At 41.9% G+C, this 277,124-nt stretch overlaps 3 protein-coding genes, 1 non-coding gene and 2 pseudogenes across 11 annotated transcripts in view; 3 read left to right on the plus strand and 3 right to left on the minus strand.

Moving 5' to 3' along the window:
* LOC138835940 (N-acetyllactosaminide beta-1,3-N-acetylglucosaminyltransferase 2) overlaps window positions 1-75,512 on the minus strand; it is a 179,742-nt gene extending 104,230 nt beyond the window's left edge. For 2 of the 7 annotated variants that reach the window (XR_011374809.1, XM_070034506.1), the window contains exon 1: window positions 74,140-74,415. Coding sequence is in view for 5 of the 7 variants with exons in the window: in XM_070034506.1 (XP_069890607.1) it covers window positions 74,140-74,199 (60 nt within the window). In the remaining 2 variants the exon portion in view is untranslated. Of the gene's footprint in view, window positions 1-42,976; window positions 45,468-58,017; window positions 58,108-69,455; window positions 69,475-74,139; window positions 74,416-75,438 lie in introns of those variants that run through there. The other 5 variants (XM_070034503.1, XM_070034502.1, XM_070034504.1 and 2 more) reach the window with 5 other exon arrangements.
* On the plus strand, window positions 9,752-9,855 carry LOC138835958 (small nucleolar RNA U13). Its single transcript, XR_011374818.1, has one exon. It is a non-coding gene; the product is annotated as a small nucleolar RNA U13 (small nucleolar RNA).
* A 45,768-nt stretch (window positions 75,513-121,280) lies between the features above and the next one.
* LOC138835955 (prohibitin 1 pseudogene) lies at window positions 121,281-122,347 on the minus strand (annotated as a pseudogene).
* Window positions 122,348-126,535: 4,188 nt separating this feature from the next.
* On the minus strand, window positions 126,536-240,680 carry LOC138835926 (COMM domain-containing protein 1). 2 transcript variants are annotated; one of them, XM_070034495.1, is made up of 4 exons: window positions 240,470-240,680; window positions 234,473-234,526; window positions 204,650-204,931; window positions 126,536-126,704 (listed from the first exon to the last, which is right to left on the minus strand). In XM_070034495.1, the coding sequence occupies exons 1-4, from the start codon at window positions 240,644-240,646 to the stop codon at window positions 126,597-126,599; spliced, it is 621 nt and encodes a 206-aa protein (XP_069890596.1). In that variant the 5' UTR covers window positions 240,647-240,680; the 3' UTR covers window positions 126,536-126,596. The 2 variants fall into 2 exon arrangements, with proteins under 2 accessions (XP_069890596.1, XP_069890597.1); XM_070034496.1 differs by lacking the exon at window positions 234,473-234,526 and having other exon boundaries at window positions 240,470-240,677.
* Window positions 202,143-202,859, plus strand: LOC138835924 (dnaJ homolog subfamily A member 1 pseudogene; annotated as a pseudogene).
* A 9,672-nt stretch (window positions 240,681-250,352) lies between the features above and the next one.
* On the plus strand, window positions 250,353-269,215 carry LOC138835941 (T-complex protein 1 subunit delta). The gene is made up of 14 exons (XM_070034507.1): window positions 250,353-250,627; window positions 253,178-253,230; window positions 254,241-254,330; window positions 258,136-258,244; window positions 259,649-259,791; window positions 261,691-261,812; window positions 262,388-262,520; window positions 264,533-264,672; window positions 265,888-265,984; window positions 266,063-266,173; window positions 266,253-266,383; window positions 267,447-267,681; window positions 268,717-268,830; window positions 269,006-269,215. The coding sequence occupies exons 1-14, from the start codon at window positions 250,501-250,503 to the stop codon at window positions 269,018-269,020; spliced, it is 1,620 nt and encodes a 539-aa protein (XP_069890608.1). The 5' UTR covers window positions 250,353-250,500; the 3' UTR covers window positions 269,021-269,215.
* The last annotated feature ends 7,909 nt before the right edge of the window (window positions 269,216-277,124 follow it).

Raw genomic sequence — 277,124 nt, forward strand, 5'->3', positions numbered from 1 at the left:
CACGTGCACCTGGGAACCTGGGCATGCCCAAATAAAACCCTCTTGCCTTTTGCATCTGGTGTCGTCTGACTGGTGCTTGGGTCAGGGAGGTCCTGATATGGGGGACACCCGAAGTCAGGGGTCTTTCAATTCTACTAATGGATGTGAGGTTTCTTTTTCAGGTGAGGAAAATATTTTCAAAGTAGATAGCAGTGAGTATACTAAGAAGCACTGTTTTGTACATTTTATTTATTTTTTTGTACACTTTAAAGCAGAGAAATAAAGCCAAGCCTGGTAGTACATGTTTGTAATCCCTGCGTTCAATAGTATGAGTCAAGACTAGGCCATACAGGTCACGCTGTATCAAAAAATAAAGGTTGGGCACCAGTGATTCATGCCTGTAATTCCAGCTACTCAGGAGGCTAAGATCTGAAGATCCCAGCTCAAAGCCAGCCCGAGAAGGGAAGTCCATGAGATTCTTATCTCCAATAAACTACCAAAAAAATCTGGAAGTGTAGAGCTGTGGCTCAAATGACAGCACACTAGTCTCAAGCAAAAAAGTTCAGGGAGCATCCAGGCCCTGAGTTCAAGCCTCAGGACTGGTACAAAAAACAAAAATCTAGACCCTGATGGCTCATGCCTGGAAATCCTAGCTACTCAGGAAATTGAGAATGGAAGATTTCTAGTTGTAGGCTAACCAGAGCCAAAAAGTTCATGAGGCCTTTTGTCAACCCATAGCTGGGTGTGGCGCTCCATGCTGGTCACCCTAAGCTTCCCAGGACTCCATTTCAACAGAGGGAAGCTGGTGTGGTAGCACATGCTTGCCATTCCATCTGCAGTGGCAAGCCTAAAATACCAGATCACAGGCCAGGTGCCCACCTAGGCAGGAAGGACAAATGGATCAAGAAAGTGTGCTATATAAACACAGTGAAATTCTACCCATCCATCAGCAAGCATATTGTACTATTCATAAGGCAATAGAAAGACCTGACAGACTGGAGAAACACAGGTTGCCTGGCTTCCCTCATTTGAGGTAGCTAGAACGTGCCTATAAATCTATAAGTAAATACACTGGGTGGTATGCAAGCAATAAGAAATGAATTAACTGAAGTATAATAGACTCTATGGAGAGCACAAACAGTGCAATTCTTTAGAAAGACTAAGTCAACGCCCAACAAAATAAGTACCAGGAAATGGGTATTTGCAGGGGGCAGGGACAGAGTGGGGGCAAGGAGAGAGGGGTAGAAGAATGAACAGGGGAAAGGAATAGAATGCAGACAAGAATGCATTATATATACCCCAGAAGCCGGGCGCTGGTGGCTCACGCCTGTAATCCTAGCTACTCAGGAGGCTGAGATCTGAGGATCGCGGTTCAAAGCCAGCCCGGGCAGGAGAGACCGCGAGACTCCTATCTCCAATAAACCACCAGAAAACCGGAAGTGGCGCTGTAGCTCAAGTGGTAGAGCGCTCGCCTTGAGCTGAAGAGCTGAGGGACAGCGCCCAGGCCCAGAGTTCAAGCCCCATGGCCGACAAAAAAAAATATATATATATACCCCAGAACTGAGAAGAATGAGGGAAAGAAAGAAAGAAAGAAAGAAAGAAAGAAAGAAAGAAAGAAAGAAAGAAAGAAAGAAAGAAAGAAAGAAAGAAAAGAAAGGAAGGAAGGAAGAAAGGAAAGAAGGAAAGAGATTCACATTCTAGAGGCTGAGAAGTCAAGGGGCTAGCAACTAGGGTCTTCTTCCTGCATTATCATGGTGAGAGGTAAAAAAAAGATACAGAAGGAAGCATTTGCTATAACTTAAATCCTGAATGTCCCATCCCACCCCTCCACCCCCCCACCCCCCCACCCCAGCAAAGTTCATGTGTTGAAGGCTTGGTCCCCAGCCTGTGGCGCTATTAGCAGGCCACAGAACCTTTAGGAGGTGGAGCCTAGGAGAAGGAAATTAGGTCATTGAGCACAGACCTTTACCAGGAAATGGGTTACTCTCTCTCTCTCTCTCTCTCTCTCTCTCTCTCTCTCTCTCTCTCTCTCTCTCCCCCCCACCCCTCCTCTCTCTCCCCCTCCCCCTCCCCCTCCCCCTCTCTCAGATCTGTTTCTCTTGCTATTTGTCTCTCTCATTTCTGTTTCCCTGTCTCTTGCTATTTCTGTCTCTGTCTCTGTCTCTGTCTCTCTCTCTCTCTCTCTCTGTCTGTCTCTCTTTCTCGGTCTCTCTGTCTCTGTCTCTCTGCTTTTCAGCCACCATGAAGTGAACAGGTCTCCCTTACCATATACTCCTTCCATGAGGTATTGTGCAACCACAGGAAACAGGGTTAAATAACCATGGATTGAAACCTAAAACTGTAAATCAAATGAGTCTTTTCCTTTTTATTTTGTGTGCTGGTCCTAGGGCTTAAATTCTGGGCCCGGGTGCTGTCTTTGAGTGCTCAAGGCCAGTACTCTTAACACTTGAGCCACAGCTCCACTTCCACCTTTTGTAGTGGTTAATTGGAAATAAGAGTCTCCCTGAATTTCCTGCCTGGGCTGGCTTTGATCCTCAGATCTCAGCCTCCTGAGTAACTAGGATTACAGGCATCAGCCACTGGCACCTGTCAGCCTTTCCTCTTTTTAACTTGATTTGTCTTAGGTAGTTTGTCATAGGAACAGAATGCTGACTAACAGACTTTTGCAGACTAATGACATTCATTCATGAGGAAAGAGTCCCCATGATTAATATGCCTCTTAAAGGTCCTGCCTTTTATAATACTTCCACATTGGAGATTGAGTTTCCAACATACAAACTTTGGGAGACATTCGAACCACAAAGGCCATTTTTCTAGGTCTATATTACCTTCATATGTATTTAAGAAAAAGAGTATCAAATGTATATTATTTATTAGTCTGTACCTCAGCTCATGTTAATAACTATATTATCCATGTATGTGGCTACATGTGTTCTGCTACATAGTGATAACTTTTTAGCCAATGTATTATTGTTAGATATTAATACTCTTTTTAGTTTTTCATTATTTACCTACAGCACATGTGAATATTCTTGGTTTATTTTCCTTCCTTCCCTTTTTTCTTTTTCTTTCTTTCTTTTTTTTTTTTTGTACCAGTCCTAGGGTTTGCTATCCCTGAGCTTTTATCACTGGAGGCTAGCACTCTACCACTTGAGCCACAGCTCCACTTCTAGCTTTCAGGTGATTAATTGGAGGTCAGCGTCTCATGGACTTTGCTGCCCATGGTGGCTTCATACCTCGATCCTCAGATCTCAAGGCTTGAGTTGCTAGGATTACAGGTGAGAACCACTGGCACGAGGCTTGGATTACTTTTCTAATTAGTCCCTTAGTCAAATTTCAAGGGGCAGTGCTAGAATTTTAAGATATGAAGAAGTTGTTAAATTGCCCCAGATGTCAGTGGTTTATATCTTTAATCATAGCCACTCAGGAGACTGAGACCTGGAGGATCACAGGCAGAAAAGTTGGCAATAAATAAACAAACAAATATTTTTAAAACACAATAAAAGAAAGACCTTGGAGTTCTCATAATTGAAATAAGAGTCTGTGACAGCCTGCGAAGCTGCTGCAGAGCTGAGGACTGAGCACAAACAGGAGCTTACAGGGCGACCTCCCCCCTCCCCATACTCTCACTCCTGGGGTCCTTCTACCTCCCCAAGGCTAAGCCTAAGCTGACCTTAGTAGGTAATTTTCCCCCTTACTTTGTAGGTTCAGAAATGAAGTCTCTCTCTAGGCATTCACACACAGTGAGACCAAAGGTGGATACTCTAGGAGTGGAGCACACAGAGCAATACCTATGTGCATCTGACCATTTAACATAATGGGTATCAAAAGGAACTCCAGCAAATGGAAACAAGACTTTTTTTTTCTTTGTTGCTGTTTTTGTGTTCTGTTCTTTTTTGTCTTGTTTGTTCATTTATCTGTCTTTGGGAAGGTAAGGGGCAGGGACACAGAAATGGAGGGACAAAAGGTGAGCAAATATAGGAGTGGTACTCACTAGATACAATGTTGAAAATAAGCTATACAACTTGTGGGAGGGGATGAGAAGGAAAAACTGGGAGAGACCAAGGGAAAGGGTGACATTGTCCAAAAAAATGTACTCATCTGACTATGTAGCTGTAACCCCTCTGTACATCACCTTTATAATAACTATTTTAAAAATTAATTTTTAAAAATGGAAAAGGGTGACATTGTCCAAAAAAAATGTACTCATCTGACTACGTAGCTGTAACCCCTCTGTACATTACCTTTATAATAACTATTTTAAAAATTAATTTTTAAAAATGGAGTGCTTGGGCTGGGAAGGTGGCTCAGTGGTAGGGTGCTTGCTTTGCATGCATGAGGCCTTGGGTTTGAGTCCTGAGCACCACATAAGCAGAAAAAGCTGGAAATGGCACTGTAGCTCAAATGGTAGAGCACTAGCCTTGAGCTGAAGAGCTAAGGGACAGCACCCAGGCTGAGAATTCAGGCCCCACAACCGACCTAAGTAAATAAATAAATAAATAAATAAATAAATAAGTCAACAGTGACTTGAGATCTCACTAGCTACTTGGGTAGCACCTGGACTGGAGTGGATCATCCACCCATCCAGGCCTGAGGCCTTTCTGGAACATCAGAGCCTGCAGGTGACAGATCTTTGCCCAATTCAAGGTCCTGGATGACAAGCACCCCAGGGCTGTTCTCAGCACTTGCTGGCCCCAGGGCCTTCCGGCTTACAACTTTCCTCTACTGGTCTCTTGGAAGCATTTTTCACTTAGTTCCTATTATCTGCATTTCTGCAGATTTTAAGATATATACTTTAGGAATTTGTGTAAGCCTTGCTGTGGTGTTCTCTCAATCATCAGATCTAGGCCTCATCTAGGAAGAGTCAAACAGAGAGTGGTGCCTCCCAGGGCTAGCTTGGGCTTCTCATGACATCACTTCTGTCTTCTAAAACAGTGTGCCATCAAGAGAGCAAGGCAGAAGCTTGGGGCTTCTTCCAACCCAGCCTTCAGTCATGAGGATCACCTTGCCCTTGTTCTATTAGTTTCATACAGATAGCAGAACTCACTCACTGTTTATCTTTACTTCTAATTTAACTCAGCAACCTGTATTTTTATTTGCTGAATCCAACAACCTCACATGGAAGTCAGTAAGGGCAGCCAGATTCAAGGGCAGAACTCACGGAGGTGAGGGAATGGCAAGGTCACAATCAGCAGCACACGATGGGGGAGAAATTCTCATAATCCTCCGTGGAAAATACATCCAGTCTATTCACACTGCCAAGGGCATCCTCACAAAGTTAAGCTTAGACCCTTTCATGGCTCTCCATCACGAAAAGGTTGATACTCAAAACTTTGTGTGTGTCCCACATCTGGAATCCCAGCAGTCAGAAGGCTGAAGCAGGAGGATTATGAGTTTGAGGCCAGCGTGGACTACAGAGTGACTCAATCTCCCCCACTCACCCAGAAAAGGCCCACCCCTGCCCATCTATCAAGCACATAATAAAAGACAATACTCAACTTTCATAGGCTGGAGGAACAGGATTGGAAGAAAGGATCTGCATTGATCTTTGTTTCCCTTCCTCTGAACTTTGAGTCCAATGTCCTAAGATAATAGCTCAAATCCTTACTTACTGCCAATAAGCGCTAGGCAATTCCATGACAGCAATTTAGTTATAATGAACACCAATACTCCACAGCACTGTGGTAGACAATGGTTTTGCTAAAGTAAGGCCACCCAAGGTGACAATGTGCTCTAGGCACCTTGGATAATCAAGGAAATGATGTTAGGGACAAATGGCTTTTCATCTGTAGGTCCCAAAGTTCAGCTTGGCAACAGAAACTCTCCCATGTGTGCCTTCTCCTCAGCCAACAAATGGCACATGGAGGGATGGGCAGTGCTCTGTGAAGACAGAGCACGGAACATGTTCTACCCTGCACAACAGACCCTAGAGAACACAGGTGTCCTGGGGCCTGCATGCTGGGGCCAGGATGCTCCGAGAGGTTGGAGTCACCCCAGAGTCAAGGCCTGTGCCGTTTTTTCTCATATACTTTTGCTTTACATTGGTATCAAGATGGCCCAGGAACCTGGGAGGATACTTCCCTGTGGAGAATGTAAGATGGATGGTAAGACATATGTAGAGATGAGAGTCAGGAAATAAGAAGCTTCCCAAGTCATCTCATTAATCATTTCATTGAGAGTTGTGATGTGCTCTGTTTCTTTCCTAACTTTGGACATGTGTAAAGAGGAGGCTGGGACCAAGAGAGGAATAGCAAGAACGTCATAACATGTTAAATGAAAACAGGTAGGACATTAAACTGAGGGTAGAGTTCCGTGGGCAAACTGCCTAGCATGCATGAGGTCCTGGTTGGCTCCCCAGTGTTAGGTTTTTAGAGAGAGGTAGCGAAGTAGGAACCCACCACGCACGTGGTATTCAGGTAAGGGGTAGGTTTATTCATCATTCTGGCTGGCACCAGACCATGTTAGCACTCCACAGGGCTGGGAAAGACCTGGCAAAGAGAGCGTCTGGCCCTGGGCTAGGCCTTATCTAGGGTAGGGGTGGGGAAAGGTGTGACCGCGTCAATTCCAGACGTAATCTCTTCCAGGTGTGCCAGTTGCCTAGATAACGCAGGTACAGGGTAGAGAATTTGCTGTGAGGAGGGTGAAGTCTGCTCGCCATCCAGGAGCAGACCTTACACCTGGAATTACAATTTTTATTTGTTTGTTTGTTTGTTTATGTTTTTGCCAGTCCTGGGGCTTGAACTCAGGGCCTGGTGTTAGTATTATGCTCACCTTTGGTCCTCAGTTCCACCCAGACTAGGGACCCCCTCCCATTCCTGGAGTACCTGTCATACAGCTGGCCCCCTCTACCTGCTCCCCTCTACCTCACTTCCTATCCCCCAGACCCTCCTGCTACCTGGATGGGGACAGAGGCCATGTGCTCCCTCTTGGGGGAAATATGGCTCCTCTAATAAACCTTATAATAATCTTTCTCCTGTGCCTGCCTGCCTCTGCGTGGTCCCCTGGGATGGATGTGTGGGATCCTCCTCTTTCCCTGGGCTCTGTCCCTGAGCTTCTTTTGTTCAAGGCTAGTACTCTACCAGTAGAGCCACAGTGCCACTTCTGCCTTTTTCCATTTATGTGGCACTGAGGAATTGAACCCAGGACTTCGTGCATGCTAGACAAGCACTCTACTACTAAGCAACATTCCCAGCCCTATTTTTAAACTGTAAATATTCTGGCAGTATCTCTAGAAGATGGGATTGTTATTTCTTCCTATTGTTTTATCAGTCATGGAGCCTGAACTCGGGGCCTGGGTGCTGTCCCTATGCTCTTTCACTCAAGGCTAATGCTCTACCACTTTGAGCCACAGCTCCACTTCGCAGAATTACAATAATAAAAATGATAATAAATAAAATATGGCTGCAAATTTGTAATGTATGTGTCTACAAACATACATACATACACAGTGTTTGTAAGTGTGTATGTTATTTGTTTTTTGCCAGTCCTGGGGCTTGAACTCAGGGCCTGGACACTGTCCCTGAGCTTTTGCTCAAGGCTAGCACTCTACCATTTGAGCCACAGTGCCACTTCTGGCTTTTCAGTTTATGTGGTACTGAGGAATCGAAGCCAGGGAGGGCTTCATGCATGGGAGGCAAGCACTCTACCACTGAGCCACTTTCCCATCCCTATATGGTCATATATACTTGTACATTCTATGATGGTTAATTCTATGTGTCTGTGTCTACTTGACTAAGCTAGTGGCTGCCCAGATCGCTGGTTAAAATAAACATTATTGTTAGATGTGTGTCTATGTGGGTATTTCCAGAAGACAGCATCTGAATCACTAGACTGTGTACAGCAAGATACCCCTCACTATGTGAATGAGCACCACAATAATCCACTGAGGGCCCAAGCAGAACACAAAAGAGGAAGAACAAATGAACTCTCTACTAACTCTAAGACCTCCATTTTCTCCTGCCCGTGGCTACCAGTGTCTCAGCTTCCTGGCCTGCAGATTCAAACTGAGATTTAATACAATCAGCTCCAACCCCCCAGGCCTCACACCTCTCACGCACACGGTCCACCCTCACTCTTCCAGCATTGGGATTAGAGCTGAAATTGCACCCAGGGCTGACCCGTTCTCAGACCTTCCAGTTTGAACTAGAAACCACTCACTCTCCTGGGGCTCTGACACTGGAAAAACCAAACTGTTTTCCCTACTCTCATATACTCACACCACTCACTATAATCCTTCCCTGCTGATCGCCAAAACCTGTGGGGATTTTTCCCCACCAGCAACCAGTTCTCATCAGATAACTAGACACCTACCATTGGACTAAATTCTGGCACTAACTACTGGAGTTAGGTGAAATCCCACTGGTGGAGGACTCCATCCTGTAAGCCTGATCCACTTCAGATGCCAGTTACAAGTTCCAGGTTGTGTTGGTAATTCTGACCAACTGGCTATAAACCAGGTGTTGCTATGAAGCCCTTCAGCTCAATTAATTTGCTAGAGCAGCTAACCCAACAGGGAAAGCGCTGACAATGACCTATTCAAAATCATATTACAGAGAATCCAGGTAGGCAAGTAGGATGAGGAATTTCCATGCCCTGTCCAGCATGCCGCTTGCCCATCAAACACCTGCAAGCCCCAAAACTTCAGGAATTTTAATGGAGGCTTCATTACACTGGCGTGATCAGCTATTAAGTCCGCCTTTTGTCTCTCTTCCCTTCCTGGAGGATGGTAGGGGAGACTGAGCTCAAGACACAATCTTTCTGGGGACCAGACCCATCCAGATTCTGTCAAGTTACCCCAACAGAACAAAAAGATGCTCTTATCACCAGGGAAATTGTAAGAGATGAGGGGCCTTGTGCCAGGACTAGGAATCAGCACCAAATATCTCTTAACACTCAGCACATCACAGCCTCCAGCTTGCAGATAGCTAATCTCAGGATTTTGCAGCCTCCATAATCATGTGAACCAATCTTTCATAATAAATTTCTTTACACACACACACACACACACACACACACACACACACACACACACACACACACATCTCCTATTGGTTTGGTTTCTCTGGAGAATAGTAACCCATACACCTGATTCACAAACATGCAAGTGTTTGTTTTTTTCTTTTATGTATCCTATATTCTTTGTAATGAACACACACTGGCGTATATAACAACAAACACATAAACATTACTGAAAAGAAAGATCAGACTATAACAACTGTCATTAAAGAGAATACAAACTAAAGAGCTATGGGTCATAGTTGGTTACTTACCTTTGCTGTTCTTCCTTGTGAACAAGTTTCATCAGTGTTCCCAACTGAAGAAGATTAAGAATAATTGATCCAAAGTTCATCATTGTCAATAACTGGTCTAAAGCTGGGAGTACTGGTACACACCTGTAATCCCAGCACTGAAAAGGCCAAAGGAGGAGAACAGTGATTTCTAGGCCAGCTGAGCTACATAGCAAGACCCTATCTCAAAAAACAAACAACAAAAAGAAACTGGTCCAAGGTAGTCACTTGACTCACTTTTGCTGAAAAAATACAAGTGTAAGTTTATTTGTGGCTATTAGGTAAGACTTTTCTCTTTGATTATAAAAGAGAGGAAGGAAGGGAGAAATGGAAGGAGAGACAGAGAGGAGCAACAGAGAGTCAGTCAGTCAAAAGAGAAAACATCCCATTATGGCCTTCTTCCTGTGACTTCATAGCACAAAACTTGGTGTTATGGAGGCCAGCTTGTGACCACTAGGAGAAACTGCCAATGTGCTAAGATTGAGAAGTCTCTGTGCTTCTGAAATGTGATGATTGGGTTTTTATCCTGTTGTGTGAGGTGTGTCTCCTTCCAACTTCGTTGTGACCATAGCACATTTCCTACTTAACATGAATGGAGAGAAAGAAACAGAAAAAAGAAAGGTGGGAAGATTCTAGGTCCTCAGTGACATTACTGAACCATCTGATTAACCTGGAAAACTGCGTCCTGCTAGACCCTGGAGCAGGAGAAGGGCACAATTTCCCTCAGCATGGTGAGAGTATCCCAATAACCTGTACCAGCTCCAGTCCCATTGTCGAGAAGAAAGGATGAAAATTCTATAAGGTAGAAACCAAGAGGGTCTTCCACAAACACCTTTTGTATCCATCTTGTATGTATATTTGCAATTACAGTCTTCAAAGTCCTCAAAATGGACTTGTTATGTCAAAAACATGTAATTTCAAATATATATATATATCCTCAGATCTCAGTCTCCTGAGTAGCTAGGATTACAGGCACAAGCCACCTGGCTTGTAATTTCAAATATTAATAGACATCAATAAATGAATAAATAAGCAAGATGTGGGAAATATCCAAAATAAATATTATTCAGCCTTAAAGAAACAAGAGAAATTCAGACACAAGCTATAACATGAACAGTTCTTTTTTTTTGGGGGGGGTCCGGTTGTGGGGCCTGAACTCTGGGCCTGGGCGCTGTCCCTCAGCTCTTCAGCTCAAGGCTAGTGCTCTACCACTTGAGCCACAGCGCCACTTCCGGCTTTTTTCTTTTTGCTTATGTGGTGCTGAGGAATCAAACCCAGGGCCTCAGGCGTGCAAGGCAAGCGCTCTACCACTGAGCCACCTTCCCAGCCCCATGAACAGATCTTAAAGACATTAGGCTAAGTGAAATAAGCCAGCATGAAAGGCCCAGTGCTACGTGATTCCACTCGCATGTGGTACCTGGAATTATCTAGTTCATAAGGTGGTAACATGGTGATTGACAGTGGCTAGAAGGGGGAGGGAAGGGGTTAGGGTGGGAGTCTCAGCTTGTAAAGATGAACTAGGTAGACAGTGAAGTAACTGCAGCACAATGTAAGTGTGCTTCATACCATTCAACTAGATGATTTAAAGTGGTTAAAAACCAGGCTCCAGTGGCTCACACTTAGAATCTTAACTACTCAGGTGATTCATCTGAGGATCGCTAGAAGGCAGACTGGGCAGAAAAGCCTGAAAAGACTCTTAACTCTATGTAACCACCAAAAGGCTGGAGGAAGAACTGTAGCTCAAATGATAAGAGTACCAGCCTGGGGAGAAAACGCTCAGGGACAGCACCCAGGCCCTAGTACTGGTACACACACACACACACACACACACACACACACACACACACACACACACACACACACACACACACACACACACACACACACACACACACGGTTAAAATGGTGTTACATTATGGATACCTGAGCACAATAAAAAATTGTTTAGGGGGAGGGGAGATGAAGGAGAGAGGTGGACTGGGCGACTTTGAGGGGACCCATTACATGTGCCTATGGAAATGCCACACTGAAACCCCTTCTTGGGCAACTAATATATGTTAAAGTCCTTATTAATATGTGGCTGTGCAGTGCCAATTTGTCCCCCAAAAGGCTTTGGCATTTCCTCTCACCCCTGAGGACAGGGCTTAGCTTCCCTATACTGTTCTGAGCCCAGTGTTACCTCAATGGCCCTTGTGGTGGCACACTGGTGGGAATGAGACCAGATACAAGATCAGTAGGAGAATCCTGAGGAAGGAGGTCAGCAGGCTGCCCTCCATGGCTCTCTTTATTTTCACTATGTGGGGTTTCTTTCCCTTCGTAACCTTCACCCATTATGCTGTCCCCCAACCCCACCCCGTCTCTGTTGTCCTGTTTACTTCTCTGACTTCAGTGAAGACAATATCCAGTCCCTTCCTTTCTTTGCGTAAGAAAAAAAAAATCTAAAATTACAAATTCAGCAAACAAGATTTCTGCATGCCCGTTCACAGCCACATGACTGGGAGCGTTACAGAGCAACCTGCCTGAAAGTCACAAGATCGTCTAAGGGACATTTCTGCATTTGGCCTACTTTCTACAACTGATTGGGCTGAGTTCTGGAAAGCTCTATTTCATGTGTAGAAAAAGATGGCCACGTTTTCCAAATGACTTTTTCCTCATGGAGACAGAAATGCCTTTTGCCTGGTAGAGAAGTTGGACCCAAGGTTACAGTGAGTGCTATGTATTCATAGTAACCCATCTTGTTTCTAACTCACCCATCTTCTCCCAGATCTCCTCTTCACTGCTTGTCTTCCAGGCTAGTTTCCTCCAGACTGGCATTACCTCAGCTTGCTTTCTCATAGTAAGCTAGATTCAAATCTTTTTTTTCTTTTTTCTTTGTGTGCCAGTTCTGGGGCTTAAACTCAAGGCCTAGGTACTGTCCCTGAGCTTTTTTTTGTTTTTTTTTTTGTTTTTTTTTTTTTGTCAGTCGTGGGGCTTGAACTCTAGGCCTGGGCGCTGTCCCTCAGCTCTTCAGCTCAAAGCGAGCGCTCTACCACTTGAGCTACAGCGCCACTTCCGGTTTTCTGGTGGTTTTATTGGAGATAGGAGTCTCAAGGTCTCTCCTGTCCGGGCTGGCTTTGAACCGCGATCCTCAGATCTCAGCCTCCTGAGTAGCTAGGATTACAGGCGTGAGCCACCAGCGCCCGGCTGTCCCTGAGCTTTTTTTTGCTCAAGCTACCACTCTACAACTTGAGCGAGAACTCTCACTGACTTTCCTGCCTGGACTAGCTTCAAACTACAATCCTCAGATCTCAGCCTCCTGAGTAGTGATTGCAGGCTGTGAGTCACCAGCATCAGGCCGTGTGTGTGTGTGTGTGTGTGTGTGTGTGTGTGTGTGTGTGTGTGTGTGTGTGTGTGTGTGTGTGTGTGTGTGTGTGTGTGTGTGTGTGTGTGTGTGTGTGTGTGTGTGTGTGTGTGTGTGTGTGTGTGTGTGTGTGTGTGTGTGTGTGTGTGTGTGTGTACTGGGGCTTGAACTCAGGATCTTGTATTCTTGCTTGGCCTTTTCAATCTCAAGGCTGACCCTACCACTTGAGCCACAGTTCTAGTTTTTGCTGGCTAATTGAAGTCTCACAAACTTTTCTGTCTGGGCTGACTTCAAACCACAATCCTCAGATCTCAGCTTCCTGAGTAGCTAGGACTGCAAGTGTGAGCCACTAGTTTTTCACTGGATTCATCCTTGACAAGGGCTTCCTGCATGTTTATAGGGGAGTTATGTTCAACAGAAGTTATAGGAAATCACTGTTTTGGACTAAGTACCTATCTTAGACAGCCATGAAACTGACCAAAAATCAAGATAGTGTCACTCATTCTGAAGTTCCAAAGTACCACACCTAATCTTTTGAGAAAACAGAAGAGAGAAATACTAGTCAAATTTCCCAGGGAGGCCCATTTCAGTGAGCATAATAATGAAGTTTCTTTTGCTTTAATCTTTACACAAGAGCAGTCTGGTGTTAACTAGTCATGTTTTAGCTGTTCTGTGGCCTGTCCTGATGGTACAGGGGACAGTTCTGGAATGACTCACCTACCTAGTGTGTCAGCCTTTGATTACCTTATTAGAACACTTTATTTTATGAAAGGGAACACTGCCTGTTTCTAGAATCACAAATTAAGCCAATTAAGATCTTAAAGCTAAACCAGGCATTGGTGGCTCACACCTGTCATTCTAGCTACTCAGGAGGGGATCACAGTTCAAATCCAGCCCAGGAAGGAAAGTCTGTGACACTCTTATGTCCAATTAACCACCAGAAAACCAGAAGTGGTAGAGCACTAACCTTGAGTAAAAGAGCTCAGACACAGTGCCTAGGGCCTGAGATCAAGCCCTATAACTGAAAAAAGAAAAAAAAAAAGATCTTAAAACACTAAACTTACTATCATTTTATCCTTGAGTAGTTATGCTGTTAACTTTTTGAAAATGAACAGAAGAAATTTATGAAGCATAAAACCAGGTTGACTCACAGGCAGTGACTTCTGACTCCATCACCATAAATAGGTGGGGCCTGCTTCCCAGCTGTGCAGCTGTGCCCGCCCTCCCAGCTCTTCACCATCCACACAATGACATCTGCCCAGCTTCCAACCAAGCCTCCAAAGTTAGACCACAAATGCCTCAAGATCTGCTGCCAGCCCTCTGAGTGCTGGTGGCTCCTACCTGTAATCCTAGCTACTCAGGAGGCTAAGACCTGAAGATAGAGGTTCAAAACCAACCCAGGCAGAAAAATCTGTGAGACTCTTATCTCCAACTAAACCAGCAAAAAGTCAGAAGTGTGGATGTGGCTCAAGTGGTAGAGCACCAGCCTGAGGCAGATAAAGCCAAGTAAGGCACATAGCCACCTGGCCCTGAGTTGAAGCCCTAGCACATGCTGCCATCCATTGACCTTGTTTTGAGCTTTGGGGCTTGACTGTACGCAACAGAGGGAAGACAGGAGGAGGACACAGAATAAGTGGGAAACGGAACAACATACAACATCAGCTGTACTGGACATAGAAGAAAAAGAACTAAGCAACCCAAAGACAGCGATGGGAAGGGAGGAATGAGAGGGGAAGAGGGAACAGCTGACACTAAGCAAAAGGAAAGAAAAGTAATCATCACCTGATATGGAAGAAATAATTTGCATTGTCAAAGCTCATAGAATTCACAAACTTTATAGACCATGATAATGACGATGTGCCTGTGAAGGTTAAAATGTGTTTGTGACTTTAAGTCTCACTGTTCCACAATACTGTGAAATATGTGAAATGTATGTAATCACCTAATCTCAATTTTTAAAAAAGTGAGAGAAGGGATGGGTTAGGAGTGACGGGTGACAATGTTGTCAGACACCTTGTATTCATATATATTGTTTTGTAGAATGGGAACTTGATTGTACAGCTACTTAAAGATAATAATAAAAAATTTAATTAAAAAAGAAAAGGAAAGGAAAGAGGAGCTGCCTCTCATTGGCCTTGTTTTGAGATTTGGGGCTTGACTGTTCCCCAGATGACAAGGCAAGGCTGCAGAGGTTAGTACTGGAATGTCCTCCTCCATCTCCCCCACCCCAACCCCACCCAGCAGCAAAATGGGACTTGGGCTCTGGAAGAGCCGGTAATGTAACCCGGATGTGGGTGAGTAAGTCCTCAGCCCTGGGGAGTTGTCCTTCCGTTAGCCTTTGCATCCAAAGGGCTCAGGCTGTGTGTTCCTGGGTTTCTTCCCCACGGCCACCTCTCCTCCCAGTGGGCCTACCCTGCTCTGGGTCTATCCTGGAGCCCAGCTGCTCCATTTTGCTTGCCAGCAGCCATGGTGTGAGCAGGTCTTGCTAAAGGTTTGGAGAAAGGTTACCCTGGGGATGTTGCTTGGCTTCAGTTTTCACAAGTGCTATAGTTATGACCAGCCTCAGGCTGGGCCACCAAGTCAAAAAGTGAGTTCCTCCTTTCCGGAATCCTCAGCCTTTCTCCCCAGGGCTAGCTCTGAGAATTCAAATTTTTTCCCAGCTTACTAAGCATGCCAACTCTAGATGATCTCTTAAAGGGCCCATCTCCAAATACTCTCTGAGCAGCCCTTGGAGTGGAATGCCAGACAGGGCATCAAACTATCCTAAGATCCCTCTCACTTCTCTGCAATAGCAGTTGCTACAGGAGCTGGGATACGCCCCGCTATCAACTTTATCACTGAGCTACACCCTCAGACAGCTCATTTTAAAAAGCCCAATTTTCTACCTGGGCCTGGTGACTCACACTTGTAATCCTAACTGCTCAACAGTTTGGGAGGATTGCAGTTTGAAGCTGACCGTGGCAAAAAAAAAATTAGTGAGATCTTATCTCAACCAACTAGCTGAACATGGTAGGAGCATAGTCAGCAACGGAGGAGGCAAAAGTAGGAAGATAGGGTGTAAGGCCAGTCCCCAGGCAAAAGGCTCTAAATACTTTTTTTTTAAAGAGGGCTGGGAAGGTGGCTCAGTGGTAGAGTGCTTGCCTTGCATGCATGAGGCCCTGGGTTCGATTCCTCAGCACTACATAAGCAAAAAGAAAAAAGCCAGAAGTGGTGCTGTGGCTCAAGTGGTAGAGCACTAGCCTTGAGCTGAAGAGCTGAGGGACAGCGCCCAGGCCCAGAGTTCAGGCCCCATGACCGGACCCCCCCAAAAAAAAAACACTAAAGAAAAGAGGGCTAGGGAGTATAGCTCAAGTGGTAGAGTGTCTGCCTGACAAGTATGAGGTCCTAAGTGTTTTTTTGGTTTTATTTTAAAGCATGATTGGGCTGGGAATGTAGCTTAGTGGTAGAGTGCTTGTCTAGCATGCATGAAGCCCTGGGTTCGATTCTTCAGTACCACATAAGCAGAAAAAGCTGAAAGTGGTGCTGTGGCTCAAGTGGTAGAGCACTAACCTTGAGTACAGAGAGGCTCAGGGACAGAGCCCAGGCCCTGAATTCAAGTTCCAGGACTGGCAAGAAAAAAAAAAAAAAAACGCCTGAGTTCCTTCTTTGATCACACATGAGAAAGAATAATATGAATATATATATGGAACTGGAAAGGAGGAAGGAATCTTTTCTTTGCATTATGTTGGCTCCCTAGAAAGGCATCCTAAACTTATCCTATTTTATTTCCTCTTGGAGCCCTAGCTAGCTAAGAGACCAATTTCCCAGAGGTGGAGCAAGCTGCCTGGCACCAGCTATTAGTGCCCTTATCCCCATATATGGGCGCTGAGCTGTGCCCCCAAGTGAAGGCCCACAGGAGATGCCTTAGCAGCAGCCCTTGAACCCTGGAGGTGGCAACCACTCCTGCCGTGGTTACCAACTGACAATTTGCATCCTGCAATGGGCAAAAGGATGAAGGAACAGTTAAGTTTCCTGCTGCAATTTCTAAAAATACAACTTCCTGATTTTGAAACTCATCAAGACTTCCTTTGGTTTTACAATATTCAGCTCACGTCCTTCCCTTCTGATAGGGACTCAACTGTCACACTGCTTTTAGGTATCCACCCTTCCCTGGAGAAGCTGGCTTAAGAAAAAGTCTGCTAAGCCTTCAGTTCTCACTGCTAGGGCCTGCGCCCAGCAGACATGGGGTCATGTGACCTGTTCTTTGGGGCCCCCTGAGAAAGTTCTCCATACTTTCCTGAGGGCCCTATTCTTGGGAGCTCAGCAAACCTCAGTTGTGTCCCATAAGGGCAGGGTTTCTACATGAACTGGAGACTGTGAAACAGAGTCCAAAGTGGGGTCTTACCATTTGCAACTCTGCAGTGCCATCCCATCTTCTACTAGAAATAAGAAAGTGCTTTTTGAAATTAGTTTAAAAGATTTTTTTTTTTAACACTGCTCTTTGGATACTTGCAGAGAATAGTAAATAGTAGTATTCCTCTGTCCTTAAAAAAAGTTACTGCGCTGGGCGCCGGTGGCTCACGCCTGTAATCCTAGCGACTCAGGAGGCTGAGATCTGAGGATCGAGGTTCAAAGCCAGCCCAAGCAGGAAAAGTCTGTGAGACTCTTATCTCCAATAAACCACTCAGAAAACTGGAATTGGCGTTGTGGCTCAAATGGTAGAGTGCTAGCCTTGAGCTGAAGAGCTGAGGAACAGAGCCCAGGCCCAGAGTTCAAGCCCCACTACCAACCAAAAAAAAAAAAAAAAGGGTTTCTGCAGAAAGGCCTTGTTCTTGAGAAAGAGATTAAATGCAGGAAGAAGGTTATAGCAAATTCCTCTCCCTAGGACCTAAAAATACCCAGAATGCTGTGTGTTCCAACACATTAAAATGCATGATAATGACAACTCTCTTCCTACCTTTTTCCATCTCCATTTATGGACAATGATTCATAAGAATGCTCTGTCACTAGTGTAAGGTCTAGAAAAACACAACAATGGAATTTCACCATTTCAGGTTAACGACCACTATTAGTGTTAGAAATGCACAACTCTCCAGTGTCAGAAGTGAAGAGGCATGCAAGAGTTTTAGGAGATTTTGTCAAGGCAATTTACTTTTGCGCAAAAGGATGCAATATCATTAACTCTCCCCGGAGCTAGGCAGACACACTGGGCAGGGCAGTTTGCTAGGTTTTTATCCCAATCTAAATTGTCCCTCCTCCTGGTCAAGGAGTTAGGCTCACAGTCTAAGTGCAATTAATTACCAAGGTCAGAAAGAGGACCATTCCTTAATTCCTAGCAAAACTTTACTTATCATCCCCTCATTTAGCAATTACAGTTTATTACTTTACCTTCTTCAATACAAGATTTATCATCTGACCACAGTGCCGGTGGCTCATGCCTATAATCCTAGCACTCAGGAGGCTGAGATCTGAGGATCTCAGGCAGTGGGGGCAGAAAAGTTCTGGTGAGACTCTTATCTGAGTTCTAGCCCCACAACCAACCCCCTTCCCCAAAAAAAGACATCTCCCTAACATGGTACAAATAAAGAGTTATAATTGAAGTAAATAAAGATAATTCCAGGAAATATCAATACACAATACCAAGTACACTTTAGTTTGACAGAAGGGAATACTTTTTCTCACATTAGGAAAACAGATGGTGTGGAAACCATGGGTGATACTTTCCTGAGCCTCCTTTTTTCTTCTGTTCTCTTCCTTCTGTTGGTTATGATGTTGATGGGACAATCATTCCTAGAGGAAGAGTAAATAAAAACAGCTAACCTTTGCTAAATTCCTAATATGCACCAGCAATTTGCAAGATTTCTCTATTTTCTATCTCATTTAACCTATTTCTCAAGACCTCATGAGGTAGAAGCATTATCCACAAAAGTATTAAATACTAAATATTAACCATTGCTTCCCTGCTTTTTACTTTCGAAGAAGTAGATTCCTAAAAGTATTTTATGGCTGTTGTTTGAGGTGGGGGGTGGGGGGGTGGGAGAAGGGAAGTGTTGTGCCGTTTCTGGTTTTGGTGCTGTACTAGGGCCTGAACTAAGGGCCTGGGCACTATTCCTTAGCTCTTTTTGCTCAAGTCTTGTACTCTACCACTTGAGCCGCAGCTTTCTTTCTGGCTTTTCTTGGGTGGTTAATCAGAGATAAGAGTCTCATGGATTTTTCTGACCAGTCTGGCTTGAACTTCAGTCCTTAGATCTGACCCTCTGAGTAGCTAGGATTATAGACATGAGCCACCAGCACCAGCTTGTTTTGTTTTTCTAACTAGATTGTAATCAGGTTCATACTTTGCACCTGATTCTCTTTAGTCTCAGTCCTTTCACTCTTTTTTTAAAAAACTTATGATATTGACTTTTAGGCCATTTCACTTGCAGAATACTATACTATCAGATTGTATTGTGTATTGATGCTTTTCTGGATTTTAATTTTATTTTTTAACTAGGTAAAAACATACAAATTATACATATTAATGAAGTGTCATGTAGTGCCCATCTATATGTATATGTATACATATATGTATATACTTCATAATATAAATAAATCAGGTTAGACATTTATCCCAGGCTGGGAGTGGAGCTCAATGGTAGAGTACTTGGGCTGGTAATGTGGCTTAGTGATAGAGTGTCTGCCTAACTTGCATGAAGCCCTGGGATGGATTCCTCAGCACCACATAAACAGAGAAAGCTGAAGTGGCGCTGTGGCTCAAGTGGTAGAGCGCTAGCCTTAAGCACAGAGAGACTCAGGGACAGTGCCCAGGCCCTGAGTTCAAGCTCCAGGACTGGCAAAACAACAACAGCAAAATAAATAAATAAAATCCCCAAACCAATGGTAGAGCACTTGCCATACATGCCCAAGGCCCTGAATTTAACCCCAGCAGTAAAAACAAAAAAAACAACAACAACAAAACAAAACATTTATCTACAGTTTAAAAAAATCTTTGCTTCTAATGTTTTGTTTTTTGTTTTTGTTTGTTTGTTAGGTGTGGGGCCTAAACTCTGGGCCTGGGCGCTGTCTCTCAGCTCTTCAGCTCAAGACTACCACTATACCACTTGAGCCACAGCATGGCTTTCGGCTTTCTCTGTTTATGTGGTGCTGAGGAATTGAACCCAGGGCCTCATGCATGCAAGGCAAGCTCTCCACCTCTGAGCCACCTTCCCAGTCCCCTCGTCTAATGTTTTAAAATGGCAGTACTATGTAGAAGTTACCACACTGTGCAATAATGTTTTCTCTTTTCTTCTTCCTAAAGTTTAAGCAAGGATTTACTTTAGTAAAACAAGATTAAATTAGGGAGAAACAGAAAAAAAGAAAGAAAAATTTCCTGCTTCCCTTGTAAGAAATCAGAGTTAAATACCCCATCTTTGGGTTTTTGTTATTATTCAACCAGGCCAGATCTGAGCTACCCATAAAGGCCTTGCTGTATCTGAGTCTCAGCCATTTTACAGAAGAGAAAACTGAGTCCCAAAGAAGCTCAGTTACCTCTGAGATCCCAGCTAGAAAGTAGAAAGTGGAGAGCCCAAGATTCCAACCGTGTGTGTGTGTGTGTGTGTGTGTGTGTATGTGTGTGTGTATGACAGAGAGAGAGAGAGAGAGAGAGAGAGATACAGTTTAGCTCAGTTGGTTCTTTATCACTTCTGTTTCCTCCAGGTTGGGTTAATGATGTGGAACACTCTTGATAATATCATTTCATAAGTGATCTTTCACATTTCATGACCCCACCAGGAGCCAGGAGTCCTATTCTCAGTGATAAGTTGGGATCTCATGGTTTTTAAAGTTCTCATCTCCGGGCTGGGAAGATGGTTCAGTGGTAGAGTGCTTGCCTTGCATGCATGAGGCCCTGGGTTCAATTCCTCAGCACCACATAAACAGAGAAAGCCAGAAGCAGTGCTGTGGCTCAAGTGGTAGAGTGGTAGTCTTGAGCTGAAGAGCTGAGGGACAGCACCCAGGCCCAGAGTTCAGGCCCCACGACCGACAAAAAAAAGAAGTTCTCATCTCCGTATCTCTCCCTTTTGAATTAATAACTGGAGAGTGGCACTTGGCGCCATGCAATGCCCTGCTCTGCCTGCTTCTTTTTGTAGTTCCCAATTCTGAGCTCAGGCTGTCCTTAGTACATGAATGAGCTCTTCTTTGACTTTCAAAATCTGACTGAGCACAAACACTACTTCTCACCAAAGCACTTTCTCTAATGGATTATTCTGGATCAGTGGAGACCCTGCAACCCAGAGAGGGGTAGAGAGCACCAGAGCAGGTGTTGGGGGGAAGGAGTCACAAGGCTTCCTATTAAGGTGTTAAAGCAGGTTTTCTCCTGCTGCGAGAAAGGCCGCTCCACAGGAGCCAGAAAAATAAACACGTTGTTGTTGTTGTTCGTGGGGCTTGAACTCTGGGCCTGAATGCCGTCCTTCAGCCCTTCAGCTCAAGGCTAGTGCTCTACCACTTATGCCACTGAGCCACTTCCAGTTTTCTGAGTGGTTTAATTGAGATAAGAGTCTCACAGACTTTCCTGCTGGTTTTGAACCTCAATCCTCATATCTCAGCCTCCTGAGTAGCTGGGATTACAGGCATGAGCCACTGGCATCTGGCAAAATAAACACTTTTAAAAGGTATCTTTTCAATGCTGAGAGCAGTTTTCTGTTTATCTCCCTTTGTTCTAGGAAAAGCAAATTTACTAATATTATGCAAATATTAAGCAGGAAATGTCTGCACTAAATTGCTTCATAGAGTAATATAAAAGGGTGTCTATACTTTTGTAGAATCCAATCTTTTAGGGTCTGTCCCCTTTGGAGAAATGGGGGGTTTTGTGTGAGTTTCGGGTTTGTTTTGGTGGGAGGCAAAGTATGATTTGAGAATTCTGAGCTTGAAAATTGATGGTATCTCTGAGGGATAGGGTAGAAAAGGCCAGAACTGGTCTGTACACAGTCCTTGCTGTTATCATCACGTCATGGTCCCTGGAAGTTCCTTTGGCTGAGTAGAGGCATGGAAAGAAAGATCCAAGAACCCACACTCTAGGCATTCCAGAACCCCCTGGGGGAGCACCCTGAGATGAGGCTTAAAGTCATCACGTGAACAGTGAGTCAGGACCTCATTCTGCTTACAGAGTACAAACTCCAGTTCCACTACCATGACTGCATCAAGCCTCTGCCCCAGAAGGCTCTTGAGTGCTAGCTACCCAGTGAACCCAGGGATAAAGACAGGGAAGGAGGGCATCCTCTCCACTGGTAGCTTTGAGAGAGGGCATACACATCAGCATCAGATCCTTTCAAATGTTAAAATGGATTGAGACTGCCTTCTCTTCCAGGCCTGAGTAGTCCTTCCTTGCTTCCTCCTTTCCTTCCTTCCTTCCCTTTTTTTTTTCTTTCTTTCTCTGTCTCTCCATTTCCTTTCTTTCCTAGTCTTGAACCCAGGGCCTCACACTTGCTAGGCAAACTATCACTTAACAGCCCTCACCTCCAGCCCCTCTTTGCTTTCATTTCCTTCAGGTAGGGTATCAGAGTTTTGCTTGGGTTTGCCTAGGCCACAATCCTTCCACCTAAGACCTCCTGAGTAGCTGGGGTGGCTGGTATGCAACACCACAGCCACTTACTGATTGCAATACGAGTCTTATTAACTTTTTTTCGTTTAAGCCTCCTTCCAAATCCCCAGAAACCATGTACCTGGGGAAGTCACCCTCTGCAAGGTCTAGGAACACAGTTACTTCTCCTTGGGGGAGGGCAGACAGGTCACCTGTCCCTCTGATACACACCCTACCAACTCTATTCCCAAATGTACATGAATAACCAGCCATGCAGAGCGCAAATAGGCCTGGTTTCAACCTAAGTGTATATGATAACTGAGGTTTTCAATGTTTTGTAGAAAATTGTTTCCTATTCTATGTTCCCTCGGAAAATTTAATTTTGTTTGGGAGGATTGTAGGATAGAAATAACTTGTTAATGATGACTTTTTCTCTGAGTAGTTTCATTCTGTTGTTTTCAATAGTTCTTGACTTTTTGTCTTTGGTTGCACTCACCAGTTTTGGCATGAAGTATTCTTTATGTTACTTATTTTCTTTTTGGAGTGACTAAAAACTTTTTAATTTTTTAATTTTTATTTTTTATTGTGAAAATACGGTACAGAGGGGTTACAATTACATGGGCAAGATAATGAGTACATTTCTTATCAAGCAGTGTAGCCTCCTCCTTTGTTTCCCCTTTCCATCCCTTCCCAGCCTCCCTGTTACTTATTTTCTAAATAGCTTATCATTTTTATTTAACCCAAGACTTATTTAGGATGATGTCTTTAGTTTTCTAACAGAGTAAGATTTTCTTATACTATTTTACTGGTTCTTTACTCTTTATTATATCATGGTAAAAATGTTATATCTATCATTTCTGTTTTTTACAATTTAAAAAGTTTTCTTGGTCTGGGAAGGTGGCTCAGTGGTAGAGCACTTGCCTTGCATGCATGAGGCCCTGGGTTTGATTCCTCACCACCACATAAGCAAAAAGAAAAAAGCCGGAAGTGGCGCTGTGGCTCAAGTGGTAGAGAGCTAGCCTTGAGCTGAAGAGCTGAGGGACAGCACACAGGCCCAGAGTTCAGGCCCCACGACCGGACCCCTTGATGGCTTTCAAATTTTCTTGATACCTTGTTATATAACTAATTATAATAAATGTTTTGTGAGTAGTTAAAAAGAATGCTCTCCAGTTGTTAGTTATGAAATACATAACCAAACTCAGAATCATGTATTATTATATACAATAAAATATATTAAACCAAGCATATTAATTACATTATTCTAGTTATTAAGTTTTTTATCTCAAGCTCAATTTACATTTCTAAAAATTTTTTTTTGGGGGTCCGGTCGTGGGGCCTGAACTCTGGGCCTGGGTGCTGTCCCTCAGCTCTTCAGCTCAAGGCTAGCGCTCTACCACTTGAGCCACAGCACCACTTCCGGCTTCTTTTCTTTTTGCTTATGCGGTGCTGGGGAATGGAACCCTGGGCCTCATGCATGCAAGGCAAGAGCTCTACCACTGAGCCACTTTCCCAGCCCCTCTAAAATTTTTATTTTGTGAGTTACATCTATTAATATATTTATTGGTTAAAACAAAAATTTAAATATTTAAAAAATTATTATAATGAGCAATAATGAACATACTACATACTAAAATTAATGTGCTTCTTTTTTTGTTTGTTTCTTGTTTTTTTGTCAGTCATGGGGCTTGAACTCTGGGCCTGGGCACTGTCCCTCAACTCTTCAGCTCAGGGTGAGTGCTCTACCACTTGAGCCACAGCACCACTTCTGGTTTTCTCATGGTTAATTGGAGATAAGAGTCTCATGAACTTCCCTGCCTGGGCTGGCTGTGAACCATGATCCTCAGATCTCAGCCTCTTGAGTAGCTAGGATTGCAGGTATGAGACACCAGCACCTGGTTAAAATTAAATATTTTTATAAAAACATTTTCCAAAATAAAAAAGTACAACAAAGCTGCTTTCTATCTTGCAAATCTCTAATATCTAACTTATTAAAAGACAGCTTGAGAAAATGATGAAAGGGGAGAAATAGATCAAGATATATTGTACTCACAAGCTGATTGGTTGAATGTTAACTTCTCTGTACCACTACATGAAGATAGTAAAAAGAAAAATTAAGCTTGATTCTCATATCCATGTTTAATCTGTCATTTCTTTGATTTCTCTGGTTGAAGTGTATCTGTCACATATAACAATATGTAATGTATCATATATATTTAATCTGTTATAGTTATTTCTTTGCTTGAAATGTATGAAAAAAGTCCAATCTCACACAGATATGTAAATAGAAAACAAATTTTTGAACTAGGCTTTTCTTATAATTGTGGATATTCTTTGATACAACACCAAAACTTCCAAGTGATAGTTTGTTAAAAGTTAGTTGCAGTGTGGAATTTGAAGCCTAACAATGGACTTTTGTATCCTGTTCCTACAAAATCCTCTGGTCTAACTTGTACTTTGAATGAATCTTTTCTGTGTGCATGATTTTTATAACAATGCATTGGAAATACTGGTCCACTGAATTGTTGAAACCTTCTAATTATCAACACATTTTATCACACGATGTTAACAAGAAAGAAAACCCAACCTCTTTTCATTCATATCACCCCTGATCAAAAATGTCTTTAAATATAAAGAGGGAGTTGCCCAGAGTCCTATTTTTGCTTCAAAGCGAGAATTTTATCCTTGGCAACAAAGACTGTCAATTGTTTCTCTTGAAGTGATCAACTCACTGGCTCTGTTTTGAGAAAACGTCTATCACATGCAAGTCTGAATAACCATTGTTTGTCAGTCCTCTTCTCAAGTAAAAAGAAAAATGTTCCTGAGGAAAACCAGATAGTTCAACTCATAACTCAAACTTCACAAGTGCTTTCACTTGAGACAATCATTGTATCCAAGTATGCAGCAAAGTATGTGGCTGACGTACTTGATGTGTTCTTACATTTCATCACACAGAATACTTACAAGTAGGAACTCAGGAGAAGAGATTATATGCTTTATTGGTGTTGCCCTGGAGTTAAGCTGTTTTGCTTTTCAGCACAAGTGTGTGGTATCAAGGAAAGACCGGCTGCAGCATGATCTCAAAATTCCATTCACCAAGCAGTGCAAATGTCAATACAATGAAAAAGGCAAGGAACACTGTTAGAAAGAGGAAATTTTCCTCTTTCAATTTAAATCTGAGTGGCTGGGAGCTGTACATTGACAGCAGTCAGGAGAAAACATAGTAAACATATAAGAACATTTAGATGATGTTTGCTGTGTAGGTTTATCATAGATAGCAAAAACTTTTATTATGTTGAAATACATTCCTTCTATTCTTAGTGTGTTCAAGGCTTTTATCATGAAAGTATACTGAATTTTTTCAAAGGCTTTTTCTGCATCTATTGAAATAATCATGTGATTTCCATACATCAGTCTATGTGCTATATTGTATTTATTGACTTTTATATGTTAAACTATTATTGAATTTCTGGTATGAAAACAACTTGATCACGGTATAGGATCTTTTTAAGGTACTGTTGAATACTGTTTGCAAGTAATTATTTGAGGTTTTGCATCTACACTCATTAAGGAAATTAGTCTGTGGTTTTCATTTTTTATGTGTCCTTATCAAGTTATTTATTTACTTATTTGTTTGTTTGTTTGTGTCCTGGTCCTGGGGGCTTGAACTCTAAGCCTGGGCACTGTCCCTGCGCTCCTTTTGCTCAAAGTGAGTGCTCTACCGCTTGAGCCACAGCATCACTTCCGGTTTTCTGGTGGTTAATTGGAGATAAGAGTCTCATGGACTTTCCTGCCCGGGCTGGCTTTGAACCGTGATTCTCAGATCTCAGCCTCTTGAGTAGCTAGGTTTACAGGCGTGAGCCACCGGCACCTGGCTAATTTTTCTTTTATATCATTTCTTGAGTCTTGATTTCATCAGCTTCTTCCCTGAGATTTATTTTTCCTTGCTATCCAACACATTGAAGTTTGGCTTGTTCTTGTTTTTCTACGAGCTTGGAGGTATATCCTTAGGTTCTTTATTTGGAAGCTCTGATTTTTTTAAAGAAGGTAATCATATCTATATACTTTCCTTTTCACACTGCCTTTGCTATGTCCTAAATACTCTATACTAAATTGTATTTTCATTATCATTTAACTTTAGGAATATTTTTTGGGGGGCCCTTATTTCAGCAGTGATTCATGGGATCATTCAAGAGTGAATTATTATCAGGAAAGGGGTGACACTGTCTAAAAAGAAATCTACTCTTTACCTGACTTATGTAACTGTAACTCCTCTGCACATCACCTTTATAATAAAATTTTTTTAATTAAAGAGTGAATTATTCAATCTCTATGTGTTTGAATATTTTCTGTAGCTTCACTTACTGATTTCTAGTTTGATTTACTGGACTGATAAGATGCAGGAAATTATTTCAATTTTCTTGTATTTGTTAAGATTTGCCATATGTCCTCTGATATGATCTGTTTTTTGAGAAAGTTCTATGGACTGCTGAGAAGAATGTATATTCAGTGGCTGTTGGGTGGAATATTGTATAAATGTCTGTTTAGTCCATTTGCTCTATAATGTCATTTTTTCTGAAGTTTCTTTCTTGGTGTCTTGTGTAAATGACTTACCTACTTGTGAGAGTAGGGTATTAAAATCACCCACTATTATTGTACTGAGGCCTATTTGTGTTTTTATGTCCAGTAGCAATTGCTTTATGAAATCTGGGGGGGGCACCAATATTTGGTGAGTGTATGTTTACAGTTGTTTTCCCAATATTTTGTTATAGTGATGAAATCAGGCTTCAGCAATATTCTCTGTTGTTTTCTTTTGTTTTTTAATTTTTCTTGTTTCGTTGATTCCTGTTTTTGGTCTTCATTATTTTCTTTCTTTTGCTTACTTTGGCTTAATTTTGTATCTTTTTCATCTACTTTCATTAGTTGTAAGTTTCAATCATTGATTTCAGGCCTTTTTTATTCCTAACTAGGATATCAGTGTTATAAATTCCTCCCCCCCCCCCCAGGGTTACATTAGTGACATTCCACAAATTCTAACATATTGTGGTTTTCTTTTCATTCCCTTATAAGAAGACTTCCTAAGGTCCCTTTAATTTCTTACGTGACTATGACTTATTTAGCAGTATATTATTTAGTTTATAAACATCTTAAGATTTTTTTGAATTTACTTTATTGTTATTACAGAGGTGATGTACAGAAGGATTACAATTATGTGAGTCAGGTAATGAGTACATTTCCTTTCACACAGTGTCTTCTGTTCCCTCACTCTCTTCCAGTCCCTCCCATCTCCATCTAGGAGTTATATAGTTCACTTTCATCAGTGTCCAGTGAGCTCTACTGCTGCATTTTCTGACTCTTTTCCCCTCATGTTCTGTGCCCTCCCCCCAACTCTTTTATATATGTTAAAGAAGACAGAATCATCATAAAACTAAAAACTAAAAAAAAAAAATGAGTTCTCTTGTTTCCATATCTTGGGGTTCGTTTCAGTATGTATATTATTTTATATGAAGAGGCACTTATGCATTGTGCCTTTGGATTTCTCTCCTAAGAGTATCCTTTTTTGGTCTTGCTGTACATGAGTATCTAGAATCCTGTATAATTTATCATATCCCAGTGTATTTTAGAATTAATTTCCGTGTATCAGAGAAAACATGCGCCATTTGTCTCTCTGAGTTTGGCTTGCCTCACTAACATGATTTGTTCTAGTTCATCTGGAGATTTTTTGAGAGGTCAATCATTGATTTCCAGTTTAATTCTAATATGTTCCAAGAAAACATATGGTAAGGCTTTAATCTTGTAAAATTTGTTGAGACTTGTCTTATGGTACAAAATATGGTCTATTGTGGTACATCTTCCATGTACACTCAAAAATATTTGTTCAGCTGTTGTTGAGTGAAGTTGTTTTAGGCCAGTCTGGTTGAAAATGTTCTTCAAACTTTCTGTATCCTTACTGATGCTCTGCCTTAATGTTGTATCAGTTATTGAAAGAGAGGTATAGAAATCTTCAACAGTGAGTGTGGAGTTCTTTATTGCTACTTGATATTCTGTCAGTTTTTGCTTTTCATGAGTTGAAGATCAGTGTGCATAAACATTTAGGATTGTTGTGTCCTCTTGATAAACTGGCCCCTTGGTCATTATAAAATGACTTTATGAAATCACTTACTCTAATATTAATATAATAATTCTATCTTTCCTTCTTTCTTTCCTTCATTACTGTTTTCTTCCTTCCACCCTCCCTCCCTCCTTCCCTTCCTTTTTCCCTTCTTTCTTTTTTTTTTTTTTTTTTTTTTTTGGTCAGTCGTGGGGCTTGAACTCTGGGCCTGAGTCCTGTCCTTCAGCTCTTCAGTTCAAGGATAATGCTCTACCACTTGAGCCACAGCACCACTTCCAGTTTTTGAGTGGTTAATTGGAGATAAGAGTCTCATTGGGTGACTCTGGTCTTTTCTGCTTGGGCTGGCTTTGAACTGTGATCCTCAGACCTCAGCCTCCTGAATAGTTAGGATTATAGGTGTGAGCCACTGATGCCTGGCTACCTTTTGGTAGTACTATAAGAACTCTGAAATCCTTTCTCCCCTCATGTCTTTTACATAATTCTTTTCAACCAGTATCCTGTTTGTGTGTGTGTCTTGCTTTCAAGCATATGACACAAGTGCTACTCCCTTAGCTACTTCATATGTTATAAACCACAAAATGAGTGCATTTGTTATCGTTTAAATAGTCAATAATGTTTTAAAATGTTAAAAAAAAATACAGTTCTACTATAAGAGGTCTTTCTCAGTTTGAGATTTTAATCAACACTAGAACTGAATCAGGAGATAAGGTGGTGACCCAAAGCCTTCTCCCGAGTCTCCTATTTATATTCCTTTTGGGGGGCGGGGGGTTATGGAGCTTGTACTCAGCCTGGGCACTTTCCCTGAGCTCTTCAGCTCAAGGCAAGCACTCTACCGCTTGAGCCACAGCACCACTTCCTGTTTTCTGGTGGTTAATTGGAAATAAGAGTCTCATGGACTTTCCTTCCCAAGCTGGCTTTGAACCACAATCCTCAGATCTCAACCTCCTGAAAAGCTAGGATTACAGGTGTGAGCCACGGGCACACAGCCTATTCATATTTCTTAGAAAACATGAGAAGTTATGAGGGCTAACATAAAGATCAAGTTAAGGTCATTGCCTTTCTCTCAAGCCTACTGTTTCAAATGGTCTAATAGCTGCCCTGAGGTTGAAGGCAAGAGAGAACTTCTGGGCAGAGAAAACAGTCAAAAACAGAGATTTCAGAAATTTGAGCTATGTTTAAGTGAGATGTCTGGCTGTTGTTACATATATAGACGGCAGGAGGCACACACTGGCCAGAAAGGCTTGTACCCCTACCGGGACATCAAGGCAGTCCTGAACTAGAAGAAATCGTCAGCTTTCCCAAGACTGGCATTTGATCTAGAATCTGCCCCTCTGCAGGCTGGCTTTTGTCTTATCCTGAGCCCTAGATCTATCGTGACCTGCTCAGTCCTTCTCCCATGACCCACACTAGATGTCTGTTTCAAAGCTCCTCCCATGACCCACACTAGATGTCTGTTTCAAAGCTCCTAACAGCCTTCCCACCACCATGAGGATTCCCTGACACCATTCTCAGGCCCAGGTCTCACACTAGGTCTACCTGGCAGGACCGTGGGCCCAGGTCTGAAGCTACCCCACCACCACATAGTCACAGAAGCTTTATTCAGATACTAAGGAGTCCCCCTACCTGGCCAGGCAGAATCCTGGACAGACTGTCAAGGAATGTTGTTTCTCTCTCTCAATTAAGTGAGGTCTCTTGACGATAATTTCCAAGGGCAGGGCTCATTTCCTTCCAGTATAGGACTCAATGCCAAAGATTCTTTAGCGGAATTTCATGTAAAATAAAGATTTAATTTGCCTAAGGATATGTAAAAGACAGCCAGAACTAGACACGGAAAAGCAGGAAGAAGGAATTCTGATTCTTGTATCAGGGAATTTCCCCAACTATTTGGCAGTGATTGGAAAAGATCCAGGCCTTGTGCACCATAAAATTTTGCCACTCTCTTACAAGAAAGAATATAAACTCTAACTGTAACTTTAAAAAAAGAGGCCAGCTACAGTGGTGTCCTGGAAAAGAGGAGGAGCACGAGTCTAGGAGTCTGAGACCAGCCTAAGCCATATTGGAAGATTCTACTTCAAAAGTAAATGGAAGGAAGAAAGGAAGGAGGGAGGGAGGGAGGGAGGGAGGGAGGGAGGGAGGGAGTCAGTCAGGCAGGCAGGCAGGCAGGCAGGCAGATGGACAAGCCTGAAATTTAGAAATAGAAGAATCATAAAATCCAGAAAAATTATATAACGTTGTTATAAACTTCCTGGCACACTTCTATAATACCCAGATTCAAGAACACAATATGAGCTCTGGCTACTGCTGTCACATATAAATTTTACGGTATATTTTTCTACATGATAGAAGAATAACTGAATCTTCTAGCATGTTGGATCAAAATTTACTCTCAATGACAGTTTAGAAAGGCCTCTTCAGTGTCACCATTTGTTATTGGTAATGTCGTGAAAATTCATGGGATTTTTTTTCCCCAAAATTTGGAAAAAACTATCAAGTGCCTCTGGCATAGGACCTGTATAATTTTTTTTTTTTTTTTTTTTTGTCGGTCGTGGGGCTTGAACTCTGGGCCTGGGCGCTGTCCCTCAGCTCCTCAGCTCAAGGCGAGCACTCTACCACTTGAGCTACAGCGCCACTTCCGGTTTTCTGGTGGTTTATTGGAGATAGGAGTCTCACGGTCTTTCCTGTCCGGGCTGGCTTTGAACCGCGATCCTCACATCTCAGCCTCCTGAGTAGCTAGGATTACAGGCGTGAGCCACCAGCGCCCGGCTAGGACCTGTATAATTTTTAAAACTATCAAGTTTTCTAATTCATGACTCACCTTTTTAAAAATATATACATTTTTTGAGACAGAGTTTTACTATGTAGCCCATGCTGGCTTTGGACTGTGTTCCTCCTGCCTCAGCCTCCCAAAATCTAGAATTAAAGCATTTACTACTGCACCCAGCTCTCAGTGACTCATATTAAATACTTTTGAAGGACTCTACTTATCATCCAGTTTGCTATCAATATTTACAATATGGCTTATCATAAGGTCTGTTTGTTGTGCCGGTACCGGGACTTGAACTCAGGGCTTCACATTCTTGTTTGGCTTTTTGCTCAAGGCTGGTGCTCTACAACTTGAGCCACAACTCCATTTCAGCTTTTTGCTGGTAAATTGGAGATAAGAGTTTCACAGAATTTGCTGCCTGGGGTTGTCTTTGAACTTCAATCCTCAGATCTATCTCCTGTATGGCTAGGATTACTATGTTTTTTTTGTCATATCAATATTTCATATCAAGGAGGCAAAATATTAGTAAGACGGTCATGCTGAGGAGAAAGCCTTTTCATCTAGGTTCCAGAGATCAGATGGAGGGTTTAGGAATGCTGGCAATCACTGAAAAGCCTGGGGCATTAGACTAGAGGCGGGTGGAAGACAAGGCCCCTTGTGAGAACCGAGGATGGACTCTCAGGCCTTTAGTTCAAGAGGTCAAAACTACTGATGAATCACTGGGAATATAAAAACTAACCTAATTTAGTGCTACACTCATGGAATCAGAATGAGATGAGAGTCTGGGATTGGATCCTAGCTCTGCCAAGTCCAGCCTGTTAAACATTGCCAATAACAACATGGCTCTATACCAAAGTGACTCAAGTCATGTGAATGTACAACCCTTAGTCCCACTGAATGATTTCTAACTCAACTTCTCCTTACCCAAGTCCTCAAAATACCCAGTTATTCCCATCACATCAGATTCAAGGGGAAGTATGAGGGAGAAGAAGCTAAAGTGGGAAAAGGCACCAGCTCCAACTAATTGCAATGAAGTATTTTCTATAAAATTAACAAAAACATTATTATGTGAACCCATGGCTGATGACCATCCTAGGCTCGTGAAAGAGGCTCAAACTAGTGAAGAGCCCTGAGGCTTCAGTTTTGTTAGCTTCATAATAAATCAGATCCTGATAAAGAACACAAAACACATAATGCATAGTTATCTCATTGAGTAATGAACTCTCCATACATTAGTGCTGCTCAAAAAGCATCATTTACTACCTTGCAGCTTCTATGGACAGGCAATCTAGGCACAGAGTATGTGGGTTCTCTGCTTCATGGTTGTTACCAAGTCAAGGGGTTAGCTCATCTTTTTTTTTTTTTTTTTTTTTGGTCCAGTAGTGGGGCGTGAACTCTGGGCCTGGGCGCTGTCCCTCAGCTCTTCAGCTCAAGGCTAGCACTCTACCACTTGAGCCACAGCGCCACTTCTGGCTTTTTTTTTTCTGCTTATGTGGTGCTGAGGAATCGAACCCAGGGCCTCAGGCATGCAAGGCAAGCGCTCTACCACTGAGCCAACTTCCCAGCCCCCTGGTTAGCTCATCTTAAGGCCCGGTCCAACAAGGAGTGGCTTCTCAGGTTTGCATGTGGTCGATGGCAGGATTTAATTCTTTTGATTACTATTATTAGACTGAAGGCCTCATTTCCCAGTTTGCTGATGGCTGAAGGCCACTTTGAATTTCTTGCTATCTGGACCTTTTAAATGTGGCAGCTTACTTCATTAAAACTAGCAAAAAAGAGAGTGTACAATAAGACAGATGTCACAATCATTTTTAACCCTAGTCTACTGGTCAGAGCTGGAAGCTGCCGACTCATGCCTATAATCCCAGCTACTCAAGAGGCTGGAATCTGAGGATCGCAGTCCAAAGCCAGACTCCTGTCTCTAACAAACTACCTAAAAGCCAGGAGTGAAGGTACGGCTTAAGTGGAAGAGGGCTAGCCTTGAACAACAACAAAAAGCTCTGGGACAGTACTCAGGCTCTGAGTTCAAGCCCTAGGACCAGTGTACACACACACACACACACACACACACACACACACACACACACACACGCACTAAGTCTAGATATTTGGAAATTCCAAGAAATAAGCTGGACAGGGCAGATCAATTACCAGGCTATAAGTCATTGGTTAATGCTGAGATTCAATCAAATCAAAGTTTTGCATCAAATAAAAAAGCAGGGTCAACTTGAATTTGGAAGGTTAGACAAGAGCTGATTCCAAGGAGCCCTTGAGGTAAGTGACTGATAGCCACGCTAATGGTCACGGCTCAATGAAAGCGGTTCTGCTGCCCCGCACTGTGGCACGGGGCTAAGGAATGTGCATCTTTCCCTTGCAGCAGGTCATGCTGGCTGCTCCACAGGAGGATCTGGGTAGGGCTGTCTCTTACTTGACCTTGAGATCCCACATAGGGGACACATCACACAGCGGCTGTATGGGCAGCTGAGCTCTTGAGCTCTCTCTCTTCCTCTCAATCTCTTCCAGCCCACCAAGGAACACACATGTAAACACACACACACACACACACACACACACACTTGTATTTCTTTCTTTTCTTGGGCTCTTCATATTTCATCCAGACCTGCCCTGAATACACCCTAGGAAAAAGGATGCCCTGCTTCCTAAGTTTTCCCATTCTTTGCTCTCAAACAGGTGCACAGTTTCCTTTCCTTAGCTATCTACTGCAAGCAGCAGAGTGTCCACAGCAAGGCTCTACCTCGAACGTAAGAGAAGGAGCAAGGCTTTCATGGTCTCAATCTGGACCAAGAAACCAAACTCTGGCTAGCTTTAGCAAAGAAAAGGGGGGGAAGGGGTGTGGGGTGTGGGAGAGGCTCGCATGGCCGGGAAAGTGGGAGGACATGGGTCTGGGCTCATCATGCTCTGCCTGTGTATCTCTGCTCTGCTCCATTTCCGGCCTCAACACATGTGTGGCCCCTGTTCTCACTTTTTTGCAGCCAGGAAGCATCCTTCAGGTAGTCAGGGATATAAGACCATTATCCCCATTTAACCACACCCAATGAGGATCAGCTTCCCTGGCCCTGGCCCAGGCCTACACCATGCAGCCAGGCCCTGCTTGTCAGTGCCCTCCTTGTTCCCTGGGCCCAGAGTCTCCAGGAGGAGGATGGAAGAGGGCTGCTGGGCAGGCAAAAAACAGCAGCTTTCTCTCCATGGCAGCTATTTTCAAACATGGGAACCTTCCCATCTCTGGGTAAAAATAGAGCCAAATGCTCTAAACTAGGGGAAAGTCTGGGAGGTGGAGAAAGCTGCCAAGAACAGTCATCCGGTAAATAAAGTTGTGTGCCGGAGAAGAGCCTCCCGGGGAGCAGCCCCCGCTGCTGTGCTGGCCTGTCTCCTTGCGAGATGATGGCTGAGGAAGGAGCCATGGGCAAGGCCACCGCAGGCTCAGCCCTAACCTGGGGGCTCGGCCAGTTGGGCTTCTCCATCTTGATCTCTACTGTAAGTTCTGGTCCAGACATCCAACATAAAGAGATGTGGGCCTTGCTGGGTGCTGGCAGCTCAGTCCACCAGCTACTCAGAGGCTAAGATCTGAGGATCAAAGTTCTAAACCAGTCCCAGCAGGAAAGTTCAGGAGACTCATCTCCAATTAATGAGCAAAAAGATGAAGTGGAGCTGTGGCTCAAGTGGTAGAGCACTAGCCTTGAGCTAAAAAGCTCAAGTATAGTATGCCCAGATCCTGAGTTCAAGCCCCAGGACCAGCACCAGAAAGAGGCAGAAACAGAGACAGAGAAAGAGATGGGCCAATCGGGGATACCCTTAAGTCACCTCTGAAATGAGCACACCCCAGATGGAGGAATCCTTCGGGTTAGCATGGCTTTTTCCTTGTCTATAGGTAACAGTAGGTACTTCCTTCATCATGATCACCATGTGCTAAGAACCCCTGAGCTGTGTGTCCTTCTTAAGGCCATAGATACTTGCAGTGAGCCAGCCTGCCCTGCTGCAAATGAGAGAGTTACCCACCAGGGTGAATCAACATCTCAAGAGACGTCAATGAATGATCAGAGGTGGGACAGAGGCATTAATAATGATGGTAGCAAAACAGCAGTAGCTATTTGTTGGTCACTACTTTACTACATTCTACTCATCTACCTACTTGTTGTACCTTTTAAATAAACAAATGTCACCTAGGATATTTCTTAACTACAAAGAGAAAGACAGTACCCTACTGTGGAGATTCCCAGTGTGCTGCTAACACATTATCAGTAGTAGAGACACAGTGACATTGTGAGCCCAGATGTGAACACAAATCATCACTCCAGTGGTATCCTTGTCAAAGTACATAGCCTCATTCTCATCATGAGAAAACATCAGAGGATTTGAAGAAAGAACATTCTACACTGCTCACACCTGTAATCCTAGCTACTCAGGAGGCTGTAATCCTAGCTACTCTGAGCTTCAAGGTTCAAAGCCAGCCCAAGCAAGAAGGTCTGTGAAACTCTTATCTCCAATTAGCCCATCAGAAAACCGGAAATGGTACTGTGGCTCAAGTGGTGCTAGCCTTGAACTGAAGAGCTCAGGGATAGCACCCAGGCCGAGAGTTCAAGCCCCATGGCCAAAAAAAAAAAAAAAAAAAAGAACATACTACAAATAACCTGTACTCATTAAAAAAAATTCCAGTTAGCGGGTACTGGTGGCTCACACCTATAATCCTAGCTACTCAGGAGGTTGGGATCTGAGGATTATGGTTCAAAGCCAGCCTGAGCAGGAAAGTCCATGAGACTCCTATCTCTAACTAACTACCAAAAAAGCTGGAAATGAAGCTATGGGCTCAAATGGTAGAGCACTAGCCTTGAGCACAAAGATAAAATACTGCCCAGGTCCCTGAATTCAAGCCCTGGACCAATACTAAAAAATAATTTTTTAAAGATGTTCAAGTTGTACACAAGAAGGGAAGACAAAAGAAAAAAATATGAAATTCATTAAAGATCTAAAAGAAATAGAGCCTAGAGTAGAAAATAGGTATTAATAAAAAACACTGTCAAAAACTCAGGTCTGCAATGCAGGGGAATAGACTTGTAGCAATGTTGATTTCCTGTAGTTCGTTGGCCCAATATGTATTTTGATAATTATATGGTTATGTAAGAAGTTAACATTAGGGAAATCTGGGCAAAGAGGTATAAGCCATTCTTTATTACTCTTCTGTTAAGTCAAAAATTAATTAAAACTGAAATCTTAAAAAATATTTTTAATTAAAAATTTTTTTATGTTTTATTTTAGACAGGGTCTCATTGACCTCAAACTTCCAATCCTCTCATTCCTGTTTCCTGAGTGCTGGGATTACATGATGATCTGCCAAGCCTGATGAATTTAAAGTTTTCTAAATGGAGGTTTAGCCTAACAGTTCTAATCAGTCTAAGAAAATTAGTTTACTGAGTTGGTCTATTAGCAATGAAAACATAACCAGACTTAGAATAAATTGGAAACTATTTTAATTATGTACCTACCATATAATGACAAACCTACCAAACATGGAAGCTTTTTGTTGTTTTAGCCGAGGCTGGCCTGGAACTCACATATCCTCCTACCTTTACTTTCTAGTGCTGGAAATACAGGTATGTGCTACCACATCTGCCTTTACAGGTGAGTTTTTGCTGTTTTGTTTTTAGTTATGATTGCCACTCTTTGTACGTGTGTGCGTGTGTGTGTGCGTGTGTGTGTGTATGTGTGTGTGTGTGTGTGTGTGTGTGTTGCCAGTTCTAGGGCTTAAACTCAGGGCCTGGGCACTGTCCCTGAGCTGCTTTTTGTTCAAGTTTAGCACTCTACAACTTGAGCCACAGTGCTACTTCCAGCTTTTTCTGTTTATGTGGTACTGAGGAATCCAACCCAAGGCTTCATGCATGGTAGGCAAGCACTCTACCACTAAGCCACCTTCCCAGCCCTGACTGCCACTCTTCATTGAGCAGATGCTCAATGCAGGGACAGGTGCTAGGCACTTTCTGGAGGTGTGAGTGGTGAGCCAGGCTGCCTCCAACAATGGAATTCTCCTCTTCCCCCCCCAGCCTGAGAAGCTCCCTATGGGGTTTGTTTTGTATCTTGTTTGTCCCATTCTTCAGTCTAGCTGGGCTCAGTGAGCAAGAGAAGTTCCCCAGCCTTCTTGACAGGACATGACCACCCCTTCTTCATTCCTTCCATGATGACTCATTTATAGTCTTTTGCCACCAAATAAATAAAGGCATTTCCCACCAACTTTAAGCCTAGTAACTTATTCTTCGATGTCTACCCCTCATTTGTCACAGGCCACAAGAGAGAAAATAAATATGAGATCCTTTGAGTGTGTCCACATTCTATTATATTGTTTTTTCTCTCCTTGTTTGCCTGGGTTTCTCCATGTTACCAGTCAAGAAGACAACAGCAGAGCTGCCACCAGGGAGCATAGATCTGGCTTCCTGGTTAACTGCAACCCAGAATGCAGATACATTGGCTCTCAACAATTTCACCAGCTAAAACAAGGCAGGATTAGTGTCTTGCCCTGCGCTGGGTGCTGTGCCTTGTCCTGTTGTCCAATTGTGTACCAACTGTCTGATTCTGAGTGTCTGCCTAGGTAGATTTCCTACAGCTTTCTTCTTCATTGGCTTTGTGTGCTCTGCCAACACAGCTCTATGCTCTCATTCTCTTCACACCACAGGCTAGACATAAATTATCCTGAGATTACTTCTCATCTCATTATTGTGCCATTTTGCAATGAGGAAAAGCATTCCAACCTGTTGTCTGAACCCTTGAACAAGAAGAGGGAAGGCGACAGAGGGTCAACTAAGTCAGAGGAAGAGGAAGTCTTGTGGGGGAGATGAAGGCTGGGGGAGGGGGTGGCTGGCCATTTCCTACCCACCCCAGAAATTTATGGCAGCTGAAAAGCTCCTCAAAGTGTACACTAAGTTTTAGGGAGAAGCCAGGCCAGCAGCTTCTGCAGAGGTAAGCCTACTAAAGGAGGAGAGGTCGCTTTGTCTCATGAAGTATCCAGGGGAGATGCAGTTGTAGACATGGTAAGCAGGGTAGGCGGGAAGTGAACCTGGAAGCTTCCTCATTGGCTTGAAGGACCTATAGCCTCTCACCACAGAAGATGGAAAAGTGACATTGATTCAAAACAGGAATAAAAGGTGGACATGCTGGGGAGAGGAGGGTGACCAGAGATAACCTTGAGAAGTGGGCAGGAGATATCCAGGGTTATGGAGATAAAGGAGACTTTAAAACCTGAACTTAGATAGTGGATGCTGTATCACCTATCATCAAGCAGGGAGAGTTTCTAGGTGAAACTGCCAACCTGGTCAACTGGTGCAAGGATCAGGAATAACACACACACACAAATACCAGGGCTTCCACTTAGAGACAGTGCACAGTCACAAACAAGTGTTTGCTTCCTATTCTGCTAGAATCACTATGCAACAATGGTAAGAAGAGCCAGAGACATCCAAGGCTGCACCAGTTGAGGTTTTGGGTTTTTTTTTTTTTGGGGGGGGGGGTCAGTTGTGGGGCTTGAACTCTGGGCCTGGGCGCTGTCCCTCAAGCTCTTCAACTCAAGGCTAGCAATTTTCCACTTGAGCCACAGCTCTACTTCCAGCTTTTTCTGCTTATGTGGTGCTGAGGAATGGAACCCAGGGCCTCATGCATGCAAGGCAAGCACTCTACCACTGAGCCACCTTCCCAGCCCTTGCACTAGTTTCTTAAGTGGACTATCCTAGAAATGTTTCATTTCTGAAAGATAGAATTGTATAGATAGACAAACAGAAGAGAAAAATCACAGGCCAGGATGTGAGTGGGAGGAGGCTGCGGAGGATGAGGAGGTCAGTGTTCCCAGGAGAATGCCAGAAAAGGCACCAAGCTTGGAGGGGGCAGTCTGGGTGATGGGGGGTGAGGGGTCTGCCTGAACCAACAGCTGGACCAGCCCTCCCAAACACACTCTGATGCAGTACAGATGCTTACCTACTACCCTGAGCAGGCATAGTGCTTAGGTTGGGAACAGATGAGCTGAACACCCCAAAATAGATCTAAGATGAGGAAGGCAGGAAGCTCCAGCTTCTGGGGTCACGACTACTTGTTCCCTCCTTCCTGCTCAATCTGTGAGACCCTTTCCTCAACTTTCTACTGCGGGAAACCACCTCTGAATTTAGTCCTTCTTTCATAAAATGCCAGGGATCACTTAGTGTTATCTGGAAAGTTGGGTGTGGTGGGTAGTAGACTCCTATCCCTAAGAAAGGCTAAGACAAGATGAACTTGCTACATAGCAAGCCTTGTGGGGAGAAGTAACTCCTGAAAGACCTTTAAAAAAATCATCTACTCTTCTGATTGTGTTTGTGCGTACCTGTGATGTGCCGATATTGGGGCTTGAACTCAGAGCCTGGCACTTTCGGTTGGCTTTCTTTGCTCAAGGCTGGTGCTCAATCACTTGAGACACACCTCCACTTCCAGCTTTCTGCTGGTTAATTAGGCATATGAATCAGACATATGAATGTCTTGGACTTTTCTGCCTAGACTGGCTTCAAACTGGGCTCCTCAGAACTCAGTCCCCTGAGTAGCTAGGATTACAGGTGTGAGCCACAAGTACCTGGCTTCTGATCTATTCTTAAAGAAGAGGTGAAAGAAGGTGGGGTCCTGGAACAGGATTATTCATGATTGGTCAGTAGAATGGTTCGGAAAGCCAGTTTCAAGGAGGGTTTGGAGAAAGGTGACTATTGGTTGACACATTGGAAAGGGAAAAGTCCCAAGAGAGTAAGTTTCTGGTGCAATGAGGTGAGTCCTTGCTATAGATACTTGGTCTGAGATTTCTCCAGTAGCTTATTGCTGTAGTAGAATGAGAGCATACCTCTCCACGCCCCAAAGGGCAGCTACCAGAAAGTTGCATGTCTCTTTGAGCAACTTAGATGATCTGACCAAAATGATCCCACTGCTTCCATGGAATCAACACATCACCCTTCACAACAGGAAGAAAAGAATTGCCAAAGCTCAAAGTTTGGGCTCAAGCCACAATGGGTGCTTGGAATGAAAATTCCTGAACATGGTTCAAAGTGAAAAGCAGGAAGCACACCTGAATAAGACTCCCTTTTTTCTTATTTTGAGACAAGAATTTCACTATGTTGCCCCAGGCTGACCTACAATCAAGATCCTTCTACCTCTATCACCCAGTCCTAGAAATACCAGTGTCCATCACACCCAACTAAGACTCTATCTTTCAATATAGTACATTAATTAAAAAAAAAACACTACTGCTGTATTTTAGTTAATCTAATATTTCAATTTTAATACTTCTGCAGTTGAGGCATAACATACACCTGATATACAGATCGATAAGATTTTTTGGTAGTATGTAAAAAATGCTGCATCTTATGAAAACAAATATGGTAATTCATTATGTAATCTGAACAAACTAGCTTTTCTGAGCTCTTTAAAAACTAAAGTACCTGATGCTTGACCTCTACCTTCTGAGATATAGTGATATTTAAAAACCCAAAAATTCTTTGCTGTATTACTTCAAGATCTAAGTTAAAATAAATACTTCCATCTTCAGATTTACTATTAGTTCTAAAGTTCAGTCTCAAAATCTCTTTTATCTGGCAAGTATATTCCTAACATTGAAAACAAAAATGACATAGAACATTGAGGAAAAAGCAAACATCCTATCATCTCAACAGTGCAGAATATTCTTTTCTTCTACTCTAAACAAGAATCTGGCATTTTCTTTTTCTTTTGTCAGTCATGGGGCCTTAACTCTGTGCCGGGCACTGTCCCTTAGCTCTTCAGCTCAAGGCTAGCGCTCTACCACTTGAGCCATGGTACCACTTCTGGCTTTTTCTGCTTATGTGGTGCTGAGGAATCGAACCCAACGCCTCATGCATGCAAGGCAAGTGCTCTACCACTGAGATACCTTCCCAGCCCATGGCAATTTCTTTCAAAGATACTTTTATTGTGGCGTGCTGGAGATGGAACCCCACAGCCTTGTACTTGCAAGAGCTTTACCACTGAGCAATACCATCAGTTCCTGGCATTTCATCAGAGGCAAATAAGAGAAGTTAACCTGTAGCCCAAGTCAAAGTTTCATTTGTTTCATCTTTTGGGAAAATGAAAACAAAACAGTACCTCTTTCTGCTCCGAAGGAGCAAAATGACACAGATCATGAAATAGAAGCATTTTGGTAATAATTCTCTTGACTTTTTGTCCTTCCTTTCCAATCTCCCTTGACCAACTCAAGAAAGGAGAGGGGGATAAGCAGGGTCAGGATTGGCTACAGTGGTCTCTCCTCCTTTGAGTCTTAAGGCCTTCTTGGGTTTATGAAAAGTCTATAAACATTGTGAATGCTCCTTCAGCCTTTTTAACCTTCAACCTAATACATGACTCAGGTGTCACCATACACCAGTTCCCACTGAAGACTCAATTTGCTAAACAATTCTAAAGAATGAATTAGACTTGCACTTACATCTAGGAGATGGACGGCTGGATAAGACTCCTTTGTGTAGCCGGGCGCCGGTGGCTCACCCCTGTAATCCTAGCTACTCAGGAGGCTGAGATCTGAGAATCGCGGTTCAAAGCCAGCCCGGGCAGGAAAGACCGTGAGACCCCTATCTCCAATAAATCACTGGAAAACCGGAAGTGGCGCTGTAGCTCAAGTGGTAGAGCGCTCGCCTTCAGCTGAAGAGCTGAGGGACAGCGCCCAGGCCCAGAGTTCAAGCCCCATGACCGACAAAAAAAAAAAAAAAAAAGACTCCTTTGTGTAAGCACCACAGAGTAAGATCAGTTATGCCAGATACCCAGGAGGTAGAGACAGAAGGATCATAGTTGGAGTTCAGTTTGGACAACAGCTAGCCAGACTACTGGACAGAAAGAATCAGCTCAGGCAGCCACTGAACAAGAACTTCTGTCAAATATAGTAGTACCTATGAACATGTCCTCTAAACACCATCAGTACATGGTACTTTCAAATACTGTACCCTTACCAACTGGAGGCCCACCAAACACCTTTAGTGACCCTCCAAACATGATAAATGGCTTCTTTTTCTGCAAGAGACTTGAAACCAGGGAAGGAGAAGCTCCAGAAGAAAAAAATTAAGCAATCTTTCAGAGGACCTGAGACTGTGGTCAAACTATATGGACAACATGGAAACTATGACTCAATTACCTCTTAATGTCCTTAGATCTTTATTTTCCAGTAAAGTTAATATAGCGAGGCAACCTTTTGGGAAACGAGCTAGCAATTACTGGACAGGAGAGATCAGATACAGGACTCAACTCTCAGAAAAACAAGGCCATGGGGCTGGGAAGGTGGCTCAGTGGTAGAGTGCTTGCCTTGCATGCCTGAGGCCCTGGGTTCGATTCCTCAGCACCACATAAGCAAAAAGAAAAAAGCCGGAGGTGGCACTGTGGCTCAAGTGGTGGAGCGCTAGCCTTGAGCTGAAGAGCTGAGGGACAGCGCCCAGGCCCAGAGTTCAGGCCCCATGACCGGACCCCCCCCCCCAAAAAAAAGAAAAGAAAAACAAGGCCTGTTTCAGACCTACATGAAGTCTTTGTAAACTCAGACTTGCACATAAATGACTACCATATTTCAAGTAGAAGAGAGTTTGTTAAATTTTACATTAGTTCTTCTGCTCTTTAAAGTCAATTGAACGGCTATTACTTTTTAAATGAACATTAACAATGTCTACTTCCTAAAACTTGGTCACAGGTGCTTCAATATTTTACCAATTACCTGCTTTAGGATTATACAATGTACAATGCTGTATCTTTCCCTAATTAAATTCTTTAAAATCACTGACTCTAAGTAAAAAAGTTAGAGATTTTAAGTGCAAAAATGGATTATCCACTGAGATAAGAAAAAGGTTTATCGTTTAATACCACTGCAACAGTTTCTGGGAAAAATGGCCTCTTTGGAAAAATATAATCAAATACACAAAAGTGAAATAAAGATTATTACACACAATAATTAAAAATACAGTGACTTTATTTCCACTTTTATACAATTTCCAGATTCACATCTGATAAGGCTCCTCATCTCTAAAAACACAAAAATATTTTATGAAAGCAGGTTATGAGAGAGTACATATAAGCAATAGTTTGGCAGAATTTTATCAACTCTAGTAGTTCATATCCCCCCCAAAACAAATTTTTTAATTCAAAAAATAACAGCTTTATTTAACATGTTATACCATAACATTTAAAATATCATGCTCTAGTTAAATATTTCATCAACAACACTGTGTACAAATAAAATATTACATAAAATATATTTAAGAAAATGTTTTGGTCTTCGATCTGAACAATAAATAAAAACACAGGCACTTCTACACTGAGACAGGGAAGCAATCACTACTCAGATTTTATATATAAGCAACAATGTTGAAAATATGGCAAGAATAGAATCCTGGAGTTTTCATATGACAAACCACTTAAGATCTGCAACTTCTATTTTTCACCACAAGTTCAAAAGTCACAAGCGCTTTCCTGGTCCACATTGAAAAGTCATTAACCCATGTATTTGTCAGGGGCAGTTCCATCTTCAGTTGGCCACCATAGAACCATACTGACAATTTTCAAAATACTACAATTAGATAACTATGATCATACCACCCAGCAAATGAAACACAAGAAAAATTAAACCACCTTGCTTCTCATCATGACCATACAGCCACAACAAAACATACTGGATGTGATACATGGTCATTTTCATCTTGCAAAATTAACACAAGAGAATACTGTTGGGTGGCAGGAAATTTTTGACAGAAGTTCATTTTCTAGACAATTTTTAAAAATTCATCCAAATACCATGGAAATAAATGCAGCTCCACTTTACAAAAACCAGATCTTGTATAATGTAATCTTAGTTGCCAATAGGTACACCAACACTTGTGTTACAGATAAATTAGTTGTAATAATGGAAGTAGGAGTATTATGTAAAAGGGCAAAAAAAATTTAAACATCCAAATTTTAGAAACATTATTTCAGATGAGAAGGGGAACAAAGAAGAAAATAGTGATCACTAGGCAGTGGGAAGGATCAGAACCAGCGGTCCTGCTCTATCCTCCATAAATACATCATCATCAGCTTTCCCTTGTCACAACAGTACCAAACTGAAGAGCTCAAAGGCCCTCACACGGATACTACTTATGAAGGCAATTCTGATGGTTTATCAGAGAAATTACCCTAATGTGAAAACACAACATGAGAACTAGTCAATGTATGCCTTTCTATGCAAAATTGAGCTTGTATGCAGTTTAGCATTTTAAATTAGCACTTTGCAAACGAGACCAAATATCAATCATCTCTTGAGGTTTTCTACTATGTACTAACATCAGATCTACATAGGAACAGATGTTATTCTTGTTTTTCTCTTCAATATCAAATGTCCTGAAGCCTTTGTGTTTCTCTGGAACGAGGCCCAGTTTCTGAAGGCACATTCCAGTATAGACATCATCGATGGGGTAGAGATGGACCCGGTCAGTTATATTGTACAACCTCAGGGCCAGGCGGCCAGAATAGAGAAAGCCACCGCCCCCAGCATAAGGTGGGTAGACCCCAGAGTAAACAACTTCTGGGATGTAGTACTTCAGTTTCTTATCCCGATGAGGTCCAGCATTGTGGATCACATCACCTATAAACAAATCTTTGGCTTTGTTCTTGGGTATGCTATTCAAGTAATTCAGGATGTGATGGGTATTCACAAAAACATCGTCATCACCCTTGAAAACGAACTCGGTGTCTGGGCAGGAAGTATTCACCCACCTGAGAAACAGCACTTCTTTCAGAGACAAGTTAAAGAACGTGTCTCTGTAGTTCCACATAAGAATGTCTTGGTGCTTCTCACTCTCAAATTTCAGCATATCTGAAAGGTCAGGGTGGTTGTCCTCAGGAGGGGTCTGGCCCAGCAAGAAGACTCTCACCACTGTCTGGTTCCCCACATTCATTTCTCTGCCCCAGGATTCCCGAATTGCTTGCCTCCTGGCGAAGTGTGGAGTGAGGGACTTAATTGCCAGCAATAAGAAAGGTTTCTTTGCACATTTATTTGGTTGGTCTATGAGCAGTGAGTAATTTCGACATCTCAAATACAGAAGAAAGTCTTTAAATCTGTCTGGCAAATGGTTAAAATCTGTCACAACTGATGTGACCCTCAGGTCAGGCTCACAAAAATTCAGATGGCTTATATTTGAGGGCCCATAGATATCTCCCGTCTGGTTGGCCAACATGCTCAAAATGGGATTGTACCGCCTGTTCAACTTCTCTTGTTCTCTGTTCCAGTATGCCTGGGGAGGGCTAGATGTCTTCCAGAACTTTTCTTTGGGTATGATTACTTCCCCCTTTCCATTTTTTTCTTGGCTACTGCTTTTGGAGACTTCCACAATCAAATAAATGAAAACATTTGCCATCATCAGGATACCCAACAACTTTATTCTTCGACGTCCAACACTCATGTCTCATATCTGGAATAAAAGGAAGGGGCATGGTGATTATCAACTTGCAAATACATTTTAATTCATTAACTTTAAGAGTAAGGACTTCAGACTTGCCAGGTCCAGTGCAAATGATGGCCCTTTCTCTCTACTGTAGTGGCCTCAGGCTGACGGCATGACTGATATCTCAGCCTTACCATATATAAAGTGATGGTAATTAACCCATTTCATAGGATGAGTGGAGAAAATATATGGTTTTGTATACAAAGCTTTTAGAATTCTGTCTGGCCCATAGCAAGCATTACACAAATGACAGTGAACATTACTGTTGCTTGAGATACCCAAAACGCAGAGATAAGGATTACTAACTAACCTCATGGCTTTCAATTACTTTGCCTACAAGGGTACATACAAACCAGTACTTTGCAAATTGATTTGCTTACAAATTGCGATGACAAATAAATTTTATATTGTGATCCAATGCACACATATTTGTGTGTTGAACTGTGTATTGTTCCATATCCTTCACTTTAAATAGCTATCACACTTCAGTTTTTAAACAATGCTGGTCCTAACCCTGAATTATTTCCAAACCCATCATTTTACAGATGATGGAACTGAGGCAGAGAGATGAAGACAGTTGCTCAGTTACAAGATTAGGAAATGTACTAAGTAATAGAGAGAAAATGAAGACTTGTAACAGCTTTATTCCAAAAACCAAAACTGAGACTACTCGAGCACATCAAAAGGAACATGGGATAATAAAAAGAGCAACAACTGTTGGCAACAACAGTATACTGTTTGTGAAAGCCAGACCTCAAATTTCTTTTAAAGATTTCATTTGTTCTGTAGCGCTGGAGCTCAAACCTAAGGCCATGCATATGCTAGCTATGCACTCTACCACAAAGCTACCTTCCCAGACCTCCAATTTTCACTTATATAAATTCAAGAAAAGCAAACTAATCTAGGATATGGGAATCAAAAAAAATATGGAATGGGGGTTTAGAGAGGGTCAGAAGGGAACTTGTTGGGATGTAGAAGGTACTATGCATGTGCTGTTCTGGGTAAGGGTTCCATCTGTAAGCCCTGAAAAAAAACTGCATGCTGAGAAAGAGAAATGTTAATGACATTCCAGGAAATCCAAAGGATTTCAGGCTGTAGGCTACAGTGGAACAGCAGCAACAACAAAAAAGAGTACAGAAATGTTTGTTGGGAATCATTCCAAGATCCTAACACTATTGAAATGGATGGCTTGAACAAGAACAATTAATTAGACCTGCATACCACTAAGACAACCCAAAAGTCAAAAAGCCATACACAATAAGGAGCAGAAAAGATTTTCTTCTGAGATAAATTATACAAGTAGGAATCTAGCACTAGGCACTGTTACATTACTCTCATTTTGGACTGAGAAAACACAGTCAGAGACCTCAGGGGCAGAGCTGGACTCTCAGCCAAGGCCATGAATTCCAATGGCAGCCACTCTTCTCCAGCCTCTAAAACAAAAGTTGTCTGACTAATTTAGTCAAGAGCAGTATTTACTTTTTCAAAATAGAAGTGGATTTTTTTTAAAGTTCGTTGGGTTCTAGTAAACAGTTCCCAACGTGAAAGGACGCTGGTCACAGTGGGGACGCTGTAAAACAATGACATGTGGAGATAGTCCACATCAGATCAATGGGGTTCCACAGCTGCTCCGCGAGTCTTAAAATCTGCTACATCTCAACCTAGTGGCTTGTATTTACCACTGCTCAACAGCTTCAGTTAGGACATACTGTTAAGCCCACCACAGCCACAGACTAAATATGTTAAAAGAAAAACAATTGTGTCTTCCCCCACACATCTGGGCTTTTCCCATTTATTGTTCCTCCCTAAATACCACAGCACAGTAATTTGCACTTTAGTGGGTATGCAAATGTGATATCTACATAAGAGATGTGAGCACCCAAGACTGCTGGTGTTCTGGAACCAAACAAATCTCCACAGATACCAAGGCTCTGTGTTTCTTTTCTTTTCTTTTCTTTCTCTGTGTGTGTGTGTGTGTGTGTGTGTGTGTGTGTGTGTGTGTGTGTGTGTGTGTGTGTGTGTGTGTGTGTGTGTGTGTGTGTGTGTGTGTGTGTGTGTGTGTGTGTGTGTGTGTGTGTGTGTGTGTGTTCTGTGTTTCTTTTCTTTTCTTTTCTTTCTCTGTGTGTGTGTGTGTGTGTGTGTGTGTGTGTGTGTGTGTGTAGGGGGGGCTTTAACTCAGTGCCTGGGTGCTGGCGTGTGTGTGTGTCTGTCTGTCTGTCTGTCTCTCTACCACTTGCTTGTGTGTGTGTGTGTGTGTGTGTGTCTGTCTCTCTACCACTTGCTTGTGTGTGTGTGTGTGTGTGTGTCTGTCTGTCTGTCTGTCTGTCTGTCTCTCTACCACTTGCTTAAGTCATAGTTCCAAGGGTTCTGGTTCACTTTTTAGCGGTTAATTTCAGGTAAGTGACTCACAGACTTTCCTGCCTAGGCTCTCTTAGAAGTTCAATCCACAGATCTCAGCCACCTGAGTATCTAAGATTATAGGAATGAGCCACCAGTGCCCAGGTCCCCTTATCTTTTAAGAGACAGGGTATTGCTTTTGTCACTGGCTTTGAACTCCAAGGCTCAAGCAATCAACCCACCACAGCGGCTCAAATAGCTGGTACTACAGATACAATCACTCCATTCAGCTTAGTTTTCTACCAGCCTCTACCCAAGCCCCCAAGTCTCCAAGCCTTTGTATAGCTACAGGCATGCCAAATGAGTCAGTAGACTCCCATTCCCACATCATCTCTCCTCACTACTCCCCAGGTGCCGCCCACTTCAGCTCTACCTCTCCAGACTCTCAAGACTGAGCTTGCAGAAAGAAGAGCTGTCTTGTACCTTCCTTCCAAGGAGGAAACCACTGGACATTTCTTACTTTTTAATTATAGTTTAAAGGCACCCTAGGTCATACCACTGAATAATTTTGAACTGTCCACACCTAAACCTCAGGTCCTTCTTCTGCTTCTTTTTTTGGGGGGTGGGGCTTGAACTCTGGGTCTGGGTGCTGTCCCTCAGCTCTTCAGCTCAAGGCTAGTGCTCTACTACTTGAGCCACAGCACCACTTCTGGTTTTTTGAGTAGTTTATTGGAGAAAAGAGTCTCACAGACTTTCCTGGCCACGCTGGCTTTGAACCGTGATCCTCAGATCTCAGCCTCCTGAGTAGCTAGGATTATAGACGTGAACCTCTGGCACCCGGCAAGAGTGTGCTTCTTTAGGTTTGCTCTGGTCAAATGAGCTTGCTTCCTTTTTCTTTCCTTTTTTTCCCTCCCTTCCTTTTATTTTTTTTCTTTCTGCCAGTCCTAGGGCTTGAACTCAGGCCCTGGACACTGTCCCTGAGCTTCTTTTGCTCAAGGCTAGCACTCTACCACTTGTGCCACAGCTCCATTTCTGGCTTTCTTCTGTTTATGTGGCACTAAGCAATCAAAGCCAGGGCTTCATGCATGCTAAGCAAGCACTCTACCACTAAGCCGCATTCTCAGCCCCCTGAGCTTGCTTTCTTACAGGCTCCCTGAAGGTGTTATTCTGTGCCTGGCAGGCAACCTTCAGCCTCTTTGTTGTAGGCCTAACTTGCAGGGGCAGAATGCAACTGAACAGGTATAGCACACTATCTGATGCAGGTCAATAATTAAATCATCTAGTTTAGAAAATAAATCATAGATACAGTTAAATTACTACTACTGCTCCTTCTTCTAACTTCCAGACTTCAGCCCAAATACTTCAAAAATAAATAGTTTCTTAGTAAATTGTGATAGTTCTCTTAATACTAAAGCAGCCCTTCCCCCAGCACTACTGGCCTTTTCCTAGGCTGAAAGATGCAACAAAGGAAGGAATGAGGATAAAAGGAAAAAGCTGTAATTTGGAAAGGTAATCACATACTGTTTACAGTCAACAGCCAAATACTAGGCATCAATTTTCAACTCAGGAATATGAGTTAAGATACCAAAAGACAATTTCTGAAAATTCTAGAGTAAAAGACAACACCTTATATACAGAAGACATAGCAGATTATGAGTTTTAAGAGCTATTTGTCTAAAAAAAAAAAAAAGATTCAGGATAAGTGATATGAAAAAAAAAAAAAAACTACAGGTAAGCTAACAAGTTGTACAACCAATTAAGGGGGAGACCAGGGATGCCTGGCCCCAGCCATAACACTATGGGAAATTTCTACCATGAAGCCACCAATCCTTCTTGTTGAGACTACTTTCACAAATAGGTTTGCTGGCCCTGGTCACATTTGGCCAGCCTCACTTGCTAGAACTCAGGCTTTTATTTTCTTAGTCAGGACGCAGAGTTCTCCAATAACCCCATCCTCAACCTGCACTGGTCTCAAGGCCATCAATCTAAAAGGATCCTCCTAGCCCATTTCCCCTTTGCAGCACCCCTCCCCCGAAGCTGACAGGATGCCACCTTACCAGTAAGGAACATACATGGAGGCTTGAATTAAGTGAGATGAGACCTCCTTCTGGCTCCCAATGCAGGGATCTCTGTTTGTCTGCCTCCTCTTCAGGGCACAACTACTTTCTCATCACCTGGCCCAGGTACAGTGAAGTCTGAGAAACTAGCAAAACAATAAAAGGACCCAAGGGCTGGGGCAGTGTACATCTGATTGTTACCAGTCATCGAGGGAAGGAAAATGGGAGCCCATACGTACCAGCTCCTGCCCCTTCAGAAGAGTTTGGGGTTTTTTGAGCCTAAATTCAAAATGGCTCAGTTTATGCCGGGCATGGTGGCTCGTGCCTGTTGTCCTAGCTACTCAGGAGACTGAGATCTAAGGATCAAGGTTCAAAGCCAGCCTGGGCAGGAAAGGCTATGAAACTCTTATTACCAATAAACCACACAGAAAACCAGAAGTGGTACTGTGGCTCAAGTGGTAGAGCACTAGTCTTGAGCTGAATTGCTGAGGGACAGCGTCCAGACCCAGAGTTCAAGCCCTATGACCGCCCCCCGCCCCCCCCCCCCGCAAAAAAAGGCTCAGTTTGCTTTCCTTGCTAAAGGCTATTTCTCCCAAGCCCACTGGAGGAGGAGGGGTAGAAAGGGCAATAGTGACAATTCCCAAAGGTTAGATGTTGGCTTACACTTGGGAGTTGGGCACAGTTCTTCATGAGCACTCTGCTTTTAGACTCACAGGAAGAGCTGAAGTGCATGGAAGGGGAGACATAACACTGTGACTCCCATAAAGCATCGGTGGGAAAAAGCTCTCTAAGTATTTAACTGAATATCACACTGCAGACATAAAACCCAATTCTGTGTCCTTTTTTGAGCAGGAAGTTAAACTGTTTAAACAGAATGTGAGAAAGAATTACTGTCTCAAAGCTGGGGAAAATTATATAAACCCTCACGATAAAACTTGGGATTTTTAGGGGCTGGAAAGGTGGCTCAGTGGTAGTGTGCTTGCATTGCATGCATGAGGCCCTGGGTTTGATTCCTCAGCACCACATATGCAGAAAAAACCAGAAGTGGGGCTGAGGCTCAAATGGTAGAACACTAGCCTTGAGCTGAAGAGCTGAGGAACAGCACCCAAGCCCAGAGTTCAGGCCCCATGACTGACAAAAAAAAAAAACAAAAAACGGGATTTTTATTGTAACAGAAACAAGAAAAAAAAATCCCACAATCAAACAATGACTTTAGCTTTTCACCTTGTCCCCAGCAGGGGCGGGACAAGAGAAAAGCCCACATTCAAACAACCAGCGACCTTAGCCTGTTACCTTGGGGACAGTTTTCAAACTTCAACACTTTGGTTGACTTTGTTTAACAAAACACGACTTCCTTATTTTGCAACTAAAATGTTTAGAAAGACAATGTGGGAGCAGGAAAAACATTAGCTAAAAATGGACTGTAAAACAGAACTGTACTGTGTGCTCAAGCTATGAGACCATCCAGATAAAAACACGATGCCACAGACCTGCTTTACTGAGAGCCGCAGAACTACTGAGAGCTGCTGCCCAATAGCTGCCACACCAAGTAGCACCTTAGAGGTACAGCTGCTGCTCCACACCTGGAGACCACCTGCCCATCAAGGGGAACACAGCATGGTGCTGGGTGGGCGCCCTCTGAGGCAGCCTGTCCATACCCATAGCTGCCAGGTCCCCCATACCCTTCACACCCGACCTGATCCCTGCAGTGTTTCGTAAACCCACCCTAGATGCCAGTCTTCTTGGGCTGCCATCTATTAGAAAGGACTGACTCCTGCTTCCAATAGTATGAACACATCTGCTTTATTTTACTGAGTGTGCACCAGAAACCAGCCATCCAAAGATGCAGCTATTCTAAACACCCCTCTGATTTTGGATGGGTACACCAAGCACAGGGACTAAACTTGTCCAAGGTCACACAACTAGTAAGTAGCACAGCCAGGCTTCAAACCCAAGCAATGTGTGAGGTTCCAAAGTAAGAGGTTTAAACTATAATGCAAGCAAATGCAGCCACACAGGCTTATGATAAAAGGAAGTGAGGAAGTGCTAGTCTTTTTTCAGTGGTAATCTTACTAAACTATCAAGAGTCAAAACCCAGATATGGAAGACAAGGAGGAACTGTAACATTTACTAAATTATGGCTCTGGCAACATGTCCTTCTTCTCTCATCTGATATGAGGAAATGGGAAAAATGAGAATCCCGGCTTCCTAGCCAGCAAGCAATGGAGTCAGGATTTGAGCTGTGGTGTCTGGTTCCTACATCCTGTACTAGAACGTGGGGCAAGATTACCAAACCATGAGAAAAGACAGTGACACCTGCAAACTTTCTAACTAAAAGGCTGGTTTTTTTCATCCCACTCAAAACCATGATCATCAAAGACATCAATTCTTCCATTAGCCGATTATTCTATTAAGTAGTAGTTATAATTCTACTCCCCAGGGTCTCCCTCCTACCCACCCACAGGAGATGACCAACACTACAACATTCAGTTAGTTTAACTCCAGCCCAAAGCCACGAAAGGCCTTCAGCTACTTCAACCATGTAGATTTTCAATTTTCTTCTAGCTCCAAAATACCAAAATAATGCTATTGTCTCATTCACGGACCTAAGCCTGGAAGCTACTGAACTAGATGATGCTAAAAGGTCCCCTCCAGATCCAAAAGCTCTGTAACTACTAAGGAAAGTGCTGGCTAGCAGAGAGGTGCTCATGACCAGGGTAGCAGCAGCCCATTTTCATGGAATATTGAAGCAGGGTCAAGGCCAGTGGCACACACCCTAGGCAACAGACCTACAGCCTAGGCCAGCATGCCCCGTACTTCCCCCAAGTACCTACTGGGGTTTTATGATTTGGATCTTAAATGTCTCCTCCCCCCACCCCAATCCTGCCCCCCAGAGCCATGAGCTAAATTAAGGCCTAATGGACAGCCTGTAGCACTAGCGGGAAGTAGCAGAACTTTAAGAAGAGAGGCGTTGAGGTAAAAAGTTAGTTTACTGAAGGCATATCCTTGAAAGGGATACTGGAAGGTCACCTCCCCCCACCCTTCTCTCTCCAACCCCTACTCTTCATGTCAGTTTTTTGTTTTGTGCCAGTACTGGAACTTGTGGCTTTTTCCACTTAAGGCTGGTGCTCGACCACTTGAGTCACATCTCCACTTCCTTCCTTTCCCTCCATAATAAACTGTGGTACCAAAGGCCCAAAGCAATAGAGCCAAGTGAACATAAACTGAAGTTCAAAACAGTAAGTCAAAATAAACTTTTCTCCTTTAAGCCACTTCTCAGCTCTTTTGTCACAGCAAAAAATTAAAAAAAAAACCCACAAATTTCTGGATAAAAGAAAGGTAGAACCTTCTTGTAGTCATGAATTGAGAGGACCCAATGACTCTTACCCTATCAGACTAAGGAAGCCAAGTTTGTGATGTGATCTCCAGCAATGTGTAAGTTAGCAGCCTCCACTTGAAAAAGTCCTGCTTCCTGCTCAAACAAGATCAACTCACGAATGCTCAAAGATACAGAAGGATCCCAGGCCTTAGGCCTTATCACAAGGCAGAGAAGTAGTGCCTCCTTGTGCCCCTTGCTCTAGGAGCCTGTCAAGAATGGCTTCTCAAACACTGTCACCTCGTATGCTATTCCATCTGTTGCCTGCTCCTTGCCAGCCCTTCCCAAATTCTGCTCAGACAAATAGGGGCACAAACCATGTGCAGCTAAGTGGTTCTGGGGGGAGAAAACAGCTCCCAGCATCATGATGGCAGATGGCAGGTGAGGAGGCAATGAATCTGGCGGCTCAGTGGGACCAGAAGGCCTTGGCTGTCCCTAAAGTTCATTCCCTAATGGGAACAAGAGGCCAGGGCTAGAGTGAGGGAATTCCAGCACTCTTCTATTCCCTCGAGAGAGGCTGGCACTAGGCCAAGATGTGTCTCCTTCTATTTTTTGGTCTGTAAGTCACAGAATTACATGCTAAGTTTAAGGAATTTGGTGCCTACTTATTAGTTTTTTCCCTTCACGTCCAAAATTAAAAGGGAAAAGTACTTCTAATGAATCTGTTCACCCACATGTCCCCACAGGCAGTATTATAGATCAAAGTGTCTGGCAGGGCATGTTCTGGTACTCATTGTTACAACTCTCTCAAAACCCAGCGTGCCTAATTTGTTCAATTTTTATTTGTCATTTAAAATAAAATTAATCACAGGGATGGAGTTGTAGCTCAGTAGTAGAGCATTTGCCTAGCATAGAGGAGGGGGAACCTGGGTTCTACTGTCAACAATCAAAACAAAAGGCAAGACAAAAAATGAAATTAACCATTGGATTTATTCTTCAAATAAACACATACAGGATTTTCCAAAAAAAGAGGGGGGGGGGCAGCAGGGAAACAAAATAATGACAGAGAGAAGTCAATGTATCCTACCTTTAATAAGCTGAAAAGTGTTTTAGGTTCTCAGTAGAAAGATTATATAATGTGTGTGTGTGTGTGTGTGTGTGTGTGTGTGTGTGTGTGTGTGTGTGTGCGCGTGCGCGCGCTCGAGTGAGTGCATGTGTACAGGCACACACACATACACCAGTCCTGGGGCTTGTACTCAGGGCCAGAGTACTGTCTCTTGAGCTTTTTTACTCAAAGCTAAGCTTTACCATTTGAGCTACACCTCTATTTCCAGCCTTTTGGTGGTTAACTGGAGTAAGATTCTCATGAACTTTCCTGCCCAGGCTAGCTTGGAACTGAGATTCCCAGATCTCAGCCTCCGGAATAGCTAGGATTACAGAGGCAGGAGCCACCAGCTCCAATATAATAATTGTTTATTAAAACAAGGCTAGCCCAGACAGCCACAGGTGGTTCAGACCTATAATCCTAGCTACTCAGGAAGCTGAAATATCTGAGGACCATGGTTGGAAGCCAGCTCAGACAGGAAAGTTCATGAGACTCATCTCCAATTAACCCTCAGAAAATTGGAAGTGGCACTGTGGCTCAAAGTGGTAGAGTGGTAATCTTGAGCTATAAAGCTCAGGGACAGTGCTCAGGCCCCGAGTTCAGGTCCCAGGACCAATAGGAAAAAGGAAAAAGGAAAAAAAAAAGCAAGGCTAGCAGATGTTTGAGGATGGAGATATTCTAAATCATCTTCAGTCTGAAAACCAGTCTGATATCTGCCGTTAGACCAATCAGAGTTTAATTCTGCCGTACCTGTGGCAAGTTATTGCACTTCTCTCAGCCTCCTTATAAAATGAAGATGATATAACCAACCATACCAACTTGCTGTCTACCATGTCATGGATGTTTAATAGTTCTTAAGGGGTTCTGCTCCCTCTACTCAAGACTGAAATGATAGCACATGTCTCAGGTTTTGTTCTTGGCTGCCTCTGTACTACATTTTCTTCTATCCATCTACAGCCTTCAAAAGGAAGGCTCATGGTCTGACCATTCTAAGTTTCTGAAAGGTCTCAGAATGTCTCAAAGAGACCCTTCTACTTAGGTCCCCCACTTGCAATAGGTCAAGTTCCAGGTACCTGGTTAAAAAGCCCAGTATTTTTTGAATTGAGGTCCTGCGTTCCCACCTCCATCACATCCCTCACCTCTCCCCTGTTCAGTTCAGCCTGGGGCACAATCCACCTCAACACCTAATTACTATCTGCTCTACAACCAGAGCTTGCTCTCAGGGCCTCATAACCTCTGCTCTCCCCTGAAAGGTGATTTACTCAAGAAGATGGCCAGTCTGAATACCACACCAATCTCCTGGGAATCAGGGTATCTGTCTTCTTCTAGGTAGGTTGCCCCCCACCCCCCACACACACAGCCATTTGCCATCATCAAGGTGATCATCCTGAACCATATAACACCTTGCAATTGGCATTTGAAAGGTATTCAGGATTTAGCAAAGGAACAGAGGTGTTTGTTAGTCATGTGGTCAAGATCATGAACACAGTAAGAATTTAAGTAGAACCAGGTTAATTAGATACATACAATGGGAAAAACTTGAAGGATTTTCTGGAGTTAGAGGACAGAATTTAGAAATAGTGAGTCCACATTAGATGAGGGGGTGGAGTAAGACTTGAAGAGGTGATTGGTCAGGAAGTGCAGCCCAGCTCTCATTTTCAGTCAGGTCACCATGCAACTCATGCATGACTCAGCAGGCCAACGGAGCATTCCCTTGTGCGGGGATGCTGTGGGGGGGACCCAACAGTGCTTCCAGGTAAGGTTCCAGCTCTCCTGCCCGGCAGACCCCCAAATGGGGGAGGGAGGTAGAGGTCCCTGGCCTTCAACAACAGGACAATGAGCATACAAGAAGAGTCCGGACACAGATCTGCAACCTGGGGCAGGGCGTGTCTACTTACCTACCAGGGAACAATCATTTTAGAAAAAAAACAGGCTACAAAGCAGGTACGTACAGTCCCTTCCTAGGAAGGGCAGGTGGTGTAGAAGCTTGTTAAGAAGCTATACGTGGTGTGGTAACATTTCTACTCCAACCTCTAGGAACCATGTACAAGCAAGTATAGTCTACCAGGTTCTCAGCACGACCTCAGGGGGCTCTGAATACTTCTCTCTGACTCAGCCTTCTGCAGACTTAGCTGGGCTGTAGGTTTTTCAGACTGGAAACATAAACCTGTCAGTGATTCAAGCAAGGAAAGTTTAATAATACAAAGATATGATATGTGAGTAACTAAGAAGATGGAGAAAAAATTTACAGAGTGACTTTTCATTTACAGAAGAAAAGTACCCACAAAAGGACCAGTTTGAAAAGAAGGGTTTCAAAATTTGTTGAAGAAGGTGCAGATGGTAGAAAAGTTCCTGGTGACCTAGATAGAGTTGGTCTACAGTCACCAGGAAAGCAGGAACAACTCTCTGGGTTATGGGATAGATAAGTCAACTGGTATGCAGAACCGAGGGCAGGCAGAAAGAGTTGTCAGGATGCTACTGGAACTGGGAACTAAAGTGGCTTGCCCCTGTAGGAGAGCTAGGCAGACATGTATACAGGGACAGGTGAACAGGAACAGCGCAGGGAGTGCTTAGCACATAAATTAAGTGGCCAGCTCACTAGGTTGTCAGCCCACTTGGCTAGGGAGGGGTACACGCACACACGGGCTGAGGACAGGATGCAGAGCAGTGACTGGGCAAAGTGCAGGCAACTCTATCTCATGCTCCCTTGTCTCACCACTGCTGCCAGAGGAAAAAGCAGCAGTCATGTGCTGGTGAAAGCTGTGTTCTGCAGCCACCAGGAGTGCAGGAAAACCACTGGTTCTCTAGCAATGTACAATCATTCACAGGTGCTCAAAGTATAGACACACAGACAGCAAGCTCCAGAAGGAAAATCCCTTCCTCTTGCAAAAGGAGTAAGAGCCCTCAGTTTACACCAAGCACAAAGGGCCCAGATCCATTTTCAGAGACAAGGTAACAGCAAACAAAAATATGGCATATATTTTTGTCTTGTGCCATTAAAACTCTTTATCAGCAACTCCAAATCATCTCTAACCACAAACATTTTTAATTCTGGAGATGAGGTGAAAGGATATAAAACATGAGTCCTGTACCTTGAAGTGACAGTCAATAAACACATGACAGTTCTTTAGGTGGTGGTAGGTGACTGGGGCAGGGCCTCGGCGGGCAGAATGCAGAATGTGAGGACAAACAGGATAAACAAGGAGGTGGGGTGGGATCACCCGGTGTCTGCAGGCAACAACTAACACAGCCAGATCCAGGGCAGATAGTTGCTGAGGCTACCCAGAAAAGAATGGGTTGGAGCTGCTGGCAGTGCCTACGGTCTCCCCACTAGGAAGAAGAGTCCTGTTCACAGCTAACCTGACAAAAACCACTGCTGGACAGACTGTAGGGACATCAATATTTAAAAATCTCACATCAATATTTAAAAATTGAAAACTGTATCAAATAGGAATACAAAGTAAGGGAGAAATGAAGGACTCCAAATCGGATGTCCACATGATCATAAATAAAGGTGACATCTGAGTTCACTAAGACTTAATCTCTATAAAGCACAGGTTTGGTTTGTCTCCTCTCATCAGATCTCCAACACACACACACACACTCCTGACAACTTACAGGAACATTTGGTCTGTCTTACCAATTGCTAACCAATAGGCATGAGCTATTTCTAACATTTGCTGTAATTAAAAGACAACTTACTATAAGCGCATGCTTTCTTCATCATCATCTGAATATTTCTTTTGAAAACTGCAAAGGGAACACAGCCTTTTGAAGTCATTTAGCATCTAGCCATGATATTCTACTCACTGACTACCAAAAAGAAAGGCCACACTGAATGAAGCTCTCCCGGCACATCCAAGGGCATGAAGTGGTCCACAATGCCGACGGACATTGTCCTTACATCGTTCCCTTAGACCTACTTTACAAGCTTCCTTCCTGATTTTCCTACTCCTTGTGTCCTTTTCCCATTCTATGTCAGGATGTTCTCCTCTCGTTTAATCTTCACAACAAGCTCAAAAATGTGAAGCAATTAGGTTGAGGTCAGAGAACTAATCCCCATGGAGACAGTTTGTGGACTTTGGACCCAACCCTGAGTCTACATTCTTACATGGTTCACCAGCAACAATGCCATTGAAAGAGGACATCAAAGCCCCAAATCAAGTTGTACTTTTAAAAAAATAATTAAGGAACTGAAATCACTGAATATGCAGGAAAGCGTAAACAATCCAAAGGGAGTGACATCTTTAAAAAGGAAAAATCAAATTTAGAAAGGAATAATGGGAACAAATTGGTTGATTGGGAATCACTCCCTCACCTAAGGGAGGTCTTAGTCCAGTAATACAGGTAGGTACCTTCAGTGCCAGCATAAAATCTCCTGCTAATGTGTTTCCTAACTCATTAGTAACTTTTGATTCATTCGTTTTCCATAAAAAGAATGATAAATTAGCAAGAACTTAAACTCATCTAGTTACAATCAAGTTCAAGCAAAGCCTTCATTTACCAGAGCGGAACTGAACCTTCTTTCTACTACCCTTCAGCATCACAGCCTGACTGATACGACCTAGGTAGACCCAAACTATCCTGCTCTGAGAAAACAGGGTGAAAACCAAAGAACTAGTACTAGCCATCCTGACCAACCCATACTAGATCATCTTGCCTTGTTATTCTAAAAACATACACACACATTCCATACAGGGATCACAGCCCATTCATTACCAGAAAGAACAAGTTTCTTTTCCAGCACTCTACAGATGGCGTGCTCCAGATACCTCAGTTACATAGGAGAACAAGGCTCCCAGGGGCAAAGAGCCATAAGAGAAGGCAACATCAGCAAGAAGAACCAGGATTGCTACCACTTCCCAGCAGTAGTTAGTCCAGCAATGAAACTTATTTAGTCTTTTTCCTAAGTGTACAGTTTCAATTCTGAGCCATCAATATAAAAACAAACAAACAACAAAGAAGTTCATCCATCCCACTCTCTTCCTCCATCCCATTACTCCCACTGCACTTGGGCTTGCTTTTATTAATTCCTTCTGTTACAACATCTCACCCACGTAGATCTGAATAAGCACTCTGTGATAACATGTCTGACACTCCACAGGAAGTCTGGGCTGTATCTCTAGGACTGTCTGCCTCTCAACAGGCAATAAATCTACTAACAGTAAAGGAAATAGGATGTACCTAAAGGAAAATCTTTCTTCTTTTACCTTTCTGATCAAGAATCTTCTCTTCAAACTGCTTGAAACAATCATTACTGGATAATTTCATATAAAGGACCTAAGTTTCCAAGCCCACTCTTAAAAGTATCCCTCCCAGCCGGGCGCTGGTGGCTCACGCCTGTAATCCTAGCTACTCAGGAGGCTGAGATCTGAGGATCGCGGTTCAAAGCCAGCACGGGCAGGAGAGACCCTGAGACTCCTATCTCCAATAAACCACCAGAAAACCGGAAGTGGCACTGTAGCTCAAGTGGTAGAGCGCTCGCCTTGAGCTGAAGAGCTGAGGGACAGCGCCCAGGCCCAGAGTTCAAGCCCCACGACAAAAAAAAAAAAAAAAAAAAAGTATCCCTCCCTTGGTTCCTAGCTGGTAAGTTTATATGTCCTGGCCACTCTTCTTTCCCAATTCCCAAGTTTCCCCCCAAATATCCCACCCATCAGGAGAGCATTACCTGCTACCATCTCAAGGCAATATGTCACCTGAAAACATCTCTCAGGAAACAGTCATGCACAATTAAATAAACCTATAAACAAATGCAGGCCCAAGGGATGGGGGAAGGGATGAAGAAGGCAATTAAAAATTAATAAAAATGCTCAAGCACAAATCACTCTACTGGACTTGAAACAGAATGTCATTATATAAACTGACCTTGTGTAATTGCTTCTGGATATAAGTAGGCCACCAGCCGTAGCTTGGCAATTTTGGTGTACTGAGATGGGGCTTGGAGGGGGCCAGTCAATGGCTAATTTGGTGTCACTTAGGTGGTTCTAACTCAAGTCTGTAGGTATATATACAGAAAAGCCGGTGAACTAAATTAAGAAAAAATATTTTCATGTAGGTATTAAAAAGTGATAAATGTCAGTGCACACAGTAAAATGTATAAAAAAATTCAATTACTAACTAGTCCAAATTAAAAGCTGACTCCCTTCAAACTCTTTAGATTGACTTTTAAAATGACACATTCTCCACTACTTAGTTCCACAGGCTGCAATAACTGACTGTAAATAGAGGCAGAAATTCAAAATTTTAAAACAGTCACTTTAATATTAAGCACTTGGAAATGAAAGTCACCATGCCATTTTTCCTGCCATAAAGAATCAGAGAAATACGGTGATACCTGCACTCAGCAAGCTAAGGCAGAAAGATTTCAAGTTTGAAGCCAGCCTAGGCTTTGTAGCCAAGACTCTCAGAAAGAGAGGGAAAAAAAAATCAGAAGTAGCAACAGAATGAATAGATTTCATGTCTTTGTTCATTGTTGGTGGTATTTCCCTATGTCATTACTGTGAACACTTTGCTTTATGGTCAATAGACATTGGGGAGGTAGGGTACAGGGAAGAAAGTTAACAACAGCCCACAGTCTCAGACATTTGTTCATAGCAGTGTACAGAATGTAACATTTCCCTGGAAGAAACATTTTGTGATTTTTTCAAAAATAATTAATTGACAGAAACAACTTTTGGTGGCACCTTTTCTTTTCTTTCTTCTTTTGGCAGTCCCGGGGCTTGAACTGGGCCTGGGCACTGTTCTAGAGCCTTTTTGTGCTCTACCACTTGAGCCACAGTACCACTTCTGGCTTTTTCTGAGTAGTTCTTATTGGAGATGAGTCTCATGGACTTTCCTGTCTGGGCTGTCTTCAATCCTCAGACCTCAGCTTCCTCAGTAGCCAGGATTACAGGTGTACGCCACCAGTGTCCAGCTGACTTTTTTCTTTTAAAAGATAGTTTTCAAATGAACAGATTTCCCAATCCTCTCATCACTAAGTTTTATTTCAGCTCCTATGTAGATTTAACTGAACCTCTTGGATATAGGCAAAATATACCAGCAAATACAAATTCAGTTCTGACTGGTGATTTCTGGATGATTTGAAAGTCCACTGCTTTGGAAGAAATTCCATCACACACATATTCATGCTTCTAATAAACTGAGGATTTATTTTTGTAAAAGATTTCCCTGACTTTTCAACAGTTTCTTATGTTGTGAAAAACTAATATGGAAGTATGAGAAGTAACAATACTGCTTGACTGGCAGCAAGTTTTTACTTATTTGTTTCTTTATTTATTTAATTCAGTACTAGTCCTGCGGCTTAAACTCGGTCTGGATACTGTCCATGAGCTTGTTTGTTCAAGGTTAGTATTCTATCACTTGAGCCACAGTTCCACTTCCAGCCTTTGGTAGTTAACTGGAAGCCAAGTCTAGCTTTAAATCTTGATCCTCAGGTCTCAGACTGATAAGTAGCTAAGATTACAGGCATGAACCACTGGCATCTGGCAGCAAGTTTTGTTTTTGTGGATTTTTCTGTCAGTCATAGGGCCTAGTTGCTGTCCCTGAGCTTTTCAGCTCAAAACAAGTACTTGACCACTTCCAGTTTTCTGGTGGTTAAATGGAGATAAGAGTCTCACGGACTTTCATGCCCTGGCTGGCTTTGAACAGCAATCCTCAGATCTCAGCATCTTGAGTAGCTATGATTAGAGGTATAAGCCACCGGCATCCGGTTTCATCAGCAAGTTTTTATTAATCAGAGTAACACTTGGATATGGAAGTGGCTGATGTTAAATAAATTCTGATTCCTTTCTAATTTCTCATCTATAGATTCAAGTTGTCAACTTGTTAATGTCTACTAGTTAAGGTTTGTTTTGTATAATACATATATGATATATATCATATTACTATATATTTATATATTAGTTATATATTATATACACACATTTGTTTTTCCATTGTATACAAACAGAAAGGATTTATCATTTTTCTGTTATACATTGGATTATGTAGAAAATATCTGTGAACAATTTATAAAATGAAAAAGTTCCTGTGGGTGTTTTATATAGTATCTTTGTATTGACAAGATTTCACTCCTGGGGCTGGGAAGGTGGCTCAGTGGTAGAGCGCTTGCCCTGGGTTCGTTTCCTCAGCACCACATAAGCAGAAAAAGAAAAAAGCCAGAAGTGGTGCTGTGGCTCAAGTGGTAGACCGCTAGCCTTGAGCTGAAGAGTTGAGGGACAGCGCCCAGGCCCAGAGTTCAGGCCCATGACCGGACCCAAAAAAAAAAAAGATTTCACTCCCAAATAGATAAAACTCCTATGATGCCCCCTGCCCCCCCCCACCAAAAAAAAAGGATGAGGAGAGGGTCTATGTCTCCTCAAACAGGTATTCTATAGACAAAGCCCAAATAACCTCTGAATGCTAGTAAATTACTTTTGACGATTCTTGTCTCCCCTTCTGCAAATATAAGTGTTTACACTGTCTCCCTTCCAACATGAAAAATTATAACCTCGAAAAATTAGGAAAGCATTGTGTGAACATAGCAACTTAGTATTGCAAAAAGCATATTAATCACTGCTTTTCTGTAACTTCAATAAATATTTAAATATATACCAATGACAGTCACTGTGTTTAAGTAACTTTGTAAATTGCCTTTGAGAAGTTTCTAGTGACAAATTTTCTTTTTTCCTTTTTTTTTTTTTTTTTTTTTGCCAGTCGTGGGGCCTGAACTCTGGGCCTGGGTGCTGGCCCTCAGCTCTTCAGCACAAGGCTAGTGCTCTACCACTTGAGCCACAGTGCCACTTCCTGCTTTTTCTGCTTATGTGATGCTGAGGAATCGAACCCAGGGCCTCATGTATGCGAGGTGAGCACTCTACCACTGAGCCACCTTCCCAGCCAGTGACAAATTTTCTTAAGAGAATACATGGTTGGTTATACCAAAGAAGACATCAGGGAGCGTAAAGGACCACAGTCCCGGACTCCAGACCCCTCAACTTACCTATTTGGAATCTCAGAGAGATTCACTCTTCAAAACAGACATAAAAATTACAGAACAAAGGCCAGGGTGTACCTCAGTGGTAATGCCTTTGTCTAGCATAAGCATCTGGGTTCAAAGCCTCAACACTTCATTAAAAAAGAAAAACAATCACAGAACATCCTGCAGGTTGTCAAGTGCAGAAATGTTTAAATAATATATAAAAGGAATCAAGAGAAAGTTGGCCCAAGGTCTGACACCTTAGAGGAAGAACATGAGACAAGCAAGGTTGTATTAAATATGCTTCTTACAAGACAAATTAACACATAACACACTCTTCCTGACATTCATTCGCTGAGTTCACATGGCAGAGCACTCACGGTAGTGGACCCAGCCTCATCAGGAACGCAGTTCTAGGAAGTAGTTATTAAGGTTTCCTCACTTTGCAGAGTCACTTATGTGACGCTCCCACAGAGTGGAGAAGGGACGCAGGAAATGGAAACTCAAGTGTCCCCCTCACTTTCAAGCACAGAGCAGTGAAGTTGGTGTCCCAGAGGGGAGGGGAGACAGCCACCCCCATTCTCTTTAAACTCTCTCACCAGATCTGAATCTAGATCCAGACCCCACTCCTGATGTCCTCCTGTAGACTAGACACCCTTAAAAACCTCTGCTGCTCTCCCTACCCATGCCTTTGTACAGGCTATGACCACTCAACCTGAAATCCTTCTTCCTTCTCACTCCTCCCCCATCCTTCAAGGCCTAGGTTCGAATCCTGCCTCTTCCTCTGTGAATGAACTGATTTCTCCCAGGCACTGTATCTCATTTAAGCACTCAGGATCACCATCCAAACCGAGGGCTCTTTAAAGAGAGTTTTAGTCCCCTGAATCCAGCAGTGCTTCCAGATGGATTCGCTCCAGAAGAGCTAAGATCCATCCCTGAATCTCACTCCCAAGTGCCATAAACAATGCTTTGGAAAGGACCTGCTCCCAGCATCACAGTAACCAAGTATCCAGAGTCCCTCCTCACTCACATTGTTCAAACTCTGGGATACTACCTCTTCTCCCTAACATCCAAGCCCATTCTCTTGGTAGGATACAACCTTCCTAGTGACACCAATTCTGGGAGTAGGCACAAGTAAACCACGCACCCCTCCACCCTCAGATTCCACCTGATTCCTTTCTTGCCTCTTCTCCCTATCTCAAATGTTGGTTGAATTTCAACTAGTTATTGGTAGGTGGTTAAGGTTTGTTGTTGCTAAGTGGCTTTAAAAAAAAAAAAAGTCACTCGGATTTAAAATACATATCCTCTAGAAGAGTGACATTTTGGCCTTTCATCCAAATGACTTTTTAAGCAGGGACAGAGGAATCATTCAATCATTCAACCAAGACTTATGGCTACATATTTAAGGAGGTGAAATAGTAACATAGCCTTCCCTGATCACTTGCCAAGAAAAATGTGTGTTATGTTACCAAAATAAAAGACATGGTGGTGTTTGCTCAAAATATGGGCAGACTGCTGAGCTGGAAACCCGGTGTCTTTTAACAAGAAAATTCAAACCACTCCAGCCTGAACTATGTCAAAGACTGTTGTTATTACATACTGCAGAAATAACTGATGTAGAATCATCAGAGACCACAGCAATCCATCTTGGCACTTCCAGCTATCTACCCTCTTCCACTGGGCCTGTTTTTTACTGTCCTTGCATGATCTACCACTCCCACAGCCTCTAATCCCCACTCTAATGCTGTCAGTACCTTTCTCCCCCTTCTAGATGGTTTCATGAGTGGGGTAGGGACAGGAAAAAAAGCTAAGTTATCTCAATCCTTGAAACCACTGATGCCCACCTGAGCCTTTACTACACCACTCAGTGTCTGCATTTGCCTGAAAATTTCCATTACAAAGAGTTTTTTTTTCCCTAAGAGGATCCATCAGAACGTAAGGAACAAAAATTCAAAAGAGAAACATTCAGTTAAAAATAGGAGCATTCATGAGAGATATTTTAAGTTCATTTGAAGAAAATAATTCCTTATGTGGTGAAGAGAGAAGAAAAGTAAAATGGCTGCATCTCATTTAAAGAACAAAAGTTACAAAGTTCCTCATACACAAGCTTTAATATTTAGCCACCAAATCGTATGTGTAAAACTACATCTCACTAGCTTCAAGTGTCAAATATACTTATTATTTCTTAGTACCAAAGAGGGATTGGTTCCAAAACCCGTGAGGATCCTAAAACCCTGGGATGCTCAAGTCTTTAATAAAGGTGGCACAGTATTTGCATATGACCTACCAACTACTTACAAAACCTAATACAATGTAAATACGTGTAAGTAGTTGTACAGTGTTTAACTTATTATTTATTGTTCTACACCCTCCATTGAAGAACTCACAGATATGGATGGCCAAATATATGGAAATGGTGACATCGTAACAAACCAATTGTGCTCTTTCAACGTTAGACAACTATATTTGATGGTGAAAATGACCAAGCTTCCCAACAAACAAGCTAGGGCCCAACCTGAAGGGTGTGGCTTTTTTAAAAATACAGTTTTGTTACTCCTTGATCCAGACTAAGAAAGAAAAAAAAGAAGCAGCAGCACTTGGATGTCAAGTGCTTTTCAAAGAAAATAAACAACTTAGAAAAATCTGAAGCACAATTCTGAGGTTTATGTCTCCTAAATACCCTGCTAGAGTGTTAACACCTATAGTCTGAATTCCTGATGTCGGTGGACTCATCCGAGGCACCTGTGAAAGTGGCTGTACAGGTTTTATGTTATTTTGCAAAGGAGGGGGTGTACAAAGCCAACACTGAGTGGGCTGCCATGGTTACCAAGATATCTGATGTCAACCCTGGAACCAAAACCTCCTGCCACAAGATCTCAATCACTCGTCTCCCTACCCAGGGTCACTCTTGCTGGACTTTCTCTCACCCTCCTTATAGCCCTAGGAACGTTCCTCTGGAGTCTTCTACAGACAGAAATGTCCACTCTCGCTCCCTGAGGCAACGCTCTCCCTCTCTGATAGCTGTGGCAGGTTTCCTTTGTCAAGCTCCTTGCCCTGCCTTGACCTTTCCAATCTGCTTTACTCCTACAGTCCCATTCCTGCAATCTTCTGACTTCCAGGGCAGCCACCTCTGCTGGCACCACCCGTACCCCATCCCAAGCACAGGACTACCCCCTAACACCTCTGGTCCTCTTGGTTCTTGGCAGCTTTATCAACCTTATCCACCACCAAGACCACCCCAGGGGGCCCTCAGCAGTGCTGGGTCAAGTGTGTTGCTGATCTTCCCTCATCACACACCTTTGTCCCCTGGATACTCTTAAGACTCTATTAAACTGGGGGGGGGGGGAGCTGCCCAATGCCCAGTATCTTAACTCACCTCCCTCCATACCTTTCTTAACTGCTTTCCCTTAACTGCTTTCCTTCCATAAAATGACCATGAGTCATTTCATCTCTCACCTCTTTAAATACAACATACATGCTTTATCCTGTACCATCCCTGCTCTGTGGGGCCACCGGTTCCCCCACTCACAAGCCAAATTAGGTGGTCTAAGTCAACAAATCTCAGCAAGCACTTACTTAAACCAAGTGGTATCTGTCTAAAACAAACAGAAAAAAAGATGTTACACAGCCAATTGTAAGGTAAGTGCTTAGGTGGAAATAGGGCACAGAATTGCGAATAAGGACAAAGCTATGCTAAGAAGGCTACTCAGGGAGAGAAGACTTGGGGGTGAGCCAAGGCAGAGGGCACAGCAGGCACAATGGCCAGAGGCAGGTGAGCTCAAGAGTGGAGGGAAGAGGAGGTGGGAGAGGAGGGTAGGTCACTAGCAGCCTTGTAGGTGACAATGGAACGTTGCCTTCATTCTGAGGAGATTGGGAACAGTGGAGGAGTCTAAGTAGAGAAGTAACTTGCAGTAATTTCCTTTTTTGTTTTGCCAGTCCTGGGGCTTGAACTCAGGGCCTAGGCACTGTCCCTGAGCTTCTTTTGTTCATGGCTAGCACTTTACCACTTGAGCCACACAGCACCACTTCTGGCTTTTTCTGTTTATGTGGTACTGAGGAATGGAACCCAGGGCTTCATGCATGCTAGGCAAGCACTCTACCACTAAGCCACATTCCTAGTCCCAGTAATTTCCATTTTTAAAAGATCCCTCTGACTTCTTTCAGAGAATAAAGAAAGGGAAGAGGGAAGCCCTGTCAGGGGCCCTGAGCAGCCTGAACTCTGACCCACCTCTCTGGCTCAAGCTAACTTCCTCAATACATGTCTGACCAGACAGGACACCACACCTGCTCCACAGCAAGAACTTCTAGTAGCTCCCCACTACCTCTGAACTATCAGGTGCAATATTGTGGCCCACTGCCCTCCTCCAGGCTCCCCAGTGCTCTGCTCTCAGCCCTCCATGAGCCTTCTGCAATGTCTTCTATCCTCCCTGCTGCAACCCCTCGGCCCTGTCTGTCTTCCTTTCTCTGCCCCTGAAGTGTTATTTGTTCATTCTGCAAGGCAAAGCCCAAATGTCATTGCCCAGGAAACCTACCATGAGCTCCAGATACAACTGCTCATTCCTTAGTTCCCAGTTAGTGCCCACCCACTGCAAGACCCAGAACTTCCTGACAGCTACAATACACAAAGCAGTACACGGGACCGGGCATGCACTAGATGCTCAATCAGTGCATGTGGGCTAGCACACAAGCTTCCAGTTCACTAGTCACTAGCCTGAGGTCTTCATGATGGGGGAGAGGGAACCAAGAACAGGGGTTCCCGCTCACATAGCCAGTGAGTGCTCAGCACTATTGACAAAATGGACAGCCACAAGGAGTGGAAGGACTTGAGCAGAGCCTTCGGTGACTCCTGTCCTCTCTGCCAGCACCTCTAGTGGGCCCACACAGTTTCCTAATGTGTTTTTACTAAAATCTATAAATGCAGAGAACAGCACCCAGAGGGACCAAGTCAAGCTGTTAGCAGCAGTTACAGTGCCAAGTCATGGTGGAATTTTCATTTTTTTAAATCTTGAATATTGTTTCTAAATAAATAACTTATAAGAAAAAAGAAGCCTTTTAGGAAAAATGCCAAAATAGCACCACATCATAAAGAATGAGTCCAAAAGTATAAAAATGTATCCAATAGACACACTAGGGATGTGAGAGGACTGGCTATTTAATACACTTACAGAGTAAGATTACCAACATCAAAAACGTTTTAAATAGCTTTTCGGAAGTAGCAATTCAAACAACTGGCCCTGTGCTCTTATGTCTGAAATAATTGTCTCACAAAACATAAAGCCATTAAGTGTTGTTCTGAGCATCTTGGGCTCTTATTGAAGACTCATCTAAATCCCAGGTGCTTTGGAATCCAATATAAACTATTCTCATTAGCTCCTGTACTCTAGCTCCAGCCACACAAGTAAGCCAGCCACCCAGCATGGGACATTCCAGTGACTACCCCAGAGAGAAGTATACATTTAAATGAAACACCTCATCAACAAAGTGTAGAATCAACAGATTTGATTCTAACTTTCAAGAAGAGCCCCATGTAACTTTTATATAAAATACTTTATTTAAACAGAGAAAATCTAGTTGCTTTAGTTATCATGTCCTTAATTGACTGAAAGAGAGAAAAGGAAAATGCATGTTATTTAGGTATATCCTTCACTCAAGAGAGTTCCAGCAACAGGACTATCTATGGTCTATCTATCAAGTGACAAAAATAAAAGTTGAATTCAACCAGGTCTATTTCACAAAACACTACACATTGTATGACTACTTAAATAAAATATAAGAACAGACCCCTCCCCACATTAAATGAAACTAACCTGTGGAAATATAACAATGAAATCTCCCACTGTATAACTAATGAAAACTAATTTTTAACAAATCTATAGAGAGAAGTCACATCTGTGACAATGTAATATTGACTTCAGAGGAACTCAGGAATCTTCTGGTGTAGCAGACTTGATCTGGGAGCTAGAAACACATACATGAGTGCATCCTTGAGTATCAGTGCCCTTTGCATACACAACTCTTTGCTTTATCTCAAAAGGAAAAAAAATAACCTCAGAGCCAGGCGCCGGTGGCTCACGCCTGTAATCCTAGCTTACTCAGGAGGCTGAGATCTGAGGATCGAAGTTCAAAGCCAGCCCAAATAACTAGAAAACCGGAAGTGGTGCTGTGGCTCAAGGGGTAGAGCGCTTACCCTGAGCTGAAGATGAAGAGTGCAGGGACAGCGCCCAAGCCCAGAGTTCAAGCCCCACGACCTACCAAAAAAATCAATAAATAAGCAACAACCTCAGCCAATGAATTCCAAATTCATGTTATTAAACACTGAAGCCACACCCAACCACTGACACAGCCTGGACCCAACTCTACCATTGATTACCTTGGATATTCCATTTTTTTAAACATTCTGGTAGCCAGGCCAGTGGCTCATACCTGTAATCGTAGCTACTCAAAAGACTGAGATCTGAAGATCACTATTCAAAGCCAGCCCGGGCAGGAAGGTCTGTGAGACTCATCTCCAATTAACCACCAGAAAACTGGAAGTGGCACTGTGGCTCAAGTGGTAGAGAGCTAGCCTTGAGCTGAAGAGCTTAGGGACAGTACCCAGGCCCAGATTTCAAACCCCACGACACACACAGACACAGACACAGACACACACAGACACACACAGACACAAACACACACACACACACACACACATTCTGGTAAGCAATGCATAGGCTCAACATATTAGAGTGAAGTAAACCTGGTTTAAACTGTCACAGAATGAAAAGTAGAAAGTATCAGTTTCCCAGCTACTGGGAATTTCCCCACTGTAGCCACATCAGCTTTGAAGTGAGAATGAAAAAAATTAAGCTCTGCTCTAAGGGAACATTTAGAGGGGCACAGGAAATTATTTGTGGCAATTTTTTTTTAAATGTGGTAAGCTCAAGTTAACACAAGTATTTCAAGATATGTTGTACTTTTATCAACAATTCAAACTCTTAAAAAGTTGAATTATGTTATAATAATTAAGTCATGTCAAGAAGACAAAGCATACGGAGTATGCCAACACCGCCAACCAGCTTAACAGAAAACTCAGTACAAATATCTTTTTCCAGCAGTAAAGTAAGGAGGCCCATTAACAACTTCTCCATCAAATAAAAAGCTCCTCTCACTGAGGCTTTGTATGGGGTGAAAAGCCCTATCACCAGTAGATGATGATGAAATCATTACATCAATTCTCTCAAAGCCTTATCCCACACACGCACACACCTCTTATGCAAACAATAATTGCCTCTCCAGAGAGAGGACTATATTCATCCTACAATTTAGAAACCGATTTGGCAAGTGCCTCCTAACAGCTAGGGCAACTGAGAGTAAGAAGAAAAAGACAGCTGGATCCACACCTGTTGGGGGTGTGCTCTCCTCCTTACAGGGTGTTTTCCATTATGAAGCCAGGAAATATGGCTTTTAAATGACCACAACCTCGTTTCGTCAGTATTTTAACCTTTTGTACACACCAAGTAATTGATGAAAATGACTTTAGTTTCCCTTAAGCATTTACATAGAAGACAAAATGGCCATTAAGAGAAATTTTATTCTGGTAATTTATGCACCACTATCAGAAATGTTACAATGGATTGATTGCACAATCAAATATTATCCCAGTTGCAAGATTTCAGTATTTATAAAATAATCCTGTGCATTTAGTAACTTTTAAACAGACGGTCTGATAATTCTACCAGAAAAAGTCATTGAGCAAGTTAGCTAGGAAGAATAAAAGTAATGATTAGTGTCAAGGACAAAGAACTTCAAGGACAAATCTGTCTCTGAATTAGGTTTAAAAAAACACTAAAATTACGAGGAAACATTAAAAATCTTTTTCTTTGAAAAACAAAGGCTTTATCTTTTCTCCTAATCCATCCATCAGCTGAAAAAGCCCCTCCCCTCCCACCTGTCTGTCCAGAATATCTCTGCTTTATACCATCATGGAAAGTAAAATGATTAATGTTTTTGGATTAATGTTGTTTAAACTAGGACACTCTTAGGGGAGGAACACTAAGGCAAAATGCCTCGATGCCTCTTATCATATTAATAGTTATCAAAATGAACTCAGGAAAAAGAAGCAAGAAGTTTTTGTTTTTCTCTTTTTTTAAATCTTGTTTGTTCATTTATCTGTCTTTGTAAAGGGAAGGGGGGGAGATGGAGGGACAAAAGGTGAACAAATGCAGCAGTGGCACTCTAGACACTATACTGAAAATGAACTATATAACTTGTGGGCGGGGAAAGGAAAGAAAAACTGGGAGAGATTGAAGGAAGAGTTGACACTGTCCAAAAAGAAATGTACTCATGACTTATGAGACAGTAACCCGGCTGTACATCGCCTTCATAGTAAGAAGGAAAATAATACATATTTAATTTCAAAGGGTAAAGAAAATACATTTGAACAAACAGTATGGAGAAAAGTCAACCATGAAATATCAGTTCCACTTTTCTATTTTTAGCATAATTATAGTTTATTAGAATTACAGAAAGACAAGTGAGAGCTTAAAATTTAAAAAAAAAAGTCTGGCATCTATGTGCCAGCTCTCCTTCACCAGGCCAGAAAAAAATCAATTCACAGTGTTTTTACCATACGCAAAGTGTTTTCCTCAAATGCAATTTCATTCTTTGAATTTTAAAAAACCCACTATCCGCGTCTACCAAATTCAGCTGATTTTGAATCTACACAAATCTAAACAGTTCCTACAGGGTCATGATTTTGGCAAGGAGAGGCTGATGCCCGGAGAAACTTCTACATGGATCCCAAAAATGACCAGGCCTCATTTAGCATTTCTTAACTCCACTGGGGCAGTGCTAGGTGATGATGGGCAATCATTCTATTTTGTCCTCAAAAACAATCCTGCAGAGCAGGTATTACTGTCCCCAAATCCAAATGTGGGAAATGAGGCTCAGATAACAACTTGCCCAGGGTCCGTGAACAATAGTCACAGAATCCAGACTTGTGTGAAGTGATTGAAGAAACTCAAATTTAATTGAGAATTAGGCCTTTCATCATACATATGCCACCAGCACCAAAACAAGCAACAAACAAGAACCAAAAATAACACATTAGGGGCTGGGAAGGTGGCTTGGTGGTAGAGTGCTTGCCTTGCATGCTTGAGGCCCTGGGTTTGATTCCTCAGCACAGAAAAGGCCGGAAGTGTTGCTGTGGCTCAAGTGGTAGAGCTGAAGGGCTGAGGGACAGAGTTCAGACCCCACGACCACCACCACCAACAACAAAGAGCAGTGAGTCTTCGCTGCTGCGCTGGGCGGGGAGCTCCCACGGTGGGGGCAGGGGAAGAGGGGTGCAGGTGAAGTTATAAAGACACCTGAATAGGCTTGGGTGGGGGAAGGGAAGGTTTATTCGGATTACTCCAGTGCAGTTCCACCAGGCCCCAGCCCTGGTCTGATTGACAATCCTAATCTGGCTTAAGAGTACTCCTTTCTGGATAAAACTCCCGATTCCACCAGGCTCAATAATCTCCATTCAAAACCAAGAGGAAAGTGACCGCCCCACTCGGCCAGTCCTCCGGGTCAGCTGTCACCAGAGAGCCCCGGGCTGGGCTGGGCCGGTCGGTCCCCGCCTTCCACGTCCTACTCCCGGCGCGGTCGCCTCTTCTGCCACCCCATCACCTTCCGAGGCACAGTAATTACCCCGGGAGAATCTGTTAGAACACGCCGAGCCCCTCGTCACCAACTGGCTTCACAACCTGAAAAGCTCCAACCAGGGAAGGGTAGGAAAACAGGATTCTAATTGTCCTGAACAATTAGTTTGCAGAGTTGGGGCGGCCATTGGGGAGGCAAGGGAGCAGAGACAAACAAGCCACCCCTACGTTCGGGAATCCTTTCCAACCTAGAAGATGCCGTGTTTTAAAGTTGACCTTTCACGCGTGGCACTTAGGAGCTGTGGCTCGGGTCGGCTCCCCTCCTTGATGGAAGACCCCGGGGGCGCTCAGCGCCTCCCAACCCCGCGTGCACACACTGAGGCTAGGGAAACGAGCCGGTGCTTCCGTGCCTCCGGCAGGGTCCGCGGCCGCCAGCCCCGCGGCGCGGCCCCACGCCCACTTCCCGCCCGCGAGGGGTTTGCCGAAGCCCGCGGGGCGCTCGGGGCCTGCCGGCTCCCCCACCTCCCGGCGTCCCGGGCAAGTTGCCGGGGAGCTCCATTCCACACGGGCGGCGTAGCACACATGCATACGTGTGTGCATGCGTACATACATGTACATGGATGTATGTATATATCATAGAGGTCAAAGGGGAAGGTTCTCCCTAAGTTTCACAGAAGCCGGTCTTGGGGACCCGGGTGGCCGGGCTCGCGGTGGGGGGCGGGGAGAGGCTGCCGGCGGCTCCCGGGCTCGCAGAACACCTGATCTCCCCATGCGGCACCGGAGGCCGGCGCAGTGCGAGGGTGGGGTGCGGGGGCGCCGCCAACGATCCCACACCGCGCGATCCGCACCCCCCCCCGCAAACGCCGGGGTGCCCCAGAAGAGGACGCCGAGCCCGCAGACACCCCTTCCCAAAGCCTATCTCGCTTGGGAGGGGGGGCCCGGAAGTTGGGGTGCAGCGGGAAGGGGACCGTGCTCAGGCCCGGGGCGGGCGGGTGCGGAACGGGGCAGGAGGCTCTGCAGAACCGCAGCGGGCTTTCGCCATCTCTTTCCTCCAGGGTGCCAAGGTGCGGAGGCCCGGAGGCGGCCGGAGCCACCCAGGAGCGGCGTCCACGGCGGAGGCGCCGGGAGCCGGCCGGAACTGGCGAAGGGACGGCGCGGGAGAAGGGGTCCAAGAGAGGGTCGGGGGCCGAGGAGGGGGAGGCATGTAAGAAAGGGGGAGGCGGCAGGGCGCCCCCACACGCAGGGCCCTACCTTGTCCGGGAGCAGCTCCAGCTCCGGGGGGGCGGCTGGGGCGGGAGATCCCGGCCGCATCCACGTCCCGGCCGCTCCGCGCGGCTCAGCCCGGCGACCGCCGCCGCTCACGCTCCATGCGCGGCGCCCGGGACTAGTGGCCCGGCGGGGTCAGCGGCAGGCACCGCTCCGGCTCCGGCTCCGGCTCCGGCTCGGGCTTCGGCTCGCCTTGCCTCCGGCACTTGTTGCCGCCACCCAGGCCACAGCAATACACTCAGGGCTCCGACTCCCGGCGCCGCCGCCGCCTCGGGGCGCCTGGCCCGGCCCCGCCCCCAGGCCCGCCTGCCAATCCGGACTGGCCCCGCCCCTCGCGTCACCGCCCCGCACGGCCGACGGCCGGACCCGCACCCCAAGTTTTGGGAAGGCGGGGGTTCGGGCCAACCTGTCGGCTCGCGGGACCTGCCCTGGTGAGCGCGCCCCGCGCCTTCCAGGGGCCTTCCCCCCCCCCTCACGCCCTCACCTGGAAAGCCTAGGGTTGGGTGGGGAAAGAGGGCTCCAAAGACAGGCAGCCCCCGCCCCGCAGACTGAAACTCCAAGTGTGTCAAACCGCAAGTCGAGCCCCAAACCTAAACCCCTCGTGGTCGTCCGTGAGAGACTCCCGGGGAAACCGAAGGACTCCGATGACCTTTCCTGGCCAGGCCCGTGTCGGACCGGGGCCTAGACGGGATCCGGGCGGTCCCTCAAGTACTGGGGACGGCAAGAAATGGTTCCACGGCGGGACAGGGGGCAACCTGGGCCAGGGAGGAGTCGGGAGGGTCTTGGTTCTCGTGGTGAAGTGCGCCGGGTCTCCTCGAGGTCCCATTCAAGTCTCGGGAAGCAGGAAATGCCTGGTGCGGGGCGGGGGCGGCAGGGGGGCGGCACTGGGTCGCGAACCCGCGCCGCAGCCTCGGGCCGGGCTGATGTCTAGGCGCAGCCGAATACCTGAGCGCTGACCTCTCCAGACGCCGCTGGACTTTGCGGGTTGGGCGGGGCGGGGCGCCAGCCACACCCGCCACGGGCAGGGGGACCCGGGGACCACCCACATTCAGCGCCCCCAAACGTAGCGCCCCTGCAGGCTCCCCAAAGCTCTGCATACCACGATGACGCCAAGCGGCTGGCGACAGCATTTTGGGGCCCTAAGGTACACCGGATGGTCGCCCTGATGGTCCCGATTTGAAAGGCCCACGGCCGCCAGTCAGGCCCGCGTGCGCTCCAGGGAGGCAAGCCCTGCCCGAGGCGCACCCGAAAGACACGCCTGACCCGGTGAGGATTGACCCTTACCTCCGCTAGTTGAAAACCATTCCTTCCGGAGAGTCACAGTGAGGAATTAACACTCAGCCCCAACTATTGCCTTTTTGTTGTTGTTTCAAAAGACGCTTACCAGGCAACCAAACTCAGAGCTAACAAAGTGTACGTTGGAGCTGGGTGCTGGTGGCTCACATCTGTAATCCTAGCTACTCAGAAGGCTGAGATTTGAGAATCTCAAAGCCAGCCTGAGCAGGAAAGTCCATGAGATTCTTGTTCAATTAACCGCCTGAAAACCCGGAAGTGGTGCTGTGGCTCAAAGTAGAAGAGCCTTGAGCAAAAGAGCTCAGGGACAGTGCCCAGGCCCCAAGTTCAAGCTCCATGACCAGTAACAACAAAAAAAGTGTTTATTGTTGCTTGATGCTCAATCACAAGGGTGCAGCCCTCTACAAATGGGAATTCTGAATCAGTAGTTGTGGAAATGTTATGATTTTCAATCTTCAGACTTTTCTACTTTGATCACATGACTCTCCTAAGACCGTGAAACCTGTTTGTCTCTAGATTCACAGAAAAGATATCTGGAGCTGGGAAGGTGGCTCAGTGGTAGAGTGCTTGCTTTGCATGCACGAGGCCCTGGGTTCAATTCCTCAGCACCACATAAGCAGAAGAAAGAAAAAAAAAAGAAAAGAAAGATATCTGGAATGGTGCATCATATGGACTGTTAAACATGGTTACCAGGTTTGGGATTGGAGTAGGGGAAAGAAGATAAATTTATACCCTTACTGATTGAGTTTTGTTTTTTCAGTTTTATATACTTTCATAATTTAGAAAGCTAGTAAAGCATCTTTGTTTTTGTTTTATTGTGGGGTTTGTTGTTTTCATTCTTATTGTTATTTTTAAGGTGTTGTACAGAGGGGTTACTGTTTCATGTTTGTTTGTTGTATAGGGTGTTCTATCACTTGAACTAGGCCCTAGTCTTAATAAAAAAAATTTTGGTTATACTGGGAGTTGAACTCAAGCCTTCCTGCTTAGGCACTCTACCACTAAGCCACCTTCCAGCCCTTTGTTCATTTTTTTTTTTTTTTTGCCAGTCCTGGGGCTTGAACTCAGGGCATGGTCACTGTCCCTGAGCCTCTTTGTGCTCAAGGCTAGCAATCTACCACTTGAGCCACAGTGCCACTTATGCCTTTTTCTGTTTATGTGATACTGAGGAATCAAACCCAGGGCTTCATGCATGCTACATAATTACTCTACAACTAAGTCATATTCCTAGCCCTCATTGGTTATTTCTGAAATAGGGTGTACTTTCTGCCCAGATGGATATCTGGGTTGCAAGCCCGCCTATTTTAATTTTCCTCATTGTACAGGAGGGTCTGGAATCAGAGACTTCTGTAGAGGCTGCTGCTGCACCATGAGCTCCTAATTTCAGCCTCCCAAGTAGTTAGCATTACGTGTGAGCCACAGGTAGAAGCTCCTAATAAAACATTTTTAAGGAAACAAATGAGAGGCTGGGTGCCAATAGCTCACACCTGGAAGCCTAGTTATTCAGAAGACTAAGATAGGAGGGTTGAAGTTCCAAGCCTGCCCAGATAGGAAAGTCCAAGAAACTCTTCTCCAATTAACTACCAGAAAACCAGAAATGGAACTGTGGCTCAAAGTAGTAGTAGAGCTTGCCTTGAGTGAAAGAACTAAGGGACAATGCCAGGCCCTGAGTTTAAGCCCCATGACAAAGAAAGGACGGAAGGAAGGAAGGAAGGAAGGAAGGAAGGGAGGAAGGGAGGGAGGGAGGGAGGGAGGGAGGGAGGGAAGAAAAGAAGGAAAAGAAAGGAAGGAGGAAGGAAAGAAAGAAAGGGAAGGAAGGAAAAAGGAGAGGGAGAGAAAGAAGTAAAAATTAAGAACAGTATAAATTAGTAATAAATTGAATCTGTTTCTTTAATTCTGTGTCAAAATAATCGAGTCCATGTTCGCTTTGGTTTAAAGGTCTGTTGGGTTTCTGCTTTGATCTTTAACTGTTTTAAGGGGACAACACTGACATCTGAAGATTTTGCTGTGCTATCAGACTGGTATTTTTGTGTTTTTACTACTGTGTGTTTGAGTCAGTGTCTTCCTTGTAAATGCTCTAACAATAGTCACAGCCATGCTTTCTAGGACTGCCAGCCAAGGAGGTTTTAATCCAGGAACTGCTACAATGTCAGCTGGCAACCCACAGGGACATTATGCTTATGTCCTTCACAGCTGCCAAAGGCCGTCCAGGCCCTGAAATTAAAACATAAGGGCATTCTCTCCACGGTGCCATTAATTAGTGCAGCTGGAAGTGCATCCGCAACAGTTTACACTTGTGACTTGGAGAAATAATTCAGTGCTGGTTTCCACACTCATTTGGTTCCAGTCCTTTCTCTTAGATTATGACTGAGGTTCATCAGCAGGGAGAGATGTAGTATTCATTTATTCTACAAATGTGTGCTGACCACATTTGTTGGAGATAGAGACTGGAGTAGTGGCTGTGGCAGACACATTCTTAACAATGTGCTTAACAATTAAAGGCACCAAAGTTATGTAATTACAGTTAGGATGTGGGCCAAAGCATAGTGTAAGGTGGTAGGGGAATCCAAGAGAAGTTCCTGGATGGTTCTGGTTACAGAAGGGCAAGTTGGGAGGTAGGTAGAATGTAGACCAAGCAAGGCATGGTATACCAGGTTATAATACATCAGAGCTTGAATGGTCTCTGAAAAGACCTTATAAGTGGGAATTGTATACTCACATTTGTGCTTTGCGTAAGTCACTCTGACCACAACGTGAAGTAGGAATAGAGAGGGAAGAGTGTGGCAGAGGGACAGTTAGAAGGGTATCTGTATGGACTAAGCAGTAGAGTCAGTGGAGAGAAGCAGACATCAACAGTGCTTGGGTAATTGCTTAGATGGGGGGGATCCAGGAAAATCTCAGATGCCTACTTCTTCAGCCAGATGGCAGTGGTGCCATTTTCTGAGTTGCCGAACCTGGGAAAAGAGGGTTGCATAAAGCCTGCCAAAGTTCAAGTTTGGTCAAGGCCAGTTTCAGTTACCTGTGAAATGACTTGGTAGAAGGGTTGAAGAGGGGTTGGTTGTAGGAGCTGATTCTCTGAGAAGAGTCTGGGGCTGGAGAAACTGGGTAGCTGTAGTAATGAAGGCACAGGAGCAAAGTCATCTCCTAGAAGAATGTAGAGTTAGACCTGAAGAGGGCCCAGGACTGAGTGCTGACGAACCCAGATAGGATTCTAAGGGCTAGACTGAGGCAAACTCTCACAGAGGAGGTGGAAGAGCTGTAGAGAGGTAAAGAGAAAACTAGGAGCTTGGAGAGGTGAAGGTTGTAAAATTCAGAGAGCAAAAGTGCGATGAGGAGGCAGATGTCAACATACTCAAAACTTAATATTAAATAGTGTGCACTAGCCGGGCGCCGGTGGCTCACGCCTGTAATCCTAGCTACTGAGGAGGCTGAGATCTGAGGATCGCAGTCCAAAGCCAGCCCAGGCAGCAAAGTCTGTAAGACTCTTATCTCCAATAAACCACTAGAAAACCGGAAGCGGTGCTGTGGCTCCAAGCGTAGAGTGATCGCCTTGAGCTGAAGAGCGCAAGGACAGAGCCCAAAGCCCAGAGTTCAAGCCCCACAACTGACCAATAAATAAATAAACAAACAAATAAATAAATAAATAAATAGTGTGCACTAACTTAGTGCCATTGGTGTCACTGAGAGTGGTAAAGAGGTTGGCCCTAAGCTGGAGTTGATGGAGGAATGAATCAATGAGAAGTGAAGAGTGCACACAACTCTTGAAAGTTTTGACCATGAAGAGTCAGAAAGAAAAAGCTATGGATTTATTCCAGTTTACATATCTTTATTGTCATTATTTTAGAATGGAAGATTTGGAATGCGTTTTGAAGGATCCTTCACATCCATCCCAGGGGACCATGCAGAGGCCGGCAGGCACAGGAGAAAGATTATCATAAGGTTTATTAGAGGAGCCATATTTCCCCGGAGAGGGAGTACATGGCACCCTTCACTCTCCGGGTAGCAGGCGGGTCTAGGGGCAGGAAGTGAGGAAGGTGGGAGTTCAGTTGGGTCTGGGCGGAGAGAGGGAGTGGCCAGCTGTATTGGGGAACTCCAGGGCTGGGAGGAGCTCAGGTCTGGGTGGAGCTGAGGACTAAAGGTGGGGATAATACTAACATATTTCAGTGCAGATGGAGAGTATTCCATAGGGAAGAAGATGAGGGTCTAGTGGAGAAAAGACAATGGATTCCTATACCCAACAGGAGATGGGCATGCTTGGGAAGGGAATGAGGGACATGGGCATGGTGGAGGAGGAGATGGATCAGACTGTGAGTGAAGAGGTTAAGCTTATACAGGAGCCACTTTTTCTCCTAGAAGATCTGAGCCAGGCAAAAGTCAGTAGTTGAACCTTTCCTCCAGGATGGCACTACTTCATGAAATAGGGAGGTAAGGGGTGGGACAAGGACAGCCGTGAAACTTGAAAAGTAGAGAACGTTTGACCCAGTCACTGCAGGTTAGAAGGGTTGTGATAGCCAGAGAAATAGCCAGATGCTGAGGAAGCTTTGATCATCCACTTGAGGTTGGTGGCTGTGGGCTTTCAAGGTGCCCTTTGGCCCTCCTGTGTGATTTCCTCCAACAGATCAGTTGCCCATTCTAGCTCAGGCTCAAGTGACAGAATTGCTAGGACAGGAAGCAAAGGAGCTAAGAGCCAGAGTGAGGATGCACTATCAGAGAGAGAGGACAAAACAGGCCAGAGGTGTCGAATCTCAGTCCAATGAGAAGGAAAAGATGTTAGGTCAAAATCTGAGTGCTTATTAAATAAGAGGTTTAGGAAGTGAAGTTTAGGGCCCTCATAAAAATCAGGCTGTGATGGAGAAAGAGTAGAGGGCAAAAGACATTGGAGATGAAAAGGTCAAGGGAATAGGAGGTAAGGTCTGGAGGGCCCATCTCTGATTGATATTGTTTGGGATGTGGCAGGAACTGAGCATGCAGTATTGGAATGAGGAGACAGGGTCGAAGTAACATCGCCTTGTCCTCACAGTGATCCTGGTGCCTAGCTGGGTAGAGGGGGCTTTCCACTCGGCTCTGAAAAGCCTAGAGGTGAGAGAGGCCATTATTGAATTGCAGGGGTCATGTTGTTTAGCCTTAGGAAAGCTTTTGCTACAAAGAGTGCTCATCCTTGAATATCTCCCTAAATGGTTAGATTCACTGGCCTCTACGTATCTCCCTATATGGAAAATTTGAGGCATATCCCCTATATGAAAAGTTTAGGTGATCGCTGAGCTACTTCCCTAGGTGGAAAGTTCCGCCAGTACCTGAGCATTTCCTTATATGGCCTTGTTTCTGGGATCTCTACCCAAAACACGTGTGTTTTGTTTTTTGGGTTGGTTTTGTTTTTTTGTCTTTGAAAGCTTTGTGAACATTCTGTACTGGGCTGCAGGTCTTTGAGACTGGAGTCCACTTTCAGTTGCTGACTCTCCAGTAAAGACTCTCCATTCAGCCTCTCAAAACATGGCTTCTCTGTTTTCTCATGACTGCATTCTAGTATAACAGTATGAAGGCCAGTGAGCCCGGAGCAGCAAAGTTCTAAAGTTCTAAGAATGTTAGGAAGTGGGGCTGGGAAGGTGGCTCAGTGGTAGAGCGCTTGCCTTGCATGCTCGAGGCCCTGGGTTCGATTCCTCAGCACCACATAAGAAAAAAGAAAAAAGCCGGAAGTGGCGCTGTGGCTCATAGTGGTAGAGCGCTAGCCTTGAGCTGAAGAGCTGAGGGACAGTGCCCAGGCCCAGAGTTCAGGCCCCATGACCAGACCCAAAAAAAAAAAAAAAAAAAAAGAATGTTAGGAAGTGACCAGGAGTTCAGAAGATGGAAATCACCAGAAAAGGGAAAAGGAGTTTAGCTAGGAGGCAGTTCCTTAAGGGAAAACAATGCTGGTCAGAGGTAAAATGAAGAAATAGCACACACCCCCATGTTGGGTCCTGGAGGACCAGGAGTAAGAGTCTTGCTGCCTCATCTCCTAGCCCTCCAGGGAAAGCAAAGAAAGGGGGAGTTTAATTCTGAACAGAGTTATGAAGAATGGGTGCAGGCATGCATGCATGAGTTGATGAGCCAGTCTTTGATGCTGTTTTCTTATTTAAGTCTGTAGTTTGTCAGGTGTCAGAAAGAATAGAAGGATAGAGTTCATGGTTCTCTTCCTCTTTCCCCACACTTTAAGCGATGCTGGGGATTGACCCCAGGGCCCTGCACTCCATGTGAACGCTGACACCAAGCTATGGTGGAGGGATAGAAGATCATCCATGAGGGAATGACAACAAACACAAGAGTGACTGGCATAGTGGATTTTGCCTCGTTGTCTTTATAAAGCCTGAGCTGGAAGCTCTATAAATCAGGATGGTACACTGCTTACTTCTTCCTGCCCAAGATTTCCATCAGAGCCGGGTGCTGGTGGCTCATGCCTGTAATCCTAGCTACTCAGGAGGCTGAGATCTGAGGATCACGGTTCAAAGCCAGCCCAGACAGGAAAGTCTGTGAGACACTTATCTCCAATAAACCACTCAGAAAACTGGAAGTGGCACTGTGGCTCAAGCGGTAGAGTGCTAGCCTTGAACTGAAAAACTCAGGGGCAGCGCCCAGGCCCAGAGTTCAAGCCCCACGACAGACCAAAAAAAAAAAAAAAAGATTACCATCAGAGTAAGACATTGCACAGGTTCACACTCAATCCACCCACCCCTACCCCTCAAGGCTTTGTTGTCACTAAATAAATACTACAATCCAGAATCTCAGGTTTATCTTACCTCTCTTCCTCAGAGGCTGTTGACTTCTTAGACTCAGGGTCTTGTCTGTAAAATGAGAATGTTAAAACAAACCTCGATCTCAGGGTTATTGCTAGGAACAGAGGAGATTAAACTCAAGTACAGGAATTTACACTCTGAAGCCTGGTATGAAAGTGAATAGAGGCTGGGAAGATAGCTCAGTGGTGGAGTGCTTGCCTTGCATGCATAAGGCCCTGGCTTCAATTCCTCAGCACCACATAAGCAGAAAAAGCCAGAAGTCGCACTGTGGCTCAGGTGGTAGAGCACTAGCCTTGAGCTGAAGAGCTGAGGGACAGCCCCCAGGCCCAGAGTTCAGGCCCCACGACCATCAACAACAAAAAACAAAACAAACAAAAAAAAGTGAGTGAACCCCAACATGCCCCCAGATACATCCACAGCTCTCTCAACCCTTCAAAAAACTCACGGAGTCTGCTCCAGAGGAAGTTGTAATTTTGCCTGAGACAAGACAAACACACTCAAAACAATTAGAGGAATACACAGCTGTGTCTGATTAAGTACTAAATTGTAAAGTACAGACAATAAAAACCCTGAGATTAGGAAAAGGAACAATTAGCCAGAGCTGGGCAAGTCTGGGAGACTTCCTGGAGAAGGTGGGATGAAAGGTGTCCAGATGGCTCATTTGTCCTAAGGAAAACCTTTGCAAATAGGCCCATTCCTTTGCGGCAGCAAAGACTGCTGATCTGACATGGATGTCAGGGATCTATGAGAAGGTCATAGGTTTATCTAGTTAGGTTTCACTCCAGCCTTTGCTGCTCCTGGAACTCTGTCCCAGATATCATACTCCTGAGCCTATGCAACCCCGTGAATTGATGAGTTTTTCCCTGGACCTCTCTCACCTTTGATTTTCCTATGTATTATTCATTTTTCTGATGAAGAAAATAGGATCTTTTCTTTCTTTCCTTCTTCCTTCCTTTCCTTCTCTCTTTCTTCTTTTTTGCTGGTACTGGGCCTGGGTACTGTCACTTAGCTTTTTCGCCCAAGGCTGGTGTTCTGCCACTTGAGCCACACTTCCACTTCCAGCTTTTTTGGTGATTAAATGGGGAGAAAGAGTCTCTGCTTAGACTGGCTTCAAACCTTAAACCTCAGATCTCGGGCTTCTGAATAGCTAGGATTACAGGCATGAACTACTGGTATCTGGCTCTGAAGCTGATCTTGAGTAAGTGCCTGTGTCTTGACACTAGCTGGTATTTTTACATAGCTAGATTGCAAGCCATTAAGTAGGCAGACCTGGCTGTCTTTCCTTAGCTTTCAGGCTATGGTTTGTTTCAGTGCACCTAGCTAGTCTAGGCCACCTTGCATGTCCACAGAGACAAAGCCCTGGACCACTCCTGCCTCCTTTGTTCTTGACTGGCTTCGCCTCGCTAACCAGGGGCACCCACCAATCCATCCATCATTCAAAAACAAGATCCACAGAGCCGCTATCCCTGAGCTCAAATATCTACTTGTGCAGAGCTGGCTTCCATCTTCTTGGTCCTGTTGGAAGCAGTTCCTGAAATCCCTTGGACAGGGTTCAGAATGAAAGAATCCTTCCTCAGTAACAATGTCACAGCTCTGCAGCCTAGTTATGCCTCAACTCTATACCTCCCTCCTCCTCCCACCACAGACCTAGCCAAAGATTCCAGCAAGCTAAGAGTCAGGCACACAGATGACAGCAGCAGCAGGAACCCCCCAAGTGCATCTATACTATGAACTTGGGTTGATCCAGGATAGCAGCAGTATTCTTGCTAGACTGTTAATCAGTCCCAGGTGGGACTATGAAAACAATAAGCACCTCTGCAATGGGTGCAATATCAATTACAGATGGGAAGTATGGGATCTTGGCACTGGAAAAGGCCCCCAAAGTGACTTACCAGAGGCCAAACTGCCTGATACCACAGATAATATCTTGAATGTCAGACAATTAACTCACAGGTTAAAAAATCACCTGGTTCCTAAGGCAGAAGCTTTGCTCCCAAGGTTACTGTGACTTTGCAACAGCAGGGAAAACATGAAGCCTCATTATCAGATGCAGATACTAAAAACAAATCTCACAATTCCCAGGGGACCCGCTCCTTATCCCACAGTCCTAACGCTAGAAGAACTTGGGAAATTCCAAGATTAGCGAAGTCCAGCTGGTACAGGACAGTGGGGTGGACATTTGAAGATGCATGAACAGATCATTAGCTCTTTTAAGGTCCTCATTTTGTTTTGGAAATGGAACTCTCCGGGAGAAATGCAAAATCATACTCCTCATTATCATCAAACTGCAAAATTATATTTGAGAAGAGAGGCCCAAAATTGCAGCAGCAAGCATGAGACAGTGCTGTTAATATGATTAGCAGGACATAAGCCTATTAGAGAGTTTAATGCCTCTTAGCTGGTATCAGCCTTCCTAAAGCTTCCAAGGTCTAGAAAACCATCTCCATTGTAAACACAACTGTTATAAAACAATGACTTCCAGAGGCATAAGAAAAATCCACTGACATTTATCAAAGGCCAAAGCTGTCTGGCTAAAGAAAAAGAGAATGTTTCTGGGAAATAAAGAATGGTGACCAACTCTTATTGAGAAAGTATGTCTATCTGGCTCTGAATCCCAAAAAGCCTTTCAGAACGCCAGCTGTGGATGTAATGGTGAGGTCTAACCACCATCTGGAGATACTCAAATGCATGCAGTAGCCCAGGTGTTGGCTGCTGCTAGTGAAAATCACAGTAGGAAAGCCCCCAAGTCCAGGTTCAAATTCCACACTGGAAAGAAGCTTAGTGTTGATCTTCATGAGGATATCCACCATCATCTCAAAAAATTCCCTGGGGTGGGGGGGAGGGGAGAGAATAAGGTTATTTATGCCTTCAGATACTTAGTGACTAGTAAGTGTTTGTTTCTTTGCCTGGTCTTCGCCATGAGTCTAAGTACAGACATAGTATGTTAGGCAAGTCTTGGCATTTGTCCTGGGCCCAAAGAAGGTACTGCCATCCTGTTCTCACTCTTAAATCACCATCATCATGTAGTATAGAAAAAACCAATTGTCTGGCCCTGAGAAGAGCCACCCACTTGGTCTTTCAAACCCAATGACTTAAGTAACAGACAAGCCTGTCCCATAACTAAATCAGAGGGGCAGGGCCTCCTCCTCAAATGTCAGCCAATAGTCAGGAAAATTAGAGAACAATAGGTATCCATGAATAGTTTTAGAAGAGAAACAGGATACACACAATGACACAAAATGTGAAAGAAACAAGTCACACAGAGAATACATATGAAGTTCAAAAACAGATAATAATAGCTAATCTACCATAGTAGATATTAGAGTACTGTTGTGTCTGGGATAAGGACAGAATTTATTGGAAAGAGGAATGAGAGAATTTTCTGGATTCATAGAAGTTTTTTCTTTTTACAAGAATGGTGGTTCCATGGGAGCACACAATTGTCACAATTCATCACAAGCATATTTCACATTTGTGCCTATTCTTTTTCCAGAAAAAAATAAATCTTTTTTATTAGTTCACTGAGAGATATAATGTATATTATAGTTTGTAAGTCATACTTCAAAAAAGGAGTGCTGGATACCAGTGGCTCCTACCTATAATCCTAGCTACAGGAGGCTGAGATCTGAGGATCATGGTTCAAAGCCAGCCCCAACAGGAAAGTTCATGAGACTCTTGAGCTGAAGAGCTGAGGGACAGTGTCCAGACCCAGAGTTCAAGCCCCACAACCAACAAAAAAAAAAAAGGAGAAAAGAAGCTGGGCATGGTGGCTTATACCTGTAATACCAGCTAACCAGGAAACAGAGCTCAAAAAGATCACAGAATCAAGGACAGTTCCAGCAAAAAGTTAGAAGGAGGTACCTCATTTCAACAAAAGAAACTCAAGTGATGGAAAAAAAAGCCACAGTCAGTGACCTTACAGCAGCTGGTTACGCTGCGGCCCTCCCCCAGGATCCAGTCAGCATCCCTGAGACTAACTGTTGCCCTCTCCCAGCCAGCTTGCTCAGAAGCCAGCTGCTAGCTGCAAGGCTCCTGGTATCTGCCTCTCACCACTCCTGGATACTCACCCTTCCCTGCCCATTCTCCAGTTCCTGGAAATCTGTCCAAATCACTCCTGCCTAGTTGAGATCTTCCCCCCTAAACCAAACTGACCAATAGGTCTTGATGGTGGCCTCCACTCAGAAGAGGAGGTAAGAGGAAGACAACCCCGCCCCCTAACCCCATCCTGCCCCATCTCCCAACAGCCAAAAGGGACTGCTGATTTCTGGTCCCACCTCTCCCACTTCCTAGTGCCCTTCACTTTGACTTTGCAATAAACTCTTAGGCTCATTTTTCTGTTTTTTTGTTTTTTACTGTTCAGAGAACAAGGACCCACTTACTTATGTATCGCAACTGTTATCCCACCTATGTGAAAGTATCAGTAGGAGGATCACAGTCCAGGCTGGCCTTGGCAAAAACACAAGTTCAAGTCTGAAAAACAGCAAAATCAGAAAGGGTTGGGGAGTCAGGCGCTGGTGACTCACACCTGTATTCCTAGCTACGAGGCATCTGAGATCTAAGGATCATGGTTTGAAGTTAGCCTGAGCAGGAAAGTTAAGTCAGCCTGAGCAGGAAAGTTCGTGAGACTCTTACCTCCAATTAACCACCAGAAAGCCAGAAGTGGCACTGTGGCTCAAAGTGGTAGAGCTCTAGCCTTGAGCAAAAGAGCTCAGGGACAGTGCCTAGGCCATGAGTTCAAGCCCCACAGTAGAGGGTCTGCCTAATAAGCATGAATCACTGTGTTCAATCCTCAGGACTGCCAAAAGAAAAGGAAGTAGTAGTTTTGGGGCAGAGGGAAATATAGGCAAGAAAGAAAGAAAAAAAAAAAAAAGAATTCCTTACCCATCAGTCCTACTACGATTTTAGACAATTTCCTAAGTGCCAAACTCTAGGGCAGATACAAACTGGCATTTCAAAATAAAATACAGATGGCAGGAGATGAGTTCTCAAAATTAGTGTCCTAGTCTGGATGATCATTTTTCCTCCCAATTTGAAAGCCTTTCATTACCACGTCCTTTCTCATCTAAGGCCATCCTAGGAACTTCGTGTTCAGAGTCAGCATCCTTCTACCCCTAGCAATACACGCATTGGCTCTATAGGTTTCATGACATAGGAAATCCCGTTTAGTTGATGAACTAAAGGCATATTGATGACCATCAAAAGTGTGAAACGAGAGTTTGGGTCATCAGGTATCTTCCAAGAAGAAAGATTATTGCCTATCAAGTATTTAAAAAAAAAATACCCAGAGGGTAAGAAAACAGGACAGGCAGTTGGAACTAGAACAAAAATAGCAAATTGTAGATGCAATTCCAGCATTAAGTACTGCGTGACAAATCCCTTCTGTGCTGTCAAGGGGGATTTATAGCACATGACAAGAAGATCGTAGGCAGGGTAGGCTCCAACCCAGCATGTTATGGCTCTGCTTCAGCTTGACTTCTGTACAATTCTTTCGGCTCTGTCTTCTCCCCACATCTGTTCCATTCTACAGCTATTTCAGACATCTTATTCCGAGCCAACGACCAACAGAAAAGGAGCAACTCTCTTCCATTGGCTCTTTTTATGACCCCGGAAACCTTCCCGGTGGTTCCCAATTAGATTTTCCTTCCCATCCCATTGGCTGGGATGGAGTCACATGATTCTCGCTAAGCCAATCAATGGAAAGAGTAAAGAGAAGTCCTCTGAATTTCTTAAAACAGGGTGTGCTCTGAGTCTCTACAGAAACAGAGTTTGGGCCCCTGGCCACCTCCCTTTACTGGTCCAGATCAATGGAGAATTGCAGACAGGGTTTCCTAGCTCTAAGAAAGAGATTTACAGGGCTGGGATGTAGCTCAGTGACAAAGCACTTGCCTAGTAAATGCAACGTCCTGGGTTCGATCCCCAGTACCAAAAAAGGAAAAAAAAGAAAAGACGAAAGAGAGAGAGACAGAGAGAGAGAGAGCCCAGCACCTGAAGGATCGAGGACAGGACAAGACCTTTTTACTCCTAGCATTTACTGCAATTATTAGATATAGGCTAGGCTGCCCTTGATACGAGCATAACCTTAGGCAAGTCAGCTCTCCTCGGCAGAGGACAATTCTTAGACTCATAGGACATTTGCTGCCATCAATCTAGGGGAATGATGGGAAATGAGTGCTTCAGTCTTGGAGGTGATGGGGCGCTTGGCAGGCCAGGAGCTGCAGGGGAGATGAACGTTACATGGGCAATCCTTCCAGTCTCTGAGAAAACAAACTCTTGTCTGGGGAAACATTATACCACAGCCTTTACCAGGACTACCTCAGAAATCTCCTTCCCCGCTCCATTCCCTTAGAGAAAGTACACAGGACAGCCTCCAAGAATCAGCTACTGGTCTCTGATCTTTAAGAGGACAGCTAGGAGAACGAATTTGGGTGGGACCCAAACCCTCAGACTTAAGAGGCATGATGCTCGCAAGAATGAAAATCCGCAGGATTAGTCTTGAACAAGCCAGGAGCCTGCTAAGCCCTGGCATCTGCCAAACTTCCCAATGGCACACATTAGACTGTTCAGTTCCACATTCCCAAAGTGTGCTTCCTGCCAAGCTACCCACACAGTTGACACAATTGGAAAATCAACACGAGCAGTCAGAGTAATTATGGATATGCAGGTCAAATACATAAACCTTTATCCAGAGTTTAAATTGACAGTCAACAAGGGTCTAATCCAAAACTAAGCTTTGGACCAAAAAAAGACTTTGCAAGACAAAAGGGATGAGGATATTTTATGGGTTTTGTTTGTTTGTTTTTGCCAGTCCTGGGGCTTGAACTCAGGGCTCAAGGTTAGCACTTTACCACTTGAGCCACAGCACCACTTCCAGCTTTTTCTGTTTATGTGATACTGAAGAACCAAACCCAGGACTTCATGCCACTCTACCACTAAGCTACATCCCAGCCCCAGCCCCTATGTTTGTTTTTTTTCATCTCACAAAATGTAGTAAATTAACTAGACTCTCCAAACTTCCCTAACATCTATCCCCCCCCCCCCCCCCCCGCCCCACTTCTTCATCCTCTACCCCTTGAATATTCCCTAGCTCCATGACTATTCTGGCTACATAGCTCACAGGAAGTGTTAGGCACTGAGAAATTACTGAGCACACAGTTAACATCTAGTTCAATAACTCAAAACTGAAGCCTAAATATGAATTTTGCTGTTCACACTCAGGAATTGCAGCGATTATGTGCTACAGAAACTTCAACCACTTCAACCAGGTGAATAGAGTGAGAAGCTTGAATCCAATACTGGGCTGCTACAGAAGCAGAGACTCAAGAACTTTATGATGATGATTATTAATGTTATTTTATTGTGTTAGAGATCAAACCTATGACATGCTTGGCAAATGCTCTACCACTGAGCCACACTCTCTCAGCCCTACTCTCTTTTTTTTTTCCTTGTTGGTCATGGGGCTTGAACTCTGGGTCCTGGGCACTGTCCCTGAGCTCTTCAGCTCTACCACTTGAGCCTCAGTGCCACTTTCAGTTTTCTGGTGGTTAATTGGAGATAAGGGCAAAAACAAACCATTTAAATAGGTGGACCCATTGCAACAATGAGATGTACAAGTCGTTATGTCAAAAAACGAATTTTACAACTTTGGTGGGGGGGGCGGGAGGGATGCAAAGGGGAAACAAAGGAGGAGGCAACAATGCTTGATAAGAAATGTACCCATTACCTTGCCCATGTAATTGTAACCCCTCTGTATGGTATTTTCACAATAAAAAATTAAAAAATAAAAATAAAAAAAGAGCCTCACAGACTTTCCTGCCCAGGCTGGCTTTGAACCAAGATCCTCAGATCTCAGCCTCCTGAGTAGCTAGGATTACAGGCTTGAGCCACCAGCGCCCGGCCCTTACACTAGTTTTAAGGAAAAGGAAAAAACAAAACAAAACCCTGTTTCAGTCCTCAGTCTAACACTTGAGACACCATCATCAAGTCTCCTTGGAAGGAAGGACAGGAAGATCAACATATTTATTGTTCTGGGTAAAAGAAAGTGAATGTTTGTTTTCTTTTATTGTTTTTTTTTCCCTCTCAGGCAGGCCTAACAAAGGATACACACACACACACACACACACACACACACACACACACACACACACACACACACACACACACACACACACACACACACACACACACACACACACACACACACACACACACACACACACACACACACACACACACACACACACACCATGGGGTGGGGTATTTGCCTTGTGGAGTCTGGGCCAAAGATGGAGGGCCAGTCCCTCAGCTTTCTATGGAAACCCCTGAGAAGATGGGGTCCAGCACAGCTTCAGAAAGGTACCCTGGGAAATCACAATAAATGTGAGATTTAAATGTAGTGAGAGAGAGGACAACCTGCTCTTATGCAAATGGCATTTACTATCTTCATAACCAGAGAGCATTTGTTGTTGTTTTTTAGCTGAGAGAGTAGGCAGGTAGGGGAGAATGAAGGAGAAACAGGTTTCTGCCCGTGTGACCAGCAACCACTTAGAATCAGGATGTGGCAGGCAGAAACTCGAATAGGACTTAATGCGAAGCTAATTCTACTTCCTTTCTTTTCTTTTGGTTTGATTTGTAGGCTGTTGGTTTACATTAAAAGTGAATTTCTGTGTAAGGCAACAACTTTGATGGGAGAGACAGCACAGTTTTTGTTAACTTGACGACGGGGGCGGGGGGGGGGGGGTAACAAATGGAAAGGAGGATGGGATGAAGCTGTGTAACTTAGGAGCCATGAGTGAAATGCTACCTGAGTGCCAATTAGAGTAAGACAGAACAATGGAAATATTCTAATATTTCTAATATTTCATTCAGAAAAGACTTGTTGAGCTTCTTTTATTTACCTGTAATCCTGGCTATTCAAGAGGATGAGATCTGAGGCTTGCAGTTCAAAGCCAGTCCAAGAGACTCTTATCTCTAATTAGCCACAAGAAATCCAGAAGTGGTGCTATGGTTCAAGTGGGAGAATACTCACCTTGAGCTGAATTGCCGAGGAGCAGCCCCATGACCAACGAGAGAAAAGAAAAGAATAGAATTGGGTGTCTCCTTTCGATTATATTAAGTGAAGTAAGCCAGACCCAAAGAAACATAGGCCCCATGGTTTCCCTTATTTGTAATATCTAGTATATGTATGAGTCAAGCGGAAAAGGTCAGATAATGTGATGTCAGGAAAATGAACCCTTAGATATGTATTTTAATGTTTTTTTCTTTCATGCATGTGTTTCTAACGCATTTATAAGATTATCTCTTTGTTGCTTTGTATGTCCCTCCCCCACAGTATAACCCCTGCTTTCACTATATTTGATGTCAGTATAACTTGTGGAGGAGCTGGGGAAAAACCAGTTGTTTAAGGATACAGGTGGACCTGTTGCGACAATGAGAAGTACAAGTTGTCATGTCCAAAACGAGCTTTACAACGTCGGTGCGGGGGGGGGGGGGGGGGGGAGAAGGGGGGGGAAGGAGAAGGATTGGGATTGGGGGGAGGGGGGAGGCTGGGAAGGGATGTGAAGGGTAAACAAAGGAGGAGGCTGCAATGCTTGGTAAGAAATGTACGCATTATCCTGCCCATGTAATTGTAACTCCTCTGTACAGTATGTTCACAAATAAAATAAAATTAAATTAAAAAAAAAAAAAGAAAAAGTTCCCATACTTCTTTTCTTGACACTTTTAGATTGTGGTCCCAATAGGTTCCCCACATTCTAAAATGCCAGGTGTCATGGTACCGTTTCTCCTCTCTTGGTATATAACCTAAATAGCTGGTCATTAATAAGTACTGGCCTTTAGCTAAGCACCAGTGATTCGTGCCTGTCATCCTAGCTATTCAGAAGGCTGAGATCTGAGGATCATGGTTCAAAGCCAGTCTGTGAGACTATCTCAGTTAACCAGAAAAAAAATGCTGGGCTACAAATCATGTTATGTGAAGTAAGCCAAGCTCAGAGACAAAAACAGTATATGTTTTCTCTCACATACAAAAGCTAGATCTAAAATATATTGGAGGGCTGGGAAGGTGGCTCAGTGATAGAGTGCTTGCCTTGCATACATGAGGCCCTGGGTTCAACTTCTCAGCACCACATTTAAACAGAAAAAGCCGGAAGTGGTGTTGTGGCTTCAGTGGTAGAGCTCTAGCCTTGAGCTGAAGAGCTCAGGCCTAGAGTTCAGGCCCACAACCAACAAAAATAAATAAATAGGGCTGGGAAGGTGGCTCAGTGGTAAAGTGCTTGCCTTGCATGTATGAGGACCTGGGTTCGATTCCTCAGCATCACATAAGCAGAAAAAGCCAGAAGTGGGGCTGATGTTCAAGTGGTAGAGTGCTATCCTTGAGCTGAAGAGCTGAGGGACAGCGCCCAGGCCCAGAGTTCAGGCCCACAACCGAACAAAATAAATAAATAAATTATATACATATATATATATATGAACATTATAAGTTATACAAGATTCTAGGCATCCAAACACAGTGAGACCAAAGGAGGATACTCTTAGGAGATGAACATGAAGGCATAATGCCTATATAAATATGCCTATGTGACTATTATAAAATAATATTTATGAAAGTGAACCCCAGGAAATGGAAACAATTGTTTTTTTCCTTTTGTTGCTATATTTGTTTTCTTTTCTTTTTGTCTTGTTCATTATCTCTCTTTAGGAGGTTAAGAGGAAGGCACAGAAATGGAGGGTCAACCAACACAGCAGCGGGACCCACTAGACACTATGTTGAAAATGAACTGTACAACTTGTGGGTGGGGATGAGTGGGAAAAACTGAGAGTGAGGGAAGGATGACAGTGTGCAAAAAGATATGTATCATTACCTGACCCATGTAACTGTAACCCCTCTGCATACCACTTTTATAATAACAATAAAAACTAAAACTAAAAAATGCTGAGCTTGAGGTGTAAGTAAGGTTTTAGAGTGCCAACCATGAGCAGAAAAAGCCAAATGAGAATGAGGTCTTGAGTTCAAACCATGGTATTATTCTCTCTCTCTCTTTCTCTGTCTGTCTCTCTCTGTGTCTCTGTCTCTCTCTGTCTCTGTCTCTCTCTGTCTCTCTGTCTCTCTGTCTCTCTCTCTCTCTCTCTCTCACACACACACACACACACACACACACAGAGTTCTGCCCTTGAACTTTTCAGGTATTAGAAGATTCAGGCCCTACTGTGATCCTCAGCACCCAGAACCAGAGATGTGGAGGGAAAGTCCATAGTCAACAGCTGAGCAGGCAATCCATGTCCAGACTGCTAAGTCCTGGCTATAAGGAGACCCCAGGATAGTTTCTACAGTTTTTAGTGACAATATCCAGGCCTAGATGATGTGCTGTGGTATCCGGGGCCAAAAGCTATCTTTTGCTCCCCAAAGTCACTTTGAAGTTCCAGAAAGAGGAAGTTATAACTTCTACAATTAGGAACACACATTTCAAAACAGCCAAAAAGGGCTTGGAAATTTCCCTGAGGAAATTCATCTAGATCTTTCCCTCCACTGAGGGTCAGCTCCTACTGTTCACAAAGAAACATCCGCTCACATTGTCATTTCACTGAGTCTCTCCAGGAACAGAGTCTTCCAAAGATTTGCGAATTTGGTTTAGAAAACACAGAAAGCCCACCTGCTCTTACAAAGGCAATAGTTGCTTTCTGCCTCAGTGGTTGTAAGCCCCAAGTGGAAGAAACTGAGGGACATTTCTCGCAGCAGCTTTTACTGTGGCTCACAGATCTTAATTTTCAGCCAAAGGAATTCTAGCCTCCCAAACCCACTCAGGAAGAAAACATCTCTATGGCACACAGCATGGAAGCACTAAGCGAACCACTAGAAAGGCCAGCCCTGAGTACAAACTTCAGTGTTGCAGGACAGGACAGAGGGAGAGAGAAAAGGAGACACAGAGAGAGAGAGAGAGAGAGAGAGAGAGAGAGAGAGAGAGAGAGAGAGAGAGAGAGAGAGACAGAGACAGAGACAGAGACAGAGACAGAGAGACAGAGAGACAGAGAGAGACAGAGAGAGAGAGCTTTGAGCTTTGAGCTTTGAGCTTTGCTCTGGGAGGAATCCATGGTACCAATCTCTCTATCCAAGGTCAATTTGAAGAAGGTCAAACAGACGTGGCCCTTCACTTATTCTTTAACTGAGCCTAGCCTGGGCCTGGCCACGAATTGCTGGAAGGTATTGGAGCTAAAAAGAGAGCCATTGTCCCCAACAGGATATGCACTTCACCAGTTTATCTCACTGGTCCAAACCACAGTTGGCTTTTCTGCCTATGAATCAACATCCTTCTCAACAAATACTAAATGCTTTTGTGTTTTTAAAAAACTCCTTGTGAAAGATACATTGAAGTATCTATTTATAATTTAGGGATTATTCACCCAGTGTAATTAATCTAGTAAATGTTGACTGAATGGCTGACTTATAGAAAATGATATCGTGGGACTGGGAATGTGGCTTAGTGGTGAAGTGCTTGCCTAGCATGCATGAAGCCCTGAGTTGGATTGCTCAGTAGCACATAAACAGAAAAGGTCAGAAGTGGTGCTGTGGCTCAAGTGGTAGAGCATTAGCCTTGAGCAGAGAGAGACTCAGGGACAGTGCCCAGGCCATGGGCTTAACCCCCAGGACCAGCAAAAGAAAGAAAGAAGGAAGGAAGGAAGGAAGGAAGGAAGGAAGGATGGAAGGAAGGAAGGAAGGAAGGAAGGAAGGAGAAAGAAAGAAAGAAAGAGGGAGGCTGGGAAAGGATGTGAAGGGTAAACAAAGGAGGAGGCTGCAAAGCTTGATAAGAAATGTACTCATTATCTTGCCCATGTAATTGTAACCCTTCTGTACAGTATGTTCACTAAATAAATAAATAAATAATAAAAAAATTAAAAAAAGAAAGAAAGAAAGAAAGGAAGGAAGGAAGGGAAAGAAAGGAAGGAAGGAAGGAAGGAAGGAAGGAAGGAAGGAAGAAAAAGGGAGGGAGGGAGGGAAGGAAGGAAGGAGGAAAGAAAGAAAGAAAGAAAGAGAAAGGAAGGAAGGAAAAAAAAGGAAGGAAGAAAGAGAAAGAGAGAAAGGAAGGAAGGAAGGAAAAAGGAAAGGAGGGAGGGAAGGAATGAAGGAAGGAGGAAAGAAAGAAAGGAAGGAAAGAAAGAAAGAAGAAGGAAGGAAGGAAAGAAAGAGAAGGAAGGAAAGAAAGAAAGAAAGAAAGAAAGAAAGAAAGAAAGAAAGAAAGAAAGAAAGAAAGAAAGAAGGAAAGAGAAGGAAAGAAAGAGAAGGAAAGAAAGAGAAGGAAAGAAAGAAAAAGATACCATGTGGAAAACTAATTTCAGACTCAGGTCCTGAGGCTCTGAAGTTCCTGACTTCAGAAACTCATTGCTCAGCAGCAGGGGGACTGGGACACATGAGCTATGGGCTTTGCCATATCCACAGTCTCCAAAGTCTAGACAATGAGCTGGTATATTTTTGACTATCTGGGTTTCTCCATGTCTTCTATTCCCCACAGTCCTACCGGCAAATATTCCTTCCTTCAAGAGGCAAGTTGGCTGAGAGGGCTTTTGCTCAAACTAGACTAAGTAGGGAGTGGGAATGACAGGGTGGCCGGAGAGAAGGAAGCGAGTCACCCCTCAAGGCTGATAAATATGTTATATAAAAGCGAAATGAGTAGATGCCTTGCTCGGTAGCCACCTCTTCTCAGAAGAAAGTCTGGATTCTAACTGCTCTCCCACCCCAGACCTAGACTTGAATTTGGTATCTGATTCCTTCACTCATTGGCTGGGGCTCTGCCCCCTGAGCTATGACTCCACCCCCTGGCTCCAAACTTCTGTTAGGCCAGAATGTTTTCTTTTTCAAATAAAATGAGTTTCATTAGCTAAAATTGTTTTGTTCTGAATATTTTATCATGCAATCACAAAATAATGATCAGAAAGTTTTTCTTGATGAGAAGAGCCATTGTTCTGCTTTAGCCATACAGTTAATTAACTCAAATTAATGCAGCAAAAACAGGTAAGGGTAGAATCTTCTTTTTTGTACTTTTTTTTTTTTGTCTAATACTGGGAAGCTCTCAGACGCAAGGGCTACTGGGCATTTCATGCTGTGCTCTCGTAGCTTTTAGCATGAAGCTAAAGAGTAAATGGAAGCAGTAGGATTCATTTTATTTTTATAACAATTTGCCCTTTCTGAACAAACTAATGGGAAAAAGTAAATTTTAGATCTTCTAAAAAGGACATTAAAATATCTCAAATGATCCTAAGCTTTTTCTTGCCTCTAAATTTAAAAAAAAAAAATCTTTTTCTCAGCTTTTTAGTGCATATTATCTTGTCTGCCTGGGATCTGCTTTTAAAGCACATTTCCTACCAGGCAGGTTGGACAGCAGTCTAAAGACAGAAATGTCAGATTTTCTACCTAAGACAAATGGAAAAACACAGGATCTGAATTCATTTGTTTTATTCCCTTCTTCATAGCTTTTAAATAAAGCCTATATTTGTTTCTTTAGCCTTAACACTTTTGGCAACAGCCATTGAAAAGAAAGAATCATATGGTAATTATTAATTTTGCATGGGATCAACTCTGGCCTCAGCTTTCATTTGCGATGCAGTTACACTAAAACAGACTGTGTTAATTTCATCCCCTCTGGGGTTGCTTGGCAACCAGACCTGGTTTCAGACCATCTCTTCTTGGCCCAGAGTGATCTCTTTGGGGTGATATTCACTCTAAGGCAATCGTCACCTTGTTGCTGCTACTTTTGAACATGCCCCTGTAATCCTGATGGTCCACTCTGGCAACTTCACTCCTGTCATAGACTCTGGCAGTCTTGTGCATGTCAGTCAACAGAATGAGCTAGGCTTGAAGGATTTGCATAGGAGAGGTTACTCTGGAAATTAAGGAAGTCTGAGGATTGTCAGGTAATGCTGAAGGCAGTGGGGCTGAAGTGGGATAAATATTAAATTCCTTTTTATAAAGTATGATTATATTATATTGTATTAAGCTATATTGCTAAATAATAAATGGAAGACTAAGGCCAGTAACCATAGTATTCTAGCTTCTATATGTGTGCTGAGAGAGAGAAAGAGCTCAGAATACTTCATTCATGTTTGCATAAAGAAAATCACAGATGGTCACCTGCTGGTGTTTATGAGGGTTGAATGATATTGTATCAAGGGCAAAGGCCAGAATAATATTTTTCACTTCTGTATCTCTTCATATTGTTTTGCTTCATAAACTCAAAGAAAGTGTTAACCCAAAGACAATTAAAAATACACATAAAATATTAGCAAATAAATATAAGTTCAGAATTAGAAAAATTGATTGAAAGATATACAGGAATTCTTGGAACTCTTAAAAAAAAATTGGTGAACCGGGAATAATTTCAGAATTAAACACTGAAAGAAATGTTTTCAGTATTAGCAGCCACATAAGATTGTTTTTTGTTCGTTTGTTTGTTTTGTCGGTCATGGGGCTTGAACTCTGGGCCTTGGCGTTGTCCCTCAGCTCTTCAGCTCAAGGCGAGCACTCTACCACTTGAGCTACAGCGCCACTTCTGGTTTTCTGGTGGTTTATTGGAGATAGGAGTCTCACGGTCTCTCCTGCCTGGGCTGGCTTTGAACCGCGATCCTCAGATCTCAGCCTCCTGAGTAGCTAGGATTACAGGCGTGAGCCACCAGCGCCCGGCAGCCACATAAGATTGTATACAGTTTTTCACTTGCTCTCTAACACTGGTCTTACCATCCATGGTAAAGAAAGACAGTTTAAATATTTTGAGTGACTTGGTGGGAGATAAAGGTATCATTGAGTCTGATAAGCTCCAGAGAAAAGCCCTTAGCTAGGAACATGAGCTTAATCAGAGGGTGTTTCTACCCCTGTGGCGAATGGCTTCTGCTGTGGTCCCTAAAGATCTGAAGAAAAAAAAAAAAGACAGCTTCTCTAGAAGCCTCTCTATGTGTAAAATATCCTGGACAGAAAAAGCATTATTCTTCAGTTCAAATAAGGCCTGAGAGCCTTCCTGGACATCACTCAGTGTTCCATTTTTGCAGCCAAATGTCCATCTCCCTTCCTTCCATTTTCTGTGCCACTCTATAAGATTGAAGAAAAAAAATTAGTTGGTCACATTCTGTATTTCTTCTTGTTGACCTAAATGATTTTTTTTTGGTCAGTCATGGGGCTTGAACTCTGGGCCTGGGTGCCATCCCTGAGCTCTTCAGCACAAGGCTGGCACTCTACCACAGCACCACTTCTGGTTTTCTGAGTGGTTTATTGGAGATAAGAGTCTCACGGACTTTTCTGCCCAGGCTGGCTTTGAACCGTGATCCTCAGATCTCAGCCTCCTGAGTAGCTAAGATGATGGGTGTGAGGCACCGGCACCCAGCCTAAATGATTTTTTAAAAAATTTTACATATACTAGAATTTTTTTTTGTTGGTGATGTAAAGTTCCATGGGTTTTGAAACATGTTTATATTCACCATTAGAACAGCATGTAAAACAGTTTCACTATCTCAAAAATATACCCCATGCTTCCTTTATTCAAGCCTGCTCTACCCTGAACTCCTAGCGGCCACTGATGCACTGATGTGTTCACCATCTCTATCGTTTTTGCTTTTGTAAACAATGGACTCATAAAATAACTTGCCTTTTTTCAGGCTGGTTTCTTTTACTTAGGTATATGCATTTAAGTCATCCATATCATAAGTAGTTCACTTTTTTTCTTAAGCCTTTCCTTCCTTCCTTCTGTTTTTGTTTTTGTTTTTTGAGATGAAGTTTTTCTATATAGCTTATGCTGTCCTTGAACTAAGACTCCTCCTGCCTCAGCTACCAGAGTGCTGGGATTACAGGTGTATACCACCACACTTGGCTCTGTGTGTGTGTGTGTGTGTGTGTGTGTGTGTGTGTGTGTGTGTGTGTGTGTGTGTGTGTGTGTGTGTGTTCATACTGGGGCTTGAACTTAAGGCTTTGACTCTCTCTTTTTTTATTTACTTTATCATTTGAGTCACACTTCTAGTTCCAGCTTTTTGCTGATTAAATGGAAATTAAGGTCTCTCAAATTTGTCTGCCTGGGAACGCTCAGAACTGCCATTCTCAGACGTCAGCCTCCTGAGAAGGTAGGAGTACAGGGGTGATCCACTACTGCCTTTTTTTTTTTTTAATTTAATTTTATTTTATTTGAGAACATACTGTACAGAGGGGCTACAATTACATGGGCAGGATAATGCATACATTTCTTACCAAGCATTGCAGCCTCCTCCTTTGTTTACCCTTCACCTCCCTTCCTAGCCTCCCCCCTCCCCCCACCCAATTATACCCCCCTCCCCCCCCCCACACCGACATTGTAAAGCTGGTTTTGACATGACATTTTGTACTTCTCATTGTTGCAACAGGTCCACCTGAATCCTTAAACGACTTGTTTGTCCCCATCTCCTCCACATGTTATACTGACATCAAATATAGTGAAAGCGGGGGTTACACTGTGGGGGAGGGGCCTGGCTTTTCTTTAATGAAAAGCAATTGGCTAACATTTTTTAATGAGAGAGAGAGGTTCAGTTAAGTTGTTCTGTATATTGATAGTTTATTCCTTTGTATTGTTGTCTAGTAATCTATGATATAGAAGTGTCAAAGTTTTCTTAACCATTTACCTGTTGAAGGACAACTGGATTGTTTCTACATTTTGGCAACCATGGAAAAAAGATGCTAACAGTTCATGTGCAGATTTTTGTGTAAGCATACATTTTTATTTCTCAGGAGTAAAATTGCTGCGTCATAGGATAATAATACACTTGGGCTTGTAAAAGGTTGCCAATCTGCTCCAGAGTAGCCATATACCATGCATGTAATGTATGGACATTGCAAGCACCAAAGCTTCAGTGATCTAATTTTTCTTCATTCTTGTCATTGATATTATGTAAGTCATTCTAATAGATGTGTACATACTTTTTTTTGGAAAGAATATCTATATCTATATTTCTATATCTATAGAGTTATAGACATAGATCTTAAAGATATAGAAATATAGATATATGGGGCTGGGAAGGTGGCTCAGTGGTAGAGCGCTTGCCTTGCATGCCTGAGGCCCTGGGTTCGATTTCTCAGCACCACATAAGCAAAAAGAGAAAAGCCAGAAGTGATGCTGTGACTCAAGTGATAGAGCGCTAGCCTTGAGCTGAAGAGCTGAGGGATAGTGCCCAGGCCCAGAGTTCAGGCCCCATGACCAGATCCCCCCCCAAAAAAAGAATATATCTCTATATCTTTAAGATATATCTTATCTATATCAATATATATCAATATAGATATATATATATATTAAAGCAATTGAACCATGTAAATCACCTTTCTTGAAATAATCAACTTACAAAGAAAAACATTTATTTTGAATCACCATTGTAGAGGTTTCTTCCCATAGCAGAACATGATGGTGCAAAACTTTCAACTCCTGGCCAAGGAATAAAAGAGAGGAAGAGGGGGAGCCAAAGTCCCACAATACCCTTTGAGGGCATGCTCCCAATAACCTAAGGACCTCCCACCGTGCTCCACAATCTCCAAGAAGGACCTCCTTGAGGATCAAGCCTATCTGGGAACATTTAAAATCCAAACAGCAGAAATGCAGTACTAACTAGCTAATATTTCCTATGTGCCTCCTGGCTGCAAGTTAGGCTCTTAAGAAGGTGGAGGAGAGAACTTTTTTGCATATGAAGGACTGAAGAAGCAAGTGTACAGGAGGCAGCCAGTCCCTCCAACACTACCCTAAGAGCCCTGCAGACTCATTTGTAATGATGTGTTGGCTGATGAACCCTGAACCCCTAACAAGAACCCAAATTAGGGACACTTTCACTGTGGACTTTCACTGAGTTCAACAAAAACAAAACAAACAACTATAGAAACTCAACTTGATGGGATGGTAAAATAAGTCACTGTCTGGATCAGGAGAGGCTTGAAGCTCCTGATGAAAAAGATGACATTCGGGGCTGGGAAGGCAGCTCAGTGGTAGAGCGCTTGCCTTGCATGCCTGAGGCCCTGGGTTTGATTCCTCAGCACCACATAAGCAAAAAAGAAAAAAGCAGAAGTGGCGCTGTGGCTCAAGTGGTAGAGCGCTAGCCTTGAGCTGAAGAGCTGAGGGACAGTGCCCAGGCACAGAGTTCAGGTCCCATGACCGGAAGCCCTTTCCCCCCCCAAAAAAAGAAGAGAGAGATGACATTTACTGTTTGGGTCTTGTATTGAATATTATAGAATCCTGCCATAGTGTGTTATTGAATACTGACATAATGTGTGTGCTATTAAATACTGACACAGTGTGTTGTTGAATACTGACATGGTAGGTTACCGAATAGGAATATATTGAGTGTACGTGTGGTATCAAATAGTATGAAATATTAAGCTGCAAAATTAGGAGTTGGAAGTTAGAATTATGGAATATAGAGATAAGGACGCACCCAGGGAGCCTACAGAGCCCTCACCACGGTAACCAGCCCACCAGATAATCAGATTCAGCCAGAACCAAAGACTCATCATCGATAACCCTCATGGATAACCAGATATGACCAGAAGCGAAGCTGCCACCAAAGCAACCCTGATAGTCAGACATAGCCACAAATGAGAGGCCCAACCTAAAACATATAAACACCCAGGGCAGCAGAGACCCAGGGCGTCGGCCTGCCCGAGCGAGGCAAATCCACATCACACGGACCCTCTGCTGGAGCTGCCCTGCAGGGCGGCCACTTCTCTGTCCAGCAACCCAGGGAAACCCGTCAGTGGACTCCCCTCAACCTCAGGAACACATGACGGTGCCACGTGAGCTCCCCTGGGTGGGGACACGCTTAGTAGAATTAGACATAAGAGTTAGTTATTGGTGTGAATTGTATTTGAAGTGTTTGAATAAATGGAGTGAAACTTACTAGTTTAAGCGTGATGCTACATGCCTGCTCAGCACAGGTCTCCAAATGGTGGCTTTGAGTCTGCCCCTGTTTTGCAAAGAAATAAGAAAAACTAACAAAAGCTCCTTCCCAATGTGTGGCAAAATGGCCTAAAAGGCAGATTATCCTTTCTCAGTGGATTCTGTTAAAGAAAATACCCAGGTGACTGTCTAAATCCAGTCCTAGCTTTCTTATTTTCATTATCTTCTGTCTATTGTACTATCAATCAGACAACAATTTCTATTTATTGACAGTTATGAATATGGACAAAACCATATTCTATGGTTTATGTATGATGAATGGATCTTGGTTATCTAAGGAGGAGCATGCCTTGATGTATCAAAAAATACAGCTTTTTAAAAACAGCTCTTTAGACAAAGGTCAGTTTTGTCTGGAATGACACAGAACATTGTACTCAGGACTTCACAGAGAAAAAAAATGCTATCAGAGAACTTTCTGTCCTTCTTGGCATACCTTCCTCCACCCCTGCCCTTCCTGTCCTTCACCCCAAGGGATATCTATTGTCCTCACTATAGTCAGGTTTTTAAAAAGTATTTATTTATATCCCGCGCTATTCCGAAAATGCTTTGAAGAAATTAAAATATGTTCCTCTATAAAACAGGACAACAAAAAGGAAAGCTAGTTAAAAGGTACAAAAAATAAATGTGATCATATTTGCATTTATCATGCACAATGATCAGGTCTTGCTTTAAGGTATACATACTGTTAGTATCCAACACACAAATGCAACAACAGGGCTGGGAAGGTGGCTCAGTGGTAGAGCACTTGCCTTGCATGCCTGAGGCCCTGGGTTCGATTCCTCAGCACCACATAAGTAAAAAGAAAAAAGCCAGAAGTGGCGCTGTGGCTCAAGTGGTAGAGCGCTAGCCTTGAGCTGGAGAGCTGAGGGACAGAGCCCAGGCCCAGAGTTCAGGCCCCACAACCGGACCCTCCCCCCCCCCCAAAAAAAAGCAACAACACTCTTCTTAAAAAGCCATTATTTGACTTTTCCTGTATGTAGTCTTCTAAGTCCAACGTATACTCTCCATCATTCCTATTTCTTTCTTTTTTTTTGTGGGGGGGGGGGTCCAGTCGTGGTCCTGAACTCTGCTGCTCTTGGAGACAAAGATTATTTGCCTCAAAACTTTCTGATGATAACTTACAAAGATATGATTAAAACAAATAAACAAACAAAATAAGCCGGGCACCAGTGGCTCAAGCCTGTAATCCTAGCTACTCAGGAAGCTGAGATCTGAGAATCACAGTTCAAAGCCAGCTCAGGCAGGAAAGTCCATGAGAATCTGATTGCCAATTAACTACCAGAAAACTGGAAGTGGTGCTGTGGCTCGAGTGGTAGAGCACTAACCTTGAGCTGAAGTGCTTAGGGACAGTGCCCAGGCCCAGAGTTCAAGCCCCACAACCAACAAAAACAAAAACAACCATTGACGTGGACTGGATGGTGTCTGCCTTCAAGACTCAAGTGTTAAAGCTCCAACCTCCAATGTGATCATAGTATTTGAAGGTGGGACCTTTGGTAGGTAAAAGTGAGGGCTTCGTGATGCGCTCTCTCTCTCTCTCTCTCTCTCTCTCTCTCTCTCTCTCTCTCTCTCTCTCTCTCTCTCTCTCTCTCTCTCTGTTGCTTCTTCCATCTTCTCTCCCTCCCTTCCATATGAAGACACAATGAGAAGGTTTGTAAGCTAGGAAGAAGGACCTTAACAAGAAACCAAACCAGGTACTTTTATCTTAGACTTCCCAGGTTCTAATCTGGGAGAAATAAACATGAGTTGTTAAGGCACTTGGCTATTTTAGCAGCATATCATACTTAGTGTATAATATGCTGCTAAAATAGCCAAGGTTTATGAAGATGGTCAAGTCAACCAGTACTCCCATTAACATTTCTTCTTGACTATTTCTGTGTCCCAATACAGTGCCTGGAACCTAGTAGAGACTTAAATACTGCCCCCAAATCATTGCATGTCTTCTCTGAGCAGGACATTGTTCTTAGACCTAAGAATATGCAGAAATAAAGAATTGAAAGTTTTATGAGCCTTTTACTCCCCCCGCACCCCCCCTCCCACCCCCCGCCCATACACACATACACACCCATGGCCCATCATGACACATTTAGTGGTTTCCTGTGCAAAGGCTTTTTAGAAGAGCCAAGTTTCCCCTGTGGTTCCTATATTCCTGGAGGCCATGGGAACCCCATATACACCAATCATGTGGTAGTAAGAGGGGCCTATTATTCACTAGAGATGGGCTGGAAAGCCTTAGCTGATTATAGGTGATAGGAATCTGCCTTTCCCTCATAACCAGAAGTTGCCCCTGTGGCTCACTGACCTGCCTCCCTTTGGGCCTGCTATTGAAAATCCCTACCACAGGGGGGTAATTGGAAAAAAAAAACACTTCACCCCTAGCCGTATCTGAAAGTGCACACTAAACTTGACTGGTGGCCCTATCTGAAGGTGCACATGGAAACCCCGCCCCTGCCCTACTTGGAAGTGTATGTTGCCCTAGGTGGGACCTGGGAGCTGTTTGAGTCACCACCCCAGGGCTTCATCATGCTAGGCGAGCACCCTACCACTGAGCCACATTCCCAGCCCTCTGGGGCCTCTTAATCAGTAGATGCTACAGGAGCCACTCTCAACCAAACCGGTCTGTCAACAGTGCCAGATGTCCCAGTTGAGAACCACTGGAGAAAAGGGAGCACCACAACCTGAAGGCCAAGCACACAAAGAGCCAGCCAGGTGTATTAGCTCAAAGCTGATAGAATGTGTCCTTAAAAAGAAGCAAGTGATGGAACTTACAACTTTCTGCAAACTTGGAATTGTTTCCAAATAAAAAGTTTTAGAAAGAGACAAAGAGATAGATAGCTTGGATTCCAGCTTGATTTCTTCAAAACAAAATCCTTATTGAGATAATTTATTCACCAACCCATTGACCCATTCAAAGGGCAAATTTAAAGTCAGTGTTCTTAAAATTCATTTTAACATTCTACTTAAAAATCAGTGCTTACTTTTTTTAAAATAAGTTCACAAGGTTGCACAAACGTTACCACACTCTGTTTTTAAATATTCATCATTTTCATCACAGAAATTCAATAGCAATCTCCCGTACCACTCCAGGCAGCTACTAATCTACTTAGTCTCTAATAAGTGATTTGCCTATTCTGAACATACCATGTAACTATACAGTATGTTTTTTATGTGTGAGTGATGGCTCACTCATTCATAGTGAATGCATCAATACTTTATTCTTTTTATTGCTGAGGAACAGATTTTGGTGCGTTTTCATTTCTCTTGGGGTATATACATGGGAGAAGAATTACATCATAGGCAACTCTATGTTTATGATTTTAAGGAATTACCAAACTGCCTTCCAATCACGTGTATCCATTTTATATTCACACAAGGTTTTAATCCCTCTACCTCATCTCTAATTCTTTTTGTGTGTTTGAGGTACTGGGATTTGAACTCAGGGCCTTACCATGGTAGGCTTTTGCTGTACCATGTAAATCATGCCTCCAGACCTTCCTCAGTCCTTCCTCCCATACCTGTTTTCATCTGGCTTTTAGGTTATAGCCATCTTCTGTCATTGTGGCTTTGATTTGCATTTTTCTAATGACTAATGCTGCGGAGCATTTTTTCATGCGCTTATCAGCCATCTGTATATCTTCTACCAACAAATGTCTTTTAAAATCTTTTCCCATTTTTAAAAATCACACTTTTTATTTTGACACATTCACATGTAGCACTAAGAAATAACAGAGGTCCCTTTACCCACTTTTCCCCGTGGTGACATCTTATAAAGCTATGGTACACCATCACAACCAAAATAGTGACATTGATACAGTCAAGATAAAGGATATGGACTGTGGGGTAGCTCAGCAACAAAGTGCTTGCATAGCAAGCAGAAATAACTTCCAGAACATGAAGCTGGAGGCAGGGATAAAGGTACTTGTTCAAATCTTGGATTCCACAATTTCTCCCTGCTCATATGAGATTTAGCAGATTGTCTTGAGTGGATATTTTCCCATTTACTATAGGCCTTTAAGATACTTACTCTGCCATTCTGGAAATCTCAGCTCCTTAATCATTTCCTCCTCTTTCTCCTTCAATCTTCTTTTTTAAGTAGACAATGTCTCATTCTGTTGCTTAGACTGCAGTGGCCACTGACAGACAAGATCCTACTGCTGATTGGTATAGACAACATGATGGTCTCTGCTCCTGGGAAGTCACTGTAGTGATCAGAACTTAGTTCAAATACCCAATCAGCATAACATACTATGGTCCTGAACCCCTGAGCATAAACAATCCTCCCACCTCAGCTGGAACTATAGATACGCACTACCATGCCATCCTCTTGATTCTTAAAATGACCTAGAATCTGATAGAGGAAAAAAAGTCTTCCATACTGCCCTGAACTTCTAAATTTATCTAACTGTATCATCATGTTCAGTCCTCCAGGAGGTGACGAGAATAGGAGTACTGTCACCTCTTGCTGAAGGGAAAGAGTTAGTGCTTCCTTTTGAATTTTTCCCCTAAAGGGGATGGGAGGTGTCAAATAAGATAAAATTGACTCTTTTAGACCAACATCAGCTGTCGGCCTATATCAGGGAGCAGCTTCCATGTACCAGTGAGTGAAGACTGGCTATATTTAGTAGGCCTCACTACAGACCTATTGTCCTACTTTTCTCTCTCATCCCATAAAGATCTGTGTATCTGTGTAACCAGATCTGGTGGAGGACCTGGTATACCCCACCAGGTAGATACTGAGGCTATAACCATCAATGAGAGATGAATGAATAACATAGCACCCTTTACCAACCAATTAATTGCTACGAGGAGCTAATCACCATGCCAACTGCCAGAACTACAACATTAAGCAAATGTAGGATCCCTGTCTCCAATGAGTTTATGGTGCAATGTGCTAGACGTTCATAAAAATACAATCTAGAAATGCTTTAAAAACCAAAAAAGCACAGAAGCACAGACTATATCATGGTAAACTGAGCTGGCAGGCACTCATCTAAGGACTAAAGGGTGGTAAGAATAAAAGAGTTCACTAATAGCAAATAGATTACTACAATCCCCTGGGAGGAAGTCTTGAGAGGAAGGAGTGACATGCTACATTTGGAGGGTCCTAGGCAGCTTCTCTGAGATGATAGCTAAGCTGAAGGGTGAACACAGGAAACATAGGGATGCCAAACTAATTACTGAGTTGCCAGAACTAAATCTTTGTAGCAAAGTCAAGAAAACTATAATGTACTCTTGACAAAAAAATTTAGTTCTTGACCTATTTACTGGGAGCAAGGAATTTTACATCAGATTGGCTTGAATTTAAAACCCTAATCATAGCTGGACATTGAAGGCTTATACCAATAACCCAGCTATTCAGGAGGCTGAGATCTGAGGATCTGTTGGAAGGGAAGACAAATCCTTGACACTCTTATCTCCAATTAACCAACAAAAAGCCAGAAGTGGAGGTGTGTGTAGAGTACTCACCTTCATCAAAAAAGTCAAGTGAGACTGTGAGGGCCTGAGTCCAAGCCCTAGAAATGGTACAAAGTAGTAGTAGTACTAGTAGTAGTAGTAGTAGTAAACAATAATCATAGGCTGAAAACTCAGTGATATAGTGCTTGCCTAGAATGCAAAAGGCCTTGGGTTCAATCTCTACAGCACATGCACATCCTTCCTTAGCCAGAGAATTTCTTTCTTTCTTTTTTTTTGGTCGGTCATGGGGCCTGAACTCTGGGCCTGGGTGCTGTCCCTCAGCTCTTCAGCTCAATGCTGGTGCTCTACCATTTGAGCCACAATACTACTTCCAGCCTTTTCTGATTATGTGGTGCTGAAAAACTGAACCCAGGGTCTCATGCATGCAAGGCAAGCACTCTACCACTGAGCCACCTTCCCAGCCTTAGCCAGAAAAATTCTTGTTCAGAATGAGAGTAAGCCAGATCAGTAGTCTGAGCTGCCATCATCTAAAAGAACCGTGGATCCTGGAAAATAAGGCTTGCTAGAGACCTTGACTCTACTCTCCTGAATATTTGAGTTAGACCAAGGAACTCAAATTGTTTTCCATTCTACTATTGTTGCTTCTAATAGTAATTGTTAAAATTAAAAATAATTTTGCCTTAAGCCATAAAAGATTCAAAATCCATTCCAAATCACTGGCTCTAAAAGTCCCTCCCCCCCCCCCGTTGTTTTTTTTTTAAGATCACACATTGCTCTCTGTAATAATAATGGTATGGTAATATAAGTCAAAAAAAGAAAGAGATGCTCTCTTAGCACAGTAAGGCCTACTAGTAATGCCAGGAAGAGGTTAATTGGCCTAATATGACAGTCATACTTTTGGATGCTTGAAGGAGACTAAACCTTAATGGCCAGAATGATCTATTCTTCCCTCCTTCTCACCCTCCATTAGGAATACAAAATGCTTATGCTAGAGGTAAGAAATAAAAGCATTTGGGACTTTGTGGGGAAGGCAGAAAGGACCTATGGGTAAGGGGAACATGAGAGAGGAAGCAGGCTCTGATCAGAAGTTGGCCCTGTCATCCTACAGCCACTAAGCCCTCTTGCCCATAGCTGATCTGCAAGCTGAACACTTTTTTTTTTTTAATTGTAAAGATACTATACAGAGGGTTACAGTTACATGAGTGAGGTAATGAGTACATTTCCTCTTGAACATTGCTACCCCCTCCATTGTTTTCCCCCTACCATCCCCTCCCTCCGTCCCTTCCTGGAGGTTCTTTTTTTTTTTTTTTTTTTTTTTTTGATTGTGATTAAGTGATTACATAATTTCCGGAAATTCACAGTATTGTGGAATAATGATGCTCATTTAAAGTCACAAGTTCATTCTAACTTTCCTGGAGCAAATTGTCTATCACAGTCTGTAATATATAACGGTGCTCACATGTTATATACCATATATGTGATCAGCAGCATGGGGATATTTGGTAGTGGTTCAACCAGATGAGTGGGAGTTCTTTGTTTGTTAAGTCCTGTTAGTTTTGTCATATCACCTAACATTTTGGATTTAGCATCCACTTATCAGGGAGACCATGTACCGTTTGTCTCTTTGCTCTTGGCTTACCTCGCTCAACATGATTCCTTCTACAAGCTGAACACTTTTAAAGAGGCTGCTCATACTTCTGTCATCTCATGCACATGGGGTTGGTCAGAATAGGCTGCATGAGCATGATTTTAAAAGAATGATTCTCCACCCCTAATGATTCTATGTTATTCAAGAGCTAACTGGGTATTAGGAAGGAACTGTTGCCCGTTTGGCTTCTAATAACTTCTCTTAATGTCAGACATGGTCCTAGGTGTTGTACTTACACAATCTCTAACCCTCTCCACCACCCACCAGAAGAGGTCATGGCTGCCTAGACAGGTGTATAAAATGACAAAGCCATCAATCCAATGTTAAAAGATAAATTTAGGCATATTCACGGGTTTATAGGAACAGTGACTCACAAAATCAAGCAAGTGCCAAACTACAATGGGGAAAAGTTTTATAAGGTATTTGCAGGAGCAAGATAAAATAGTTGATTGGTTGAGGTGGAAAGTCCCTAGTTAGAAGTTGGCAGCTCCTGATTGGTAAGGTCTCTAAATAAAGGTGAGTTAGTGGGATCTGGTTGGCTAAGGTTAAATTTTGTTTTTCTCCACTGTCATGAGTTTTATTTGCTTACATTGACATCTAAGGTACTGGACTCATCTCAGCCTACTGGACTCCCATTTAACTATTTTAAAACCAGAGGATTATTAGTTCTGCCTCTCTGACTGCCTTTGATGCGGTATACTGGCCAACACCAATGCTTCTCGAATTCTCCATGAGGAAGGACTCCATTTCTACCCCATCACAGACTAAGAATTTTGTAAAAATAAATGAAATAAAAAACATGTCACAGCTAGGTACTGGCAGTTCAAGCCTGTAATCCTAGCTACTCAGGAGGCTGAGATTTGAAGATCATGGTTCAAAGCCAGCCCAGGCAGGAAAGTCCAAGAGACTCTGATGTCTAATTAGCCACCAGAAAACTGGAAGTGGACTGTGGCTCAAAGTGGTAGAGCAATAGTCTTGAGCAGAAAGAGCTCAGCGACAGGGTCTGGGAAGGTGGCTCAGTGATAGAGTCCATGTCTTGCATGCATGAGGCCTTAGGTTCGATTCCTCAGCACCACATAAGCATAAAAAGCTGGAAGTAGCCAGGCACCGGTGGCTCACACCTGTAATTCTAGCTACTCAGGAGGCTAAGATCTGAGGATCACGGTTCAAAGCCAGCCCAGGCAGGAAAGTCTGTGAGACTCTTATCTCCAATAAACCACCAGAAAACCGGAAGTGGCGCTGTGGCTCAAGTGGTAGAGCGCTAGCCTTGAGCTGAAGAACTGAGGAACAGTGCTCAGGCCCAGAGTTCAAGGCCCACAACCGACAAAAAAAAAAAAAAAAAAAGCTGGAAGTGGTGCTGTGGCTCAAGTGGTAGAACGCTCACCTTGAGCTGAAGAATGCAGGGACAGCCCCTGGGCCCAGGGTGCAGGCCCCACAACTGGCAGAAACAAAAAACAAAAAACAAAATAACAACCAAAAAAGAGCTCAGGGACAGCACCCAGACCTTGAGTTCAAAACCCACAACTATGGAAAAAAAAAAAAGACATGTTAGGTCAAAAATGATAGTGTAGCGCCAGTACTCATGAGGTCAAGGAAGGCGGACAGCTGCGCTAGTGTGCAATAATCTCATAAATAAATAAGTGTAAACCATAGATTAAATCTTATTATTCACTCAAACCTTATTATTCAACTCACCACTAAAATAGTGGTAAATGTTTCTAAACACTGAATGCTTGTATTAATTTTACTTTGTTGTTAGTGGTGGGGCTTGAACTCAGGGACACTGTCCCTGAGCCTCTTTGTGCTCAAAAATAGTGCTCTACCAACTGAGCCACCATACCACTTCCAGTCTTTGAGTGGTTAATTGGAGATAAGAGTCTCTCAGTTTTGTTTTCTGCTGGGGCCAGCTTCTAACTGCAATGCTTAGATCCCAGCCTCCTGAGTAGCTAGGATTACAGGTGTGAGCCACCGGTACCCTGCTATACTGAATTTGTTACAAAAAAACATCAAATGGGTTGTGTTGGGATAGAAGGGGTAACATTAATCAAGATGCATTTTATTCATAAACTGACATGTTCAATTGAAACCCCTTTGGACTAACTTAAAGATAAACAAACATGCAACAAGCAAGTGAAAATAGCACCAGACCCAATTTCTTTTTAGGAGAGCACTTTCCCCAAATACTTGTGTCTCCCTTGCACTTCATTGCCTTGGCAGACTTGGTGTGCCTATCTGTTCATGTCTAGTTAACTCAGTGCTCTAACATATTTCTAGAGCTACTGTTCACATTTTGGTGCAAGTTCAGAGAATAAAAAAATGGTCTCCTTTAGAAAAATGGTGAAAATGTGCAGCAGTGGAGCGCGCTGGCTGCATAGGCCATGGAGGAAAGTGAACTAAGCACTCTGTGAGTGGAGAGGGGAGGGAGAGAATACGCGAGAATGAGGGAACAGATGATATTATGCAATGGAAAATGTACTTATTGCCAGGTGCTGGTGGCTCACGCCTGTAATCCTAGCTACTTTAGGAGGCTGAGATCTTTCAAAACCAGCCTGGGCCGCAAAGTCCATGAGAATCTTCTTTTTTTTGGGGGTCCGGTCATGGGGCCTGAACTCTGGGCCTGGGCGCTGTCCCTCAGCTCTTCAGCTCAAGGCTAGCACTCTACCACTGGAGCCACAGCGCCACTTCTGGCTTTTTTCTTTTTGCTTATGTGGTGCTGAGGAATCGAACCCAGGGCCTCATGCATGCAAGGCAGGTGCTCTATCACTGAGCCACCTTCCCAGCCCATCCATGAGAATCTTATCTCCAATTAACCACCAGAAAATGGAAGTGGCGCTGTGGCTCAAGGAGTAGAGTGCTCGCCTTGAGCTGAAGAGCTGAACGACAAAGCCCAGGCTCACAACCAACCAAAAAAGAAGAAAAGAAAGAAAGAAAGAAAGAAAGAAAGAAAGAAAGAAAGAAAGAAAGAAAGAAAGAAGAAATTGAGGGAGGGAGGGAGGGAGGGAGGGGCTGGGAAGGTGGCTCAGTGGTAGAGCACTAGCCTTGAGCTGAAGAGCTGAGGGACAGCGCCCAGGCCCAGAGTTCAGGCCCCACGACCGGACAAAAAAAAGAAAGAAAGAAAGAAAGAAAGAAAGAAAGAAAGAAAGAAAGAAAGAAAGAAAGAAAGAAAGAAAGAAAGAAAGAAAGAAAGAAAGAAAGAAAGAAAGAAAGAAAGAAAGAAAGAAAGAAAGAAAGAAAGAAAGAAAGAAAGGAAGGAGAAAGAAAAAGTACTTATTACCTAAGGTATTTAAAAGTAACCCTGTTATATATCACCTTTAAAACAACAACAGTAAAGTAACTTAGAAAAATAAAGTAAAATTCTAACTCTGAAAAAAAAAAAAGGTCCACTTTAAACCAGTAGTGGAGAGGAGGCAGGGCTAGGGATATTGGGATAAGAATGCCTGGAAATTGAGATAAGGATTCAAGAGTTGTCCACTCTAATATGTGCATTACTACTTGGTTTTATGTCAGTATCTTTATAACTTACAAATGCTGATGTCTGATTCAAGGATAAAATCCCTTGAGCACTCAATTTACATTTTGTAGAGAATATCTTCCTTCTAAGTTATTTTGTTTCCTCCTGTACAGCTCTGCTTTTTAAAATCTGGCCACCACCTACATTCTGCATATGAAGAATTCTAAGAACATAGCACTGAAAAACTGTCTTGTCTGTAACTTATCCCTGAAGCCATATCTAGAGAGAAACAGCTGGGAGGGGAAAACCAGTATACCTTTTCAGATTAGACCCAATAATAAAAGATAGGGAGAACAAGGAAACCTCATGGAATGATTCATTTAAGACCTGGGTAAAGTGAGCTGGGGATGGAGGGCAGAAGTAGAATTTTTGCCTCACTCAATATCAGCACCATAAAAAAAAATACAAACAACAACCAAACAATTATCTCAGCTAGACTAGTAAGTGCTGATAGATGATATATTCTCTAAAGAAAAAAAAATCTATCTAAATGACCCCAACACAGATGAGGTCAAGAGAATGCTTGTGGAAAAAAAAAAAATGACAGCCAGGCGCTGGTGGCTCACACCTATAATTCTAGCTACTAAGGAGGCTGACATCTGAAGACCGCAGTTCAAAGCCAGCCTGGGCAGCAAAGACTGTGAAACTCTAATCTCCAATTAACCACCAGAAAACCAGAAGTGGTGCTGTGGCTCAATTGGTAGAGCACTAGCCTTGAGCTCAGGCCAGAGTTCAAGCCCCACGACTAAAATAAAGAAAGAAAGAAGACGAAGACGAAGACGAAGAAGAAGCAGAAGAAGAAGCAGAAGAAGCAGAAGCAGAAGAAGCAGACAAGCTGTTTGAGTCAAAATACAAGTTATCTTCACTACTCCTAATAATTTCACAGTACTAAATGGGTGCACAAAGTTTGAAGCACACAATACGTACTTTCCTCTAAGAGTTTTGGATAGTATGCTCATACAGCAGGAGGTCATTAAGATTTTGGAATATCCTTCCAATTTCATTCTCTAGGATACACTGAAAACTTCTTGAGGCATCAATGATTATAGCAAAGGCTCCTAAAAACCAGTAAGAGATAAAAGAAACAGAGGCAAAGGATCACTCCATGAAGAAGAAATAAAAATGAGTGTTGGTGGCTCACACCTATAATCCTAGCTACTCAGGAGGCTGAACTCTTAGAAATGAGATTTGAAGCCAGCCCAGTAGAAAAGTTCATGAGACGATCAACTTGTCACAAGGAAAAGTTTATTTGGGCTCATGATTTCATAAATCTCAGTACATGATTGCTTAGTTCAATTGTTTCGGACCACATCAAGGTGGAAGCGCACAGAGAAAAGTACTCTATAGATGGCATCTGGGAAGCAGAAAGATGTCCTCCTCACCGACACTCCCAATGTCCTAACTTCCTTCCATTAGGCCCACTACTGAAAGTTCCCCCATCTCCCAATAGCACCATAGACTAGGTGCCAAGACTTCAAGATATGGGCTTTTGAGGGATGTTAGCCAAGTTGCCAGCCTCTTCCTTTACAATTTTGGACTGTCATGAGGTGAATGGCTTTCCTCTGCCACACACTCCCACCATGATGTACTGTTCTGCCACAGACCCAAATCAGCAGGGCTAGTTATAGATTTAAGCTTCCAAACTCTGAGCCACAATACATTGAATAAAGAGTTATGAGATGATTATCTCAAGTATTTATTCAATAATAAGAGCTGCCTAACACACCTTAATTCTTATTTTCTGAGCGATATTTGAAAAATTGGAAAGATACACATAAGGATGTTCTTTGCAAGCATTTCTTGCAATGGAGCAAAAATAGAGACAATCTAACACCAATTGGTTAGGGAACTAAAAAACCTAACAAACTCAGCCTATTATATCATTGAAAGTCTACACAGCAGCTTAAATTAGTAAATTGATATGTCAGTGGCCTGAGAATTGATACAAAAATTAACAAAACAGTGTACTACATATGCAGGAGTACCCTAAAGAGAGTGGCTCCCAAAATAACTAGGGTAAAGTATCATCTTTAGCTTAGGAAGGACAGAGACTTTAAGGCTTCAAAGATTACAAGGTTCTGAATGAGGTTTGTTTACATATTTTGTTTGATGGGATATCCTGGTGCCCATGGTCAAAGCTTTCCTGATTGGACAGTTGGTTGGGGCAGAAAACTTTAGTAAGCTAGTAAAAGAAGTTCAGATGAAAAATCAAAAGCAATGAAGTGCACTATATGTTATAAAAGCCAATAGTGTGCAGATAGGTAATATAGGTACATATGCAAGTAATTTTTTTGGGGGGGAGGGTCCGGTTGTGGGGCCTGAACTCTGGGCCTGGGCGCTGTCCCTCAGCTCTTCAGCTCAAGGCTAGCGCTCTACCACTTAAGCCACAGCGCCACTTCCGGCTTTTTTCTTTTTGCTTATGTGGTGCTGAGGAATGGAACCCAGGGCCTCAGGCATGCAAGGCAGTGCTCTATCACTGAACCACCTTCCCAGCCCGCAAGTAATTTAAAAAAAAAAAATACAAAAGGGGTATGAGATTAGAGAATGAAAATAGGACTGATAGGTTTGTTTGGTGAAGGGAAACTTCAATTATAAGATTTAAAATGATCTTTAAGATTCAATAAAACTGTCCAGTCCCTATTGTGGAGGTGAAGACAAAAAAAGCTCCTCCAGGACAATGTAGGGCTGGGAATGTGGCTTAGTGGTAGAGTTCTTGCCTAGCATGCATGAAGAACTGGGTTGGATTCCTCAGTACCACATAAACAGAAAAAGCTGGAAGTGGCACTGTGTGGCTCAAGTTGTAGAGTGCTAGCCTTGAACAAAAAGAAGCTCAGGGACAGTGCCCAGGCTCTGAATAGTTCAAGCCCCAGGACTGGCAAAAAAAAAAAAGAAAGAAAGAAAGAAAGGAAAGAAGAAAGAAAGAAAAGAAAGGAAGAAAAGGAAGAAAGAAAAAGAAAGAAAGAAAGAAAGAAAGAAAGAAAGAAAGAAAGAAAGAAAGAAAGAAAGAAAGGAAGGAAGGAAGGAAGGAAGGAAGGAAGGAAGGAAGGAAGAAAGAAAGAAAGAAAGAAAGAAAGAAAGAAAGAAAGAAAGAAAGAAAGAAAGAAAGGAAGAAAGAAAGAAAGAAAGAAAGAAAAGGACAATGTACATATACATTGCCTATGTGAAGTTAAAACCAAAACAAATAGTTTATTGAGGACAGAATGTCCATAAGCTTCCACTCCAAAATCAAGAATGCATCAGGGTTCTGACCTGGAAGGGGAGGCACTTTATACCTGGAATACAATTCTTCCTTCTCCTGTGGCCTGGGCCTCTTGTCAGCCCTATATGTCTCCTCCAGGGCACTCTGGAAAAGGTGGGCTATCAGGCCATATCAAGATCCTTTAAATCCCTTGAAAAACACTAAAATGACCATGGCTTTCTCCCCTCCTCTGTAAAGAGCAATTTTACGAAGTTCTGAATTTACTTATGACTATGGTGGTGCTTTTGATAGCTGAAAAAATTAATTTCTTAGGAATCTTTGATTTACCTGGAGATAGTTGCTTAATTTGAACTTGCTGGGTAGTTGAGCATCTGGTAATATAATGATGAGAAATAGCACCAGCAATTTTCCATCATTCCCCAGAGATGAAAAAAAGAACAGAAGGGAAGGATGAGTTTAACCACCTCTCAATCAAACCAATGTTTTAACTATTGTGCAGAGTTAATTGGCTAAATTTCCAGGTGCAAATCCAGGTGTGGCATTTGAGTTTCTGCCAATGGGTTGCGGTTACCATAGTAACTATATCTCTCCTAGGGCTCACTCAAGGCAATAGGGACTTGCTGAGTCTTGCCCCTCCAGCAATGGTTTCTGACCTGTTTGCCCAAAGGAGGTTGAAAGTTGATTCTCATAGGGTTGGATCCCTAGGTGAGAACATTTCTACAGCTCCTCAGGGACATTCCGAACCAAATTCCCTTAGCTTTTTGTTCCATTGCTCCCCTGAGTACAGGGGAAGTAAGGGTACTGTTTGTTAAAACTTTTGCCTTGTCTTTTCCTATTTATTAAAATAACATCCATAAGCATTGGTGAAGAGAGGCTGGCTTTTCCTCTGTCTCAGCAAGGTAATTAGGTGACCCTAATAACCTACTCAATGTTCATAGCCCCAATATACCTGGTTCATAGCCCCAAATACCTGGTTATTTTTTTTTAACATCTTTATTTTTTTTTAACATCTTTTAACATTTTTTTAACATCTTTTAACATCCCTTTAGACTGTATGTCAAGTGGTGGTACACTATCCAGAAAATGACTGCTATCTATGGTTTATATATTAAGTATGGCAGGAGCCGAAGGGGAAGGTACCCATCTGCACCCAGAAGATTTGAGCCTCATCTCGCCAACCAACCTATGTGAGCCTGGGGGTTCTGAGGGAAAAATAAAATATCACATGGCTCGTCTGTCTTCTTACTTGTGCCATTCTTGAGCTAATACTGCTTGACATAAACATAAACCTGTTGGGTAAAATTCAGTTTTGTATGAAGTAGCAACTTTCACTCCTTTTAATTCTAGGAATGAATTCTGTTTTGGGCAAAAGTTTAGATGTTTTTTTGTTTTGTTTTTTTTGGTGCCAATAGTGTGACTTGAATTTATGTCTTGCTCTCTTGCTTGCCCTTTTTAAACTCAAGGCTGACACCCCACCACTTGAGCGATACCTCCATTTCTGGCTTTTTGCTGGCTCACTGGAGATAAAAGTGTCATGGACTTTTTTGCTCCTTGCTAGCTTTCAACCATGATCCTCAGATCTCTGCCTCCTGAATAGCTAGGAATACAGGTGTAAGACACCACACCTGACAAGGTGGATTTTTTAAAGCTCTCATTCCCTACAATGTGAATATGCTAAGACAAGGGTTCCTTCACTTTCCCTTCCATTTCTAGGAAAAATCTTCACCATTCTCTTCAAAAACAGGCAAAGGATTCCTGTAAAAACAACAGATATCACTTTCTTTTTCAGTCAAGCCAGAAAGGCTCCACAGCTCTGCTCGGGATGCTGCACAAACGGCTTCTGGCCTCAACTCCGCAGGGAGCAGGGGAGCCTTGGGGTTTGTGCAGGTGTGCGGTTCCGCACTGGTTGGCAGCCTTAGGCTCTCTTATCCAGCTATGTTTGGTCTTGTTTGTCTTCCATGGGAACACAACATTTTTTTCCCTCAGTTTTCCGTTTATAATAAATTGTTACCAAGTACCTGAACCTGACAAGCAGCTGGATAGAATCTCATCAAGAGAAAATAAAGGCCTCTTCTATGAAGAAGTGTGCCTACTATTCCCTAACATGTGCTCCTTTCTCACAGACCCAAAGGTATTATTTTTTCCTTCATTTATTTGACTTTTCCAACCCACCTAAAATACCATTATCCTTCTCAAGTTTATCCCATTTTTAAAGTTTTGGCTTAAATTTTCCTGAAAGACTGGAAACTGTAGCTCAGTGATTCATTAGCATGTGTAAGACCTGTGTTCAATCCTCAGCACTTCAGAAAAATACAAATACAAAATAAAAGCCAGGTGTCCGTGACTCATACCTACAATATTAGCTACTCGTGAGGGAGGCTAAGATCCATGAGTCTTGGTTCGAAGCCAGTCTAGGCAGATAAATCTGAGACTTAACCAGCAAAAAGCAGAAACTGGAGGTACAGCTCAAATAGAGGACTCTGGCCCTGAGCATAAAAGCCAAGCAAGGGCTGGGAAGGTGGCTCAGTGGTAGAGTGCTTGCCTTGCATACATGAGGCCCTGGGTTTGATTCCTCGGCACCACATAAGCAGAAAAAGCTGGAAGTGGGGCTATGGCTCAAGTGGTAGAGTGTTAGCCTTGAGCTGAAGAGCTGAGGGACAGTGCCCAGGCCCAGAGTTCAGGCCCCATGACCGATACACACACAAAGCCAAGTAAGAGTATGAGACCCTGAGTTGAAGCCCCAGTACTGGTACAAAAATAAAACAAAACAAAACCCTTTCAAGCTAGACATTGTAGTACCTGCTTGTAATCCTACCTTTTGAGACAGGAAGACTGCAAATTCCAAACAGCACAGGCTATCTCAAAATAATAAAAATTTTCTGATGTCTCTGGGTCCCTCTGATCTCTTTGCTGAAATTCTTCACAGCAATTGTATTGTGCTGTACTCAATTTAGCACTTAATTGGCTCCTGCTTTTTATTACTTGTAAATTGCCACATGGATACTGGTTTCAGCTTCCTAAGGAGACAGTTCCTAACAGTAATGATAATAGCAGCAGCAAACCTTTGACTCTGCCAGTTATCGCTCCAAGAGAAACCAGTTATTTCATTTTGGTCCCCAATATGCCTACTGAGATGGGTACTATTATATTATCACCTCATTTTTGTTTTTTTTTACAAATGAAGTAAAGAATGCACTGAGATATTAAGCTACTCAAAGTTACACAATTAGTAAGTAAAGAATCCTGCACTTGACCCAGTTATTTGGTTCTTAAGTCTCTAAAAGAGACTTAAACTTTCTCATAAATTCCATTTACTCCCTATTACTCCTTGTGAATTGGATATGCCATCCCTATTTTCAGATGAGAAAACTAAAGAAAGTTGCCTTGGATCAAGAACCTCATGCAGGGCTGTGACTCTAATCTAGATCTGCTGCTGTTGCTCTTTTTCCTCACTAAATGAAAACTACAGATCTGATGAAGATTCAACTCAGTCATCACATCTCTTTGTGCCCATTCATCTCAGGCCCATGTGAAGAGAATTGAGGAGCACTGCGTCTGAGGATGGGAACATAGAAGGGTGTAGCCTTGGGGGAGACAGGTGTGAAGACAAGGAGGGGTACACATAGGTGCTGAGGTAGCAGTGGGGAAAGTTAAGCAAACACCAAGAAAGACACAGTTGGAGTGCTTTCAAGACCTTAGGCTATCACACAAAGAAGTAAGCTAAAAGTTGTTTTTAAAGTTGGTAAAGATTTTAATCCAAAGCTTTGTGTTAAAAGGATTTCATGATAAACTCTATTAACCAAAAAAATTCAACTAACTATACGTGTGTATGTGCTTTTTTGCTGATTCTGGGGCTTGAACTCTGGGCCTGTGCACTGTACCTGTATTCTTGTTGCTCAAGGCCATCACTCTACCATTTGAGCCACAGCACAGCTTTTTCTGTGATTAATTGGATATAAGAATCTCATGGACTTTCCTGCCTGGGCCAGCTTCAAAGTTCAATCCTCAAATCTCAGCTTCTTGAGTACCTAGGATTATAGGCAAGAGTCATCGATGCATGGCCCTATATATTATCATCATTAGCTTTCTGCTATAAATAACAATCCTTCTAAGTCTATTGTTGCTATTTTCTAGGGTGCCATAAACCTTAATGGGGTAGTGGTGGTCACAGCCTTCTTGGCTTCTTTCTGTTGACACTAAATGAGAAATTCAGGCCTCTACTAAGAGCAAAGTAGCCTCAAATATGGGAAGATCGAATATGAAGGCAGGATGCGAGGTCCTATGTATACACAAAGATCCTCATTGCAGGATCTGTCATCATCTAAATAACTGAGAAAGGATAATCTATTGAAAGATCCGACAGGTAGAATGCAAAGATGGAAGTTAGAAGCTCTGAAGTTACTTCCTAAACATGCCCTTGCCCAAGTCCTCTGCCCTACCTATCCAGATCCTGCTTTTTATTCCTCCTTTCTCGTCTTGGTGCCAGGGGGTTTAATCCCAGAGTCACGCTTGTGCTTGGCTTTTTCCCTCACCCCCTTAAGGCTGGCACTCTCCTACTTGAGCCACCCTCCCACCTCTGGCCGTTTGAAGACTCTCACAGACTTTGCTGTGCAGGTTAGCTTCTAATTTCAAACCTCAGATTTCAGTCTAAGATTACAGGCATGAGCCACTAGCATCCGTCTCTCTCATTTTTTACAAGATGTTAAAATAGCACCTACCAGAGACTCCAAATCAGTTATTTTGGAGTCTGTGCCAATTTTTAGCTATAGTTCTAAAAACAGAACAAAAATCACATAAACCTAAAATTTCTTTAATATAAAGCAAAATAGCATTAAAAGTTTTCGTTTAGCTTATCATCTTTTAAACTGACAGTTTCATCTTATTCTACTTGAGCAATCAATCAAATTCATGGCTTTCCCCTTTTCATCTCTCCTCCACCTGCACCCTGTAAATCAACAGAACCTGAAAGCCTAATTACTGCTGAAACAGAAAACCAGTCCAGAGCAAGTGAAAGAGAAGGCCGAATCACACACAATATCAATAATCCTATTTTACTATCTGCTTATGCCCAGCTCTATATTTTATTCTGATAATTTATGAACTTAGCTTGGAAATTATGTTAGTTGGCCCCCTTATCTGACAGGAAGCAGATTGAAGCAGGCTCCTTTGTAACATGGCTATGCTCAAAGTCCTGTGCTACTGTGATGCTATGAGACACAATTATAGCCATCACCATATAAGGGAAAACTGATCACATTTAGAAAAAACATGTCTATTTTTTTTTTTAAGATTGGAAGTGACTTATTTTCTTTATTTTAAGCCAATCATTAAATTGTTCACAGTGATTTCTGGGATGCTGCTCAGAATCCTAAGGGCTGGGGTCTAGTTGGCCCAAGGAAGTACAGGCAGGGCAGGCCTCGCTGGGCAGCTGGAGCAGCTCAGAGTGCCCTGAAGGCAGGTAAGTGATGTTCGGTGAGCGGGAGAGCTGGTAGGCAAAGTACTCCACGCAGCTCAATCAGGACATCACCTGCCATGGCCAGGGAGTCGCCCTCTGCAGGGACGATGGCCGCCTTCTGCTGCTGCTCAGCCTTTTCCACCACAAATCTGGCCCTCTCTGCTTCCTGCTGAGCCCCCTGTTTGGCTTCCACTGCTTCTGTGAACTCCTTCCCGAAGGTCAGATATGAGAGGGCCACGTCATCCAGGATGAGCCCAAAGGTTGCTGCTCGCTCTGTGGGGTCATCGCTCACCTGCCTGGAGACCAACTCTCTCTGGGTGATCCGTTCTCTGGCATCAGAGCAAGCCACCACAGGCTTGAGGATCTCTGTGGTGATGGATGGCAGCACACGCTCATCATAGTCCTCTCCGACGCTAGTGTAGATGCGAGAGCGGGCTTGCAACCGGCCGGAAGAGGCTGCGCAGTGTGATACTGACGTTCTGCAACCCTTTGCTCCCGGTGATGACCGGCTCATTACTTGGCCGAGAGCGGCAGGCCAAGATCATTGGTTTCTGTACCCTCCCCCTACCACAATGTCCTGAACACCATGGAATCGGTCAAGATGACAGCCCTGTGCCCAGCGTCCACGTTATGTAAGGCAGAGTTCACCACGCCTGCTGCCACAGCTAGGGCCACGCCAAACGTGCCAATGGACTCAGATATTTTGGGCAGCCATGTTTCCTTCTGCTGGACCCACTCACATCTGCTTCCACTCTGACCTCCACATTAAATTTCCCCAAAACAGGTCTATTTCTTAAACTTTGGGATTCGAGTTAAGCTTAACACTAATTTTGTTCTGTTTAGGCTCTCCCTTTCACGGGTAAATGACCATCTAAAATATGCCTTGGAGACTAAGAACTGAACACAGCAACTTGTCTTACAACGGGAGACAGTATCCTGTTCCCTTAGGAAAGTACCTAACCATTGATCTTAGGATCCATTGACCTTAGGATTCCTTCTGTATTCTTACCCTTTTCACTGGTCTAGATATTGACTATGCTCTTCAGAAAACATTTTCTGACACCTGCTTAGCATTTATTTTCCTTTAATTCCTATTTATATTCTGTTCTTGAAATTTTCCTATCTTAAGAACTTCAACTAATTAATAGCGTGACATTATGTCAGCTACTCAAGATTTCAGAGACTGAATGTCATCCTTTGATTTTTCACTCCCTTCATACATTTGGGGGAGAATAGTTAAGCTCTAGTTCTTTTTGAATTATTAAAATAAGACTGGGAAAAGAAAAAAGAAATTACATTAAGGAAAGAAAAGGCGATTTTATTGGCTTTTAGGCCTTTGCGGATAAAGCAAAGATTCAGAGCTCTCTCTAGAAGCCAGACTTGAGAATAGGGTGGGGCTAAAGCCTTTGCTCATTATTCATATGGAACACTGAAGTCTGTAGTTACTAACTTGATTCTGAAGCTACTTTTTGGCTTGGCTGCCTTGTTTCTAACAGACTGAAGTTATAGTGCTTACTGCTAAAGCAGTACTTCCTGGGAAGTCCTACAAAGCCTGATTAGGGCTGAGGATTATTTTTTTTACTTCATCCTACATTTCCCAGAACTCAAAATGGTTTTAATCTAGGAACACAGGGAAGATAACCCAGTGAGGTATTTTGGACCCTTATGCTAGCTTTTCCTTCCTGGTCCCTCTAGGCTTACATTCTCAACAGGGAGTTGTCCTGGTTACATGTAAGCAACTTATTTCTAGAAACTACAAAAAGAGGTAACATTCAAATACACAAGAGGATTATCTCATAGTTATAATACCTAATACAATTTCCTGAAGATCAATCTGGCATGTATCCACTTCTAGGGAAGCCAACCCTTCCTCATTTTGTTATCACTGTATGTTAGATTGGTGGGTCATTTAACTGTTGTTCTTACTAAGTTTATAATGTACATACATTCCTGTAGTTACAAAAAAATAAATTAGAATCAGTAAATATAAAATGTATTCTGTCCAAAACATCTTTCATTCAAAAGTGTTTAGTATTAAATGTGTGAACTATCTTTGGCAACCTTTGGGAAACAGTGTACATTAAACTGTAGTTTTTCTAAAGACCTAGGGTTTGGAGAATTAAAATTTTAAAGCCATGTTAACTTTTGTGTTAATGGCTTTCATGGGATGACCTAAGCAATTTCAACCCTAACAGTAAGTAAACCATGGTTCCTTCATGTTTCTTCAGACTTCCATGGGCTCTGACTCTGTCAGTGTTAAATGCCAAGGCTGTCTGGTGAGATTTTCATTTATCTGGTGAGATATTCATTTCTTCCATTTTACAGTAGGAGACATTGTCTAAATTCTCCTGAATCACATGGTGGTAGTCCTGGGAAGCAAGTTTTGATAGCTTGCCTTCAAAAAAAATTTTTTTTCCTCCAAAGCACACACTTTATTTGGATCTACTTGAAAGTACTGTTTCAAGATGTTTTCTGAAGGTTTCATAGGACTACACTGAAAACTTTCGGGTCATTGTTTGCTAACTGCTGTGATGGTTTTAATCAGAGAAGAATCCAGAATTTTCAGCTTGGGTGTTGGAAGAGCTCCTAAATGTCTCTTAACTGACTTAGGAGAAACTGCTTAACAGAAGAGGCCTTATTCCTGACCTGGAATAAACTTATGACAACTGACATATGCTATAACCAGAGACCAAGGAAACTACATTTACTGAACAATTTATAACATAAATGCAACAAAGGTTTAAAAATATCAGTATAGATGAGAAATCTATTAAAAAAGAATCACATTGTCAACATACTGGTTGATAACTTTCTTTAGTTGTCTGGTAACTTCCAGTTAGGATATTAAACATCCTGATGATGGTTTAGATAGTAAATGTCCCCTGAAAGGCCATGTGTTGAAGGTTTGGTTGCCAGCCTCTAGCATGATTGGGAGATGGTAGAAAGAAGTTAGGTCACTGGGGGACTGCCCTTGAGGAGAATACTAGGATCCTGATCCTTTCCTGTTTCTGACTCTCATGGCTTCCTGGCTGCCATGAGGTGAGTAGGTTTGTGCTACCATGTGCTCTCCGCCATATTCTGCCTCACCACAGGCCCAAGCACAATGGAGTTAAGTGGAATTCAGCATGGACAGAAGAAATTTCTGAAACCTTCAGTCACAAAATTACACCTTACCACTGGTGATTGATTTCTTTTCTCCTTTTTTTTTTTTTTGCCAGTCCCGGGAATTGAATTCAGGGGTGAGCACTGTCCCTGAGCTTCTCTTAAAAGCTCAAGGCTAGCACTCTACCACTTGAGCCATAGTGCCACTTCTGGCTTTTTCTGGTTATGTGGTACTAAGGAATTGAACTCAGGGCTTCATGCATGCTAGGCAAGCACTCTACTACTAAGCCACATTCCCAGCCCTCCTCCTCTTCCTCTTCTTTTTTTTTTTTTGTCAGTTATAGGGCTTGAATTCAGGACCTGGATGCTGTCCCTGAGTTGTTGTTGTTTTTTTTTGTCTCTCAAGCCTAGTGCTCTACCACTTAAGCCACAGCTCCACTTACTGTTTTTGGTCATTAGAGATAAGAGTCTCATAGACTTTCCTGCATAGGCTGGCTTCAAACCACAATCTTCAGGTCTCAATCTCCTGAGTAGCTAGGACTACAAGTGTAAGCCACCAGCACCTGACTTGACTTCTTTTAAGCTGGTTATCTCACATGTTTTTTTCTCAGTGATGGAAAACTGTCTAACACACTTCTCTATTAGGACCTAGTTTTCATTTCACTAGGTTTTATTGAAGACATTCTGGAAGAAGTTTTATTGATAACTCAGGTAAAATTTTCTAAGGCCAAAGACTTCATTCCACCTAAGTAGACATTTTTCTCTTCTGGCAATCCTAACTTGAGGAAAGAGAAATCCCTTTGTAATGAGGACAGTTTATTCTCCAGAAAAGCTTGATTCTAACTCCTCATATCAAACCAAATTCCCAAAATTTAGGTAGACCTGAGTCAACTTCCTATATCAGTTCCAGAAGCATATTACCAGGGTCCAGTAAATATTTCCTAGTTCAGGAAGGCTCCTTCCTGTATTTGCACAATAAAATGTTTTCCTCCTAAGTTTCTAATTCGTGTATGATTTATCAATGTACAAATTCCTAAGATCTCTCCCAGGAACAAAGGTCCTGCAAAGAATTTCCTAAACTGACTCCACCCAACCTGTTCTTAACAGATCTAAGTCTCTGATATGGCCTTGAAAACTTGCTGTTATTTTGAACCCAGGAGGCTGAACCAAAAGCCTTATGCATGCTAAGTGACTGTTTGAGCACTAAGCCACCCCCCAGTTGACTTCCATTTTATTTTTTGCTAGTGCTGAGGTATGAACCCAGGGACTATCAGTATCCCTTAGCTTGCTTACTCAGAGCTGGCATTCTATCATTTGAGCCACATATCTATCGCAGCTTTTTGCTAGTTATTTCAGAGATAAAAGTCTCACAGACTTTTCTGCTCAAGCTTGGCTTCAAATTGCAATCCTTTGATCTCAACCTCTTGATAACTAGATTAAAGGTGTGAGCCAGTAGTGCCCAGCTAATTTTTTAATTTAAGCATTTTTTTTTTGGGGGGGGGGCAGTCCTAGGGCTTGAACTCAGGGCCTGAGCTGCTTTTGCTCAAGGCTAGCACTCTACTACTAGAGCCACAGAGCCACTTCTGGCTTTTTCTGTTTATGTAGTACTGAGGAATCGAACCAGGGTTTCATGCATGCTCAACAAGCCCTCTACCATTAAGCATTTTTATAAGTGCCCTACAGTTTTTATACATGCTTAACTACTGGAACAACTCTGAGTGTGAATGAAAGTAAAAATAAAAGAAATCCTAGCAAGCAAAGACAGGCAACATTCCAATTTAAGGATTTAATACCAATGTGGGAACAAGATTTTAAAAAGACCAGTGGAGGGCTGGGAAGGTGGCTCAGTGGTAGAGCACTTGCCTTGCATGCATGAGGCCCTGGGTTCAATACCTCAGCACCACATAAGCAAAAAGAAAAAAAGCCAGAAGTGGCGCTGTGGCTCAAGTGATAGAGCACTAGCCTTGAGCTGAAGAGCTGAGGGACCAGTGCCCAGGCCCATAGTTCAGGCCCCACGACCAGACCCAAAAAAATAAAATAAAATAAAAAAACTAAAAAGACCAGTGGAAAGGGATCATGAACAACTTTATTTCCACAACTCCAACTCCTTCCTACATTAATCTTGAGTTAGGTTGGCTGCATCAGTGTGCTAATACTTTCTTCTACCTCTGAGAGCTTCTTCAGGATTTGGTTGACCTTGACTTCATCGAATTCCAAACAAAGAAATTCAGATTCCTGTAAAACATAAAAGGACATTTTAGGGGGAACCCTAAAAATAAATTAAGGCATATCATCTAGTATGACTGGACTTCAGAGGCCCAGGAAACCAATCCAGTAAGCTGTAATCAGATCTTAATATCTAAGTGTTGCTTTACTACATAAAGCAAACCTACACATTGCTTCTAAATGAAGCTGCTCAAGTAACCATACTCAATGTTTTGGTGTTTTGTTTTTTTTTTTGGGTCCGGGTGTGGGGCCTGAACTCTGGGCTTGGGTCCTGTCCCTCAGCTCTTCAGCTCAAGGCTAGTGCTCTACCACTTGAGCCACAGCACGACTTCTGGCTTTTTTTTCTTTTTGCTTATGTGGTGCTGAGGAATGGAACCCAGGGCCTCATGCATGCAAGGCAAGCGCTCTACCACTGAGCCACCTTCCTAGGCCCTCAAATTTCTTTTTTGGTTTTTTGTTTTTGTGTTTCCTATCAGGCACACAAGAAGCTTGTGCTATATCTGTCATCACATTTGATCCTAATTTTTTTTTTTTTTTTGGTGCCAGTCATGGAGTTTGAACTCAGGGCCTGAGCACTGTCCCTGAGCCTTTTTGCTCAAGACTAACACTCTACCACTTGATCCACAGCTCTACTACCTGTTTTGGGTTTCTTTTTGAGTAGTTCGTTGGAGATAAGAGTCTCGTGGACTTTGCTGGATTGGCTTTGAACTGCGATCCTCAGATCTCAGCTTCTTGAGTATTATAGGTGTGAGCCATCAGCACCGGATTCCTATTATATTAAAGTAAGTATTGTCACTTTACAGGTGAGAACTATGGGGCACAGAAAGTCTAAACCTGTGTCTGATAAAGCAGAAAAGGTCACCTATTTAACTTCCAGCATTAGTGGACCCCAAAGTCCCTGTGTGTCCACAGCACTCTGTAGTAAAATAATGGGGTTGTAAAGTAGGCTAAACTTGGATTTTGTGGTTATGGCAGAAATTATGACAAGTTCCTTGTGAAACAACAGCCAGACAGGTAAAAGATAATTAGATCTTGAAATAGCAACCAACACTTCTGGAGTCTTTTTACTTGCTACCCAACAGGGTAAATTAATCCCATGTAGGGTAGATATCAAAGATACCTTGGTAAATTAATCCTAGGTTATATAGATATCAAAGAATAAGGTCTTTAAAGTATGGTGGCAGAAACTTTTCTTTCTTTCATTGTAAAGGTGATATACAGAGGGGTTACAGTTACAGAGTTAAACTAATGAGTACATTTCTCTTTGAACCATGTTATCCCGTCCCTCAAAATCCTAAATCCAACTATCTTTAGCAACAAGGGCTAACTGTATGTACCCAACAGTGATAATATTCAAGATCATTAATGAAGTAATTTTAGGAAGTATGCATCTTTAGAGATCATATAATCTAACCACCTTGTTTTCTAGACAATAGAATTAAGGACCATGCATGTCAAATGACATATCCAAATCCTTTGTGGATGGGAAATTCATCAGGTTAATACTCTTTCCCTACATTTTCGTCTTTAAATACTGAAGGAGTTCTGAACACGTCAATCCAAAGTGTTCCACTTAGTATTAGGGTTATTTTAAATTGAAGGCAACTGAGAATCAATAGGAGAGAGAAATCTTCCTGGAGTTTTCTTTATCTGATTAAGACAGAAACTTCTGGGAAATGAGGACCACAACCAATCCCCTCTGATGGAATTTTATATGGAAAAGAAGATGAAAAGTCAGCAGCAGATGAGTCTGCACCATCTTACTAAAACAGTCCTAATCATTATTTCTCCATATATTTATCTTAGAGTTTACCACCCTGAGTTACTTCATCACTTACCAGTCTCTGAAAACTGACATGAGATTTCATTTTTTTTTCCTGTGAAGCACTCGTGAAACATTGATAAAATCTGTAAACTTTTTCTGTCAATCTTTCCTCAGTTAATTTCACAGACTTTATGGAAAGAACCTAAGAGAATAGAGTCTTCCAGATTATATGGCAGTTCCCTATCCTCCAAGTGTCAGGAAAAGGAAGACCAGCAAGCCTCCTGAGAGGGTGAGATTCACTCTGCTATTAGCTAGGACAAAACCAAAAGCTGATTTTGAAAAAGCATCTTTGTTGTAAGCTGCTGAACTAAGTCTATGGAGATGGCACTGAACTTGTCCCAAGTGAAACAGGTGCAGAAGAAAAGAAGGAACCTCTTGGATGAAAGGCTTTCACAGGAAGGAAAGGCAGTTTTCCCTGACTATAGGAACCTGCCTTCAAACCTGTATTTGGATACAAAAGGAGTTTAGTTTCATAGTGAGCTTAGAAACACTGCCAAGTTTTCATTTAATTAAGGAAAAAGAACAAGTTTAAACAAGAAATGAATAGTAATAAAGGAAGCTCTCTGTACTTTAAGTCATAGAAGGAGTTAGCCTTTTTGGAAAGAAAGGCAAATTTATGATCAGTTAGGCAGTTTGTCAAAATTAAGACTGGGTCTCAAGTCAAGCACTATTGGCTCATGCCTGTAATTCTAGCTGTCCTAGAGACTGAGATCTGAGGATCATGGTTCTTCAAAGCCAGTCTGTGTAGAAAATGCCCAGACACTTTTTTTTTTTTTTTGTCAGTCGTGGGGCTTGAACTCTGGGCCTGGGCGCTGTCCCTGCGCTCTTCAGATCAAGGCGAGTGCTCTACCTCTTGAGCCACAGCACCACTTCTGGTTTTCTAGTGGTTTTTACTGGAGATCAGAGTCTCACGGACTTTTCTGCCCGGGCTAGCTTTGACCCGTGATCCTCAGATCTCAGCCTCCTGAGTAGCTAGGATTACAGGTGTGAACCACTGTGCCTGGCTCCAGACACTCTTATCTCCAATTTACTAGCAAAATGGTGGACTGGAGGCATGACTCAAGTTAGATAGTACCAGCCATGAGTGAAAAAGTCAAGTGAAAGTGCAAGGTCCTGAGTTCAAGCCACCGTTAGTACAGTTGAGTACCCCTCAACAAGGAATGGTTCTCAGATTTGAAAGTCTCATGTATTTCATTTAGTTTAACTGAGATCTTTAGCTTGACTTTAAGCGTTTTTAGTATTTGGCTTGAAAATAATAGAACTGAATCTAATAATTACCAGTGATTAACATATGTATATAAAATTGGCCAGAGATGCTACAACCATTTTTCACCAGAGTAAAAATTATAATACTAAATCACCTGGCTTTGTGTTTATATGTAAAGAAATTATCAAAAATAATACTCATACAAGATAGAAATAACAGCAGGGTCTGTAAATATATATATATATATGTAAACATATATGTACACACACACACACACACACATATTTTTTTTAAGTCGTGGGGCTTGAACTCTGGGCTTGGGCACTGTCCCTGGGGTCTTCAGCTCAAGGCAAATGCTCTACTGCTTGAGGCACAGCACCACTTCCAGTTTTCTGTTGGTTTATTGGAGATAAGAGTCTCACAGACTTTCCTGTCTAGGCTGGCTTTGAACCGTGATCCTCAGATCTCAGCCTCCTGAGTAGCTAGGATTATAGGCATGAGCTACCAGCACCCGGCTAGAGTCTGTAAATAAATAGTATTTTTTTTTCCTAAGGGATTATTTGTTACAGGTTTCAGGTCTTTGACTAGACCTCTGAATATTAATAAAATTCAAATTACTTAATATATGTGTATATATTGTATTACTTTACACTTATTTATTATTTTTATGTTTCTATTTTACATAGTGGAAGGGTCTCACTATGTAGTACAGGCTAGTCTCAGATTCCCAATCTTCTTTCCTTAGCCTCCTCAGTCTTACATATGTTTTTGAGCCAACACCATGCTATTTTTGTTACTATGAACTCTGCAGTACAATTTGAAGTAGGGTATTTTGATATTTTAGTGTTAGTCTTTTTGCTCAGGATCATTTTGGTTATTGCAGGGTCTTTTGTGCCTCCATATGGATTGTAGATTTTTTTTTCTATTCCATTAAAAAGTGTCACTTGGTAGGAATGACTTTTGGTAATATTCATAGTTTTAATTTTCACAATGTTAACTCTGATCCATAAACCTGGAAGATCTTCCCATTGTTTGTTCATTTGTTTTTCTTCACTGTTTTATAGTTGTTTTTACTATAGTTGTCACCTCCCTTGATTAGGTTTATTCTTTTTTTTTTTTTTTTGGTTGGTCATGGGGTTTGAATTTAGGGCTGGGAGTTGTCCCTGAGCTCTTCTGCTCCAGGCCAGTGCTCTATCACTTTGGGCTATAGCACCACTTCTGGTTTTCTGGTGGTTAACTGGAGATAAAAGTCTTATGGGCTTTCCGGCCTGCGCTGGCTTTGAATCATGATCCTTAGATCCTTCTGAGTAGCTAGGATTACAGGCATGAGCCACCAGCACTCAACTTTTTTTTTTTTAATTAAAATTTTAGGTTATTTTATGTTGGATTGTTTTCCTGGTTTCTTTTTTAGCCTATCTGTTATTGGTATTTAGAAAAACTACTTTTTTTGTTGTTGGTCATGGTGTTTGAACTCTGGGCCTGGGCACTGTCCCTCAGCAATTCAGCTCAAGGCTAGCGCTCTACCACTTGAGCCACAGTACCACTTCTGGCTTTTTCTGCTTATGTGGTGCTGAAGAATCAAACCCAGGGCCTCATGCATGCAAGGCAAGCACTCTACCACTGAGCCATCTTCCCAGTCCACTAGGGTCTCTCTTAACTATAGGATGAAATTGCTTAACTATAGGATGAAATTGCTTACAAATAGGGATAATTTGACATCTTCCTTTTCTACTTGTATTACTTTCAGTTCTTTCTCTTATCTTGTTGCTCTGAATAAGAATTCAAGCACTATATTAAATAAGAGTGAGGATTTCAGATAAAATATTTTGTTTTTCTGTTTAGTATTATGTTTGCTATAGTTTTGTCAAAAAGAACCTTTATTATGTTGAGATATGTTCCTCTTTTTCCTAGGCTTTTCAAGGCTTTTATTTTTTAATTTTAAATTGTGTGTGTGTGCGCGCATGCATGCATGCATGTGCACATGATCATGGGTGCATGCATGCACACATGCACACTAATACCAGGGCTTGAACTTAGGACCTTGAACTGGCTTTTTCACTCATAGCTGATGCTCTACCACTTGGATATGGAATCTCTCAGACTTACCTACACAGCTGGCTTTGAACCTCACTATCCAGCATCCAGGTCTCAGGTTCCTGAGTAGCTAGGACTAGAGATGTGAGCCACAGGTGCCAAACTTGTTCAGTGCTTCTATCCTGAAGGAGTGCTGAATTTTGTCAAAGGCTTTTCCTTGAAATTATTGATATGATCATGTAATTTTGTCCTTTATTCTGTCTATATGCTATATTCCATTTATCTGTTTGTGTATGTTAAACTATCCTTAAATTCTTAGAATGAAAACAACTTGATCATGGTATGCGATCTTTTAATATCTTGTTGAATTTAGTTTGTATTTCATTCAAGATTTTTGTATCGTGGTCATCAAAGTTTATTGTATTTCTGTTTCTATCAGGGTAATACTAGCTTTGCAGAATCAGTTCTTTATTTCCTTTTCTTCTCATTTCTTTTCTTTCTTTTTAGTTATACTAGGATTTGAACTCAAGGTCTTAAATTTGCTGGGTAGGTACTCTATACTCCATTCCCTGTTTGAGTTGGTTACTTTTATGTTACTTCTATTTGTGCTTCCCTGGGCCACTGAGGATGAAAGTTGTGCATTACTATGCCCAGCCATTATGTTCCATCCACTTCTGTAGATTAGATTCATGTCACTTCATCCAACCACTGGTTGATATGGAGTCCTGTGAACTTCAATGTCTGAGCCACCATAACTTGTTTAATTTGTTTTTCTATCAGATCTTTTAAGCTTATTATTACTTTTTATTAAGTAGTTGTAGAAAGGGGTTTCAGTTCCACAAGGTAGGTTATAAGCACAATGCAACTTGATCAATGTCACCCCTTCCATCATTCTTGCTTTATTAGTTTTTTCTTTTTTTTTTGTAGGTTGTGGGGCCTGTCTGGGCACTGTCCTTCAAAAGGCTAGCGCTCTACCACTTGAGCCACAGCGCTACTTCTGGTTTTTTGTTTATGTAGTATGGAAGAATTGAACCCAGGGCTTCATGCATGCTAGGCAAGCACTGTACCACTAAGCCACATTCCCAGCCCCATGAGACTTTTTTTTTAAATTTTGTTTTATTTTAAAGGTGATATATAGGGGAATTACAGTTACGTAAGTAAGGTAATGAGTATATTTCTTTTCGAACAGTGTTACCCCCTCCCTCATTTTCTCCTGCTTTCCCTCCCCCCCTTCATGTGACTCTTATCTCCAACTAACTACCAAAAGCTGAAAAGTGGAGTTGTAGCTTAAGCTCAAGAGTGCCATCCTTAAGTGAAAAAGCTAAGGGACAGCGCTCAGGTCCTGAGTTCAACTCCTAGTACTAGCAAACACACACACGCGCACACGCGCGCACACACACACACACACACACACACACACACACACACACAAATGTATACCTTGTGATCATAGGGGATATGACATGCAGTGAATTAAGCTCCAGAGTATAAATAAGTATTCCAAATTAGGATAAAAAACAAGTGTCCCATTTTTCCCCTCTAAACACAAGAGCTAAAAAAGCCATAAAATCCTAAGAAAAGAACCTCAAGGTCTGTCTTCCAAATCAACCACAAGAGAAAAAAAACCAAGCCAACTTTAACTACCAGAGAAGGCTACCTCAAATATTCCTAGAAGCAACTTTTCTGAATAACTAATCTACACCTCCTAGTAAAGTTTTCTTTGTCAAACTTAAATGCTAAATGCTTACATAAATTCATTTTATAGCAGAATCAGAATATAATTGGTGCTTAGCATAGAGAATATCAGAAGACTGCTATTAAGCAAATGTTTGCTCTCTTTATCTATACCCTAAATAGCTGCTTTGTGTGTAACTCCCATTAAATAACTTCATATCCAGGCCCTATAAGCATACCTAATGATTCTTCTACAAGGTTTAATACTACAGTGATAGATGCTAAAAGTAGAAAATAAAAGACACTACTTATTAAATACTTAGTACACCATTTATAATAAATTCAAATAAATGTGCCTTCCTAAGGAACTATTTATTCAAAATAAAAATTTTATGGTTACCTGAAAACTGTGTTGACTAATCTCCACTTATCCTACCATATACATTCTCTACCCTATGTGCCTTATTCCATGTCCTGCATAGCTCTCTTAAGGATCTGTCACTTTCTTGTCTGGCTGGTAGCTGGGTTTAGGCAAGAGGAGAGTATATAATATTTATTCCTTAGGGGCTGGGACGGTGGCTCAGTGGTAGAGCACTTGCCTTGCATGCTCAAGGCCCTGGGTTCGATTCCTCAGCACCACATAAGAAAAAAGCCGGAAGTGGTGCTGTGGCTCAAGTGGTAGAGCGCTCGCCTTGAGCTGAAGAGCTGAGGGACAGCGCCCAGGCCCAGAGTTCAGGCCCCACGACTGGACCCAAAAAAAAAAAAAAAAAAAATTATTCCTTAACTTCTTCCCTTATGCCATTTTCAATTATATTCTATGTAGAGATAGTATTTCTTCATTTCCTACTTTATTGACTGTTATTCACCAAAAAGTATACACTTAGCACCAAATTTCAGACTGTCAAAGTGTATAATCAACAAATACAATTTTCAAAGATAAGCCTAACTAGAATTTTCATCATGACTAAGTTGCCAAGAAGGGTAGCTTTCAAGTGAGAATAATAGGATGATTCAGAATCAATACACTAGTCCTTCTTACCCCAAGAGGATATATTCCAAGATCCCCAGTGGATGCCTGAAACCATGGATAGAAACAAACCATATGAATGCTAGCTGAAAAAAATAACCTAAAACAGAAGGATATGGAGGCATCACACAAATTGTAGAACAGTGGTCTAGCAAGTGTGAGGAGACTAAGCCCTAGTAACACTGTTCCCCCTGTGCGTGCACACGCGTGCACATGCATGTGTGTGTATGGATGAAACACACACAGACACATACAAAATAAACTTGATTCCACATCTACTAATCTATTACATATAGAACATGTTAAGCTAATTTCCCAAAATCATACTATAGATCACAAAGCAAGTTACTGGGAATGAAAAAACACTAAATGATATCCTTTTAAGGCTGTAAGTCTGCAACTTAATGAAAGAAATTAATTTATGATTAACCCCCAAACTCAAAAGAATTCATGTCATACTAAATGCTATATGAGACGAGGACAGAATCTCTAAGAACAGAATTCACTCTGATGAACTCCCATGTTAGTATAAAACTCTAGAATGGGATTGAGTGTAATCCAAAAGCATTTGTCATTACTGGACAATTACTAATTTATTTGGAGATCTCATTCAGGCATTTTAAATAAGCTTTTATGGGGACAACCTGATAACATGAGCAAAAATGCTTAAAAATGAAAGAACTCTCTATCCCCAAATTTTTACTTTAAAAATTAAATTTTACGGGAAAACACAGATTTAAAATCTAGTCACTAGAAAATCCAGGGAGGGCTGGGAAGGTGGCTCAGTGGTGGAGCACTTGCCTTGCATGCATGAGGCCCTGGGTTCGATTCCTCAGCACCATATAAGCAAAAACAAAAAAGCCAGAAGTGGCACTGTGGCTCAAGTGGTAGAGCGCTAGCCTTGAGCTGAAGAGCTGAGGGACAGAGCCCAGGACCAGAGTTCAGGCCTCATGACTGGACCCCCACACCCCCCTCAAAAAAAAAGAAAAGAAAAGAAAATCCAGGGAGAAAATCAATATATATATGAAAATTTTCAGATCTACCACTGATGGTAAGTTACTGTAAAATAAGTCCAAGGCCCTTAACCTCAACTTTTAAAGTGAAATGTCCATGTTTAATATAAACTAGGATACTATTAAAATAACATCTTATCATAACTGTTCAGAGACTTATCATCTGGGTCTCTACTGCTTTTCTTCCTTCTCATCTATGTTCTCTTTTTCCATCCACAAGATGGTTTAGCTGGTTAACCTATCACAGCAACTCTGTAGGAGGTTTTATAAAAAGAGACTGCAGTTACTAAGAGAAACTTAACTGTGACTTCATACTACTACTTCTGAAATGCCAAAATCAATTTAAGCAAGGAAAATCTTATTCTCAAACATTCCCTCAGTGACCAAGACCATTCCTCTTAGCCTAGAATGTCTTTAAAACACTCTAGGAGCCTTGTGAAGGTTAAAATGTGTTTGTGACTTTAACTAAGTAACACTATTCCACAATACTGTGAAGTTTGTGAACTTTATGTAATCGCTTAATCTCAATTAAAAAAAAAATTAAAAACAATGGAGGGGGGAGGGAGGAAGTCAGGGAGATGGGGAAGAAAGGGATGGTAGCGGAAAACAAAGGATGGGGTAACAATGCTCAATACGAAATGGACCCATTACCTCACTCATGTAACTGCAACCCTCTAGAGGTACAGTATCTTTACAATAAAAATATATATTAAAAAGAATCTAGGAGAGTTAAAAACAAGGGGAGGAAAGGTAATAAAAAATATATTAACATTTATCAGGAGATCTGACTAAGTGTGTAGCTCAATGGTAAAACACAGGCTGAGTATATGTAAGCCGTTGGTTTAATACCCAGCACCAAAATAATAATGATATTATTACTACTACTAATGATAAAAAATCAGGAGATTGATTTTTTTTCCCATTAAGAATAAACTCAAATGGTCTGGGAATGTAGCTTAGTGGTAAAGTACTTGCCTCATATGCATGAAGCTCTGGGTTTGATTCCACAGTACCACATAAACAGAAAAAGCTGGAAGTGGCGCTGTGGCTCAAGTGGTAGAGTGCCAGCCTTGTGCAAAAGAAGTTTCAGGGACAGTGCCCAGGCCTTGAATTCAAGCCTCAGGACTGGCCAAAAAAAAAAAAAAAATTCAAGTAGCCTGCCCTAAAGCACAAGACTTATGTATTAGAACTGGGGACATGCACAAAGCATGAAAGAATCAGAAAAGTACCAAGGCAAGTCCCTCTTCTTGCCCAATAGCCCCTAGACGTGGACACACATATCCATTTGTGAAATATCCTCATTTATTCAGATCCTTTTATTTATACCCTTCATGGCCTTTTAATCACCCAATCACCAGGACTCCTGGTCATCCAAGGAGCCCCACAAAGGCAGAATTAGATCAACTCAGTGAAAATTGTGCTAGTCAGCTTCTGTTACTGTAAAGAACAGGAGATATAATCAAAGTATAAAAAGCAAATATGAATTTTGGTTCATAGTATTAGAAGTTTCAGTCTATGACTGATTGGCACCTTGGCTTTGGCCTTTGATGGCATAGTACATCATAGTAGAAAGGCCTGAGGCTCATTCATTTTGTAGCAGGGAAGCAAAAGAGAGAAAGGAAGGGTTAGGAGAGTTGGGTTGTCACCAGTCCCTCCAAGAGCAACCTTCCCACCTGTATCCCATCTCTTAAAAGTTTCTATACCCCAATATGGCCAAGCTGGAGACTAGGTCTTCAAAACCTGGGTCTTTAGGAAACATTTAAGATCCAAACTATAACAAAAACCAAGGGTTAGATTTACACATATACATACCCATAACCACCCATAGTTCACTTCTAATACATATACCTTCCTGCTACTGCACTTTCATTATCTAGCCACAGGCTCCTGTGAACTACCAAGGCAATGAAATTCCAAGAATACTAGTCCAAAGTTGGTCTGATTTCTAAAAAAAGAGAAAGTGTGAATATGCCAGGAACAGGCCCCGGAGATCTCTTGGTTTTTAAGATTTCTTAGCTGGAAACAAGATAGAGACATGTTTTAGAAGAAAACAGACACGCTTGTCTTGCCAATGTGTGGTGGTCAAAAGAAACATGTATTTTGGCCTAGGCAACCCTGACTTATTTCTAAAAGGGAGAAAAGAGTTTTGTTCTGTAAGAATAAGCAGTTCTATCATTGGCTGAATTATGTACAACTAACCAAGAATAACCCTATTATTTTTTACTCAGAGATTCCAAAGCAAACATTTACAGGTCAGTGGATAATAAAAGGCAGAGGTACGATCAGTCATCATTTTACCACTAGAAAAAAATGGGCGAAACTCAGAAACTTGCCCCAGTTTCATAAATTCACTGACTCAACCCATCATCCAGCACACCCACATCTGACTACTGCCGTGTGGTCACTTTCAAACCTGATTAGTGTACAATTAACATAGTAGAATGAGAACTCATGGGAACTACTGGATTTTGTATAGCCTATATAAATGTAGGATATAAATGTGTTTTTTTTTTTTTTTTCTGGTGGTTGTTGTTTTTGGTCATTGTGGGGCCTGAACTCTGGGCCTAGGCACTGCGCTCAGCTCTTCAGCTCAAGGCTAACGTTCTACCACTAGAGCCACAGCGCCACTTCCAGCTTTTACTTTTTATGTGGTGCTGAGGAATTGAACCCAGGGCTTCTTACATGTGAGGCAAGCACTCTACCACTGAGCCAACTTTGCAGCCTAGGACTTAAGTTTTTAACAAAGAAAATTTCAAAGCTTAATACAAATGAATCATTGATTAATTTCCATTTCTTCAAAATATCATGCTCTAGTTCAATTTACTTCCCATTTCCAGCAGGATTTAATAGCTGCTTATTTTCTGTATTTTGGAAATTCTGGCTAACAAACTTTCAATGAAAAACTAAAGTGTCGCAGGCCATTTTGGGGTGTGTGTGTGTGTGTGTGTGTGTGTGTGTGTGTGTGTGTGTGTGTGTGTGTGTGTGTGTGTGTGTGTGTGTGTGTGTGTGTGTGTGTGTGTGTGTGTGTGTGTGTGTGTGTGTGTGTGTGTGTGTGTGTGTGTGTGTGTGTGCGCGTGCGTGCGTGTGCGTGCGTGTGCGTGTGCGCGTGCGCGCGCGCCAATTCTGGGGCTTGAACTCAGAGCCTGAACACTGCCCCTGAGCTTCTTCTGCACAATGCTAGCAATCTACCACCTGAGCCTCAGCTCTACTTCTGACATTCTGGTGCCTAATTGAAGAGTCTCACAGACTTTCCTGCGAGTGCTGGCTTCTAATTGTGATCCTCAGATCTCAGACTCCTGAGTAGCTAGATTACTATGTGTGAGCTATTGGAATCTAGACAGCTTTATTAATTTTTAAAGACAGGTCTTGTTATAAAGCAGCCCATGCTGACTTCGATCTTTCAATCTTTTCACCTAGGTCTTTTGAGTGCTAGGACTGATTATAGGCATGCATCATCATGCCAGGTTGGTACTGTTTTTTGTTTTTGTTTTTTTTTGCTGCAGGAAATTATACTAATTTTTGACTAAGTAGAACTTGTTCCTACATGACAATGGACATAGTACCTGAGGATAAACTGCTGAATAGCTGAAAAATAAAGCACACCGAAGAAGGAAATTTTACTAAAATCTTTAAAAACTAAATGATAAAAAAAATCGTAACATATTAAAGAAAAATACTGCTGATTTTGGCTTGAAATTCAAACTAGGGTCCATCATCATTTTTGATAAGGTACATTCTAATACACACTCATTTGTAAACAACTTTGATAAATGAGCTATAATAATTATATAAAAGAAATAGATTACTCTCTCCTTCCAAAATTAAAGTCATCCAGAATAGCCTGAATATCATTAGTGAGGCAGAACACTCTATGCAGTGGCACTTGCTTTCTTTTTTTTTTTGGGGGGGGGGCCCGGTCATGGGGCCTGAACTCTGGGCCTGAGCGCTGTCCCTCAGCTCTTCAGCTTAAGGCTAGTGCTCTACCACTTGAACCACAGCGCCACTTCTGGCTTTTTTCTTTTTGCTTATGTGGTGCTGAGGAATCGAACCCAGGGCCTCATGCATGCAAGGCAAGTGCTCTACCACTGAGCCACCTTCCCAGCCCCTGCTTTTTTTTCTTTGTGCAAATTTTTTTTCATTGTGAAAATACTGTACAGAGGGGTTACAATTACATGGGCAAGATAATGAGTACATTTCTTATCAAGCATTGTAGCCTCCTCCTGTTTCCCCTTCCCATCCCTTCCCATCCTCCCCCCCCCGCCCCCTTCTCTGAATCCTCCTCCACCCCCCTCACCAAAGTTGTAAAGTTCATTTTTCGCCATAACGACTTATACATCTCATTGTTGCAATGGGTCCACCTGTATCCCTATTTAAACGATTTGTTTTTTCGCTTCCCCAATTTTTTATTGTGATTAAGTGATTACATAATTTCACAAATTTCACAGTATTGTGGGATAGTGATGCTTAGTTAAAGTCACAAACACATTCTAATCTTCATGAGGCAAATTGTCTATCGTGGTCTATAAAGTTTATGAGTTCTATGGGCTTTGACAATACAATTTCTTCCACATTGGGTGATATGTACATTCCTTTCCTTTTGCATAGTGTCAGCTGTTCCCTCTTTCCCCCTCATTCCCTCCCTCCCATCGCTGCCATTGAGCTGCTGAGTTTGTTTTGATCAATGTGCAGTGCAGCTGATGGGTCCCACTGTTGTATGTTTTCCCCTGTTTCCCCCTAGTTCTGTGTCCTCCTTCTAGTTTCCCTCCGATGTGCACATATATACCATATATGTGGTCAGCAGCATGGGATCATTTAGTAATGATTCGACCAGATGAGTGGAGGTCCTTTGTTTCTTGAGTCTTGTTTACTTTGTTGTAGCACCTTACATTTTGGATTTAACATCCACTTATCAGGGAGACCATGTGCTGTTTGTCTCTTTGCTCTTGGCTTACCTCACTCAACATGATTTCTTCTAGTTCCATACATTTCCCTGCGAATGCCATTATTTTGTCCTTTCTAATGGCTGCATAATATTCCATTGTATATAGATACCACAATTTTTGGATCCATTCATCTGTAGTGGGGCATCTGGGTTATTTCCATATCCTGGCTATTGTGAACAGTGGCATTTGCTTTCTAAGAGGTTCTTAACTATTATCTGTAGTTGATGGTGATAATGACAACAATGAAACTCACTACAACAACATTCTCACACTTCTTAGTTTCCTGCTCATAATGTACAATGAAGAATTTCTAGTAGTTATCCCCAAATAAAAAGGAGCGGAGATAACCATATACATAAAAGCTACCTGCTGTCTGCCAGCCCAGTTCACCTCATCCTCACTTAACTTTATTTTGAAATGTTATTTCCTCTAAGTATGGGTGCTGCTCAAAGTACAGATTAGTTAGGACCTAAAGCCCTGGACAGCTTCTTGACCCAGAGCAAGCAGAAACCAGACACAAAAAAAGACCTTGTTTCAAAATATCTTCTCTGCCCTACACTAGCTTCTTCTAGTTTCCGTAACTTTCTTATGACCATGGGGAGAGGTCTTTTCAGACTTGATTAGGAATTAACAACAGAACAGCCTGGGGTATACTACACAGAGCCAACTACACAGAGACCCAGAACAGAGGGACACACACACACACACACACACACACACACACACACACACACACACACACACACACACACACACACACACACACACACACACACACACACACACACACACACACACACACACACACACACACACACACACACACACACACACACACACACACACACACACACACACACACACCGTATTTGCGGACTTTATTAAATTCCTGAGATAAGAATCCCAGAAGGCTACTGCAGCAATGGTTGCCAACTACACAGAGACCCAGAACAGAGGGACACACACACACACACACACACTACCCTTATTTGCGGACTTTATTAAATTCCTGAGATAAGAATCCCAGAAGGCTACTGCAGCAATGGTTGGCATTGTCTGCGGCTGAGCTACAATGCTAAGTAGATGTTACCTGCTACAAGGGCTGCAACCTCAGGGGTCTTTGCTGGCTGTGAGCTGTGTGGGCTCTGCCTACCACGAACAGTAGAAGAAAACCTATGTCATTGCCAGGATAAAGACTGTCAGGAAAAGGATTAGAAAATGGCTCAAAAGAAATCTCTCCTAATCCCCACTCCTAGATCCTATTAAGTGCCTTGACTGTTACGCTGTACCTCGAAGTCTAGACTTGGGTTTTGGCACACTACTGTGTGACAGGATAACGTGGGCATGAGGGAAGGAGAGGATTTGTAGTCACAGCATGAAGTCAGACACTGCAAACTTTTAGAGGTGGCATACAGGGAGGTGAGAAAGAGGCAGTGGCACCTTTATTAAATAAGGTTGGATGCTAACATCACTTGGGTTGCTGGAATCACTGTTCATGTAATAATCATCCCTCCCATAACAGTGTTTCACTGTTCAGTTCAGGAAGTCCTTTTACTTCTTAGGACAATTTTTTGTTCCTTAGAATAGTTTTGTTAATAAGTAGGAAGAGAAAAGTAAGAAAGTGGGGATACACAGAACAATCTAACCCAAAGCAGGTCTTTTTTTTTTTTTTTTTCCGGTTGGTCATGGGGCCTGAACTTAGCCTGGGCACTGTCCCTTAGCTCTTCAGCTTAAGGCTAGCAGCACTCTACCACGTGAGCCTCATGCATGCAAGGCAAGCACTCATCCATCGAGCCACCTTCCCAGCCCTACAAAGCAGGTCTTTTTAGCCAAATCTCACAGAAAATGTAATGGTCTCTAATCTGGTTTATGGAAAAAAATAAAGCAGGGCCTCATTTACTTAAAATTGAAGATAGTTAAGTACTAACTGGGAAAAAAATAAGAATCTTTCTTGGTCAGCACCATTCATGCAGTAAACCGGAAGCTTAGAAACAATGGAGAGAACAGAAAAGTTTGTGTAGGTAGAATACTGGGATTATCTCTGGGGAAATGAGATGCAACAATTACAAAATAATCATTATGAAGGTAAGAATAGAGATTGTGTGGGAAAAGGTTGACAAATCTGAAGAGACTAGCAAATACAAGGAGAAAGAAAATTATAGAGAAAAAAATGGTAACATTAATGAGTAATGATAGCTAACAATAGTTAACAAATCATTGTAGCATACAAAATATCAAGCCACGTACATATATCTTGTCAGTAATTTTATCCCATTTTATTTTATTTATTTATTTTGTCGGTCATGGGGCCTGAACTCTGGGCCTGGGTTCCCTCAGCTCTTCAGCTCAGGGCCACAGTGCCACTGCTGGCTTTTATCCCATTTTATAAGGATGAAAGATAATAAGTAACTTGTTCAAAGCCACATAATAAGTAAGTGGCAGAAACAGTTTTAAACCTAGGTCTTTCTGGCTTCAGAGCCTAAGCATTTAACCATTTCATATTCCTAACTCATATTTATATGTAACTTTAAACACAACTATTAATATTCACTAAGTGCCAATATGTAAATGTTATTCTACTATTTAGCAGTTAATTTTTTTTTTTAATTTTTTTATTGTAAAGATTCTATACAGAGGGTTACAGTTACATGAGTGGGGTAATGAGTACACTTCCTCTTGAACATTGTTACCCCCTCCATTGTTTTCTCCCTACCATCCCCTCCCTCCCTCCCTTCCCCAAGGTTCTTTTTTTTTTTTTTTTTTTTTTTTGATTGTGATTAAGTGATTACTTAATTTCCGGAAATTCACAGTATTGTGGAATAATGATGCTCATTTAAAGTCACACGTTCATTCTAACTTTCCTGGAGCAAATTGTCTATCACAGTCTGTAATATATAACGGTGTTCATATGTTATATACCATACACGTGATCAGCAGCATGGGGATATTTAGTAGTGGTTCAACCAGATGAGTGGGAGTTCTTTGTTTCTTAAGTCCTGTTAGTTTTGTCATATCACCTAACATTTTGGATTTATCATCCGCTTATCAGGGAGACCATGTACTGTTTGTCTCTTCGTTCTTGGCTTACCTCGCTCAACATGATTCCTTCTAGCTCCATCCATTTCCCTGCAAATGCCATTATTTTGTCATTTCTAATGGCTGCATAATATTCCATTGTGTATAGATACCACAATTTTTGGATCCATTCATCTGTGGTGGGGCATCTAGGTTGTTTCCATATCCTAGCTATTGTGAACAGTGCTGCAATAAACATGGAGGTGCACATGTCCTTGTATATTGGTTCCTGTTGTTCAGGGTAGATGCCTAGAAGTGGTATGACTGGGTCGTAAGGGAGGTCAATCTTTAGCTTTCTAAGGACCCTCCAGACTGCTTTCCAAAGTGGTTGTATGAGTGTACATTCCCACCAGCATAGCAGTTAATTTTTAAAAAGACTCAAAAGAGAGTTGCTGTCAATAAGATACTGACTACTGTCAGTATGATACTCTTGACAACTGACAGTGATTCTCAATTGGCAATTGACAGTGGCCAATAAAACCACTTCATAGGTAAGTGGTGAGTACATCCTGGCTATTAGAGAAACTTCAGGCATGAATTAGTAGGAAAGGGCAGTAGCCAAATGCATGGGGCCCACACCAAAAAGCATATTATAAAAAGACTAAGTTCTTACAATAACTTTTTGTTTCTTCCCTCTCCCTCTGTCTGTCTGCTATGTCTCTGTCTCTGTCTCTATAAGTGTGGAGGTGGGAAAGGGAGAGAGGATTCCCTATTTAGCTACTTGATCCATTAGCAGGAGAGCTAGAAACAAGGCTTACCTTTGTGGTTCTATAGACTAATGTATTAATCTTAGAATAAGATTCCTCTTCTAGCAGGTTGCTGGTGGCTCACGCCTGTAATCCTAGCTACTCAGGAGGCTGAGATCTGAGGATAGTGGCTGAAAGCCAGTCGCGGCAGAAAAGTCTGTAAGACTTATCTCCAATTTACCATCAGAAAACTGGAAGTGGAGCTGTGGCTCAAAGTGGTAGAGTGCTAGCAGTAAGAGAAAGAGCTCAGGGACAGTGCCAGGACCTAAGTTCAAGCTCCCACAACCACTAACAACAAAAAACAGATTCCTCTTCCGATCACTCCATTACTTAAGCCTGGGGTTCTTTTATTAATCAGGAATAATTCTAAATTCTACCTTTTGTCTGATCCAAGAAAATCATATTATTCATGTTTTAAAAATCACACCATCACCGGGCTCTGGTGGCTCATGTGTATAATCCTAGCTACTCAGGAGGCTGACATGTGAGGATCGCAATTCAAAGCCAGCCTGGGCAGGAAAGTCCATGAGACTCTTTTTTTTTTTTAATTTTTAAAATTCTTAAAAATTTTTTTTATTTTTTTTTTGCTGGTCGTGGGGCCTGAACTCTGGGCCTCGGCGCTGTCCCTCAGCTCTTCAGCTCAAGGCTAGCACTCTACCACTTGAGCCACAGCTCTACTTCCGGCTTTTTCTGCGTATGTGGTGCTGAGGAACTGAACCCAGGGCGTCATGCATGCAAGGCAAGCACTTTACCACTGAGCCACCTTCCCAGCCCCTCCATGAGACTCTTATCTCCAATAAACCACTGACAAAACCGGAAGTGGAGCTGTGGCTCAAGTGGTAGAGCACACATCTTGAGGGGGGGGACAGCACCCAGGCCCAGAGTTCAAGCCCCATGATAGACCAAAAATAAATAAATAAATAAAATTTAAAAAATCACACCAGCATTTATAGGCATAGAAAGAAGATAAAAGCACTAAATTCTGATTTTAAGCTTTTAACATCCTACATATATATATATATATATATATATATATATATATATATATATTTTTTTTTTTTTTTTTTTTTTTTTTTTCCCCCCTCACCTCCTAATCCTGGGTCTTGAACTAAGGGCCTGGGCACTGTCCCTGAGCCTGCTCTAGGCTAGCACTCTACCACTTGAGCCACAGCACCATTTCTGGCTTTTTCTGTTTATGTGGTACTGAGGAATCCAACCCAGGGCTTCATGCATGCTAGGCAAGCACTCTACTACCAAGCCTCATTCCAGCCCCCATCCTTCATATTTGTTTGATCCACATCTATTTCCTGGTCAAGCTAAGAGTAAGTAGACCTGAATGGAAAAAACAAGAAAGAGAGTCCTTGGTAATGTCCCAAATTATATACTTCACTCATATATAATCAAAGGTTGACTGCCCATCTAAAACACAAAGTAAATGCAGGGAACACATACACTGTTATAAGTAAAAGTAAATAATTACTAAAAAAAAATCTTATTCTACTTTGTAGCTTATTCTTAATTTAAAAATAAAGCACTTAGCAAAAAATAAAAAAATAAAGCATTTAACATACTACTCAAGATTATATCAGTTAAAAAATGTGAATTAAGCCAGGCGCCGGTGGCTCACGCCTGTAATTCTAGCTACTCAGGAGGCTGAGATCCGAGGATCACAGTTCAAAGCCAGCCCGGGCAGGAAAAGTCCGTGAGACACTTATCTCCAATAAGCCACCAGAAAACCAGAAGTGGAGCTGTGGCTCAAGTGGTAGACCACTGGCCTTGAGCTGAAGAGCTGAGGGACGATGCCAGGACCAGAGTTCAAGCCCCACCAACCTACAACAACAACAAAATATGAATTATGTTAAGAGGAGTCAAATAAGTGGAAAAATTTAGCCAAAATAATGAAGTACATGGAAGAGAGAGGGGAGGCATGTATGTTTCCAATAGAGTTAGCTGAAAAACATCTTGACAGTATACCTTATATATTTTTCTTTGTGAAATTACTCTGTTTATCTCTTCAACTTCATTTATCAAATTCTTTACAAATTGAGGAATTTTAATTTTTGGTTGAAATGCCTAGTTGAAACACACACGCACACACACACGTATACATATATATGACATTTGAAATATTTTTCTTGTATAACTCCAAATGTATAAAAATTTATGAATTTATTTTCTTTATCCAAAAATCACTAATTGCTTACATTTCTCTATATCTGCTTTACCATTTTCTTTATCATCTTATCCCTAAATACTGTAGTATACAAGGACATACTCTTATAAAGCCATAGTTAAATAATACAGACAAATACTGACATGGGATGAACAACCTTAACTCAAAAACCTGGCATCTGAATTTCTACAAAATCCAAAACTTTCTCAGTGCCAACACAATGCCACACATGGAAAATTTAACCTGATCTCATATGACATATTACTGCCAAAACACTGGCTCAGTGGATATGGGGGATTCATGTCTGTAAAACCTAGTACTGGAAGACAGAGGAGAGAGGATCTCAAGTTTGAGGCAGCCTGAGCTACTCAGTAAGAACCAATCTAAAAACAAAAACAAACAACAAAAATACTACAAATATTACACAAAATTATGTTCAGGTTATGCATAAAAAGTATATACATAAATGACTTTCATGTGGAGTTGGTTCTCATTCCTAAGAAATCTTGAACAGACACGTAAATATTCCAAAATCTAGTAAGAAAGCGAAATATGAAACACTTCTAGTCCCAAGCATTTAGGGTAAGGGAAATACAATTATTACTAATATCCAATTCTATCGACAGTCAAATTTTATTAAACACTCCAAATAACATGATATACAAGTTTTTTTTTCCTCTATTGAAATCAAATTTATGATCACACACCAAATGGACATTGTTTCCACATGGAAAGTCCTTTTTAAAAATTTATTCAGTGCCAGGGGATTAATCCAAGTACTATCTCATGCTAGGCAAGTGCTCTGCTTCTGAGCTACAGAACCAGCCCTGAGTCCTATTTTCTTAAGAGGTGAGTATTATCCTGATCCTTCCAGCCACCATGCTTGTCCCTCTGAATCTCTAGATGACTTAATGATCTTGTAAATGTGACAATTATTGCACATTTTTAGAGTGCCTAACTATTCATATGTGCATAACTATTTATTAGTTCCTATCTCCAATGATAAGTAAGTACAGACTCTGAAGTAATATAAACTTAAATTCAAAAAAAATTTTTTGGTGGTATAATAGTTTGAACTCCATGTTTTTCCTACTTCCTAGGCTGGCATTCTACCACGCCTTAAGTGGAATCATGTCTGTAGCCCTAAATTCAAATCTACATCAAGACCCTACCACTTTCTTGTACCATTTTAGGGCCTTAATTTATAAAATGTGATTTTTAAAAGATTTAAGTAAAAATGCTTCTGAAAATTTCATGATAATACAACAATCACTAAACTTTCTGATTTTATCACCATATCTCATACCTACCAATAGTAAAATAATAACTGTTAAGCATTATTTCATATTTTCCTAATGGAAAAATAAGTCTTTCATTCTGACATCCACTAAGCTCTAGCAATCTAGTCTGGCTGGGTACTTCACTGGTAGCCTGAAATCAACAGCAGTCCTGTTTTCTGGATCTTAATAATGGCTACCTTCTAATATCCTGCCCCTACCTGTATTAGCTCAAGATGTATTAGTCCCATCCATCAGTCAGTGGAAGAATACCAGAGATGCCACAGAAGGTATGTTTCTTTGCTCTGAGCTCTGACCGTGACAGTGGCCAGGGCAGCCAGGTAGAAGAGTATGACAGGGCAAGATTCCTAACTAAAGCTGTCAAGGACATTGGCTGTTTGGGGGACTACGAATAAGTGCTCAGATTTTAAGGTCAGGAGTTCAGGTATAAACTCTGTCCTTCCTGTATGGCTAATATAGTAAGCCTTAGACAGGAAAGAATATCCAAATCAAGCACTTTTCTTATAATCAAATTGAGAGATAATTTCAATATTCAACAATACTGAGAAGTCAGGAAGTCCATGGTTTAGATTCCTTTCCTACTTCATTTCCATAATTCCACTGCTTTTAGCAAGGGAGCACAGGAGCAGAAATGCAGAGCATTTCCAGTCTTTTGTTGTTGGTGGTGGTGGTTGTTGGGCCTGAACTTTGGGCCTAGGTGCCGTCTAGTGCTCTACCACTTGAGCCACAGCGCTACTTCCGTCTTTTTCTGCTTATATGGTGCTAAGGAATCGAATCCAGGGCCTCAAGCATGCAAGGCAAAGCACTCTACCACTGAGCCACCTTCCCAGCCCCCAATCTATTTTTTTTTAATGGGATAATCTCATTCAGCCCACCTCTGAGAAAATACTAATAAAGTCATTCAATTTATGTTAAATCTATGTCAGAAATTATGAGATCTGGCATTATGTTTCAAAGTCAGTATATTTAAAGCATTTTGAAGATCAGAATTAGAAAGGAGTCTGTCCTTGTAAATTCTGCTATTTTAGATTCAGTTTCCCTCTTCCTCTATAGGAAAGTCAGGAACTGAACTCCATCATAATAGTACATGAGGAGAAAAACATTGGTTTGAGAATCATGCTACTTAAGGTTTAGACACGTCTCCAATATTATTAGCTGTGTGAAAAATAAATTCTTAAGGCTTCCAAATATAAAACACAGAAAAATCATACCTATTTTATAGGACTATTATAAAGTCTAAATAATATAGCACACATACATGCATCTAGTATTATGCCTGTGAAAGTCTCTCTGCTGTGATCTCTCTACTGTAGACATAGCCAGTAATGATGAATTCTGCTAAACACTTAACCACCAGCTCCTTTTCTTTACCACTGGTTTGGCTTTTCATTGTGGCCAATTGTCAGGTAAAAGACTGGTAGGGTTTGACCTTGACCTAGAGAAACAAAACAAAGTTCCAATATTGGGGGAAACAGCAGCAACTACCTCAGACAAGGACAGTCCCAGTCAGTAAATTGCTCTGTTGATTTTTACAATGTTAACATCCTCAGAGTTTCAGGCACTTCTAAGAGTCTTTCTCTCTCAAAGAATCATGCTATTTGTCCTCTTTCCTAACAGATGTTACACATTAGATGTTTATTCTGCAAGACCACCCACTGGGTTAAAATATTAGGGATTGGAAAAGGCCAGGTTTGACCATAAAGAAACTGGCAAAGTCTCAGGATTAAACCGGAAGCTTTTCTTAACCTTTAGAAGCTGAATTTTTGTGCTTTCTGTTGTCAAAAATAATAGATTTAATGTTGTGCTGGTTCCACCTACAGTATCAAACCTATCAAAACATTTCTCATATAGATGACTTCTTACAGAAGTTTAGTCTTAGATTACAACTACAACTCAAAACAGCAGATCTCAATGTTTCCCACTTCAGAGTACAGACAGATGATCGCACAAAGCACCTTTTGGGTGGGTAGTATCAGAGGTAAAGATTCCAGATTCTTGGCATCTCCAACAAAGAAATGAATAAAAACACATACCCAAAGCAAGGCAGCAAAGCAAAGAGTTTAATGCAGAGAAAGGAAGAGTTAAGACAAACTAGCAGCTAGAGCTAGTTGGCTAGGATTTGAACTGTGGGAGGTGTTGATGATAATGATAATAAGTAGATATTAAGGACTGAGGTATCAGACTTGGTAGAATTTTGAAAGGAATCTACACATGTGCAAGACTGCCACCCCAAAGTTTTAATATATACATGAGATATAATGCACATACATGGGGCCTTAAGTAGGAGTTCGTTTCACAAAGGTGAGGCTAAGGATACAAGGAGTTCTACTGCACAGGTTATCTCAGTTTGGTTAGAACTGACCAGTGTTTCTACTTCTAGGAAGAAGTTTTGACTTCAACCTGAGCATTAATTGCTCTGACGGAGGAGTAGCTATGGGAGGTACTAGGGAGGAGCTAGAACTCATAGGTGCTCCTTGGGCATGATTAGGAGAGGGGAATGGTTTCAGCAGTCTGTCCCTATAGCTAGCCTGCCTCAGGACTTGGAAACAATGATAGCTACTGGTGAGGGTCAGGTGTGTTAACCTAAAAGTGATTATAGGAGACCAGAAGACACTATTCCTAAAAATGTGCCTCTTTGTATAAAGCCTTATTTTGAGAAACCATAAACATGGAAGAAGTCCTGAAAAATACCTTTTTATAAGACACGTTTATTTATTTATTTTTTGTATACAAGAATGGGAGCTTGAACTTAGGGCCTAGACACTGTCCCTGAGCTTTTTTTGCTCAGGGTTAGTTAGCACTGTATTACTTGAGTCACAGACCCACTTTCAGCTTCTGGGTGGTTAATTGTAGGTAAGAGTTTCATGGACTTTCCTACCTAGGCTGGCTTAAAACCATAATCTTCAGATGTTAGCCTCCTAGCTAGGATTTCAGCTATAAACCACTGGTACTCAGCCAGGAATTAAGTTTGTAAGGGCTGATGGTGTAGATGAAGAGAAGATGTATTGAGTGAGTTCTCTGAGATCTACAATGTGTCCCTGTTCTCCAAGAGCAATACTAACATTGTCTGCATCTCTCAGGAAGGGCTACTTCTTGCACTTTCTTAAAACAGACATACTTCTTTCTGCAAGGTAAACTTCAGAACAACTTCCATCTAAAAACAGAAGAGGGAGCCGGGTGCCGGTGGTTCACGCCTGTAATCCTAGCTACTCAGAAGGCTGAGATCCAAGTAACGCAGTTCAAAGCCAGCCCTGGCAGGAAAGTCTGTGAGATTCCTATCTCCAATAAATCACCAGAAAACCAGAAGTGATGCTGTGGCTCAAGTGGTAGAGCGCCTTGGTCTAAAGAGCTGAGGGAGCCCAGGCACAGAGTTCAAGCCCCATGACCAACAACAAAAAAGAAAAAAAAAGAGTGAGGTTACAAAGGTCAACAGGAATCCTATTCTAGTAATTGTTTAGCAGTTTACATGTTAACTCCTTTTCTCTAAAATATAGACTGCCAAGCAAACCAGGCAAAAAGGAAGGAACAAGCCTTACAAGTGAACAGGAAAGGGAAATATCCTTGCAGAAGCCCAAAGTTTAAGGAAGCAAAAATAACTCAGCTAAGAACCACCTCCAAAGGAGAAGCCAAAAATACCAGCAATACTGAGAGAAAAGGTACACAAAGATATATCTATTGCCTGTTTAACAGAGACTTTTGCCACATAAACTAACAGTCTGACTTCACACAGCTTGGGGCAATCCCCACACTCCCTATTAGGGCTGGTTACTCCAATAAGACCCAAAGAAGAAAAATGGTCTCAGAAAGCCAATTAATATTTCACCATTTTTCAGCAACTTTTTCATACAAAGATCACAAAATCCTAAAACAGTAAAAATGATACATAAAATACTAACTGCCTAATACTTTCCAAGTGTGTTATAAGCATTGGGAATTTAGCTTTAAGTAAGACAGTATTGCTGCTCTCAAGAAGCTCCCATTTTAATGGGAAAAAGATAATGCAGTAAAACAACTTAAAAAAAATTCCAACAGACCGTGTAGTTCTGAACTTTTAATCCACAAGAGTAATACAGAATGATACTTTTGAGATGAGAAAAATTACCTCTTAAGTAGTTTATTCCCAGTGATAAAGAAGACTGAATGCATTATACATAGAGGCTGACCCAGTTCCAAAATTCAATCCTCACATGATTGTCTACTCACTGTGGCTGGTGTCAAAACCTCTGCCTTCAGTATCATACAAAAGCAGGATGACATCATTTAGAGGGAGACAATGAAGACCCAGTTGGTATAAAATTACAGAACACAAGACAAGTGTTGTGGACATTTGGAGCCAAGGTGGAAAATTGATGAGTATCAAGATAGTAGAATTAGAAAAAAAATATGCTTTAAAAGTGGGTTTTCTCTAGTAAGAACATATGTTTTATTGAAGAATATGGGGCCTGAAGCATTAAGTCCCTTCCTGCAAAAAGCCCAAGAGACAGACTCACTGTCCTAAGAGTGGAGGTTTACTGAATTACATTTGATCTCTAGGCATGATTTACTGGCTTTGGTGGGTAAATTAAAGATCTGTGTTTTAGAAACTATATGTTGACCCATTTTAGGCTGGAATGAGCCTAGCAGTAATCCTTAGGTATGCACACACACACACACACACACACACACACACACACACACACACACACACACACGCGCGCGCACACACACACACACACACACACACACACACACACAGATATTCCTTAAACTGGTTGAAAAGCTTAAATATAATGTACTCTCTGAGACCTTTTTGATGCCATCCTCCATTTTAGGATTTCTTTACATTTCCCCATTGCTCATGGCTACCTGCCAGCTATTGATGTGAGTTACTATCTATAGATGTGAGTAGGCTGATATTGGGTACCAGTGGCTCCATCAAAAAGCTAGAAGTGGCAGGGCACTGGTGGCTCACACCTGTTACTCTAGTTACTAAGGAGGCTGAGATCTAAGGATTGCAGTTCAAAGCCAACCTGGGCAGAAAAGTCCCTGAGAGATTCTTATCTCTAACTATTCAAAAAAACAAAGTGGTACAGTGGCTCAAAGTGGTAGAGCACTAGCCTTGAGCAAAAGAGCTCAGGGACAGCACCCTAGACCCAAATTCAAGACCAACAACTGACAAAAAAAAAAAAAAACTAGAAGTGGAGTTGTGGCTCAAGAGGTAGAGTGCTAGGGAGGGACAGTGCCCAGGCCATAATTTCAAGCCTTAAGACCCTAGGGTTGTCAAAAATTAAAAAAAGCAACCAGGGGGACTAGGAAGGTGGCTCAGTGTTAGAGTGTTTGCCTTGCATGCATGAGGCCCTGGGTTCGATTCCTCAGCACCCTATAAGCAGAAAAAGCTGGAAATGACACTATGGCTCAAGTAGCAGAGTGCTAGCCTTGAGCTGAAGAGCTGAAGGACAATGCCCAGGCCCAGAGTTCAGGCCCCATGACTGATCAAAAGAAAAAAAAAAAAGCAATCAGGGCTTTGTGGCCTATATAGAAGCAGATGGCAGAATATGCTGCTAAATCCAAACCTGCCTGACAACAAAATAGGGGTAAGGAGCTACAAAAGAATGAGAAAAGTAAGAAGGACAAAATAATGAGGAAATAAAAATGTGACACTAAATAATACCAAGCAGAAACATGTAAGGGAGGGAGGTATATATGTTATATAAAACTGAAACATGTAACTTGAAGGTAGAAACGGGAAGGGGAAATGTGTATATATGCCACATGCTCTTTTTCTACTATCTTTTAAAAGTATTTTTTAATGAATTTTTTGTTTGTATTACAAAGCTGATGAGAGGTTAAAGTTACATAAGTCAGGTAAAGAGTACATTTCTTTTTGTATAATCTCACCTCTTCCCTCACTCTCTCTGCCATATTTCTTTTTAATTAAACTTTTCTATCACCTTTACTATACTTGCATCTTGCCTGAATTCTTCTCTTGCCAAATGTAAGGATGAAGGAGAATTTAGCTGCTCTAAATTTCTGATAACATATTTGGTGCCTGGCCAGAAAGTTATGTCTTTCTTCTGACTTGGAAAGGTAACACTATCGGGCTGGTTAGTGGTAGAGTGGCTGAGTGGCAGAGTGGTAGAGGGGTAGAGTGCTTGCCTTGCATGCATAAGGCCCTGGGTTCAATTCCTCAGCACCACATACACAGAAAAAGCAGGAGTGGCAGAGCGCTCGCCTTGAGCTGAAGAACTCAGGGACAGCGCTCAGACCCAGAGTTCAAGCTCCACAACTGACCGAAAAAAAAAAAAAGAAAAGAAAAGAAAAGAAAGATAACACTATCAACAAGAAATCGGAAAAGTTATGATTGGGAACTTGAGCAGTTCACTTAAAAAGTTTTGCCTCTTGACTCTCTTCATCCATTCTACCCTATGTCAAAGGTTTTTAGAAAGTTCTGAGGAAGCAATAAAAGAATTTGAAAATGTTTAAAATATTGGACAAAGCCAACTATAATCTCTTATTCAAAAATGTATAGAAACTTATCTGAGAAAAGAGGCAAGAATAACTAGGTTGGGGGAAGGCTCACCTTTGGGAAGAAAACTGATGCTAAAAGTGATGTACGGGCTCACTGGCCAAGATTCAAAATTTATTTATTGAAAAATACTCCATTCCTTAGCATTCTGTTCCACAAACTTGTTATTCTTGCTGACTATATTCCATTAGGAGGTAAAAAGTTATTATGATGACTATAACATTGATCATACTCTCTCTCCTTTTCAGAATCCTGCCCTTCTGTCTTCTTAGGTATCTGCGCAACAAATCTTACTAAACAATTCCTATCCCCTTCTACTACCTCCCTATAAATTACCATCCCTAGAAAGTTCAAATCCTTTTAGTGTTGCCAAACTATGCCATGTCATAAATAACTGTCTAGCCTACTGATGGGCCACTTCGATTCCTGGTTTCTTCCAATCTAATTGTCTGGAACCAGTGTATATATAGCCGCGAGAAACTGGGGACCCAGCTTCTCTTAGCTCAGGTAGGGTAGGTGTTTATGTTTTTATTTTCAGTCTAGAAAAAAGTTCAAATTATATTGTAACAATCCTTACAGTTTTGAAAAACACAACTGTGATGGACTTGATCTAGAAAATAAAGTTTTTAAAAATTCATCCCTACTTTTGCTTTTAACTCTACATTTCTAGCATCTTAAAAGACCACAACTACTTCTGTAAATTAGAGTAAATAGTACTGCCTCACCACTTCAGAGGGCTATTTGAGAATTATGAGATAATATTTCTCAGAGCTCTTTGAAAAGCACAGATAAAAGTCCTTAATTTTCATGATCAATAGAATTATTCTAATGCCATTTTTCCTACTCAGGTTTCTCTAAAGCCTGTGCTTGAAAAAAGCTCCCCAAAATATCTTTAAATGTAAGTTTTGGCTTGTCTAATCTAGATGTAGGTCAGTTATAACCATTACAAAGCTTATGTAGAGTATTTAAAAGAGTACAAGTGAGAAAAGACATGTATAAATAATGACTTCTGTGTAGAGAATAGAAAGCCATTTAAAAAGCAACTGATGGTACATAATTTCATCACATTAAAAAAAGATCAAATGAGCCTTTGTTGAAATGTTTTAAAACTGAGTACTTTAAAAGCTAAGAATTCTGTAGTTAATGTGTCTACTAAGAGTACTCTACAGACAGAAATGGCGCCATGAAAACTAGAAATCCCTTCATTTCCAGGACATAGGAACACTTTCTGTCATGCCCTCCCTTGTAGTAACACCTTTCTCAGATGATGGAAAGCCCAGGAAGCATTCATAGACTCTAAAAAAAAAAATGGGGCTGGGAATGTGGCTTTGTGGTAGAATGCTTGCCTAGCATGCATGAAGCCTTGGGTTCAATTCCTCAGTACCATATAAATAGAAAAAGGCAGAAGTGGCACTATGGTTCAAGCAGCAGAATACTAACCTTAAGCAAAACAAGCTCAGGGGTCTGAGAAGGTGGCTCAGTGGTAGAGCGCTTGCCTTGCATACTCAAGGCCCTGGGTTCGATTCCTCAGCACTACATAAGCAAAAAGAAAAAAGCTGGAAGTGGCGCTGTGGCTCAAGTGGTAGAGCGCTAGCCTTGCGCTGAATAGCTGGCCCAGAGTTCAGGCCCCACGACCGGACCCCCAAAAAAAAAAAACAAAAAAAAAACAAGCTTAGGGACAGTACCCAGGCTCCTGAGTTCAAGCCCCAGGACTGGCCAGGAAAAAAAAAAAAAATTCTCCTTCCTCTCTCTAAATAAAACTTCTATCAAAAATATCCTTTTATAAACCATTGTCAAAATGTTTCAAGGGGCTGGGAAGTGGCTCAGTGGTAGAGTGCTTGCCTTGCATGCATGAGGCCCTGGGTTCAATTTCTCAGCACCACATAAGCAGAAAAAGCTGGAAGTGGGGCTGAGGCTCAAGTGGTAGAGTACTGGTCTACAGCTGAAGAGCTGGGGGACAGCGTCCAGGCCCAGAGTTCAGGCCCCACAACTGACAAAATAAATAAATAAATAAATAAAAATGTTTCAAATCTCGGGGCTGGGAAGTTGGCTCAGTGGTAGAGCGTTTGCCTTGCATGCCTGAGGCCCTGGGTTTGATTCCTCAGCACCACTCAACCAGAAAAAAAAAAAAAAAAAAAGCTGGAAGTGGAGCTGTGGCTCAAGTGGTAGAGTGCTAGCTTTGAGCACAAAAGCTCAGGAATAGTACTCACACCCAAGAGTTCAAGCTCCAGGACTAGCACCAAAGAGAGCGATTTAAAGGGATACAAAAACAATGTGATATGAGATCATCTTAGTTCAAGTACATGCAAGTACATTCATATATGCATTTGAAACTGCAAAAATTATATGCTCAATACAAATTGGCCCAATGTAACAATGAGATGTACAAGACAATATGTTGAAAATGAACTTTATAACTTGTGGGGGAGGGAGGAGTTGGGGAGATAGGGAGGGATGGGATGGTAGGAGATAAAGAAAGGAGGAGCTAACAATGCTCGATAGGAAATTACTCATTACCTTACTCATGGTTACTGTAACCCCTCTGTACACTATTTTTACAATAAAAAACATTAAAAAACATACCCACACTTAAAAAAATTATATGCTATATTCTTCAGCCTCATGGAGAAATGAAAATTCAGTATTACAAATAAAAAATTTAGTTAGGCATTGGGGCTATGATTATAATCACAAGAAAAAAATATACACAAACCTTGAGCTTTTTCTCTTTTGCTGCTCCTGAGCCTTGAACTCTCGGCCTGGGCACTGTCCCTAAACTCCATTTGCTCAAGGCTAGCACTATACCACTTGAGCTAAACACCATTTCCAGCTGTGATTAACTGGAGATAAGAGTTTCATAGACTTTGCTGCCTAGGCTGGCTTTGAACTGTGACCCTCAGATCTCAGCCTTCTGAGTAGCTAGGATTACAGGGGTAAGCCACTGGTGCCTGGCAAGGGCCTTTTTTAATTGTGTAGGGGGGAATGTTCTTATTTCCAATTACTAAATTTCCCCATCCAGTAATGAACTGTAACAAATTTATGAATATCAATTTACTTTTGATATTGAATGATATGTGTAACAACTTTGATATCATACATGTACATATATGGTAAGTTCTATACATATTTATATATACATAATTATGAATATATTTATATATATACCAAAAAGAAATTAGAGCAAGTACATTCCTGAAAAATTATAAATTCAATGTTAATGCTAAAGGAAAAATAAAACAAAAAACCTGAAACAAGAGGTTTTATTTTTCTATCTTCCTTTTATTGTTTTTGGTGGCACTGAAGTTTGAATTAAAGGCCTCATATTTGCTATCTAAGCATCCTACCATTTAAGTCATACCCCCACTCAAATAACAATACATTCAGAGATCTAACAAAAAGTAGGAAACCTAAACAAATGTGTTGGACTGATATTTTTAAATAAAAATCTGCAATTCTTCTAAAGAAAAATAACATCATCAAGCCAGATACTGGTGGCTCCCAACTGTAATTTTAGCTTCTCAGGAGGATGAGAACTGGAGACTCATGGTGTGAAGTTAGCTTATACCTATAAGTTCAAGAGACTCCATCTCAGTAAAATACTCAGCAAAAAGCAGAGACTAGAGTCATGACTCCAGTGGTAGTGTGCCAGCTAAGCTATCAATCTTAACAAACACAAGGTTCTGAGTTCAAATTCTGAGTAGCATTATTAACAAAGTTAAAAAGCAACAAACTACAATATATAGATTTATAATTTCCATAACATAAAAAGCTTATATAAACCATAGAATAGGATGTTCACACAGAATTGATAAAAAATGTAGATGTATATAACAGACTCTCCTTACTAGTGAACAAAGCAATGGAGAATAAAGTAATAATGGGATAACATTCTTTGAAAATGTAGGTTAGCAATCACTAAATGGTCAAGGAAGCTACGGAGACACTTCTCAGAAGAGGTAAAAATGGCAAAGAAACAAATGAGGAAATGCTCTTCATCCTGGTCATAAAAGAAATGCAGATCAAAACAACTCTAAGATTCCATCTCACCCATTTGATTGGCCTACACTGTGAGATTGAACAACAACAAATGTTGGCAGGGAGATGGGGACAAAGGAACCCTACTGCACTGTTGGTAGGAAAGTAAACCAGTACAACCATTCTGAACAGTAGTCTAGAGGGTCCTCAAAAAACTAAACACAGATCTTTTTTTTTTTTTTTTTTGTCCGGTCGTGGGGCCTGAACTCTGGGCCTGGGCACTGTCCCTCAGCTCTTCAGCTCAAGGCTAGTGCTCTACCACTTGAGCCACAGCGCCACTTCCGGCTTTTTTCTTTTTGCTTATGTGGTGCTGAGGAATCGAACCCAGGGCCTTGAGCATGCAAGGCAAGCGCTCTACCACTGAGCCACCTTCCCAGCCCTAAACACAGATCTTCCCTGCGTCTCAGCCATACAGTCCTAGGCATCTATCCTGAATATCATGAACCAGGATATGAAAAAGACACCTGCACATTCATGTTCACTGCTGTACTATTCACAACAGTCAAGATACGGAAACAGCCCAGATGCTCCACAATCCATGAGTAGATCCAAAAAAATGTGATACCTATATACAATGGAATTTTACACAGCCATTAGAAAGAATAATGTCATTTGCAAAGAAATGGATGGAACTAGAACAAATTGTGTTAAGTGAGGTAAGCCAAGCTCAGAGAGACAAACAGAACATGTTCTCTCTGATATACAGAAATTAGATCTAAAATACACTGGGATATGATAAATTATACAGGATTCTAGATACACACAGTGAGGCCAAAAGAAGATAATCTTAGGAGAGAAATATAAAAGCAAAATGCTTCCAAGTTAAGGAACAAGAGATCTCTTTCTTTAAATTTTTATTTTTTTTATTTTTAATATTTTTTTTCTGCTTATGTGCTGCTGAGGAATCGAATCCAGGGCCTCAAGCATGCAAGGCAAGCGCTCTACCACTGAGCCCTTTCCCAGCCCCTTATTTTTTCATTATTCTGTTTTATTTTATGTATATTCATGCCTGTATCTTTGGGAAGGTGAGAGGGATGATACAGAACTCAAGGGGGAAAAGGGTAAAAAAGTGCAGCAATAGAACTCACTGGACACTGATGAAAGTGAACTATACAATTTCTGGGAGACAGGAGGGAGAGACTGAGAGAACATAAGGGAACAGAGGACACTGTACAAAAGGAAATATACTCATTACCTGACTCATATAATTGCAATTGCTCTGTATATCACCTTTAAAATAACAATAAAGTAAATTAATTTTTATAAATGTAGGTTAAGTAGGTGCTGATGGTTCACAGCTATAATCCTAGTTGCTCAGGAGGCTGAGATCTGAGGATAATGATTCAAAGCCATTCCCAGCAGGAAAGTCCATGAGACTCTTATTTCCAATTAACCACCAGAAAACCAAAGTGGAGCTGTGCCTCAAAATGGTAGAGTGCTAGCCTTAAGCACTAGAGCACGTAGGCCCTGAACTCAAGCCCAGTGACCCACCCCTCACCAACACCCCCCCAATAGTAGACTAACAGATCATCAGCACAAACATGTTTTATTTTGTTTTGCTAATCCTGAGGGTTGAACTCAGGGCCTGGGTACTGTCCCTGAGCTCTTCTTGGTCAAGGCTAGTACTCTATCACTTCCAGCTTTTGGGTGGTTAATTGTAAATAAGAGTCTCACAGGGACTTTTCTATCCAGGCTGCTTCAAACCACAATCATTAGATCTCAGCCTCTTAAGGAGCTAAGATTACAGGTATGAGCCACCAGGCACTCAGCTCACAGCCATGTTTATATTACAGCACTATAGTATTCACCATACCAAGGTACAGAATTAGCCCATATACCCCTCAATGGACAATGGATCAAGAAAACGTGGTATACATAAACAATGGAATTTTACTTATCCATTAGAAAAAAGGACACTTACTATTTGCAAAGAAATAGAAGAAACATAAAAAATTAAGCCAGGCCCAGAGAGACAAAGGCTTCATAGTTTCTCACATATATGGAAGCTAGAATTAGCCTACAAACTATAAGTAAACAAATTGGGCAGTACATAAGTGGTTACAAAAAATGTATCAACTGAAATATGGTAGATTCAAGGGAGAACTCAAACTGTGTAATTCTATAGTAAGGCAAAGTCAAACCCCAAGAAAATAAGCACTAGGAACCAAGTATTTGCAAGACGTGATGTGGGGCCAAGGGGAAAGGTGTAGAAAAATGAAGAGAAGGGGGGAAGAATGCAGTCAAGAATTCAGCACATGGGCTGGGAAGGTGGCTCAGTGGTAGAGTGCTTGTCTTGCATGCATGAGGCCCTGGGTTCGATTCCTCAGCACTACATAAGCAAAAAGAAAAAAGCCAGAAGTGGTGCTGTGGCTCAAGTGGTACAGCACTAGCCTTGAGCTGAAGAGCTGAGGGACAACGCCCAGGCCCAGAGTTCAGGCCCCACGACTGGACCAAAAAAAAAAAAAGAAAATCAAGGAGTGATAATCAGGGAGGATAAGTATATAAGTAAAGAAATAAGTTTATGTATTGATGGCGAAAGTATAAACTAGTACAACTTTCTGGAAAATGATCTAGTAATAGCTATTGCCAAAGCTGTTCAGTCATATTGCTATTCCTAGCTGCTCAGGAGGCTGAAATCTGGAGGAATAAGGGTTAAGGCTGCTAGGGCAGAAAAATCCATGAGAATCTATCTACAAAATAACCAGCAATAAAAGCACGTACTGGAGCCGGGCGCTGGTGGCTCACGCCTGTAATCCTAGCTACTCAGGAGGCTGAGATCTGAGGATCGCGGTTCAAAGCCAGCCCGGGCAGGAGAGACCAGGAGAGACCGTGAGACTCCTATCTCCAATAAACCACCAGAAAACCAGAAGTGGCGCTGTAGCTCAAGTGGTAGAGTGCTCGCCTTGAGCTGAAGAGCTGAGGGACAACGCCCAGGCCCAGAGTTCAAGCCCCACGACCGACAGCACGTACTGGGGTTGGGACTCAGGGCCCTATGTTTGCTCAGCTTGCTTGCTAGGCTGGCATACTATTACTTGAACCAGTTTTGCTGATTAATTTGGAGACAGAGCCTCTAATCAGGCTTTTCTGGGCTGGCTTTGAGCCATTATCTTCTTAGTCTTCTGGGTAGCTAGGATTATAGGCGTGAACCAGTGATGCTAGGCTCATTAGCATTTTGACAGATCTAAATTATTGATGCTAAAAAAAGTCACTAATTTCAGGAGTAAACAGTAGCTAACAATTCAGCTTACGGTATAAATTCAGCAGCTTATATTTCAGCCACAAGTGATAATGTTAGCAAAGCAAGTAGCCGGTAACTAACAATTTAGTTTATAGTCTAAATTCAACAGCTTTCATTTCAGCCGCAAGTGATATTAGCAAAGCAAGTGCCAACTGTTACATCAAGGAGGCAACACCACCTTGAAAACTATCTTTCTTAAACCAAAACAAAAAATTAAAATTATTCCTCCTAAAAAGGTATTGTTACAAGCCTGCTAACCATAACATACATCAGTGAGGTTTTGTCTTTCAGATTCCTGCAGTATGCATTATTACTTAGTCAACTTTTTAAATCCTTGACATCCACACAAGCTTGATTCTTCCTGAGTGGCTGTGGAATTTGTTGCTGCCATTACTCACACACAATCCAGCTTCTTCAGACTTTAAATTTTAACTTATACAAGCAACTCTTCTTTTTTTATTGCGGGGGGGGGGGGGGGGATCCGGTCGTGGGGCCTGAACTCTGGGCCTGGGCGCTGTCCCTCAGCTCTTCAGCTCAAGGCTAGCGTTCTACCACTTGAGCCACAGCACCACTTCTGGCTTTTTACTTTTTGCTTATGTGGTGCTGAGGAATAGAACCCAGGGCCTCAGGCATGCAAGGCAAGCACTCTACCACTGAGCCACCTTCCCAGCCCACCAGCAACTCTTTGGAGAGCTTCCACACTTTGGATTGGGGCAGCACCACTGGTATCTATTGTTCTGAGCTTAAGTCTGAGCAGCTTACTGGTTGTTACGGGGGGGGGGGGGGGGGGGGGTGTGGAGGAGTGGGAAAAAGAGAGAGAAAGAGAGAGAGAGAAAGAGAGAGAGAGGAGAGAGAAAAAAGGGGGAGGAATAGAGGGAAGGAAAGAGAGAAAGAAATCTATGATACTAGGATTCTCTAGGAAAACAGTACGGTCTTTCTTGCTCAGGATGGCTTTGAAATGAGATTCTCAGATCTCAGCTTCCTGAAGACCATCTGAGATCATCAAGCCTCTCTTTGTTGGCTAATCCAATACATTTCCTCATGATTATATACACTGTTCCCCTAGAGAATCCTGACTAATATCAAGGAACTCTCCTCTGCCTCTCCCCCATCCTCTCTCTCCCTCTCCCTCTTTCTCCCTCATTCCTTTTCTCTCCCTCCCCCGCCCCCACCCCTTTCTTTTTTTGTCAGTCCTGGGGCTAGAATTCAGGGCCTGGGCAGTCCCTGGGCTTTTTTATCTTAAGGCTAGTACACTACCATTGGAGCCACAGTGCCATTTCCCGCTTTTTCTGTTTCTGTGGTACTAAGGAATCAAACCCAAGCGCTCTACCACTAAGCCACATTCCCAGCTGATTTCTACGTGAAGTTAACTTTTCATTTCAATTGATAAACACCTAGGAGTTGAACTGCTGAGCCATAAAGTGTTTAGTGCTGTAAGAAACTGTCAACTGAGAGAAAGTGAGGGAAGAGGTGACACTGCCCAAAAAGAAATGTACTCTTTACCTGACTTATGTAACTGTAACCCCTCTGTACATCACCTGTATAAAAACAATTAAAGGGGCTGAGAAGGTGGCTCAGTGGTAGAGTGCTTGCCTTGCATGCCTGAGGCCCTGGGTTCGATTCCTCAGCACCACATAAGCAAAAAGAAAAAAGCCGGAAGTGGCGCTGTGGCTCAAGTGGTAGAGCGTTAGTCTTGAGCTGAAGAGCTGAGGGACAGCGCCCAGGCCCAGAGTTCAGGCCCCACGACCAGACCCAAAAAATAAAAATAAAAACTAAAAACAATTAAAATTATCAATAAAAAGCTGTCAAAGTGTTTTTCAAACTGTTGTAAGGTTTTCCAGTTCCACCAGTACTGTAGAAAAGTTCAGTCACTGAGATCTTTGTTAGTACTTTGTATTAGAAGTTTAAATTTTTTCAGCCAGCCAAGCGCTGGTGGTTCACACCTGTAACCCCAGCTGCTCAGGAGCCTGAGATCTGAGGATTATGGTTCAAAAAACCAGTCAGCAGGAAAGTCTATAAGATTCTTATCTTTAATTAACCACCAGAAGTGGAGCTGTGAAGGTGGTAGAGTACTAGCCTTGACTAAAAAGAGCTTAAAGACACCATCCAGAAGCAAGCCTAGGTAGCTCACTCATGTAATCTTAGCTACCAAGGAAGCTGAGATCTGAGGAGCGTGGTTCAAAGCCAGCCCGGGCAGGAAACTCCATGAGACTCTTTATCTCCAATAAACCAATCAGAAAACCAGAAGTGGCACTATGCTCAAGTGGTAGAGCACTTGCCTTGAGCTGAAGAGCTGAGGGAGAGTGCCCAGGCAAAGAGTTCAAGCCCTATGATCAAAAAAAAAAAAAAAAAAAAAAAAGCATCTAGGCCCTAAGTTCAAGCCAGTAAGTAGTATTATTTCATTATGTTTTGATTTTGAATTTTCCTAACGACTAATGATGCTGTCTTCTCATATGTCCACTTGTAATTTATGCATCTTCTCTGATACCTATTTTGATTTATGAACATTTTTCTTTTTTCAGTTGTTATTACTAAACTTTGAAATTTTTTCATGTATTCTAGATATAAGTAATTTACTAGTATAAAAATCACATGATTTTTAGTTTGATGAGGTCCAAGTTATTAATTTTGTTCTTTTTTTTTTTTTTTTTTTTTTTTGGTCATTTGTCACTTGAACTCGGGTCTGGGTGCTGTCTTTGGGCTTTTTGCTCAAGGCTAGAGTTCTACCCCTTGAGCCACAGCTCCACTTCTGGTTTTCTGGTGGTTAACTGGAGATAAGACTCTCATGGACTCTCCTGCCTCAGCTGGCTTCAAAGCCTCAGATCTCAGCCTCCTGAGTAGCTAGTATTACAGACCTGAACCAACCAGAGCCTGTCTTGTTTTTTTTTTTTTTTTATATGTTGATGTACTAACCAAGTTTGAAAGAAATACTTCTTGCACAATGGCATAAAAACCAATTATCAAGCTTAGAACTCCAAAAGAATCCCAAATTTCTTCTTTTATGGGCTTTTTTTGTATGCATGTGCCAGTGGGCTTGAACTAGGGGCCAGGACACTGTCCCTTAGTTTTTTCACTCAAGGCTGGTGCTCTACCACTTGAGCCATAGTTCCACATCTGACTTTTTTGTGTGTGCTCTTCCTAGGGCTTGAATTCAGGGCCTGGACATTGTTCCTGAGCTCAAAGATAGTGTTCTACCTGTTGAACCACAGTTCCACTTTTGGCTTTTTTGGTGTTTAATTGGAGAGAAGAATCTCATGGTCTTTCTTGCTCAGGATGGCTTTGAAATGAGATTTTCAGATCTCAGTTCCCTGAATAGCTAATATTATAGGTGTGAGCCACCAGCATCTGGCTTCATGGTTTTTGTTTGTTTGGTTGGTTTTTGTTTTTAATCCTAAGAATTCTTTGCCTAACTCAAGATCACAAAAAAGCCTTTTATTTTTTCCTTTTGCAGAGCAAAGATACAGTTAAGAGAATCAAAGGACAAGCCAAAAACAGAATAAACATTTGGGGGAGTTTTATGTTCCATTTTGAGCAGCCTACGAGGTTCAACGTATGGTTCAAGGTTCTTTTTTCCTTACACAGATGGATGTCTAATTGTCTTAGTCCTATTTCTTGAAAAGATTACAATCTTTTTCCATTGAATAATCTTTGTTGAAAACCAAAGGACTATGAATCTGCAGTTCAATTTGTACTCTGTATTCTATTATATTGATGTATGTGTTTACCTTGTCCCAATTAACTGGCCCACAAAATAAATCATTGATTTGATATGTGGCACACTGTGATCAATGTACTTCTTCATTATTTAGGATTTGAGAAGGTAATCAGCAATCTATATTTTTTCTCTAGATCTTCTATTTATATATAATACAAACATATAATGTAAATGCTGTATATCTGTATATAATGTGATCTAGTACAAGTCTTTTGTTATAGGAATATTAACCATGAACATTGCAATGAGTGAGGAAAGGGTATTTTTTTCTATCTTATAACCCCAATCTCATAATTTTCAAAGGTTTCAAGGAAGATATCTACCAACAAGGGCTATTGAAGGCTAAGCAACAAAAAAAGGAGAAGTAGGTAGCCCTGAATGAACTATATAAATAGAAGATTTGCTCTGATTTTTTATTTAGGAGATTAATTTTTCCTCTACACCTGATATTCAAATTTGAACTGAGGACTTTAGCCCCATCAAATATGTATAGATTTGATCTTGATTTGCATCAGTCATTATAAAAGTAAAGCAGCTACAGCCAAAATTTCCTCTCACTGTCCTCTAGGATTAGAGGCATTTACATAATCACTTTCATGAACGTATTTAGCCTTCTCCATCAAGCTATGTTATGGTATTTAAATGCTAAACAAAAGATAGTCATAGAAATAGAACATAGAAAAGAAGGGCTGGGAAGGTAGCTCAGTGGTAGAGCACTTGCCTTGCATGCATGAGGCCCTGGGTTCAATTCCTCAGCACCACATAAGCAAAAAGAAAAAAGCTGGAAGTGGCGCTGTGGCTCAAGGGGTAGAGCACTAGCTAGCCTTGAGCTGAAGAGCTGAGGGACAGTGCCCAGGCCCAGAGTTCAGGCCCCATGACCAGACCCAAAAAGAAAAAAAAAAAGCAGCTTCTGCTTTAAAAAAAAAAAAAAAAAAAAAAAGAACATAGTAAAGAAAATGGAGTAGTGCCTGGATTGGGGTTGTTCCTATAGGTCATTTCAAGAAATAACTGAGGTTAGAAATGCTAAACAATTCAGGAATCTACATGTCCTCTCTCCAATTTTATTTTTCAAAAGAAATGAGGGCAAATAACAAGTCAATTCAAATGGAGTCTGAGTAATGTCAGCTTCATTGCCTATAATTGGCTATATTGAGTGGGAACTTCTGAGGAACTTCTAGGGTGGGTGGTATGCAAAGATCCAGACAGTGCATCTGGGTTTGCCATGTACTACTTAACATTGTAACTGACTACTTCTAGTCTGATTATTTTTCTTTCTTTTTTTTAGTTGGTTATGGGGCTTGAATTCAGGGTCTGGGTACTATCCCTGAACTTTTTCACTCATGGCTAGCACTCTATCATTTTGAGCCACAGCAATACTTCCAGTTTTCTGGTGATTAATTGGAGAAAACAACCTCACAGATTCCCTGCCAGACTGGCTTTAAACTGTGATCCTCAGATATCAGCCTCCTGAGTAGTTAGGATTACAGGCATAAGCCACCAACACCCAGATAAAATTCTACTTTAATAATTAAAGTATATAAAGAATCCAAATCAATTCAAAGAACTTTACAGTTAAATAGCTCTCCTCTAAACTACGCAGGAATAGCTAGGGTAGTTTTTGTCTTGAAGCATAATCTACCAAAAGTTTCCAGAAGACTTACATTAAAAACAAATGAATAATAATATGCCATCATCTAAATGTTATTCCTGAAAGAGCATCTGAAAGGAAAGTAACAAATTCCAGATAACCTTTAAAGTCAGTGCATACTAAAGAACACAGCTGGATTTTTCTAAGTCATAGTGGACCAGGGTTATAATTTGTTTCAGTTAATACATTCTGAATTTCTGCATACATGGTACTGATAGAATTTCAAGATCTGAGGAACACAGTTTGAAGCCAGCCCAGGCAGGAAAGTTCTTGAGACTTTTATCTCCAACTAACCACTAAAAGAAAAAAGAAAACAACAATAACAACAAAAACAAAAATGTAAGTGGAGCTATGGCTCACATGGTAGAGCACAAAAGCTTGGGGACAGGATACATGCCCTATTTTTCAAGCCCCAGGACTGGCACCAAAGGGTGGGGGTGGGGAGTGGAGGGGAAGGAATTGACAAGTAGATACTTTAAAAAGAGTGATAAAGGAAAAATACAGAAATATAGAACAGAGCTGGGAAGGTGGCTCCGCGGTAGAGTGCTTGTCTGGCATGCATGAGGCCCTGGGTTTGATTCCTCAGCACCACATAAACAGAAAAAGCAGAAAGGGGCGCTGTGGTTCAAGTGGTAGAGCACTTAGTCTTGAGCTGAAGAGCTAAGGGACAGTGCCAAGGCCCAGAGTTCAGGCCCACAACCAACAAATCTATCTGTCTATCTCTCTCTCTCTCTCTCTCTCTCTCTCTCTCTCTCTCTCTCTCTCTCTCTCTCTCTCTTCTCTCTCTCTCTCTTTCTATCTAGCATAAATATAAAAATATACAAAAATATAAATATAAGGGCTGGGAAGGTAGCTCAGTGGTAGAGCGCTTGCCTTGCATGCCTGAGGCCCTGGGTTAGATTCCTCAGCACCACATAAGCAAAAAGAAAAAAGCCGTAAGTGGCACTGTGGCTCAAGTGGTAGAGCGCTAGCCTTGAGCTGAAGAGCTGAGGGACAGCACCCAGGCCTAGCGTTCAGGCCCCACGACTGGACCCCCCCCCCAAAAAAACAAAAACCCACAAAAATATAAATATAAAAACATAGAATACACACACTGAATATACAGGTGGGGTAATTTAATCCTTTGAACATTAATTCTTTAATGTCTGAAATTTCTTATAATATAAAATACAGTGGAGAAATTCAGGAAACCAAAACAGGCAGCTAACAGTAGATGCTTGAAAAGTATGCATGCAGTTCATAGATCTAATTATTGGCTTGCATTCTTCTGCATAATTCATGGCATATAACATTACATCACTTAGTATTTTGTTAACATGCCTACTTATTTCTTATAGATATTTTAAATTTATAGTATTGTTTTCATTTTTTAAAGTAGAATAACTCCATTATTTTGAAAAATTTAACTTCTCTTGAATTCCACATACTACTTTTGGATTTTGTTTCACGTTTGTTTGTTTTTTGAGATAAGTCTTACTGTACAGCCTAAGCTAACCTATGAGTCTGCAATGTAGCCCAGGCTGGCCTTGTATTTGCAATGTTCTGCTTTGCTGGAGTAAGAGGCCTGTGTCATCTCACCCAGCTTGTTATATAAGTTATTTTTAAAGTGTTCTGAGATAGCTTAAAAATGTTTCAGCAGTAAGAAATATACCTTTCAGGGGCTTTTCCAGGTCTTAAGTGACCCAAAATAAAAATAAAAAAGTCATATGTAAGTACACTAAGTATATAAAAATATACCAACTATAAACAAGAGAAGAGGTGGGTTCTTTTCTTCCTTTTCATCTTATTTGTTTATTATTTGTCTTTAGGAAGGTAAGGAGAGCAGAGAAATACAGGGACAAAGGGTGAACAAATGCAGCAGGGGTACACATTAGACACTATGCTGAAAATGAACTATACAACTTTAGGTGGGGGATGGGAGGGAAAAACTGGGAGTGAAGGGAGGGATGACACTGTCCAAAAAGAAATGTACTCATAGCTGGGTGCTGGATGGCTCGTGCCTGTAATCCTTGTACTCAGGAGGTTGAGATCTGAAGATCACAGTTCAAAGCCAGCCCCGGCAGAAAATTCCATGAGACTTCAATTAACCACCAGAAAACTAGAAGTGGAGCTATGGCTCAAAGTAGTAGAGTGCTAGCCTTGAGTGAAAAAGCTCAAGGACAGTGCCCAGGCCCTGAGTTCAAGCCCCATGACTGGCACACAAAAAAGAAAAGAGAGAGAGGGACAGACACAGAAAGACAGAGAGAGGGGAAAGAAGGAAGGAAGGAAGGAAGGAAGGAAGGAAGGAAGGAAGGAAGGAAGGAAGGAAGGAAGGAAGGCAGGCAGGCAGGCAGGCAGGCAGGCAGGCAGGGAAGGAGGGAGGGAACTCATTACTTGACTTATGAAACTGTAACCTTTCTCTATATCACCTTTATAATAACAATTTCTTAAAGCTTAAAAAATATATCAACTATAATACTTCAAGTATAGAAGAACCCTTTTCTTTGGAATCTAGAGTATGATATCAATGTGATATTCACAGACCCATTCATTGTTTCTTAGAATTTGGTCAAGAGTGTCTCTAGATGTCCTGGTATGGCCAATCTAACCAATTCGGTCATCCCTGAAATCCTACTACTGAGTCAGACAAGTCCATATTAACTAACTGAGTTTATTTAAACAATTCAAAAGAACTTTCTCCTTTTTCCAAAATTTCATATTCCCAACCTTAGACTCAGCTTCACTACAGCATGATGATTACTGGAAACTAATTTTGTTTTCTCTCATTCATTAGGGAAGCAAGGTGAAAACATCATTCCATTTTTTTTCATTGCACAAACTATTAGTAAAAACCAGTACAATAAATAAACACATATACACATTACCTCCCAATAATGCATATGATTATGCATTAGTTAATCTTGATCTTCATTTCTTTCCCAGAGACCCAATCTCTCAAGGTTCTGTCTTCTGATTCTATTATACTGCCTAAAGTTTCTTTAAAAATCGTTCTATTTCTGTCAATTTTTTCTCCTGTACTGCTCCCACATTCACCTTCCTTACATTGCTTGTGACTGGCATTTTAATACTCTGATGCATTCAGGAGTCACAGGGATTCTTACCTTTCTAAGGAGGTGAAGTAGGCATCAGAATTATAAAAGATACTAAGAATTATATTTTTCAGCCGGGCACTGGGGGCTCACACCTGTAATCCTAGCTACTCAGGAGGCTGAGATCTGAGGATCACGGTTCAAAGCCAGCCCGGGAAGAAAGTCTGTGAAACTCTTATCTCCAATAAATCACCAGAAAACTGGAAGTGGAGCTGTAGCTCAAGTGATAGAGCACTAGCCTTGAGCTGAAGAGCTGAGGGACAGTGCTCAGGCCCAGAGTTCAAGCCCCATGACCGACCAAAACAAAAACAAAAAAAAAGAATTATATTTTTTAATCAGTCTAGGTTTTATACCCAGGTCTTTTCATGAACAGTAATTTTTTTGGATGTGTGTGAGTCCTGGAACTTGAGCTCAAGGCCTGGGCTCTGTTCCTGACTTTTTTTGTGCTCAAGGCTAGTAGTGTTCTACCACTTGAACCACAACACTGTTTCCAACTTTTTTTTTTTTTTGAGTGCTTAGAGGTAAGAATCTCATGGACTTTCTTGCCTGAGCTGACTCTGAACCATGATCCTCAGATCTCAGCCTTCTGAGTAACTAGGATTACAGGCATGAGCTACCCCACCTGGCTTGAACATAAAAATTTTCATGTATCCATTGGCCATTTGTACTTCTTCATTTGAGAACTGTCCAGTTCATTTGCCTTAATGCTATTGTTTACTGAAGTGCTAGAGTCCGGCTTTTGCCTAGATCTTTAAGTGCTTTCCTACAGTTTCAAAGTTTCCAGTCTTTAAGTATTTGATCCATTCTGAGTTGATTTGTCCACTGCGTAAGAGACAGGGAGCTAGTCTTAGTCTTCTATATGGAGACTTCCAGTTTTGCAGCATTATTTGTTGAAAAGGCTATCTTTGCAACATATATTTGTGGCACCTTTGTCAAGATTCAAACAGCTATAGTTGTGTGGGCTTGTTTCTGGATCTTCTGGTGTACTGTATTAGTCTGTCTCTGTGTCTATTCTTGTGCTGGTATCATGCTGTTTCTGTTGCTATAGTTCTAAAGTATAGTTGAAAGTTAGGTATTGGGATATTTTACTCTTTTTGCTCAGGATTGTTTTGGCTCTTTGGAGTCTTTTGTTCTTTCATATGAATTTTGACGGGGATTACATTGAATGTGTAGAGTATATCAAGTTGGTAATATAATCATTTTCACTATTAATTCTGCCAATTTTTCAGTGTTTTATATTTTTCATAGTAGAGACCTTTCACATTTTGGTTACATTTATATGTAGGTTTTTCTTTGTTGGTTTGTTTTGCTTTCGTCTATTATAAATGTGACTGTTTTCCCTGGCTTCTTTTTCGGAATTTCACTGTCGGTTTATAGAAAAACTTTTGGTATGAATCTTCTGCCCCTTTCTTCTTTGAAACTTCTAGCATCCTTATCCTAGATGTGAATACAACTGACTAGGTGTAAATATGAGGACAGGATTGCACCAAGGGACAAAGAAGTAATACAAAGAAAAGTTTAGGGCCAGTACCAGTGGCTCATGCCTGTAATCCTAGCTACTCAAGAGGCTGAGATCTGAGGATCGCGGTTCAAAGCAAAAAAAGTCCCTGTGACTCTCCAATAAACTACGCAAAAAAAGCCAAAAGTGGTGCTATGGCTCAAGTGGTAGGGTGCTAGCCTTGAGCACGAAGAAACTCAGGGACAGTGCTCAGGTCCTGAGTTCAAGCCCCAGGACCAACAAAAAAGAAAAAAAAAAAACACAAAGTTACAGCTCTGAAGACCACAAAAAAGAGCCTATCTCTGGACTTTTACATAAAGACAACTAAACTTTTTTTTTTTTTTTTTGTCTGTTGGGGGCTTGTCGGCCTGGGCACTGTCCCTCAGCTCTGCAGAGATCAAGGGAAGCGCTCACCTCTTGAGCCACAGTACCACTTTCCATTTTCTGAGTGCTTTATTGGAGGAAATAAGAGTCTCACAGCCTTTCTGGCCTTTCCTGCCTGGGCTGGCTTTAAAACAGTGATCCTCAGATCTCAGCCTCCTGAGTAGCTAGGATTACAGGCCTGAGCAACAAGTGCCTGGCTTAACTAAACTTCTATCCTTTTAAAGCCTTTATTTGCAATTGAACTTAACCCCAATTTATACAATAGGTAAGAGAAAACAGAATGATTCTGAAACTCCTTTTGAGTGAACTGTAGCCATTTCACCAAAGCAGACTGAATACATTCTCAAAATAAGGAGATGAGGAACTTTTTTGGGGGGGTCATGGGGCCAAAACTCTGGGCCTGGGCACTGTCCCTCAGCATTTCAGCTCAAGGCTACCACTTGAGCCAATCACCACTTCTGGCTTTTTCTGCTTATGGGGTGCTGAGGAATCGAACCCAGGGCCTCATGCATGTAAGGCAAGCATTCTATCACTTCCCAGCCCCAGGAACTTCTTATTACTAGTCTTCCATTACAATGTAACAGATCTGAAGAGTTGCTTTTATTAAACTAAATGCAACTAAATGAATGTGCTGTCTTTGGCATATTCACAGACTACTAATAGTTGCTATGGAGCCTTATCACAAGGCTACCCAACAGGGTACATAAGTTTACTAAAATTTTAACATGTTTTACTGAACATATAGTTTATGGCTTACTTAAAGTGCTGCTTTCAGTCAATTACAGCAGGCCCAAATGGAAGCAATTGTGATATAAATACAGAAGACTTTAAAATCCATTATGGAAAAAATCTGTATAATAATCGTCTCAACTGTTTAACAGAACTAACCAATAGGATAATTATGTGATTACTTCCAGAAATTTGGGTGTGTGTGGGGTGGTGTATATACATATGTACCCAGCATGCATATACTAGTGAGCTATATACAAGATCCAGAAATCTGTCAATTGAAGGAAACTAACAAAAGACTTGAAAAAATAAAACATTATAGAAGACAAAGACAAAAAATAAGAAGCTTGATATGAGTCACTGACTTTTAAACTAACATGATGACTTAAAAAAAAAAAAAAAAAAGCAGCTGGCGCTGGTGGCTCACACCTATAATCCTAGGTACTCAGGGGGCTGAGATCTGGAGATCATGGTTCAAAGCCAGCCCAGGCAGGAAGTCTGTGAGACTCTTTTTTTTTTGGTCGGTCGTGGGGCTTGAACTCTGGGCCTGGGTGCTATCCCTCAGCTCTTCAGCTCAAGGCGAGCGCTCTACCACTTGAGCTACAGCGCCACTTCCGGTTTTCTGGTGGTTTATTGGAGATAGGAGTCTCACGGTCTGTCCTGCCCGGGCTGGCTTTGAACCACGATCCTCAGATCTCAGCCTCCTGAGTAGCTAGGATTACAGGCGTGAGCCACCAGCGCCCAGCGTCTGTGAGACTCTTATCTCCAATAAACCACTCAGAAAACCAGAAGTGGCGATGTGGCTCAAGTGGTAGAGCACTTGCCTTGAGCTGAAGAGCTGAAGGCACTCAGGCCCAGAGTTCAAGCCCCACAACCGACCAAAAAACAAACAAACAAACAAAACAGGCTGGGAAGGTGGCTCAGTGGTAGAGTACTTGCCTTGCATGCATGAGGCCCTGGGTTCAATTCCTCAGCACCACATAAAGCAGAAAAAGCTGGAAGTAATGCTGTGGCTCAAGTGGTAGGGCACTCGCCTTGAGCCGGAGAGCTGAGGGGACAGCACCCAGACTCACAGTTCAGGCCCCACAACCCACCCAAAAAAAACCCTCCAGCAGGTACCAGTGGTTCATTCCTGTCTGAGATCAGAGGATTATGGTTAGATGCCAGCCTGGGCTTTCAAGTCTAAGAGACTTTTACCTACAATTAACCACCAAAAAGCAGCAAACGGAGGTGTGGTTCAGGTGGTAGAATGCCAGTCTTGAGCAGAAAAAGCTAAGCAAGAGTATGGGGCCCTGAGTTTAAGTATTAGTAACTGTTGCATGCGTGCATGTGCGCACATACAAACACATACACACCCACACACACTATTCTACCTTGGAAGCAACATGACAAATAATAGGATTATATGCACAATTATTTGATTCGATCCAGTTCTATACATTAGTTATGTATCTTCAAGGAGGAGCACACTTAACTTTAATTTTTCTTGGCTGGTCCTGGGGTTTGAACTGAGCACTGTCCTTTGTGCTCAAGCTAGGGCTCTACCACTTGATCCACAGTGCCACTTCTGGTTTTCTGAGTGGTTTATTGGAGATAAGAGTCTCACGGACTTTTCTCCCCTGGCCAGCTTCGAACAACAATCCTCAGATCTCAACCTTCTGAGTAGCTAGAATTATAGGCATTAGCCACTGGCGCCTGGCTACACGCAACTTTTAAAGGTACTTTTCTTGTTTTAGTTTTAAATGTACTTTTAGTTGCCACATGAAATTAGCCAGCTTACAAAATGAAGTCTTTAGAGCAAGGCATATGATCTTTGGTCTCCCTCAGCTGACCTCTTCCTAAGTGAGAAAATCTTTCCCAAAATGAATTATTCAAAGCTGAACAAAAAGCCTAAGAGAAGACAAATGAGAAAAAAATAAAAGGGAAATTTTTCTTCCTTTTTTTCCCAACAAAAGCAAATACAAAATTATATAACGCATGTGATGGGGAAAAGAATGGAGCTCTGGCCCCTAACGTCCTGTTTTATTACTTCCTGTTACTTTTCTTTGATAGTGGCCACTACTCTACAATGCTTTTTCTTTTGAGAAAAAAAAAATGTGAAAAGAGAATAATCCAGCCCTGAAATTTACTTCACAAAAGACACCAGGATAAAAGACTCATAAGCGTAGAAACCAATTTGAAGAAAGATACTATCCAAATAAAAAATATTAAAGACCTTCTTTCACAGGTTTAAATTCTGTGCCTAATTTCCAATTAGTAGTTAAAAAACAGAGGTCAGTGGGGCTGGGAAGGTGGCTCAGTGGTAGAGCGCTTGCCTTGCATGCATGAGGCCCTGGGTTCAATTCCTCAGCACCACATAAGCAAAAAGAAAAAAGCCAGAAGTGGCACTGTGGCTCAAGTGGTAGAGCGCTAGCCTTGAGCTGAAGAGCTGAGGGACAGCGCCCAGGCCCAGAGTTCACCCAGAGTTCAGGCCCCATGACCAGACCCTCCCCCCCCCCAAAAAAATAGAGGTCATAACCAGGAGGCAGTGGCTCACACCTTATAATCAATCCTAGCTACTCAGGACATTGAGATTTGAGAATCATGGTTCAAAGCTAGCCAATAGCAGTAAAGTCTAATTAACCACCAAAAAGCTGGAAAAAGAGCTACAGATAAAGTAGTAGAGCACCTGCCTTTAGTGAAAAAAGGTCAAGGACAGTACCCAGACCAGGAGTTCAAGCCCCAGAACCAGCACCAAAAAAGAGTGGAGAGGAGACGGAGATGGAGAGGAGGGGAGGGGAGGGAAAGAGAGGGGAGGGGAGGGGAGGAGAAGAAATTGTATTCTGAAAAGCAATAGATAAATTTCCTAAGTAATTCATTACTATGAAAAAGCATAGAGAACGAAAATGAGTTTCATAGCCTAATAGAACCATGCTCAACCCTCCAATGCATGTGTGACATTGCTTAACATCTCTGAGCCTTTGGCTTCATTTATTCACCTTAATTACTATTTTAAGAACTGACACATAAGAGGTACTCTTAACAAATAGCTATTGGTATAATTATTATATAATTGCTAGCTAGCTATATAAACTTTTCTCAAGAAGGATTTTTGGACAATTATGTGCTGCTATGGTAGAAAAATACCTGAGCAGTTAAATGCTTCATAATTCCTATGGGATTCCTAGTTCTGAAGATATGTTTATACTGGGTGCTGGTGGCTCACACCTGTAATCCTAGCTACTCAGGAGGCTGAGATATGAGGATTTCGGTTCAAAGCCAACCCAGGCACAATAGTCCGAGACTCTCCAATTAATCACCAGAAAACCAAGGTAGTACTGTGGCTCAAAGTGGTAGAACACTAGTCTTGTTCAGTAGAAAAAAAGTTTAAATAGGAGGGAAAAAAAAATGCGTCTTTCAGATATTAAATTCTGCTAAAGTCCAGCCGAAAATACTAGTGGGCATAGCTCACATCTAAGCTTCCCTAAACAGAGATATTCTTTAATCCAGGTAAGACTAAGCATATAGTTCCCCTGCTATTGGAAAGGTATATGTCATGAAAACAGGTAGATAAATAGCCAAGACCACTTAACCACTTGGTGCCATTCTCACATCCTCTCTTTCAAGTGAAGCCTCCTCAACTCTTCAAATAGAGAGGCCCTTCTGATGTTCCATCAAATAAAGGGGAAGAGCACAGGTTTGTTCAAGGCTAGCACAGTTACTGAGATTTTTCTAAATAAAACCTATTCTTTCCAGGCACTGGTGGCTCATATCTGTAAGTCTAATTAGTCAGGAGGCTGAGTATCTGAGATCTGAGCATCATGGTTCGAAGCTAGCCAGGCAGGAAAGTACATGAGATTCTTAACCACCAGAAAACCAGAAGTGGTACTGTGGCTCAAAATGCTAGAGCGCTAGCCTTGAGCGAAAACGCTCAGGGACAACCAACACCCAGGCTCTGCGTTCATATTCCACACAACCAACAAGAACAAACAAGCAAAAAAAGACCCTATTCTTTATATTTGTTTCTGTGATTTCAGAAGCTGTGAAATTTAAATAAATATACAGGGTATGAATGGCTTCCTAAAGAAAATATGAAACTCACTTTCTGTTTGAATCAGCAAAGAAGAAAGGAAATGATATCCACTTCAACCAAGCAGAATAATTTATGAACAGTCAGGTGGGAGAGAGGCAAACACTGCCTGCAATTCCAGCACTTTCAAAACTCAGGAGGCTGAGGCAGGAATGCGGAGAGTTCAAAGACAGCTTAGACTATGTAGTAAAATATTGCCTCAAAAAACAAAACAAAAGGAAGTCAGATTCAGAATATACTGATCCAATTTTCAAGCACAATATTCTGGCCCTTCAAAAGCAAATATCCTAAACTTGATTTTTCTTGGGAATGGTAAAGAAAGTTAAAATTTCTCCAAGCTAAATGTATAAATTTCTTTAAAAACACACAAATACATACATTGAGGTATATATGAATACATAGAGTCACTGTCTTGCATAATAAATAAAATTTTCAGGAAGGAAGAGAACAAATCTTAAACAACAACAATAACCCTTAAACAACAACAAAACAACAACAACAAATGACTTAAAACCCCAGAAAGTTTGAAAAAGAAAACCCTTATTTGTTACAATTTCAAAACAATTTCTGTACTTTTGAGTTAGTGATTTTAATAAAAGTATCATTATTATGTTTTGATTCACTGGCTGGTTATTTTTATTAATGCACTGGCCTTTAAAACATTTTCTGAAAATAGTTCTGAAGCAGATAAAATTATCTGTTTTATAAATGAAAAGCAGAAATATAATGTTAAGTGCCTTATCTAATACTATAAACTATGTAACTGATAGAACTAGAATATAATCTTCCTAACTACTACGTCTTTCCACTGATCTAGTGAATTCAAGTGTTATTTTAGCCCCAAATCCTCTTTCAAACTAATCTTTTTTGAACCTCAATAATTTAACAGATAAAAATGGAATTGCTTCAACTTAAGTAGACACTGGGGCCAGAGCCATACATATATACAAACCAGCCTTTGCCTTCTCCATGATAGACAGACCTGACCCTCTTCTGGAAAATGCCATGACTTCAAGCACCAAGGGGTAACATAATACCATCAAACATTAACCCCTTGGCTCATTCTCCAATGGAAATCCATCAAAGGATTAAAATTAAAATACAAATAAGACTTAAAAACAATCAAATTATACTTGTCATAGCTACCATAGCTTAGGCTTCACAGTCATAAATATCTATTGATGAAAATAAAACTAAAGGTAATATTCCATGTACAGTGATCCCGCATCTATCGCAGGAGTTAAGTTCCAGAGACCCCTGTGATAGGTAAAAATCCATGAAGTAGGGGCTGGGAAGTTGGCTCAGTGGTAGAGTGCTTGCCTTGCATGCCTGAGGCCCTGGGTTCTATTCCTCAGCACCACATAAGCAAAAAGAAAAAAAAAAAAAGCCAGAAGTGGCGCTGTGGGTCAAGTGGTAGGGCACTAGCCTTGAGCTGAAGAGCTGAGGGACAGTGCTCAGGCCCAGAGTTCAGGCCCCACAACTGGACCAAAAAAAAAAAAAAAAAAACCATGAAGTAGCAGATTATATTTATTTTATTATATATATATTATGTATTAAAGCTTTATAAAACCCTTCCCACACTTTTTTTTTTTTTTTTGTCGGTTGTGGGGCTTGAACTCTGGGCCTGGGCACTGTCCCTTAGCTCTTCAGCTCAAGGTTAGTGCTCTAACCACTTGAGCCACAGCACCACTTCCCATTTTCTAATGGTTTATTGGAGAGAAGAGTCTTGGACTTTCCTGCTAGGGCTGGCTTTGAACCATGATCCTCAGATCTCAGCTTCCTGAGTAGTTAGGATTACAGGCGTGAGCCAACAGCACCTGGCTTCCCACACTCTTATAAACGCTTCATATGCCCTTAAACTTTCTACACTCAAACCTATGTAATTTTAACAACATATAAAATTCTATATGGGTACTCACCAGTGAAGTATACTACAAAATCATGAATTATGTAGCTGTGCATGATGGCAATGAAGGTAATGACAATGAGAAGAATGTACTGTGCAGCTCTTCTGAAGGCACCACTTCATGGCAGGCACTTCATCAAGTGGTACAGTATCTTTGCCCTGGACTGTAACTTCTATTTTTGTTAAAGGTAGAGGCATAATTGATCTCTTCGTCCAAGTGGTGGACACGGTTATGGGAAGTTGCTGGCACTGGTTTTTCTTTTAAGTGAGAAGGTTTTTATAAACTGACGTGCCACTCTCCATTGTATTTCTGAAGTACAACGAACGAAGCATCTGAGGGTCCCATTCTTCAGCCACTCACTGAAGTTTTTTGGCCATTTTGACCATGGTTGCAGACAATTGAGTGTTAGGCCAACCTCCTCCTCTTCTCCAACCCATAGTTCCTCTTGTTCCTCACCCTCTTCTTCATTTGCTAACTTCGTCTCATCCATGTTAAAAACTTGTTCAGGTTTACATGGACTTGAATATGTCATTCATATATTCCTCGGCTCTAGCTTTATCCGCAGCTTCTTCCATGCAAAGAAGCACTCTTGAGTACAAAGCATCTTTGAAATTTGTCAAACCAGCCCTTGTTGGCACTGTATGGGGTTGGTCTGGTGGGAGAAGCACTTGATGGTCCTGCTTCTGCTTCGTCATCCTCATCTTCATCCTCATCATCATAGTGAACATCCATGGTTTACACAAAACTATCATAAAGTTTCTTGGTCTTCATCTGGATGGTGTTGGTATCCAGTACGATATTTTTCTTCCTGCAGTCACTTATCCACAGGGATAGATTCCATATTCACCATGGCCTTATTGCAAGAAGTGATCACTCTCTTTGCAGTCTTGTTATAAGTCATCATTGCCATAGATCTAATAATCTCCTTGTCTTTATGTAGTGAACAGTAGATTTGTTAATTTTGTAGTGTCAGCCTATAGCTGCATAGCTTTTGCCTTCTTTTAACATGTGGAGAAGTTCCACCTTTGCTTTGATGGTAAGCATCTTCCTCTGGCGCTTGAGCTCACTGCCAGAAGCTTTAAAAGGCACCAAACATTTGGGTGGCATCGTAGGGCTTGAAATAAATGGAAACTTTTACCAAAATTCCATAACACACCACCACAGAGCAACACCACATGCAGTAATCAGACATTGATGTAAAGTGGACAAGGAGAGATGCTGAACATATGGGCATGGTGCAGGAGAGCAAACAGACCAGTGGTATGGTCACTGAGCTAATCAGTACCCAGGATATACTGCTATGGTTGGTCACCTTCCATTCCATCAGCAACAGTATGCTGTGTACAATCTCACATTGGCAAACTTGTACAAGTGGTAGTGGTGTCTGCATTTCCATTGTGTGCAGTACAGATGAGATACATACTGTATTTTGATTTAATATTCTTTTAATGTGTTTTTATATATTTTATATTTTATTTATTTATTTTTATATATCTTTTGTATATACATATATTTTTTCCAGGGCTGAGGACCGAACCCAGGGCCTTGTGCACACCGGGCGGGCGCCCTTCCGCTGGGCTAAACCCCCAGCCCCATCTTTTATATTTTTATATTTTAAATTTTTAGGCAAAAATAAAATCATAAATATTATATAAATACCTGTATACTGCAAAATCTTGCAATATAGCAATAAATTTGCGATACAGATTAGATATATTTTTTTAAACCTGCAATACAGTGAAGCTGCAATAAGTGAACCGCAATATAGCAAGGGATGACTGTATACTACTCTAAATGGCATGGCCATGTGGAAGGCAATTACTAAATTGCTTTATACACTGTGATAGGACAGGGTAGAGTGAGGTGCAACAGATTCCACTTTCTTTGGTAATACTGCCATCTCACAATTCTGACATGTATAATTTTGTCCAAAATTACATACGGATACATATAGATACTTTCCATAAGTAAAATCTTATACGGAGGGTATCCTTTAAAACAATCTATTTGAATGAAGAGAGGCAGTCTGGGAGCACAAGTGAAGGAAGTGAGCCAAGCCTTTCCAAAATGGAGAGATACCAAAATGGAGGCACACTTGGCAAAAGTAAAGAGGTATTGTCACATTTCTGAGATTTCTAGAATGCAATAAATAGCAATATAATTTCTAGAATGCAATAACTAGCAATATAATTCTGATGGACCAATAGTTTATACAAAAGCATAGGCAACAATATCTGATTGATACATGTCAGAAATACACTTCAATGTAAATACAGCATAAACTTCAGTCTATAGTACCCTGAGTAAACCATTATTTCACAAGGCTCATGTAAAGAAAAAGGTGTTATTTTAAAAAAAAATTACCAGGAGCTGGTAGCTCATTCCTGTAATCCAAGCTACTCAGGAGGCTGACATTTGAAGATTGCAGTTCAAAGCCAGCCTGAGCAGGAAAGTCCGTAAGATTCTTATCTCCAGTTAATCACCAGAAAACCATAAATGATACTGTAGCTCACAATGGTAGAGTGCTAGCCTTGAGCAAAAGAGCATAGGGACAGCACCCAGGCCCCACGCCTGACCAAAGGAAAAAAAAATCTTATCACCAACTTTCCAAAGTCTAAGAAGTAATCAACCAACAAGCTAAGTTTACTAATCCAAGTAGAAAGCAAATTTCAAACTTAATTTTCCTTTGCAAGCAAATCTTAAATTTACAAAGAAAACAAAAAGGGAGCTGTTATTAGCCTACATATAAAACAAACCTGGTGCTAGTGGCTGACACCTATATTCCTAGCTATTAAGAAGGCTTAAGTCTGAGTATTGGCATTTGAAGCCATCCTGGGCAAACATATTTGCAAGACTCATATCCAATTAACCAGCAAAAAGCCAGAACTGGCAGTATGATGCAGGTAATAAAGCACCAGCTATGAATGGAAAAGCAAGAGTATAAAATGAACAACAGAAAAATAGGCAAAAGATTTTACCAACAAAAAGCATCAGGAAAAGCAAAATTGATTTCAAAGTTAAGAAATTACATAAAGTCAAGAAATGAGCGTACACGCGCCATCTATCAGCTCTGGAGCCTTGGGAAGACTTGGTCTGAGATTGGCCCCAGGCAAAAATGTAAGACCCTGGTACTAGTAACACTACTTACTACCAAACATAATTCAACCAATAAACTGGTGGTGTATCCAAAAATTTATCTTGTTGCGCACATAGCTCAAGTGTCTGTGCATGTATTTGAGTACATATATGCACATATAAAATATATATTGAAGTTGTAATACACAATAAATTTAAAATGTATGTGATCTCCAGAAAAGGATAGGGAACTGTTCTTTTGCTTTTAACTGTCCTGTTATTTCTTCTTACATGAGTAATTTATAACAGAATGTAGAGTAAGCAGTTTTTTACCCTTTTTATCTGTTAAAACAATTCTCAAATATTTATCTTACCTCACAATATTGTAAAGACATGATAAAATAATGTACAACAAAACAAGATTTATAGTACTAAATGTCATGAAATATACTCTGTGAATGATATTCACTCTACCAATCCACCACAAGAGGTTTGTTTGCTAAATGAACCTGAAGCAATTTCATATTTACTGCTGTTGATTTAAGAAGAGCCATCAAGCCGGGCGCTGGTGGCTCACGCCTGTAATCCTAGCTACTCAGGAGGCTGAGATCTGAGGATTGCGGTTCAAAGCCAGCCCGGGCAGGACAGACCGTGAGACTCCTATCTCCAATAAACCACCAGAAAACTGGAAGTGGCGCTGTAGCTCAAGTGGTAGAGCCCTCGCCTTGAGTTGAAGAGCTGAGGGACAGCGCCCAGGCCTAGAGTTCAAGCCCCACAACCGACAAAAAAAAAAAAAAAAAAAAAAAAAAGAAGAGCCATCAAATTATAAATCCTGATGCTAAAAAACCTTCCTATCTTGATAGCTACAGATTATATGTAGATGTTGGCTCTCTTTTAACATTGAATACAGCACTGACATTCAACACCAGTCTGAGGTCACTAGTAATAAACTATTTAATTTCCTGAGCAGTTCTACATTCAAAAGAATATAAATTATTTATATCATATTCTGCATAACTCTATATAACTTCTTCAATTTAAATTCTCTTATAATACATACTGAAGTAAGAATGAGGAGAGGTAAGTTGTAAAAACATTAATGTATCAGTATGTAAAATGACACAACTCATGTAAACATCCACTAAATTCCACTCTACTGTCTTAAGCCCAGTGCTGCAGAGGTTGATGTGATAGTGGCTTAGACCTGCAAGGAATCCAATGCAAATATGTACCTAAGCCAAATAGGAAATCATGTTCCTGCATGTTTCACTGAAGAAACAGAAGAATTAAACATCTAAAATGGTAATGTCTTACAGAGAACATATAGTAACAGTTTCTGGTTACTTTCAGAAAAATGACAATGATAAAACAAAGCATGCAATTTGGGTCTCATAGTGCTAGCAACCTAATGTACCTCTTGGTTTTCCTATTTAGAAGTATCTAAACTGAAGCTCCTATGACTAAAAAACATAGGATGAACCATCTTATTTTAAGTGTTTTCTCCTAGAAAGCAAAAGACCAAGGGCACTTCTAGTATTTATAACATTGAGAAAAATTTACCAGTGGTCCATGAAACACACACATGGTATCTGGCTACTGTACTGCTACAACTGTAAAAGCAGAAGAGATGGCCCAATTACAAAATCATACATTAAGCCCTAAATAATGGAAAGCATGTAGAAAATACTGAGTTTGTTAGATATTTAGTGAGAAAACTAAAAGGTTAAGACAAGAGCTAGAAAAGATATGACAAGGGGGGCTATAGTAGCACATGCCTATAATATCAGGTATGAAGAAGGCTAAGGTAGGAGGATTTGGTCTAAGGCTGACTCCAGGCAAAAATGTGAAACCCTATATGAAAAAACAAAATAAAAACTGAAGCCCCAAATATGAGACTCTCTATGAAAAAGCTAAAACCAAAAATTCAAGTGACAGAGCCCTTCTAAGTTCAAGCCCCCAAAATGCCCCACCCCCCCGCCAAAAAAAAAAAAAGGATATGAGAACCACATACAAGACACCTGATGGGAAAGCAAAAGCCAGTCCAAAGGGAAAGAAGTGTGCAGAGAGAAGCTGAAAGTGACTAGGTAGAAAAGAAAGGATGAGGGCTAGGGGCATAGCTCATAGTCAAAACAAGACTGAGTTCTGAAGCAAGTGGCACATATCCATAGTCCTTACTACTCAGGAGGTGGAGACAGGAGGACTGAGTTTGAGGCCAGCCCAGATAAAGGTAGTGAAGCTACCCTGTCTCAAAAATAATCCAATACTAGATACTGGGGAGGCTGAGATAGGTATCCAATAAAAAGCTGAGTGCAAATAGCCAAGTTGTAGAAAAGCCCAAATACCCTACAATAGATGAGTGGATATGAAAAATGGGGAACCTATACACAATGGAATTTTACTTAGCCATTAGAAAAAAATAATATGTCATTTGCAGGGAAATGGATGGACCTAGAACAAATCATATTAAGTGAGGTAAGCTCAGAGAGACAAATGGCACATTTTCTCTCATATGCAGAAGCTAGATCTAAAATATACTTAGACATACTAAATTACATAGGTCTCTAGACATTCACACACAGTGAGACCAAAGGAGGATATGTGTCTATGTGCATATGTCTATGTGCGTTTGATTGTACAAAGTTATATTTATCTAAATGAACTCCAGGAAATGAAAACAGGAGATTATTGTTTTCTTTCCTTTTTGTTCCGTTTGTTAATTTATCTATCTATGGGAATGTAAGGGGAGGCAAAGAAATGGAGGGACAAAGAGGGAACAAATGCCACAATGGTACTCACTAGACACTAATTTGAAAATGAACTATACAACTTGTGGGTGAGGATGAGAGGGGAAAGCTGTGAAAGAATAAGGGAAGGGGTGACATTGATCAAAAAGAAATGTACTCTTTTCCTGACTTACATAATCCCTCTACACATCACATTTATTTTTTTTTTTATTGTGAAAATACTGTACAGAGGGGTTACAATTACATGGGCAAGATAATGAGTACATTTCTTATCAAGCATTGCAGCCTCCTCCTTTGTTTCCCCTTCCCATTCCTTCCCTCCCCTCTCCCCCACCCTCCCCAATCCTCCCCACCCCCCCCCCAACAAAGTTGTAATGTTCGTTTTTGACATAACAACTTGTACTTCTCATTGTTGCAACGGGTCCACCTGTATCCTTATTTAAACGACTTGTTTTTCCCCTTCCCCTCCACAAATTATACCAATATCAAATACAATGAAAGCAGGGGTTATACTGTGGGGGAGGGACATACAAAGCAACAAAGAAATAATCTTATAAATGCATTAGAAACAATCACATGAAAGAAAAAAACCATTTGAATACATATCTTAGGGTTCATTTCCCTAACATCACCTTATCTGACCTTTTCTGCTTGACTCAGATATATACTAGATATTGCAAATAAATCCTCAAAGAAACAACTGCCCAATAAATAAGTGGGCTAAAGACTTAAAGAGAAACTTCTCTGAAGAAGAAAGAAGGGTGGCCAATAGACACATGAAGAAATGCTCAATCTCTCTAGCCATAAAAGAAATGCAAATCAAAACAACATTGAGATACCACCTCACCCCAGATAGAATGGCAAAAATCAAGAATGCTAATAACAACAGATGCTGGAGGGGATGTGGACAGAAGGGAACCCTACTGCATTGTTGGTGGGAGTGTAAACTTGTTCAACCACTTTGGAAAGTAGTATGGAGTTTCCTCAAAAGACTCCACATAGAGCTCCCCTATGACCCAGCAATCCCACTTTTGGGCATTTACCCAAATGTTTACAAACAAGACTACACTAAAGCTACCAGCACAACTATGTTTATTGCAGCATTATTTACTATAGCTAAGATAATGGAACCAACCCAGATGCCCCTCAGTAGATGAATGGATCAAGAAAATGTGGTATATATACACAATGGAATTCTATGCCTCCATCAGAAAGAATGACATTGTCCCATTTGTTAGGAAATGGAAAGACTTGGACAAAATTATATTAAGTGAAGTAAGCCAGGCCCAAAGAAACATAGGTCCCATGGTTTCCCTTATACATCACATTTATAATAACAATAAAAAATTTTTAAGAAGTTAAAAAAAAAAGCTGAATGCAGTGGGAAGTGGTTGTATGCCTGCCATCCCAGGAATGTGGGATGCATTCATAGGACAATCATGGTCCAAGCAAGCTCAGTCAAAAACCAAAACACCATCTGAAAATACCAAAAGCAGAAATGCCTGGAGAGTGTGGCTCAAGTGGTAGAATACTTGTTTGAAATCAAACAGGCCCAGGTTCAATCCTCAGTACTATAATAAGCATACAAATAAAAAGTTCTGAAGAAGTACAGAGGCTAAATAAATAGGCTTAGTTCTGGTATCCTTTCATTATCCTCCTCTATTCTTTGACAAAATTTGATAGTGATTATTCATGAAAAGCAAAAAACTAAGTATAACAAAATTTCTTCACATTTCCATCCCAACAGATTAAATTTTTTAATTTTTAAAAATTTTATTGTTAAGGTGCTATACAGAGGGGTTACAGTTACATATGTAAAGTAGTAAGTATATTTCATAGCATCCTATGACATGATATGATATATACACATACATATGTATACATACACTAACATACATATATACACACATATATGTGTGTGTGTATATATATATAAAAATCCTAGATGAAACCTAGGATTCAATTTTAACATCCAGATACAGTTTAAGAGTAGGGCAATACAAATACTTGAGTTCTTGCTATGTAAGGTACTGCTTTCTATTTTATTTCACCTTTTTATTTGTGTGTGTGTGCCAGTCCCAGAGCTTGAACTCAGGGCTTGGGCACTGTCATTTCTTTAAAAAAAAATGTTTTTAAGCCGGGCGCTGGTGGCTCACGCCTGTAATCCTAGCTACTCAGGAGGCTGAGATCTGAGAATCGCAGTTCAAAGCCTGCCCGGGCAGGAGAGACTGTGAGACTCCTATCTCCAATAAACCACCAGAAAACCGGAAGTGGCGCTGTAGCTCAAGTGGTAGAGCGCTCGCCTTGAGCTGAAGAGCTGAGGGACAGAGCCCAGGCCCAGAGTTCAAGCCCCACGACCGACAAAAAAAAAAAAAAAATGTTTTTTTCTCAAGGCTAGTATTCTACCACTTAAGCCACAGCTCCACATCTGGCTTTTTGGTGGTTAACTGTAGATAAGACTCTCACAGACTTTCCTGCCTAGGCTAGCTTCATGATCCTCAGGTCTCAGCCTCCTCAGTAGCCAACACAGGTATGAGTCACTGGCACCTGGATTTTTTCTCACTTTAAGAATGTATTTTTTTTTCTGAACTTCAAAAGCTTTTACAAGGGGGTTATAATTAATGTGTCCATCTAAATGTTCAGTACTCCTTGATCAAGAAGTTTTTTGTTTTTGATCAAGTTTGTTTTTTGTTTTTGGGGTTTTTTTTTGTTTGTTTGTTTGTTTTTGGTGCTGGTATTAGGGCCTGAATTACTGGCTTTATTTTCTCACTCATTCCACTGGAACTCTGCCCCTTGAGCCACACCTTCACTTGACTTTTTGGTGGTTAACTAGAGAAAAGATTCTCAGATTTGTCTACCTGGGCTGGCTTTGAACCTCAATCCTCAGATCTCAGTAGCTAGGATTATAGGTGTGACCCACCAGCATCCTTCAAGAAGTAATTTTTTTGGAGGGATTCTATTATACAGAGGGGTTTTCAATGTTGCATCTCCACACATGTTTTCCAATCAATTAAGAAGTAATTTTTAAAGAAGACACTTCTATTCTTTCCTGCTAGAGCTCTTTTAATTCAATGTTTTCCAAAAATATTGTCACACTTACCTTTGTGCGTTAACTGAGGAGAAAGGGGAGAAAAAGCAGAACTAACACATGTATTATCAGCAGAAATCACCTAGAACTATGCTTTCCTCACTCATCTCTTATAGGATGTTACTCTTTATACTAGATACTCTCATTTCCAAATAAAAACACAAGTTTATCCAATCCTATAAAATTCATATTTTTGTAAGTTAATAAAAAGCAGTAACCAAATATATGTCATATATCACCTAGGAATGTAAAAATAAGATTTAGGAACATCTTTATACCCTGTTTTGAAGAGGGTAAGTCAATAGAAGATTTGCCAGAGAAAGTATGTATGAGTATACTATGTTTTACTGAAGTATACTATCTTTTTTTTTTTTTTGATAGGTTGTAGGGCTTGAACTCTGGGCTTGGGCACTAGGCCAGCGCTCTACCACTTGAGCTACAACGCCACTTCTGGTTTTCTGGTGGTTTATTGGAGATAGGAGTCCCACCGTCTTTCCTGCCCAGGCTGGCTTTGAACCGTGATCCTCAGATCTCAGCCTCCTGAGTAGCTAGGATTACAGGCGTGAGCCACTGGCGCCCAGCTTGAAGTATACAATTTTTAGTCTTACAGAACATGCTTGGATCCTTTTTTTTTTTTGGGGGGGGGGTCAGGTCGTGGGGCCTGAACTCTGGGCCTGGGCGCTGTCCCTCAGCTCTTCAGCTCAAGGCTAGCGCTCTACCACTTGAGCCACAGCGCCACTTCTGGCTTTTTTCTTTTTGCTTATGTGGTGCTGAGGAATAGAACCCAGGGCCTCATGCATGCAAGGCAAGCGCTCTACCACTGAGCCACCTTCCCAGCGCCATGTTTGGATCTTTTAACAGCAGATATATACCTTATACTTTTATTACTTCTATGAGTCAATTGTTCTTAGCAGTCAGATCTGAAGTAACTTCTAGGAACAAATTCACAAAATTTATATGCTCTAGTCAATCTTAATTATCTGACAGTCAATCACAGATGATTTTCCTTATTTTAATATTAGCTTAATGTGTCTGATTTATCTGCATGTACTATATAAAATACATAACATAATTTTTTGTTCAAAAAAGTCTCTAAAGAAATAAGAAACGGTATGAAAAGGAACTTGAAATTATAAAAGGACATATAATTAAGTGGAGAGTTACATTATATACACTAAAAAACCAAAGCAATAAAAAGGATATGTAGAATAGTGTAGTAGAAAAGACTTTCACATAATCCAGTGCTGTCAATATGACAGCAGATGTCTTAGAAGTAAATGTTGACAGAATTACAACTCAGTTTCTTTGTCAGACACAAGATAATCTGAGTAAAGGGCACTAAAATCCTACCATAAAAGCCTTCCAGCTCTTCCTGAAAACACAAACCCTCTTTTATTTTAAAAGTCACTAATAATTACAAAGTGGCAGTCTCCAAAAGGAAATTCAGTGCGAATGTGATACCATGAAAATCAAACTGAATTTGGTTTAACATAAATGATATTAGAAAAGCTTTGACAGGTGATACCCTGGAGCTTCAGCTCTTCACTGGAAAAGCACATTAAGAGACAATTAGTGTTCTTAGATCCTACCCTACCAATGAGCAATAAGCTTTTTAACATGCTTCCATCAAATAACAGGATGCAAATGAATCTATGATTTTGTATCAAGAGATGGATTTGAGTTATTAAGCAAACAATTTAAAAAGAGAAAAGTGCTCACTCAACATATTAGCATTGTAGGCTTTAGTTATACTTTTGTCTTTTATCAGAGAGGTCTAGTTCACTAGAAGCCTGGTTGATTGTGTAGATTTACTACTGGAAGGATTATAAAAAAACAAGTTAAGAAAGATGCCTGCAAGTGAAGATAAAAACAAGGTCAGCAGGGGTGGGGTAAGACAGAATAGAGCAAATGGAGGCAGATAAAATAAGTGGACTGTAATGATGTATTACTAGAACAAACACTCAGTAAGAAAAGAGATTATAAGACCAAGATTAACTGCAAAGGGAGATAGGAGTAGTGAGGCAATGGCTATTATAGACAAATGAAGAATTATGATGTTTACAGAACCTCAAAGGTGTAAGTAGTTTGCACTCTTCTTCTGAACAGTACTATAATTTCTTTCAAAATACCTCAGAGCTGGGTGCTGGTGGCTCATGCTTGTAATCCTAGCTGCTCAGGAGGCTGAGGATTGCAGTTCAAAGCCAGCCTAGGCAGGAAAGTCTGTAAGACTCTCTACCAGAAAACCAGATGTGGTGCTGTAGCTCAAAGTGGCAGAGTGCTAATTCTGAGCAAAAAAACTCATGGACAGTGGTCAGGCCCTGAGTTCAAATCCTATTACCGACAAAATAAGCAAGCAAACAAATAGATAAGTACATAAATAAATAAACAACCTCAGGTTATGGTAAGAAAAAAACAACAGGTAAGAAATAAATCCAATATTTAGCTAACACTATAACTATAAATTTAAGCCCCAAACCTGGGGTACTGTCAATAGAAAAAAAAAATTTAAGGATATCTAATTATCTATTATATTATACTCTGTAATTTTTTAAAATCAAATTGTAAATTTAGTGGTTCTTTCTAAGGTTCTTTCTGGATGTTTTCACTAATATACTCACTTAAATATTAAACATTTGAAATGCTTGAGGAACTATTTTAAGCAAGTAGAGAACATGCATAGAGAACATGTAAAAGAGATAAAAAGTGATGAAGACCACATAATTCAGAACTTAGGATATAATTAGTCATATTAAAAAAAGAAACTAAGCAGGGCTCTGGTGACTTGTGCCTATAATCCTAGCTACTCAGGAGGTTGAGCTCCAAGGATCACAGTTCAAAACCAGACCAGGCATGAAAGTCCATGAGACTCTTATCTCCAATTATACACAAGAAAACCAGGAAGTGGAGCTGTGGCTTAAATGGTAGAGCACCAGCCTTGAGCTCAAAGTGGCAGAGTGCTAATTCTGAGCAAAAAAACTCAGGGACAGTGCCCAGGCCTGAGTTCAAGCTCCATGACTGACAAAAACAAAAACTGCAAGGGCCAGAGGTATGGCTCATGGTAGAGTACTTGCCTAGCAAGCATTAAGGCCATGAGTTCAGTATTATTAAGAAAGAGAAAGACAGAGACAGAGACAAAGACAGAGACAGGGACAGAGATACAGAGAAAGGAACTAGTACTGGGCTTGAACTCTGGTTCTTGAGCTCTGCTTTTTTGCTCACAGTGGCCCTTTACCACTTGCGCCACACTTCTACTTCCAATTTTTTGCTGGTTAATTGGAGATAAGAGTCTCAGATTTGGCTGGCTGGCTGGCTTCAAACTCAATCCTTAGCTCTCAGTCTCTTGAGTAACTAGAATTATAGGCATGAGCCACTAGTGCCTGGAGCTTAATGAATGTTTGGGAGAAGTAAATACAAACTATACATATCTGAACAATACTAAGCTACTGTACTATGTCATTTTTAAAAATACAGAAAGGATTAGAGTGTACACAAAAACAGTACCAAAATAAGTGGCAAAAGAACAGAATTAACAAAGCTTATAATATTATAAATGACCGTTACATCTTAAATGCTCATACACACGATCTATTTTCAATTTTAAAGCCTTGGTTGAAAGAAAAAAATTATAGATCGGAATAGTATTACACAAGTTTGAGTAGAAATATTACATGTTTACAGGAAAGCCTTATAAACAAAGAATACTCTAAAAGATTGCACAGGAAGGGAAATGTCGTGTTTAACTCAGATTTATGCAGCCCTGAAGATCTTCAGAGGTACTCAAAAATAACTTCAAAGTTCTTCCAGACAGATTCAATACAAAATTCCTGTTTAACCTCCTTGGAACACAACCACCAAAAGCAAAATACAGGGCTGCAGTCAGGATGTGACTCAACCACTTGCCTAGCATGTATGAGGAAGGCCCTGGGATTCATCTCAAGTTATATTAACCAAAAAAAAAAAAAAAAAAAAACCCAAAAAACAAAAATCAGCCACATATATATGTTTAGCATACTTATCTACAGAATACAATAACATACCTTATAAAATTTCATTAGGTTCATAATTACCTCTATCAATCTTTTAGGCATTTACTTTAATTGAAAGAGATCTTAGTTTCCATGATGTAACACCTTTGAACAATTAACAGACAGTTTAACAAAATGAATACCAGGAAGCTGAGATATGTCTTGTTAGAGGGACTAGGGCTTAAGGGGGAGGGAGTACGATGAATCCTAATAATGTACACATGTGACAAAAGAACTAGGAAACTTGAGGGGGTGAGTGGGGCTGGGATAGATGGGTGGGGGAGATGATGCATTGAACACATAAATTAACATGTTGAATTGAAACCTCTGTACAACTACTTAAATTTTATAGAAAGAAGCAAGAAAGGAAAAGAAAAGAAACAGCTCCAGATCTAGCTTCTATTTTTGCAGAGTATAAGCAAAATAAAAATAGTATCTGTGATAGATTTAAGTCCAAACACTGAAAATTTCATTTTCTAAATATTGCTAATTATAAGAATAAGGCAAATAAAGTATTTTGTGAAGAAAACTATACTTGTAGTTTTTACAAATATTTATTCAAACATTTCAAAATTGAAGGATTGAGGGTAGTATATAGCTCAATCGTAGAGCAAGCCGGGCGCTGGTGGCTCACGCCTGTAATCCTAGCTACTCAGGAGGCTGAGATCTGAGGATCGCGGTTCAAAGCCAGCCCGGGCAGGAGAGACCGTGAGACTCTTATCTCCAATAAACCACCAGAAAACCGGAAGTGGCGCTGTAGCTCAAGTGGTAGAGCGCAAGCCTTGAGCTGAAGAGCTGAGGGACAGCGCCCAGGCCCAGAGTTCAAGCCCCACGACCAACAACAACAAAAAAAAATAGTAGAGCAATTTCCAATGCTGGATCCCCCAGCACCATTAGCGAAGAAGAAAGAAGCCAGGTACTTGTGGTTCATGCCTGTAATTCTAGCTACTCAGGAGACTGAGATCTGAAGCCAACCCAGGCAGAAAAATCCCCATAAGACTCTTATCTCCAATTAACCACTCAAACCAGAAGTGGAACAGTGGCTCACTAGCCTTGAGCAGAAGCGCTCAGGGACAAGCCAAGCCCTGAGTTCAAGCCCCACAACTACATACAAACAAAAAGAGAGCCCAGATGCCAATGGTTCATGCCTATAATCTTAGTTACTCGGGAGGTTGAAATCTGAGAACTGAAGCCAGCCTGGACAGGTAAGTCCATGAGACTGATCTCCAATTAAACAGCAAAAAGGGTTGAAGCATAGTGTAGCTCAAGAGGGATAGGGCCAAGCACAACACGCACACACACACAAATAAAAATAAAAATAAAAATAATATGCAATAGATTTTACAACCATTAGAAAGAATAAAATCATGTCATTTGCAGGAAAATGGATGGAACTAGAACAAATCATGTAAAATGAGGTAAGCCAAGATCAGAGAGCCAAGCAGCATATGTTCTCCCTGATACGCAGAAGTTAGATCTAAAACACAAGATTCTAAATACTTACATACAGTGAGACCAAAAGAGGACAATCTTAGGAGAGAATCACAAAGATGCAATACCCAAGTGCCTCCTCATATGTATATATAATATACTGAGTAAAATACTGAAACGAACTCCAAAGATATGAAAACAAAGGACTTTTTAAATTTGTTTTTTTCTTTGTGATGACTCTGTATTCTTTACCTTATATACAGTGTATTCACATGCACATCTGTAGGAGGGTTGGGGGAGGGCAAAGAATCCAAGAAAAAAGGGTAAGAAAGTGTAACAGTGACAGGCAATACACACTGATGAAAGTGAACTATGCAACTCGTGGATGGAGATGAGAGGGGGGGGAATGGGAGAGAATGAAGGAACAGATGACACTGTACGAAAGAAATGTACTTATTACCTGTTGTATGTAAATGTAACGCCGCTGTATATCACTGCTAAAATAGCAATAAGGTAAATTAATAATAATAATAATAATGTATAAAACTTGAAAAGGCATTTCCCTAAAGAAGATGGTCAACATCACTAATTAAGGAATTCAACCCAAAGCAGGCGCTGGAAGCTCACACCTGTAATCCTAGCTATTCAGGAGGCTGAGATCTAAGGATCACGGTTCAAGCCAGTCCAGGCAGAAAAATCCATGAGATTCTTATCTCCAATTAACCACCATAAAACCAGAAGTGGCACTGTGGCTCAAGAGACAAAGCACTAGCCTTGAGCTGAAGATATGAGGGACAACACCCAGGCCGACTTCAAGCTACACAAACTATAATTAGGTACCATCAAGGCAAAAACTACTACAAGGCAGGAGACCAGTATGTTATTGAGGATGTGCTGAAATTGTCGTAGTTTAGAAGTTTGAAAAGTTACACAGAAGTGCCACATGATTGATCCAGTAAGTCTAATCCTAGCTATCAACCCAAATGAATTAAAGGCAGGTAATCAGTGGCTGGGAAGGTGGCTCAGTGGTAGAGCGCTTGCCTTGCATGCACGAGGCCCTGGGTTTGATTCCTCAGCACCACATAAGCAAAAAGAAAAAAGCCAGAGGTGGCGCTGTGGCTCAAGTGGTAGAGCGCTAGCCTTGAGCTGAAGAGCTGAGGGACAGTGCCCAGGCCCAGAGTTCAGGCCCCACGACAGGACCCAAAAAAAAAAAAAAAAAAGCAGGTAATCAGATATTTGTACACCCATGTTCAATGGCCAAAAGATGGAAATAGCCCAAATGTCCATCAATAAATGGATAAACAAAATATGACATATACATTCAATGGAACATTATTCAGCCATAAAGAGGAATGAAATCCTGATACATGCTACAATATGATGTACCCTTAAAATACTACACTAAGTAAAATAAACCAGACATAAAAAGACAACTGTACACTTCATTTATCTGAAGTACCTAGAATAAACAAATGCATACAGAAAGAAAATACAATGGAAGTAACAGGAACAGGACAGAGGCAGAAGTAGAGAGTTACTATACAATGATGCTGAATTTGTGTTTAGGATAATGAAAAAGTTCTCAAAATGAACACTAGTAATGGTCATAAGACATTATAGATGTATTTAATAGCACTAGACTGTACAATTTAAAATGGTTAACTGATAAACTTTATGTTAAGAGTATGTTATCACAACTTTCTGAAAATACACTTAAGAATGGGCACAGACCTGAGGTCTTCATTTATCTTGGCAGAAGTGAGGTGGAATGAAGCCCACAGCCAAACAGCCAGCTCCCAAATACCAGAGAAATACAAGCAGCTTTGACTTTTCTGGGCATGATACAATGTTGCCCTGAGTTTAGGACAAGAGACTTAAATCCAAAAATTGTTTCCAAGTCCTCTAAGGCCGGGTTTCCTGGCTTTCTCTCAAGCTCCTCATCTGTTCACAAGAATAGAAACAGAGCCTGGGCAACAATCTGAAGTAAATCCAACACCAGGGGATGTTGGCAGGCTACTAATCAGAGGCTTGGGGACTTCAGCAGTGCTGAAGCCTTGTCTTTACAGAGGCAATGAGTTTGCAAAGATTTCCAAACATAAGAAAACATATTTTTTAAGCTTATTAGGAGGAGTAGAGGTGTGGCTCAAGCCCTTCCCTAGCTAGACAAGGCATGGAGTTAAAAATCCAAATACTACCGAAAAATAAAAATAAACAAAGCCTATTGGAAACACTTTAAGTTCAGTAATCCTAAATTGGTTTCTTGAAATATTGAAGTTTAAAATAAAATTATTTAAGCACTAACAGCATTTTCTTAACTGTCAAATACTAAATAATTTATTAATTGCTTCCTCCAAGTGGAAGAAAAAAAACTCAAGGAGGGCTGGGGCTCAGTGGTAGAGCACTTGCCTAGCATACATGAGGCCCTGGGTTTGATACCCAGCATTTTATTTTATTTTTATTTTTTATTTTTTTGGGTCTGGTTGTGGGGCCTGAACTCTGGGCCTGAGCGCTGTCCCTCAGCTCTTCAGCTCAAGGCTAGCACTTAACCACTTGAGCCACAGCGCCACTTCTGGCTTTTTTCTTTTTGCTTATGTGGTGCTGAGGAATCGAACCCAGGGCCTCATGCATGCAAGGCAAGCGCTCCACCAGTGAGCCACCTTCCCAGCCCCAATACCCAGCATTTAAAAAAAAATTAAAAATTAGAGTAAAATAAAGCCAGGTACCGGTGGCTTACATCTGTAATCCTAGCTACTCAGGAGTCTGAGACTTGAGGATCATGGTTTCAAGCCAGCCTGGGCAGAAAAGACCCAGTGAGACTCTTATCTCCAAGTAACCACTCAAAAATTGGAGTGGCACTGTGGCTCAAGTGGTAGAGTACTAGCCTTGAGCACAAAGAAGCTCCGGAGGGCTGGGAAGGTGACTCAGTGGTAGGGTACTTGCCTTGCATGCATGAGGCCCTGGGTTCAATTCCTCAACACCACATAAACAGAAAAAGCTAGAAGTAGTGACATGGCTCAAGTGGTAGAGTGTTAACCTGAGGAAAAGAAGCTCAGGGAGGGCTGGGAAGGTGGCTCAGTGGGAGAGCGCTTGCCTTGCATGCATGAGGCCCTGTGAAGCTGGGGCTAAAGTGGTAGAACATTAGCTTTGAGCAAAAAAAAGCTCAGGGACAGTGCCCAGGTCCTGAGTTCAATCCCCAGGACCAACAACAACAACAATAAAAGCCCTGACATTCTGCAAATGTTCACACAAAACCATGTGGAGAATGTTTCAGTCACATTTAAGCTTGGGTCCCTTCCTCCATTCTCAGTCAGAAGCATAAACAGAAAGAGAAGGTTTAGGAGTATTCACATTCAACAGCTTATAGAATAAACATCAAAAGTGAATACGATTATACATTTAGTATAATTTAAACATGTTTCTCACTTTAAATCGCATGTAGATTTGCAGTCACATCATCTGGTGTGGCCACACCTTCCCTCACCTTCTCCCTGCCCTTTCCCTACTTAAACCCAAGTCTGACCTAAGCCCACCCCTTTTGGCCATGCTGCTGCACCATGCACAGTAGGGGCTAGCAGTTCGTTAAAATAAACTTCTTTTCCTGTCTGGGAAAAAAAAAAAAGTATTCTAAAAGAAGTGTTCGAAAGTATGGTTCTAAATTTAGAGTTCCAAGGCATGATTTTATAGAAAACAATGTCTACAGTTTAAACTGTACAGAAAAGTGTAAGAGTAAAAAGTTTAAAAGTTTTTGTTTCTCCAGAAAGCTATCATAATTTTCAGTGCTTTTATAAATTGTAAAATTAAATGTAGAACTTACATAAATTCTAACTAACCTTGAATTAGATATTTACATGACATATTTTGTACAGAAAAAATGTTTCACTAAGAAAACATGCTTTAAAAACCTGTTTGATTAACATTAGTAACTGGAATAAATTATTATGTAATAGAAAATAGATAATAATGAAAGGGAAGTGTAAGTTTAAAGCGATCATTTTGGTTAAATGATTTTTCCTGGGCCCTGGTGGCTCATGTCTGTAATCCTAGCTACTCAGAAGGTAGAGATCTCTGGATTAGGTTCAAAATAGCCTGGTCAGGAAAGTCCATAAGACTCTTTTATTCTTTTTTTTTTGGTTGGTCATAGGACTTGAACTCTGGGCCTGGGCACTGTCCCTCAGCTCTTCAGCTCTAGGCTCACACTCTACCACTTGAGCCACAGGCCCAAAGTACAGGCCCCATGACCAGCAAAAAAAAAAAAAAAAATCACCTTGGAGTCTGGTACTGGTGGCTCATACTTGTAATCCTAGTTACTCAGGAGGCTGAGATCTGAGAATCACAGTTCAAAGCCAGCCTGTGCTGGAAAGTCCATGATTTTTGTTGTTGTTGTTCAGTTATGAAGCTTGAACTAGGGGCCTGGATGCTATCCCTGAGCTCTTTTGCTCAAGGCTAGCACTCTACCACTTGGAGTCACAGTGGCAGTTCCAGATATTTTAAGTAGTTTATTGGAGATAAGAGTCTCATGGAGACTTTCCTGCCTAGGCTGGCTTTGAACCGAACTATGATCCTCAGATCTTAGCCTCCTGAGTAGTTAGGATTACAGACATGAGCCACTGGTGCCTAGCTCCATGAGACTCTTATTTCCAATTAACCACCAGAAAACTGAAAATTTGTGCTGTGGCTCAAAGTGGTAGAGTCCTAGCCTTGAGCAAAAGAGCTCAGGAATAGTGCCCAGACCCTGAGTTCAAGCTCATGATAGACAAAAAAACAAAGACAAAAAAATCCCAAACCCAACAAAGCACCTTTGAGATAGAAAGCCAAGTCATAGAGAAGAAACTAAGGCAGTGAATGGTTATGGAAACCTGCAAAGCTAGAGAAAATGAGCATGCACTATTGGTCCAGTTATTTTGTAGTGCATGCATGTTTTTCTTCAGGTGAAATAAAAACCTTACAAGAATAAAACACTATTCAATTGTAAAAGTATACAGAAAACCAAAAAAAAAAAAAGTAATAACAGACAACCTGAGCAGAAAAAAAAAATTAAATAGGGCAAGGGAGGGAAAAAAACAGTAACAAAAACATGTCCATTAGTTTCTGAATAAATAGGCCTCAAGGACTCTACAAATTACAGTAAGTAGAAATAATATACCAATATATATTGAAATATAGACCAATATATATTTTCAGTAATATATATTTTTTCAGTAATATATATTGGTCTATATTTCAATATATATTTTCTGTAATATAGTGAAGAAAAATGATACACTGGGATATGATAACTTATACAGGATTCTAGATACACACAGTGAGACCAAAAGAGGATATTCTAAGGAGAAAAACACAAAGGCACAATGTCTACGTGCCTCTTTATACTTAGATAATATTATATAAATACGTATTTATATATTACATAAAATAATACTACTGAATTGAGCTCTAACATATGGAAACAAGATTGTTCTTTTTTCTTTTAATTTTATTTTTTTGATGATTCTGTCTTCTTTTCTTTATGTATGGTATATTCACATGCATATCTATGGGAAGATTGGGGGGAGTGCACAGAACTCGAGGGGAAAAGGATGAAAAAGTGCAACAGTGTAGCTCACAGGACACTGATGAAAGTGAACTATACAACTCATGGCTGGAGATGAGGGAGGGACTGAGAGACAGTGAGGGAACAAAAGACACCATATGAAAGGAAATGTACATTACCTGACTCATGTAATTGTAAACCCTCTGTACATCACCTTTATAATAACAATAAAGTAAATTAATTTTTTAAAAAAGATTAGGAAGGGGTCTGGGAAGGTGGCTCAGTGGTAGAGCGCTTGCCTTGCATGCCTGAGGCCCTGGGTTCGATTCCTCAGCACCACATAAGCAAAAAGAAAAAAACCAGAAGTGGTGCTGTGGCACTGTGGTAGAGCGCTAGCCTTGAGCTGAAGAGCTGAGGGACAGCACCCATGCCCAGAGTTCAGGCCCCACGAACGGACCCAAAAAGAAAAAAAAAAAGATTAGGAAGTGTAGCTGGATGCCAGTGGTTCAAACCTATCTTAGCTACTCAGGAAGCTAAGATCTAAGGATTGTGGTTCAAAGCCGGCCTCGGCAGGAAAGTCCATGAGATTCTTTTCACCAATTAACCAGCAAAAAGTTGGAAGTAGAGCTGTGGTTCAAGTGCTAGAGTGCTAGCCTTGAGTAAAAATGCTCAGGGACAGTGCCTAGGCCCTGAGTTAAAGCCAAGGACTCATACACATACATACACACACACACACACACACACACACACACACACGCACACGCACACGCACACGCACACGCACACGCACACGCACACGCACACGAATATGCACATACTTAGTTACTTGTTATTTAAATTAAAAACTCAAAAGGCTCTTTTCAAAGGCAGGAGGAACCCATGGTCCCAGCACAGTTGCCATGGTCTCTGTGGGACTCACCACTCTGGAACTATATGAAAGTTTATGGAGATAGGTATTAACCCTGATATTTTGTGGACAGCATTCCATCTGGCGACAAAACCACATTACAGCTGCAGGTGAACTTATCTATTTGCACTTGCAAAATTAAAGAGCCTCAGTGGACGCCTGTGGCTCATACCTATAATCCTAGCTACTCATGAGGCTAAGATGTGAGGATGCAGTACAAAGCCAGTTTGGGCATAAAAGTCTGTAAGACTCTTATCTCAAACTAATCACAGAAAAAGCCAGAAGTAGAGCTGTGGCTCAAGTGGTAGAACACTAGCCTTGAACAAAAGAAGCTGTGCCCAGGCCCTGAGTTCAAGCCCAGGACTGGCCAAAACAAAAAGAAAAAAAGAAAAAGAAAAGTCCTTGAGACTCTTACCTCCAATTAACCACCAAAGAGCTCTGGTTCAAATGGGAGAATGCCAACCTTGAGCAGAAAAACTAAAGGACAGCACCTACACCCTGAGTTTAAGCCCCAGTTTGGCACACATGAAAAAAGTAAATTTCTATTAGAGAATGTAATAAAAAGACTTATTTGATTACTTATTTGAAAACAAATATAATTAATTCAGTGATCTGGGTATTCTCTTCCTAATTATGAGTTTCTTCCCCTTCTATTCTTCCTAAAACAGGTCATTAGAGTCTAATTTGCCAGGCAACTATATGACATCAAGAAAAGCTATGTAGATACTAAAATTATCTGCCATGATGACTGCAAAAACTGCAAAGAAAAGCAGTCCTATTTTGTAAATAATCAAGATCAAGTTGAAAATTATTTACAACTTCAAAGTCAGAAATGGCACACTTGGGTTAAAGGAACAATACATTAATGTAATTAAGTTATTGTGCCTGCTATACCTGACTATAGATGCAGTAGGAATCAATATCTGTGCAATCACTTCTCTGACCAAATCTGGGCTAACACAGCTGCAAGGAACCTGTGCTTGGTTTCTAACCGTAACTGAAGTATCCAAATTTTCTAATGATTCTACCCTTAAAATGAGATTCTAGCCAGGGACTACTAGCTCATGCCTGTAATACTAGCTACTGGGAAGGCTGAGATCTGAGGGTCATGGTTCAAAGCTAACCTGGGCAGGAAAGTCCATGAAACTCTTATCACCAATTAACCACCAGAAAATCTGAAGTAGCACTGTGGCTCAAGTGGTACAACGTTTGTCTTGATCTGAAGAATGCAGGGACAGCAACCAGGCCCAGAGTTCAAGCCCCCCAACCAACCAACCAACCAACCAACCAACCAACCAACCAACCAACATATATACATAAATAAATTTAAAAAGATTCTAGAAGCAGAACCTTTTCTATAGTCATTGCTTCATTTCTATTTAAAAAAAAAAAAAAAAAAAAGACTGGGAACTGGAATGCTCTGAGAGAGGTTGGAAGAGCAATAGATGCCCTAGCTGCACATAGCTACATTCCTTCCTGCTCCCCCACTGGCCCCAGCCCACTCACCCTAGAAAATGGTGAAACCACTTACTATTATGTTTTGGGAGTCAAACCCAATGCCACCCAGGAAGAATTGAAAAAGGGTTATAGAAAACTAGTGTCTTGAATCCAAATGAAGGAGAAAAGTTTAAACAGATTTCTGGAGTTTATCTCTGATGCCAAGAAAAGAGAATTATATGACAAAGGAGAATAGGCAATTAAGGAGGGTGGAGCAGGTGTTGGTTTGGCTTCCCCCCTGGATATGTTTGAAATGGTTTTTTGTTTTTGTTTTTGTTGTCAGTCCTGGGGCTTAACCTCTGGGCCTGGGCTCTATCCCTCAGCTCTTCAGCTCAAGGCTAGCTCTCTATCATTTGATTATAGGCATGAGCCAGCAGCACCCGGCTATTGTTTTTTTGGGGGGAGGGGGTTGAGAAGGATGCAGAGAGAAAGGAGATAAAAATGTTGTGCATCAGCTCTCAGTTACCTTTAGAAGATTTATGTAACAGTGCAACAAGAAAACTGGCTCTAGTGGTGTGCCAGTGGCTCACGCTTGTAATCCTTGCTACTCAGGAGGCTAAGATCTGAAGATTGCAGTCAAAGACAGCTGGGGCAAGAATGTCTGTGAGACTCTTATCTCCAATTAACCACCAGAAAACAGGAAGTGGTGCTGAGGTAGAGCACTTGCCTTGAGCTGAAGAGCTGAGGAATAGTATCCAGGCCCAGAGTTTAAGCCCCACGACCAACCGCCCCCCCTCAAAAAAAAATAACTAGCTCTGCAAAAGAATGTGATTTGTGGGCTGGGAAGGTGGTTCAGTGGTAGATTGCTCGCCTTACATGCATGAGGCCCTGAGTTCAATTCCTCAGCACCATATACACAGAAAAAGCTGGAAGTGCTGTGGCTCAAGTGGTAGAGCACTTGCCTTGAGCTGAAGAGCTAAGGGACAGCGCCCAGGCCCAGAGTTCAGACCCATGGCCGACCAAAAAAAAAAAACAAGCCAGGTGCCAGTGGCTCACGCCTATAATCCTAGCTACTCAGAAGGCTGAGATCTGAGAATCACGGTTCAAAGCCAGCCTGGACAGGAAAGTCCGTGAGACTCTTATCTCCAATAAAACCACTAGAAAACCGGAAGTGACACTGTGGCTCAAGCTGTAGAGTGCTAGCCTTGAGCTGAAGAGTGCAGGGACAGTGCCCAAGCCCAGAGTTCAAGGCCCACGACTGACAAAAAACACACACACACACACACACAAGAATGTGATTTGTGACAAATGTGAAGGCCATGGTGGTTAAAAAAAAAAAGTGCCAGTGGAGTGCTGTCCCTACTGCTGAGGTACTGGAATGTAAATACAAATTCATCAGATAGGACCTGGAACGGTTCAGCGTATTCAGGTGTGCGTGGAGTGCTAGGGCCATGGAAAAAGGATCAGTCCTAAAAATAGATATAAAAGCTGTAATGGAAGGAACATAGTTCAAGAGAAGATGATTCTGGATGTTCACATTGACAAAGGCATGAAAAATGGCCAGAAGACAACATTCCATGATGAAGGAGACCAAGAACTAGGATTGGAGCCCGGAGATATCATCATTGTATCAGATCAGAACGACTATGCTATTTTTATGTGGCGAAGATAAGACCTTTTCATGTGTATGGACATACAACTGGTTGAAGCACTGTGTGGCTTCCAATAGCCAATCTCCACTCTTGACAACCAAACCATAGTCATTGCTTCTCATCCAGGTCAGATTGTCAAGCTGGGAGATATCAAGAGTGTGCTAAATAAAAGCATGCCAATTTATTGACAACCATATGAAAAGGGGCACCTAATCATTGAGTTTAAGGTGAACTTTCCTGAAAACAGCTTCCTCTCTCCTGATAAACTCTCTTTGCTGGAAAAATTCCTTCTTGAGAGGAAGGAAGTAGAAGAGACTGATGAAATGAATCAGGTAACTGGTAGACTTTGATCCAAATCAGGAAAGATGGTGCCATTATAATGGAGAGGCTTATGAGGATGATGAACATCACCCTAGAGGTGTGTTCAGTGTCAAACCTCATAATGGGGCCAGTGAACAGTATCCACTACTGGCATTTTAAATGCAGTAGTGATGAGTGAAGGACTAATCATAATAAGCTCACTACTTGCTTTTGTTTTTTGTTGTAATATTCAACTATACTAGTGTTTTAAAAGTTAAATGAAGAGGGCTGGGAAGGTGGCTCAGTGGTAGAGTGCTTGCCTTGCATGCATGAGGCCCTGGGTTTGATTCCTCAGCACCACATAAGCAAAAAGAAAAAAGCCGGAAGTGGCGTTGTGGCTCAAGTGGTAGAGCACTAACCTTGAGCTGAAGAGCTGAGGGACAGTGCCCAGGCCCAGAGTTCAGGCTCCACGACCGTAAAAAAAAAATAAATAAATAAAAGTTAAATGAAGAATAAATGAATATAATAGCTCTGACTTTGTTCTGTATGTAAGAAGACTTCAGTGTGCAAGATGAAGTTATAATACCTATAAAAACTACTTTTAAAATAGTTCCTCTAGCACCTGTTAAACCTTGTAATTGATTAAGCTGAGTACATGGATAAGCTTAAACTGAAATGCTAGCCCTGAGCTGAAGAGCTGAGGGACAGTGCCCAGGCCCAGAGTTCAGGACCCATGACTGGACCCCCAAAAAAAAATGTTTGTCTAGTTATTTGTATTAAGTGACTCACTGTGATGTCTTTGCATTTTATTGCCTCAACTATTACTTGAAGAGTGGCACAATACATAATTTAGCCTGTGTTAACCATGACAGAGAAATGACCTTTCTTTTTTTTTTTTTTTTTTGGATCCGGTCCTGGGGCCTGAACTCTGGGCCTGGGCACTGTCCCTCAGCTCTTCAGCTCAAGGCTATTGCTCTACCACTTGAGCCACAGCGCCACTTCCAGCTTTTTTCTTTTTGCTTATGTAGTGCTGAGGGATCAAACCCAGGGCCTCAGGCATGGAAGGCAAGTGCTCTACCACTGAGCCACCTTCCCAGTCCTTTTTTTTTTTTTTTTTTTGGTCAGTTGTGGGCCTTGAACTCTGGGCCTGGGTGCTATCCCTCAGCTCTTCAGCTCAAGGAGAGCACTCTACCACGCAAGCCACAGCACCACTTCCAATTTTCTGGTGGTTAACTGGAGATGAGTCTCATGGACATTCCTGCCTGGGATGGCTTTGAACCTTAATCCTCAGATCTCAGCCTCCTAAGAAGCTAAGATTACAGACGTGAGCCACCGGCACCTGGCTAGAAATGATACCTTTCTAAAGAAGAGGTTTATCATATGCTGCTTCTAAGGGCTTGCACTTCTAGAATTGCATACCCTTTGTGCCATCTTTTTGAGATATGTGTGTGTTCATATATAAATATGCATATATACATATATATATATATATTATGTTGATTGGTCGTAGCTATGTTCTTTTTCCCTTTGGACCATGATAAGGACCTTGAGTAGTAACTTTCAGAGTTGGGTAGCAAAAACAATTAAAGAGGCCAGTACATTAAGAAGTTGCATGTATAACCTAGGAAGGTGTTCCTTAGATATGTTACAGGCTTACTTTAAGCCATTTGCTCCAAAGTAACTGTAATTCAATACTGGTACTATAGCATATTAACATGAATAGCTTTAACTGTATGTTTAAAGTCATATGTTCATAAGCTTAAATCTGGATATCAAAATTTAAGCAATTATTAAAATGTATGTATGTCTCCTTAATATACTGATTACTAAGTGAAAAAAAAAAAGACTTTACAGAGATCTTACCACATGGACTAAAATATAATAGAAAATACAGTTTACAATGGGCTATCAATTGAAGGTGATTTAAGCTTACCTGTCCACCTTTCCCAAATTCCAGCTCTATTATGGCCACAGGGGTATGTATTTGTGCTGAATGCCTTGACTGAGACTTGCCATCAACTCTCCAGCTCAGGCCTCGAAGTCCATTGTCCCAACGGCTCTGGTTCATAAGGCTCTCTCGGATTTTTGTCTTGTGGCTCTTCCAAAACTTGGAAATGACAGCAGCTTGGTCAGATGTGATCCCACCCTGCTTTTTGGTTTGAGCAGTCAAAAATGCCTCAAGCTGGTTGAAATCCATATCTGCAGATGCAATAGACTAAAAATGAAACAAAAAGCACTAAGTTTGAATTTGGTAAACAGAAAAACCTTCTTGATGACAGAGCATATTTTGAGTTGGCAATACAACTCTACCACACTTTATTCATAAGACTAAAAATAAATTATTAAAAGAATATATCATCTTGAGTGACCTTAATCACTGGATAGATTCTCAAACAGGGTAATCAAGTAACAAAAATGAGAATGAGTAATGATTGCAAAGTAAGTACAAAAGTACTACCTTTTCAAGTATCAAGTATCAGAAAAGCTACTATTAAATATCAAAAATTGCATATCACCAGGCACTAGTGGCTCATGCCTGTAATCCTAGCTACTCAGGAGGCTGAGATCTGAGGATCACGGTTCAAAGCCAGCCCAGGCAGAAAAGTCCTTGTGAGACTCTTCCCTCCAATTAATCACTCAAAACCAGAAGTGGAGCTGTGGCTTAAAGTGGTAGAGCACTAGTCTTGAGCAAAAGAGCTCAGGTACAGTGCGCCCAGGCCCTGAGTTCAAACCCCATAACCACCCCTACACACATGTCACTCAAATTCTAGATCAATAATTAGAATCAAAATTTTAAATATCTCTTTCATAGTATGGAAAAAGTTATTTTAAACAATAAAAAAGAATAAAATTAATTGGTTCTTTGATGCAAAATTACATCGAATTTCAGTCTTTCACTGACAGGCTTAGTGTGGCATATACTCTACTTTGTCTATAAGAAACTAAATGAGTTGTGTTAAGTGAATATATTACTTTTTTAGCCCATCTTCAAACAGCTCATTCACAATACTACTACTACTCTGACATCATTTTATTCCTTATTAGCTTACAGTAAGTAGTTTCACAGAGGGGGGGGGTTTCATTGTTACATGTCCACATGTTTATAGTATGTTCCAAGCAATCTCACACACTCTTCCTTTCCCTTTAACCCTTCCTAAAACAATTTCACTAGGTTTTCTTATTCAATTTTCACAGTTGCAGACAATCTATTTCAATCATATTCATCTTCTTTCAAAACGTATTTCAAAATTATGAACCCTCTATTGTTATTTCTCACTTTCCTTCTTACCCATTGAGGAAGAGATGTTATTGGAACTCAAACAGCCAATTATTTCAGTTTAATAATAAACAGGAAAACTGAGAGATAAAATTGAGATGAAGTCAAATTATAGTGTACCAAGATCCACAAGTTTAGATAGTGTTATATATATAGGCAAAAGGAGCCACTGAAGGATAAGTAACTGTGTGATCATTATACACAGCTGAATTTGAGAACAATAACTACAGTGGAGTAAAGTGGGAAGTCATCAGAAAGCAGAAACAATAGGACCTGGGGGAAGCACAGAGACAGCCAGGGATTTAGTAAGGCAAGCCCTCCCTTGCTTCTTCTTTGTAGTCTTCTTTTCTCTTGGCCAGGACAAATCAGAGTACCTCCTGTCTCTAAACACACTCATTGGTCCAAATCAATTTCCTAATGTAGCGCGGGAGGACTGGTAATGTTAGAGCCTTATAGATCATGGCACCAGAAGGATATGAGGCTGTTGCTGTGGCAGCCATCTTTTTTTTTTTTTTTGCCGGTCATGGGGCCTGAACTCTGGGTCTGGGCGCTGTCCCTCAGCTCTTCAGCTCAAGGCTAGTGCTCTACCACTGGAGCCACAGCGCCACTTCCAGCTTTTTCTGTTTATGTGGTGCTGAGGAATCGAACCCAGGGCCTCATGCTTGCAAGGCATGCACTCTATCGCTGAGCTACCTTCCCAGCCCCAGGCAGCCATCTTTTTAAACATTTTGGTGAAACCCTGATTGCAACTGTTAAAAAAAAAAAAAAAGGCCAAACAGAAATGAGACTGGACTCTAATGTGATTGTATCTCTGTCCTTTCATCCCCAAGGCCTTGGTTCTGACAGGCTTATTTCAATCCTGTATGCTTTCTCGGCATCCTTCCCACCTATAGCATCAACAACCTTTTATTATTTAAGATAATTTAAGTCATAGTCCTATCATTTGGAACCAAGGCTCTTGACTAAATAGTAAGAGTAGTAGCAGTAGAAACAAGAGGAATATAAAGATAGGCAATGTAGAGATAGGATACAGCAAGAGAAAGTGGGACTAGGGCTGTGACAAACATACCGGCTTTCATTCTCAGTATAAAAACTATATGGAAAATATTATGACTTTCTGGTAGGATAACGATATTTCATGTTACAATTAAATAAGCATTTACTGACCATCTGCCTATCTACCAGATATTGGGACCCTAAAACTCTGGCTATAACACTCAATAAAAATATTACTTTCAAAATTAGTAAAACTGACATACTTCTGAGATTAACAAAAAAAAAAAAAAAAAGAGAGCGAGAGAGAAAGAGGGGAATCAAATCAATAAATCAGAAATGCCACAGGAAACATTATAACAAACATTCAAGAATCCAACTAATTAAAAAGAACTACTTTCTAAATCTATACTCACTAAAGAAGGAAAACCTACCAGAAATGGACGAATTTCTAGAAACATACAAACTGCCTAAACTAAACCAAGAAGATGTAAACCAACTAAATAAACCAATAACATACAATGAGATAGAGGAATAATCAGAAGCCTTCCAACAAGGAAAAGTCCAGGCCCAGATGAATTCACCATGGAATTTTTTTCCTTTTTTTTTTTTTTTTTTGTCAGTCATGGGGCTTGAACTCTGGGCCTGGGCGCTGTCCCTGAGCTCTTCAGCTCACGGCTAGCTAGAGCTCTACCACTTGGGCCACAGCGCCACTTCTGGTTTTCTGATTGGTTTATTGGGGATAAGAGTCTCAGATTCCTGCCTGGGCTGGCTTTGAACCGTGATCCTCAGATCTCAGCCTCCTGAGTAGCTAGGATTACAGGCATGAGCCACTAGCGATGGCTTCTTTAAGACTTTTAAAGAGGAGGGCTGGGAAGGTAGCTCAGCAGTAGAGTGCATGCCTTGCAAGCATGAGGCCCTGGGTTCGATTCCTCAGCACCACATAAACAGAAAAAGCCGGAAGTGGTGCTGTGGCTCCAGTGGTAGAGCACTAGCCTTGAGCTGAAGAGCTGAGGGACAGTGCCCAGGCCCAGAGTTCAGGCCCCATGACCGGCAAGAAAAAAAAAAAAAAAGAAAAAAAAAAAGACTTTTGAAGAGGAACTAATACCAATACTCTTCAAGTTTTTACATGAAATAGAAGCAGAGGGAGCAATCCCAAATTCATTCTATGAAGCCAATATCACGCTCATCCCAAAATCTGGTAAGGCTCCAACAAAAAAAGAGAATTACAGACCAATTTTTCTGACAAACACAGATGCAAAGATCCTCAATAAAATATTAGTCAACAGAATCCAGAAACAAATTTTAAAAATCATACAATATGATCAAGTAGGCTTCATCCTACAAATTCAAGGTGGTTTAACATAAGCAAATCAATAAATGTAATTCACCGTGTAGGTTAAGAACCACATGATCTTATCAATATATGCAGAAAAAACCTTTGACAAAATACAAGATTCAAGTTAAAAGCTCTGGAGAGGAATGGGAATGTGGCTTAGGTGGTAGAGTACTCACCTAGCATGTATGAAGCCCTAGGTTCTATTCCTCAGTATCACATAAACAGAAAAAGCCAGAGGTAGTGCTGTGGCTCAAGTGGTAGAATGCTAGCCTTGAACAAAAAGAAGTTCAGGGACAGTGCCCAGGCCCTGAGTTCAAGCTCCAGAACTGGCAACAACAACAACAAAAAAAAAACAGTAAAAATAAAATTACTTTATATAATATGCTATAATTAAATTTAATTATTTCACAACATCATGATACAACTTTTATATAGTATACTATAATTAAGCTGTTATTTCTGTTGCACCTTGCTTTACAATATTATGAAACATCTATCATTCCTTTCCTTAAATTATATCAAAGATACCTATTCTGATATAACTTCACTTGCAACTGAAGTTATTTTGGTTGGGTTCTAGTTTTTACCCTATCATTGTTGATTTTTTAGCAGTACTGGAGTTTAACTCAGAGTCTTGTGTTTGCAATACAAGCACTCTATCACTGAGCCATGCATCCAGCCTTTTTGCTTTTGTTATTTTTCAGGTAGAACCTGTATTTCCCCCTAGGATGACCTTGACCTCCCTCCTTCTTAAGCCTCCCCAGTAGCATAACTATGGTGACAAATGTATATTACCGCATCCAGCTTTTCTGTTTAGATAAGGGAGAGGGGTACCCTCACTAATTTTTCTCCTCAGTTGGCCTTGATTCACAGTCCTTCCAATCTCTAATTCCCAAGTAGTCTGGACTATAGGCATAAGCCACTACATATGGCCTGTAGTCACTATTTTGAACTGGGATCTAGTCATCCAAATTTAAGGTAATCTGAAATTATTTTCTTCAAATCATTTTGCTCAAGAAATATTTAAAAGTTACTGTTCTGAACATTAATATTTGAACTATGTTCTGAACATGCCACCAAGTACCAATGAAGATGTGATAAAGCATTCTATTATGAGGTTTAAGTTGCAAGTAATCCATTAGCAGTATTAGTTGCTGTTGTACAACATAGTAAGGATTTATTTTCATAAGTATAAAATGAAATAAAAAAATTACAAAGAAACTGCATGGAAATATATCATGCATGCATTATCAGTTAAGTATGTCACAGAGGAGGAAGACATTGAAAAAATCAATAAACTAAAGAAGTAATCCTCCATAAAATGGTATTATCCCCTACCAAAAGCAATTAAGAAATATTGATGATGGTGGCTATATTCGTTTTCAGTGGCTGGAGTGCTGCAGTTATCTAGGAAGCAGGAACTAGGGATGGTATTCTGTAATGCTCAAGGAAACAGGTTGCCAAACTTGGTAAACTTGTATATTTTTATTTTTGTTGGCTTTTTTGGTAACAATTGAAAATGTAAGACTATACAAAAGAGGCATTGTGACCAATGGGCTATATTTTGCCATCGCCTGTTGAAGAACATGCCACATGGCACAGAACAAACTGACCCATGTCTCACATGACTGCAATGCTCCAACTGATGCTGTGTGGGAAAATTTGTTACTACTGAAGTCTACAATTGGGGCTGGGAAGTTGGCTCAGTGGTAGAGCACTTGCCTTGCATGCATGAGGCCCTGGGTTCGATTCCTCAGCACCAGATAAGCAGAAAAAAAAAAAAGCCAGAAGTGGCGCTGTAGCTCAAGTGGTAGAGCGTTAGCCTTGAGCTGAAGAGCTGAGGGACAGCGCCCAGGCCCATAGTTCAGGCATCACAACCGGACAAAATAAATAAATAAATAAAAATAAAGTCTACAATTAACTTTTTCTTAAATACAAAAGTGCTTTTTTATAGATTTAAATATATATAAATATATAAGTATATATAAACATATATAATATATAAATATATAGATTGAAATATATGTTTTAAGATGTAAAAATGTTTAAGCTCTCTTCATGTTACCAGCTCATACTCTCTATCTGTGATAAAGACTATATAGTAGGCAAGGAAAGGCCACTTGGGAGAAGTCTTTTATTGGGCCCAAGTTTACACACCAGGAGCAGCATAAAGGAGAGGACCACTCAGCTGACTTAAAAAATATAGAAAGCTGTCTAGTAAACACTAGAAGGAGTATTGTAAGCAAATGTGGTATTGTAATTTTTATCAATCACAGCATACATTCTATTTTCACTAATCATAGGTCTCACAGCAGGATCAATCGCAAGCCTCCAATAAAAACCAATCACACAAGCCGGGCGCTGGTGGCTCACGCCTGTAATCCTAGCTACTCAGGAGGCTGAGATCTGAGGATCGCGGTTCAAAGCCAGCCCGGGCAGGAAAGACCGTGAGACTCCTATCTCCAATAAACCACCAGAAAACCGGAAGTGGCGCTGTAGCTCAAGTGGTAGAGCGCTCGCCTTGAGCTGAAGAGCTGAGGGACAGTGCCCAGGCCCAGAGTTCAAGCCCCACGACCGACCAAAAAAAAAAAAAAAAAAAACCAATCACACACGTTCTTTTGGATCTCTAGGGGGAACACTCTCCACCTCTCCGGAGAATAGATATAAGGTAAGCCAAGGTCATCTAGAGTTCACCAAGGCTTGTTTTGCTCAGAGTAAAGATTTCCAAAGGCAGTGCAGTTTGCCCAGGGTGATTGTAACTGGAGTGAGAACCCTGAAGTTCAAGTTGTAGCCCTAGGAGCAGAGGTTACAATGCTCCTTGCGGCTGGACTGTTGTTTTGTCAAGACATCTATGAAGTGTTCAAAACAACCAGACTGCTATAATGACAGTCTAGTGGGTCACCAAACAGGATGAGCAGAGAGCTCCGTACTCAAAGCAGCTGAATACAAGGTAAAGGTCTGGTAGATATTAATCAAGTGGCCAAATCACCCAGCCTTCAACATCTTATTTTATTTGTTTATTGAAAAGTAAACATTAAAGGGTACTTAACAATAAAGATCTACCATTAGGGCTGGGAAAGTAACTAAGTAGTGGAGGGCTGGCCTGATATGCTGAAGGATCTGGGTTTAATCTCATACATGCATGAGCACATGCATGCAGACACCAAAGACCTATCCTAAGATGAACATTCTTAACAGAACAGTATTTAACTAAGGGGGGAGAAGGGACACACATACATGCATGCCAATACTGGGGCTTTCTTGTGTTTTCTTTTTGCTGTTGGTTTGGTTTGGTTATGGTGCCAGCCCTGGGGCTTAATCTCCAGGCCACTTGAGCCATAGCTCCACTTCAGGCTTTTTGGTAGTTAGAAATAAGAGTGATTTTTCTTTCTGGGCTGATCCTTAGATCTCAGCTTCCCAAAGAGCTAGAATTACAGGCATGAGGCACCAGCACCCAGCAACACTATTTAATTAACTGTCAAATATCCTTAGAGAGAGTTGGATCCTTCTGATGTCTCAATCCCAATCTTGTTTTGTTTTGTTTTTTATTAGTAACTTGGTGCCGATGCTGCACCCCTGTTATCCTAACTACTCCGGAGGCTGAGTGTGAGAGGAGCTCACTTTGTAGCCAGACAGGGCAAAAAGTACACAAGGCTCCAGCTTAATGACATAAGCTGGGTGTAATGGTATGTATGTTATCCCAGCTACTGTGGGATACACAAATAGGAGCATCAAGATCCAGGTACATACACAGGCAGGAAGTGAGATTCTTTCTTAAAAAATAAATATGGTCAGGCACTGGTGGTTCATATCTGCAATCCTAACAACTCAGAAGGCTGAGATCTAAGGATCACAAAGACCTTTGGAAAACCAACCCAACTTACACAGGGTTCCCAACTTTACAGTCAGTTCCTTATAAACTGGAAACTTAGATTAGGCCAGTACTGGTGGCTCATGCCTGTAATTCTAACTATGCAGGAGGCTGAAAGATGAGGATCACAATTCAAGCCCAATCCAGGCAGGGAAGTCTCTGAGACTTTTATCTCCAATTACCAGCAAAAAGCCCTAAGTAGAAGTGGAGCTCCAGTGATAGCTACAGCATCAGCCTTGTCAAAAGCCAAATAAGAGCTCAAGGTCCTGAATTCAAGCCCCAATTCTGGGAAGGAAGGAAGGAAGGAAGGAAGGAAGGAAGGAAGGAAGGAAGGAAGGAAGGAAGGAAGGAAGGAAGGAAGGAAGGAAGGAAGGAAGGAAGGAAGGAAGGAAGGAAGGAAGGAAGGAAGGAAGGAAGGAAGGAAGGAAGGAAGGAAGGAAGGAAGGAAGGAAGGAAGGAAGGAAGGAAGGAAGGAAGGAAGGAAGGAAGGAAGGAAGGAAGGAAGGAAGGAAGGAAGGAAGGAAGGAAGGAAGGAAGGAAGGAAGGAAGGAAGGAAGGAAGGAAGGAAGGAAGGAAGGAAGGAAGGAAGGAAGGAAGGAAGGAAGGAAGGAAGGAAGGAAGGAAGGAAGGAAGGAAGGGAGGGAGAAAGAGAGGAGAAAGAGAGAGAGAGAGAGAAAGAAAGAAAGGAAGGAAGGAAGGAAGAAAGGAAGGAAGGAAGAAAGGAAGGAAGGAAGGAAGGAAGAGAGAAAGGGAAAGGAAGAGAGAGAAGGAAGGAAGGAAGGAGCGAAGGAAGGAAGGAACGAACGAATGAACGAATGAAGGAAAAAGAACCTTAGACTACTTGGGGAAACCTCAAGAAGAAAGGAATTCAACCATATTCACTGGTGCTGCAGATGGAATCTAGTAACTTGTTCTTAACTTAGCTTCCTAGTCCCAAGGAGTTTTAAAAATTCAATTGGAAATTTCTTGCAAGTCTCAGTAAAGCAAACTTTAAAAGGCCTATTTGGCCAGTTATCATTCTAATTGGACTTATGTAAATGATTAGGCCAAATGTAAGCTACCAGGAAGTTCAGAGAGATCTGTATTTTTCATGCTGAGCTCCAGGAAATTATCCTGGAGTGATCCAAATGGAGTGAAGATGCTTCAAGCAGGTCAACAAACTGCCTCAGTTTGGCACCCTTTGGAATTGGGCACTGGGTTTACAGTCTACTTCAACTATTTTTCTTTGGGTTTTGTTGCTGTTACCTCATCCTAATCTATATTCTTCTTTCCCTTTGCAGATCTCTTTCTTACCTTGAAATTTCTAGACTTTATCTTCTCTTCTGAATAATTAATCTAGTTTTAGGAGGGTTTTTTTTTTTGCTTGTAAAATCAATACGAAAATGTGAGAACCACACAGACCACTGATTTGTAAAGGCTAATCCCCCAAAATCTATATAGGCTTACCACCCCAAAATTCTTAAGATTGCTGAGCTGAAGGCAGATCATCTCCTCACCCTTCATTTGGCTAAAAATATAACATAAATTCACAAATACAAAAGATACCCTATCTTCCTCTCTCCCCTTTCTACCAGAGAAAAGAAAAGTTAATCACTAAAGCAACTTTAAGATCCTTATAGTCTTGGAGATGAGAACAAAGGAATCTCCATTAACAAACATTATTGGCTGTCCTTTATTTGTTTACCTCCAAGGGACTGCCTCTAGACACTCAAAATTGTTTTCCTTTATCTTGTAACTAATCTAAAAATGTATTCTTAGGGCTGGAAGGTGGCTCAGTGGTAGAGCGCTTGCCTTGCATGCATGAGGCCCTGGGTTCGATTCTTCTACACCACATAAGCAGAAAAAGCTAGAAGTGGCGCTGTGGCTCAAGTGGCAGAGTGCTAGCCTTGAGCTGAAGAGCTGAGGGACAGTGCCCAGGCCCAGAGTTCAGGCCCCATGACTGACAAAAAAAAAAAAGTATTCTCTGTTGAAGACACATTAGCTAGAATTCAAAGCCACCTTTCTGAGAGAGCCACTTGTTTACTGAGTGGGAGCATGTATATATGAATATACAAGTTAATGAATTTGATTTTTCCTTGTCATTTTGTCTTTCTGCGTTCCTACTAAAGAACTTACCAGGGTTGAAGTTTTTCTTCTACACAGACAAACCAGTGAATGCTGACTACCTAGCCCTTTCTTCTTTTTGTTTCTCAATTTCATATCCCTGTCTTTCTCCCTTAATTGAAAATTCCAACCCATAACTTGAATTGTAAAACCTTTTAAAAGTGGGAAATAAGCCGGGCGCTGGTGGCTCACGCCTGTAATCCTAGCTACTCAGGAGGCTGAGATCTGAGGATCGCGGTTCAAAGCCAGCCCGGGCAGGAGAGACCGTGAGACTCCTATCTCCAATAAACCACCAGAAAACCGGAAGTGGCGCTGTAGCTCAAGTGGTAGAGCGCTCGCCTTGAGCTGAAGAGCTGAGGGACTGCGCCCAGGCCCAGAGTTCAAGCCCCACGACCGACAAAAAAAAAAAGTGGGAAATAGTCAAGTTCCAGTGGCTCATGTCTGTAATCTACTGAGATCTGAGGATCACAGTTCCTGCTACCCTGGGCAGGAAACTCTGCAAGAATGTTTACTTCCAATTAACCATAACAAGCTGAAAGCAGAACTATGACTTAAAATGATAGAGAACTAGCCTTGAGCACAAAAGTTCAGAGACAGTGTCCAGAGCATGAAATCAAGCTGTAGGACCAGAGTGGGGGAAATCTGAACTTCCTGAAGCAAAACTCATTTACCCTGTGTGGGAAGGACATCTCAGCTCGCTCTTACAAAACACCACTTCCATGGCATCTCTCAGGCAGCTGTCCTAACTGTACCACTAATAGCTAAAATAACTTGTATTTCATTCTGTACTACCATCTACACACACACACACACACACACACACACACACACACACACACACACACACACACACACACACACACACACACACACACACACACACACACACACACACACACACACACACACCTCTCAAATCTATTTTGTATTCACACAGATAATGTGCTGATGCTTAAAATACACTTAGGTGTTTTGGATTACACACATACTTCAAGATAACAACACAATCAAATATGATTGTACACACTTAGCTTTGAAGCTTTATTCCAGGAAAATGGAGAGGTTATTTTGGGGAACCAGAAATATGTAGTCTCCCTCCAGAACTATACCAGTGAAAACGGCTATGATCTGAACACCGAAGATAAATTCCTGTATTCCAGGAAAAGGCTCTGGGTCTGGAACTAGTTTTTCATCATCTGGCCAAATTCACCTAAAATATAACTCTCTCCCAAAAGAAGCATACATCCCTCTTGTTATCCAACCAATAAAGCATCTTTCCCTATTTTATAAACTATCCTATAAACTCCTCTACTACCAACATGGTCGGCCATGCAATGAAGCTTCTTTTTGTAAAATCCTGGTGCCACAGTATTGTCACAGTATTGACTTCTATGTATATTGGGAAGCTTTGGTAACAGTGTTGAGATTGTTCAAGGCAATGTCAACTGTTGACTTTCTATATGCTTCTTTGGCTAGGTTTTCATACCCACCAAAGCTGTTTTCTAGTCTTTTAAAGTTCCAAAACCCCCAACCAACCCCTCAATCTCTGAAGGAAATTTCTGTCCTACTTCATCACTACAATCCCAAGACAGCACCCTCAACCCTCATCTCTGCGTCTAAATTTCTTTCTAGATATAGCAACCAAATGCAACGTGTAGTCTTTAAATAGATCCGGATTTGAATAAACCAGCAATAAAAGACACTTCTGGGGACCATTAAGAAAACTCTGACTGAAGAATTATTGTCAAGTTTAATAGTTATATCATCATATTGCGGGGCTGGGAAGGTGGCTCAGTGGTAGAGCGCTTGCCTGGCATGCATGAGGCCCTGGGCTCAATTCCTCAGCACCACATAAGCAAAAAGAAAAAAGCCGGAAGTGGCGCTGTGGCTCTAGTGGTAGAGTGCTAGCCTTGAGCTGAAATGCTGAGGGACAGCACCCAGGCCCAGAGTTCAGGCCCCACGACTGGACCCAAAAAAAAAAATCATATTGCTTATGTGGCTTAAAATGCCTATTAAAAATAAGGTGAAGCTGGGTGCCAGTGGCTCATGCCTGTAATCCTAGCTACTCAGGAGGCTCAGATCTGAGGATCACGGTTCAAAGCCAGCCTGGGTAGTCTGAGAGACTCTAACCACTAGGAAACCAGAAGTGGTGCTGTGGCTCAAGCGGTAGAGCACTTGCCTTAAGCTGAAGAGCACAGGGACAGCGCCCAGGCCCAGAGTTCAACCCCAACAACCAACCAAAAAATAAATAAATAAAAAATAAAGTGAAATATCATGAGCTGTAAACGTTCCAGCAAAAAAGAAAAAAAGAGAAAAGAAAGCAAATATTGCAAAGTATTAACTTTATTAAGGATATAATATATTCTTTTTGTTCTTGTTTAAATATTGTAATAATCTCCCTCCGCCCACTCCAAAATATTTCTATCTATAGAAAACTGAGGCATCAAGAAGATTCAGTAACCTGCTTCACAAAATTCAAAGTAACAAATGGGATAGCTAGGATTCTAATTCACTCAGCCTAGCTTAATATCAGGGCTCTCAGCTTCTGTACTAGACTGCCTCTCAGTCTATGGATCACAATTTGTTAAGAAACAGTGGGGAAAAAAAGATGACTGGAGGGCTAGCAAAAATGGACAACAAATTAATATATATAAAGCATTTAAAACAATGCCTGATTTATAGGACAAAGCATTACAGACCTTTTGTTCTAAAAAAAAAAAACTATTATAGCTGGGCATTTGCAACTCAAGCCTATAATTCCTGCTACTCAGAAAGCTGAGATCTGAGGATCACAGTTTAAAGCCAGCCAGGCAGAAATGTCTGTGAGATTCTAATCTCCAATAACCCACAAAAAGAAACTGGATATACAGGTGTAGCTCAAGTGGTAGAGCACCAGCCCTCAGTAAAAAAGCCAAGCAAGAGCGTGAGTAGCCTTCAAGCATAGTACTAGCATTAAAAACAAAACAAAAAACCAGCGCCGGTGGCTCAGGCCTGTTAATTCCTGCTACTCAGGAGGCTGAGATCTGAAGACCGAGTTCAAAGCCAGTCCAGGCAGGAAAGTCCGTGAGACTCTTATTTCCAATAAACCACTCAGAAAACTAGAAGTGTTGAAGTGGCTCAAGTGGTAGAATATTCACCTTGAGCTGAAGAGCTGAGGGACAGCGCCCAGGCCCAGAGTTCAAGCCCCACAACCAACCAAAAAACCAAAAGAAAAAACAAAAAACCCTATTATGAGTGCTATGAGGTTGAGGTTCATTAACAGTATAAATTTGGGAAACCTGGCTAGGAATGTGGCTTAGTGCTTGCCTGGCATGCATGAGGCCGTGGGTTCAACTTCTTGATACAACATAAAAAAAAAATTTTTTTTTTTTTTTTTTTTGGTCAATTATGAGGCCTGAACTCTGGGCCTGGGTGCTGTCCCTCAGCTCTTCGGCTCAAGGATAGCACTGTATCACTTGAACCACAGCACCCCTTCTGGCTTTTTCTGCTGATGCGGTGCTGAGGAATGGAACCCAGGGCCTCATGCATGCAAGGCAAAGCACTCTACCACTGAGCCATCTTCCCAGCCCTCAAATCAATTTTTTAAAATGGGAAACCACAAGTCATTGACAGTTATTTTGTTATCTAGGTTTGTTTATGATGGTACTAGGGCTTGAACTCATAACTCTGTACTTGCTAGGTAAATATGCCACCACTTCAGCCACTTCTCTAGCCCTGAATCATATTACTAGTTCTTAGTAATAAAACAAAATTTTACTTCAGTGGTTAAAGATAATTAATAAATCTGTAATATTTCACTGGGACATATACAATGGTCCATTTTAAATATTTGCTATCAATATGCCTTTGTTTTTTGCTTGCTTTTTTTGTCAGTTGTGGGGGCCTGAATTCTGGGCCTAGGCACTGTCCCTCAGCTCTTCAGCTCAAGGTGAGAGGGGCTGGGAAGATGATTCAGTGGTAGAGTGCCTGCCTTGCATGCATGGGGCCCTGGGTTCAATTCCTCAGCACCACATAAGCAGAAAAAAAGCCAGAAGTGGCGCTGTGGCTCAAGTAGTAGAGTGCTAGCCTTGAGCTGAAGAGCTAAGGGACAGCACCCAGGCCCAGAGTTCAGCCTCATGACCCGCAAAAAACAAAACAAAACAAAAAAATAGCTCAAGGTGAGAGCTCTAGCCACAGTGCCACTTCTGGTTTTCTGATGGTTAATTGGGGATGAGAGTCTCATTCTTTCCTGCCCTAGCTGGCTTTGAACTGTGATCGTCAGATCTCAGCCTCCTGAGTAGCAAGGATTACAGGCGTGAGACACCGGCACCTGCCTATAAATAGCCTTTTTGATATTCTTCTCCAGAGTATCGGGAGACTCTCAGGTTCTCTATCTCTAGCAGATTCAAGAAGTTTGCTCTTTCCTGTTCCAGTGTCATGAAAAACTTCCTCCCTGCTGAAAAAGAGACCATCCACCCCCTCTTCCACTCACACAAGATATCCTGTAGAAGATGAACAAAGAAGAATATGGTCAAAGTAATTTATCTGCATGTATGAAAACAGAATAATGAAACCTGTTGAAGTTTTTGGGGTTTTTTGTGGGGGGGTGGTTTGTAGGTTGTGGGGCTTGAACTCTGGGCTTGGGCGATATCCCTCAGCTCTTCAGCTCAAAGCAAGCGCTCTACCACTTGAGCCACAATACCATTTCCAGTTTTCTAATGGTTTATTGGAGATAAGAGTCTCACAGACTTTCCTGCCCGGGCTGGCTTTGAACCGTGATCCTCAGATTTCAGCCTCCTGAGTAGCTAGAATTTCAGGTATGAGCCACTGGCTGAAGTTATTTTTTAAAGGGATATAAAGAAGAGTGATTGGGGGGGGGGTAAGTCCAATTGGGATATATTATATATATATATATATATATGGGATATGTATTTATATATTATATATATGGAATATATATTTATATATATATGGAAAGGTCACAATGAAACTCCCCCTATACAACTAATGTATGTTAATAAAACAGCCAGGCACTGATGCTCATACCTATAATCCTAGGTATACCCAGGTGGCTGAGATCTGACCATGGATTTTAAGCCAGACAGGGCAGACAAATATAAGACTCTTATCTTCAATTAACCAGCTGATAGCCAGAGTGGAGATATGACTTAAGTGGTAGAGTGCTACTTTTAAGTGAAAAAGCCAAGTAAGAGTTGAAGGCCATGAGTTCAAGCCCTACTACTGGCACTAAAAAAGAATTAACACAAAAAAAAGTTAAAAAAAAAAAAAAGAAGTTTCCCATAGAGGAAAGGAGACATAACCAACCCCTGCCTTTTAAATGAGTACCCCCCTCCTTCCTTCCTGTAATGTAGTTCTTCAAATACTCTTACCTTTGTTTTTTGTTGTTGTTTTCTGTGCCAGTCCTGGAGCAGGAACTTAGGGCCTTGGTATTGTCCCTGAGATGTTTTGCTCAAGGCTAGTACTCTACCACTTGACGCACAGCTCCACTTCTGGCTCTCTAATGTTTAGCTGGCTTACAAAACAATCTACTATACTACTGACACGGTATATGAAAGATTTGTTTTCAAGTCTTATTCTTGCTTTGTTTGGAAAAAAATAATCCAGAAGAACTTCTGACAAATTTCAAGGGTATCTAGAAGAATACATCTAAGAATGGAAATGATAATGTTTAGAATGAAGGATTGGGAGTAGAGCACTTGCCCTGCATGTACAAGGCCCTGGTTTTAATCTTGAGAACTGAAAAATAAAAATTTGATGAGATGTTACTTTAACAGCACAATTTATAGACACACTAGTATGGTATGGTACTTTAGGTATTTGTTACTGTTTTAAATATTCAAGTTACTACAGTTCATATTCCACTGCAGTGCATATTCCACTGCTTCTCAAATTGCCATGTTTTTGGAATATAATCAAACACACAGTAAAAAAATGACCAACTATAAGAAAAGATTTTTAAGTATATCTAAGAAAAATAAAATGCCACAAAGACTTCATCATAAACAGTGTAGATTGTAATGAAAATCAACTTGAATTCTAAATATTTTAAACTGGTTCTAGGGCTGGGAAGGTGGCTCAGTGGTAGAGTACTTGCCTTTCATACATGAGGACCTGGGTTAGATTCCTCTGCACCACATAAGCAGAAAAATCTGGAAGTGGCGCTATGGCTCAAGTGGTAGAGCACTAGCCTTGAGCTGAAAAGCTGAGGGACAGTGCCTAGGCCCAGAGTGCAGGCTCCATGATCAGTAAACAACAACAACAACAAAAACTGGTTCTAAAAGTAAACTATGGGGGCTGGGAAGGTGGCTCAGTGGTAGAGAGCTTGCCTTGCACACATGAGGCCCTGGGTTTGATTCCTCAGCACCACATAAGCAAAAAGAAAAAAGCCGGAAGTAGCGCTGTGGCTCAAGTGGTAGAGCACTAGCCTTGAGCTGAAGAGCTGAAGGACAGTGCCCAGGCCCAGAGTTCAGGCCCCATGACCGGACCCAAAACAAAAACAAAAACAAAAAGTAAACTATGTAAGCTTTCTTTTACCACAAATATTATGACTAATGAAAATAGAAAGTGTACTCACAGACCCCTTTAGGTCCCTCTAAAGTGCATGTACAATCATAGTTGTAATCACTCGTGATCATAGTTGTAACCATAGTGAAGTTGTACTTTAAAGCTACATGCATTTAAATACATAATAACTCAACACTATCTGGCACTTGGGCTGGGAAGGTGGCTCAGTGGTAGAGTGCTTGCCTTGCATGCCTGAGGCCCTGGGTTCAATTCCTTAGCACCACATAAGCAAAAAGAAAAAAGCCGGAAGTGGCGCTGTGGCTCAAGTGGTAGAGCACTAGCCTTGAGCTGAAGAGCTGAGGGACAGCACCCAGGCCCAGAGTTCAGGCCCCATGACCAGACCCCCCCCCCAAAAAAAAAAAGACTATCTGGCACTTGTAATAAGTTTTCTTTTAGGCAAAGTTTTCTTTTAGTCTATGTCAGAAAAGAACAAATAACAATTAGACCCAATCAAGGAATCTCTAGGACTTTAAGAAAGAAATCACCAAATCAGATATCTGAATGATTAAATGTCAGAACAATAATTTACTAAGTACTGAGAGGATGCAGAGCTACAGTAACTCCCATTCATTTCTGGAAGGATAAAAAAAAATGTCACTGCTACTTTAGACGACAGTTTGACAGTTTAAACACTCTTACCATACGTTCTAGCCAGTGCTTTTCTTGGCATTCATCCAAATGAGTTGAAAACATGTCTACACATAAACCTGCACATGAATATTTACAAAAGCTTTATTCATAATTGCCAAAATTTGGAAGGAACCAAGATGTCCTTCAGTAAGTGAATGGATAAACTGTGGTACATCTCAACAGTGGAGTCTTTATCAGTGCTGAAAGGAAATGAGCTCTTTGGACATAAAAAGCCAGAGAGATACCTTAAGTGACTATTACTAAGCAAAAGGAGCCAATCTAAAATGCCACTTACTGTTTGAGTCCAACCACATTACGTTCTAGAAAACTGGGGAAACAACAGAGATCAATGGTCACCAGGAGAACAAAGAAGGAAAGGATGAACAGGAAGGAGCACAGTCCATGTTGAGGACAATGAAATCATTCTCTATGACACTATAATGGTGGATACGTTACTATATGCCCATCAAAACCCACAGAATTTACAACACAAACTATGTAAACTATGGATCCTGTATGACAATGATGTATCACCATAGGTTCACCTACAGTGCTAAACATATGACTCTGGTGTAGTTTGAAAATTGGAGTGATCTTGTCTATATGAGACACTCTTTGTACCTTCTGTTCAATTGTGATAGGAATCTAATAATGCTCTTAAAAAGTAAAATCTAACAAACGAGGAGGCAACAATGCTTGATAAGAAATGTAATCATTACCTTGCCCATGTAAATGTAACCCCTCTGTACGGTATTTTTACAATTAAAAAAAAAAAAGTAAAGTCTAAGCCGGGCATTGTTGGCTCATACCTGTAATCATAGCTACTTAAGAGTGTGAGATCTGAGGATTGCAGTTCAAAGCCAGCCAGGGCAGGAAAGTCTAAGACACTCTTAGCTCCAATTAATCACTAGAAAACCAGAAATGGCACTGCAGCTTAAAGTGATAAAGTGCTAGCCTTGAGCAAAGAGCTCAAAGACAGTGTCTAGGCCCTAAGTTCAAGCCCCAAGACCAACAACAACAAAAATCTATTTACATTTTTAAAAATGTAACAACAGCCAGGTACCAGTGGCTCATGCTTATAATCCTAGCTATTCAGAAGTCTGAGATCTGAGGATCGTAGTTCAAAGTCAGCCTGGGCAGGAAAGCCCCTGAGACTCTTATCTCCAATAAACTACAGAAAAAGCCAGAAGTAGTGCTATGGCTCAAATGGAAGAGCGCTAGTCTTGAGCACAAAGAGGCTCAGGGACAGCGTACAGACTCTGACTTCAAGCCCCAGGACCAGAAAAAAAAACAAACCAACAAAAAAGTGGGCTGGGAATGTGGCTTAGTAGAATGCTTGCCTAGCACGCATGAAGCCTCAGTTCTATTTCTCAGTACCACATAAGCAGAAAAAGCCAGAAGTGGTACTGTGGTTCAAGTGGTAGAGTGCTAGTCTTGACCAAAAGAAGTTCAGGGTCAGTGCCCAGGCCCTGAGTTCAAGCCCCAGGACTGGCCAAAAAAATTTTTTTTTAAAGTAACAGTGATGTGGTTTTAGTAATTATGGGAAATTTTTAATTAAACAATTTTCATACCAAATAATGTACATGAGAGCTGGGTGCTAGTGATTCACATTTGTAATCCTAGCTACTCAGAAGGTTGAGATCTGAGGACTGCAGTTCAAAGCCAGTCCAAGTAGGAATTTTTTTTTTTTTTTTTTTGGGTCCGGTCGTGGGGCCTGAACTCTGGGCCTGGGCGCTGTCCCTCAGCTCTTCAGCTCAAGGCTAGCGCTCTACCACTTGAGCCACAGTGCCACTTCCGGCTTTTTTCTTTTTGCTTATGTGGTGCTGAGGAATCGAACCCAGGGCCTCGAGCATGCAAGGCAAGCGCTCTACCACTGAGCCACCTTCCCAGCCCCCCAAGTAGGAATTTTATCTCTAATTAACAACTAAAAAGCCAGACCTGGGCTTGTAGGCTGTGGCTCAAATGGTAGAACGCCACCCTTGAACACAAAAGCTCAGGGACAGCCCAGACCCTAAGTTCAAGCCCAAGGACCAGCATGAAAGAAAGAGAGGAAGGGGGGGGAAGGACAGAAAGAGGAAGGGAAGGAGGGAGGGAAGGAAGGAAGGAAAAAAGGAAGGAAGGAAGGAAGGAAGGAAGTTGGTCACATGAAAAAAATCTAAAGTTTTGTTTTCATTTTATTTTGGGGGAAATTGTTTGCTTTTTCATTTTATTTTATTTTGAATAGGGAAGGGGATACTAGGGCTTGAACTCAACCTCAAGCTCATTTTTGCTCATGGCTAGCACTCTACAATATGAGCCACCTTTTCAGTACAGCTTTTTTTTTTCCTGCTTATTGAGATATAAAGAGTCTCAAGACTTTTCTGCCAGGGCTGGCTTTGAACTCGGATCCTTTAAGTCTCAGTCTTCTGAGTAGCTAGGAATACAGGTGTGAGCCGCAGGCATCCAGCTACCTATGTTTGTTTGTTTGTTTTTACATTCACCTAATCTTTATTGAGCACCTATTCTGTATTTGGTATTTTTTAATTGTTAATAAGGTGTTGTACAGAGGAGTTACCATTTCACAAGTCAGGTATTAAGTATAGTTCTGTTTTTGGACAATGTCACCCTTTTCTTCACTTTTCCCCAGTTTCCCTCTCCCATCCCTGCCCCTGTGACATGGGTCATTTTCCACATTGTGTACTGAATAGCATAATTCCGTTGGTACACCCTTCCTTTGTCTCTTTCTATAGTTCCCTCTGTCCCCCAAAAGAAAAAAAAACATCAAAAATAAATAAACATCACTACCACTAGCAACAACCATAACAACAAAAATCTGTGTTTCCATTTCCTAGAGTTCATGTCAATAAATAGTATTTTAAATGTCCAGAGAAGTTATATCTTTGTTTTTTTTCCCCTAAGAGTATCCTCCTTTAGCTGTTTGTGCCTAGAAGCCTGATAGGTTATCATATTCAGTTATATTTTACATCTAGCTTCCACAAATGAGAGAAAACATGTGCTGTTTGTCTCTCTGAGCTTCTTCATTTAGCATCATTTGTTCTAGGTTCATCCATTTCCCTGCAAATTACTCAATCTTATTCTTTCTAATGGATGAGTAAAATTACACGGGATATATATACCACATTCTTGATCCACTCATCTGCTGCAAGGCATCTGAGCTGGTTCCATAATTTGGCTATTGTGAATAGTGCAGCAATGAACATGGATGTGCAAGTGTCTTTACCATATTCTGACTTGTAATGATCTGGGCAGATGCTCAAGAGTGGTATGACTGGGTCATAGGCAAGTTCTCTGTTTAGTTTTTTGAAGAATCTCCAAATTGCCTTCCAGAGTGGACTGTGGCTCAAATGGTAGAAGACACTAGTTTACATTCCCACCAACAGTCCAATAGGCTTCCTATTTCCTCACTTCCTAGCCAAGTATTTGTAGTTCAAATTCACTGGAATGAGGTAGAAATCCCAATGTTGTTTTGATTTGCATTTCCTTTATGGCCAAGGATATTGAGCATTCCTTCCTACATCTATTTGCTTTTTTTTTAATGGGGGGGGGGGGCATTGTTGGTCGTGGGGCCTGAACTCTAAGCCTGGGCACTGTCCCTCAGCTCTTCAGGTCAAGGCTAGCACTCTACCATTTGAGCCACAGTGCCACTTCTAGCTTTTTCAGCTTATGTGGTACTGAGGAATCAAACCCAGGTCCTCCTGCATGCAAGGCAAGCATTCTACCGCTGAGCCACCTTCCCAACCCCTATTTGCCATTTTTAAAGAAGTCTCTCTTAAGCTTCTTTGTCCATTTCTTGATTGGTTTATTAGTGTTGTTCTGACTTTGAGGTCCTTGATCCACTTTGAATTGAAAATGGTGCATGGTATGGTATAGTATGGTATTTTAGGTGTTGTTACTGTGGAGTCCAAAGACAGGAACAAGCCAGCACATCCAGTGTCTGTTCTGTTTACTCCTTGTTCTATTGTTTTTGGCTTTTTAAATCAAGGTCCCATTGTACAGCACAGGATAGCCTCAAACTCACTCTGTAGGCCAGAGCTGGTTTTAAGCTCATGACTTCCCACCTCCTATCAGTTTTCCAAGTGCTAAGATTATAGATGTGAAACACCACACACCTTCTGCCAGTTTTCTAGACAAAAAAAAAAAAAAAAACTATTAGGATGAAGCATCCAATAGATTTAACTATTGGAATCTGAAAAATGACAAACCCATTGATTAAAAGATTCTGACAACAGCCAGGAATGGTGACACATACCTAAGAAGTGGCAGAAGGATCATGAGTTAAGAGGCCAACCTGGGCTACACAGTCAATTTAAGACCAATCTGAGCTACACATTAAACCTTTTACTCAAAAAAAAAAAAAAAAAAAAAAAAAAAGGACTGGCCCAGCACTGGTGGCTCATGCCTATAATTCTAGCTACTCAGGAAGGCTGAGATCTGAAGATCGAGGTTCAAAGACAACCCGGGCAGGAAAGTCTGTGAGACGCGTATCTAAATTAACCACCAGAAAACCAGAAGTGGTACTGTGGCTCAAGTAGTAGAGTGCTAACCTTGAGCTGAAGAGCTGAGGGACAGTACCCAGGCCCAGAGTTCAAGCCCCATAACCAACAACTAAAAAAAAGGGGACTAGGGATGTAACTCAGTGGTAGAATACCTATAAATAAGGGTCTAAGTTCACAGCATTGAAAAAAAAAATTAGACAGGAGCAGTGGCTCACCCCCTATAATCCTGGCTACTAAGGAAGCTGAGATCTGAGGATCCCCACTGGAAGCCAGCCCAAGCAGCGAAGTCCATGAGAGTCTTAGTTCCAATTAAGCACCAAAAAGCCAGAAGTGGCGCTGTAGCTCAAGTAGTGGAGAGCTAAGCTCAAGGACAGTGTCTAAGCCCTGACTTCAAACCCCATGACTGACAAAAAATATATACTGTACTCACAAACTAACATGTTCAACTGAAACCTCTTTGTACAACTATTTGAAAATAATAAAAGCCTGGCACTGGTGGCTCACGCCTGTAATCCTAGCTACTCAGGAGGCTGAGATCTGAGGATCGCAGTTCAAAGCCAGCCCGGGCAGGAAAGCTAGTGAGACTCTTATCTCCAATAAACTGCTAGAAAACTGGAAGTGGTGCTGTGGCTCAAGCAGTAGAGCACTCGCTTGAGCTGAAGAGCACAAGGACAGCGCCCAAGCCCAGAGTTCAAGCCCCATGGCCGACAAAAACAAAACAAAACAAACAAAAAAGAGAAAATAATAAAAATAAATTTAGGGGCTGGGAATGTGGCTTAGTGGTAAAGTACTTGCCTAGCATGCCTGAAGCCCTGGGTTTGATTCCTTAGTACCTACCACATAAACAGAAAAAAAAAAAAAAAAAAAGCAAGTGGCACTGTGGCTCAAGTGGTGGAGTGCTAGCCTTGAGCAAAAGAAGCTCAGGGACAGGGCTCAGGGCCTGAGTTTAAGCCCCAGGACTGGCAATAAATAAATTAATTAATTTAACTTTTAAAAATAAACACTAGAGTTTGTATTCTCCACTAGCATGCCCAAACAGAGGTCATAAGATTACCCAGCAAGAAGTTGGCTCAGTGGTAGAGCGCTTGCCTTGCATGCCTGAGGCCCTGGGTTCGATTCCTCAGCACCACATAAGCAAAAAGAAAAAAAACCGGAAGTGGCGCTGTGGTTCAAGTGGTAGGGCACTAGCCTTGAGCTGAAGAGCTGAGGGACAGCGCCCAGGCCCAGAGTTCAGGCCCCACAACCGGACCAAAAAAAAAAAAAAAAAAAAAAAGATTACCCAACAAATAGAGGCCACTTACAAACCAGAAGAAGCTTCATAATGTAACCAATTCTACCTTGATATTTTGTTTCCCAGCCTCTAAAAATATGAGAAAAAAAAAGGCACAGTCTATGGTGTTTTGTAACAAAGTCTATACAAACAAAATAATTATAATGGCTAAACCCAATTAGAAACTGACCCAAAGCACAGATTCATTAGGCCTATGTTTTTGTTTTTGTTTTTGTTTTTTTTTGGGGGGGTCCAGTCGTGGGGCCTGAACTCTGGGCCTGGGCACTGTCCCTCAGCTCTTCAGCTCAAGGCTAGCGCTCTACCACTTGAGTCACAGCGCCACTTCCGGCTTTTTTCTTTTTGCTTATGCAGTGCTGAGGAATCAAAGCCAGGGCCTCAGGCATGCAAGGCAAGCGCTTTACCACTGAGCCACCTTCCCAGCCCCTCATTAGGCCTATGTACTTCAGATTCAAACCATTAATTCTGAAGTAAATTTATTACCAAAAGATATAAATTCACAATAGAACAGAAAATAAATGTGAAAAATAGTACATGGTGCCTCATGTCTATAGGCTTAGCTACTCAGGAGGCTTAGACCTGAGTTAACAGTTTGAAGCCAGCAAGACAGACAAACTGGATAGTCCTGTCTCTATTTAACTAGCAAAAAGACAGAACTTGAGGCATGGCTCAAGTAGGAATGCACCAGCGGTGAGCAAAAAAAAAGGTGAGCAAGAGCACAATGAGGCTATGAGTTCAAGCCTGAGTACTGATAATAGGCAAATTTCAGGAGAGCCTGTGGAAAAATTCAGGATCAGCTTCTCATCTTGTGGATCTCATCATGATATAATTCATCAGGATCAACTTCTCATCTTGTGGATCTCATCATGATATAATTCATACTCAACTATTTTGTTATTTACTGAAAACTTGAGCTAAGTATAAGTAGCAAAAGGAAGTAGTAAAATTCAAGCTGATTAGTTTTGATTCCTTTAAACAACTTCAATCATTTTCAAAATTATCTCTGACTTTAAAAACCCACAAAAATAGGGCTGGGAATGTGGCATAGTGGTAGATTGGTTGCCTAGCATGCATGAAGCCCTGGGTTTGCTTCCAGAAAAAGCCAGAAGTGGCGCTGTGGTTCAAGTGGCAGAGTACTAACCTTGAGCAAAAGAACCTAAGGGACTGTGCCCAGGCCCTGAGTTCAAGCCCCAGGACTGACCAAAACACACACACACACACACACACACACAAACAAAAAAACAAAAAGCGCACAAAAATAGTGCAGCCAGCTAGTGCAGCAAGTCCAAGAACCTTTGAATCCAGCACTCTTTCAGCAGAAGAAGATCATGAAAAGACTGAAGACTCAAGTCTAACACCGACACAGTTTCAAAACACTATGTTGGGAGCTTGGAGCGTGGCCCATATCACCTCTAGAATGGATAAGTAACCGTAAGTATCTGACCCTTACAGCTCACTCATCCTCTGTCTATACTGTGTGGACCACAGTATAGAACTTTTAGACATGGCACTTATTGACTGTGACTACAGCATTCAGACTGCTAGCTATGAAGTGTCTCCACAAAAGACTTAAAAGGTTAAAGGATTAGTCTCAGTTTATGACACTACTAAAAAAGGACAGAACTTAAAGGTGTCAATTTCATCAATGGATTTTAATATCCATTCTTAGCTGAACTGGTGGTTAGGAGGAGGTAAGGCCCAGATGGAGGAAGGTCACAGAGGACGTGCCTTTAAAGGGGATATTTGTTCCCTGAATCTTTCTTGTCTTTCTCTGTCTTGTCCATCATGAGATGAGCTACTTTGCTCCACCACATGCTCCTACCTCCACGATGTTCTTTCTTGCCTAAAGCCTGAAAGCAATGAAGCCAGGCAACTATGAACTGAAGCCATGAGTCAAAATGTCACTTTTTTCCCTAAAGTTCTTTATCTCAGGTACTGTGTCACAACAACAGAGCTCTAACAAAAAATACAGTAGCGTATATACATTTTAATGTATATAGGAATGAATGAAAGCTTCCATATTATTTTTAACATCTGATTAAAGAGAATATTACAATTCTGCACCATCCATCATTCAGTTTACTAACCTAAGATGGAAGAAAGAACATTATGCCTAAACTAGTAGGAATATTAAAAGGGGCTTGCTTTTCAATAATGAAAAATCTTGACAAGTATTTATAAAAATGATTACTTGTTTTCAAGTCTATTAATTAAGCCAGTTCTTTAATCTTAATATTCTGAATATCTAAAAGAACAGCTTCTGTAAAATCTCGTGAGGCTAGATATCATGAAAGCAATTCACTGCTTTTCACATTACCCAAGTCTAATTACAGAACCTTACATTAGGATTATATTAAATTACACTATTAGTCAACAAAATAGCATTTATCACTTTAACTACTTAATTTTTTAAATCTTTATCACTTATTTTTGAGTAAAGGATACTCAAACTGCATTTTTTAAAAACACACACACAAAAGAGAAACTATATCAAAATTTCTCACTAAAACTAGCAAGCTTTAGTTATACAAAAGCTAGAACATAGCAAATCTCTGTTTACAAAGATTTAATTCCAGAAAATTGTGGGGGGCGGGGGGGAGAGTTAGGGAGATAGAGAGTAACAATGCTAGATAGGAAATGTACTCATTGCCTTACTCATGTAACTATAACCCCGCTGTACAGTATCTTTACAATAAAAAATATATATTCAATTAAAAATTCCAAAAAATAGTATTTCTAAGTTCAAAATATAAAGCCGAGTATTTTTACTGCTTTTTTTTAAATAAGAAATTTTTATTGTTGAGTAGCCAACCTTAGGCATTTTCTGAATTAGAACATTTCAGAGAAATGTTCAAACATGTTGTTTCTGGCATTTTATAGTATATTAGTAAGCCAAGATTCTATTGCCACCTACAGTAAGAAAACAGAATTACTGCCTATAGCTAAAACACTAAAGTCCTAAGACATAAAATGTACTCACAAACAAGTTATATTTAAAAAAAAGATTGGGTCAGATTCCAGTAGCTCACATCTACAGTAGTAGCTAATGAGAAGACTAAGACTTAAAAAGATCACAGTTTGAGGGGCTGGGAAGGTGGCTCAGTGGTAGAGCGCTTATATGCCTGAGGCCCTGAGTTCGATTCCTCAGCACCACATAAGCAAAAAGAAAAAAGCCGGAAGTGGCGCTGTGGCTCAAGTGGTAGAGCGCTAGCCTTGAGCTGAAGAGCTGAGGGACAGCGCCCAGGCCCAGAGTTCAGGCCCCACGACCGGACCCAAAAAAAAAAAAAAAAAAAAAAAAAAAGATCACAGTTTGAAGCCAACTACACCATATTTGCAAGACTCTTGATTCCACTTAAATGCTAGACTGAAAACTTGACTCAAATAGTAGAACACCAGCTAAGAGCCAAAAAGGAAAGCTAAGGGAGAGAATAAGGCCCTGAGTTCAAGTACCAGTACTAGAACAAAAAGGTATGATTTAATAATAAATATTAAAAAGGCTCTTCTAGTTATGCTCCTTGATCCAAAGGTTTTAAGGCCAACATTTTAGCACTGAAAATGTGGCTTAGTGGTAGAGTGCTTGCCCAGCATGCATGAAGCCCTGGGTTTGACTTCTCAGTACCACATAAACAAAAAAAGCCTGAAGTGACATTGTGGCTCAAATGGTAGAGTGCTAGCCTTGAGCAAAAGAAGCTCAGGGATAGTGCCCTGGCCCTGGGTTCAAGCAAGATTGCCCACCCCCAAAAAAAGTCTCAAAAGGCCAACATTTTATGCCCATTTTATATTGATTAATATCGTGTTGTTCTTTTTTTTTTTTTTTTTTTTTTTTTGGGTCCCGGTGTGGTGCCTGAACTCTGGGCCTGGGCGCTGTCCCTCAGCTCTTCAGCTCAAAGCTAGCGCTCTACCACTTGAGCCACAGCACCACTTCCGGCTTTTTTCTTTTTGCTTATGTGGTGCTGAGGAATCGAACCCAGGGTCTCAGGCATGCAAGGCAAGCGCTCTACCACTGAGCCACCTTCCCAGCCCTACCATCTTGTATTTTTGAGTGTCAGCTACGTCTTTGGGATAAGTAGTTTCGAGGATGAGCTGAGCAGGAAAGTAATGAATTTGTCCAGCAGCTAAAAGTTAGTGAACCAGACTTTGTGGCAAAGTTTTACCATGCAGTGGTTGCTACAGCTGGAAAGGACTGATAGATACTCAGATGAAAGAAGATACCATAGCTAATGGAGCCAAGGCCATCACTCTACAGTGAGAACTCCATTCAGATATGTCACTTGAAGATTTTGGGGTGGTATCCAGTGAAGTGGCTGAACTTGATGATAAGCACAGACATGCTTATTTCTTTTTTTTTTTTTGGGGGGGGGTCCAGTCGTGGGGCCTGAACTCTGGGTTTGGGCGCTGTCCCTCAGCTCTTCAGCTCAAGCCTAGCACTCTACCACTTGAGCCACAGCACCACTTCCGGCTTTTTTCTTTTTGCTGATGTGGTGCTGAGGAATTGAGCCCAGGGCCTCATGCATGCAAGGCAAGCGCTCTACCACTGAGCCACCTTCCCAGCCCCAAGACATGCTTATTTCAATATTACCAGCTTATCAACTGGACTTTTAATGGAAATGTTATTTGTCTAAGCAAATCCAGATCATATCAGTCTTCTAGTTTGCTTTCCAAGAGATGCTAAACCTCAAGAATTCAATGACTTTTGCAGCTATAACCAAAAAGTACCTACTTGTTAATAACTAGTCTATGGTCCATAATGGGTATAAAGTAAAAATCCTTCAGAAACAGGAAAGATGAAAAAGAAAAGGTATTTTTCTAGTTTATCTGCATTCAGATGGCTAGTTTTATACTCTCTTTATCAGACACTAGCATAATTATGTGACTTGCCAACCAATGGATTTCTTAATGATGATTTGAAAAATCATAAAATAGGGCTGGGAAGTTGGCTCAGTGGTAAAGCGCTTGCCTTGCATGCCTGAGACCCTGGGTTCGATACCTCAGCACCACATAATCAAAAAGAAAAAAGCCGGAAGTGGCGCTGTGGCTCAAGCGGTAGAGCACTAGCCTTGAGCTGAAGAGCTGAGGGACAGCGCCCAGGCCCAGAGTTCAGGCCCCACAACCGGACCCAAAAAAAAAAAAAAAAAGAAAGAAAAATCATAAAATATCAGTGGGGATAGGAGGGAAAAAAACTATGAGAGAGCCAGGGGAAAAGGCAACGTTGTCCAAAAAGAAATGCATACTCTACCCAACTTATCTAATTGTAACTCCTCTGAATATAACCTATATAACAATAAAACAATTTATGGGGCTGAGAAGGTGGCTCAGTGGTTAAAGTGCTTGCCTTGCATGCCTGAGGCCCTGGGTTCGATTCCTCAGCACCACATAAGCAAAAAGAAAAAAGCCGGAAGTGGCGCTGTGGCTTAAGTGGTAGAGCACTAGCTTTGAGCTGAAGAGCTGAGGGACAGTGCCCAGGCCCAGAGTTCAGGCCCCATGACCGGACCCAAAAAAAAAAAAAAAACCAATTTATTTTTGTTTTGTTTTGTTGCGGGTCATGAGGCCTGAACTCTGGGTCTGGGCACTGTCCCTCAGCTCTTCAGCTCAAGGCTAGCGCTCTACCACTGGAGCCACAGCGCCACTTCCGGCTTTTTCTGTTTATGTGGTGCTGAGGAATCGAACCCAGGGCCTCATGCTTGCAAGGTATGCACTCTACCGCTGAGCTACCTTCCCAGCCCCTACAATAAAACAATTTAAAAAGAAAAATAAATCAAGTGGAGCTGTGGCTCAAAGTAACAGCACCCAGATCCTGAGTTCAACCTCCATATCCATTAAAAAAAAAAAAAAAGATTGAGTAGTCACTAGCATTTAATGTCTTCTCATGTCTGTGTCCCAAAATATCTTAGCAATATAAACTTTATCAAAAGCTGCTAACACCAGGCATCCGTGGCTCACATCTAAAGTCCTAGCTACTCAGGAGATTAAGATCTAAGGATCCTGGTTCAAAGCCAGTCCAGTTTGATGCCAGCCTGGCAAACAAATCCAAGATACTCTTATTTCCAATTAACCAACAAAAAGCTGGAAGTGGAAGTGTCTCAATTGGTAGAGCGCCAGCTTTGAGCCACAAAGCTAAGAGAGAGCATGAGGCCCTGAATTCAAGCCCCCCCCACACACACAATGTCTCTATAAGAGCTTTTACCAGGCTGGGAAGGTGGCTCAGTGGTAGAGTGCTTGCCTTGCATGCCTAAAGCCCTGGGTTCGATTCCTCAGCACCACATAAGCAAAAAGAAAAAAGCCGGAAGTGGCGCTGTGGCTCAAGTGGTAGAGCACTAGCCTTGAGCTGAAGAGCTGAGGGACAGCGCCCAGGCCCAGAGTACAGGCCCCACGACTGGACCCAAAAAAAAAAAAAGAGCTTTCACCAATGCTGTATACAGCTAGATTTTATTTTTAACACTGAAAAACAGTACTAGGAAAAGAAAAACAAAAGTCAGATAATGGTAATCTGAGCAACTTGGGAGGCTAAGAATCTTGAGTTTGAGATCAGCCTAAGCTACAAAGCCAGAGCCTCTGTCTCAAAAAATTATTTACTAGAGTGAGGAGGTGACTCAGTGGGAGAGTGCTTGCCTTGCATGCATGAAGCCCTGGGTTCAATTCCTCAATACCACATAAGCAGAAAAACTCAGAAGTGGTGCTGTGGCTCAAGTGGTAGAGCACTAGCCTTGAGCTGAAGAGCTGAGGGCCCAGACTTCAGGCCCAATGACTACCAGAAAAAAAGAAAGGAAGAAAGGAAGGAAGGAAAGGAAGAAAGGAAGGAAGGAAAGGAAGGAAGGAAGGAAAGAAGGAAGGAAGGAAGGAAGGAAAGAGAAGGAGGGGAGGAAGGAAAGAGAAGGAGGGGAGAGGAGAGGGGAGGGGAGGGGAGAGGAGAGGAGAGGAGAGGAGAGAGGAAAGGAGAGGAAAGGAAAGGGGATGCAGTAAACATCTTGGTCTGTTCAAGTGATGTTTTAACACTGAATGTGGCCCCAAGAAACTTAAAAATAAGATTCCAGGACAAGCTAGACGGTAGTGGCTCACACCTGTAATCCTCACTACTCAGAAGGCTGCAATCTGAGGGTCGCAGTTCAAAGCCTGCCTGGGCAGAAAAGTAGGTGAGATTCTTATCTCCAACTAACTACCAGAAAACTGGATGTGGTGCTGTGTGTCAAGCACTTACCTTAAGCTGAAGAGCTGAGGGACAGTGCCCAGTCCCAGAGTTCAAGCCCCAAGACTAACAAAAAAAAATAAATAAATAAATGTTAGCTAAGTGCAGTGGCATATGCCTGTAGACCAAGAAGGGAAGTAGAAGAAAGAGGATTATTTCAGTCTAGAAGTTCAAGACAAATCTTGGCAAGGTAACAAGATCCAGTAACATTAAAAATAAATAAATAAATACAGGTTGGGCATGATGGCACACACCAGTAATCCCAGCTACTTGAGAGGTAGAGACTGGTGGATGTCAAATTCAAGGCCAATTCAGGAAAAAGAAAAAGGAGTCTGAGCCGGGCACCGGGGCTCACGCCTATAATCCTAGCTAGTGAGGAGGCTGAGATCTGAGGATCGCAATTCAAAGCCAGCAGGGGCAGGAAAGTCCCTGAGACTCTTATCTCCCATAAACCACTAGAAAACCAGAAGTGGTGCTGTGGCTTAAGCAGTAAAGCACTCACCTTGAGCTGAAGAGCACAAGGACAGCGTCCAAACCCAGAGTTCAAGCCCCACAACCAAAAAAAAAAAAAAAGAGTCTGAAACCCTGTCTTATAAAATAAAATAAAGGCCATGCATAGTGCTTCATGACTGTTCCAACGTTCTCAGGACACAGAGACAGGAAGGACTGAAGATAGCTCAGGCAAAGAGTTTTCAAGACCCCCTCCCCCATCTCAATCAATGAAACGCTGAGAGTGGTAGTACAAGCCTTGTCATCCCCACTGCATGGGGAAACAAACAGAGGGATCATGGTCCAGGCCAGCCTAGACCTGAACCTTTTTTTCCAAAAAGGTCCAAAAGCACCTTATTTAAAAAAAGCAAAAAGGGCTCAGGGTGTGACTTAGTTGTGGAGCAACTGTGTGGCATGCACAAAGCCCTGAGTTCAAACCCTAGTATTGTCTTAAAAAATGATTGGGGGTATGGCTCAAGTGGTATAACAATTGCCTAACATGTGCAAGGCCTTCAGTTCTATCACTAACACCACAAAAAATAAAACAATTTGTCTAGCATCCTTCAGATGTCATTGTATGTACATGTAACTCAACCTAGTTCTCAAGCAAATTACAAATTTTCATGTCTTTAACAGGACAGACAGCAGGTATCCAAATACTTATTAGTCTTTTACTAGAATTTTTTTTTTTTTGGGGTCCGGTCGTGGGGCCTGAACTCTGGGCCTGGGCACTGGGCCTCAGCTCTTCAGCTCAAGACTAGTGCTCTTCTACTTGAGCCACAGCGCCCACTTCTGGCTTTTTTCTTTTTGCTTATGTGGTACTGAGGAATCGAACCCAGGGCCTCATGCATGCAAGGCAAGCGCTCTACCACTGAGCCACCTTCACAGCCCACTAGAATTTTTTTTTATACTGAGGCCCTCAAGCTCTCTATGATATTCCATACTTGAGCAACACCTCCACTTCAGCATCAGCCTTGACAGAAAATGCTAAACAAGAGCACAAGACTGATAAGGTTCTGAGTTCAAGCCCTAGTTTGAGGACACACAAAAAGAGATGTGAGATTTCTAGGATACTGAATACCAGGGGGATAGGGGAGATGGAGAGAGAGCAACAGATGATATTAATCTACCTAAATTACATTATATGCATGTATAAATTACCACGGTGAAACCCCCTTGTACAAGTAATGTATGTTAGACAGAGAGAGAGAGAGAGAGAGAGAGAGAGAGAGAGAGAGAGAGAGAAGAAAGAAAGAAAGAAGAAATCACATTAAAGGAAAGCAAGCTATGTTGGGGTATAGATACCAGGAGGAGGGAGAGAGCCGATGGAGAGGATAATACATGTGTGAAAATAGAAAATGAGACCTTTTTTAAATTGTGTTTAAAAAAAAAACTTTGACATTCTATCTCACCCCAGTTAGATTAGCCAACACCGGGAATTCAAACAACAAATGTTGGGGGGGGGTGTCGAAAAAGTAACCCTATCTCACTCTTGGTGGGAATGTAAATTAGTACAACTACTCTGGAAAGCAGTCTGGATGTCTTCAAAAAACTAAACATAGGTCTTCCCTACAACCCAGCCATACCACTCCGGGGCAGCTACACAGAACATCACAAGCCAGGACACCATAAAGACACTTGCACATTCATTTTCACTGCTGCACTATTCACAATAGTCAAGTTATGGAAACAGACCCACAATACATGAATGGATTTTTTTTAAATGTGTTACCTAATATGTGGAGGGGAAGGGAAAAAACAAATTGTTAATACAGGGATACAGGAGGACCCATTGCAACAATGAGATGTACAAGTGGTTATGGTGAAAAACGAATTTTACAACTTTGGTGGGGGGAGAGGGGGAAGGATACAAAGGGAGGGAAGGGGAAACAAAGCAGGAGGCTACAATGCTTGATAAGAAATGTGCTCATTAGCCGGGCGCTGGTGGCTCACGCCTGTAATCCTACTCAGGAGGCTGAGATCTGAGGATCGCGGTTCAAAGCCAGCCCGGGCAGGAAAGACTGAGACTCCTATCTCCGATAAACCACCAGAAAACCGGAAGTGGCGCTGTAGCTCAAGTGGTAGAGCGCTCGCCTTGAGCTGAAGAGCTGAGGGACAGCGCCCAGGCCCAGAGTTCAAGCCCCATGACCGACAAAAAAAAAAAAAAAAAAAGAAATGTGCTCATTATCTTACCCATGTAATTGTAACCCCTCTGTACAGTATTTTCACAATAAAAATATATTTTTAAAAATGTGTTACCTAGCGCTTGCCTTGCATGCATGAGGCCCTGGGTTCGATTCCTCAGCACCACATATGCAGAAAAAAGCCAGAAGTGGCACTGTGGCTCAAGTGGTAGGGCACTGGCCATGAGCTGAAGAGCTGAGGGACAGCGCCCGGGCCCAGAGTTCAGCCCCCACAAGCGACAGAAAAAAAAAAAAAAAAAAAGACTGTATTCCTCTAGGGGCTGGGAAGATGGCTCAGTGGTAGAGCGTTTGCCTTGCATGCATGAGGCCCTGGGTTCGATTCCTCAGCACCACATAAGCAAAAAGAAAAAAGCCGGAAGTGACACTGTGGCTCAAGAGGTAGAGCGCTAGCTTTGAGCTGAAGAGCTGAGGGACAGTGCCCAGGCCCAGAGTTCAGGCCTCACGACCAGACCCAAAAAAAAAAAAAAAAAAAAAAATGTGTTACCTATTCACAATGGAATTTCACACAGCAATTAGAAAAAATATTATGTCAAATATCTGCAGGAAAATACATGGAACTAGAACAAACCATGTTAAATGAGGTAAGCCAAGGTCAGAGAAGCTAAGGGCACATGTTTTCTCTCAGATGAAGAAGCTAGATCTAAAATATTCTGGGAGGGCTGGGAAGTTGGCTCAGTGGTAAAGCGCTTGCCTTGCGTGCTTGAGGCCCTGGGTTCGATTCCTCAGCACCCATAAGCAAAAAAACAATCCCGAAGTGGTGCTGTGGCTCAAGTGGTAGAGCGCTAGCCTTGAGCTGAAGAGCTGAGGGGCAGCGCCCCGACTCAGAGTTCAGGCCCACGACGGGACCCAAAATAAAATATTCTGGGACATGATAAATTATACAAGACTCTAGGTATTCACACACAGTGAGATCAAAGGAGAATGATACTCTTAGGAGAGAAACATAAAGGTGCAGCAGAGCAAAGAAAGATACTTTTAGGAGCGGAACACAAAGGTGCAATACCTATGTGCATCTGACGATATAAAATAATATTTTATTGAAATGAATTCCAGAAAATGGAAATAAGAGGTTGTTTTCTTTGTTGCTGTTTTTGCTTTTATTTCTTTTTGTTTCATTTACCTGTCTTTGGGAGTGTAATGGGGGGGGGACGACAAAGGAAATGGAGGGACAAATGCAGCAGGGGTACTCACTAGGCACTATTTTGAAAATGAACAATACAACTTGGGATGTGCAGAGCACATGGGCAGCAAAGATGGCACTGAAAGGGAGTTGAGTGGGCAGAGCCCAATTTACTGTAGAGTACATGGGCAGCAAAGATGGCGCTGGGAGAGAGTAGAGTGGGCAGAGCCCAATTCACCTTACGTTCAGTGCATAACCAGCCCGTGAAAGCTTAGGTGCATAATAGGGTGTGACTTTGACAGTGATTGGTTCCTCTTCCTCCCTTACCATGCCACCCACCCTTTTTGGCTTTAAAAAGGGCTGCTCTCCGTTAATAAAGGAGTTTTCTACCGGCTGGATTTGGCTCCCCACTATGTCTGATTGTCTCCGGAGCTGAGGGAGGCTGGGGAACCGGTGCGGGCGAGTGCCGCACTTACCTTTCCTCGGACCCCGTCTGTCTTTCGTGGGACGAAGACCCAACATGGATGGGTATAGGAGGGAAAACTAGGAGACAGCAAGGGAAGGGGTGACATTATCCAAAAGGAAATGTCCTCTACCTGCCAGGCACTAGTGGCTCAGTGCCTGTAATCCAACTAAAGAGGCTGAGATGAGGATCACAGTTCAAAGCCAGCCCAGGTAGAAAAGTCCCCCTGAGTCTCTTCTCTTTAACTAACCACTCAAAAACTGGAAGTGGCACTGTGGGTCAAGTGGTAGAGTGCTAGCCTTGAGCAAAAGGAGCCTAGGAACAATGCCCTGGCCCAGAGGTCAAGTCCCAGGACTGGCAATAATAATAATGTGTCTTAAAAGCAGAGAGGGAAATAAAGGGATTATGTTTCATCAGGGTATACTGGATGGATGGATGGAAATGTCACAGTGAAATCCTCCTTTGTACAACTAATACATGAACTCTGGGCCTGGGTGCTGTCCCTGAGGTCTTGAGGTCAAGGCATGTGCTCTACCACTTGAGCCACTGCGCCACTTCCAGTTTTCTGGTGGTTAACTGGTGCCCAGTGCCAATACTTTATTTTTAAAGATCAAATTTCTAGAAAATATTCTCTATGTGAGTAAGATTTGGTCTATAGAGACAGAGGCATTCTGTTCTCCATTCAATAGGGGTATATAATTTAAAGTTAAAACTACTTATAATAGGGGCTGGGAAGTGGTTCAGTGGTAGAGCGCTTGCCTTGCATGCCTGAGGCCCTGGGTTCAATTTCTCAGCACCACATAAGCAAAAAGAAAAAAACCAGAAGTGGCACTGTGGCTCAAGTGGTAGAGCGCTAGCCTTGAGCTGAAGAGCTGAGGGACAGCGCCCAGGCCCAGAGTTCGGGCCCCAGGACCGGACCCCCCCCCAAAAAAAAACTACTTATAATAACACCTTACATATCCATGAGACAATCCATTTGCTTTTTCTGAGAAGTAACTGTTTTTATTGTTTTCCTATATTTAAATGTTATAGGCAAAGGCAATTAAACAAACATACACACACCCTGAGCTGGGAATGAAGTTTAGTGGTACTGTGCATGCTCAGGAATTACAAGACCATCAATGCCCACTGTCAATGGGGAAAAAACACAAAACTGCCTTTTGAAAAAAATAGCAAACGCACATAAACTCTCAACACTGACTTAATTAAAATGATTGCAGGTTTAGACCTCCCGGATCTGATTTTTGCTTTGTTTTTGCTCTGTCCTGGGACTTGAACTCAGAGCCTGGGCACCGTCCCTGGACTTTTGTGCTCAAGGCTAGCACTCTACCACTTGAGCCACAGCGCCACCTCTGGCCTTTTCTGTGTACGTGGTACTGAGGAATTGAACCCAGGGCTTCATGCCTGCCAGGCAAGCACTCTACCACTGAGCCACATTCCCGGGCCAGACGACCTCCCTCTTCATTTCACAACGTCCAAGGCCCACAGCACGGCCGAGGAGACGGAAGTTGTGACTTTTAGGACGGACACGAATGTCTGGAGAGAAACCCAGCGTGGTCACCGTGGGTGTGTGGGGCTAGCCCGGCGGGATGGCAGGACGAGGCCCGCGGACGTGGGCCCAGGGGCGGCAGTCCGCGGAGGAAAGCGCCCGGGACGCGGGCGGCCGCGGCGGAGGCCGAGCGCTCAGCGCAGAGACTGGGCTCTGCTGTGCAGACCTCCAGGAACCGCAGTACCTTAAGAATCCCCTTCATCTTGGCCAGAAAGGGGCGGAACTCCTCCGGTGGCACATCTGGGTAGAGCTGGCCCCGCAGCAGCTCTTCTGTGATGCCCGGGTGCCCGTGGAAGGCGTCCTGAGCCAGGCCTGTCAGCAGCCCGCTCAGGGGCTTGACGCTCTCAAGCTCGCCCGCCATACTCGGCGGAGGCCCCGCCCTCACAACAGCTGAGCGCGGCCAGCTACGGGGGCCTACTAGGGCCTAACTAGTTTAGGCAAAGGCGCTCAGGAGACTCGGAAATAAGCGTTCCTCCAGGGTTGGCTGTTTCCAGCTTCCAGCTTTCTCTGCAAATCCCTAGCTACTCAGGAAGAAGAGATCTGAGGATCGCCTTCCCCGCCTAGTAGCCAGACAGGTCAAAGTCCATGAGATTTTTTTTTTTTTTGGCTTGAACTCTGGGCCTGGGCGCTGTCCTTCAGCCCTTCAGCATAAGGCTAGCACTCTACCACTTGAGCCACAGTGCCACTTCCGTTTTTCTAGTGGTTTTATTGGAGATGAGTCTCACGGTCTTTACTGTCCAGGCTGGCTTTGAACCGCGATCCTCAGATCTCAGCCTCCTGAGAAGCTAGGATTACAGGTATGAGCCACCAGCAACTGGCTCCTGAGATTCTTATCTCCAATAAACCACTGAGAAAAAGCCAAAAGTGGTACTGTGGTCAAGTGGTAGAGCACTAGCCTTGAGCAAAAGCAGCTCTGGGACAGTGCACAGGTCCTGAGTTCAAGCCCCAGAGTCAGAAAAACAAACAAACAAAAAACCTATTTCCTAATAACATCATTCTTAGTTACCTTTGTATGAACGTGTTTTTCGTCTTTCGAATTAAAACAGTGACTCTGATCAAAATTCCTTTCTATACCAAAACAGCAAGTATTTTGTCAACATCCTCTTTTTCAATCCTGGATCAAAATGTACAATTTAAGTTTCTACCCACATAATTACAAAACATTGATTTATTATTTAGCCATAAAAAGAAAGTACTGATATATACTACAATGTAGGTGACATTTAAAAACAAACTGAGAGACCAGGCATAGGTCATTCACACCTGTAATCCTAGTTATACAGGAGGTTGAACTCTAAAGGATGGCAGTTCAAAACCAGCCCAGGCAAAAAAGTCTGTGAGATGTTTATCTCCAATTAATAACTGCCCCCATGCCCTTCCAAAGCCAGAAATGGTAGAACACTAGTCTTACACATAAAAGCTAATGAATAGTACCCAGGCACTAAATTCAAGCCCCAAGACCAAAAATAAATAAATAAATAAATATTGCCAGGTTCCAGTGGCAGTAATACTAGCTATTTGGAAGACTGAGATCAGAGGATCATGAGTCAAAGCCAGCCCAGCAAGAAAGTCCAAGAGACTCTTGTCTTCAATTAACCATCAAAAATGCTGGAAGTGAAATTGTGACTCAAATGGTTGAGTGTTAGGCTTGCATAAAAAAAAGCTCAATAGGGGCTGCAAAGGTGGCTCAGTGGTGGAGTGCTTGCCTTGCATGCATGAGGCCCTGGGTTCAATTCCTCAGCACCACATAAGTAGAAAAGGCCGGAAGTGGCGCTATGGTTCAAGGGTTAGAGCACTAGCCTTGAGCTGAAGAGTTGAAGGACAGTACCCAGGCCCAGAGTTCAGGCCCCACGACTGGCAAGAAAGAAAGAAAGAAAAAGAAAAGAAAGAAAGAAAGAAAGAAAGAAAGAAAGAAAGAAAGAAAGAAAGAAAGAAAGAAAGAAAGAAAGAAAGAAAAGAGAAAGAAAGGCAGGCTGGGCGCTTGTGGCTCACGCCTGTAATCCTAGCTACTCAGAAGGCTGAGATCTAAGGATCGAAGTTGAAAGCAAGGCCCTCGGCAGGAAAGTTCTGTGAGACATCTCCAATTAACCTCCAGAAAACCAGAAGTGGTGCCTACTCATGAAATGTCTAGGAAAGGCAAACCCATAAAGACAGAAAGAAAGCCAGGAACTGCAAAGGGGGCAGCGGAGGGAAAATGACTGTGAATGGGTATTTGGGGGGCTGATAAATTTTTCTGACAGTGATAAGAAAACCCACTCAACAGCACACCTTGAAAGATAGAATATAACAATACATAAATCCAATCTAAATTTTAAAATCAACATAATGACCTAAATAATGGAATGACATGCAATGTACTTAAGCACAACTTCACTATGCAAGTAACCAGAAAGCAGATAGGAAGTGGCGCTGTGACTCAAGTGGTAGAGTGCTAGCCTTGAGCTGAAGAGCTGAGGGACAGCGCCCAGGGACAGAGTTCAAGCTCCACAACCAACCAAAAAAAAAAAAACTAGAAAGTAGATAAAATATTCAGATCCCCATTTCTTTTTCTTTATTCAAGGACGTGTGCTTAAAACAGTGACTTTGCAAAAGATGTTTATGAAGTAGGAGGTTGTTTTCATTTGTGTTGTTGCTGTTACAAAGTTGTTTGGGACTTCTTTCCAGAGGGGTTCAATACTGGGGACCTCACCCAAGGCTTTACACATGCAAGCACTTTCTTTCTTTCTGTCTGTCTGTCTGTCTGTCTTTCTGTCTTTCTTTCTTGTTTTTTTTTTTTAATTGTGAAAATATTGTACAGAGAGGTTACAATTACATGGGCATCTTTCTTGTTTTTTTTTTTTTTGTCAGCACCACTTCCGGTTTCCTGGTGGTTTTATTGGAGATAGGAGTCTCACGGTCTGTCCTGCCCGGGCTGGCTTTGAACCGCGATCCTCAGATCTCAGCCTCCTGAGTAGCTGGGATTACAGGCGTGAGCCACCAGCGCCCGGCTATCTTTCTTGTTTTTTATTGTAAAATACTGTGCAAAGGAGTTACAGTTACATGAGTAAGGTAACGAGCACATTTCCCATGGAGCACTCTTACCTCCTCCTTTGTTCTTCCTCTTCCATTCCTTCCCTCCCCACCTCCCCAACTCCTCCCCCTCCCCCATGCAAGTGCTTTCTACCAGTGAACTACACTCCCAGACCCCAATTAATTTGTGTGTAAGAGTGCATACTCCCATGCCAGTACTAGAGCTTGAACTCAGGCTTTTTTTTTTGCTCACAGCTGGCAGTCTACCATGTGAGCTACACCTCAAGTTCATTTTTTTTTTTTTGGTCGGTTGTGAGGCCTTAACTTTGGGCCTGGGTGCTGTCCCTCAGCTCTTCAGCTCAAGACTAGTGCTCTACCACTTGAGCCACAGTTCCACTTCCGACTTTTTCTGCTTATGTGATGCTGGAATTGAATCCAGGGCCTCATGCATGCAAGGTAAGCACTCTACCACTGAGCCACCTTCCCAGCCCACAAAATTTATTTTTTAAAAAGTGTCATATAAGCCGGGCACTGGTGGCTCATGCCTGTAATCCTAGCTATTCAGGAGGCTAAGATCTGAGGATCGAGGTTCAAAGCCAGCCCAAGCTCTATCTCCAATAAACCAGTAGAAAACCGGAAATAGCTCAAGTGGTAGAGCGCTAGCCTTGAGCTGAAGAGCTGAGGGACAGTACCCAGACCCAGAGTTCAAGCCCCACAACCAACCAAAAAAACAACAACTAGAAAGTAGATAAAATATTCAGATCCCCATTTCTTTTTCTTTATTCAAGGACGTGTGCTTAAAACAGTGACTTTGCAAAAGATGTTTATGAAGCAGGAGGTTGTTTTCATGACCAAAAAAAAAAAAAAGTCTCATATACCTGGGCATCAATGACTCACACCTGAATCCTAGCTGCTCAGAAGGCTGAGATCTGAGCACTGCGGTTCAAAGCCAGCCTGGGGAAGAAAGTTCATGAGACTCTTACCTCCAATTAACCACCACCGGAAAAGCAGAAGTGGTGTTGTTGCTCAAGTGGTAGAGCACTAGCCTGAAGAGCTGAAGGACAATGTCCAGGCCCAGAGTTGAAGACTCACGACCAACCAAAAAAAAAGAAGGTTGAGATCTGAGAATCACAGTTCAAAGCCAGTCTGGTCAGGGAAGTCCATGAGATTCTGATCTCCAATAAACCACCGGAAAACCATAAGTGGCACTGTGGCTCAGAGAACTCGCTTTGAGCTGAAGAGCTGAGGGCCCAGAGTTCAAGCCCCATGAACCACAAAAAAAAAGTTTGAAGCCAAGTGCTAGTGACTCACACGTATAAACCTAGCTTCACAGGGGCTGAAATTTAGCCAGCTCAGGTAGGAAACTCCATAAGAATCATATCTCTAGGGGGCTGGGAAGGTGGCTCAGTGGTAGAGCGCTTGTCTTGCATGCATGAGGCCCTGGGTTCGATTCCTCAGCACCACATAAGCAAAAAGAAAAAAGCTGGAAGTGGCGCTGTGGCTCAAGTGGTAGAGTGCTAGCCTTGAGCTGAAGAGCTGAGGGACAGCGCCCAGGCCCAGAGTTCAGGCCTCACGACCGGACCAAAAAAAAAAAAAAAGAATCATATCTCCAAAATGTTGTATATACATACATATATATGTGTATATATATATATATATATATATATATATATATATATATATATATACACATATAATGGAATTCTATGCCTCCGTCAGAAAGAATGACATTGCCCCATTTGTTAAGAAATGGAAAGACTTGGGCTGGGAAGGTAGCTCAGTGGTAGAGTGCATGCCTTGCAAGCATGAGGCCCTGGGTTTGATTCCTCAGCACCACATAAACAGAAAAAGCAGGAAGTGGCGCTGTGGCTCCAGTGGTAGAGCGCTAGCCTTGAGCTGAAGAGCTGAGGGACAGTGCCCAGGCCCAGAGTTCAGGCCCCATGATAGGCAAAAAAAAAAAAAAGAAAAGAAAAGAAAAAAAGAAAAAGAAATGGAAAGACTTGGAAAAAATTATATTAAGTGAAGTAAGCCAGGCCCAAAGAAACATAGGTCCCATGGTTTCCCTTATTTGCAATAACTAGTATATGTCTGAGACAAGCAGAAACGGTCAGATAAGTTGATGTTAGGCAAAATGAACCCCAAGAAAAGGATTCAAATGTTTTTTCTTTCTTGCGATTGCTTCTAACATATTTATAAGATGATTTTTTTGTTGCTTTGTATGTCCCTCCCCCACAGTATAACCCTGTTTTCACTATATTTGATGTTGGTATAATTTGGGGAGGGGAAGGGAAAAAACAAATTGTTTAAATAGGGATACAGGTGGATCCATTGCAACAATGAGATGTAGAAGTCATTATGTCAAAAAATGAACTTTACAACTTTGGCAGGAGGTGGGGAGAGGGGAACGGATGGGAAGGGGAAACAAAGGAGGAGGCAACAATGCTTGATAAGAAATATACTTACTACCTTGCCCATGTAATTGTAATCCCTCTGTATGGTATTTTCACAATTAAAAAAGAAAAAGAGCTAGGCGCTGGTGGCTCACCCCTGTAATCCTAGCTACTCAGGAGGCTGAGATCTGAGGATCGCGGTTCAAAGCCAGCCCGGGCAGGACAGACCGTGAGACTCCTATCTCCAATAAACCACCAGAAAACCGGAAGTGGTGCTGTAGCTCAAGTGGTAGAGCGCTCGCCTTGAGCTGAAGAGCTGAGGGACAGCGCCCAGGCCCAGAGTTCAAGCCCCATGACCGACAAAAAAAAAAAAAAAAAAAAGAAAAAGAAAAAGAAAAAGAATCATATCTCTAATTAACCACCAAAAAACTAGAAGTGGAGTGCTAGAACACCAGCCTCCAGCAAAAACAGCTAAGGGACAGAGCCCTGAATTCAAGCCCTAGGACTGGCACTCGCACACGCGTGCACTCGCGCATACACACACAGACACAGACACACACACACACACAGTTCCAAGGTTTCATGAATCACATATACTGCATTGATGATGAACAGTGTACAAAGAAGGATGGGGAAGTGGAGTATTTTATGCTGTGGAAATACAGTTACCAGCTAGGTTAAATTGTATTATAATTTTAAAATTCTTAGCACAGATACCTGCATCTTTTTGCACTTCCAGCAATGTAACTTGAATAGGTATGTGATAAGAGAAGCCACAATAGGTTACATGTTCTAAAACATGAAAAATGGTAAGTTTTGTTGTTGTTTGTGCCTGTCAGGGGCTTAAACTCAGGTGCTATCCCTGAGCTTTTGTGCTCAAGGTTAGTTTTCTACCACTTTGAGCCACAGCACCATTTCTGGCTTTTTAGTAGTTAATTGGAGATAGTCTCACAGGCTTTCCACTAGGCCTGGCTTTGAAACACAGTCCTCAGATCTCAGCTTCTTGAGTAGCTAGGATTACAGGCATGAGGCCACTAATACCTGGCTTGATGGGTAAGTTTTACAAAAAAGAAGATATTTCCTCACTTAGCCCAGAAATTGCAAATCTGGAATGTTTTCAATACATTTAAAGCTGAGTTAAAATTTCATTTACATGAACATTGGAGTTGATTTTAAATTTTAAAAAATTGTTTTACTATTTCCATGTGTTATCTTGCATAGCAAGATGTGTATGTGTTATATCTCGGGCTTCTGTCCAATTTGTACTATGCTACCCCTCCACCTTTTTTTGGAGGGGGGTGTCGGTCATGGGGCTTGAACTCTAGGCCTGGGTGCCATCCCTGAGTTCTTCAGCTCTATCATATGAGTCACAGTGCCACTTCCAGTTTTCTGATGGTTAACTGGAGAGAAGAGTCTCACAGGGATGTTCCTGCCTAGGCTGGCTTTGAACCACCATCCTCAGATCCCAGCTTCAGAGTAGCTAGGATTACAGGCCAGTCACTGGTGTTCAGCTACCTCTCCATTCTTTTTTTTTTTTTTTTTTTGTCGGTCATGGGGCTTGAACTCTGGGCCTGGGTGCTATCCCTCAGCTCTTCAGCTCAAGGCGAGCGCTCTACCACTTGAGCTACAGCGCCACTTCCGGTTTTCTGGTGGTTTATTGGAGATAGGAGTCTCACTCTCTGTCCTGCCCGGGCTGGCTTTGAACTGCGATCCTCAGATCTCAGCCTCCTGAGTAGCTAGGATTACAGGCGTGAGCCACCAGCGCCCGGCACCCCTCCATTCTTGTAACAATTAAATGCCCCTTTGGAGGCAGTGCTACTCTGTTGAGATCTATACTGATGTAGATTGTTCTTGTGTGTGTGCACACACACACATATCAGTCCTGGGCCTTCAACTCAGGGTCTAGGCGCTGTCCCTTATCATTTTTGCTCAAGACTAATAAACTACCACTTGAGCCATAGCTCCACTTCAGGCAGTTTGGTGATTAATTGGAGATAAGAATCTCTTGTATTTGTCTTCCTAGGCTGGCTTCAAACTATGATCATCAGATCTCAGTCTCCTGACTAGCTGGGATGAGCTACCAGGGCCCAGTCCAAAATTCTCTTAGTAAAATGCTTAAAAAGAAACTTAAAAATATGAATAGGTTTTAATGTGTTCTTCATTTATATATTAAAGCTATGAGTCTTGCATAATGTTTCTTTTTTTTTTTTTTTTTTTTTTGGATCCGGTCGTGGGGCCTGAGCTCTGGGCCTGGGCGCTGTCCCTCAGCTCTTCAGCTCAAGGCTAGCACTTGAGCCACAGCACCACTTCTGGCTTTTTTCTTTTTGCTTATGTGGTGCTGAGGAATCGAGCCCAGGGCCTCAGTCAAGCAAGGCAAGCGCTCTACTACTGAGCCACCTTTCCAGCCCTTGCATAACGTTTCTTAAATGTTTATATATCATAAAGATATTTTCAGAATCTCATAAAGCACTAGGCTCATGCCTGTAAGCCTAAATACTCATGAGGCTGAGATCTGAGGATCAAGATTTAAAGCCAAACCAGGTAGAAAAGTACATGAGACTCATCTCCAATTAACCACAAGAAAACTGGAAGGGGTGCTGTGGATCAAAGTGGTAGACTGCTAGTCTTGAGCAAAAAAGCCCAGGGACAGCATGTAGGAGAGTTCAAGCCCCACAACCGGAAAAAAAAAATTGATAAAGCCTTAGATACAGTCTCCCCAATATGTAACTTACACACAAAATGCAGCTTAACCTTGACAGATTAATCCCCCCCCAAATCTTTCTGTAGACCCTTTAAATTTCCATAACCCATAGAACTCCCCATTACCCCTAATCCAAATTTACCTTCACAAGAAACTAATTACTTGTACATTACTATCTAATGCTTATTCAAATATATGTGTAGAAAGGCAACATTTCAACTTTACTCTGTATTTTTTAGCAGGATCTAAGAATTAAATTGACAGATTAACAGGAGAAAAAAACGTGTAAATACATCAAGTGGTTTATGTGACATAGAAGCTCTCCTAAGGAAATAGCCTCAAAAACTGGCAAATCCTAAATGCTTTTGTGCTTCATTGAACAAAGAGAGACAATGTGGAAAAGCAACTAAACTTGTGAGATGTCTAAAGGGAAGTAATTATTTTACCAAGGTCTGTGTGTCCAGAACTTTTCTGTCTCAACTTCTTGTCCTTGATAAGAATCTTTTCTTCTGTAATAAAGCAGACATCTTCTATATGACAGTTCTATCTCCTGCTATAAGGAAGCAAAGTGGGAGTCTGGTCACTAATGTTTTTTAGTGTTTCTAACTTAAAATATGCCAAAGTGGCATATTATGGAAATGGCATTCCTGTGCCTGGCCTACAAATTCCAAAATACAGTGTTGAGCAACCAAAGAAATTCATTCTTATGCCACCAGGGGCTGCTATTGCCAATGCAGCCTGGAGCCTGTCACTTGTACCTGTAATCTACTCAAGAGGCTGAGATTTGAGGATTACAAGAAAGTCTATGGCACTCTTCTCTTTCATTCGCTAGCAAAAAGCTAGAAGTGAACCTGTGGTTCAAGTAGTGTAGTGCCAACATTGAATAAAAAACTAAGAGAGAGCATTCAGGCTGAGTTCAAGCCCGCCCCAGTGGCAAAAAAAAAAAAAAAAGAAAAGAAAAGAAAAACAAAGCCCTTTAACCTATTGCACAATGTCATTTTACGGGTACTTAATAATTTTCTAATAACTAATATTTTTATTGTAAAGATACTATACAGAGGGTTACAGTTACATGAGTGAGATAATGAGTACACTTCCTCTTGAACATTGTTACCCCCTCCATTGTTTTCCCCCTACCATCCCCTTCTAATAACTAATATTGAATGAACCTGGCCTGCATAAATTTTCCTATTTAATGATCATGTGAACTCGGCAGTTTAGTTCATGACAGCTCCTGCTTCTGTGTTGGAATACTGCTTCCATTTAGTTATGGGGTTCGATGGGGCTTTAGTTCCGTTATGCTAATTAAAGGCAATAGCACTTATTTCACTGGATCATTGTTGAGAATTAGATGAGATAAAATGGGCAAAGCTTCGAACTTTGCTCAAGAGATAACGGAGTTAAATAGTTGTTACACAGTCTGTGTTCTCTGAGAGTCGGTGGCTGTTCGGTGGAAGTGTCAATGAGCCGCTGGTAAGTAGGCAGTCTAGATGAGCAATAATCACGACTCCCAAGGTAATATTCCCTGGCATTTAACCATCGTGTATTTAAACTACCCACCATCAATCGCCAGGAACCAACCTTAACACTTAAGACAAAGGGAAGCAACGACCGTCGCAAAGCTCTTTTTCTACTCCTTAAACTGAGGCCAGTAAGAAAGAGCCGGCTGAGCCGCACTCCCCGCCATTGGGTCCAGCCAGTGAGCGGCGGGGCCTCACAACGGTGGAGGACGGAGTGGGGAGACGTGGGGAAGCCCCATCCCCTGCCTACAACGCCGCGCGCTGTCACTGCGGCCCACGTGGGTGCAGCCCCTCCCAGGTCCTCTCGGCGACGTCTCCGCTCCGCCCGCACCTCGTGCCTAGACACCCTTGGCCCGACAAACCCCGAGTGAGCTCCGGAGCGAGCAGCCAGCTCACCCGGCGCGCGGCGGGCAGCCCGCGACGTCACGTCGGCGCCGCACCGTCAGCCAGGCCCCCCTTTCTGCCTCCGCCTCTTTCCGGCGCCGCTTTCTGGAAGGTTCGTGAAGACTGTGTACCTGCGCCGTTTCTCTGCGGCGGGCAAGAATCCGTGTCCATCCGTCCTTCCTGAGCCCGCGCGGAAATAGCCAAGTTTGCCATGCCCGAAAACGTGGCACCGCGGAGCGGGGCGGCCGCCGCAGCTGCCGGCGGTCGCGGGAAAGGCGCCTACCAGGACCGCGACAAGCCGGCCCAGATCCGCTTCAGCAACATCTCCGCGGCCAAAGGTACGGCTCCCCTCCCGCGCCGCCCCACCGCCGCGCGGGCCGAGCCCAGGCGCTCTGGCCCGGGTTTGGGGTGGGTACGGCTGCCTCGGGAAGTTCTTCGGAGGGATTCTTCTCGGCGCTGTTGGACACGGCGAGCATGGAGGAGGCCTCGGACCCGCCCAGTTGGGGAGCTTGCGGGTCTTTTTCATCCCAGGCTGTGCGTTATTCCCCACGCGTGCGAACGGGGAGCAGTTAACACTGAAAAGCAGTCACTGACCTCTCTACTGGGCCCAGCCGTAGACGGCGCTTGAGCTTTGTTTTTGTTTTTATTTAATAAGACCGCGATTTGAACTGGCACGACTGTTGGAACTGAGCAGTCTCCACGACAAAATTGGGGCGGGGCCCATTGTCCTCCGGTGTGGCACACTGACATCTGTCTTTGGAAAGCCACATGAGCTTTTAAGTCTTCTCTGCTGTCCAGTAACATGTATTGTCTTCTGTAGAAATCAAGGAAACTACTTAAATTTCATTCTCATGACTTCGTGACTTAGCGAGTTTTGACCTCAGAACTAAGGTTTCTTTACCCACAAAATTGGGAAGGAGGATTTTTTTTTTTTTTTAGTGTTGTGAGGATTTAGGTGAAGTCGAATTGATGTAGGAAAACGTGGGAGGAAAAATAAGAACAAAGACGTTGAGATCTTACCTGGCAATTGAATGTAGGAAGTGTCATTAGAAAATAAAATGTGCAGAATGAGAAGTGGGATTGGAAAGGTTAAGCTGGGCTAGATCTTAAAGGGTCAATATCCAGGAAAGCAGTTGACTTAATTTGCTACCGCTACAGAGACTTCCTAGGTGGACTGAGGTAATCGCTAATTTGTAGAGTTGCTGTGCAGTTCAGTGAGGAAGAGTATAAGGATCTTGGGAATGTAGTAATGTTAAAAGGCAAGTAGGTGCCAGACGGTGAAAGCACAGATGGTAGTTTCTAACCCAGGTGGGAGGAGTCAGATTTACCGGATAGTTAGATTAGGGGTCATTTACAGTTTATATCTGTAAATTAAGGAGCCATATGCATTCAAGGGAGCCATAGTTGAAATTTATGTGTACTAGATTAGGGTCGAGATGTTAGGAGATTCTGGGGCCAATCAAATGATCAAGACGGGCTGGGAGGGTGACTTAGCAGCAGAGTGCTTGCCTAGCATGCATGAAGCCCTGGATTCGATTCCTCAGTACCACATAAACAGAAAAAACCAGAAGTGGCACTGTGGCTCAAGTGGTAGAGTGCTAGCCTTGAGCAAAAGAAGCTTAGGGACAGTGCGTAGGCCCTAAATTCAAACCCAAGAACTACCCTCCCAACCAAAAAAAAAAAAAAAAGATAGAGTGTGTACTGCAGTTGATTTACAACAAACAAGGGAAGATAAAAGATACAAAATGGGAAGTAGAGTATCCTTTCATAAAACAAGTTGCAAATAATTGAAACCGAACAAATGAGGTGTATGCATGTAAGAAGAAAAGGCACCTAAATTATTTGTGAGCTTAACCACATAGGTAGAAGAGCTCAAGAAAGCAAAGGAGAGTAACTAGTTTTTCCACGTCAAAATCTTATGAAACAATTAGGAAAATCCTTCTGCCAGGTAAATGTTTAGTATAACTCTGGCAGCAAGTTTATTTTGGTGTTTGTGGGGGAGAAGATAAGAGTACCATTTGTCAGTTGTGAAGAAGTACACACAGCATACCAGTAGCTCTTTTGTTACTATTCAGCTTGAATCATTCCATAGATTTGGTGCCACAGGGCATATTGTTTGCACGCTGGATATCTTCTAGAGACTTAATATTTTTTGAAGATCAGAGCATTTTGAAGTTTCTTTTATAGAATCCTCGGCATCCTGGTCCACTAAAGTGAATTGAAAACCTAGTGTTGACTGGGTAATTAGGAATAGAAGACCAAAGTTATGAAATAAGTAAAATGCAAATTTTAAAGTATACAACGTAAAGGTTATCATACAGGTGTTGAGCTTATCATGGAGTATAAATGGTTTGGGCTAGTCCTTCCATATGGAATGCATAGTTGTGAGAAACCTATGGTGAACTAACAAAATAGAAACAGTCATGTAGGAACATAACTGGAATAAGCTGAGCTGTTTCTTCATTACATACTGATAATGATACAGGCCACTACACTATTTGAAGGTTTGGTTTTACTTACTAATTTATTAAGGATTTGTAGCACTGCAGCATTTTCAGTCTATTTTATATTAATTAAAGAAATAATCTTCAGTCAGAATTTAGAAATAGTTATGCTGTTTAAGAGTCTTAACTTAGCCGGGCGCCGGTGGCTCACGCCTGTAATCCTAGCTACTCAGGAGGCTGAGATCTGAGGATCTCGGTTCAAAGCCAGCCCTGGCAGGAAAGTTCGTGAGACTCTTATCTGCAATAAACTGCTAGAAAACCGGAAGTGGTAGAGCGCTTGCCTTGAGCAGAAGAGCACGAGGCAGCGCCCAAGCCCAGAGTTCAAACCCCACGACCGACAAAAAAAAAAAGTCTTAACTTATTTTTTATTTCTTCTGTTTATAGCGGTTGCTGATGCTATTAGAACAAGCCTTGGACCAAAAGGAATGGATAAAATGGTAAAAGCTAACTCATCCATACATATATTGAGTGCCCCTATTCATAGTCAATGACTGATGAAGGGTTAAGATGTGTTGTTTTTAGTCAGACATAGTGCTAAGACTTGTCATCCTAGCTACTTTGAGGCAGAGATTGAGGTTTGAACAACAAATATGCTGGATATGATGATTCACATCTGTTACCCAGCTACACGGAAAAGGCAGGTACTGTTTAAATAGTAAAAACTGGCTGGGTGCCTGTGGCTCTCACCTATAATCCAGCTACTCAGAAGGCTGAGATCTGAGGATCGAGCTCTAAGCCAGCCTAGTCAGAAAAAGTGTTGGAGAGGTACCTTGGAGAGTTCTGAGAGAGGAGAGATTACTTTGCAGTGAACAATACTTAACTAATTCTTACTTGGTGTGGAAGACACAAAAAGTAGAGTGTATCCCACTTTTTCTTATGCTGTATTCTGGGATTTGAGCTTCTACTAGGTTGGTTGATTGGAAGCATTGTAAAATAGAGATACTACAATAATAGTTTGAGGGGCTGGGAAGGTGGTTCAGTGGTATAGTGCTTGCCTTGCATGCATGAGGCCCTGGGTTCAATTTCTCAGCACCACATACACAGAAAAAGCCGTAAGTGGGCACTGTGGTTCAAGTGGTAGAGCGCTTGCCTTGCGCTGAAGAGCTGCAGGACAGTGCCCAGGTCCAGAGTTCAAGCTCCACGACCAACTAAAAAACAAACAAAAAATAATAATTTGAGTGCTGTGCCCTCAAATCCAGTGGATAATAGGAAAAGCACTCCTTTCAATGTTAAGTTTGTGTCTACTACCAATGCTGCTGTCTTTTTGAGGATACTGTGAAACAAGTTATTGTGTTGACTATTGGAACTGTGTTCACATTACATAGTGCTGACTTTGAGATACGTGGCAGAAAGTATGTTTATTAACTTCTTTATGGTGAAGTACTAAATTGAATAGAGAGCTTTTAGAATGCAACATTGAATAAAACATGTAAAAAATTATTTTTAGATTCAAGATGGAAAAGGTGATGTAACCATAACAAATGATGGTGCCACCATTCTGAAACAAATGCAAGTATTACACCCAGCAGCTAGGATGGTAAGTATAATTTTTTTTATTTTATTGTTTATTTATTTTGTTGATTGTGGAGCTTGAACTCTGGCCTTGGGCACTGTCCCTGCACTCTTCAGCTCAGGGCGAGCACTCTACTGCTTGAGCCACAGCATCACTTCTAGTGGTTTATTGGTGATAAGAGTCATAGGGACTTTCCTGCCTGGGCTGGCTTTGAACCGTGATCCTTAGATCTCAGCTTCCTGAGTAGCTAGGCATACAAGCGTGAGTCACCAGTACCCAGCAGGTAAGTATAATTATAGGTAAATTTTGTTTTAACTATACTATTTATGGGGCTGGAAAGGTGGCTCAGTGATAGAGTGCTTGCCTTGCATGCATGAGGCCCTGGGTTCAATTCCTGAGCCCACATAAAAAGAAAAAGCCAAAAGCGGCGGAATGCTGGCCTTGAGCTGAAGAGCTGAGGGACAGCGCCCAGGCCTAGAGTTCAAGCTCTACAACCAACCAAAAAAAAAAAAAAAAAAAGCATACTATTTATATTTGTTAGTTACATTGTTTGATCACATACCATTTGAACATGGTGAGGTTTTTTTTCCTGTTTATGCTGTATAAGCATATTTTTGTTTTGGGTTGGTTTTTTTTTAAGCCTACATTATTAATACAGTAATATATTGTTAAATTTCCACACATATTCCAATTGATTTCTTTTGTTCCCTAAACAATTTCTTTCTCTTTCTTTTGCTAGTCCTGGGGCCTGAACACAGGACCTGGGCTCTATCCCTGAGCCTCTCTGTGCTGAAGGCTAGTGCACTACCACTTGAACCACAGCACCACTTCTAGCTTTTTCTGAATAGTTTTTTTGTTTGTTTTTGTCAGTCCTGGGGCCTGAACTCTGGGCCGGCACTGTCTCTGAACTCTTCAGCTCAAGGCTAGCGCTCTACCGCTTGCCACAATGCCACTTCTGGCTTTTATGTGGTGCTGAGGAATCGAACCCGGGGCCTCATGCATGTGAGGAAAGCACTCTACTACTGAGCCACCTTTCCAGCCCCTCTGAATAGTTTGATGGGAGATAGTCTCGGACTTTATCACACAAATAAATATTCATGTCCTTGAATGTGTATGTCTTTATAGGTGTAGCTTCCACATATGAGTGAAAAACAGTTGAGTGTGTGTGCTGATCCTGGGGCTTGAACTTAGGTCCTGGGTATTTTCCCTGAGTTTCATGCTCAGGCTAACACACTACCAATTGAGCCAAAGCTCCACTGTAGCTTTTTAGTGGTTAATTGGAAATAAGTCTCATGGATTTTGCTGGCTAAGCTGGCTTTGAACCACGATCCTCAGATCTCAGCCTCCTAAGTAGCTAAGATTATAGGCATGAGCCACCAGCACAGGGCTGTTATTTTTTTTTCTTTTTTCTTTTTCTTGTCGGTCATGGGGCTTGAACTCTGGGCTTAATACTGGATATAATAAAAGTCCCCTTGGGCTGGGAAGGTGGCTCAGTGGTAGAGCGCTTGCCTTGCATGCTCGGGGCCCTGGGTTCAATTCCTCAGCACCACATAAGAAAAAAGCCAGAAGTGGCGCTGTGGCTCAAGTGGTAGAGCGCTAGCTTTGAGCTGAAGTGCTGAGGGACAGCGCTCAGGCCCAGAGTTCAGGCCCCACTACCAGACCCAAAAAAATCAATAAAATAAAATAAAAGTCCCCTTGTTTGTCCACAGGAAAGTATTGTACAGTTAAGGAAGACATAAAAATATAAGTGGTACTTTTCAGATTATTAGTTTAATGAATGTTACAGGTAAACACAGTAACTTTGTTTTTGGGGGTTCTGGGGATTGAAACCAGGGCTTTACACATACTAGTCAAACACTCTACCATTGAGCATTGAGCTCTATCCCCAGTCCCTAGAGGGCTATGAAATAATTGTGAACTTTTTTTTTTTTGATCAGTTGTGGGGCTTGAACTCTGGGCTTAGGCGCTGTCCCTTTGCTCTTCAGCTCAAGGCTGGTGCTCTACCACTTGAGCCACAGTGCCACTTCGGCTTTTTTTATTTATGTGGTACTGAGGAATTGAACCCAGGTCCTTATGCATGCGAAGCAAGCACTCTACCACTGAGCCACCTTCCCAACCCCTAAAATAATTGTATATAAAATAAGTCATGTCAAAAAGTTATTTTTTAAAAGGTGGTGGCAGGTGCCATTGGTTCACTGCTGGTATCCTAGCTAATTAGAAGGAGCCTGAGATCTGAAGAGCATTGTTTAAAGGCAATCTGGGCAGAAAAGTCTATGAGATCCTTACCTCTACCAAAAAGCTGGAAATAGAGTTGTGGCTCAAAGTAGTAGAACACTAGCCTTGAGCACAAAAGCTCAGGAATAGTGCCAGTCCCTAAGTTTAAGCCCAGGACTGGCACCAAAACAAAAAACTAAGGTTTACAATGTTGAATCTGTTGTCAACTGAGAAATCTCCATATCTTGCCGTAGAAGGTTTTCTCAAAAGTCTATCTAAAAGCCAGGTGCCAGTGGCTCATGCCTGTAATCCTAGCTACTCTGGAGGCTGAGATCTAAGGATCATGGTTCAAAGCCAGCCCAGCAGGAAAGTCTGTGAGACTCTTATCTCCATTTAACCACCAGAAAACCCATGAGCTATGACTCAGTGTGGTAGAGTGTTAGCATTAAGCAAAATAGCTCAGGAGAGGGCCCAAGCCCTGTGACCACCACCACCACCAACAACAAAAATCCACCTGAGCACAAGATGTCTTCTTGTAGTCCATGTACTTTTAGGAGGATGAAGCAGGAGGATCCTTTGGGGCCAGAAGTTTGAGGCCAGCCTGGGGCAACAAAATGAGACACTGTCACCAAAAAGAAAGCTCTTTTATTATGTAAAGATAAAAGGAGTCAGATTAGGCTCACATGGAATTAGTTCAGGTAAATTTGGCAAAGGACTTTACTTCATCTAGACTGCCTCATTTCACCTTATTATTTCCAGGTGTGTAGAGTACCTGTGATGACTTTTGGTAGAAACTTTTTTTTTTTTGGTTGGTCATGGGGCTTGAACTCTGTGCCTGAGCGCTGTCCCTCAGCTTAAGGCTAGCACTCTACCACTTGAGCCACAGTGCCACTTCTGGCTTTTCTGGTGCTGAGGAATCAAACCCAAGGCCTCATGCATGCTAGGTATGCACTCTACCACTGAACCACCTTCCCAGCCCCCTATTCATTTGTTTTTAAATGAAACATAATCCTCAGTCAAAAATTACATAGAAGCCTGTTGTCAGTATCTCATGCTTATAATCCTAGCTACTCAGAAAGCTGAGATCTAAAGATTACTATTCAAAGCCAGCCCAGGCAGGAAAGTCTATGAGACTTTTTTTTCCGGTCGTGGGGCTTTAACTGGGCCTGGGCACTGTCCCTGAGCTCTTTGGCTCAAGGCAAGTACTTTACCACTTGAGCCATACAGCCACTTCCAGTTTTCTGATGGTTTAATGGAGATAAGGGTGGTTTTGAACTGCAACCCTCAGATCTCAGCCTCCTGAGTAGCTAGGATTACAGGCTTGAGCCACTAGCACCTGACCTGTGAGACTGTTTTCTACAGTTAATCAACAAAACCAGAAGTGATGTGACTCAAAGTGGTGGAGTAGTAGAGAGCTACCTTGGTGCAAAAAAACTCAAGGACATCATCCAGGCCCTAAGTTTAAGCCCCACAATTGACAACCCCTGCCCTCCCCCCAAAAATTATGTTGACCCTTCCAGTTCTTTGTTTGAGGCACTTAGGTGATCATATTAATTAGATGTCACTTTGTTCTTAAATGTCTTATTTAGTATCTTGATATGTTCTGTTTTCATAGCTGGTGGAGCTGTCTAAGGCTCAAGATATAGAAGCAGGAGATGGCACCACCTCTGTGGTCATCATTGCGGGATCTCTCTTAGATTCTTGTACCAAGCTTCTTCAGAAAGGTAGGATCTGCTTTGTTAGAGTTAGAAAAATTAGAAAAGTGTATTTGATTTTTAAAGACAAACCCGAGGAAAAGCCAAGTTATTCCTATATGGGATTTAAGATTTAATTTAAAATTACTTTTATCAGGAAGGTAGTAATGAATATTTTTTGTATTTTGGTATTTTGCTTGTGGGTTTTGTTAGGCTTGTAGATACTCAAGAGTTTTGCTCTTCAAAAATGAGTTGTGGGCTGGGAAGGTGGCTCAGTGGTAGAGCACTTGCCTTGCATACGTGAGGCCCTGGGTTCGATTCCTCAGCACCACATAAGCAAAAAGAAAAAAGCCGGAAGTGGCACTGTGGCTCAAGTGGTGGAGCGCTAGCCTTGAGCTGAAGAGCTGAGGGACAGCGCCCAGGCCCAGAGTTCAGGCCCTACAACCGGCAAAAAAAAAAAAAAAAAGAGTTGTTAGCCTGGTGCCTGTGGCTCATCCCTGTGATCCTAGCTACTTAGGAGGCTGAAATCTGAGGATCATGATTCAAAGCCAGCCTGGGCAGGAATGTCTATGCGACTTACCTCTAATTAAGCACCAGAAAAACAGAAGGGGAGCTGTGGCTCTAGTGGTAGAACGCTAGCCTTGAGCTCAAGAGCTCAGGATCAGCACCCAGGCCCAGAGTTCAAACCCTACAACCGACCAAGGAAGAGAGGTTTCAGTCTTACATTTCACATGACTATGCAACTGATCTGTTTCAGATGAACTAGAAGTAAATTTTTGGACTGGCTTGTGTTTCAATTCCTAGCACTTCATTTCTTTTTATTTCATTATTATTATTATTATTATTATTATTTGTGTGCTAGTCCTGGAGCTTGAATTCATGGCCTAAACATTGTCCTTGAGCTCTTTGGTTTTTGTTTTGTTTTTTTGGGTTTTTTTTTTTTTTTGTCGGTCGTGGGGCTTGAACTCTGGGCCTGGGCGCTGTCCCTCAGCTCTTCAGCTCAAAGCGAGCACTCTACCACTTGAGCTACAGCGCCACTTCCGGTTTTGTGGTAGTTTTTATTGGAGATAAGAGTCTCACGGTCTCTCCTGCCCAGGCTGGCTTTGAACCGCGATCCTCAGATCTCAGCCTCCTGAGTAGCTAGGATTACAGGCTGAGATCTGAGGCTTGTGGTTTGAAGCCAGCCTGCGCAGAAAAGTCTTTTCTTACCTCTAATAAACCACTCAGAAATAGCCCATGTGGTGCAGTGGTTCCAGTAATAGAGTGCTAGCCTTGAGCACAAAGAGACTCAAGCACAGTGCCCAAGCCCTGAGTTCAGGCCCCAGCTCTGGCAAAAAAATAAAGGAAAAATGTTCATGACTACTTTTAGCATTTTAATGAGTAGAATATTTTTAGATCACATCTGTTACAATTAACTACTTTCAAAAATAACAGGAATTCATCCAACCATCATTTCCGAGTCATTCCAGAAGGCTTTAGAAAAGGGTCTTGAAGTCTTGACTGACATGTCTCGACCTGTGGAGCTGAGTGACAGAGAAACTTTGTTAAATAGTGCAACCACTTCATTGAACTCAAAGGTGAGACAAGCATGAAGAGACAGTTGTCACATTATAGTTTGTTTTTTTCCCTGTGATTCATGATGCTAATATAGAAAATATAAACATTAACTTCTAAGTAACCACATTTGTTTAATTGGTTTAAGCCATGAGGCTTACAAAGGAGTTATTTGATAGGTACTGTATCTATTTCCAGCTTTTCATTTAATGCATTTTTAGTACTTGGTAAATTGCCTCTTAAATCTTTCCACCTTCCAAATCACAATGACTGCCACAGTTATTTCTGTCGGTACATGAATGCTTAAGGTGCAGAGCATTATCGTGTGTGTGTGTGTGTGTGTGTGTGTGTGTGTGTGTGTGTGTGTGTGTGTGTGTGTGTGTGTGTGTGTGTGTGTGTGTGTGTGTGTGTGTGGTCTTCTACATTGTTGGGAAAATAAGTAATTTACACACAAGATGTAACTAGTTACATCTTTTTTTTTTTAGTTATGAAACTTAAAAGAAGTGATGAGCTTTTGTATTCTTGAGAAACTTAAATAACTAGTTTAATGAAAAAAAAACAGTAAAAAGAATTATGTTCCATCTGTTCCATCTTTTGTGTGTGTGTGTGTTTTGTCAGTTGTGGGGCTTGAACTCTGGACCTCATTGTGCTGGGCTTGAACTCATTGTCCCTCAGCTCCTCAGCTCAAGGCTAGTGCTCTACTACTAGAGCCACAGCATCATTTCCAGTTTTCTGGTGGTTTTTTGGAGATAGAGTCTCACAGAATTTCCTGCCCAGGCTGGCTTTGAACTGCAATCCCCAGATCTCAGCCTCGTTGCTAGGATTACAGGTGTAAGCCACCTGCACCTGGCCATATTTTGTTATCTACCCCAATTCTTTTTTCTCTTTTTTATCAGTATTGGATTCTAATGTTCATTCTCTCTCTCTTTTTTTTTTTTTTTTTTTGGTGCCAGTCTGGTGGGGCACTGTCCCTGAGCTGCTTTTGCTCAAAGCCTCTGCTCTACCACTTGAGCCATAGCTCTCCTTGGCTTTTTCTGTGATTAATTGGAGTAAGTCTCAGACTTTCCTGCCAAGCTGGCTTTCAGACTAGGATCTTCAGAGCTCAGCCTCCTGAGTAGGATTACAGGTTTGAGCAACCAGTGCCAGCTCAAATATTCATTTTCCTTCATTAAAAATGAAGAGCTACAGTGGTAGAGTGCTTGTCTCGCATGTATGAGGCCCTCGGTTCAATTCCTCAGCATCACATAAGCAGAAAAGGCAGAAGGGGTGCTGTGGCTCAAGTGGTAGAGTGCTAGCCTTGAGCTGAAAAGCTAAGGGACAGCACCTAGGCCCAGAGTTCAAGCCCCATGACCAGAAAAAAAAAAAAAGAAAGAAAAAGAGCTAGAAAGTTCTAGTAACAATAAGTAATATTGCTGAATGAGTGTCCCTAGCTCTAGTCTTAGAATCTAGATTGCAGTTCTGGCTCCAACACTTACCTAAGTTGTGTGACTTTGTATCAGTCCATCTGAAGATTAAGTGAATTAATATAGGCAAAGTGGTATGATCACTGTCTGGTATATAAAAAAAAGGATTAATAAATATTTGCCATTAACCATATTTTTCCATCTGCTCAGGTTAAGGGTTGCATCATATATTTTAGATAGGAAACCTCCACATAAAATTAATTGGACAGTTTTGGATTGCCTTTAAAGCTATTGGTACTCTAATCAGTCTGAGTACTATATTAATGAAAGAGAAAGCAAGTGTATATATATTCTCATTTATGCCACTGGGTAGAAAGGCATCTTTGTATACAGGCTTCTCATGTGGTTCCTTTTCCTAATCTTACTCTAAAAAGATGATAATCAGTTCTTGTATAACTTTGTCATTGAAAAACTAGGGCTTTTTCTACTGTGAAGATTAACTTTTTAAAAATATTGTAGGTTGTCTCTCAGTATTCAAGTCTACTTTCTCCAATGAGTGTCAATGCAGTGATGAAAGTGATTGACCCAGCCACCGCTACAAGTGTAGATCTTAGAGATATTAAAATAGTTAAGAAGCTTGGGTAAGTATCACTAATTACAATTTTGATATTGACAAAAATAAGTTGCAAACTAACTTTTCAATTTAATTTTTTATTTAATCAGTTGTACAACAGGTGCTATTTTACGAAACAGTTGATGCTTGTAATGTATCTTGAGCAATGTCATCCCCTTTGGTCCACCCCTTTTTTTGTTTCCTTAAAAATTGCATTTGTGTAAGAATCTCAAGGTTTGTTTATATTTACTTAAGATAGTGGGACAGGGCTGGGAAGGTCGCTCAGTGGTAGAGCGCTTGCCTTGCATACATGAGGCCCTGGGTTCGATTCCTCAGCACCACATAAGCAAAAAGAAAAAAGCCGGAAGTGGCGCTGTGGCTGAAGTAGTAGAGCGCTAGCCTTGAACTGAAGAGCTGAGGGACAGCGCCCAGGCCCAGAGTTCAGGACCCACGACCGCCCCCCCCCCCCCAAAAAAAAAAAAATAGTGGGACAGTTATTAGTAGGCAGAAGCATTTTTCTTTGGTTAATGATTTTAATGTGTTAACAACAGTCTCAGATTTCTACCATCTCTTTATCCTCTCCTTATTTTCTTTTTTTTTTAGTGGGACAATCGATGATTGTGAATTGGTGGAAGGACTAGTTCTCACCCAAAAAGTGGCTAATTCTGGAATAACTAGAGTTGAAAAGGCTAAGATTGGGCTTATTCAGTTTTGTTTGTCTGCTCCCAAAACAGATGTAAGTAAAATCCAAATAATCCCAATGAAATTAGTTTGCTGTTTGCTGTTTGACCTTTTTTTTGGGGGGGGGGGGGTTGGTTGTGAGGCTTGAACTCTGGGGTTGGCCACTGTCCCTGTGCTCTTCAGCTCAAGGTGAGAGCTGCTTGAGCCACAGCTCCACTTCGTTTTCTGGTGGTTAATTGGAGAAAAGAATCTCATGGACTTTCTTGCCTGGGCTGGCTTTGAACCGTAATCCTCAGATCTCAGCCTCATTAGTAGCTTGGATTACAAACATGAGCTACTGGCACCAGCTTACTTTTTTTTTTTTTTCTTTTTTTGCTTATGTGATGCTGAGGAATCGAACCCAGGGCCTCATGCATGCAAGGCAAGCGCTCTACCACTGAGCCACCTTCCCAGCCCAACCAGCTTATTTTTGACTAAGTAACTAAAACATTTTCTCATTAAAGTAAAAACAAAATACCTGATAGGTGATTTAAAGGGTCTGGAAAATAATTTTGTCTGTAACTTAGAGGGTTTTTAAAAAGTTTTTAGATTCTTTGCAAATTTCCTAAAACAAACTTCACATATCCTGTAACTTGCAGATATTTTGTTTAAACAAGTAGAAACTGAAACTAATCTGATGATCATACTATGAAAAAATTATTTTTACTTAAAACATTACTATATCACTTGTTGAAAAATTGTCATTTTCTTTTTTTTTTGGGGGGGGGGGTCCAGTTGTGGGGCCTGAACTCTGGGCCTGGGCGCTGTCCCTCAGCTCTTCAACTCAAGGCTAGCGCTCTACTACTTCAGCCACAGCGCCACTTCCGGCTTTTTTCTTTTTGCTTATGTGGTGCTGAGGAATCGAACCCAGGGCCTCATGTATGCAAGGCAAGCGCTCTACCACTGAGCCACCTTCCCAGCTCGTTCTCAGCAGTTTTTATGACAAGCCATAGAGTAAAAAAAATACAACTGATGCTGTTTTTATAACATAGTTTGTATGCAAAAGGTTGACATTCAAGTAATAGGATCTTAGGAGGTATAGAATAGGAAGATCTCAGATTGAAGCCAGTCTGGACAGAAGAGTCTATAAGACTGACTCAATTGAAGAAGTTGGGCATGGTGGTGCATGCCTGTCATCACAGCCATAAAAGGAAACCTAAGAAAAAAAGCAGATTTCTGTCTAGATGCTTACCTGGGCAGGAAGCAAAGGCTTATAAAAATAACCTTAAAAGGGGGTAGAGGTGTATTCGAGCAGTAGAACTGCCTAATGAGCAAGCGCAAGACCCTACTTCAGTACTACCAAATAGGATGGTCATTTTATTTTCCTTTTTGTACTGAAATGCAGTTGGGGGAGAAGGACTTGATACTGAGTTGATATACTTGGCTTTTTACATGGGGTTGGTGTTCTACCACCGGAGCCACACCTCCATTTTAACCTTTTTGCTGTTTAATTAGAAATAATGTCTTGGGGGCTGAGAAGGTGGCTCAGTGGTAGAGTGCTTGCCTTGCATGCATGAAGCCCTGGGTTCGATTCCTTAGCACCACATAAGCAGAAAAAGCCAGAAGTGGGACTGTGGTTCAAGTGGTAGAGTGCTAGCCTTGAGCTGAAGAGCTCAGGGACAGCACCCAGGCCCAGAGTTCAGGCCCTACAACCAACAAAAAGAAAAACGAAAAAATGAAATAATATCTCATGAACTATTAGGCCCTGGCTTTGAACTGCTACCCTCAGATCTTAGCCTCCTATATAGCTAGGACTAAAGCTACCAGTGCTTAGAATGGACTTGTAATAAAAGCTGAAGATAGTAATGGAGCTAGGAATGTTTGTATGCTCCTGTAATCACAGTACTTGGTAGATAGAGATATCATTGACTCAGGGCCAGCTTAGCCTAGATAGTGAGACTGTCTCCAAAAAAGACGATAGCAATGTGTATAGTTGAAAGTAAAAAACATAAGTTCATGTGTATATACTTTAGTATTAGTTGAATTCTGTACATATTTCCACTTACAAATGTTTCTTTTTCTAAACAGATGGATAATCAAATAGTAGTTTCTGACTATGCCCAGATGGACAGAGTGCTGCGAGAAGAGAGAGCCTATATTTTAAATTTAGTGAAGCAAATTAAAAAAACAGGCTGTAATGTTCTTCTCATACAGAAGTCTATTCTAAGGTGTGGAACTGTTTTCTTCATCTCTTAATTCCCTTAATTATGATTCATTTAGACACTCAAAAGCACTTTTTTGGGTAGGGGTGGTTATGGGGCTCTAACTCAGAGCCTAGACACTGTCTCTGAGCTTTTCTGCTCAAGGTGAGTGTTCTACCACTTAGAGCCACAGTGCCACTTCCAGTTTTCTGGTGGTTAATTGGAGATAAGAGTTGATGGGCTTTTCCTGGCTTTGAACCATGATCCATGGATCTCAACCTCTTGAGTAGGATCCACAGGCATGAGCCAGCAGTGCCTAGCTTAACAATTTTTAGGAAATTAAGAACCAGACATCTACAGTAAATCTGCATTTTGGAGTGCCATTATATATTGAGTAAAAAAACAGATTGTCTTTGTGATAATACATATGTGGAATGTATAACCTTTGTAGATTATAAGTTTAAACATCAAATGGAATTCTTTTTTTTTTTTTCTTTTTTTTTTTGGTCTGGTTGTGGAGCCTGAACTCTGGGCCTGGGCGCTGTCCCTCAGCTCTTCTGCTCAAGGCTAGTGCCCTACCACTTGAGCCACAGCGCCACTTCCGGCTTTTTTTTCTTTTTGCTTATGTGGTGCTGAGGAATTGAACCCAGGGCCTCAGGCATGCAAGGCAAGCGCTCTACCACTGAGCTACCTTCCCAGCCCCTGGAATTAATTTTTTAAAGGCTACATTTCATTTAAATTTAAGGTCTATGCAATTGATTGAAAGTATATTTCTTTTAGAGAGAATGCTTTAGATAGTATTTATGCCAAAGGGCTTCTTAGGTTTGAAATGGTGATGGTTTTTTTCCCTTCCCTATTTACTCTATTGATACATTATACCAAAAGTAACTACTTATTTTATATAGTATTTGATAGATAACACTTGAAAGAAGGGGTTCTAATCCCAAGTTACATGACTTACCTCAAGTAAGTTGGTCCCAATACTCAATTTGCATAACTTTTAATACTATAATATCCATCTCACTAGTATCACAATGCAGATTCTGAATCCATTTCTGAATTTATAGTATCAAGAACTTTTAGCTTATAAATGTAAAGCATTATTCTTATTTAAAAAATGTGATTGTCCATTTGAACAATAAAGCATTAGAAGCTTTGATCAGCAAGGTGGAGGATTTTTTTCTCTTTGGTTTGATTTGGGTTGGGTTTTTGCCTAACATAAACATTTATTTTGTGTTTTAGAGATGCTCTTAGCGATCTTGCATTACATTTTCTGAACAAGATGAAGATTATGGTGATTAAAGACATTGAAAGGGAAGACATTGAATTCATTTGTAAGGTAAAATATTAATGTCTGTATTTGTAAAATGTCCACTGATAAAACGTTGCCTTGATTTCTGGGTTTATTTTTTCACAGACAATTGGCACCAAACCAGTTGCTCATATTGACCAATTCACAACTGACATGCTGGGTTCTGCTGAGTTGGCTGAGGAGGTCAATTTGGATGGTTCTGGAAAACTGCTCAAGGTAACAGTATTATAATTAAGCTTTTATTTACTTGGATTTTTTTTTAACCTGTACCTAATTTGAAATTTATTTACTAAAGATTACAGGCTGTGCAAGCCCAGGAAAAACAGTTACAATTGTTGTACGTGGTTCTAACAAACTAGTGATTGAAGAAGCTGAGCGGTCCATTCATGATGCCCTGTGTGTTATTCGCTGCTTAGTGAAGAAGAAGTAAGATTTTAAATTAAAAGTTAGGGTTCTTTTTGTTTGTTTGTTTGTTTGTTTGTTTGTTTGTTTGAGGGTCCCCCTCTCTAGTCCTGGAGCTTGAACTCAGGGCTTGTGCATTGTCCCTGAACTTCTTTTTGCTCAAGGCTAACACTCCACCACTTGAGCCACAGTGTTTCTTCCTGTTTTCTGGTGGTTAATTGGAAATAAGAGGCTCACAGACTTTCCTGCCTGGGCTGGCCTTGAACCGATATCCTCAGATCTCAGGTTCCTGAGTAAGTAGGATTACCGGCATGAGCCATCTCTGCCTGGCTTTTTTGTTATTGTTGTTTATTTATTTATTTATTTTTGGTCAGTCTTGGGGCTTGAACTCTGGGCTTGGGCGCTGTCCCTGTGCTCTTTAGCTCAAGCCGAGCACTCTACCGCTTGAGCCACAGCGCCACTTCCTGTTTTCTAGTGGTTTATTGGAGATAAGTCTCACGGACTTTCCTGCCCAGGCTGGCTTTGAACCGTGATCCTCAGATCTCAGCCTCCTGAGTAGCTAGGATTACAGGTGTGAGCCACTGGTGCCCGGCTAGTTGTTGTTATTTTTAAGTATAAAAAATTATTTGGCTGGGAATGTGGCTTAGTGATAGAGTGCTTGCCTAACATGCATGAAGCCCTGGGTTCAATTCCTCAGTAACCACATAAACAACAAAAGCTGGAAGTGGCACTGTGGCTCAAGTCGTAGAGCACTAGCCTGAACACAGAGATGCTCAAGGACAGAGCCCAGGCCCTGAGTTCAAGCCCAGGACTGGTTAAAAAAAAAATTTGTGGGACACTGATAGCTGTAATCCTAGCTGCTCAGGAACCTGGGATCTAAGGATTGTAGTTCAAAGCCAGCCTAAGCAGAAAAGTCCATGAGATTCTTATCTGCAATTAACCCACAAAAAACTGGAAGTAAATGTTTGGCTTAAGTGGTAAAGTGCCAGCCTTAAGCAAGAACTCAAGATTCTAAGTTCAAGCCTCAGTACTAGCACTAAAATAAAATTTGCTGTTAAAATAGCTTAAAAATATTTGTGGATTTCAGAGCTCTTATTGCAGGAGGTGGTGCTCCAGAAATAGAGTTGGCCCTAAGACTGACTGAGTATTCACGAACACTGAGTGGTATGGAATCGTACTGCGTCCGTGCCTTCGCAGATTCTATGGAGGTCATTCCATCTACGCTAGCTGAAAATGCTGGCCTGAATCCCATTTCCACAGTAACAGAACTAAGAAATCGGCATGCCCAAGGAGAAAAGACTACAGGCATTAATGTCCGAAAGGTAATGACATAATCTTTATGGTAGAAAATGATGATTAAGCTAAAAATACTAAGAGCTTTGTAATTATCTGTTAGGTAAGACTTTATACTTTAAAAGTAGTGTGTGTGTGATCTTGGACTTAAATGTGAGACTTGCAAAAGCGTGTATCCCATTAATGTGAAGTACTGTTTTGGTCTTAATAACTTTTACCTAGTTACTTTTAATTGTTTTTCAACTTCTTTTCATTGTAAAAACAATAGTTACACCAGGTGCCAGGACTCATGCCTGTAATTCTAGCTACTCAGGAGGCTGAGATCTGAACCAGCCTGGCCAGAAAGCTCTGTAAGACTCTTATCTCAAAGTTAACCACCAGAAAACCCGAAGTGGTGCTGTGGCTCAAATTGGTAGAGCACTAGCCTTGAGGCACAGCAACCAGGCCCAGAGTTCAAGTCCCACAGCCAACAACAACAAAAAAGTTACTTCATACATCAAGAGCTAAGAGCAATATTAGAGCTATATAAAAGTGAACTGTTGTTATTGTGAACATAGTGTAGGGAGGTAAATACATTGAGTGTTGAGCAAATCTATGATTGGGAGAAAAAATAATGCTCAAAAGTTACTACTTTTTTTCGGGGGGGGGGGTGTGTCCGGTTGTGGGGCCTGAACTCTGGGCCTGGGTGCTGTCCCTCAGCTCTTTAGCTTAAGGCTAGCGCTCTACCACTTGAGCCACAGCGCCACTTCTGGCTTTTTTCTTTTTGCTTATGTGGTGCTGAGGAATCGAACCCAGGGCCTCATGCATGCAAGGCAAGCACTCTACCACTGAGCCACCTTCCCAGCCCTTGCCAGGATATTTTTAAACAGATGAGACTTGGCATTTTCTCAACTTGTAGTTGAAATACAACCTGCAAGTTAGAGAAAAACTTGGTAGAATATCCTGCCTTGATGTACCTCCTCTGAGAAAGATAGGTTTGAAAAAGTCTGAAGGCATACTTACGTCAAGGTAATATTGATGTATATAGTAAATAAACACTAAAAGTAACCTATGCTGTTTTGCAGGGTGGTATTTCCAATATTTTAGAGGAAATGGTTGTCCAGCCTTTGTTGGTTTCAGTCAGTGCTCTGACCTTAGCAACTGAAACTGTCCGAAGCATTCTGAAAATTGATGATGTGGTAAGTATATATATGTAGATAGATAGATTGTAAATTTCCTTATAAGGTCAAAAAGAGACAATTTTGTTTTTCTTGTAATATCAAGAAGGAATTTGGAGAATAGCTTAAAAATTTTTCATCCTTAAGATTCTGTTATCACTGTACAAGTTTTGAAACTTACATTTTCTCTCAACAGGTAAACACTCGATAATCTGGATAATGCTGGCTAACTGCCATGATTATAGCCACTAGTACTATGGCTAGAGTGGATGATGATCACTTTAATGTTCTTTGTCTGGAAGATTGTTTCCCTTATGAATTCCTGGATTTGGTCTTCCAGTTGGCATTTGCTTGAAATGTATGGAACAGCTTAATGAAAATATTAAATATTTGGTTTCGAAAGACATTATTTCTCTGACATTGTGTTATTTATGGTAACTTGAAAAACCTATACAAGGACCATCCCTCAAAACTTCACCTTTTTTTTTTTGGTCATTTGTAAGACTTGAACTCAGGCCTAGATACAGTGCAGGCTAGCACTCTACCACTGCAGTGCCACGTTTGGTTTTCTGGTGGTTAATTGGAGATAAGAGTTTCATGGAGGGGCTGGGAAGGTGTCTCAGTGGTGGTAGAGTGCTTGCTTTGCATGCGTGAGGACCTGGGTTCAATTCCTCAGCACCACATAAGCAGGAAAAAACCAGAAGTGGTGCTGTGGTTCAAGTGGTAGAGCGCTAGCGAGTTTCATGGACTTCCCTGCCCATGATCCTCAATCTCAGCCTACTGAGTAGCTAGGATTATAGGCATAAGCCACCAGCACGCAGCTATGATTTCACCTTTGTATCTTATGAATTCATCTTGAGTACTTTTCTTAACTTTATTTAGGGACTTATTCTCATTGGCATAATATATGATACTCTTGATATCCATGAATGTATATGCTTCCAAAGAGGTTGCCATTGATAAACCATAGATGTTCAGATAAAAATAATTCAATGCTGTATAGTTACTCAAATTTACCTATACTATATCTACAGTAAGTTTGAGAATCTATAACTTGAAACCACACAAAGCATGCTACCTTGTTGCCACAAAAATTGTTTTATGAATACTGGTTCCCTAAAAATAGATCTTTTTTTACCTTGAGTACTATGAGTACCATGCCACCCAGCTTCCACTAAAGACTTATCAACAAATATAAACACAAGTGCAATAATTCTGGCTGGCTCAGAGCTTCTTGGAGTCAAATCAGATAATATGCCTGCAGAAATTGGAAATTTTGTAAGTTTTTTGATCAAGCTTGGTCAAAACATTATGTAATCCCCAAATAAAAAAGTATTCTAGGCTCAGCATCATGAGTCACACCTACAATCATAGCTACTCAGGAGGCTGAGATGTAAGGATCATGGTTCAAAGCTGGCCCAGACAAGAAAGCCCATGGAACATCTCCAGTTAACCACCAAAAAGCTAGAAGTGGGTGTGGTAGAATGCCAACCTTAAGGGAAAAAGCTGACAGTGCCCAGGTCCTGAGTTCAAGTCTCAGGAGACTAGCACCCAAAAAAAAGCATATGCTAAGTTATAGGTGTAGCACAGTGGTAGAACATGCTTGCCTAGATTAATTGAACACTTTAATACCCAGCACCTGAAAAACAAAATACAGATATGTATAGCACATCTTCGCAAAAAGTTTTCCTTTAGATCTGAGAATGGGATTCACAACTCACTATTTGCTGCTTTTCTCCTTGGTTACCACTCTACCAAGTGAGCCATGCCTCAAACCCCACTAAAGCAATGTCCTGAGTGGCTTTAAATATTGTAACTGCCACTACCTTTATCCAGAAGCCATCCTGTAAAATCTTGTCTGGCCTTGCTTTAGCCATCTAGTTCTGTGTACATTTTACCTAGTGATTTTTCTTTAATTTGTCAAGCACTCTGAAAGCTGTCATTCCTTTGTATAAAGGCTGCACTTGAGGTAGGCCTCCAAATTATTGTTATCCTAAATATGCAACTTGTGTGTGTGTGTGTGTGTGTGTTTGGGGCTTGAACAAAGCTTAGGCACTAGCCCTGAAGCTTTTTTGCTCAAGACTAGCCCTCTTCCACCTAAGTTCTACCACAGCTCCACTTCTGGCTTTTGGTGTTTAATTGGAGATATTGTTATGGATTAGCTGGGCATAGGTGGCTCCTATCTATAATCCTAGATATTCAGGAGGCTGAGGTCTGAGGATTTAGGTTCAAAGCAAGCCTGAGCAGGAAAGTCTGAGTCTCTTCAATAAACATACTCCAAAGTCACTGTTGCTCAAGTGGTAGAGTTCACGACTTCAGCACAAAGTTGCTCAGGGACAGTTCCTAGGCCCTGAGTTCAAGCTCCATGACTGGCAGAAATAATAAATGATGGATTTTCCTGCCTGGACTGGATTTAAACCATGATCCTTAGCTCCCAGCCTCCTGAATAGCTAGGATTACAGGTGTGATCCACCAGTACCTGGCTATGAACTTTTTAAAGTGAATTGTTCCAAGACAAATGTTACTTTTGTCAGCTTGGGTGCTGTTCTTGAGCCTCTTTGTTCTCAACACAACGCTCTACCACTTAAGCCACAGTTCTGCTTCAGCTTTTCTGGTAATTGGAGAATCTCAGACTTTCCTGGCCAGGCTGACTTCAAACCATGATCCTCAGATCTCAGCCTCCTGAGTAGCTAGGATTGCAAGTATGAGCCACCAACACCTGGCAGACAAATGTTTCTTGTTAAATTTGCTTTGGTAAAAACCAGTACTTACTACCTTGTTTAGGATTTATCAACTTTTATAGCAGCCAAGAGTATAATCTATAAATAGTTGGTAATTGCACAGCAGTGAAAGGATACATAATTACAAAGCAGTGAAAGGACAAAGTATGGGCTGGGAAGGTGGCTCAGTGGTAGAGCGCTTGCCTTGCATGCATGAGGCCCTGGGTTCGATTCCTCAGCACCACATAAGCAAAAAGAAAAAAACATCGGGAAGTGGTGCTGTGGCTCAAGTGGTAGAGCACTAGCCTTGAGCTGAAGAGCTGAAGGACAGTGCCCAGGCCCAGAGTTCAGGCCCCATAACCGGACCCCCCCCCCAAAAAAAAGGACAGAGTATCCTGTTAAAACAGTCAAAAGGCATACTTCTAGTTAGCAATGAAAGAGCTATACCTTCCCAAAGAGGCAGCAGTTTCATATGCTTGAGTGCTGTTTCCTTAAATCTTTAAAAATAAACATGTAGGAAAATTTAGAACATGTAAATACTCAGTTAGATTCATTAGTTATAGACATTTGTCATTCCGTCAATTCTGAAACATGTTTTTTTTGTTTTTGTTTTTTTTGTCTGAGATTGGTGCTATAACTCCTATCTTTATCTTAGAGTTTTCACAGTACAAAGTTACCCAAAGAAAATCTCAGGACTGGGCTGGGGATATGGCTCAATAGTAGGACACTGTCAGGCATGCACAAGGTTGAGAGCATACATTAACTAATTAAGACATAAATGCGCTTTATCCTGAAAAACACCTAAAGTTATGGATATAAGAATGGGAAATACACCCAGTTTTTCATCACTGAGGAAAATGAAGGACTTAATATAGGCTCTGATGTCCCTAGGCTGTAAAGGCAGGTAGCATATGAAAGCAGAACTGCTCACCTCATTGCCAGGGAGCAGAAACAGGGTCAGGGCCAAAATAAATTCTGTTACTTATTTTTGTTACTACTCTTTAGTTATACAAAGGAGTTGCCATTTAACAAATCAGTTTATTAATACAATGCATCTTGATAAGTGTGTTCCCTTTCACCGTTCCAATCCATCCCTCCCAATCTGCTACTTCTCGCTTTTTTGTTGTTGTTGTTGTTGTTTTCCAGTCCTGGGGCTTGAACCCTGATCAGAGTCTGGGCACTGTAACTGAGCTTCTTTATGCTCAAGGCTAGCACTCTACCACTTGAGCCATAGCCCTACTTCCAGCTTTTTCTCTGTTTGTGGTACTGAGGAATTGGACCCAGGGCTTCATGCATGCTAGGCAAACGTTCTACCATTAAGCCACATTCCCAGCCCTCACTTTTCTTAATTTCATAGGATTTACATTGAATCCTTGACTGTATTCCAACCCCCCCCCCCACATTTCTCTTCATTGATCTACCCCACTCCCCTTGGCCCCCCACTCCACCCCTTTTCCTGCTGGTTTTTTTTTTTTTTTTTTTGGGTCCAGTCGTGGGGCCTGAACTCTGGGCCTGGGTGCTGTCCCTCAGCTCTTCAGCTCAAGGCTAGCACTCTACCACTTGAGCCACAGTGTCACTTCCGGCTTTTTCTTTTTGCTTATGTGGTGCTGAGGAATCGAACCCAGGGCCTCAGGCATGCAAGGCAAGCGCTCTACCACTGAGCCACCTTCCCAGCCCCTTTTCCTGCTGTTTATAAGATAAACCCCTCTGCCAGGCGCTGGTGACTCCTGTAATCCTAGCTACTCAGGAGGCTAAGAGCTGAGGATCACGGTTCAAAGTGAGCCCAAGCAAGGAAAATCGGTGAGACTCATCTCCAATTAACCACCAGAAAACTGGAAGTGGCTCTGTGGCTCAAGTGGTAGAGCGCTAGCCTTGAGCTGAAGAGCTCAGGGACAACACCCAAGCCCAGAGTTAAAGCCCCACGACCAACAACAACAACAAAAAAAGATAACCCCTTCTAAGGTATACCCCTGTGACTATTGGAATAATCTAGCTGTGAATTCCATGACTTCTCCTATTGGTATAGTTGAAGCCTTATGGTCCAGTCACCTCTCAAAGGCTCATCAGGGCCAACCAAGCACTTACCACAAGCATTTTGAGTGGATTACTTCATAACTAAACTATAGCACCCACCAGGATTGGAGACAGGTATCTGGCTTTGCTTCACTTAGCTCACCTACTCAGATGTCAGTCTCAAAAACTAGCCAGGCACCAGTGACTCATGCCTGTAATCCTAGCTACTCAGGAGGCTGAGATCTGAGGATCGCAGTTCAAAACCAGCCCAAGCAAGAAAGTCTGAGACTCATCTCCAGTTAACCACCAGAAAACTGGAAGTGGCGCTGTGGCTCAAGTGGTAGAGTGCTAACCTTGAGCTGAAGAGCTCAGGGACAGCACCCAGGCCCAGAGTTTAAGACCCGTGACCGGAAAAAAAAAAAAAAAAAAAAAAACAATCTCACAGGAGCTGTGAATGTGGCTTAGTGATAGAGTGCTTGCTTTGCATGCATGAATCCCTGTTTTCAATTCCTCAGTACCACATAAAAAGAAAAGGCCAGAAGTGGCGCTGTGGCTCAAGTGGTAGAGTGTTAGCCTTGAACAAAAGAAGCTCAGGGACAGTGTTCAGGCCCTAAGTTCAAGCCCCAGAACTGGGGGGGGGGAAGCAACTGCCTCATGTATTTTAGCCAACTATCATCCCTTGGCCTAATCAAGCTGCACCAAAATGTAACAAGTTTACCCTTGTTAACTTGCTTCAAGCAATTATTTTAATGTATAAAGATTATATATATATATATATATATATATATATATATATATATATATATATATATCTTACATAACATGGAAATAGAAAAATGCTAATAGGTGTAACCACATAATGAGAAACTGCATAATTACAATGTATCATGTTATTTGGTAGTATCTGATATTTGTAACTTCCCTTTTCTACTACTCATTCTATTCCTTTTGCCTTCAGCAAGCACCTCAACTGTGACTATTTGGTGGGATGATTCAAATCATTCTAAAGGATTTAGAACTATGGGTAGTTCTTCCTAAATTGTTTTTCATTGACCTTAGTCATAGAGCATAATATTTGGATATATCCTAAAGGACATTGGTTCCAGTCATAATCTTCTCTAATAGCCAGGCCAGTTCCTGTAACTTCCTTCTTTGCCTGTTGATTCTCAGAAATGTGGAGTATAAAGTGGTCAGATGGTCAGTGACTCCTGATAGAAGCATTCCTCTCGAGTTGACACCTCTAGACCAGCAAACCCATGAGAGTAGAAAACAAAAATATTGCTAGTAGATCATTGGTCATAATAGTGAGTGGACCACTCATTTTCACTCTTCATTCCTAGATCCAAAAACAGCTCCATATACTAGAAGTTGATCCAAAATATCTACAGAACCTGTTGCAGCACCAAGTTATTGCCACCCAGCTGTCTTCACACTAGCTTCAAATTGAATCTGATTCTTTAAAAAAAAAAAAAAATTAAGGAGCTAGGGTATAGCTCAATGATAGGGTATTTGCCTGCTAGCCTGCTACATGAAAGCACTGGGCTCAATCCCTGATGCTGGGAGATGGGGAGGGTGTGCCTGTTCTATGAAACTGTGTGTGGGTTATGGAGAGCATAGTAAGAACAGTGAGTTCCATGGGTTGTACCCATACTGCACTTCTTTTGCTGTGAAGGAAGTTCCTGATCAGAAACAATGCCATTATATGTATAAAATGTTCTTTAAATTGTCAAACATTCTTTAAGTCCGCGGAGGGGAAACTTTCGTACCCAACCTAGAATGTCTATCCCAGTAAGGACAACACAACACATTGCATTTTTTTTTTTTCCAGTCATGCATTTTATTTTTTATTTTTTTGGTCAGTTGTGGGGCTTGAACTCTGGGCTTGGGCGCTGTTCCTGTGCTCTTCAGCTCAAGGCTAGCGCTCTACTGCTTGAGCAACAGTGCCACTTCTGGTTTTCTAGTGGTTTTTATTGGAGACAAGAGTCTCAGGGACTTTCCTGCCCAGGCTGGCTTTGAACCAAGATCCTCAGATCTCAGCCTCCTGAGTAGCTAGGATTACAGGCATAAGCCACCGGTGCCCGGCTTTATTTTAATTTTTATCATGGTCTGCAACATTTGTAAGTTCTATGAGCTTTACCATACAGTTATTTCTTCCTCGTAGGGTGATATGTACATTTCTTTTGTTTTGCATGGCATCAGCTGTTCCCTCTTTCCCACTTGTTCCCTCCCTCCCATCGCTGCCATTGAGTTGCTTAGTTCATTTTGATCAATGTCCAGTGCAGCTGATGGGTCCCCCTGTAGTATGTTTTCCCTGATTCTCTCTAGTTCTGTGTCCTCCTGATTTCCCTCCAGTGTGCACATATATACCATATATGTGATCAGCAGCATGGGGTTATTTAGTAGTGATTCGACCAGATGAATGGAAGTCCTTTGTTTCTTAATTAAGTCTTGTTAATTTTGTCATATCACCTTACATTTTGGATTTAACATCCACTTATCAGGGAGACCATGTGCCGTTTGTCTCTTTGCTCTTGGCTTACCTCACTCAACATGATTTCTACTAGCTCCATCCATTTCCCTGCAAATGCCATTATTTTGTCCTTTTTTTTTTTTTTTTTCCTTGGGTCCAGTCATGGGGCCTGAATTCTGGGCCTGGGTGCTGTCCCTCAACTCTTCAGCTCAAGGCTAGCACTCTACCACTTGAGACACAGCGCCACTTCTGGCTTTTTTCTGTTTATGTGGTGCTGAGGAATCGAACCCAGGGCCTCATGCTTGCAAGGCAAGTGCTCTACCACTGAGCCACATTCCCAGCCCCTATTTTGTCCTTTCTAATGGCTGCATAATATTCCATTGTGTATAGATACCACAATTTTTGGATCCATTCTTCTGTGGTGGGACATTTGGATTGTTTCTGTATCCTGGCTATTGTGAACAGTGCTGCAATAAACATTTAGGCGTGCATTTTATTTTTGTAGGTCATGAGGCTTGAACTTTGGGCCTGGGTGCTGTCCCTGAGCTCTTTCTCTCAAGGCTAGCATTCTACTACGAGCCACAGAGCAACTTCTGGTTTTCTGGTGGATAATTGGAGATAAGAATCTCACAGAGGGCTGGGAAGTTGGCTCAGTGGTAGAGCGCTTGCCTTGCATGCCTGAGGCACTGGGTTCGATTCCTCAGCACCACATAAGCAAAAAGAAAAAAGCCGGAAGTGGCGCTGTGGCTCAAGTGGTAGAGCACTAGCCTTGAGCTGAAGAGCTGAGGGACAGTGCTCAGGCCCAGAGTTCAGGCCCCACAACCGGACCAAAAAAAAAAAAAAAAAAAAAAGAATCTCACAGATTTTCCAAGGGGCTGGGAAGGTGGCTCAGTGGTAGAGCGCTTGCCTTGAGCTGAAGAGCTGAGGGACAGCGCCTAGGCCCAGAGTTCAGGCCCCACGACTGGACCCCCCCCCCAAAAAAAAAAAAAGAAAAAGAATCTCACAGATTTTCCTGCCTGGGCTGGCTTCGAACTGTATTCCCAGATCTCACCCTCCTGAGTAGCTAGGATTACAGGCATAAGCCACCAGTGCCCAACTCTACACTGCCTTTA

This window comes from Dipodomys merriami, unplaced genomic scaffold (genome assembly GCF_024711535.1).
Source record: "Dipodomys merriami isolate MVZ:Mamm:240054 unplaced genomic scaffold, mDipMer1.0.p SCAF_242, whole genome shotgun sequence".
Taxonomy (NCBI): Eukaryota; Metazoa; Chordata; class Mammalia; order Rodentia; family Heteromyidae; genus Dipodomys; species Dipodomys merriami.

What these genes read in the sequence shown, in the direction of transcription:
- LOC138835926 (XM_070034495.1), bottom strand. Translation starts at nt 240,646, where the DNA reads ATGGCGGGCGAGCTTGAGAGCGTCAAGCCCCTGAGCGGGCTGCTGACA. An exon ending in CCTCAGCTCTTCAGCTTAAG is followed by an intron (nt 204,932 to 234,472) that starts GTAAGTGCTTGA and finishes TTTCATTTTTAG; the next exon opens with TCTATTGCATCTGCAGATAT. An exon ending in AATTTGGGAAAGGTGGACAG is followed by an intron (nt 126,705 to 204,649) that starts GTAAGCTTAAAT and finishes TATGTTTTACAG; the next exon opens with GAATCTGAATTTCTTTGTTT.
- LOC138835941 (XM_070034507.1), top strand. Translation starts at nt 250,501, where the DNA reads ATGCCCGAAAACGTGGCACCGCGGAGCGGGGCGGCCGCCGCAGCTGCC. An exon ending in CAAAAGGAATGGATAAAATG is followed by an intron (nt 253,231 to 254,240) that starts GTAAAAGCTAAC and finishes AATTATTTTTAG; the next exon opens with ATTCAAGATGGAAAAGGTGA. An exon ending in CCACTTCATTGAACTCAAAG is followed by an intron (nt 259,792 to 261,690) that starts GTGAGACAAGCA and finishes AAAATATTGTAG; the next exon opens with GTTGTCTCTCAGTATTCAAG.